The sequence below is a fragment of the Molothrus aeneus genome, chromosome W (assembly GCF_037042795.1).
Source record: "Molothrus aeneus isolate 106 chromosome W, BPBGC_Maene_1.0, whole genome shotgun sequence".
Taxonomy (NCBI): Eukaryota; Metazoa; Chordata; class Aves; order Passeriformes; family Icteridae; genus Molothrus; species Molothrus aeneus.
In genome coordinates, this window is record NC_089679.1 from 11,641,112 (window position 1) to 11,929,469 (window position 288,358).

A 288,358-nucleotide genomic window follows, 5' to 3' on the forward strand; every position below is an offset into this window, starting at 1 on the left:
CTGACACAAACTGGAAGACTTGAAGATGATGGATGTGGATTCTTGTCCCGTGTCAATGCCTTCATTATCTTTCGGTTCCAGGACGTCTTTTTCTGTATTTCTCCTTTTAGGATGCTGTAAACTAACCAAATTACTAAGAACATGATTAGTAAGATTATCAAACTCTCAATGATAAACTTAATCCATTAACTCACATTCCATCCTAACCCTTTGAAGATTTTGTCGAACCAGCTCGTAGTCAAGTCCTTTTGTTCTTCTTGTGCCTCATGCTCTATTTGTTTCAACTGATTGATATCATATTCTACATCTGCAGTTACATTTGGGATGTGGATGCAGCAATGATCAATTTGTCCTTTTAAAAATCCACACACTCCATGCTCTTTCAGGAGTAACAAATCTAAGGCTAACCAATTTTGTAAAGTAATTTTTGTGGTGGCTTGTAATTTCACGTTTAAGTCTTTAAATCCTTCCCAGGTGACTCTTGCCTGTCTATCTACTTGACCTGTAAGTTTGTACAACATTTCTCTATTCTGGTAGTTTGCTATAGGACTGAACAAAGACTCCAGGGCCCACTCAAATTTTACTCCACTAGAGGGTTCTTGCCAAGTTTCATCTTGATTTTCATTATTTAGAACTCCTCGTCTTGTTCTTATCTGCAGGAGTTCGTGTTTTCCATTAAATGGGGACTTTTTCCAAATTGGGCATAAAGTAGGGAGGCTCAAAGTAATTTATTTTACTTTCCCGTCTACAGGCAAATGTGTTGTCCAGGTACCATCACTTGTTGCCCATACAAATTGTCCTGGACTTCAGATTGTACTTTTACTACATCCCACTAGTATCTTAAAATTCACTTTACTTTGTTTGTGTTTGATCCCTCTGCAGGCACAACCAATTTGTAAGGCTACTGCCAGTGGTGGCATCTGTTTTATCTCTATATCATCAGAAGTGCAATCATAAGTTTTATTACATGCCCGCCAACTTAATTTGTCTGCCTTCATTCTACTACTAGTGTCAGTGTTTGTTACTGCTGGATCTGTTTCATTTTCAGAGCCTTCCTATGTAATACACCAAGTGTTGTTTGCCATGTATTGGAATTTTTGAAGTATACTCACAGACCACACACTGTCCCAGGGCTCCATTTGACGTTTCCAATCTTTTTCCTCACACTTCCACGCCACAGTGGTCTCTGTGATATTCTCTCTAATCTTTTTATAGTGTGGCAAGAAGCATTCCCAATTTGCAATATCTTGATCTTTAACCCACCACTCTATGATTTGTCCTACCTTGCCATGACTTGAAATACAGTCCCGTTTCCTCAGAGGCCTCATCCACTCCCGTTACTTTCCAGGTTTCTCTGACTATTTGCCTTGACTCCAGTACCTGTTTACATTCAACTGTTTTGTTTTTTTGTGTTTCAGGTAAATTTGACGTTATGATTCCCCAACTTATTGGGTCTCCCGCTGCATTCAGTATTGGCAGACAGGCAGTTATTCTGCTGGTATTTTTCATTTTGAATAAGTCTTTGACTAAACCAATCATTACATTCTCAGCCTGAATTGCATTGGAAACCTTTATCACCTGTGTTTCTGCCTGTACCTCCTTCTTCATTCTAGAATGAAGAGTGGTTAGTTGATCTTTTCACATTCCATATCCCAAAGACATTAATAACCATAAAATGAGCATTGGCACAACTACTGATAACATTTGAAACAGTTAAACACGTCTTATCTGCAGCTTTTTTGGTCTTACAGTTCGTGCAGTCCACTGTCCAGGACGGATTTTCTTCACTCGGGTGTAGTGTATCCAAGGATCTACTTCAGCCACTTTGCTGTAAAAGTGGTCAGCAGTACCTGATAGGGTCCATTCCACCTCTCTTTTAATGGTTCTTCATTCCAAGTCTTAATGTACACTTCATCTCCTGGGTATATGTCGTGAACTGGATTCTTGAGAGTCAGCGGCCTATTTCACACAAGGGCGCTCCGGAGCCAAGCTAAAGTTTTCCTGAGAGACAGAACATAATTATATACTTCTTGCTTTCCCATGACATGTACATTTGGGTTAGCTTCAGGAGATTCATATGGTTTCTCATACAATATCTCATAAGGACTAACTGTCATTTCACTCCTTGGTTTTATCCGACTCCTCAACAGTGCTATTGGCAAAGCTTGCAGCCACTGCAGTTTGGCTTCTTATAATATTTTACTGATTTGCCTTTTTAGTGTCTGATTCATCTTCTCTATCTGTCCACTTGATTGGGGTCTCCATGGTGTGTGGAGGTCGCAAGTTATTCCCAGCAATCTACTTACTTCTCTTACTACTGTGGCTATAAAATGGGGCCCCCATCTGATGATATCCCTAGGGGTACCTCGAACCTGGGAATGATTTCTTGTAGTAACCACTTCACTGTTTCTTTTGCTTGGTTTGTGTGACAGGGAAGGGCTTCTGGCCATCCAGAAAATGTGTCAACCCCCACTAACAGATATTTGTATCCTCGAGTTCTAGGCAATTCCACAAAATCTTCCTGCCAATAGTCTCCTGGTTCTATTCCTATCCGAATCCTTCCTAGCTGTGCCTGTTGTCTAGTCACTGGGTTGTTTTTCAAGCAGATGTCACATTTTGATATTACTGATTTTGCCATTGTTAACATCCGCACTGAGATTAAATTTCGCTTTAGCAATTTTACCAATGCCTCTGCACCCCAATGACATTCGTTATGTTTAATTTGTAGAACTTCTGTCATTATCAAGGGGGGGTACCACTATCTGCCCTTGTGTAGTTATATACCACCCTTCTGAATTCTTTTGTGCATTTAGCAAACGTGCCAGTCTCTCATCTTCTACTGAATGTTTTGGTTTTGGAGGCAAATTGAATTGAGATATGTAGGAGAGACATTTTTGTGCTGTTCTTGTAAGCCAGTGAAGGCTTCCTGAAGATAAGGAAAGCCCCATATCTCTCTCGAGGAAGGTACCAAGGCTATCACCACGACAATGTGATGAAAGAGAGAAAGTTAAAAGATATAGACTTTAGTTGGCTCACAGAGTGACGTTGCTTCTTTTCACCTATTGAGAGTTTTGTTTCTTTTTCATGACCAATGGGCAGTGTATGTGTTTGTTAAGCAAATGTAAATATTCTGTAAAACTATAAAGGCAACATGTTCCTTTAATAAATGGCCTTATACAGCCTTCAGATCTGAGTCTTGGTGCTTGTGCCGTGTCGCACTCTATAGCGACAGAGATACATTAAGTTTTAAAGGTATCAATATCATTGTTGTTTGCACTTCTTGAGCAACCTGTTGGGCTGTCTAGTCTGCCTTTCGATTTCCCTCGCAAATTTTGGAGTTTCCTGATTGGTGTGCTTTACAGTGTATAATTGCCACTTGTTCGGGTTTTTGTACTGCTTTTATCAATTACAGGACTGCATCTTGATGTTTAATGTGCATACCTTGAGAATACAGCAGTCCTCTCTCTTTCCACAGTGCTCCATGGACATGCACCACTCTAAAAGCATATTTTGAGTCAGTCCATATGTTTACCCTTTTCCCTTCACTTTGTTCTACTGCTCTGGTTAAGGCAACCATTTCTGCCCTCTGAGCAGATGTATATGGTGGTAATGCTTTTGCCTCCACTACGGCACTGATTGTTGTTACCGCATATCCAGCATATCTGGTTCTGTTCTCTACAAAGCTGCTTCCATCTGTGAATAACTCCCACTCTGGTTGCTCTAGCGGGACGTCTTTCAGGTCTTCTCTTGCTGAATAGGTGTACTCTATTACTTCTGCACAGTCATGCTCTAATGGGCCTTCTTCAGTTGTGGCACTTAGAAACAAAGCTGGATTCAAAAGGTTAGTTGTCTTTAATGTGACATCATCTTGCTTGGTCAGGATTACCTGGAATTTTATCATCCTGCTTGGAGATAGCCAATGACCCCCCTTGTGCTCCAAGACAGTGGTTACCATATGTGGTACATAGACATCTGTGTGCCTTCCCATAGTGAGCTTCCTGGCTTCTTGTATCAGCATCACAGTGGCTGCGACTGCCCGCAGACATGGAGGCCACCCAGCACTTATGTTGTCAAATTGTTTGGAAAAGTAGCCCACCGGCCTTTTCCAGCTCCCCAGACGTTGGGTCAGGACTCCTAGTGCTAGGCGCAGCCTTTTATGTACAAACAGCTGAAAATCTTTAGACAGATCAGGTAACCCTAATGCTGGAGCAGTTGTCAGTGCTTCTTTTAATTTTAGGAAGGTTTCTTTCTGTGTTTTGCCCCAGGTGAATGGCTGTGTCTTCTGGTCTTCGTAAAGGGGTTTCACAATAAGTCCATAGTCCATGATCCACAGGCGACACCACCCTGCCATCCCAAGGAAAACTCACAGCTCATGTAGATCCTGGGGCTCTGGAATAGCACAAATAGCTTGAATATGGTTAGTACCTAGTTTTCGTTGCCCTTGTGAAATTTCACATCCCAGGTAGATCACAGTCTGTCAGGCAATTTGTGCCTTTTCTCTGGACACTTTATATCCTCCCATTCCCAGTAAATTTAAAATCTCGATCATTACCTTTATGCAGGTTGTTCTTTCTTCTGTAGCTATCAGTATATCATCAACATACTGCAACAACAGGTATTGGTCTCTCAGTACTTGCCCATTCTCAGTCCAAATCTCCAGCTCCTTTGCCAGTTGGTTTCCAAATAGGGTCGGCAAGTTCTTGTATCCTTGTGGAAGTCGTGTCCGGGTGAGATGGGTTTTTCTTCCATTCCCTGGATTTTCCCACTCAAAGGCAAACAGTTTCCTACTCTCGTTGTCAAGGGGTGTGCAGAAAAAGGCATCTTTTAGATCAATTACGGTAAACCATTTATATATCTCTTTTACGGATGTCAACAATGTGTAGGGATTAGCAACCACTGGATAAATGTCTTTAGTTATTTCATTTATTGCCCTCAAATCCTGCACTAGTCTATACTCACCATTTGGTTTCTTTACTGGAAATATTGGTACATTATATTCTGATTCACATTCTTCTAGAATTTAATACTTTAAGAATTTATCAATAGTCTTTGCTATTCCTTGCCGTGCTTCTGGTTTTATGGGATACTGTTTGACCTGTACAGCCCTCACACCTTCTTTTAATTCTACATGTGCTGGTTGTGCCAATTTAGATTTTCCTGGTATATCTGTTTCCCATACAGAGGGGATCACTGCATCCTCTACTTCCCTAGGGATGGTAGGAACCGGTTTTTCTTTTATCATTAGAATTTTTCCTGTCTTTGACTCAGGTATTTTCATTAAAAGTTCCCGGTTCTCAAAGGTTATTACCACATCAAGTTTTGCCAGCAAATCCCTCCCTAAAAGCGGAATTGGACACTCAGGTACATATAAGAATTCATGCATTAAAACCTTGTTCCCAAAACACAAATCTAAGGGTTGCAAGAATGGCTGCTTTTCCTCCTTCCCTGTGGCTCCAACTATTGTCATTGTTTTATTCCCAATTTCCCCTTTCAAATCATTTAGTACAGAATACATGGCCCCCGTATCCACCAGGAATTTTACTTCTTTATCCCCTAATTGTATAGTTACTACAGGTTCCTGTTCCAATTCTAGTCAGCTGTGATATTCCCCCAGCACCATCTCCTTGGTGACGTCTTCCTGCTGGAACTAATTGCCCTGGATAAACCAGTCTGGTCACTCTCTCTTCCAATGCCCCTCCTGCTTGCAATACGCACACTAATTTAAGCCTAATCTTGGCATAACCATTCCCCTGCATCCTCGGCCAAGTCCACCTCTACCCAGTCCACAGCCACCTCTGCCATGTCCTCTGAAACCTGGATTCCTTTTGTCTTATATTACTGCCAAAAGACTTTTCTGCTGCCTTTTACTAGCCTCCTTTTCTCTATTATTGTATACCTTCCAGGCTACCTCGAGTAGTTTATCCAAATTCCTCAACTCCCCCCCTTCTAACTTATGCAATTTTCTCCTAATATCATCCTGTAACTGCCCCAGGAATATGAGGGCAAGCTGAACCTTCGCTTGCTTTGTGTCTATTTGGAGATCTGTATATTTTCTCGCTGGTTCCTTAAGCCTTTCCACTTCTCTCTGAGGAATCTTTCCCAAATTGGTTGGGGGGAAGGGCAGTGTGGGTTTGCTTTCTGGAGGGGCCCCCTTTGGAGGTTTTCTCCCAAATTTGCCCTAAACCAGGACAGTACCAAGTCTGGATTCCTAGTCGTTATGACATCTGAGAAGATAATCTCTGCCACTGCCATTTCTCTCAAGCATTGGATCCCTTGTTCTCTAGTCTTCCACTGGATTTGCTGCATATAGAGATCATCTGCACACAGGTATCTTTGTGCTACACTTTCCAGGACCCGTGCCCAGAGGCTGTGAGGGTTAGCCCCCTCCGAATTCCTTGGTTGATGACAGGATCATGTGACAGGGATCCGAAATGCCTCGCTTTAGTGTCATCCAGAACTGTAGCCTCACCTGCAGCATCCCAGAGACGGACTAACCAACTAATTATAGATTCATCAGGTCATAGAGTGTAATCCTTCCTTAGGCCATGAAGGTCCTTCAGGGAAAAGGACTCAATATTGGCTTCTGATCTTGTGCCTGTTGCTTTTACTCCTGATTTTATGTCAGGAAGTGTTGAGGGTCCTTCTCCTGCATCATCACCATCATCCACTGATCGATCGGTCTTGTCTGTGCACATTTCCGCTTCTTGTGCTAGTAGCAACAGCCATTGGTTGAGGCTTACTGTCTGGTTTAGCTACTGGCTTTGTACCTGGGGTGTTGCCTGCAGCCTGAGTGCCTGGGATAGCTGCTGATTTATCTCCCTGCCTCGCTTGCTCTGTCTGCTTCCCTACAGTATCTAGCAGTGTGCTATAAGCATATGCCAGGGCTCAGCTTACTGCAATGACTTTTTTGCTTAGGGTCATCATTTGGCCCATATCCTCCCATTTCCCATACCACTCAGGATTTTCCATGCCTGGGTCTACTCCTGGGTCAGTGGTCTCATCAGCCCCTCTAGAAATCTCAGCCCTCATTCTAGAGAAGCTGCAGACTGTATAGAGGAAGCTTACCAGATTAAATACCAGAAAGATGGTCTCTTTAACATTCAGGGGAAACTGAACATGTGGGAGATGTGGTGGTTGGAGGTCGCTTGGGACAAAGTGATCACGAAATGATAGAGTTCTCAATATTTGGTGAAATCAGGAAGAGTACCAGTAAAACTCTTGCATTGGACTTCCGGAGGGCAGACTTTGGCCTGTTTAGGAGACTTATTCAGAGCGTCCCTTGGGAAGCAGTCCTAAAAAACAAAGGAGTTCAGGAAGGGTGGGCATACCTCAAAACAGAGATCTTGAGGGCACAGGAACAGACCATCCCTGTGTGCCGAAAGATCAGCCAACGGGGTAAACGTCCAGCCTGGTTGGGCAAGGAGGTTTTGGAGGAACTTAGGAATAAAAAGAGGATGTATCAGCATTGGAAGAAGGGACAGGTCTCTAAGGAAGTATTCAAGAAGGCTGCTAGAGCATGCAGAAAAAAAATTAGGAAGGCCAAAGCTCAGTTTGAACTTAGAATGGCAACTTCTGTAAAGGATAATAAAAAATGTTTTTACAAATACATTAATGGTAGAAGGAAAGGTATGACCAGCCCTTGTTCTTTATTGGACAAAGGAGGGAACTTAGTATCTGAAGATGAGGAAAAGGCAGAAGTGCTTAATGCCTATTTTGCCTCAGTTTTTAGTGGGAAGATGACTTGCCCTCAAGACACCTGCCCACCTGGGCTGGTTGATGGTGACAGGAAGCAGAATGGTCCCCCCTTTATCCAAGAGGGGGCAGTCATAGAACTATTGAAATGCTTGGATACTCATAAATCTATGGGACCAGACGGAATCCACCCCAGGGTGATGAGAGAGCTGGCAAATGAGCTTGCAAAGCCACTCTCCATCATTTACCATCAGTCCTGGCTCACTGGCGAGGTTCCGGATGACTGGAAGCTGGCCAATGTGATACCCATTCACAAAAAGGGTGCAAAGGAAGATCCTGGTAATTATAGACCAGTCAGTCTGACCTCAGTACCTGGTAAAATAATGGAACAGTTTATATTAAGTGCCATCACGCAAAATTTACAGGATGGCCAGGGTATCAGACCCAGCCAGCATGGGTTTAGGAGGGGTAGGTCATGTTTAACCAACCTGGTCACCTTTTATGACCTGGTAACCCGCCTAGTCGATGCAGGTAAGGCTGTAGATGTTGTTTACTTGGATTTCAGCAAGGCCTTTGACACTGTCTCCCACAGCATACTCCTAGACAAGCTGGCAGCCCGTGGCTTGGACAGGAGTGCTCTGTGCTGGGTCAGGAACTGGCTGCATGGCCGGGCCCAGAGAGTGTTGGTGAATGATGCTGCATCCAGCTGGCAGCCAGTCACCAGTGGTGTTCCTCAGGGTTCTGTGCTGGGGCCAGTTCTGTTTAATGTTTTTATTGATGACATGGATGAGGGTTTAGAGTCCTTTATTAGCAAATTTGCAGATGACACTAAGCTGGGAGCGTGTGTGGATCTGTTAGAAGGACGTAGGGCTTTGCAGAGGGACTTGGAACGGTTGGAGGGATGGGCAGAATCCAATGGGATGAAGTTCAATAAGTCCAAGTGCCGAGTCCTGCACTTTGGCCACAATAACCCCCTGCAACGATATAAGCTGGGGACAGTGTGGCTGGACAGTGCTCAGGAGGAAAGGGACCTGGGGGTGCTGGTTGACAATCGGCTGAACATGAGCCAGCAGTGTGCCCAGGTGGCCAAGAAGGCCAATGGCATCCTGGCCAGTATCATGAACAGTGTGGCCAGCAGGAGCAGGGAGGTCATTCTTCCCCTGTACTCAGCACTGGTGAGGCCACACCTTGAATATTGTGTCCAATTCTGGGCCCCTCACTTTAGGAGGGACGTTGAGATGCTTGAGCGTGTCCAAAGGAGAGCAACGAGACTGGTGAGGGGCTTGGAACACAAGCCATATGAAGAGCGACTGAGGGAGCTGGGGTTGTTCAGCCTGGAGAAAAGGAGACTCAGGGGTGACCTTATCACCCTCTTCAACTTCCTGAAGGGTAGCTGTGGTGAGCTGGGGGTCGGTCTCTTTCTCCGGGCAACAACAGACAGAACAAGAGGACACAGTCTCAAGCTGCGCCAAGGGAGATGCAAGCTAGAAATAAGGAGGAAGTATTTTACAGAAAGAGTAGTCAAATACTGGAATCATCTACCCAGGGAGGTCGTGGAGTCACCATCCCTCGAAGAGTTTAAAAAAAGACTGGATGTGGCACTTGGTGCCATGATCTAGTTGAGGTATTAGAACATGGGTTGGACTCGATGATCTTAAAGGTCTCTTCCAACCTAGAATTTCTGTGATTCTGTGATTCTGTGATTCTCCAATAGGGATGTAACAGATCCAGAGGAGAAGGAGGAAAGCAAAGGCTGAAAAGCCTCATCCCCTGCTCCTCCTCTAACAAACTGGGTGCATACCCATAACCATGAACCATACTGTCTTGGTTTGGAAAGACAGGAGTCTGCTAAGGAAGGCAGGAGCCTCCCCTGAAAATGGAGAATGTAAACCCTCCCCACCCCTCCAAATTGCTATAAATTTTAAATTAAGGGACTCTCAGGCAAAAAACATGGGAGTAGGAAATAACAGTTCTTTAATAGGAAAAAGGAAAAAAAAGGATAAAATAAACAATGCAGTCCACTAGAACAACACTGACAGAGTCAGAACCCAACCTGACACCCTGTGGGTCAGGGTGTTGGTGGCAGTCCGATTGAAAATGTGGCTGCAGTCCTCCTGAAGTATCAGGTGTGGTTCTGTTGGAGCAAGGGGGATCTGTAGAGAAGGATGTATTCTTCCTCTGAAGATCCAGTGGAGGAAGACACAGCTGCTGTTCCTCTGGGGAATCCCGTGGAGAAAGCCATGCTGGTGTTCCAGAATCTCAGATTATATCAGGGTAGCAATGCTTGGCTCCTCCCTCTGGGCGGAGCATCTCACAATGGGATCTTATAGTTCTTATCAGTCATGCACTGACATTCAATAGTCTGTTATCAGCAGAGGTCCCCTCCCGAGGGAGGTGTGAATGTGGTCACTCAAAGAGAGAGATAAAACAAACTGCCCACTTGACAAAGGTAATTTGCCATATAGATGGTAATAGAAAACATCATGCCTGCAATCTTCAGCACATACATACATGGAACAGACTCCAGCACCTTTACAAACTTCCTACAAGTCATTACCATCAAGCCCAGCCCAATAGCTATTCTAGTCAGTGCCCCCCTACTGCAAAAACTACGTATTAGGGACAATACTGGAGCTACTTCTGGATAAGAAAATAAACCTAGGGACCATAGAGGTAATAAGACCTCAAAAAAACCTAGGGACCAGAAACACATGCAAACCTCCACCCCAAGAGACATTATGAATTCAAACAACATGGCTATTAACCGCTTTATACCAACACAGAGTAATTGTAACCAAAATGCAGTCAGAACAGGGTTTTTTCCACTCTCTTGAGCCACACATTGTGTGCCAAGAATTTGTCCTGGTTTAGGGCAAATTTGGGAGAAAACCTCCAAAAGGGGCCCCTCCAGAAAGCCAACCGACACGGCCCCTCCCCCACCTGGTTAGGGGAAAAAATTTCCTCGTAGAGAAGTGGAAAGAACCTGTTTATTTAACAGGCCAAGCTCTCCCCAGCACACAAAATGAACAATACCGGATTACAAAACTCATTTGCTGCTCTGAAGAGGTGACAAATTCAGAAAGTCTCTCCGGTGGGTGGTTGCTCTGTTATCAGTCCCTCTGGCGCTGGGAAAGGCTGCAGAGTAGGCCCAGGCAGGCTGCAAAGTGTGAGCTCTTGGTGTTTCCCAGGGTCCTGGTCTGGAGCAGGTTCGAATCATTCCAAGAAAAGGGAAAGAAAAACAGTCCAGGGAAAACTCAGACTGCCTCAGCTAGCTAAACTAACTAGCCAACTAAAAAGCAAAAGGAGCACGGTGTTCTGCCCTGTCTGTGCCCAGACAAAACAGTCCAGCCGAATGTGGAGGAGTGAGTGAGTGAGGCTGATAACAAAAACTGTGCTTCTTCTCCCTGACTTTGCTGTCAGAGCCAGTCTTGAAGACACAGAATATAATATCCAGCATAAACAGAACACACAACTGGGGATACAAGCATCATAATATCACCCTAGGTCAATGATATATATAATTATATACAAAAGTGAATGTACAAGAATAAACATTTTATTAGTGGTAATTTTTCACATAAGCATGTTCTTTGTCAATTTTTATAATTATATACATTAAATCAAAGAGAATTGATGGTCAGAAACTTTGGGAAAGGGGACTGTAAACCTAGTGGGATACATAAAAATGACCTATAACATTACAATAGCAATTTGTATATTTTAATTCATTTTATTGAGCACATGTTGAGATCCTTAACCTTATGTTGAATTAACTGCATCCACTCTTAGTTTTTATTTTACTGATGGGACTATAATCTGTTGTAGTTATTTTAAAAATTGTTCTTGTCTAAAAATTATGACTATTGTTAGCAAATTAAAACATCCATTATTTAAATATCAGAGTTATACTTTGATGTAGAGGGAAAAGGGTACTTTTAAATCACAAAGAAAATTCTAAATTTTTGGCTTTTACTATTTTTTCATCAAGGCAATAACAGTGTATTAGTAAAATTCTGCCAGTAGGTTTATAAGCATAATAGTACGTAAACCTTTTATCCTGAAATTTTGAATAGTATTTATTACCTCAGTCATTTTAAATTGCATTAAAGTGTTCAGTGAGATTTAAAAAACAGTTTTTCTTCATAAATTAACAGCATTAATTTAGTTCTGTGTGATTGTCTTTGTAAACATTCCCTAGACTACCCTTAAGGCATTTTATAAAATAGGAGATTGGTGCTTAGAAAAATATCCTACAACTTTCTCTTCGTAATTTTGAAGTTCTTAGAAATGTAACTCTGCTCCTGTCTTGATGACATTCATCAAATATTTGCTAAATGTGTCCTTCCACATCATCTTGGTATGTAACTGATGATATGTTTAAGAGCTGTCAACACTGGTATATAAGTTTGACTGCAAAATCATTACATCGCCTCTAAATGTTGCCACTGTACACTAAACCTATGCAAGAAAAAAAGGAGAGAATGTATTTTCTGGACAGGTATTCTGGGTTGTTGAGTTTAAAAAGTTTGATTTTACAATTGCCAGATGTCCTCTTCACCTGTTAAAGTGTTGGGGTGGTACTGGGGAATACTGGATAAGAGGGTCATTTGCATTGTGTGATTACTGACACTTCCTTTAGTACTGTAATATTGAGGGTGTTTTGCCAGTGGGCAGGGTCAGCACAAAAGACATATAGACCAACTTAAGGAATACTGTAATTTACTATTATGCAAAGCTGCAAAGAATTACAAAATGATAAGCTAAGCAATGCATCTAATCTACTGCAAAAGATTGCCCGTGGTGATTAAGACACATCACCAGGTACCCTTATGCTTTAGCATCATTCAGGTCTGCACATCAACTAGGGGAAGCTGTCACAGTGTAAGAAACAACTGCTCACATTTAAAATTTTAAAGTTTTATTAAACCTTAACAAAAGATTACAACGAAGGACTGAATAAGGAAAAATCACAGCACTGAGAACTCCCCCCTGTGGCTACTAGCCATGTGGCTCGTTCACAAAATGGTTGTCTCCCTTTTTATACCTTTTGGTGTTGCATCAGGCAACCTTAGCCCTTCCTAAGTCTGTCAGTTAACTCTTCGTCGCCATCTATTGGTGGAGACTGCTTTCTTGCAACTTGATTGGAGGTCAGGTGTAACCATGCTGTGCCTCTTAGTAACAAGCCTGCCCTCCCCCCAAATGCCCCAACTACTAAGGCTATTACAAGGGGAGGGGAAAGAGGACTATGGGGGACATATTACAATAACATCACTATACATCTTAACATACACATAATATCTATTTCTTAATTGTGAGAGCCAACTTTTACATTACTTATCTATAACAACTGCGAAGGACGGGAGAACCATGCCCAGTAACTGGGAAATCCTGCAGTGTGTCCACCTACAGGCAAAGTGGCCTTCAACTTTGCTGTGATAGGGTCCTGTTTTTATACTGATGAAAAAACAAACTACCGTAACTTCTAGTGTGGGAACATCTGGCTTCATTCTCCTATTGGGTTTCTCCCAAAGCCTGGCCAGGGCTCAAAGAGGAATCAAGGGAATCATCTTTGATCCTATACCCTCAAACAAGGCCAGATGTGGCCATGTCTGGTTTCTAAATACAGAAAGGTAAATACATGTTTTTCCAATGAGCAGATAGGTATATCATGTTGCTAATAATACTTTGTTAATGAGCGGGTACATTTAACATTTGGTTGGAAGGTTCATCTAGAGGTCAACTTTGGCTCAGGGCCTGTTGTTCAGGGCCTTAGTACTTCAGAGGGGTAGACAAAAGTATCTCCTTAGTATTGTCAGGAAAATTAATCCACAAACACCTGAGGTTTATGTCCAAAAAGAGACAGAGTCCTGTTACTTTATTCAAATAAAGGGAGAGGCCATGGGGCATTCCCCATGGGGTCTCTCAAATTTTTGGAGGACACAGCCTCCTTTTTATCCTAATTTCTCAGCCGCATGTCCCTCTCTCTTTCCCCATTGTCTGAGGTACTTGAGAGGTACAGACTTCCCAAATTGCCTAATACCTCAGACCCTCTTCTAATGTATACCCTCCCCCTGTTGGTATTTTCCCTGTGACACTCAGTGGAATTCCTTATGGAATTTATAGTTATTCTCATTGTTTCTTTCATCTCTCAGTATCCAATTTTATTTATCAGCTTGTTTGTAAAGACAAGTCCCTTATTCCTTTTAATATTGACTACATCTCTCTATATGTTATATATAAAGATAATATACATATATAACAAAATATCATAATATTTAACATCTCACTATTAAGGAGTACCCCTTAATATTAAGCAGTGTTTGTCTGCCTTGCTGCATCAGTGTGGCGGGACTTCCACCCTACCACAGAAGAGCATATCTGTTCTGTCCATCAGCTGGTGGGACTCCTCTGGACATTCTTTCTCCTCACATGAATTGATGAGATAACCCAAGCCAGCTTGTCTGACTAGTGAGTCATCTCTGGCTAGTGAGTTATGTCTCTCTCTGGTGCCAGGGGTGGAACTCCCAGTTGGCAATAAACAACTTGCCTCCCTTAAGAACAAGATGCGGGGAGATAAGCTGGAATTCCTGACAGACAGACACTTGACTTTACAAACTATAAAAGCCACACAAACTTTCACGGAGGCAGAAGTCTCCTACACATGCCCTGGAAATGTGTAGGACTTCTCAAAGTTTGGACACAAATTTCACTAATACTTTCCCGGGAATTTATTGAAAGGACTCTGTGTACTCCATCACCAGTTCAGTGGTAAGTCATGTTAACTCCTCATCTATAGTATTTCTTCGCTAGCTGCAATATAGGTACCTTTTATTGTCCACTGTATTTTTTATCTACTAGTAGTTCTTTTTGGTTTATCCTGTGTAGTAAGTAGTCTGTTTAAAGTCTTCTGTCTGTTAACCTCATGTCCATTCAATAAATAATTAATTTTGTAATAGACCTAATCAGAGATTGTTAAGAACTTGCGAGTGAGAGCAATTCAGGATGCAGGCTGCCTCAAACAGAGCTACTGACAGAAATCTGAATCAAAGGCAGGACTTGTCTAAGCTCTCGTCTCCATTCACAGCAATCAGTACAATAGTTGTTATCTATGCACCTATTAAGAGGATAAGGAAGGGAATTGGTTAGGACAGCAAGAGGACAGGTCAGTGATCAGCTGTGGCGATGGATGATCAGTTTAAAGCAGGCAGAATAAAGATAGGAATTAAGAGTTAAGTGAGAGGATGAAACAGAGAAAAAGAAAAATTGAACAGAAAGAATGAGTTCCCTAGCACTGAAGTCTATGAGTATATTAAATTATCTACTGTAAGAAATGATATTCTATCTTTTGACTTACTGCAAACTACATGGGACAAGGTATTCATAAGCAGGTAACAGTAGGGGAAAACCACCCTATTCTTACAAACAGAAAGACAAGAAAATAACCTTATCAAGGCTTTCCAATTTTCTAATTTTCTTGGTACTATTTGCCTGACTTAGTGGCAGATACTACAGAGCAGTCTGTCTGAGATTTTTAATAGGTTGCTTTAGTAATCCTTTCTTGTGATTTCTGATACTAACAGCAATTATCCAGGCAAGTAATGAGATTCTAATGAACATGTCTTTCCTAGATTACTTTAGAAGCTTATCAGAGGAGTCTGATAGCATTGTGAAACTAAAATCTCCTGTTTTTTCTTGTCAAGACACATCTGATCATTCTACTAAGTACTTTCTTCATGAGTAACAGAGATGAAAAATAAATATATATAGTTATGTTTCTGTGAACATGAAATATTTTAATTTACCACTGTTTTAAACAAATATGATATAAAACAAAAAATATCTGCACAATATGATCCAAATCTGTGCATCAATATATTTCTTTTAACCACAGGTTTTGTGTCAAAGTGTATCTCCCCTGTGTACAGGCGGAGGTTTCTAGTATTTTTAAAATTTGAGTGTTTTTTCTTTTATATCTATCTTATATAGTACCAGGTACTTCATAAGTACAAAAAAAATTAAACAATGTTAATTTTAGAAAATGTGACCTGAAGGAGTTCTTGTAATATCCTGACAATTTTGCTTTGTTTCATGGAAAACAAATGGCAAGAAAAGTGGGGTTGCTAGCAAACAGTGCTGCAGAGTGCTGAGCTAATGCAAATCCCTCATTTATGTAAAATAAAGGGTGAAATGAGATTTAGTGTGTGAACTCAAAAGTCACACATAAAAGAAAACAGGTTTCAGAATTGATGTGAGCAAGATAGTGGCATTACTCAAACAATGCATGCAGGGAAGTTGATTTTCTAAGATAAAAGCAATAACAAAAATATTCTTATTGAATAAACTTTTTGTGTTAATTTCAGTATTTTTCCACTCAATGATGACAATAAAAATAAAAAGAAAACGTATGCAGTGGACCTCTTAAAATGTCTGTGTCTTGCATACACTTAGTACAGCATTTTCTTAATCTCATTTCTTCACTTTGTTTCATTATTTGGGGTACCACTTTGTGTGAATTCTCAAGGGAAGGGACCACTTGTTTACTTTCTGTGTACAGTGGCCAGAAAAACGTAGAAGACTCAGGCAAATTGTGCAACTGGGCACCACTGTTAACTGTTACATTGTACATCATCAGTAATCATAGCCATGCAAAAGCTTTGAAACAGAAACCTTTTAATTTCAGAGACATTTTTGAGATATTCTTGCCATGTTATTTGAATTGAGGTCACTAGGATTTCCTCTGGGATGTTGCACATATGTTGCTGAAAAAACCAGAATATAGCTTTTCAGCTCTTGTTACCTTCTGTAATTTGTCGATTTGTGTGACTGCTGAGAGTTTTTTGTAAGACAATGGACATATGCAACATATGCACAATCCAGCCTTCATAGAAACTGAGTAAGGTCACAATGCCCTTGAAGGACACAAAAGAAGAACATGCTCAGAAGCAGACGGTTCAGGATGTAAAGGCAGACAAAAAAACCTCAGCGAGATGCATGAAGAAAGACTAACTAAAATTAACTGAAAGATTAAAATGCATGCGCAGAAGGCTTTAACCAATCATGTATTAGCTTGAGGTGTGAACAGTAGAACACAGTATAAATGTAGCTTGCTTTTTGCAATAAATCGGCTTCACTTGATTATATTGATCATGGTGTGATGTCCCGTTTCTGATCCTTTGCATTTTGGTGCCCAAAGAGGGACCTGAAGACGGCTATTTCACTGCTGTGCAGAGGTTCAGTGACAGCCTTCGGGAGGTGGAGAAGCTGGTTGAAAGTATCCTCGCTTGCCCCAGCGGGAAGTAGAGGTTAGAGCTCTGAGTGAAGACGAATTTATCTCTCCCTGATCAGGTGAGCGGCCTGGAGGAGGAGATGGGGTTGGACTATGAAAGAGATGGGGTCCATAAACTCCTCCAACATAATCCTTTCTAAGAGAGGGCAGAAATATGATGCTTCCACTCTGAAGAGACTTATTTACTGGGCATGGGAACGAAACCTCATTCCAGGGGCACAGGTCGCTTTTGAGGTATCATCATGCAAAGCCGTGGGCGGCATGTTGTGGGACTGTATTGCCTCAGGAGGACGTGAGGTTAAAGAGGTGTCTAAATATGCTACCCTGTGGAAAAACATCGTAGAGGTATTACAGGCAATGAAGGCGGAAAAAAATGCCACTGCAGCAACTTGCACTGCTTTTGCCCCAAGCCCCGATCCTGAACCACAGGCATTTCCTGCTAGCAAATTATTTTCAACTACATTAGATGTTCCTTTGTGCTACCCAGGACTCTGTAGTCTGGTTCCAGTAACCAAAGAGGAACTCAAAACCTCAGGACCCTCAGATGAGAAACAGAGTCAGGAAACTACCTCCCTTGGAGGTTTCAGCTGCTGACCTGAGAATCAAAGTATTCAGGAAAAGGGAGAAGCTGGTGGTGAAGTGTTAGAAATAGCGCACTCATCATCTGAAGATGAGGCTGAAGAAGAAACCGATTTGGGATCTACCTTGGCAGAGGAGGACTTAAAAGCTTTGGTAGACAACTTACAGAAGTTCAACAAAGCAATTGAGTCGCTCCCCACAAGGACTATTCTTTTGAAAGGAGGGAGCTGCCAGCTATTTTGAGCTCTGTAAAGGGCTCTCGACGAGCATAGGGGGAGGCGGATACCCCTCTCGACCATGGAAGATCAGGAGTTAGAGCTAGATCCCGAAATAGAAACAGCACAAAAAAGAAAGTGGAGGGGGGTTATCACTGAAGCAATAATAGAGGGGTCATTCTCCCCTAGTACTATAGAAGCCTTCCCTGTGGTAACCCAAGCCACAAGGGCGAGGATGGGAGCCATTTGATTGGAAGATATTAGAAAAATTGAAAAGCATCATTACACAATATGGCTTGAAATCGCAATTAGCACAATCGTTATTACAATTCATCTTTACAGCAGATACCTTCATTCCAGCTGATGTTCAAACTTTGGTTAGATTAATCGTCCCTCCTCACCAGCAGATTCAGTTTTATAAGAATTGGGAAGGGGCATGTAAAAAAGAGGAAGCAAGACCTGGGGCTCAGGGGGACCCATTGTTTGGAATCACGGCACAACAGTTATTAAGAGAAGGTCCCTGGTCCACAGCAACCGCCCAAGCTTGAAGTATTGATGAAGTTTTGCATCTAAGCCAACAATTTGCATATAACTCCATCCTTGCATTGCCTGATGGGCTGCATACTCAGGCTTTTACACAGATATATCAAGGGGGAAATGAGGACTTTGATAAATTTGTAGACCGCTTGCATAGAGCTATTTATGATCACCCGAATCTGGATCCGGAAACAAAGCAGAAGCTGTTTAAGATGCTTACCTTTGACAATGCTAATTACAAGACTCATCAGATTTTAGGCACGTTGCAAAAGGGAGCAGTGGTTGTTGACATGCTAGAATTAATGACCAGAACTACAGAGAGATAGAAGGCTGCTTATGTGGCTGCTGCGGTACAAGGCGCCATAAAGCCACTACTTTCAAAATTAGAGAAAAAGGCAGAAGGGAACAATATCAAATGTTTTGGATGCGGAAAGGTTGGACACGTACGGAGTCAACGTCGATCCGCCCCAATGAAGAAGTTTTGCTCCATCTGCAAGAAAGATAATCACAGCACGAGAGAGTGCAGGTTCCAGGGAAACGGACCACGGAGAGTGACCCCACGCACGAAGACACAAGCACGGGGAGCTACATGGGTGGCTCAACCCCCTCTGGAGGACTTTACTCACTCCAATCCGCAACTCCTGGAAGCGCCGGAATGGACGTGGAAACATCAGTAGACCTTACCATCACTGACTCTGCAGTACATCTGGCGGAGACTAACGTAAAGGGACCCTTGGGGGGTGGGCTCAGTGCTTTCCTGTTAGGAAGGTCATCTGCTAGCAAAAGAGGATCGGATGTAATTCCTGGAGTTATTGATGCAGACTATCAAGGGGTTATCAAAATTAGGGTTAGGACATTTTCCCCTCCTGTATCTATCCCTAAAGGATTGCGAATTGCTCAACTTGTTCCTTTTAAGTCTTGTGTTCCCTGTACAGGATTAAAGGAGCGGGGAACAGGCGGTTTTGGTTCCACAGGTAACCCAGAAGTGTATTGGGCAATGGACATTACGAGAGGTAAACCAGATAAGCAGGTAACTTGACACTTCCCAATAGTAATTATATTCCTAAGAGGCTCACAATCGATACCAGAGCAGATGTAACAATCATTTCAAGCACTATATGGCCCAAAAATTGGCCAGTAGTCAAGCCTGTTTTGGGAATTGCAGGGATTGGTGGAACCCAAGCAACTTTGATTAAGTAGGGGGGTAATTACCTTTACTTTCCCAGATAGAGTGAGCATAACGACAAGACCCTATGTCATGCAGACTCCCAATAATTTGTTAGGTTTAATTGGCAGGGATTTGTTAAGTCAACTGAAGGCCACAATTGTTACACAGTCTTTTCAATAGCAGCTACTGGGGGGTAGCGAATCCTCAAAATTAGCTGGACTACCGATACCCCTATATGGATTGATCAGTGGCCACTGCCAAAGGAAAAGCTGCTCAAGGTTCAAGAGCTGGTTCAAGAACAACTTGAGGCTGGTCATATAATACCATCAACCAGCCCATGGAACACACCTATTTTTACAATTCCAAAAAAGAGTGGGGAATGGAGGTTGTTGCATGATCTTAGGGCAGTCAATGCAGTAATGTAGAGTATGGGAGCATTACAACTCAGACTCCCATCCCCTGTTATATTACCTGAGTCCTAGAGGTTTATTGAATATTGACCTCAAAGACTGTTTTTTCACTATTCCTTTACACCCTGAGGATACCAGTCATTTTGCTTTCTCAGTCCCCTCCGTCAACAAAGCAAAACCCTACAAGAGATTTGAATAGGTATTTTTGACACAAGGGATGCGAAACTCGCGCACTATGTGCCTGGTTTACATAGCCTGGGCATTAGAGCCAGTCCAGCAGCAATTTCCTAACTGTATCATATATCATTGCATGGATGATATCTTGGTAGCAGGACAGCAATTGGACTCTGAAAACATATTAGTAAGCATGACAACTATTCTAGAACAGAGAGGGTTGAAAATTGCCCCTAAAAAGGTACAGCGTTCAGTTCCATGGAAGTATCTTGGGTGGCACATTGATCAAGCTGTAGTGAAACCTCAGAAGATTACCATTACTATCGATATAAAAACTGTACATGATGTTCAAAAATTAGTAAGAGATTTACAATGGATTAGAACTATTTGTGGAATAACTAATTAAGAACTTGAACCATTAATACAGCTGCTAGGTACCTCATCCTGGGCAGATGAGCGCCGATCACTGGATAGGATGCAACAACAGGCCTTGGAACACACAGCCTCAAAGGTTGCCACAGTGCATGGGCATCACATGATCGAAGGTGTCCCAGTTCAATTGATGATCATCAACTATAGCAAGGAGGGTGACCAATACGCTTTCACATTAATTTGTCAATGGACAGAGACTTGGGTTAATCCTTTAACCATTCTGGAGTGGGTATTTTTACCTGTGCAGCAGCCTAGAACCATTACCACTCACCTAGAACTATTTGCTCAATTAATCATGAAAGGCAGAGGGAGGATACTAGAAATTTGGGGACAGGAACCGTACATAATTGCAGTACCATTAGCCAATTGGTATCTAGAATGGGGAATTAGGCATTCTGTACCCTTACAAATAGCCCTTACTGATTATGGTGGAAGGGTTCATAATACCTATCCATGACATCGTGTGTTGTCCTTGTTAGAGCAGCAGTGTCTGGAAGACAGGCCCTGGAGATCTCAATGTCCCGTATCCAGACTAATGATATTTACTGATGCAGGCAAAGGGTTTAAAAGGGCTGCTTGTACCTGGCAGCAAAAGGGTTCATGGAATCAGCATATAATTCCTGGGGAAGTAGGAGATAGAGTGCAAACCTTGGAGTTGAAGGCAGTTATTTGGGCCTTTGAAAATTGGAACAATGAAGCCATTAACATTGTTTCCAGTTCACTTTACGTGGTCGGTTGTGTACAACGCCTTGAAAGGGTGGTAGTTAAGGAAGTTAATAACAAACATTTGTATTCACTTTTAAGCCGACTACTTAGAAATTTGAACCAATGCCAACAGGAGTATTTTATTACTCATGTTCGCAGTCATCAAAATCTCCCTGGTCTGTCTGAAGGTAACGCTCAAGCTGATTGGTTGGTAGCCGCTGTCTGGCCAATGCCAACCACCGATAAATTTTAAAAAGCAAAAGATTCTCATGCCTTTTTGCATCAATCCACAAAGATGTTGGTTAAACAATTTGGTATCCCCCTTACTGATGCTCAAGATGTAGTGTACATCAGTTCGGCCCTGAATGTAGAGATGAGGTACAATTATGGGACCCACCATCAGTTATATTGGCATCATTTTTCCCGCCAGGAGTAGCCACGGCACAGGCCCTCACGTAATTGAGGCGACTGGCATGTTGGACAGGGAAACAAATTAATATCACGTCCACAGTGCTAGATGAACTCACCACTGATGTTGATAGCATACGCCATGCTGTGTTACAAAATAGGGCTGCCATAGATTTTTTATTGCTAGCACAAGGGCACGGGTATGAAGATTTTGAAGGGATGTGTTGCATGAACCTCTCTGATCACACTGAATCAATTCACAAGAAACTTTCACAACTTAAAGAAAACATGAAGAAACTTACAGTTGTTAATAACCCTTTTGATGAGTGGTTAAAATCTTGGGGCATTACTGGTTGGCTTAAAGACTGTCATGGTTTGACACTGGCACAATGCCAGTGCCCCCATGAAGATACCTTCTCCCTGGTTTCTGCTGTGAGATGTGACCAGGAATAAGCAAAGCAGGCTCCTACTTAGGGAAAAAAGAACCAGAACTTTATTAACTACTCTACAACTACAGATAAAAAGGAACACACACACAGGGAAAATGAAAACCTCACAAATGCATTTCCTCCTCCCCCCACCAAATTTCCAACACAATACATTTATTCCTCAAATCACCAACTCTCGGTCCAGCACCACCTTTTAGACAATCAATCCTCAGTTCATCAAGAGGAGAGGAGTCCTTCTTGTACCATGGGCTTCCCCTGGAAACACAGTCGAAGCCTCGTGTGTTTCTGTGTCACTCGTGGCACCGCCCGGAGTACATCTGCCGTCGTGACTTCTTCCTTTTCATGTCCAGTGCTCTCACCACTGAACACGGACCAGAGCTGCTTCTAGGGTTGTCTTTTAAGGATGCTCTGTCCCGATCCAAAAAAGGCACAGTCTCTCCTTTGGGACACCTGTCCCCACAATCTCTCCTTTGGGACACCTGTCCCCCCCATATTTTTTCACCCCCTGGGGCCGAGGGGCATCAACACTGAACCCTCTTGGTTCTGAGGCCATTGCCTCCCCCTAGAATGCAGTCTCTGTGTCACAAGGAACATGGGTCTGTCCATGGCTGTACAAAATGTCCAGCAAAAGCCACTCCATCATCTCTTCCCACTAGGATTCTTCTCTACTCTTCTACTATCTCTCGCTCACCCAGACCTCTCTCACACTTGCACATTTCCTTCCTCATCTTCCACTCTATCTTCCAGGAGAGGTCAATGATCTGTAAAGTTCTCATTCTCCAAAAAGGGGTTAAAAGCTCCTACAAGTGGCCGGCTGAACCCCCCCCTTCTTCTCCTTCCCAGCCGTGCTGCCGGCACAGGCCCATGTTTATCAAGCTTCAAGGTTACAGTCCCAGGCAGCGGCTCTCTTTCTCTCTCTCTCTCTGTGTCTCTCGGGGGGGGGCTGCCCGGTGGCTCCCGGTCTCTCTCTTTCTCTCTTCCACCCTTCCACCCCCGGGCTCAGGCCTACCTCTCTCGGCCACATGGCTTTCCCCTCCCCCTGCCCAGCCAGCAGCTGGGCCGGGGGAGAGACCCGAACTCTTTCCCGCCGGAAACCCAAGAGGACCCTCCCAGGGGAGAGCTCTGCTTTTAACCCCGTGTTCTCAGAGGCGTGTCCATGTCCCAATGGCCAGGTTAAATGCCAATATTAAAGTCTGAATATCCATTGGCCCAAAACACAGCATCCCAAAAAACACATTTCCTGTCAAACCACCACATTGACTTAGTTCACTTTGGCATTATGGTTTTTTGCATTATTGTAGTGATTTTGCTTATTGTACCCTGCTTATTACAGTGTGTGCAAAGAATAACTGAATGCGCTATTACTTCAGTCTGGCTTGTGCAAAAACAAGACGGGAATTGTTGAGAGTTTTTTTGCAAGACAATGGACATATGCAACATATCCACAATCCAGCCTTCATAGAAACTGAGTAAGGTCACAATGCCCTTGAAGGACACAAAAGAAGAAGAACACGCTCAGAAGCAGACGGTTCAGGATGTAAAGGCAGACAAAAAAACCTCAGCGAGATGCATGAAGAAAGACTAACTAAAATTAACTGAAAGATTAAAATGCATGCGCAGAAGGCTTTAACCAATCATGTATTAGCCTGAGGCATGAACAATAGAACACAGTATAAATATAGCTTGCTTTTTGCAATAAATCGGCTTCACTTGATCATATTGATCATGGTGTGATGTTCCATTTCTGATCCTCCGCATGTGACTGCCATGTTTAACTCACTGTTTATATCTGAACCACTGTTTTCTTTTATACTGGCAAATTCAGATGGATATGTCAAAGCCATACATTCCTGTAGTCTTGTAATCTCTGTAGAAATGAACCAAAATGCATTACACTTGCTACTGTAGTAAAGTAATGAGATTAATGAGATTTCTTCTCACCTTTTGAACCCCAAAAATCCATCTCTGTCACGGTAGATTAATTTTCTCTTTGCAAGTGGCCCATTCCTAATTTTATATTCTTCAGAGATTATGAATAACACCAGACTGTAAATTTCCAATGAAACACTTTAATGGGATGCTCTCTGGGATTTTGTTTTCAAGTCTACCTTGAGACTTGAAAAGACATCTTCATCCAAATATGTACTAGTCTCTGGTTCTGTATATACTTATCCTCTGTCTTTGGATTCAAAGCAGATTTACATGGTGCAAAATATTCCCACATAAATAAAACTGAGAACATGGCAACCACTGTAGTCCAGGAGGCTTGAATCTTGTTGACACAGTGGAAAAATCATTTGAATTCTCTGTGACCAGATACAACTGAAGGAAGTTGTTCTCAGCTATAATAAAACAATACTATGCACAAGTTTGTCCTTTGGCAAATTATCCTTGCAATGATTTATTACTTTAGTATGTGGAATTTACTATTCCAAATAGAGCAGTAAAATGAGCTACTATAAAATATGTTCATTTCTGAACATGTGACTGTCTTGTTTTAAAAGACAAAGGTCTGCCCAGGAAGGTGGGAACCTTCCTGGAATGGACAGATGTCCCCTCCTGCCAAATTATTTCAACTTTGAGAATTGCAGGGCTTCCAAGCAAAAATGTAGGCAAAGGAATAACAGTTTTTTACTATAAAATATATATAACAGAACAAACAACAAAACAATAACAGAAGTTTCCCATCCTCAAGCACTGTTTCCCCTTTGATGTAGTTATGACCACGGCCAGCAGGGGGCACTGTCGGCTCCAGTGAGGCAGAAGGCTGCAATGACTTACTTGCAGCCAGCTGGCGGCGCTGGTGAGGCAGGGAGGGTGCGGTAGTTTCCTCGCGGCCGGCAGGGGGCGCTCCAATGCGAGCTCGGGACCTCCCCAGGGATGATGGCAACTTGAACAAGAGTGAAGAGGTGGGGGGCAAGGAGCAATTCCCAGAGCACTCACGCGAACTGTGTTGGTCTCCCAGCGCTGGCAGCCACTGAAGTCGCAGTCAACGGGCCAGCCAGGACCCTCTCTCTCTCTCAAGCAACGGGCTTACAAGCAGGCAGCAGGGAGAGCTCCACAGCAGTGCCCAGCCGCTGCGCAGAAGTCCAGGGCCAAAACTGCACAACTGACCGTTTCTGCTCCCAGCAGGGAGAAGACTGCTCATCCCCAGCTAAGAACTGCCAAACCATTACAGTGGTATGCCAGAGCGATTGGCTACTCCTTTTATTTCTTTATCGCTGTCTATTAACCTAGAAAGCTGCCTCCTCCCACCTTTCCAGTGTCTCCCTGGCAACAATGGCAAGAAATTCCATGAGAAACCTAACCCATAACAGTGACTAATTAAAAAATAATTAATTTTATTCATAGATTCATAGTGTTATAGATGAGTAATGTAATAGTTGGCTCTCACAATTAAGAGATAGATATATAGTAATGTGATTGTAATATGCCCTCCCCATAGACCTCTTTTTCCTCCCCCTTGTAATAGCCTTAGTAGTCAGGACATTTGGAGAAGGCCAGTTTACCAGGAGGTGCAGCATAACAACACCTGACCTCCAATCAAGATATAAGAAAGTAATCTCCTCCAATGGACGGCAGAGAAGGAGTTGACTGACAAAACTTTGGGGGAGGCTAAAGATACAAAAGGCTGAGCATCCATTTTGCAGATGAGTATGTGGCTGGTAGTCATGGAGACTCCCAGTGCTGAAAACTTTTTCCTTATTCAGTCCTTTGTTGTATTTTTTGTTAAGGTTTAATAAACCTTTGAAATTTTAAAAGGGAGCAGTCGTTTCTCACAATAGAATCCCAGACAAAGGCTACTTGAGGCTTGGAGGGACCTCTGGAGATTGTCGAGTCCAACATCCCTGTTCAAAGCAGGCAACTAGAGTAGATTGCTGAGGATTGTGTCCAGTGTTGAATACCTCCAAGGACAGAGATTCCACAACTTCTCTGGGCAACTTGTTCCAGTGTTTGACCATTCTCACAACAAAGAAGTTTCATCCTGTCCCTAAGTGGAGTTGGTTCAGATTCAGATAAATAAGTTCAGATGCAGATAAAGGTGGGAGAAAGGCAGTTTTTCAATGGTCAGTGCATTCTTTTGAGGAAACAGCCTTGATAAATTTCCTTCATCACTCCAGATAATGCTGTAATTCAAATCTATTTTAGTCTCCAGTATAAGACCTTTCATTAAGTCCTCTCCACCCACTCACTAATCTGCAAGCCTTATGAGAAGCAGCTGAGATAATTTGGTTTGTTCAGCCTAGAGAACAGGAAACTGAGGGGAGACCTCATTGCAGTCTTCAACAGCCTCATGAGGGGAAGTGGAGGGGCAGGTTCCAATCTCTTCACTCTTGTGACCAGTGACAGGACTCAAAGAAACAGCATGAAGCTGAGACAGGGGAGGTTTAAGTTAGCTATGAGGAAAAGGTTTCTCACCCAGAGGGTGGTTGGGCACTGAAACAGGCTCCCCGGGGAAGTGGAAACAAAACCCTCACCCAACAATGTGCAATTTAATCACAGAATCGGTTAGGTTGGAAGGGACCACGGTGGGTCATCTGGTCCAAACTCCCTGCTCAATCATGGTCATCCTAGAGCACATGGCACACGACTGCATCCAGACAGTTCTTGAATATCTCCAGTGAGAGAGACTCCACACCCTCTCTGGGCAGCCTGTTCCAGTGCTCAGTCACCCATACTGTAAAGAAGTTCTTCCTCATATTTAGGTGGAACTTCCTGTGCATCAGTTTCTGCCTCTTACCTCTTGTCCTATTGCTCAGCACCACCAAGAAGCCTATTTTATGTGGGGTTTCCGGGTCTTCTTCTGATAGCAGATGGCGATTACTGCAGAGAAGATGCTGGCCTTGGTGAGGAAGGAAAATCAATCACCACTGCTATTTCTGTGCTGCCCTCATTTGTGTTTCAAGGATGTCGAAGGAATACATCCAAGACCACTCTAATACTGCAGCTCTCAGAGCAAAATCAGACATACTCACTTGTGAAAAATGCGTATTTTATGATTAGCTTTTTGCAAATATTAAAATGAATATTATATGTGTTATGTTAGAAAGTTATGCTGTATTAATTTTCTTAAGTAGTGTGTTAAATATAGTTTTAGGTTATAACATAATGTTAAAATAGAAACTATGCTATGTAAGATACTTTTTTTAAAGAAAGGACTCACACCAAGATAGCAGCCACAGGACACCTAAATCTTTCAGAGAAAAAGAATTTATTGCTCTCTTATCAGAAGAAACTAACTTCTTCCTGCCTTGCTCATCCCTGAAGACATCGTTAGGATTAAAAGGAAGAAGTTGAGACTGACCAGACAGACTCCTTTGTTTGAATGGAATTTATGCATCATGTATGAGGTGTATGAATATGCAACAGGCTATTGTTTTTAAGGGTTAATCCTCTGTTAACGGTTGTCCTTTTTCTGGCTTGTTTTGCCCAGAAAAAAGTACCCGGACCCTCCGTAACTCTTTGTTCTTATTGTCTCATATTGTCCTAAATCCTAATTGTCCAAATTTTTATTACTCTCATTATATTACTATTTTTATAACCATTTTATTACTATTAAACTTTTAAAATTTTAAAAACGATTGGCATTTTTCACACTACTAGAAAAATCCAAACAACTGTACACTGGCACAGTGACTGGACAAAAGATATCTCATTTAGAGAACACATTATTAAATTATTTACAGCTAAAAGGAAGCAGGAGGGGAAATCTACAAGGAGTCAGAAGAGATACTTTTTTGTTCTCAGCCCTTTTTTAGACATTTTCTCTGAGTTAAGCAAGACGTTTTCTCTCTTTGTGTCTTTTTCTAGTTCACCTCTCTTTTCTTTGGCCTCTGTAGACTAAGTCTGCCAATCTCTAGGCTGTGTCTCATTACAGAGTATGAAATCTATCCCATCACTGGCTGCAGTCTCTAGATACTGGTGTTATAAAAGATCCATCAATTTTCACAGTTTTGCTTTAGAATCATCATCTTTTGTCCAATTGTTCAGTACTACTCTGTCCCTTTTTTTTTTGACTGCTAGAACAGCTTCTCTATTGCATTGAAAATGAACCAGACTGGGTTAAAAAAATTATTTAATAAAATACATATAATCCCAGGGATGAGATGTATAGGGGACACATTACTATGAGACTTAAAAGAGCTCGGTCTATTTGCCTTATTAAAAAGAAGCTTGGGAGGTTGTTGCCTTCTTGTGAAGGCCGCGATGACCTGGTATCGGAGTCCAGCACTGCGATCTTCTCCTTGGGATCCTTCGTGGCCAATAACGGACGCTGACACCAATGTGGTGGACGGTTAAAGGCCTTTATTGAGGGGTCTCGAGGGTATTTATGGACTAAGGGGCTTCTCTACGTCAGACAGGGGTTTGGCTATACTTTCTAGGGTTAGTATGGAGTGGAAAGTTACTGGCATGCATAGGTTAGGGGGGCTACACGTCTGGCTACATTCCAAGGGTGATCCTTATCTATGGGGAGGGGGGCAGAAGGATTCCTGTAATTTTCCGTCACAGCCCGAAATCTTCCGAACGCCTGTCCCTATGCCTACTACACTTCCCCCCCCTCTTTCACAAATGAACGAGGTAGTCTTATACATAGGTACTGAAATGAGGTAGGAGGTTGAGATCTGACTAGGGAAAAGGGTCTTGGGAAACCTGAGTAAGTTTCTGCCAGGCAAGTCTCTCGTGACTGGCAGTGTTCTCTGTTGAATTCACAGTAACTGTTGCTGTCCCACGAACAGGATGTTAGTCCATTCTAGTCGGGCCTGAACGAATGAGACTAGCTTGTTCAGCAGGCATGGCCCGAAGGTAATAGCTAAAAGCAGCATTGCCAATGGACCTATTAGGGTAGAAATCAGGGTGGTTAACCATGGCGATTGATTGAACCAGGATTCGAACCAGCCCTGTTGGGCTTCCCTGTCTTTCTGTCTCTGAGCCAGTCTGTTTCGGAGTTCTGCCATGGAGTCTCTAACGACTCCTGTGTGGTCAGCGTAGAAACAACATTCTTCTTTCAAGGCGGCACACAGGCCCCCTTGCTGCATGAACAGGAGATCCAGTCCTCGCCTGTTCTGCAGGACCACTTCCGAGAGCGAGGAGACTGACTTTTCTAGAAAGGAAATGGACTTCTCGATCCTCTGCAGGTCCTCATCGATGGTCATCTGCAGCTGAGACAGTCCTTGGTGTTGAGTTGCTAGGGCTGAGACACCTGTTGCTGTTCCAGCCGCTCCTAGGCCGAGCAGCATTGCGATGGTTATACCTGTTAATATCTCTCTCTTGTGGAGCCGGCTGTTTTCCTCGAGAAGGTGGTACACCTCCTCGTCTGAGTGGTACAGGATCCTAGGGATGATCAGAACTTGGACACAAAAGTCGTTAGAGTTATCGAATTTGGCAAGAGACACGCAGGGACTCACTCCAGATCTCTGGCAAACCCACATTCCGGATGCGGATGGGACTACCCACTTATTATTCTTCCTGTCAGGCTCAACTACTTCGGTGCAGACGTCGCCTTTCCGCTTAGCTAGGGTTGCATTGCCAAAGCATCTGCCCTGACCTGTGACTTGACTCAGGGTAATTCCTTTGCGGGGTGTGTCCCATCTGCACTGGCGAGGGGCATCGGCTGTGGAATAGCTGAAGGGGGTATCTAAAGCGATTCCTTCGTAAAAGGGGGGTTTAACATCGTAACAAAGCCAGCAGGAGTCGGTTAGGTTAGGGTTAGATTCATTCAGGGATAGAAAGGTAGCTTCTAACATGCGAAGGATTGGGTCCGAGTCCGACCTGGCTGAGCGGCCTATCTGGAAGGCTTCCTCATCGCCAGTCGGGACCTCGGTGACCCTTGTGGGCTAGGCTTTGCGGTAGGTCATGTTTCTCCCTTTCTGTGTGCTTTTGCCTGTGGGAGCATAGGGTATGAAGATCCCCTGCCCCACTATGGGTTGGCATAGATGGGCCGTCTCGCATCCATAGCTGGAGGGGGCTGAATCCCGCATGTCCCCTCCCTCTCAAGAAGCATACGGCTTATTTGCACTATATCAAAAGGGAGTAAATCATCATTGCTAAAAAGACCGTCCACGAGAGTGGAAACCACTCCTGAGTTAATTCCTTTTTCTGAAATAGCTTTTACTATTGTTTGAACGTCTTTGGAATTAACGGGGGTATACGTTCTTTGCTGGTTCCCCTGGGGTCCTGTAATTCTCACCGGGAAGGCATGCACCGATGCTGCGGGTGCCCATCCCGCGCATTCGATTTTGATTTTACCCCAGTCGGTGAGTTCGTATTGGGGCTGGTTCTCGATTGTTTTAAAAGTTTCACTTGGTTTCGTCCGAAACCGCATTGATTCAGTTTTCTCTGCTTCCGAGTCGCTGCTGGACTCGGTGGGCTCTGTAGAGCAATCCGAGGAGCTGTGGCTCTCTTCAGAGTCGGAAGTCGACTGCCAATGAACTTCCGGTCTCTGCTGCCATTTTGTTCGGCTTCGGCCCCGCTCCTCCCCTCGGGGCCGCCGCCGCCGCCGCCGCCGCCGCCGCCGCCGCCGCCGCCGCCGCCGCCGCCGCCGCCGCCGCCGCCGCCGCCGCCGCCGCCGCCGCCGCCGCCGCCGCCGCCGCCGCCGCCGCCGCCGCCGCCGCCTGGGCTCGCCCTGCCTCCCGCAGGGAGGGATCTCTCCCATATATGGTGGCATCAGTGGGCGCGGCTCCCGAGCGAGTGTCCGCCCTCTGTCGCACCCCCACGCATGCGCGTCTGCTGGGATCCACAGCTCCCGGCTGGGCATGGGCTTAGCGCTGGTTTCCCGCGCATGCGTGTTCGCGGCTGGCCGTGCCTCCGGGTTCTTCCCGCCGTGGACTGGCGGGCTCCGCCCCTCCTCCCGGCCACCCGCGCCATATTCAAACGGGTAGGGCGGCGGATCCCCTCCGCCGCTCGCCCGCGCGCCAGCCCTCTCGATATTTGGGGCTTCTGCCGCCAATCCCTCCCAAAAGGACCGTGCGAGTCCCTCCGCTTCTTGCGCTAAGTCGGCTATCGGCGGGGAAGGGATGGGCGAGGGGTCCGCGGGCACCCCGGGGGGCTCCGGAGGTGGTCTGGGCCCCGGCGGGTCCCCCGAAGGGGTCCGCGGGTCTCCCGGGGGCTCCGGGGGCTCTGGGCTCGGGGAGGGATGGGATGCGCCCGGCCCCCGCGTTTGCCCGTTTTCAATCGGTTCGCCACCGGGGGGGGTTCGCGTTATCGCCCCCTCCCCCCGCTGTGGCGTGATTAACAGACAGGAGCGCGCAGTGTTCCACGCCTCCTGTTCTTCTAATGCTTTGCGTAGGGCGGCTTCTGCCTTCCCCCACGCTTTCAGGCTTTTGCTGCTGCCTGTGGCTTTTGTGTCCTCTGCTAGCGCGACAGTACATTTCTGCCACACCTCAGAGTGTAATATATCTATGGGTCGAGCAATGACCCCAAGCTCCAAGAGTCTCGTCAATGCGAGATTAAAATTCTTGAGCTCACATTTGATTCCCCATTGCATACGTATCAAACTTACGACCTTCGCTATCGCTTCCATACGAATCGCGGGTCCTGGGACGTCCCCCTTCTTCGCTATAGCCGTTCCGGCGTTGAGTGCTGTCCCCTGGCCAGGAGTTCCCCCGTCGCCCGGACTCGTTCCCGGTCCCGAGTTTCGGCACCACTATGTTGCCTTCTTGTGAAGGCCGCGATGACCTGGTATCGGAGTCCAGCACTGCGATCTTCTCCTTGGGATCCTTCGTGGCCAATAACGGACGCTGACACCAATGTGGTGGACGGTTAAAGGCCTTTATTGAGGGGTCTCGAGGGTATTTATGGACTAAGGGGCTTCTCTACGTCAGACAGGGGTTTGGCTATACTTTCTAGGGTTAGTATGGAGTGGAAAGTTACTGGCATGCATAGGTTAGGGGGGCTACACGTCTGGCTACATTCCAAGGGTGATCCTTATCTATGGGGAGGGGGGCAGAAGGATTCCTGTAATTTTCCGTCACAGCCCGAAATCTTCCGAACGCCTGTCCCTATGCCTACTACAGGAGGTGACTAGCTTGCAGAGTTTAAATACCTCAAGGGGAATAGAGATGTTGGAGAAATCAATGTTCATCTTTACTGCAGCCAGAATTGAAACAAGCAGCAATGGCTGGGAGGTAAATTCAGTTACAGTTGAAGCCCATTCATATTTGAAAGGAGTGTTAAAAAAAGAGGACCGCAGCATGATATTGGCTTTCGCGTTTATATATATTAGTTTTTGCATTGATCATAAGTATTCAGATATAATATCATGTATACCTTTATTTAGCTGTTTGTCAGTATAACAAAATCTATAAGTTTAAGTATGTATTGCATAGTTTATAGAAATAGTAGTGGGGTGAATATACTATATTATAGGCCTTAGCTGAACACTAGGTGTTAAAATATCTCTATGTAACCAAACAAATGGTGTAAAGTGATCATGTTGTTCCCCTTTCTGTTGACTGAATCCTCCAAGTGATAAGAAAACCATGACACAAACCAGAGGACAGTTAGAGAATATAAAGTTAAATTTAAGGAGGACATACTAAATCATTATCAGAGGATGTTAAACAGCAGGATGGAGACACAACAAGAAATAAAATATATTGACTTGACACACAGGATGTCATGCAGATAAGCCAAAGTCTGAAGAAGCCAAACAAAAGAGTTCCCAAAACATCAGAAAGTTCGCAAGAATGTTTGACTAATGTATGAAACACGTGAATATGCATGTACCTCAGTGATGTAATGGTATAAAGATAACACTGTTTGTATGGACCACCGTGTTCTTTGGCTGTTGGCCAGGAGCACCCCAGAGCTGGAAATATCATCCTTCTTTTATCCTATTGAAGCGATACATGGAATAAATAGACTCCACAACCAGATATAGTTATGAAGTGGGTATGTATGTCAGCGCCCGGCACAAGCGAGATAGCTCTCATGAAAACTTGTGCCCCGAGCCTCGGGCTGTCCCACATCTTCATACACAAAGGTATTCCATATATGCAATACATTGCACAACTTTTTCATGCATATTCAACCCCTGGCCCTGCCTGTTCTTGCCTCATATAGTAATCAGATCCACGCCCTTCTGGGCACGCGTTGTTTGCTGTGGTGGTCGCACACGGGGGGGGGGGGTCTCTGGTGGTCTCTGAGGCTGAAGTTTGTGGTCTTCCTCATGACTGAACTTTTGAACTTTTCTCCTTTGCGCATGCGCTTTTGGTCCCTTGGTGCTTATGTGAGTAGTCTGTCGGCCTTGATTAGCTTGGAGACAGAGGAGTTCCTTTATCTGGGCTTTTTGTATCTCTTGGTCTTCTCTGGTATTGTTCTTTATGCAAGAAGCTTCAGAAATTTGCATTTTCCTATGCCCTTTGTACCATGGCAGAGGTTTCTTAAGTAAAAAGGTTAAAATTCAACACATAGTTCTACAGGCTAAACTTGAAATGCTTAATTCATATTGCTAATTCAAGTGAAATCCAAAAATGTCTATTTCACTATTATTATTAAACTTCTCAAAATTCTAAGGAGTGAACTCCATTTTAAACACTAACTTGCACTCCCAACTCAGTCATCAAATCCCCTCCTAGCAAATCACAATCACAACCAGGAACAGAAACTCATGCCTTTCAAACTCATCTCACGCATTCACCAGTAGTGGTTGAATAAAGCACACAGGCTCAGCTTTCCCACTTACTCCCTGAATTATCAAAAGAATCCCCTTTTGTAAGGGCTCCAGTGTGGTGAGCCCCCCGGTACATTAGGAGATTCTGACACCCTTAACAATCCATTGCTAATGTTCTCCTTTTGTTTTTTTTTTTTTTTTACAAATGGCACATTGATTCCTTCCCAATCACTGTCCTGGTGGCCGCCCCCTTCCCTTTTGTCCTGGGGCTCTCTGTACTTTTTTCTGTTGGAGGTTGTAAAAACTGCTATTATCCTTGTCTGTACCTTTACCTTTTCCTCATCCTTTCTTTCATATACCTGCTGTACCTTTCTAACCAACTCCTGCAAGGGCTCACTGCTACCTCTCCATCCCCTCCTCCCGCTGCGTGTGAGCTCTCACCCCTCCATAACCGCCAAACTCTGCAAAATCATTCGCCTCCCTGGTGATCCAAACAAAATCCCTTCTTATATAGGGCCAGGCTTTGGTGGCACATTGTATCTTAAATCAAAGCCGGTCCCTGTATCTCCTGTATCTTACACCGTACACCAAAGCCGGTCCTTGTCCTGCCGGAGTGTCCAGACGCAGCCCCCCCCCCCCGCCCCCGCAAACCCGTCCAGGTCCCCGGGCACTCTCCCAGTACCACAAGCTCTGTAAAGCACCAGATGCTGGCGCAGCTCACCGGGCGGGCACAGCCGGCAGCGTCACAGGGACTGGCAAGCCACGGGATGTCCCGGAACCTCATGGGGGCCGGGGGCCACAGCAGCCCCTGCCCCGCGGTGGTGGTGGCATTGGGCACTGCCCGGCGTTGAGCCCACGACTGCCCCACAGCCCTGGCTTGGTCCTGCACCTCCCCACCAGTCCCCAGCCCGTGCCACCAGTCCTGCTCTCTCGCACCTGGCCTCAGCATTCCTCACCATAGAGAAATCCCCTCAAGTCCTGAGTAGTAAGTGGACAAACCCAAATCCTCCACCCTGGCTTCATAATGACCCAGGGAGGGGTGGGGGTGTAGGAGCAATACCTCCCTCTTTTCCCTATCCTAGAAGCTGGGAGTACATAAGACTTGAAGCCAGCCCTGTATTAGACTGGAAACTTTGAAGATAAGGCAGAGAACATACCAGTTCTCTGTTTCTCTTTCCTTATCATACAGTCTCCCATTGCTATTTGCCTTAACCATATTCCTCCACATTCCCCTTCAGCCAATCCTTTTCCAAGATTCTTTCCCGACTGCCCTTATTGCCCCTTCTGGGCATCCATGTCCCTAACTGCCTCTGGGAGAATGTGCAAACCATCTCAACATTCTCCCAAAGGACCCTTTGAAGGTATTTTGGGATCCTCATCCCTATAGTTGAGACCCTTTCTCAACTTTACTGCCCCTCCAGGCATCCTGCCATGTTTTACTCCCTGGTGAGATTTCCAGTAGTCCTTTCCCGTGGACTCTTCATGAAGTCCTCTGGTCTGCCTCTCATTTGTCTGCTGGACTGTCTCAAGTACCCAATCAATCGCCCAGTGCTGGCCAGTGTCGAAGGGAGCTGGTCACCGAAACTGGGTGAGGCGTACCTCCAGCTCCTCTTGCCATGTGCTGGCCCTAGATGTTGGAAGGATCCCAGGTGAGCTCCCATCTTGTGTGGAAAATCACACTATGAAAAAGCAGTATCCATAAAGGAGACAGAAGAGCCGTGAAACTTTATTCAAATAAAGAGAGAGAGTCCACTGGGGCACATGTCTGCAGGGTTTTCTCTCTTGAGGTTTTGGAGGACACAGCCTCCATTATCCTAAACTCCTGGCAGCATGTTGCCCTCTTCCTTTCCCCATTGGCTGAGGTACTAGGAAGCCTACCCAAACCGCCTACCACATATTCCCCCTTGAACCTGTCATTTTACCCCAAACTTCAGAAGTTCAGGCTTGTGCAGACCCACTTGGCTGTTTCAGGAGCCAAGCTGTCTGGGCTCTGTAATAAACCTGCTGCTTGAAGTTAGTAGAGACATTAAGACCTGTTTCAAAGACGTTAACACCCATACCCTCACCCATCAAATTTTTTGTAAAGACATTAGCACACATCTTCCCTATCCTTACCATAACTGGTTTTGGGTCCCAAAGTGATGGAACTTTGTCACCACCTGCTGTTATCCATAGTTTTTCAAATTCTCTCTAATTTTCCTCTTCCCTTATAATTACTCTCATTGTTTCATCTGAAGACTGTGTGATCCTGTACAGTCTTCAAGCTTATATACTGGGGATTAGTCCTGACAGTCTGGTAATACCTAGGCCACCATCTCTTGTGCTGAAATAAAGGATGGTATCAGATATACTTGAAGGTAAATGCAACCAGTTCGTGATGGCAGATCTAATTGCCAAATCAAGACTCAAGGTCCATGGCTTTCACACCAGCCTGGTCTGCCAAATAGATCAATCTGGGGATAGTATATCCTTTCAAGATGTCTACCTTCTGAAATGGTTTTAAAAGAGCCTTTTCAATCTGATGTAGCCAATCTTCCAGTTTTCCCAGTAAGTCTGGTTTTGATATTCCTACCCATGGATCAGTGCAAAATCACAGGTATTTCTCAGTTAGCAGGATCAGTCATATTGCGGGGCAGGCCATTAATTGTCCCTGGTGGACAGTCACTGATAGTATATGAGTCCTTGATAGGCTTGATATAGAAGTCATAGCACTTCTCCCCTTGCATCCTGAGGCCTGTAAGATCACAAAAAAGCATTTAAGATTTCAATATTTCTCTTCATTCCCTCCCATGGTCCACTTAACGAAACAAGGTCATCTGGAAAGGTCATAAATGTTAAATTTTTCTCACAATATTGGTAACCATATCCCTCCTCTTCAAGCTTCCACAGCAGAGGGTCCACAGCTAGATTAAATAGAATCTGAGACATTGAATCACCGATTCCCAATCCAAATCCTGATGGGATCCGACTGCTCATCCCTCAGGTCGATATATGTCTTGATGTTACCATACATGCTTGCAATCAGAGCAATATGATTGTCCATACCCTTCTGCCATGTCTGGGATGATACCAGAGAGCAACCAAAGATGGAACAGTTCCATTAACTGGCACTGTATCTATTTTAATAAGATCCCTCAAACTAAGATTTCTTTCACTGTGACCACGGCTTAGAATGCCAAGTTGTCCATTTGGCCAACTGATCAAAAAACACCAAGGCCCTTGAATGTTTCAGGTAATTCCCATCTCAACCTGGACACCATGTGCACCTTGTCAAGAGGGATACCGCATCTCAGGGATTCCACCACATCCAGGATAATGTTGGTGCAGCCAGATGATAGGGAGGAAGCAACCTATAACACTGTCTCTGGGCAGAAGTTAACTCAATTACCATGGAGGCATTCCAGCAGGACCACAAGGAGGTGTGACATCTGCAGCTCTGCTCAGCTAGTAACTATGGTCGTGTCTTAAGTTATAATTCCTCCGGCCAGAAAGGTTTGCCACACACCTCCCAAATCCTGATAGCTTGACATAGTGGACGGCAATACTATTTCTCTCAATCTAGAAAGTGAGCAGAGCCAGAGAAATGCTTTACCTTAGTAAAGAAAGGGTCCTTCTCCCTCACCCCCCCTTCCAAAAAAAAAAAAAAAAAGGCAAGCAAACATCGCCCTAAGCAGTACCACTGCTCTCGTCCGGCGGCAGAGAAAACAGAGCTCCCCACCTCATCGAGTTACGAAGGCGAAACCCACCGCTAACTTCACAGAAACGACGAAGTCAAGATGGCGGTCACCCGGCGACGGGAGAGAACCGCTGTAGCGAACTGCGTCTCCAAGAGAAAATTGTAGCCAGCCTTACTGCTGAAAGAAAGAAGACTACAACTCCCGGCAGCCGCCGCGCGGCCCGGCTAGGGGACCTGGGAGGGAAGGCGAGGGGCGGAGGTAATAAATAGTGGCACGGAGCACTCGTCTTGTGTAAGATGGTGGTGGCTGCTACGCTCTAAGTGGAGTGCGTGGCAGGCAGACACGTACTTGTCTCCTCGCCGCCTCTGTGTTGTGGTTTTAGCCGCGGGTAGGGGCTGTGGAGCAATAGTGAGAGGGAAATCCAGGCTTGCGTGCCTCGGTGCCGGCCGGTTGCTGGTGGTACTACTCAAGAAGAGGCCGCTGCTCCCGTCCCTTCAGCAGGAGGAAACTGAGGCTGCTGTGGGCGGGGATCGATTGGTTCTTCCCTGTTCGGCTATGTCGGACAATCAGAGTTGGAATTCCTCTGGTTCCGAAGACGACCCCGAGACAGAGCTCGGGCTGCCTGTTGAGCTCTGTGGGGTACTCAGCAAGGTAAGCTGCGTTTCCTCCTCCCCGCAGCCTGTGCCTGACGGCCTCTCGCTTCCCTTTTCAGCGTCGCACTACAGTTCCCCTCCTACAGCTTGGCCCTAACCCTAATTCTGAAGCTGGCTGAGGGCTGTCAGCCCCGGCTGCCTGTTTCCTCCCCACCCCGCTATTCCGGAGGATCAGGCTAAGGCTCCTGCGTCCCCCGGCGCCGGTGGAGGGGCCTGGTTGGGGCGTGGAAGGCGCCGTCATGGCCGATGCAGCCGCCACCTGATGGCGTGGAGCCTGCTAGGCAGACGCTCCGGCGTCCGGCACAAACCCCCCGCGCCCCCTCCCTCAGCCGGAGGCACCACCACATCCCCCCTGGACCGGGGGAGGAGGAGGCTCACGTCCTTATACTCGCATCTGCTTAGTACCTGTCCGTCCTTCCCCCACCCCTCGCAACCTTCGAGAGGCGGCATGAGGGAGCAGTTTCTTGAGGAAGAGTCGCGGGTGAGGCTTCAGCCGCGCGCGGCTGGGGGAAGGGTTGGTGGCTGGCTGTCTCTGCTGCCCCCATATCGAGCCTGCTGGCTGGCTGGCGTAAGCTTCCGGGAAGAGGCCCGCGAGGGGGCAGCCAGGTACGCGCGGGGAGGTGTCTCCCCCACTCCTTAGGCTTCTGGCCGAAGCTGACATCAGTCCTGGGTGTGGTCTGGAGCCGCGACATCACACATCCCTGCCCGGGAGCTTCCTAAAGGCAGGCGCTGCTCGTGGTCACTTCCCAGAAGCAGGCCCCAGCACGAATGGCACAATCTTTGGTCCAACTATCAAAACAGGGCCATAAAATACTCCTTCAGCGGGAGGTACAGGAGGTGGGGAGGAGTGGAAGAAAAATTACATTGAAGTTTATTTCCCCCTTTTAAAAATAAGCATCACTTTTTGCTCTTATATCACTGAAAGTTAAATGACTTGCAAATATGTGTTGGATGATACTGGGAAACTTAAGGAGTGTTTTAAAACTGAATATTGAATTACTAAGTTCGAAAGCAGATTTTTTAAAAAAAACCGAAAATACTTTCAGAATAAAGTTGAAATATCTTTAGAATTAAAGCACTATGTTTTGAATTTCTTTCCTATGTAATAAGGCCAGACACAGACCTGTGTAGAAGGCACATATCATAGAGTACTGAAATTATAAGTAGGCCCTGGAAGCTGAGAGGAGCTGTGATGGGGCTAGTACTCTTTTGTGAGGGACTCTGTGAACTCCTTCAGTCTTGAAAATATTTCTAAGCCTAGAGATGGGAGGAACAGCTCGGAGGAAAGAAGGCCCTTGGCTCTCATCTGTAAAATCTTATAATCTAATAAGTTCTAGTGCTGTATTTTACTGGTGTAGCAGGTGAAGCCATGGCTTCTCCTGACATTCTGTAGCTTACATACATGCAAATGTTTCTGGATGATTGTGCTGAGTGTAGCTGATGCTGCCTTTTCTGTGAGAACATGGAATGGAATATGAATAGCCGAGTATGGTGAAACCTGTTGCAGTGAATATGCTTGAGGGACATTTACCTTTTACTAGTTGACACCTCAGCGATACTTGAGACAAGCCAAATAAAATCAAATGGTAGCATACCAAGCTTTCTACTAAAGAAATAATTACTTTTAATAATTTAATGCGTATAATTACTTTTTAAATCAATAAAAGTAGGCTACAGTTCTCTGTGTATGCACTACTGTTTCAGTTCTGCCCTTTGGTAAAGAGCAAAGCTTTGGACGAAATGGAAAAATTTGGTAAGAGAATCTTATTACAAGTTGTGAAACTGGAAGGATTGCTGGCTCTAAACATTTTGGGTGCATGTGTGGGGAAAGGGGCACGTTGGGCCTTGCCTTTTGTGAGGCAATGCACTGCCCTGTACACCCCACTCCCCCGGGGCCTGTATTCCAGCCCTGCAGTAGCTGCCAATCACTGGCATGCTGGAAGCAATGCCCCACACTCCACCCCTGGAGCCCCAGTCTAGCCCCAGAGGGCCAGATGACCAGAAGGACCCAGGAAAGCCAAAGGGTATTTAACACAGAACATGAGGTGAGCACATCTTGACCCTACCTCCTCTTGGAATTTCTATCAGCTGAACACTGCTGAAACTAGGATTGGTAGTTATATTTGTTCTTTTCTATATCTCTTCTGTTTTATTTTAATTCCTTCTTCTCTTGAGTTTTGAGTAACTTAAAATCAGACTGGTTTGGAGTTTGCTAAGTTGAATGGGCTAAGTTTATGCTTTGTGGAATGTTTTAAACTTTTGCCAAAGTTCTCTGATTTTCTGAAGTTGCCAGTAAAGTTCCTCTTGTTATTTTGACCTCTTGAGAATATCTTGTCGGTATTTCTCCCTTGCATCTAACTCAGAGTACATGAAAAACTGTAAGCCCTTTTAACATTCTGTTTGATCAAGTTTTCTGGGGCCTCACAGAAGTGTATCCTACTGGTCTCTAAAAGTTTCAGAACTCCAGTGTGTTGGGTTTTTTTCCTATTGTATATCCAGCGTACAATTTTATGGTGAATATAAAGAAGGAACTTCGATGCGGAAGTGTCTTTCCTGAAGCCTGAGAAATACTAGCCAAAGTATTTTTAATTGTTGTTTTTTTATTAGCTGATCTTTGAATTTTTTTTTTACAGTGGACCAATTACATTCATGGGTGGCAGGATCGATGGGTAGTTCTGAAAAGCAACACACTCAGTTACTACAAGTCTGAAGATGAAACGGAGTATGGCTGTAGAGGCTCTATCTGTTTGAGCAAGGCTGTGATTACAGTAAGTGCTATTTCAGTACTGACATGTTTTTGGGTGTTACATATTTGTAGGCTAATGTCTGGTGATAGTAAACATGGGTATGGCAAATAAATTCTTGTAGGTTGTTTAATATTAAGGTTAGTTATATTAGTGCAACACTGTGGAGCCAGGGAAAGAGGTTACTAATAAGAAAACAAGCTGGTTTTATCTGAGATTGCAATATGAAGCTTTTCATATTTGTTATCTTGGAGGTTTCTGTGGGTAGGCATAGAGTTTGCTTCTGGAGGAGGTGGAGTTTTCCCAAGGGTCAGCCTAAGACCCTGGACCAACTTTGCAAAGGTGGCAGCATCCATCACAGTCTTTATACTTTGCATTAGAAAGAGAGGGTAGTATTTCTTTGACTGTACTTTCTGAACATAACTCTGTACAAAAATTGTGAAAGAAAATGTTGTGCTATGTATTTTCTTCTCTAAAGTGGGATGCTGTTTCTGCCTAATGTTAAAAGATCCGACATTATGCTAGTAAGAATAAAGAGCCTACATATAAGTGAAATCTTATAAAGATGAACTTGCCTTAGAAGATAAAGAAGAAAAATATTTTTGTAGCTTTCAGAGTTATATATACTAATTATGATTAATGCTTGCCAAAAAGCATGCTTTTCTGTGTTACTGTTAAATAGCCAGGTATTTGACTGGGGGAGGGGGAGAAAGCTGGACTTGTGTAGCACATAACTTCCTAGAGCAGTAGTGTTAAATCTTAGTATTTATGTTCTTATTCCACCAAATGCTTTGCTTTCAAACTGAATTGAGGATGACAAATAAGAAGTTCCCTTTACTAATATTCAGCTTAAAAATAAGTTGTTTTTTTTTAAACACAGTTGGATTTGGAAAAAAAAAGACTGGACTGATGGCATCAACTTTATGTATTTTGGGAAAAAGATTGTGAAGAAAATACAGATTTTTACATTTAGATGTCTGACAGGTATTGTAGTCATCTGAAAATTAAAATAGATTGCCTGATTTCATTCAAAGCTCTTTTTAAAGCTGCTTAAACTTTTAAACTTGCTCAAAATTTTATTTTTTTCAGAAATTTATGGTGCGCAGCAGCAGCATCTAGAAGTGCTCATTTAAGTGTACTTCTGGTAGTCTGTAGAGGTACTAGTCTCTGATCGGGACTTTCAAAAAGGTGTTTTATTCACTAGTAAGAGGTATAACATGTCAACCAGGCAGAGACAGGAAGGTGGTGGCAGGGAGGTAGGCCAAGAGATGTCTGGCAATGTGCTGTAGAGTACATCTCAGCAGCTTGAATTCCAGTTCTGGTGGTGGAGAATATAGTAATGCTGATATTGTTTTGGGAATGTTTTGGTATATTGTGCTTTGGGAAGGAAAGTTGGTGAGCTCCTTTTCTTATGACTAGGAAGTGTGTAACACAAACTTCTTGCAGATAGTGTTTTTCCTCTCTTTTATCTGGCACTTGTTGCATCTGGTAACTTGGTGTTGAATTGTTGACTCACCCCCTTTCCCCCCAGTTCTGGAGCTTCTTGAGTATATTGAGAAAAAATAAAAAGTATTTCTCAAAATTATTCTGATATTTTAGTTGTTTTATTTTCATTCAGAATCATGTTTGGTGACTGGTATTTGATAGTTTAATTGCTTGTAGTATGAAATGGCACATTTAAAACCTGGTAAACTGCTGGTAATTATTTCTAGTTGCAGTTACTAATTGCTATGTAAGTATTAAAGGTTCAGGAATGCTATTAGGTCATGTGTCTCTAGGATACAGAAATTTACTTTTTCAGAATGAATGCTTCTGGTTTGATAGTTTGGTAGCAAATTAAATTTTTTTAAAACCTGTTTTCTATAATAGAAAATTAATTATGATAATTGTTTAGTCTTCCTGTAGTAGATAGGTAATCTTTATTTTCATGTCCTTGTAATGTCTTAATATAAGCTTACTAACATGTATCTAAATGCATAGGAGAATACCAGTAGTTGCTAAAATGTGTAGATAATAATGAAGAGCTATTTTTGTTATCAGTGGAACTTATTTGTTACTGTACGTTTTGTGATGACTTTGGTAGAGAAGTTGGGTTTCTTACTGACTTAATGTTCAGTAGCACTGATCTGATGTAATTGGGATCCTCATCTTGAATATTTGTCAATAGTCTCACTATACTGTAAGTATAGTTTTCCTTAATCTCACTAATCCAGTCAGGCATAGTAACTACCAGTCTCCTAACCTTCTGTATTGCAGGAAATTTTCCTTAAGTACAAAGTAGGCTATGAGTGGTATGAAATGGTGTTGATGACCATAATGTTTCCTTGTAGGAGAGGGAGGGGACTGGATTCTCATGAAGCCTTCTTTAAGGTGCTCAGATTAGGTATGCCCATTTGTCTGATGGGAGATGTAAGGATTTTCTGTGTGTAATTATTGCTACTAGTAGTATAGAATGTCCATGTTTCATTGATGTATAAGGATAAATTTGGAAAACTGCTCTCATTGTGTAATCTTACTGTACTTTCAGCAATGAAGATAAGCCTTATGATAAATCATAAAATTAGGAGACGTGAATGCTGCATTTGGAAATCCACAGATTCCTGTGACAATAGTCTTTAATTGAATGGAAAATGTGGGGTCTGGTTGGACTATATTAACCACTGTGACCGAGAAGCTGATTTCTCTGTAATAGAGGACTAAAGGATTGTAACACACCAGAACATCTAAATGTAAGGGGGTAAACTGAGGTTCCTTTACTTTGGGTCAGTGCACAGAAGAAATACCAACCAGATAGTCTCAAGAGGTCAAAATTACACAAAAGTTTACAGGTAAAATATAAAAATCAAGGAAGTTTGGCAAAGGATTTAATACAACATCCAATTCAACATAAAACACTTATCATAGCATTAACTTAGCCGATTTAACTTAGCAACCTTTAAACTGTTTATTGTTACGTTACCATGAAAAGAGAATTAGAAGGAGAAGAAAGAGAGAAAGACAAAAAAGATATAGAAAAACACACATCTAGCTACCAACTCTTGGGTTCCAGTGTGGATTCCAAGAGGAGGCAGGGTCAGGCACATGGTCATGTCATGGTCAGCCCTTTAAATCCCAGGGCCTCCATGGACCCTCCTCTCAGGTGGGACTTCTGGTCATTCAGCCATTCAGGAGTTGGGTTAGGGCAGTGTAGCACTGCCCCGGTGTACCCTGATTGACAGACACTGTGGGACTGGGATGCTGGTTCTATGCCTGGGGAGTGGAGCATTTCACTGCCTTGCCAAAGCAAGGTCTGACCTGTCCCTTCCATCACACACGCATACATCCCAAAATGTCTTGAGACATCAATTTTTTCCAGTCTCTGACAAGGATGAATATTCTATTCTTACTGGATTACATTAAATAATGAACTCTCAAGAACTAGCCATGTGAATTAACTTATGAAAGAAGGCACTGAAAGTCCATATATTATGCTATGTTGTGTTTTACATTATCTGGCTAAAAGCCTCAAAGGTGTTTAATTAGTTTATAACAGAGAGGAGGCTTGAACTCAAGTTGAAAGTTCTGCTGTGATCAAGGGATGAGAAGGAATTATGGGTATTATTAAAAGGTTGATATATGCACAGATTCAAGTTTTGTTCTGTTAGTCTAGCTTGGACACACTAAATTAGTGCTGCAGTTGGGTGAAAGGTTTTATTAAAAAAGCTAAGCTGTAAATCCATGCCCTGAGCAGAAGTACCATAGCAATAAATTTGTAATACTTGCTAGTTGCATGTGGAAGTATTGCTCCCAATTGTCTGAGGTTGGAAAACTATGTTTTAGTATGAGAGCACTTCATTAAATAATTGATTTCCTCTAACTTGATGAAGTACTTTCTCAGCCTTAATTGCTGCTAAAAAGATGACTTGAGTAAATGAAGATATAGAATACAAGCCCTAACTAGATAGGGGCGTATTTAGAACACAAGGCAATTATACTTTCAGGCTTTGGTGTGAGCTTTAAATAATTTAATAGTTACATCCAGATTGGTAGAAAATCTTGGTTAAATGGGAGAGAAATCTGAATGGTGATGGTAGACAGTGCATCCAAAAAAACATTGCAGAGGCACATGTGGTCAAGAATGCTTATTCATATGTGAAAGGCCTGAGGTGATTGTATTCTGGAGTGGAAAATGCCAAAGAGCAATAGAAGACTGAGGGGAGAGAAAGATTTGATGCCTAGGAGATGAGATGGGGCTGCTGTTGGTGAGACAGGCAGAAATTGTTTGCAACATGGGATTCTCCTGGACAATAATTTGTAGCATTCACATACTCAGTACAAATTTGTATATGAATATTACAGTCTGAGTTATCTGAACCAGCAGTGGCTGGGTTGATGTTCAGAGTGAAAATGTCAGAATGTTGTCCTGTATTGATCAAAATACTGTATGAAGTACTAATATCCTTGGCAAGCAAAATGCAAATATTTGGCTGGGTGAAAAACTGGAAGATTTCTTAGTATGTATTGAAGAAATTAGATCAGAAGTGGAAAAGTACACATTCAGATCAGTTTAAATGAGACTGTTAATCATTATGGAATTCTTTGTCATAATATGACCAGTATGGGTGAAAAAAATCAGTAATTTATGAAAGTATTAAATAACAAAATATTTTTGCTTTATATAATATTGCTAAAATATTCAGCTTTAGTACTTGAATAAAATCATATCATATAATCATAGAATATCTTGAGTTGGAAGGGTCCCATTGGGATCATCAAGTCCAATTTCTGGCCCTTCACAGGACATCCCAAGAGTCACACCATGTGCCTGAGTGTGTTTTCCAAAAGCTTCTTGAACTCTTTCAGGCTTGGTGCTGTGACCACTTGCCTGGGGACCCTGTTCCAGTGCCCAACCATCCTTTGGGTGAAGAATCTTTTTCTAATATCCAACCTCAACCTCCCCTGACACAACTTCATGCCATTCCCTCGGGTCCTGTTGCTGGTCACCAGAGAGGAGATCAGTGTCTGCCCCTCCTTCTCCCCTCACAAAGAAGTTGTAGACTGCAATGAGGTCTCCCCTCAGTCTCCTGGCTGAACAGACCAAGTGACCTCAGCTCCTTCTTTAGACATGAACTTCAGTTGCTTCTTTTGCCATGTTCCTCCTGAATTGTAATCAGTGTTGTTTAGATCAAATCTTCTAGCATGCTTCAGCTACTTAGTCTGTTTGCCATGTCTTTCCACTCAGTTGAAGTCTACCATTCTCGAGTTAAGAGGACCAGTTAAACAGAACTTGCTACTCCATGTCTCCAGATGCTAAGAACATAGATTGCATTGTGATTAGAGTCTAATAAAGTCTTAAAAGTTTAAATTGCAGGAGAAAAGTTGTTTCACAATTAAATATGTATACATATATAGACTGACACCAGGTCAGTTTTAAACAATGAAAGCTTTTAGGCTGACATTTGTTAGCAGTATACCTTGTGCTTATAATTAGCTCTTACAGGTTGTTAATTATCATTATACATTAGTTCTTATACACTAACCATTATCATTACATATTCAAAGCAGTCAGTCTTTAACACTTTTATCCTAAATTAGCAGCAATATGCAGTACCATGGAGCAAATGCCATATAGCTGGTTTGATAATGGTCTTGATGGTCCTAGTTGTTGAGGTTGAGGTGACCTGATGGGAGGATGTGACACAAACAGGATGGGGACAGTAGTGGTAGCACTACATTTATAGAAATGCTTATACAGTTGTACTGTATCAAGTTGCTTATGTTTGGATTCAAAGCAAGCTAGTCTTTGTCTGTTTAGTATGCTGCTGTGTGCAACCAGTCTCTGTCCTAGCTGCAGCTCCCCTGCTTTCATAGAATGGGAACTTTCCATTCCCAGTACTGTGAGTCTGAGTCCTGAGTGCTGTACTCTTTCTGACAGCTCAGCATAGAACTTCAAAGCATGACTTTGCTCTTATGGTAGAGTATCCTCCTGAGTGTTGCCTTGTGGTTTTCTTGTGAAATCCATATTGGATTGTTGGTGTATGTACAGCTTTTGGATCTTTCATGGTATACTGCAGTACACAGTATGAGATACAACAAAGACAGCTAATTGATACACAGATGGTGATTTTGGGGGTGCAGCAGTCTATGGGATTTCTGTTCTTGTATTTGTCCTATTAAAACTAAAATAAGTGATACATGGAGTTTCTGCATTCTCTAAAGTTGATATGAAGCTGTCTTGCTTCCTGCTCGATTGACAACTCTAACTTCTTCCTTTATATGATGGGATTCCTAATGAGTTTAACTTGGCAATTTCACATCAATTTTTAGCTGTTGTTTCTCCAGGTGGTATAATTCAGAATTTTTTTCCCCTCTATGGCTAATATATGCTGCTGGCAGATATTATAAATATTTTTCTCCTAATGGATACCTGAGAAGCATCATTTGCATTTTTCTGCAGTTCTCTGGTTTAATTCACACCAAGGTGACAACATGCACACTTCCATTTTCAGTATTTCATATCATGAAATGGTTTAAGTAGGAAGGGACCTTAAAGATCATTAAATTCCAACCCCCCTGCAAAGGGCAGCGACACCTTCCACTAGACCAGGTTGCTCAAGTATCCTGGTTTAGGGCAAATTTGGGAGAAAACCTCCAAAAGGGGCCCCCCCAGAAAGCAAACCCACATGGCCCCTCCCCCCAACCAGTTTGGGAAGAATTTCCTTGGAGAGAAGTGGAAAAAAACCTGTTTCTTTAACAGGCAAAGCACTCCCCAGCACAAAAAATTAACACCAGATGACAAAACTCATTCGCTGCTCTGAAGAGATGACAAATTCAGAAAGTCTCTCCTGGGAGTGGTTGCTCTGTTATCAGTCCCTCTGGAGCTGGGAAAGGCTGCTGCCCAGAGTAGGCCCCGACAGGTCACAGAGTGTGAGCTCTCGGTGTTACCCCGGATCCCAGTCCGGAGCAGGTTCAAATGGTTCCAAGAAAAGGGAAAACAAAACAGGGAAAACTTGGACTGCCTCAGCTAGCTAAACTAACTAACTAGCAAAAAGAGCGCTGTGTTCTGCCCTGTCTGTTCCCAGACACCACAGTGTTCCCGCAGACTGTGGAGGAGTGAGTGAGGCTGATAACAAAACTCCGTGCTTCTTCTTTTCCCCTGCCTTGCTCTCAGAGCCAGTCTTGAAGGCATAGAATATAATATCCAGCATAAACAGAACATACGATTGGAGATACAAGCATCATAACATCACCTTAGGACATTAAGTCATTCCTGTAGTTGTTAACAGATAGTTATCACTAAACAAAAGTTATGCCTTTAATAAAGCTGAGGGTTCTTCAGACTGTGTTCAAACAATACAGGCCCATTGGTTATATCCTCATTTCTTGTAGTGTGTATTTGTGAGTGACCATGACACAAACTCAGACCAGCAGGGAATCTGAATTGTTTATTCAAAGAAACGAGATGGTTTTATACCCTTTTTCAAGGCACAGTATTTCCTTACAGGGTAATTCTCACTATGTGACCTATTCCATGTTGTCATGTCAGCAACGCGCTTTCTAAATGTCCTTCTATGGGGTGATCATGTGCTGTTCACCCATCTGTCAGCTTCTGGCAGGCTCTTCTCCTGCAGGGGTCTGCCGCGTATCATCTTGTCCCCCCAAGGTCAGGTGGAGACAAGCCTCTCTGTGCTGCCATGTGCTTCTTTGTGCTGCCATGTGCTTCTGCAGGTGGGTCCCACAGCTCAACTTCATCCCATCTCTTCACAGAACTCCCTCTTTTTTGTTTTATACAAACAAGACTCATGAAACAAAACAGTAATATTAGAATGTTTGGCCCACCTCCCAAACCAAACAAGCTCCATTCCTCACAAAAGCAGTATCTTTCCTATGAACAGGGGGATACATGAAAACACCCAATAACTGGTAACCGCACACATCTCCTTCCTATGAATGGAGACAGTGATTAAACAGATAGAACCTTGAGAAACAACTTAAAATTGTCTAAAACCTTTACCATCACCTAGAGTCTGCAATTGCTGAGGAGTCCCATTTCACAGTGAAGACTCAGAGAGCCTTTCCCAGGAAAAACTTCCAAGTTTACCTCGAAAGAGGGTCCAGCTTTTATAAGATCAGATCAGCAAGTCAAAGCGATTTGATTATACTTTTAGTGCAGAAACACCTGGGTCTGATGGTATAATCCCCAGTCACCCAGGGCTAGGGCTTGGCCAGAGCCTCAAGCCTTGACTGAGAGGGTTTCCCTAAAATACCTACAAAATCGCCAAAAAACTTTATTAGTTGAAAAGGTATCAATCATAACATGAATGTATTTCAATTTACCGAACTCAGGGATATGTATAACATCGGTCTGCCAGATTTCTAGAGCTTGAAGTCCCTGGGGATCAACTCCGAGGGCAGGCCAAGGGTGCCACCTGTTGACAGTTGGCACAGGCTTGCATAATTTGCCATGCTTGCTTGTGTGTAAGCTGAAATTGTTTTCGAAGAGCTGCTGCACTCTGGTGAAAAAACCCATGTGACAGACGTGCCCGAGAAAAAACATCTGGCACAACAACGGCCCTGGCTAACTGGTCTGCACGGGCATTACCTTCAGAGATGGGGCCAGGAAGACCAGCATGGGAATATATGTGTAGGATATAATACCTTTTTGTATGCAACTGCACTGCAAAATGCAAATGTAGTAATTGAGAAAAGAGTAATGGGTTAGTTACTTCTTTGATATGAGCTTCTTCTATTCTTGTCACAATACCTGCAACATAAGCAGAGTCAGTAACAATGCTAAGCTCATCTTGAAATTTTTCAAAAGCCCTAACCACAGCTGCTAATTCTACCAGTGCAGAAGAACCATGAACTACTTTTATATCTTGTAGCCACTGCCTGTTACTTCGCCACACTATTACAGAGCGCCCAGTCTTTCAAAAGCCATCAGTAAACACTGTGCAGGCATTGGCAATTGAAATTGAGGAACAGTAAGCGTTTTGAATAAAATTAAGATAAAAATTGACAGGGATGCCATCAACTTTTCTATGAGCCTGTTGAGCACTTAACACTTGTGTGATCTGTTCTAAGGCTCTGGGTGTCAGGATGCGAGGGGAAGTAAGTTCAGGATTCCCTTTGAATAATTGGGAAAGGGGGTAGAGTTGTTCAGTTGTAAAACCCAATAAAGGGTGTGTACCTGTCGTAGTTGAGACGGTCATAATACAAAGCCACACAGTCCATTTTCAGAAGGCTTCAAACTGTTTTTATTATAGCATGCATGCTTTTTATACATTCTTACAAAACTCATAAGTTTACACTTTATTCATTGGTCATGAAAGACAAAGTGCTTATTGGAATAGACAGTTGCGGGTTTCTCTTATTTATCCTTCTTTATTTCTTGGTTTCTATGTCAATGACCTTGATAGAAAATTCTTTCAGGGGTAAACATGGATCCTCTTATCAAACTTCTCTCTGGCTCACAGAAGTTGCTGTAAAACCTCTTCCACAATTCCCCCTTTTTTTATATTTGAACCACAAACACAACTGCTAAGGACTTTTGCAGGGCCCTTGCAAAAATCCAGGCAGACAGGGAAGACACAAAACAATGATGACAACCACCAGCAAAATTAACAACCCAACTTCCAACAATACCCCAAACTGTTCAACAATACCCCAACTTGCAAGGAAACCACTCAACCATTTCCATCCTTCATTCATCTGCAAATTACTAACTTCTTCCTTCAAATCCAAAACTCCCGTGAACTGATCCACTATGATCTAACAAGCCCATACAACACATATCCTCAAAATCCTGATGTTCGTAACCATGCACAAACAATAAAGATGCACCAACAAGGCACATAGAAAATGAATTTTCAAATGCTGTTACAGACCCCGCAGTCCCTTAATGACATATTTATGGCAGGATGACACTTTCACTTTTAGTTGAATAGATTTTTCTCCACACAGAATTAGAGACCAAGTCATCTGCCTAGTCACCACTTTAGAACTAAGTAGCATCCACTTAACTTTACAACCAGTTGCTGCTATCATAATGGGCAAATAACCTAGTTGTTCAAAGTATGGAACCTTAACAACTAATTCAACACCTCTATGCAAAGGCAACACTTCTCCCCTAGGTACATTAAATTCCCCTATTTTGGGAACGTTGGTGCCATGCAAAGGGAGATGGTACAAGACACGTTACTCAGCACTACCAACCTCTCTGTAGAAAAATACAAAGAACAAAAGTAAAGGTAACATCCACCAATTTAAATTTGAGTTTTCAGTGTGAGTCAATATCCCCATTTACTCTGCCTTCAATTGTCATCTTCACAGCATGTTCTTTGAGGGTCCATGCTTCAATCCAGCTGTGGAACCACCCATCCTATTCCTTCCTATATACTCCGAATAAGACAGCACAACGAGCAAAAACCCAATGAGGGCCATTCTCTGTCAGAACACACATATCCCTTCCTTCATGTTAATTCCACTGAGCCAGTCCACCTTCCAGTAATCAAATCTTTAACCCATACCTTAATATTTTTACGAACATTTGACCATTTAGAATTCAAAGAAGAAAATTTATACAATATAGGAGACAATTGTAAATTGGGTAAAGGACATAAAAAGTTTAGCACATAAACAGCTTTATCTAATCTCACTTAAGGTAACTCCTTATACATTCCTCCTTTTTATTTTTAAACCTGGTGCTTCAAAACACCATGAGCACGTTCAAAAATTCCTTGATCTATTGAAATATGGGGACTGATCAACACCCCAGGGACGAAAAAACACCTGCAGATGTTTTGTTGGGTTTTTTTTAAGACATATGCCAGACTGTTATCCGTCTTTACATATGATGAAACACCTAAAATAGAAAAGGCATGGCAAAAATGATGAATAACATCCCAAGCTGCTTTACCTGCCAATGCTAATGCAACCATGGCATGAGAAAAGATGTCAATTGTAGCATAAACAGGCTTTAAATGGCCAAACTCAGGCATTTTTATAACATCTGTTTGCCATTCTTAAAAAGGGAGTAGGTCTCTAGGATTGGTACCATAATATTATGAAATATGAATCATGTGCCAATCAGGATAAGAAGAAATAATTGATTTTGCTTCACTTTGCGACAACTTAAATTATTACTGTAGTGCCTAAGCACCTTGGTGAAAAAATTGATAAGATAACATATTAGGTACCGTTTTTACTGCCAAAGCAGCCACAAGGGAATCCACATCAACCAATTAAGGAGACCATTGTTGAATCATAAATTCATATTCCCAATTATCATCCTTTTTCCAGGCTACAGCTGCTTTTCCAGTTTTCCCTGATCCATCTGTAAAAACTGTTATACCTTCCACTGGAACAGGAGAACAAATTTGTTTCCCCTAAAAAGGAATGTGCCTAGTTAAAGTCAAAATAGGATGAAAAGGTAAAAGATACACTATTTAGCCTGTAAAATAAGATAAAGCAGATTGCAATTCATGATTATTTTGAAAACACCATTCAAAATACTATTGTTATACAGATATCACAGTAGTTACAGGATCATGGCCTAGGATTTTATGACAACATCTGTGACCCTTGATAATCATATCTGCAAAAAACTCAAAGTCCTGAAGCTGGTTTTCAGAATCTGAAAGATAAATATATCCATTCCAAAATATACCATTTATCTTCCCAATCATCATGCCATTGACACAATATTCCACATGGTATTTTGTTCTTTAAAAATAAATAATTGCACACCAGCAAAAGTATTCATCCTGTTAACAAGTTTGCATGTCAAAGCTAATTCAACTTCTTCCATGACCTTTTTTTTTACTGCATCAATCAAATATCTCTCATCAGTAGAACAAGTAATCCCTGACAATAATTCAAACAAAGGTTGCATTTGATGATTAGTTATCCCTAACTATGACCTAATCCAACCTATTGCATCACCCAATTTTTATACATCAGTAACGGTTTTACCTTCAATGTCTAATTTGACAGGTTGAGGCACAATCTGAGTATTGGTTATTATCAACCCCAAATATTTCCAAGGCATCTATTTTTGTACTTTCTCTGGGGCAATAACTAAACCCAAAAATTTTCAAATTTATTACAGCACATTGTTCAAGATCTGACAACTGTTGTTTTTTAAGAGAAGCCAACAAGATGTCATTCATGTAATGATAGCAATAGCAAGTACTAAATTGCTCTTGCACCTTTGATAAGGCCTATGCCACAAACTATTAGAACTTTCCATTGATATCTTTTATTAGGTTCAGCATGATTTAAAGAGGGCACAGTAAAAGCAAATTTTTCCTTATCTTGTTCAGCCAATGGAATGGTAAAAAAGTAATCTTTTAAATCAATGATAATTATCTCCCATCCCTGTGGAATCCTTGTGGGTGTTGAAAGACCTGGTTGTAAAGGTTCCATTGTAGCCATTACAGCATTTATCTGCTGAAGATCATGCAAAAGTCTCAGTTTTCCTGATTTCTTTTTTATCACAAAAACGGGTATTCCATGAGCGAAATGACTCTTCGATATGTCCAGCTTACAGCTGTTCTGCTACTAATGCTTGCAGGGCAGTAAGCTTTTCAATAGGAAGGGGTCACTGGTCAATCCAGACAGGTTTATCTGTCAACCATGTCAAGGTTATAACTGGACATTTAAGGCCTTGCATCACAGTGGTCTCTACTAAAATTCCATAGTAACTTTAACACCCCATTGGGATAAACAATCTCGTCCCCATAAATTACATGGGGCATTGGCAACATAAATCCTGATGTTAGCTTGTTGGCCATCAACATTTTTTACATTAATCACAATGGCAGACAGACCACCTGTAGTCGAGCCACCCAGCCCCATGATTCCAAAACCTGCTTGAGTGAGAGGCCATGATTGAGACCAAAGAAAAGTTGTAAAGTTATAGTTACATCTGCTCCCATGCTAATCAAACCTGTTATTATTATGGTCTCTGGATGATGTCCCTTGGCTGTAAAGATGCATTCCTTTTCCTGGCGTTGGTCTGTCACTTTTTGAGTCCAAAATACTTGAGGTGGTCCTGTAGATCCAAGATCTCCTGTACCACGACTCCAACTCACTGCAATTGGAACATAACTCACAAAAAGAACAAGTTGAACAATACAAATTCCTTTTTAAATAGTAACAGGGGGTTCACTAACAGATTCCATAGCATAAATTTGTCCCACATAATCAGAATAAATAATGCCTAAATGTACATTAATACCATAAATAATATACAAATATCAAATACAATACATCACACACACTGATTATATACGTTTTTAAACTAAGCATTTCATCGTTACAATATTCAGTAATGTTCCCTTTAGATTTTTTCTACTGTTTTTTATCAGACTCTAGAAAAGATTGTTTCTTATTAAATTTCTAAACTTTTCAACATATCGAAACTTGCTGACAGTAGACTAAGTACTAATTTTAAGCAAATATCTCTAGCTGTAGGAAAGTCCTCTCTGTAATTTCAGGCTGTCTCTTTACTTCATTAAGTTAGTTATTACTGTTGAGGCAAACTTACAGCTTGCCGCAATTGCTCTTATTTTAACCTTTGCTATGTTATTTAAAAGGTCTTCATTGCTTGTTTGTCTCACTTCTTCTGTCTGCATTTTTTCTCTTTATTCTCTTCCTTACTACTATAGCTTACATTGATTGACCGCTCGCAATAAAAAAGCATTCTAACCCTGTCCTATGGGACCATAGGCATCAAGAAGCACTTTACATATATATCTTGTCAAAATAATTACTATGTCAACTATAGATATAGCAATCAACAACATTTATAAGAATTATTATTTACATTAAATCCTTATCAGCTTTAAATCATAGATATTCAGCACTGCATAGCACTAGGTCCTTAATTACACATTATTGTTGTCACACCTTAGTGTTAAAATTACTCATCCCTGTGGAGCCTTGTGGGCCCTGAGAATTGTTCACAAATGAATAGCTTCGCAGTGCTGGAAAGGTTTGTAATTGTTGTCAAAATATTTATGTCCCATCAAACCAGTGGCCCCAGGGTGCCATAGGGCCACATCAGGGCCTCGATGAGGGAGGGGTCCACGTTCCTCTAGGTGGAGCGGCAACACAGAGCTCTAAGCAGGTCCCAACACTTTCGAAAGTCCTGAGAGAGGCCTAAGGCAGCCATCAGCCGAAGGGGGATAGGGAAACGGCACAGGACGGCTCCAGCCCTGCCCCCACCGAGTTCCTCCAACTGCAGCAGACACAGCCCCCACAGTCTGGGTGCAGCTCCCGCCCCCCCCCCCCCCCCTTGCACAGCCTCTGAAAGGGCAGCAAGGGCGGGGGGGGGTCTCGTGGGGCTTGAGGAGGGGCCCAAACAGTCATGTCCCTCCCTTACACCCACAGCACCTCGTCCTAGGTTCCAGCAGAAGGGGAGGCTCCTCCAGGAGATCTTATCACTGGTGTTTCAGGCAACAAAGGGTAACAAAGAATACAGAGTTAATGAATCCATTCGTCTGTTCAGTTCAGGAGGGAGTGGAGGGACAGACGACTTGGGGGGGAGTGGGAGGACAAACAGCTCGGCTTGTTCTTCAATTTGTCTCTTCTGTGAATGCATTTCAGCAAAAGTAACATATTTTCACTTAGCATTCAGTTCGATTAATTGCTCTGCCAAAGAAAGGCACACAGGCTTAACACAGTCCTTCAGAGACACACTGAGGAGCACCACCAGCCTGTCTCCCATGATAACAGAACCTGGAGAAATCCCTGCAAAAGCAACTCCAGCAGACTCCTCAGGGAAAAACACATTCTCAAGCTGAATCCCATCTTTCTGCTGTTCCCCATCAACTCCTATTTCTTGTTCTGTCTTCCATATTCTGACACTTAAAGGCAGTACTGGCATCAGTTTCAAAGTCCTATGATTTTTCCACAACACACCATGAAGGGCATAATTAAAGACTTGAAAATCCTTCTTCTTCAGCAAAACTTTAAAACAGTTTCTCTTCCCTTATGAACTAATTCTCCATTATGTTCCCCAGTGGCTCACCTTTATTCCAGGTGTCAAAGTTTGGTCTGAACCTACAGCAGCTCCCCACGCTGCTTTACACTTCACTGGAGCTCCCCGTATTCCCAAGTGGCTTGTTGCCATTGAATTAATAACGGCTGAAGGAAAGCGACATTGGCTCCATGCTCAGGAAGCATAAAGCGAGCTTTATTAGGAGCTTCACATATTTTATAGACAAGATCGTTCACCCAGAACCTGATTGGTTCATAACAACACCCCTCACATCATTGGTTAATTAGGAAGAACACGTTCCGGTAATATCTTTCCATAAACATCATGTACAAGCATTCCACATGTTCACAAACACCAGGTGCAGAGACTAAGATAAGAATTGTTTTAATTCTTTCTCTGAGCATTCTCACAGCTTTCCCCAGGATGATGCCTGGGAAAGCTATCTGTTTCTCTCTCTGAGTAAACTGTTGCATCCACAGTGGCCCCCTTTTTCTTTAAAGCGGAAGATGGCGTTTGTAATCCTTTGCGGGGCCCCTTGCAGGAAGGAGAACAAACACAGCTCAAGAGATCCCTTTAGCAACTTGCTGGTTATCAATCAGAACCTCAGTCAGATGCTGACTTAGAATGGTCAGGGAGATTCTCCAACACATACCATCGAATTCTTTACAATCACATCCTTTTAACAACATCAAATCTTGTTCCTTCTTATAAGAAATCCTTACTATTTCTAAGACAGTAACAAAACATCATTAGCCTGCTCAAAGAACTGGCAGTCTAACTTGTCAACAACCCTTTTCCAGAAACAAAGAAAAAGTAGAATACTCATTCTCTACTCATAGAGGGACCATCTGATTGATGATCAGCATCTTGACCATTGTTCGAAGGTTGCCTGTTGGCCACATTCTGCTTTTGGTGTCGCAAGTCAGGATGAAGACACCTTGCAGGTATCTACCTGTAGTGGTTTTGGTTCGCCAATTTCAGATTTCCACAATTTTGAGATTTCCCAACCAATACGCTGATGAGTGTGGTGGGCTTCAGTGCTGGCCAATCACCAATGCACTCACTTCCTGCTGTGAGATAGGATTAGGAGAAAGGCAAAGCAGGCTAAAAGCTGTAAAAGGGTATAAAGAAAATTTTATTAACAGTAACTAGAAGAAAAAAGTAGTAAGAATTAAAACAAACCCTTCAGAACACTTCTCCTCCCCCCACAACCTTTTCTTTTCCACTGAAAATGTAAAGAAACCAAACCTAAAGTTTCCAGTCAGTTTACCACATCTAAAAAGTCTTTCTTCAGTTCACTTAGGGAGAGAAGTCTCTCTTGTTAATGTTTTGGAGACTTCTTCACAAGAGGGAAAAACCAGTTCTCTCGTGGCTCTCTCTCTTGGAATAGCAGCCCCCCAGGGAAATCTGCTCTTGTGGAGCCCTTCCCATTTCCACAAGCCTTCCCACAGCTTGTCGATGGGCCATGTCGACTTATGGGGTATTGTTTAAAAGATGAGCTGTTCAAAGGCAAAAGATTCTCATTATCTATTTTTAAAATCATCTTTATCCCTGGGACCAGAGATCTTCTGGGGGCACTGGACTACTCTCTTTCTCTGTTCAAGCCTGGTGGGCTTGGCTGGGCCCTGGGCTTCGGGGGGTTTAGCAAGCAGCCAGTTGTTAGCAAGACAGGCTCCATCCAGCCCCATCGTACCCCCCTCTCCCTGCCCAGCAGTCAATGTTGGGGGCCAGCAGGTGGCCTGAGAAAGGGGGCCCAACCCCTCAGCAGGGCTGGCTGGCCCGCCCCGTGGCAGGGGCCGCCCAGCCGTGTTACCTCGCTCTTGGCCGGAAGAGAAAGTTCCTGAGTTTCTTTTGTCTTTTACATGTGTGTTTCACAGAGGCGTGTGCATTTTCCACTGGCTGGAATTTTTGCATCACTTCCCTAGATTTCCTCCCATTCCACACCATGACACCACCGTACTCCAGTGTCTGTGGAAACATGCATACCCGCGACCCCAAGCCATAAGCTCACACGGGCCCTCCCACTTATTAGTGGTTAGGTCCCGTATCCAGACTTTCACTCAAGGCAGGTGCATCTCACCTGAAGACTGCAATGAGAAGAAGTAATTTAAAATGACAGGATTGTTTGAATTTTGTGGCACTGTAATATGATTGATTGTATATAGAACTTTTTCCAATCGACTGTGTGGGGTTTCTTCAGGCATTCCCCTTTTTTGTTTATCCAGAACACGCTTTAAAGTACCATGAGTGCGTTCAACAATAGCTTGACCAGCTGGTGAATGTAGAATACCAAGTTTATGTGAGACTCCTCATAGGCGCAAAAACTGCCGCATCTTCTGTGAGACATAGGCTGGGACCATTATCAGTTTTCACAGAAGAAGGTATACCCAGAAATGCAAAAGCCATTCTCCAATGGGCAATCACATCACGACCCTTTCCTCCAGTGTGAGCAGATGCCCACATAGCAGAGGAGAAAGTGTCAATAGACACGTGCACATACTTAAGTCAGCCAAATTCGGCAGTATGAGTGACATCCATTTGCCAAAGCTGCTAGGCTTTTAAGCCTCTGGGGTTCACCCCTGCTAGTAAAGATGCAGCAAGTCCATGACAGTCAGCGCAAGAAATAATAATGTCACGAGCCTCAGTTGGCATTAACTGAAACTGTTTCTGCAGAGTATGTGCACTTTGATGGAAAAAAAATCATGCGATGGTTTGGCTTGTGCAATCTTGTCAGGATGAGGCACTATCCATGCAGGGTTAGCTAACCTGTCAGCTCTGGCATTACCTTCTGTTATGAAAACTGGTAAATTGGTGTGACTCCGAATGTGCAAGATGTAATACGAATAAACTCGAGTCTGAATTGCACACCACAAAGTTTTCAATAACTGAAACAAAACTGCGTTATTGAGTTCTTTCAGAAGTCAACAATCAAATTGTTTGGTTATATCTGCAACATTAGCAGAATCAGTGACCAAGTTCAGAGGCACCTGAGAAAATTTCTGGAATGCCATGGCAACAGCCTTTAATTCAACCAGTCGGCCGAGCCTGACTCATGGCCTTCCAGCACTTGCCACCCAGATTCATCCTTCCAAGTAACAATGGCTTTCCCTGTTTTTCCTGAGCCGTCAGTGAAGACAGTGGGTCCTTGCACTGGCACCTGACTACTTTTTGTCCGCAAAGACAGATTGGTTGATTTTGCCAACTGCAATAACTTATGACTCAGCAGATGATAGGTAACCTGCCCTGAAAAGTTTTGCAGCGCACTTTGCAAAGGAGCACTGTTAATGAAGCTCCATTGGAAGAATAATTTTTGCAGGATCTGCTGCCATTAATTACAAACACCGTTGACAGCATTTGATTATCAAATGAGCAATCAATTCAAACAACGTGGGTGCTGTCTTTTTCAGCTGATGGGGAAAGAAGACCCATTCCAAGATGTGCAAGGGATCAGACCATTTGTCACTCCATTGGCCAATGATACCTGTAGGATGAAAATCTGGATTGATATTGAAGACAGTGATATCAATGGAAGGATCTACTCGATGAACCTGACAAGTAGAAACAGCTTGTTGGACTTCCTCCAGTGCTCATCGCACCTCAGGAGTCAATTTTCAAGGTGATCTCAGGTCAGGGTTCCCCCTTAGAATATCATACAGCGGGGACAATTGTTTTGTGGTTAGTCCCAAATAAGGACGCAACCAACTGATGACATTGAGCAATTTCTGGGCATCATTCAGAGTCTTAATAGAATCCGAAATTGCACCTCTTGATGCTGAATGGTTTGATCAGAATTTTGACTCCTAAATATTTCCAAGGAGGATGCTGTTGAACCTTCTCCAGAGCCACTTGCAGCCCATAGGAGTGCAGAGCATCAAACAGCTGAGGCTGTATCCTCAGCAACTCATCCTGGGTAGATGCTGCCACCAGGATGTCATCCATGTAGCGATAGCAATATGTGTCAGGAAACTGCTTATGAACTCCGGACAAGGCCCGAGCCACGTACCATTGAAAAATAGTCGGAGTGTTCTTGCAGCCCTGCAGTAAAACTTTCCATTGATATCTCTGTACAGGTTCAGCATTGTTAATTGCAGGCACAGTAAAGGCAAACTTTGGTTTGTCATCAGGATGCAAAGGAATTGTGAAGAAAGAATCCTTTAAATCAATGATCAAGATTTCCCATCCCGTAGGGAGCATGGTGGGTGAGGGCATGCCAGGCTGCAATGCCCCCCCATACTTTCCATTACTACATTAAATTTTCAGAGGTCCTGTAACAGCCTCCATTTCCCAGATTTTTTCCTTACCACAATGACAGGAGTATTCCAGGTACTAGTAGAAGGCTCAATGTGTCCTTGTTGCAATTATTCCTGAACCAATTAATGAAGGGCGACCAATTTTTCTTTTATCAGGGGCCACTGGTTTTCCCAGATGAGTCTTTCCACCAGCCACCGTAAAGGCAGCATAGGATATTTTCTGCCCTTCAGCACAGTGGCCCCAATTAAAAATCTGTCTCAATTCGTACCCCCCAGGCTGCCAATACATCCCGCCCCCAGAGATTGATTGGAGCTGTAGTGACATAGGGCCAAACTACAGCTGTCTGCCCATCCATGTTTTTGATCAGCACAGACCGTTGACTTACAAAAGTTTTTTTTGCATCCCCCACCCCTTCGATCGCTGAATCTATGAAAACCAAAGGCCACAGAGGAGGCCACGCAGAGAAGGAGATGATTGTCACATCAGCCCCTGTGTTGATCAAACCTCAGAGCTGGATCTGAGGCAGGCTGGCACCCGGTAGAATCAGGGTGCATGTCATCTGTGGTCACTCAGCAGAAATATCTGCAGATCAGAAGACTTGGGGAGGTCCTGTGGATCTGAAGCTGCAAACTCCATGAGTTCGCTGGTCATACCTGAGGACACATGACTGGAAAGGCACAAGTTGAGCAATCCGAGTCCCTGCCGGGATAGTGACGGGGGGTTGGACGTGGAAACCATGGCACAAATTTGATCTGTAAAGTCAGAGTCAATGACACTTGGATGCACAAAAATTCCTTAGAGGGTGGCACTAGATCTTCCCACAAGCAGTGCACTCAATCCATGACCCAAAGGTCCAAAGGCATCCAAAGGAACCTTATATATAAGACCAGATTCTAAGATGTTTGTTGCTGCGGTGTGTACATTCACCCGGGCTGCTCCGTGGGTGCTACCCCTAAGCTGGCTAAGCCTGTGCCGGTACTATGCCCTGGGGAATCAGTTGTGTCAGTGCGCAGTTCCCCTTTGTGCTCGTCTTCCTGTTTCCCAAACCTAGCTGACCATTGGCATGGTATCTAGACTTACATTGTTTTGCATAATGACCTGGCTTTGCACACTTAGCACACAAGAAATTAGTCTTGTTTCCTTTCTGTTTATGTGTTCCGTATTTTTGCTTGCCCTTATTTTTCCCCTGTTTTTGTTGTCCATCCCCTGAGGATGTCTGGCCTGGCTGTAAGGCAGCCACCAAAACAGACATTTTGTAATCTACAGAACCTACTTTAGAACATGCTTGGACCATGTCTGTTAGCATTGGGTCACCTGGAAGAGCATCTATGATCTTCCTACAATTGTCGTTTGCGTTGTCTCTCGCTAATTGCTTACATAACATCTGCCTCACATTATCATCCTCAACCTGCTTTTTCAGGGCTGCTGCAATTTTCTCAACAAATGGTAGAAATAGTTCTCTTATTCCTTGAGTTATTGTCACATATCGTGGCTTGGGAGCGGCCGTCTCTATAGTTTTTAACAATGCTAAAAACCCTACCCTTTGACTCTGCTCAAGAACGGCAGGGTCCCAGGTAGCCTGAAGATCAGGATTAGAGAAGGCATTCTTCCCCATGAGAGCATCCACTCCCACGGCATACCTGGGATCAGTCGGAGGCAATCTCAGGTTCTCTGCTGCAATCTCAGGTTCTCTGCTGCAGCCTTATTAGCCATCTGCCTCCAGTTATCCTTAAAAACTTTAATTGCACAGCTTGGAACAATATTTGAGCTATATGTCTAATATCAAATGGAGCGAGCAGGTCAGTGTTTAACCCTCTCATAATTTGTATAACATGTGAAGAACCAAGTCCATATATTGCAAATCTTGCACAACTCGCCATGCTATGACACTGTCCCCCTCAGCTTGTCCTGTATTTGGGACAGCTTTATACACGGGAAAGACTTGGACTCCCCCTTGTGATGGAACATTGCCTCTCTGATCCACCTGTGTTACTTCCTCAGATGATGGATTAAATATTTGACTGGCTCCTGTGGCCCATTCCTCCGCATTTATCGCGTTAATGAGCCCACCGCTGGGCATCCCCACTTTCTCTGACAGGTCCCAATCCCCATTCTCCAGAGCCCTCAATTTGACCAATTCCGAAAACCGGCAAGGGTTCATCAGTCGCACGGTCACCCGACAAGGGGGCAGTGTCCAGAGATGACTCTGGGATGATGTCGCTGCTCGTCAGTGCCGTCGTTCCGCTGCCAGGCCACGCCCCCAGTGGGGGACCGGTTGCTGATCTTTGTTGCTGTTGCTGTCCACGTCCTGGGGCGGGGCGGGGCTGGGCAGGACAGCCTGTGGGAGGAGGAGAATGGAGGGCCGGCTGGAAGCACTGAAGTGGTGTTGCCGGCTGCCAGCCCCAAGGCGGGAAAGTTGGCAGCAGCCGGTGGAGTGGGGGACCTAGCCATGGCAGGTGGTGTAAGGGACCTGGCTGTGGCGGGCAGCACAGACTGTGGCGATGAAGCTGCAAGAGACATGGTGCCTGCTGATCTGCACACAGCAGAGGGAGGAGGAGGAGGCACAGGCAGTTGCGCCTTTTCTGCAGATAAAAGCGAAGGGGTGGAAGAGACCACAGTTCAGGTCATGTCATTTGTCGACAGTGAAGGCGGTGCCGCTGCTGCTTGCGCTTGCGCCGTGAAGGCGGGAGGGGGTCCATGGCAGGTGCCGCGGGCGGCGGCGCCGGTACAGCTGAAACAGGAGGCGTGGTACCCACAGCTCCACCTGCGGCAGGGGGAAGAGGTGGTGCAAACCCTTGCGCTGACTCTGCTGGTTGAAATGGGAATGGGAGGGCCAAGGGGATCACGGCTCCTGCCGCGCCATCTGCCTGGAGTGGAACCGCTCCCAGTGGCGGGGGAAAGGAAGGAGGGGCGGGGAGGGGAAGTGCACTGGCTGTCGTGGAGGCACCCCGGCCGCTGCTGGCAATGGAAAGGCAGGAAGCGCCGACGCCTGCAATGCAGGGGAAGAAGAAACTGGCGGCAGGGTCAGGGAAGCCGGCTGGCCAGCTGCAGTGCAGGGAGGGCTGGAAATGCCGGCTGTGGCAGGGGCACTCCGGCTGCCGCTGGTGGAACAAGGAAAGCTGGCGCCACCGGGGGGGGGGTGGAGCCAACTGCAGCAGGGACCCCCTGTGTCCTCTCGCTGTGCAGGGGGAGCTGGAATCACAGGCTGTTTCAGCGACGTCCAGGTCACTGCCTGCTGGGCTGGAGGAGCCGTAGGCCATGCGAATGGAGGGGTCACTCTGCCAGGTCCAATCGAGACGCAGCTACCAAAGTCATCGGGGGCAGCGTCGCAGGAGAAGGATATTTCGGCTTTACGTAATCACAGGGGGAAGGAAATTTTGGTGGAACATAGTCCCTGGGCAAGGGGTAGATTCTGTGGAGAGTCCCCCTGTCTCTTGGGGGTCCGGGCAGAGCCAAGAAAGAGCTGGCTGTCTCCCTCCTGGCCCCTTCACCCCCCAGGGTGTCTGTGTCCACGGAAAGATCATCTTTGCTTTCTGAGTTCCCCATCTCCGTTTCACTTCCCCTTGGAGTCCAACCTTGAAAAGCTCTCGAAAGGACTCCCCAGGTGAGTGCTAACTGGGGTGTGGTCTTATCTCCGTTGATGACCTCTTCCCACAGGCAGTTGCCTAGCGACTGCAAAGTTGCTGGATTAAATGTGGTGTCCATGTCTACTGAAAAGTCATGGGACCTCACCCAGGCAAGTAAAGCACGCAGGGAATGATCTGATACAGGAAGCCCCATACGTAGCAAAGCGTCCTTCCAAGCAGAAAGAACTAATTTATCTTCTGTAGAAAGTTGGTTCCCAATGTTAAAGGAAACCCTTCTCAGCAGCCCGCACGAAGCAGTAGTCTACCCTGGGATGGAGACAGTTAAGTTATGCTGGGGAAAGCCATTCCACCCTAGCTCTTTGGCATTGGGCTGCTACCTGTGGTCATGAAAAGACCAGCCATCTCAAGGAGGGCATGGGGAAAATCACTGTTACCTCTCTTCGATGGAGGACAGAGGGCGTGCAGTCTGTCCTGCGAGGACCGGCAGGCCACTGCAACATCTTCTGGTAGGGTCAATCCAAAACGTCCCGTTCGTCCTGTAGTTTCCCGTCGGGGTCACCAGATGTCACCATTGAGTTAGGAACGGCTGAAGGAACACAACATTGGCTCCATGCTCAGAAAGCATAAAGCAAGCTTTATTAGGAACTTCACATATTTTATAGACAAAATCATTCACCCAGAACCTGATTGGTTCTTAACAACACCCCTTACACCATTGGTTAATTAGGAAGAACATCTTCTGGTAATATCTTTCCATAAACATCACGTACAAACATTGCACATGTTCACAAACACCAGGTGCAGAGACTAAGATAAGAATTGTTTTAATTCCTTCTCTGAGTGTTCTCATGGCTTTCCCCAGGACGATGCTTGGGAAAGCTATCTGTTTCTCTCTGTGAGTAAACTGTCACATCCACAGTGGCTCACCTTTATTCCAGGTGTCAAAGTTTGGTCCTGACCTACAGCATCTCCCCACACTGCTTTACGCTTCACTGGAGCTCCCAGTCTTCCCCAGTGATTCACCTTTATTCTAGGTGTCAAAATCAATCTTGTCTGGACTGGCAGAATCTCCCTGCCGCTCTCAAAAGCTGCACTGGGCCCCATCTTCAGCTGTGCCTCGCCCCACAGCCCAATTGCATTCACAATCGGTGGTCACTATTTGTTGTAGTTGAAACGGTCATAATACAAAGCAACACACTCCATTTACAGAAGGCTTCAAACTGTTTTAATTATAGCATGTGTGCTTTTTATACATCCTTTCAAAACTCCTATGTTTACACTTTATTCATTGGTCAAGGTGACACTTTACTCATTGGTCATGAAAGACGAAGTGCTTATTGGAGTAGGCAGTTGCAGGTTTCTCTTATTTATCCTTCTTTCTTTCTTGGTTTCTATGTCAATGACCTTGGTAGAAAATTCTTTCAGGGGTAAACATGGATCCTCTTATCAAACTTCTCTCTGGCTCACAGAAGTCGCTGTAAAACCTCTTCCACGTGTACCCAGTTAATTGTTCCTAAGAGCTTTTGCAAATCATTGAGGGTGGACAATTGAGATATCAGTTGTAGCTGCAATGGCCAAACAGTTTGGTAGGGCCCAGCAACAGTAATGGAAGGCACAGAAAATGCAAATCAGGGGGCATAGTGTTCACAAAGTGGTACAGTAAAAAGCCAGTCTTTTAAATTGATCACTATGAGGGTCCAGGATTGTGGCAATATTGCAGGAGACAGTAACTCTGGCTGTAGGGTTCCCATATGTACAATAACATTACTGATTTTTCCAAGGTCATGCAGCAGACACCATGTTCCACTCTTTTTCTGAATAATAAAACCAGGAGAGTTCCACAGGTTAGTTGTGGGAATGATATGGCCAGCTTGCAGCTGTTCTTGTACAAGCTGGTGCAGATGTTGCAGCTCTTCCTGAGATAAGAGCCACTGGTCCAACCACACAGAACGATATGTCATCCAGGTGAGGGCCAGGACATGGTACTCAGCAGTGATCCTTATGATAAATTTGTTCCCAACAGAAGACCCCATTGGCTAAGGCAGTCTCGTCCCCACAAAGTAACAGGGAGTGATAGAACATAAGGTTTCACAGTGGTAGTGCAACCTTCAGGGCCCTCTACTGTGACAAATTTGGCACTCTGCTTTGGAATAGAGAGACCTCCAACCCCAGCTAAACAAACGCTCATCGCTCATCGTAGTGAGAGCTTCCGAAAGCAAGGTCATGTTATGACTGTCTGTGCCAATTCCCTGACAAACCTTAAGCATTTTTACGACAGTGGGGGCTTGCAGGGGCCGTAAAACCTTTTGACAAGATTTGTGTTTTCCACTGCTCACTGCTTCAGTAATATTTCTTGCACAGTGGCATTGTCTATTTGCTTATCTAGGGTGGCTTTTAACTTATCTAGAAACTTAATAAAAGGTTAATCAGCTCCCTGTCCTATGTTAACAAATGAAGTTGTAGCAAGACCACTGTCCGGCACTTTATGAAAAGCCCACAGAGCGAGCTCCTTTGACTGCCGAAGGGCTTCCGCAGGCAGTTGAGCCTGTACCGTGGTTGGCGCATCTTGGCCCTCCCCCATAAGAGCTTTGGCACTGATAGGTCACAAAATGTGCCCCAGGAGTTGCCATAAATTGTCCATAGTTTGAACATTGCTGAGCTCTCTCCACTCTGACGTCCAGACAGTGAATTGCATACTTGTCAGCATAAACTGTGCTATTTGCTTAAAGTGTGCCGAATTATATGAGTTCACCACAGTTTCCAAATGGCTAGTAGTGAATGGGGCACTGATGCCATTGTCCATGGCTGAGAGACCCAGCTCTTTTACGACACCGTAAGGCAAGCTTTCCTATCTAGGTAGTTGGTGAGGCTGGTAGATAACTGGAAAAGCGTGTAATAAATCCCCATCTCCTTCCACGACAGCCTGTTTTCTCACCACTGCTTACCAATCGGGGGGGAAAATATCGGGCTCCCTTTCCTGTGCAAACGGATCAGGGGACCAGGGGCCACCCTCCGGTTCTCCTCCCACAGTCCCAAGAGACGGTCAAAGTCTTGTGTCTCCTGCAGCGGTGGCACAGAAGGAGCAGGTGGGGCAGGAGCAGGCGCCGAAGGAGCGGGCGCTGAAGGAGCGGGCGCCTGAAGAGACGATGCGGCTGTCGCTGTTCCATGAGTGTCCTTCTTTTTCCCGTCTCTGGGTGTTGCATGTGCCATGGGTGAGATACACACAGTCCACCGTGAACACAAAAGCTCTGCCCGCGCTCTGCCACCTCACCCAACGCAGTCCCACAAAGCATCTCCTAAAGTGTCCCATGTCTGAGGGTCAAAAATATTAGCAGTATCTAAAGTTGGATCACAGTCTTTTGCCCAAAATAAGAGTCTGTTTAAATCTGTAGTCTCAACTTTCCTGCTGTGTTTCTGCAAAATCTGTTCCAACGTCTCTGCAAGGTTCTTTTACTCCTGGAAAACACCACTATATATGGTTCTTGGCTTCTAGCCTCCGTCCTGCAGAAAGGTTGATTGGTGCCATGAGCTTCGTTTCAGCTCCCAAGCTTTGTTTCAGCTCACAGGCTTTGTTTCAGTTCCCAGGCTTCCTTTCAGCCCCTCTATAAAGTTCAGCCGAGTCATCCTCACCAGAGCAACTGCTAGTTGCCTTTCAGTCCCTGTTTGGGCACCATTTGTGAGTGACCATGACACAGACTCAGACTAGCAGGGAATCTGAATTGTTTATTCAAAGAAACGAGATGGTTTTATACTCTTTTTCAAGGCACAGTATTTCCTTACATGGTAATTCTCACTACGTGACCTATGCCATGTTGCCATGTCAGCAACGCGCTTTCTAAATGTCCTTCTATGAGGTGATCACGTGCTGTTCACCCATCTGTCAGTTTCTGGCAGGCTCTTCTCCTGCAGGATTCTGCCGCGTGTCACCTTGTCCCCCCAAGGTCAGGTGGAGATAAGCCTCTCTGTGCTGCCATGTGCTTCTTTGTGCTGCCATGTGCTTCTGCAGGTGGGTCCCACAGCCCACAACTCAACTCCATCCCATGTCTTCCCACATGTATTTAAATCTGGCAACAGGCCTTCACTAAGCCATGGAGTGTCGCAGACATCTTTAATGAAAAATCCTTTCTTAGGATTTTTCCTTGTGACAAGCTGCAGTTCAGCAACCAAAGTAAACAATGGTTATCTGCTGCTGTGGAATGCAACAGGTGATTGGTCTCCTGTGGGTGTTTGGATTTCTTGACCACTCATGGCAGAGCTGGCTCTTGCTCTGTCTGAGACACAGATCCTTGTTATTCATTCTTTTCTATTCTTAGCTTAGCTAGCTGCTGAAGAAACTTTTCCTTTCTATTGCTTTTTAGTATAGTCTTAATGTAACATATATCATAAAATAATAAATCAAGCCTTCTGATCATGGAGTCAACATTCTCGTCTCTTCTTCATCCTGAAAACCCTTGTGACCACAGTCACAATTGGTGACCCCCGACTGAGGAGGACAATCATCACTTGGTGAGACGACCAGAGGAGCATTGCTGCACTGGGTAAACCCTGAATGTGTGGCATTGATGGTTGCTTCACAAGTGACCACAGAAGTGGATTCTAGCCAGGAGCTGAAGAACTGAAGATCCGAATTTGGACAGAGTTCACAGCAAGGCTGACCACAAAGGGAACCTTCTGAAAAGCCTCCAGGAAGATGTTCGGAAAGCTCAGCAGAACCATGCAGATAGCCAGAGAGTCCTGGACACTGTCACAAGGTACTGTTGGTTTTTCCCCTCCTAAAGATGAGGCCATTCGCAGTTTGTGGCTGCTCATCTGGAGGACTCCTCCCCTAGAGGATGAGGTTCCATTCTCCCCTTCAGAGGAGAAACTTATTGCCCTCTGGCAAAAATGGGGTGAAGAGGACAGAATTCTCCTGTTGGAGGCAGATCTCTATGAGTTTTTTCGATGGGCAAAGCTCTTTGGTTTTTTTACGAATGTGCTATATGCCCTCGATATGTTTGTCTGGGAGTGTATGGGCTCCATTTTCCAATTCTTTTTATACCGGGGGTTCGGATGCCCCTCGATTTATCCAACCTTTTTGAAGCTCTTTCTAGTCTTGAAACGGAGAGCAGCTGTTTTTCCCTGGATTGCTAACTGCAAGGGGAAAGCCCCGTTCCCCCCAATTCCGGGGGAAGACCCTTTGGAGGGGGACGCTCTGCTGCTTTCCAGCCCCCCCGAACCACAGTGGGGGGGCGAAGTTTCGCCCGCAGCCGAAGTTTTTTTTACTGCGTCTTCGGAGCATGCTCAGACGGAGCCGTTTGTTCCCCCCTCCCGTTGCTCTCAGGGGGGATGGGAGTGGGCGGTGCTGCCCCGGCCAGCGCCACGGGCACCGCCCCGGCCAGCGCCACGGGCACCGCCCCAACCCGCCCCGCGGGTGCGGGCGGTTCCCCCCGCGGCCCGTCCCGCGGCCGCCCCTCCGGGGGAGCCTGTGGGCGCTCCGGCCGCGGTTCCGCCGGCTTCCCTGCCTGCATCTATCTCAGAGACACCGCTTCCCGCGGCTGCGCCGATGTTGCTGGGCAACAGCGATCCACCGCTCCCCCCGGCCGTCCCGCCGCCTTCTGCGACTGCGGTTCCGCGGCCGATGTCAGAGTCCGGCGCAGAAGAAGCTGCCGACCCCGTGCCGCCCCCGCCGCCCCCGCCGCCTCCCCAGGCGGCCCCGCTGCCCGCCCCTGCGGGGACTCCGTTCTCCATGTCCGCGTCAGAGGCTGCCTTGGAGCCGGCGGCAGCAGCAGAGGCGCCTCCTGCATCCAGCGTGATTTCCTCCCCGAGTTTTTCGGGTTGTCCCGGGGCTGCCCCTACGGGGGGAGCTGGGACAGGGGAAGAGGGCGTCAGCCTGTCCTTCCGTGGAGGAGGCATGGCCCGACAGCTGGCTGTGGGCGCAGCGCGGCTGCCTGTTTTCAAGATCAGCATTTTTGGCGGGTTGGGGGGTGTTTGGTCCGGGTTTTCCCCCTGGGGGATGCGAATCTCTCTGCCGCCCCTCGCGCGCCCCAGCGGCGAGGGGAAGGTGGGTCCCGAAAGTTCTGCCCCTGGTCCCCAGCCCAGAGCGGGTGGCGGTGGTGCCGTGAGGCAGATGGGAGGAACACCTGGTGCATTTGCATTGCAGAGGCAGAGGGCACAGCAGGAAGCGAGCATCGCTTGTCTGCTGTGGGGAAAGGACATCCCCAGACCCGAGACGAAGTTTCTCGGGACAGCTTCTGTCTTCCCATTGCCGGCATGCCTCGGTGATTTTGGGGAAAGGAAGCGTTTGGTCACCCCTTCTGCCATTGTACTGGCAGCAGGGTGCGGGTCTGTGCCAATGCAGAGCCTGCCTCGGGGGCTGGGCCTGGGCTGTCTGGCTTGGTTGCTTGGGCCAGGGCCACCTCCCAGCCTCCTGTTGAGTTTGGGGGCTTTGCTTCCCCCTTCTGGTCCTGGGCCACCTTTCTGTGGGCCAGGTCTGGGGTTCCTGATCCTTCCACATGGGCCAGGGCCCCCAAGGGCCTCTCTCTGGCTCCTCTGCTGCTGCTGCTGCTCTTTCCGACAAGACAAACAAAAAAAAAAAAAAAAAAAAAAAAAAATTTAAATTGAATAAAAAAGGGTGAAAGAGCTGGCAGCAGCTCAGAGGCATTGAGGAGCCAGGGATTGGCTTCAGCCCAAGTTGTTCAATGAAGGGCTGTGGCAAGACATTTCAGAAATTTTCTAATTTTCTCAAAATTGTTTGAAGACTGTCAATGGACTTTTGATAAATATTGATGGACCTTTCTGTAGCAAGCCTGTTTCAGGACCAAAAGAAACTTTCAGATATGGCAAAGAGGAACATCTTCAAGCCATGGACTTTTCCTGAAACTCAGCTGCTTGGACTTGAATTTTCTTTGCATTGTTTTTGCATTTTCTTATATTATAGAATTGTTTTAGTAATATGATAGAATTTTATGTTCTACAGGTGAAGAAATTCCCAGTGCATTCCACAGGAGCACTTGAGTGGAGTTTGATTGGCAACAGATAACCTGTCAAGTGTTTGTCTTTTTCTTCGGCATGAGTACAGCAGAGAAAATTACAAACACTTTTTCCTTTTAATTTAACTAAATAAAAAAAGGTGACATGTCGCAGACATCTTTCATGAAAAATCCTTTCTTAGGATTTTTCCTTGTGACAAGCTGCAGTTCAGCAACCAAAGTAAACAATGGTTATCTGCTGCTGTGGAATGCAACAGGTGATTGGTCTCCTGTGGGTGTTTGGATTTCTTGACCACTCATGGCAGAGCTGGCTCTTGCTCTGTCTGAGACACAGATCCTTGTTATTCATTCTTTTCTATTCTTAGCTTAGCTAGCTGCTGAAGAAACTTTTCCTTTCTATTGCTTTTTAGTATAGTCTTAATGTAACATATATCATAAAATAATAAATCAAGCCTTCTGATCATGGAGTCAACATTCTCGTCTCTTCTTCATCCTGAAAACCCTTGTGACCACAGTCACAATGGAGCTTTTACATAGTGTATTGACAGTCAATGGTAGGTCACTTAAAGCACTGTCTGTGTGTGTGCAAGTGCTGTTTTATAATTACTTCAATCCTGACCTCATTTCTTCTAATAACACAGTGCCATTCCATGTCATTGATCCAAGTTTAGCTGATATTTCAAGTGCACATTTGTTATATTCTAGATTTTGCTATTGCAAATCATTGATTTTTCAGTGGGTAGTTGGGAATAGCATGCATCACAGGTGTGTTTGCATATAAATCGATACAATGTGACTTGATACTATATAGTAATTTTACATTATTAACAGGAAAATAACTAGATAAAGGGTTCATTAACAAATTGGGCATTGGTAAACTACAGGATAGTTGATTCCACACCAGAATTACAAATTATTTATTGTTTTTATATGATCACTCCTGCCTCTGAACATCTCTGCGACGTGTGCAGATTAACCAGGTTCATTCTTAGAACTGCAGGTTTCAAGTTTAAAATGTGCTTTAACTGCAAAAGTAACATACAATATATGTATCATCCAGATCGAAGGTCATTTTCAGATGAAAGGATTTCTTTGCAATGGATTAGACCAAGTTAAAGTTTGCCTAGTGTGCTAGCAAGCTAATATTAAGTTCTGCTTAGTGTGTTTCTGCTTTCATGGGTGCAGTGGGTCACACTTCAGTTAAGGTTTGAAAAGACAAGGTAATTATTGTTTAAAAGAAAAATCAGCGTTCTTTACATTTTGAACCGCAAATATCCTAACAAAATATGTGTCGCAGACATCTTTCATGAAAAATCCTTTCTTAGGATTTTTCCTTGTGAGAAGCTGCAGTTTCAGCAACCAAAAGTAAACAATGGTTATCTGCTGCTGTGGAATGCAACAGGTAGACCTGTGATTGGTCTCCTGTGGATGTTTGGATTTACTGACCACTCATGGCAGAGCTGGCTCTTGCTCTCTGTCTGAGACACAGATCTTTGTTATTCATTCTTGTCTATTCTTAGCTTAGCTAGCTTCTGAAGAAACCTTTTCCTTTCTATTTCTTTTTAGTATAGTCTTAATGTAACATATATCATAAAATAATAAATCAAGCCTTCTGATCATGGAGTCAACATTCTCATCTTTTCTTCATCCTGAAAACCTTTGTGACCATGGTCACAAATATGAAGTGAAATATTTGGGTTGCAGCAAAGAATGTAAGCACACTTAACATTCTTTTATATTTTTAAGTCTATTTTGTTGATAAGATTCTTCTATACATGTAAATCTGCCATTATGAGAAAGTTTTTCTTTTTACGTATTAATGAAAAAAATAATAGAATGATTAGATGTCCCATGTTTTGCCACCTAAAGGGATCATTGTTTTAGTAGACATAGTGGTCTCCCTTACTTGTTTACAATGCTTTCCTATATTCTGTAAAAAATACAGCTAGCTGATGTAACTAAAAAGTGGATTCTTTTTGTGTAAGAATAACAGCAAAGAAAGACAAGACACCTGTCTAATATTTCTACTAGGTTTTGTCTGGATTTTGGAATTCAAAAAGGGAAGTTGTGAATTTTTGTCTAAACCATATTCCCTGGGTTTGTGGATCAACTTGGATTTTGTTTCAGGAGGTAAACAAAATAAAGTTTTGCAAATTAGGTGAATTAGAAATTGCCACATCTCTTGGGTTTTTGGCATATTTTGAATAAAATGTATGATAAATAATGAAATATGCTTTCTCTAAGTTGCTACATCCTAGCAGTACAATATAGGAGAGTTAATGATATTAAAAAAAAAACCCAAAACAGCCTTGCAAAATTTAAGCAATTACTTTATTTAGTATCTTTATTTTTTGGTTTAGAAGTTCAAGCAATAATTTGTGAAGAAAAAATAATCTTTATGTACTTCTATGATTGTATTAGGTGTATGTAGCTGCAGGCCAGCCTCTGTGCCGTGTATTGGACACAGAGTTCCAGATGGCTCTAGTGGACCCACTGCAGGGCACAGCTGAGCCCCTTAGCCACTGTGATGGTGCCTCAAGGTAAAGAGTTAAGAAAGGGCAAAATCACTGTGCAACAGTGGGAGAGAGGGGAGTGAGTAAAAAAGTGTAAGAAACAGCCTAGTGGTTTGAGCAGGAAGAGGTGCTTCATGTGCTGAGCAGAGATCCACGAACCTTGGAGGAGACCATTGGGCAGCAGGTATTTTCCTGCAGCCTGTGGAGAGGACCACACCAGAACAGATATCCACACTGTAGCCTGTAGAGGACTACACACTGCAGCAGCTGGATATGCAGTGAAGGAGGCTGCAGTCTGTGGAGAGGCAATGCTGGAGCAGGTTTATTCTGAAAGACTGCAGCCATGGAGAGGAACCATGCTGGAACAGGGAAAAAAGCGAGAAATGAGTAGCAGAGTTGAAGTTTTATGAACTGTCCCATCCCTGTAAGCGTTCAAGGCCAAGTTGGACAGGGCTCTGTACAACCTGGTCTAGTAGGTGGCATCCCTGCCCATGGTAGGGAAGTTGGAACTAGATTATCTTTAAGGTCCCTTCCAACCCAAAGATATGACTTCAACTCCCCCATCACCCTGCACTTGTGTTTTTAGTTTTTTCATTGTTTCCCACAATCTAACTCTATTTTTAATTGTCAGTAAATAAAAGAATATTCACCAACTTGAGTCTGGTTTGCCCATGATGGCAATGATGGCAATGAGTAAATGATCTCCCTGTCTTTATCTTGACCCACAGCTTTTCAACTTTTTTCCCCATACAGTTGAGGAGGGGGTGTGAGAGAGCAGATGGTTGGGGATCTGGCAGCCAGCTAGGGTACACCCACCATAATCATCATAGATATAACTTGTAATTAATGTAATTGTATGAAAGAATAAAAAGGGACAAGGATTGTTCTTAAGCAGAGGCAGGATTTTGCTGCATGTACTCCAACTTTGGGGAAGGAAGAGATCTCTAAAGGAAGTGGGAGGGGAACAATATCAGGTTTGTCCCTGGCAAACTGTGGGGTAGTATGCAAAAGTGGGACAGGGTACTTGTGAGGGCCCTCTGGAGGTAACTCTGAGATGTACCAGCCACACTGGAGCACACCTGCAGTCTTACAGAAACAAATCAAGGATTGCTGAGGTAATAGAAGCCAACGGGGAAACATTGGAGAAACACCATAGTAAGAAAAGAATGCTTAAGAGGGGATACCTCGTTCAAGTACAAGCAACTGAAAACGCAACCACAAGACAGGACTATTGACTATCCCTTTGCACCCCCACTGGCATATTGTCACCATTAATTACTTCTATTAAATGCCTGTACACCAACACATGCAGTATGGGGAACAAACAGGAGGAACTAGAGATCTGTGTGAGCAGGACTGTGATGTCATTGTGATTACAGAGATGTGGTGGGATAACTTGCATGACTGGAATGTTGTCATAAAGGGCTACACACTGTTTAGGAGAGACAGACCAGGAAGGTACAGTGGTGGAGTTGCCCTCTATGAGGCAACACTTGGAATGTATCGAGCTCTGTCTTGGTGAGGATGACAAGCGAGTTGAGAGCTTATGGGTTAGGATAAAAGGGCAGACTAGCAAGGGTCACATTGTGTGTTTGCTACAGGCTGCCTGATCAGAATGAGGAAGTGGATGAGGCCTTCTACAGGCAGCTAGAAGCAGTCTCAGAGTCACAGACTGTGGTTCTTGTGGGGAATTTAACCACCTGGACATCTGCTGGAGAAGCTACACAGCAAAGCACAAACAGTCCAGGAGGTTCCTGGAAAACATTGATGATAACTTCTTGTCACCATTAGTGGAGGTTCCCACAATGAATGGTGTGTTGCTTGACCTTATACTAATCAACAAGTAAGGCCTTGATGATGTGAGGGTTGGGGGCAGCCTTGGCTGTAGGGGCCATGAGATTGTAGAGTTCAGTATTGAATGAAGAGGTAGCAGGACAGCAAGGAAGATTACAACCATGGACTTCAGGTGAGCTAACTTTAGCCTCTTTAAGGATCTTCTTAGAAGAATCCCATGGGAGCAGGCCCTGCAGGGAAGAGGGGTTCAAGAGTTTGTCAGTATTCAGGGCTTGCTTTCTCCAGGCTCAGGAATGATGCATCCCAATGAGGAAGAAATTGGGCCAAGGGTGCAAGAAACCTCTGTGGATGAATAAAGAACTCCTGTCATTACTTAAGTACAAGCAAGAAATATACAGGAGATGGAAGCAGGGTCAGACTACTTGGAGTGAATGTAGAGAGGTAGCCAGAGTAAGTAGAAACGAGACTAGAAAGACCAAGGCCCATGTAGAATTAAATCTGGCCAAGGATGTCAAGGATAACAAAAAAGGCTTTTTCAAATACATTTAAAAAAAGGAAAACAAAGGATAATTTGGGTCCATTACTAAACACATGGTGCTAGCTGTTGTGGGTTTGGGGGAGTGTGATATAGTCAATCTGCTAGGCCTCCCCATATTTATATTTCAGCCATTGTCCTCCATACCAGAGAGGCTTTAATTGCTTGGCCTGCTTAATTGCAGCACATTTCACATTTGTGGGTAACCTGTGTGATAGAGGGCTGGGCACTCACCAACTGTATGAACTTTAACAAGGAGAAGCGCCAGATTCTGCACCTGGGATGGGGTAACCCTGCATGTATAGACTGGGAAAAAAAGACACTGGACAGCAGCCCCACAGAAAGAGGTATGGGGGTCCTGGTCAATGGCAAGTTGAATATGAGTCAGCAGTGTGCCCTGGCAGCCGGGGGGCCAACCATATCCTGAGGTATATCAGGCACAGCATCGCCAGCTGGTCAAAGGTGATTGTCCTGCTCTACTCTGCACTGGTGCGGCCTCACCTTGAGTACTGAGTGCAGTTTTGGGCACCACAATATAAGAAAGATATAAAGCTATTAGAGAGCATCCAAAGAAGGGCTATGAAGATGAAGGGCCTAGAGGAGAAACCATATGAGGAGCAGCTGAGATCACTTGATTTCTTAAACCTGGAGAAGAGGAGACTGAGGGGAGACCTCATTGCAGTCTACAACTTCCTTATGAGGGGAGGAGGAGGGGCAGACACTGATCTCTTCACTCTGGTAACCAATGACAGGACCTGAGGGAATGACATGAAGCTGTGTCAGATGAGGTTCAGGTTGAATATTAGGCAAAGGCTTTTCACTGAGATGGTGGTTGGGAACTGGAACAGGGTCCCCAGGGAAGTGGTCACAGTCCCAAGCCTGACAGTGTTCAAGGAATGTTTGGACAATGTTGTCAGGCACATGGTGTGATTCTTAGGGCTGTCCTGTGCAGAGTCAGGAGATGGACTTTGATGATCCTTGTGGGTCTCTTTCAACTCAGGATATTATATGATAGTGTCCATGCTTACATCCACCCCTCGATCGTGAGCCCATGTATATATGTTCTAACTCTTCTTTGATATCCTGAGATGTCATGGGCCCACTGAGCTAGAAAAAATTCACTTTTGTGTTGCCAATCCAAATCCACCTGAGCCACTTCAATCTTAGCAGCCTGATCCACCTGCTGGTTGTTGTGGTGTCCTTCAGTGGCCCAACTCCTGGGTACATGAGCATCTATGTGATGCACCTTTACAACCAGGTTCTTCACCTGGGCAGAAATATCTTGCTACAATCTAGCAGCCCAGATGACTTTACCCCTATGCTGCCAGGTATTCTGCTTCCATTGCTGCAACCACCCCCACAGGGCATTTGCCACCATCTATAATGTGGTGGGCCATGTGTTTCATGGGGCTGGTGGTCGGAGACAGGGACGACACACACACCTCAGAGCTTCATGCTTTGTATCTTCTATGCTTTCCCACAAGACTGCAGGTTCCACTGGTAAACAAGGCATATTGCTTCTCACTTTCTGGTAATTTATTATATAGTGAGGCCTCTTCAGCATGTCACCTCCTCTGGTGACATTCCAAAATCTTTGCCTTCTGGCCAGGCCATGATCACTTCTAAGATTTCTGGACACCTGGGATTTCTTATTTGAGCTCATTGTGTGATCAGTGTGACCCATTTACTCCATGTAGCATCTGTTGCATGATGTGCAGAGGAGAACCCTCCCTTTGAACACTCAACCTAACATGGGTAACTGGGGTGCCAGGAGGAGCTGTGCTTCAGTACCAATCCCTTCTGAAGTAGCTCAAACCCCTTTGTAAGCTGTCAGTATCTCTTTTTCCAGTTGGGGTGTAGCAGGCTTCAGATCCTCTGTATCCCCACCTCAAAAAACCTAGAGGTCAACCTCAAGTCTTCCCTGGTGCTTTTTGCCAGAGGCTTCAGGTAAGGCCATTTTCCTGGGTTGCATTGTAGAGTACTTTTGCATCTTGCCCTGTTCAGACTGGCCCAAGAGCTACTGCATGAACTATCTCCTGCTTGATTTGTTTAAAGGCTTGTTGTTGCTCAGGGCCCCATTTGAAATCCTTCTTCTTCCAGGTTACTGGACAGAGACAGCTGACAATCAGATTGTAATTTGGAATATGCATTCTCCAAAATCCCTCAACACCTGAAAAAACTTTTGTTTGTTTTTTGTTAGTTGGTAGAGACATTGCTGTTATCTTTTTAATCACATCCATTGGAATCTGATGGATGTCCACCTTGCCATTTTATTCCTAAAAACTGGATGTCCTGTGCAGGTCCCTTTACTTTGCTTTATGGCAAAACCTGCTTTCAGAAGGATTTGGACTATTTTCTTCCCTTTCTCAGAAGCTCCTTCTGCTGTGTTCCCCCATACAATGGTATCATCAATGTATTGCCGATATTCTCGAGCTCGACCCTGTTCCAGTGCAGTCTGGATCAGTCCATGGCAGATGGTAGGGCTGTGTTTCCACCCTTGGGGCTGTCAATTCCAGAGTCTAAAGCCCTGCTTTTGCTCAATGAGTTTCTTAAAGGAGCTTAGGGGGTTTTTTAATACCCTGAGGTAGGCACATGGGAGAAATGCAACAACATTCTCAGGAGGTTAAACAACAAACTTTAACTGGCAAACTTTAGAAAACAAGTGTACTTGGAAAATTTAAAGCAATTCAATAGAAATAAAGTATTTCACAAAGCATTGACTTGGAAACTCTAACCCACCCAACTTTAAGTTACCCAGATTTTGAGAAGAGGAAATTAAGAGAAGAGAGAGATAGACAGATATTAATATTCACTGCTTGAATTCCAACACAATCTCAGCTACTGTTGTCCTGGTCTAGGGCAAATTTGGGAAGAAACCTCCAAATGGGGTCCCTTCAGAAAGCAAATTCAAGTGGCCCCTCCCCCAACTGGTTCAGAATAAAATTTCTTTGGAGAAAAGTGGAAAAACTGTTTATTTAACAAAGTATTCACAAGCATAAAAAAATGAATAATATTAAACAATAAAACCTCTTGCTGTTCTGAAGAGATGGCAAATTCAGGAAGTCCTTTTTGTGGGTTGCAGTTCAGCTTGCTCAGTCTCTTATCAATCCTTCCTGTGCTGGAAAATGCCGCATCCCAGGCCCGATGTGCCACAGATGTGAGCTTCCACTGTTTTTCTGGGTTCTTCAGTCCAGAGCAGGGTTGATCAGTTCCAAGAAAAAGAAAAACCACAGTCCAGGGACCTTCTCAGCCTCAGTTAGCTCAAAAAACTAACAAAAAGCAAAGGAGAGCTCTCTCTCATGGTCTGTGCTGCAGACAACACAGTCTGTGAGAAGACAAAAATGCGGGGGAGCAAGTGCAGTTTCTGATAACAAACTCCGTGCTTCTTCTCTCCCCCTTCGCTCTCAGAACCAATCTTAAAGGTGCAGAACTTAATATCCAGCATAAACAGAACAGACAAATGGGGATACAAGCATCACAAAGTCATCCTAAGAGAACTATAAAATCCAAAATGGTGGGCCATGACCATGTGTCTGTGCAACAGCTTATATCTGCTTTGATCTCCTGGGGCCCTCCCCTCCATGTAGGGCTTCTGGTGTGCCAGTGGCTGATAGCCATTCTGGGGCTGGACTAGAGGCTCCAGGAGGGAGGCCGGTGGAACAGTGCACTGTCCCACTTTTCACAGAACTTGCCCTGCCCCCCCCCCCCCCCCCCACACACCCACACACTTCAGTTGTTTTGAGCCAGTAATAATTTTTTCCAGTCTCTCACACAGGTGTATTGGACAGCCCTTCACATGAAAGCAAACTGTGGCCTGCACTCTGCATTGGCATTAGTAATATCAATTCTGGCACCACTTGGCTGCCTTTGACTCCAGTTCATATTGAAGTTTTAGCAGGTTGGGTATGGCAGCACTTGGCAGCAATGTGACTTCATTCAGGCCATGATAATATACTGTTAGTCTCCATTCTTAGTTAGACTTTCATGCTGTCAATATGGGGCTGTTAAAGTGTTAACGAGTCCTGCTGATCACTCCTTGGCTCTCCAGCTGACAAATCAACTTACAGATGGGAATCAGGGAGTTGTGGTTGGTGTGATATTGTTGCCAGTACACTATTGTGGTAGCATAGCAATCAGTACCTGCTGTTCTTCGACCTTCAGCAACTCCACAATGCCAGAGTCCTCTGAGAGACCAGGAAGGGTAAACATCTGCATAATTTCCTCCATCTCCATGGCAGCTATACTGAAAGCCCACTGATACCTTTTGGATCCTTGAAATAACCTCTCCTGAGATAGTCTATGCTAAGGATGCACGGAGCCTCTAGTTCATTCACAAGGGGGTGTTTGTGCCACTCATTCCCACTCAGGCTGATTTTAGCCTGCAATAGAGTCAGCTGTTGGGATCCCCCTGTCACTCCAGAAATACAAATGGATTCTGTCCCTACATAGCTTGATGGCATTAGGGTACACTGTGCACCAGTGTCTACCAAAGCCTTGTACTCCTGTGGGGCTGCTGTGCCAGGCCATTGAATCCACACAGTCAAGTAAACCCAGTTATCCCTCTCCTCCACCTGGCTGGAGGCAGGGCCCCTCTAATACTGATCACAAGGTTCCCTGCTAACATCTTGCAAAAATGGACTAGAACTTTTCTCCATAGAGTCAGCACTATGATCAGACCTTCCATTCTGCTTGGAAAACTTTCTGCTGGTATTGATGCAGGGAGCCCCCGATGCAGTGAATAATGTGCTCTGACTCCATGATTTCAGAAGGCTGAATAAATGCTTTATTAAGCTATACTATATTACACTAATACTATACTATATTAAAGAGATAGTATACTAAAGAAAAACCCGTGACTGTCTCCAACAGTCATGACACAGCTTTGACCCAATTGGCCAATCAATCCAAACAACCATCACCAGCGTCCAATTAAGAAATCACTCTCAGTAAACAATCTCCATAACACATTCCACATATGCCAAACAACAGGCGCAGCAAGTAGAGATAAGAATTGTTTCCCAGGAAAAATCCTGTGAGAGAGAATTATGTCTCTCTCTCTGTTCAGAGAATGTGAATATCACATCTCACTCTTTTTACTATAATAAAAAATAAAAGGAACTGCATTTGCAATTCTTCTGCTGGGCCCTTGCAGAAGAGAGAACAAACACAGCCCGAGAGGTTCCCTTAACAATTTGCTGGTTGTCAAGCAGAACCTCAGTCAGAGGCTGACATAGAATGATCAGGAAGATTCTTTACCTGTAGAATATCTGCTTCTATCATAACTAAAACAAGGTTTACGATATAAGAAACAAAACAACAATGCAAAGAATGCTCATTGTTTCAAGTCCAAACAGCTGAGTTTCAGGAGAAGGTTCATTGACTGGAGATATTGATCTTTGACATCCCTGAATGTCCTTTTTGGCCCTGAAACAGAGAACTGCTAAAGAAAGTTACTAACAACTATTAGAAATCCATCAGATGACATTATACAATTATCAGGCCCTATTAGAAAATCTCTGGAATGCCATGGCCACAGCCTTTAACTCAACCACTTGGGCCGAGGCTGGCTCGTGGTTTTCCAGTACTTTGAGCTGGCAATGGCAATGAAAGCAGTAGCTTTTTTCACTTTTTTTTTTTTTTTCCCCTCCCCAGAAACCAGCAGTGGCAGCAGGTCTTAGGACCCAGCGGCAGTGGGCAGGGTGGTGGCCCTAGATCCAGTGGGCGGGTCAAGGCACCCAAACACGGCCGGTGCGGCGGGGTCTTTTTTCTCACCGCCCGCCCCCACCATGCTGCCAGTGTCTCAGCAACTACGCCGGCATTTCACTCTTCCCCCGCCCCCCCCCCCCCCCCCCCCCGACCATGTCCCAAGCCACAGCCTCTCAAGACCCCGCTCCTCCCGCCCCGCAAGTGAGAGCGGAACGCAAGGGGTGCCCCAGGGCATGGCAGGGAAGGTGTTGTCAGAGGAATCTTCAGACTTCTCGGCACTGTCGGTCCAGCACTCAGCGGCAGAGGCACGCCCCTTCTCGGGGACTGGCTGTCGTTACTCGTAGCTGCTGTCGTTTGCGTTGCCTGGCAACCCGACTGAAACAGCAGGCGGGGGGGCGGCCGCCGGGAGCAGCAGGACAGCCGGGAGTGGCGGAGGCGGCAGAACCGGTAAGGGGAAGTCCCCGGCCAGCGCTGCAGGCACCGATATCGATAAATCCATTGCCAGCTGCGGTGCAGGAGGGCTGGATGTGCTCTCCAGCGCGGGGATGCCGGCCGCTGTCGCGGAGCCAGCTACCTCACTTGTTGGTGGCTGTGAAGGAATGGCTACGTGACAGGGGCCACGTTCTGGACCAAGAATCGGGAGGATGCAGCTAATCTGGGTCCCTGCACCTGCAAAACACTGTGTCCTTGAGCATAGCTGTGATACAATAACAAGTAGTGAGAGAGACATGAGAAAAGAAAGATGTAATCCCTAAGGTATGAGGAAGAGCTGATATTGTAGTATAGCCAATAGATTGCTTAGCTTGCAGAATATGTATGAGCTTATTACTTGTTGTGCATAAAAGTCTGATGCTCTCTTCAATAAACGAAGCTTGCTAAACACTCATATTGAGCGTCCAAGTTTCCCTCACCGCGACAGGTGGTGGGGGCGGCTCTGCACCCTCCTGGGGCACAGGAGAGAGAGAATCCAGCAGCAGAGCTGACCCACACGCTGCACGGGGGGAAGGAGGAGGGGGTGGAGGTGGCCCCTCCTGTGCATGCTCTGGCGAGACAGAAGAAAGCTGCTCTGGCTACGTTGTGGGCCAAGCGGCCCCCCCCCCCCTCCCCCGCAGTGAGGGGGGGGAAGGGAACCTGTCTTTGAACGGTTCAGTCCCCGTCCAGCTGTGGTGGGGGAGCTAATGGCCACCCGCCTGGGGTGAGGCGCCCCTCCATGTCCAAGCCGGACGTGCCTGCCGAGACGGACTCGCTTTCCAACGGGGTTTTCCCCCTTGCAATGTCGGAAAGCGCTGCCCAGAGCGCCGGTCCCCGAAGCAGTCTCAAACCCCGTCTGAATTTGCCCAAAAGATAAACACCTAGATAGTCCCAGGCCCGCGAATCCAGGGAGCATTTCACATCCATGGGGAAACCAAGAGCCTTTGCCCAACTGAAAAACCTGTAGAGTCTCTTTCGTCACAGGAATTCCGTGTTCCCGAGCTAGAAATTTCCACACTCCTACGGTGATTTGCTCCCACAGAGAAAACCAGATGCCTAATTCTGCAGGCATCTCGTTCCAACTGCAAACCCACCCCAGATAGGGGGCAGTGCTATTGTCGGGAGCCCGAGTCTTTAGTCTATGGGGCCAAAACACAGTCTCAAGGGATAAATCTTCAGGAAAACATGGAGATAGATCACAGTTACCTCTCTGGGAGGGCAGAAGGTGTCCAATACGTCTTGCAGGGAAGGCTGGAGGTCAGCCTGAGTTCCTCTGATGGAGAGATCCAGATGGTCTCCAGTTCATGCCAGACACATGGCTGGGGTCAATAATAGTCACCCCAGTCTGTCTGTGCCCTCGGAGGGGTCAGCAGTGTCAGGCCGATGTTCAGACACACTTCAGAGGAGTCAGCAGAAAATCAAGGCAGCGTTCAGCAAACCTTTACGTGTTCAGTCTCGGCTGTGAATTTGGCTGGATCCATTAGGGTCCTGTTTCTTCAGCCAACGTTGGGGTTCACCACTTATCGATGCAGGGCAACCCCAACGTAGGAAATAATGTGCTCTGACTCCAATGATTCAGAAGGCTGAATAAATGCTTTATTAAGTTATACTATATTACACTAATACTATACTATATTAAAGAGATACTATGCTAAAGAGATGCTATACTAAAGAGATACTAAAGAAAAACCCGTGACTGTCTCCAAGTCACGATACAGCTTTGACCCAATTGTCCAATCAATCCAAACAACCATCACTAGTGTCCAATTAACAAATCACTCTCGGTAAACAATCTCCATAACACATTTCACATGTGCCAAACAACAGGAGCAGCAAGTAGAGATAAGAATTGTTTTCCAGGAAAAGTCCTGTGAGAGAGAATTATGTCTCTCTCTCTGTTCAGAGAATGTGAATACCACATGCTGGAGACTGGAGCAGCAAATTTTTTGGATGAACCCCCATTAGTGATTTTTTTCCCTGCAATTCCTGTACCTGTACCTCTAAGATTGTGTTAGGCTTTCCATCCCACTTTATCATGTCCTTTCCATGGTCCCTGTGGTGGGTTGACCTTGGTTGAATGCCAGGTGCCCACTAAGCCGTTCTATCACTCCCCAGCTGGACAGGGGAGAGAAAATAAGATGGTAAACAACTAGTAGGTTGAGATAAGGCAGTTTATTAAAGCAAGAGTGAAAGCTTGCATGTGCATAAGCAAAGAGAAAAAAAAAGTTTATTCTCTACTTTCCATCAGCAAGTGATGTTCAGCCATTTGCTGGGAAGCGGGGCTTTAGCACATATATCAGTTGCTCAGGAAGGCAAACATTGTAAATGATGAATGCCCTCCATTCCTCTTCCTACCCTTAGCTTTTATATTTGAGCTGACATCATATGGTATGGAATATCCCTTTGGTAAATTTGGGTCAGCTGGCCTGTTTATGTCCCCTCCCAGAATCTTGCCCACTCCCAGCCCCTTGATGAGGGGGGAAATGTTGCAAGACAGTGCTGATGCTGTGCCAGTGCTGCTCAGCAGTAGCCAAAACACTGGTGTGTTATCAGCACATTTCTAGCTACCAATACGAATCACAGCACTATGAGGGCTGCTCTGGGGAAATGAACTCCAGCTCAGCTAGACCAAATGCAATCCCCCTGATAAGACCACAGGGTATCCCATGGTATGTACCTTCTATATCCTCTCTCTTGATCAAAAGGACACCTGCTATCAACTACTGAGATACAGGCCCGTACAGATGGGGAGTAGGACATAGTTTGTCTGAATTGCTGGAACTCCTGGGACAGTTTCTCTACAGCAGAGAGGAGGGAGAAAAAAATGCTATCTTCATATTCCTGGAGTTGACAAACTGCTTCATCCTCTGTTCGTGGCTCATCATCTTTCCAAATAAATTTTGCCAATGGATTGATAAGTGATGTTGGTGCAGTCTGTACAAATTTCTGCTACATGGGTCATAGATATAGGACTTCATCTGTGTCTGTGGATAACTGCCCATTCTTCAGGTCATAATAAATCATCTCTTGCACAGCCAACTCCCTCAGGTATTGGTTATCTTTCTCTATTACAGTTCATTTTCCTGGGTGACATCAAATATCTTCCTTGTAAGGATACCTTTCCCTCACATTTGATACCAGTCACCTTTAGAGGCTTGTGTCTTTTTTCCCAATGCTTTGTCAATGCCTGGTTCCTTAGCAAGTGATCCCAGCTGCCTGGCTTCCTTATCCTCCAATTCTAAACTGCTAGCCCAGCATTGGAGCAGCCAGATGGTAATATGCTCACCTGGATGATGGCTAAAATCTTTTTCTATCTCCCACAGCTCACTTGAGGATAGGGATCAAGTGGGAGTTACCTCTTCTGTGTCTTCCTCCTGTTTTTGTGATGGCCTTGGAAATGGCATTGAAAATGGCCCTGCTGCTTTGCTCTCTTTGCCCTCAGCTCTCTTCACCCTCCTCTTCCTTCTCGACCTTCTTCTTCTACTTCACTAAAGCTCTTTTACCATGTGACTTTCATGTACATTTCTTCTGTCTCTGTGCAGGGACAACTGACACCAGCCCATGTTGGTTCTCTGGTTCAGTGGCAGTGTCTGTTGCCAGGGTTGGAGTAACTGCAGGGTCTGTGATGGAGGTTGGAGCAGCTGCAGGGTGTCATCTTATTTTCAGATCCAAAGACCTTCTTTTCCCCCTGAGGGCACTGAACAGTGTTGAACATGGCTCTGCCAGATAGACTTGGGTCAGGCCCCAGCACTTTGCAGTGATTTGTGTTTCTCTGGAATTGCCATGGTGATGGTGCACCTTTTCCAAATGTTTTACTAGTTTTTCTGGGTTCTGCACTTGTTCAAACACACTGGAGGTGCCCACTGCCCTAGGTACTTGCCTATACAATCCCACACACCCCACCACTCTGAACTATCCAGCCTTGGGGCAGATCTCTGGGTGATGTTCTTAATTTTTTTTCTGACCCTAAAGAAGACATGAACCATATTCAGCAACATGCTGGCTCCTAGCAGAAAGACCAGCTTGGTTTCAAGGGTATTTAAAGGATATTCAAAATCTTTAAAATTCTCAAATGCTACTGTAATTGGCCTGGAAGTGAAGGAAGGAAAGAAGGAAGGTATAGGAAGGTATCTTCTATTGGAATTAAATACCCATATAGCCAGATGGGATGTGCCTGGCATGGGCCCGTCTGGCCCTTGCTGCTTGACCAAGGGTGGCAGCTGTGGTGGTTTCACCTCAGAGACACCTTTGGCTAGCTGGATATTGCAGCTGGGCGCTCGGGACAAGTCCAGGCATGCAGGAGCTCAGGTTTACCTCTAGCGGAGAGGCTTCAAGGCGAGGTGAAGGAAAGGAGTCAGTTCTGATGGAGGGTTTAGATCCAGAGATATTTATTCCTGGCACACAGGCCTCTGAATCCAGCTACAGCTCCAACAGAACTCCTGAACCACATGGTTGCTGTGTCCTTTAACCCCGGGGAGAGGGGGAGGGAGGGGGTCCGGATCCTACCAACCAGGTAAGGGGGGGAAGTCTCAGGGGACAAATGACACCTGGATGTCCCAATGTCCCCAGGGCTGAGAGGCATCTTTTGAACTTCTGCCAATCACTCAAAACGCCCTTTCTGGAATGCCAAGATTGACCAGACAGCACTCAGCAGGGGGCAAGGGGAGGGGAAGGGAGAGGTTATTGGCACACCTGGGGAAAGAACCGGGATGACTGAGACAGGCTATTACATCACACTGCAACAATCTTCCCTGTAGGTTGGCTCTCCAAGAAGAAAAGGCCAAAGGGGTGATTATTAATTGTTCCCGGTAGATGACTCCCAATGTCCAGAGGTGTCTGCAATGTTGAATATATACACCAGATTGGTGTCTTGACCAGCGACACTATCATACCAATACTACAAGTTACCCCACAATGATAGTCCTAGCCCAGGCCCCAAGGACAATAAACATCACCACGAAGAACACATACTGTGAGTAATGTATTACCAGTATTATAGAACACCACCCTGCAAATAAGCATAATAATTGTGGAAGTAAATAAATCAACACTGTAAGCAGTGACTATTAAGCCAATACAATGAATGCTTATGACAAGTTTATTTGAACACACCGTGGTCAGATTTGTTGTTATCTCAACCCTTTGTTCTTCATGTTGGGCACCAAAAAAGACTGTTGTGATTTAGGCCCAGCTGGCAACCAAGCAATGTTCAGCTGCTTGCTTACTCCTCTCACCCTGGTGGAATAGGAGGAGAATCTGAAGTAAAACTTGTAGGTTGAGATAAGAACAGTTAATTAATTGAAAGAAACGAAAATATAATAATAACAATAATAGTAAATTAAAAAAGGGAGAAAACTCAAGAAAAAGAAGTGGTGCACAATATAGTTGCTCACCACCCACTGACCGATGCCAAACTAAACCCCACCCCCAGACTGCGATTGCCTCCTGATTTCCCCCTATTCCAGATAACTCCCCCAGTTTATATACTGATCATGATGTTCCATGGTGTGGAATATCCCTTTGTCCAGTTTGGGTCATCTGTCCTGCCTTCGCTCCCTCCCAGCTTTTTGTGCAGCTCCTCTCTGGCAGAGCATGAGACATTGCAAAGGCCTTGACTTGGGTAAGCACTACTTAGCAACAACCAAAACATCAGTGTGTTATCAACATTATTCTCATACAGAATCCAAAACACAGCACTATACCAGCTACTGAGAAAAAAAAAAATTTAGCCCAGCTGAAACCCAGACAATATCACAAAACCCAAATAAAAACTGGTATTGATAAATAGTTTTGTACTGCTGAATTAGGTGAAGTAGTGTTTCTTACAACTTGGTTTGTATATGTTTTTACAGTGTATACTTCATAGCAGTATATGGTATTGTTTTGTTAATAACTGTGGACTTAGTATAGATAACACGTCTGTCATATTTATGCTAGTGATGTTTCTGCCTGAGACAGAAATAAAAAAATGCGGTTCTTGTTTTCTCTAGGCCTGTATTCTTTGTCGTGTATCCTAGTGCCCTGTTCAATATTTCCTTAATACAAAAAAAGAAAATAAAAATTTAAAAATAACTTTACTGTAGACAAGTTTTAGTTCTGCAATGGGCATAGCAGCACAAGCATAACTTAATCGTTGCATTGTACAAACATGAGTTGATCTGCTATGAACTGCCTTGACTTAACTCTGTAGAGAATAAAAGAAATACTGTTTAGAGTAGTGACAGAGACTGGTTTACCAAGCAAAAATTTCTTAAAGTTTCCCCTCCCTCAGAATACTCTTAAGGGTTTTGAAGCATATAAAAACACATAAACCTCCATATGTGATTTGCCTTAAGCACTTGAACTAGTATTTTTTAAGCAGATATCACTATGAAGCTTGTTTCATGAATACATCAGGCTCAAGAGCTATATAGCAGGAAGAATTTTGTGTCAATGCAGTCAGCTATGACTCATGAGACCTGAGCTGGCTTTGGACTTCCTAAGTTACTGTAGCCAAGTACATGTTTATTTGTGTAAACTGTTTGTTTAGAATTTATGAGAATTTATAAAACCACTATTAGCTGGTTTTATACAGAAACTTTTGTGACACTTGAATACTTGCAATTGCCTTTATTTCAGCAGGTGTCTTGCAAGAAAGATTTGGAATGCATACAGAAAGGATATTTGGTGACCACAGAATCATTAAGGCTGGAAAAGATCATTGAGTACAACCATTTAACCCAGCACTGCCAAGTCCACCATTGTCCTAGTTATGGCTAGGATAGAGTAAATTTTCTCGTAGTTGCCTTAAGGGGGGTGGAGCCTGTAGCCATGAGTGTCTGGGTTGTTTATTCTATATAACATCATTGCTGGGAGTTGTGGCTTCAGGTGGAAGAAAAAGGGAATGTTACACGGAACTGCTGCCATTTTGTTCCTTTTTTCTGTGTGAGTGTCTCAGTTTTGAGACAAGTTTAGGAGAAGAACACACTGGAATGAGTGTTTCCTCTAAGAAAAAAGGGAGTTCCAACAATCCCTTTCTGCCAATGAGAAAATAAATACTAGTGGATCAAAGTGAAAAACCACAATTGTTTATTGACGAAGTGCCCACACAGAACGGGAAAAAAAAGAACAAATGCTAGATATGGAATTGTTGGAACCTTACACCCCCCCCCTTCCCGAAACAAACTCCCCCCCCCAAAATGGCAGGGAAAGAAAAAAGTGGCTGGCCACATGACAGGGAGGAACAAAATGGTGCCTGGCTTCTGCCCTAGGGAAGAAAGAAACAAAGGTTGACACAGCAGCTCAGAAAAAGATAGGAACCTGGTGAATCTCTGATGTTGGTCTCCTCTTCAAAGCAGGTGAAGCTGGTGGATTTAGGGTCCTTTCTTTCGTTCAGTTGGCTTTTTCCAAGGTCTGGCCGAGATGGTGCAGCCCCACAGCTCCCCCGCCGGTCCTGTGGCCGATCGTCTCCCCTTGTCTGATATTGGACCAAAACCAAGCCAAACAGCTCAAGAAAAAACCAAAAGTTGCCAAAGGGTTGCAGTCTCCAAGGCCAGGGAAAGGAAAAAACCCCAAAAATTCTTGCCTATGCTAACAAAAACCCAAGCAAGGGTTTGAATAGCCCTTTGAGAGGCCCTTTGAATAGCCCCGCTGTCTTCAGCAACTTGCTGCATTCTGTCATCTCTGGAGGTCTGTTACACTTGGGATGTGTACACAACAGTGTTCTTTATCCAATTTTAAATACCCAGCAACCCCCTTGTTCTTTGGCCAGCAATAAATCTAAGGCCAGTCTGATTTGTAATGTAAATCTAGTGTTTGCCTGTATTTGTTTATTCATAATTTGAAATCCCCTTTCCGTGGTTTCAGATAGTTTCCTTATCTGCCAAGTCAGATTATCTAACAAAATCCTATTTTCTAGAGCCATGACTCCGAGTAAAAGAAAACTCTTGAAGCCTATTCAAACTGTGTGGAAGCTGAAGGCCCTGTCCATTCATCCCCAGTAGCTTGTTTTGCCTTATTCCAGTATTGGGCCTTTATAGGGCTTCTTTTCCAAGTTGGACATAGGGTTAATAACCTTAAGGTAACTTTCCTGGTGGTTGATTCAAATGTAAGGTGAGTAGTACAATATCCATCTAAAGTAGTCCAAACAGTATAACCTGAGGAAGGAACTTCCATGGATTTAACACAATCTAAAGGTTTGTTACTGTCACCGAAGGTATAGGGGACAGTAAAGAAGGCAACATGGACTCCATCATTCAGAAGGCATAAAGGCAAAAAGCTTCTCCTTTATTCAGCTGTCTTCTTTTATATCTTCTTTGCTATAGGTGGACCTGATTGGTCGTTTAAGTAATATATTTCACATGATTGGCTAATTAACAAGACACCCATTTGGTAAACAACCTTACTGTAAACATCATGTAAGACACTTAACATGGTTACAGCTGCAGAGATTAAGGACTGTTTATAATTCTTTTCTCTGAGCTTCTCACAGCTTTTCCCAGAACGATGCCTGGGAAACTATCTTTTTCTGTGACCAGAAAGCTGCTACCACATGTTACTACAATTTAGAACTGATTTGTCCATCCTGCTTATGGTGCTGGACTGACTTGTATGGTTTTGTTTTTCTCTACACCCCCATTGACTCTTAGATTACACATGGGTGTGATTCCCCAATCTAGACACCATCCCACCTTCGCCAAGTATTTCCATTGTCCTTCCAAGAGCTTTCTTCAGCTACAAGGCTTGCTTCAGAGAGTTTGACTCTCTGGCAAGCTTGAAAAATTTTGGATGGGATTTTTAGTAACAGATAATTCTATCAATTTGGCTGCTTGGCCTCCTGAAGTGGCTAAGGCAAAATCCTAAACAACGCTGGTCGAGACTAGGATCCTGTTGGGTACTCTTTACCTTTTTCCTTTCCAAAAATAATTCTGTTATCTCTTGGATCGTTGAGGAGGCCATCTCCCTGTCGCCAACATTTCTCTTCCTCATCCAAATAGTGGGTTATGTTTGCTTTTGCTATTCCCTTAGTTAGATTATCATAGTGAATTACAATTGACAGATCTATAGGGATAATTCCCCAGGGAATGGGTTCCCCTGTTGAACCAGGGATAGGGAGGCAGGCTTGTAAAGCTGGACAGAATGCACATTTTACCAAACCCTTGAATTAACATTAATATCAAATTTTCTCCCACAGTCCCACCTAAAGGAAAAAAGGTTCCCATAAACATTAATGTATACATTTCCCTGCTTGTTCATAGATGTCTTTGAAATTTTTTGTCATAGGAGTCTGGTGTTTTCCACTGTTCACTCCGAGTCTAGAGCTTTCTTAATTCGTGTGCAATGAATCCAGGAGTTAAGTCCTTTTACTTTCATTGCTGTTCTCGTAGTCAACAGAACCAGATAAGGTCCTTTCCACTGCTCCTGTCTTATGGATCGAGTGAGAGCTTTAGTCAAGCCCTGCCTTAGGCTCAGATTTTTGGCAGCAGCTCTACTCAGGTGACCTGCACGTAAATCACTCTGGCTTGCAAGTTCTCAAGGATGGCCAATCAGGTCTATTATAAAATGAGTTATTTATTGAATAGACATGAGGTAATAGACAAGAGGCCTTTAACAGTTACTTACTACACAGGATAAAACAAAAGAACTACTAGTAGATAATAAAACAGTGTACATCATTAAGGTACCTATATTACAGCTAGCAAAGAAATAGTATCGATTAGGAGTCAATGTAACTTACGACCGAATTGATTATGAGGTACACAGAGTCCTTTCACTCAACCCTCGAGAAAGTAACCACAAAGCAGTGTCCTGACTTTGGGGAAAAGAATCCACTCATTTCCAGGGAATGTCAGAAGACTTCTGCTTTGTGAAAATATGATTGTTGGAGATTAGGATTTTTCCTTTTTTTTTCCTTTTCTCCCAGGGAATTTTTCTCCCATTTGTTGCCTAAGAGATGGGAATGATGGGTACTTAAAAGAGACAAAAGATGTGGCCAAGCTGGAGAGGAGGGGGGATGGAATGCAGTTGGCTGCAGTCTCTTATCGTGGGGCTTTCTACAGGGAAGTGCAGACATACCTCAAGACTTGGCTGGGCGTCAAGGGCTGAGTTCAGCCCTCTCTCACATTATCTCTCTTGGGATCGGAGAAGGGATGGTTTGTGCTTTTGGTACTGGACTGTTGCTGCCCAGAGGATTCGCTGCCACTGCAGAGTTTCATCCTTCACTGCTTCACCTTACCGTGGGTGAGCCTTCGCTTATAAGAGCTTCCATTGAACTGGGACCTTTTCAACACCTGATCTCACTGGGAGGGGCCCTCACCATTTGCTTGGGTGCCTCAGTAGCAAACCTGGGACCCCAACCCCCAAACCTTCTCTGGAGGGAGCATCTCCCAGCTGCTTGCAGAAGCTGCTTGCAGGAGCCTGGCTGCCACTGCTTCGGGTTTGTTGTTACACTTTACCTTAACACCCTGTGTCCGCCCAGACACCCCACTGCTCCTGCCACCACTTTGGTTTTTTTTTTTTGCTACACTTTGTTTGCCACTCCTGGTGTGCTTGCCTCTGCTGTTTCAGCCCACTGCTCCGAGGTTCTTGCTACAGTCCATTTTGCCACCTGGAGTGGCACTGAGACTGGCTGCTTCCTGTGAGTTTGCAAAGAGAGCCACCCCGTCTCTCCCCTATCACCTGTGTCGCCATTGCCATGTGGAGAAGTAGCTGAGCTCATGCCACAGCACCCCCTGCAGCCGTGGGGAAATCAGTGCACCAGCCCTGCTTGGCCAGGAGCCAACATTGCCCCTGCCAGCTGTGGTCATAACTACACCAAAGGGGAAAGTTCTTGCCAGGCTGAGAGAAGGCTATTATTGGGTTTCTGTTTTCTTTGTTGTTGCTGCCATTGTTGTTGTTTGTCTCAATATACAGATACATACTAGTAAAGAACTGTTCCTTTTCCCATGTCTTTGCCTGAAAGCCTCATAATTTCAAAATCATTTGGAGGGAAGGGGGTCATATTTTCCATTTCAGGAAGGCTTCTGTCTTCCTTGGCAGACATCTGTCTTTTAAACCAAGACAATGGTGTAGCTTTTATAATTTGTAAAGTGAAGTATCAGTCCGTCAAAATTTCCAGCTTATCTTTGTATGATCTTGCTTTCAAGGCAAGATGTTTATTGTAAGCTGGGAATGTCACCTCCATGGCACTGAAATAATTCACTACAAGACAAGCTGTCCTGATTGAGTTATTTCACCAATTAGCAAATTCATGTGAGGGGGAAGATGCCCTGAGTTATTGCACCAACTGATAGGCAACAGATATGCCCTCCTAGAGCAGGGGGGGATGTCCTGCCACATCCTGAGATGGTTCTGATTTCCAGGCCTTGATGTACACTTTTTTCAGTGGGCTGAAATGAATGAACTGGGTTGTCTAGGATAAGAGGTTGTGAGAAAATTATAATCCTTTTTAGTTTTTTAAAGGATTTCCCTAATGAAGTTAAGTATCATTTTATTTTCTGATTCCGAGTTTGTTCTTCAGACCCAGGGAAAGTTTTTGCAGAATATGGTCTCCCAAACATCTACTCATACAGGCTCACCTTCAGGTTAGCTCAAGGTTGTACTTTAATTCAAAACAAAGTGGCAACACCTGTGGGCATTTCAAAGTGGTTTCCTGACACATTTTGCTAATTTTCCTCTTTGTTTCATTCGTTTGATTCATTTGTTCAACCTCTTTGCTAGATTGCAGTTTCCACGGAGTATGCAAATCACAACTGATATCTAATTGCTCACTAAGTTGCTGTAACACTTCAGATATAAAATTAGGTCCTCTATCAGATGACATCCCTTATAGGCACTCCAAACCTGGGTATGATCTCTTTAAAGAGTATCTTGATGACTTCGGTAGCTTTGTTGGTCTGGCAGGGAAAAGCTTCTGGCCACATGGAAAAGGTATCTCCAAACACTAGGGAGATACCTGTATCCTTGTTGGCATGATAGCTCAGAAAAATCAATTTGCCAGTAAGCTCCAGGAGTGTTTCCTCTTTTAGTGATACCTTTTAAAGTTCAGAGGGTTATTCTTAAGACACGTTGAACATTTTTCTGTAATGGACTTGAAAATCTTTGTCATACGGACACTGAGTATCTGAGTCAGTAGGCTGGTTACCATAGCATCGATTCCCCAGTGAGTTTGCTGATGTTTCTCCTTTACAATTTGTAACATCAGTTGTGGTGGGACTATGACCCAGTTATTGGGAGTTACTAGCCATCTGCCTTCTTTATTCTGGGCTTTTAGAGAAGTAGTTAATTTTAAATGTGCTTTAATATATCCAGGGCTAATTTCTGGAAGTGAAATAGTTTTCTCAGGTATTAATGCTAAGATGCCTTGCTGTGCAACCTCTTGTGCAGTTTTACCTGCAAGTCTATTTTGTGCATGAATTTGGGTATTCCCACGTTGGTGTGCTTTGCAGTGTAGTACAGCCACTTCAATGGGTAGTTAGATGGCATCACGGAGGGATAATATCTCTTGTTTGTACTTAATCGGAGACCCCTGTGCTATTAATAGACCTCTTTCAATATGGCTCCATGGACATGAACAATGCTAAAAGTATATTTTGAGTCAGTCCATATGTTTACTCTTTCTTGTGCTGCCAATTCCAGGGCTTTTCATAGAGTACTATGACCTCTACCTTTTGTGCTGAGGTGTCTGCAGCCAGTGGTGCAGCTTCTATTACCTCAGTTGACATGTTGTCCCGTCCTGCTGTGAAAGGAGTCAGTGAGGATTCTTTTTGATAGATTTCTCTGTTGAAAATAAAACATTAACATGGCACTATTATATCTTAAAACTGTTTATTGATAAAGAAAGATAAGTGTTCCTACCAAAGGAGGATAGCAAAGAGAGTAGAGAGGGAAAAAGAGAGACCGAGAGAGAAATAGAAGACAGTGTTATCTCAAGAACCCAGGGGCACTCTGTTGGCGTCAGCTCAGCAGATGGAGCGTGTGCTGCAAGCTACAATGAGTTTGCGTGGCTCCCATAGCAGCTAGGCATTATTTTCAAACAGCAACAGGCTGCCTGTCTCCCCCATCGGCAAAGAACAGGCTGCCGTAGCTACAGGCGCACTTGTGGAGAAGGTGTGGGCTGTTAAAGATGAGGCGTGGTGGCTGTGGGTGGAGGCAGAAACAGCAGAGCACAAGGTTGTTGTGGCGAGGAGCTCCCTCAGGAAGCAGTGAAGCAGGGCCGGACAGGGAAGCAGGACCAGACAGGGAAGCAGGACCGCAGGGAGAAAAAGGCGAGGGGGAAGGGGGGCCAAGCTGACCCTCCAGGCAAGCCCCCAATTCCTCCAAGAAACCCAAAGAAAAATGGCCCCTGGTTATGTCGCAGTTAACTGTTTTTATGTGCTAAGGCTCCTCCCATAGCCAGATTTTCCAGGCATTTTTTCCCAGGCATCTGCCCCACTAGCAAGTAGGGGATTGCTTGTAGCCCAATCAAGGAAGCTTTCTCTCACCTGACTGGCTGTCAGGGGAAGCCTCCCTGGGGACAGGGCTTCCAGCACATGTACAGTCCCTACAGGAATCCTTCACCTCATGTATAACATATGTTGAGGCATAAATAAAAATCAGATTGGTCCCTCTCACGTGTCTACGGCATAGCAAGCTTTTAGTTTTCCATCTTGCGCCAAGCTACTTCTGTCTGTAAAGAGCTCTGTCTCTGGATCTTCCATAGGTGTGTCTTTCAAGTCTGGTCAGCTTGCATAAATTTGCTCGATAGTCTGTAAGCAATCATGGATTAGCTGTTCATCCTCTTCCATTGGGCTCTTCAGGAATTGGGCTGGATTTACCGCTGTGGTTACTTTCAACTCTATGTCTTCTCACTCCATTAAAACAGTCTGATATTTCAACATATGGCTTGGGGAAAGCCAATGTCCCCCTTTTTGGCCTAAGATGGTGATTACAGGGTGCAGAGTATATGCTATTATCTTTTGTACCAAAGTTAATTTCCTGGCCTCTTGTGTGTCGTTGTTGAGATGGTCATAACAAACAGAAGAACACACTGTATTTAAGAAGGCTTCTCTATAATTATTTTACAGCATGCTGTCTTTTTATACTCTTTCACAAAGTTTATACTTATTCATTGGTCAGAGTAAATCAGCATAGTATTCACTGGAGCAAGGCAGCCTGTCCCTTGTTTATCTCTCTCCCTCCTTCATTTCCATGCCGACAGCCTTGGTAAAGCTCCTTTCAGGGGCAAAGGCGACTCTTATCAGCTCCTCTCTTTCACTAACCCTTTCTGACTCACAGACCAGCTGTGAGCCCCTTCCACACTTGTGTTGCCTTTTTGGTCCCTAAAATCATGAGCCAGACACAGTTGGGTGATAAAATGTGTTTACCTTTATGAAGGGTCCTCCCAGGTGCACAACATGCTGAAATACAAACCGAAAATGCGCCAAAGATGCACACATGACACAGGGCAAGTACAGTTTTATAAGTTTAGCAAATAACCATAATTAACAAGAATCCTTCATTAGAAACACTGATGATAAGTGTTTTAGATGAGTAATGCAATGATTGACTCTCACAATTAACAGACAAATATCATGTATATAGGTTAAGAAAAGTTTTATAGATTTATAGTTATGTTTTACCCCTTCACATTGTTATCAAGAGACAGCCGGGGTTGGGACGTCTGGGAGGGTCGGCTTGTCACTATGGCGACATCTGACCTCCAATCAGGATTTGAGGAAGTGATCTCCACCAGTGGACAGCGAAGAAGGACAGAACCTTGGGAGGGGTTAAAGGATTAAAAGGCGAAACCTCTATTGTGTGGGCAAGCACATGGTGGGGAAAATCCTTTGCTGGTGGCGCCGGCAGTAACCGAACTCGGGCGAGGATGGCTCTTGGGTGCAACCAGCTCCGTGGTTCCCGGAGTCAGCTGAGATTGGGCTAGAAACGGGACAACCACTGAGAGGTTTGCTGTGGTGGGGTTACCCCGTAGTAGGTGTAACACTTCACGTGCCGCAGCGAGTTGGGGCGGAGCTGCAGAACCAAGCCGGGGCAGGCCAGGGGCGGACCTTAGCCAAGCTGTGCCGTGGCGAGTAGGGGCTGAGTGAGCCGAGCCGGAGCGGGGCGGGGATGGAAGCCCCCTGAACCGTAGGATTTCTTTTCAGGAGAGAGGTAAAGCTTTTTTTCTAGTTTTTTTCTCCCTCTTCCCCTTTGTTTCTCCCTTTTTCCACTCTCTGTCTTCCTTTTTCTTCTCCTTCCTCCTTTCCTGGTTTCTTTTTTTTTCCCCTTTTCCTCACCCTTTTTAGGGAGGTGGGCTCTGTCAGGAGGGCCAGTGGCTAGAAGGGCGGGCTCTGTTGGGGAAAGACCTGTGATCTGCTAGTCAGGATGAGATCATGGGTGAGTAGAGAATCCCCAAAGGAAGAAGCAGAGATTGAAGAGGAACCAATGGGCATACCCCCAGATAGTCCACTGGGAAGGAAGCGAGCCCGATGGAAATATGACCCCAACACCAGAGATAAGGACGAAAGCAAAATGGTTCAATACTGCGTATTGGAATGGACCAGAAGGGACATTAGGAGCGATCACGTATACTGGCCGAGATATGGGTCAGACAAGGGATGGGTATGCTGAGTATTAAACATGTATGTAAGAGCTAAGAAACTATTCAATCAGGAAGAGAGTGACTATGCTGCTTGCTGGGAAGGGGAAACCGCACCCTCGAAGGTGAGCATGTTTAAGGTAGCAGAACATACGGAGTGGGACCCATTAGACCACTTACCCTCCCCACCTCCAGTAGCTCCAACTCCACCTCCCCTACCCGCTGATGGGCCTAGCCAGAACGCCAGGAGCAGAGTAGCACAAAGAGAGGAAAGCAGATCAGAGGATGGGAGCCAAGCATTGTGACTCTATCCCCTGAGGGAAGTACCCCTGGGGGAGGGGTACAGGGAGGAATTTGGTTTGTAACCATACCTCTCAGTTTCTCTGATGTGAGAATGTTTAAAAAGGAATTAAAAGGACTATTAGAGGACCCCCTTGGGTTTGCGGAGCAGCTAGACCAGTTTCTGGGGCCCAATATTTATACATGGGAGGAAATGCAATCAATAATGACTATGTTGTTCACACCAGATGAAAGACAGCTGATCAGGGCTGCTGGGATACGAATATGGGAAAGGGAGCATGTACAAGGACCTCCTGGGCATCTGAAAATTCCCATAGTGTGCCCCGCCTGGGACCACAACAACACTGGGGGAAGGCAAGACATGGAGGAATATAGAACATTAATTATAAGAGGTATCAAAGAAGCAGCTCCACATAATCAAAATGCTTGTAAGGCTTTCGATGAGCAGCAAAAGAGGGAAGAAACCCCCAACCGAGTGGTTAGAAAGGTTGTGGAAAATATGAGGCAGTATTCAGGAGTTGACCCTGACATAGTGGCCGGACAGATCTTACTAAAGATAAATTTTGTCACTGATGCCTGGCCAGATATATGGAGAAAGTTAGAAAAGTTAGATGGTTGTCAAGAAAGGAGGTTAGAGGATCTTCTAAGGGAAGCACAGAATGTGTATGTAAAAAGGGATGAAGAGAAGGCCAAGGCAAAAGCCAAGGTAATGGCAACTGCCATCAGGGAAGGAAACCAGCACGTAAAGAACAACGCAGGTAAGGCAGGGGGATTCCGAGTGCGAGAAGATAGATGGAAGGGGAATGCAGCTCTTTGGACTGGGCAAAAAAAGGAGAATTTGGGAAATGGGGGAATTTAGGACCAGTTTGCTTTTACTGTAAAGAGAATGGACATATTAGAAAGAATTGCCCCCAGAAGGAAAAAGACCTGAGGGTCTGTGAGACTGAGCAAAAAGGAAAAGCAGGAGATTAGGGGTATCAGGGGCTCTACCTCCTGGGGACAGAATACCATCAGGAGCCCTTGATAACTTTAAAAATAGGCCCCCAGGAGGAAGAATTTGAATTCCTAATAGACACAGGGGCTGAAAGAACTTGTGTTTGTAGAATCCCAAAGGGGTGCAAAAAGAGTCTAGATACCATGCAAGTAGTAGGTGCAAAAGGGGAGGGGTTCAAGGTCTCAGTTATAAAGCAAGTAAAGTTTGAAGAGGCAAATAAAGTAGTAATCAGGGATGTTCTATTAGTTCCAGAAGCAGGGTGCAATTTATTAGGACGGGATTTACAGGTGCAGTTAGGTATTGGAGTATTCCCAGAGGAAGGAAAAATGGTGGTTAAGCTTCTCCAATTAAGGGAAGAGGATGAGGGCAAAATTCATGAGATGGTGTGATCAAAACCAAAAAATCGAGGTAAATTGAACATGAAACCTATAGTAATAAAAATAGTTGATGAGAGCCATCCAGTTTGGGTATGAATCGGCGCCGGGTGAACATGGATCTGACCTCCCGAGTGTCAGAGTCTCCCCAGTTCACGCTTGCGGCTCTGCGCAGCGAGGTTTTATACAGTTTATTCTGCCCGAGGAAAAGATGACCGAATTTTCTTTGTGTCTCTTCACATGCATCACTGTTGCTTTCCATGTGCAGAGGTGGACAAAAGCCTCGTCCAGGTGCGTCGTTGTTGTCAATCTACTCCTCCAGGGAAGCCATGTATTCAGATGTATCAGGGTGGCGCCATTGGTTATCTGGACAGATGCAATCGGGAAACCAGCAATTATCGCCCTGGAAGCTTCTATTCTTACGTTAAAGCGTCGATGTTTATCTTAACGTGTGTCCGGGAACTAGTTGTATCTGAATAAGACAGCTGCTCCCCGGGCCGAGGTAGACAAAAAGACATTTGTTTGGATTTTACAATATTTTATACCATACATTAATAGCATGAATTATCGCTACCATATACTACATATCCCAAAAGGGAAAAAACAACAAATGAGTGACAGAAACAGGAATAACAGAGGTCCAGTATGGCTTATACTCCCACCTCCCATGCCTGTGAGGTTGCAACCCACAGCAGGTGTATTTGATCTTCTTGGTGGCAAAATACAGAGGCCAATCTGGTCTTGCCCTCTATTTCCTTGTCACTTTCTCTTAACTAATTTCCAGGCAAATTGGTTTTGACACCCTTTAAGTGTGGTTTCCCACCAATCCTCAGGTATCTCTCATTCAACAGGCACTAATAATTCCCATCCACAAAACAAAGTTATTACTTTAACACTTTTTGCAATAAGAGCATAAATTTTGTGAACTACAATACTAATTATTCCCACAATTCAAGCATTTACTTATAACCCAGCTAGCATGTCCAGTATTGGAATGAATCAAATAAAGTTTACTGATGGAAATGGTAATTCCCCTTCTCCCCTGTACAATTCACAGGCTAAGGTGAGAATACAAAAACAGTCTTGATCTTTCTTTCTATCTGAAGTATTCCTCCCCAAAGGAGATGTTTTATTCAGGCAGTGCTTGAAACAAGTGATATATGTGTTGTCTTACTTCTTAATTCAGCGTTATTCTTTGTACATTTCTTGGATCATTTGGGTTTTTCCAAACTATTACCACTCAGTCCCCATTGGAAAGTCAGTTCAGTATCACCCGGTTTAAATGTGATAGTCCATTCCTCAGGTTTCTTCACAAGTCTTTTGATTTTGCAGGCATGAATTCACCCTCTTTCCGTGATTCTGATTGTTGCTTCAGTAGTACCTGGAAAGGACTTCTTAATAGCATAGTAATAAAAGAAAGATAATACTGCATTAACTTTTACCATTCGCTTTTCTTCCAAACTTTCTGGGTTTAGCTAAAAGCTTTCTCCACAGCAGCCTCTTCTTCTTCTATCCAGCTGTGCTAATAGCTGCAGAGGCAAATTCTTCTTTCTGTGAGTTACAGTTAGTTAAATAAGAAAGGCCAGGCTGATTTTAACACATGATTATTCACATCTATTGCTTTTTTAATTTTTGGGCAACATTTAATTGTTTTAGCCTTACAAACCTATTCTTCAGTAAAAAAACTAAAAAAAAAAACTTTTTATTTTTAATAGCAAACAAAACGAAAAACTTTTTACTTAAGAAAAATAAACCACTTTGTGAGGTTTGGAGAGTCAGCAATCACTGCTTTGATTTTATCTTTTAGTGCTAGCCCTCTCCCCCTCTTTTCACAGCCTTGCCGTCAATGCTGTTCTTCGCCCTTCCCTTGCTGCTGCTATTTCGATGCAGGGCTGGAGCAGGGGAGAACAGCCATGGGCATGGGGACCCTGGGGGGCATGCCTTGGGTTCCTTTTGCCCCCTCTCTCTCTTCTTCTCTCTCTTTCCTTCTCTCTCTCTCTCTCTCTCTCTCAACCCACTTACCGGGGCCAATGGTAAGTCCTGGACTCGGGATCCCGACAGTTTGGGAGCCACCCTGGCAGTTCCTCCACTGAGCCAGCCCGCTCCTGCCCGGCAAACCTGTGTATAATCTGCTCCCAGCACCACTGCCGGGTTACGTCCATGAATTGGTTCCTGCCACAGTCCCTGAGACCCTGCCGCTCGTATGGGAGTGGTCAAGCACTTCCCAACCTTGACAACCTCAAAACTTGGCATCTTCAGGTGCTCCTGACATTCTATTTCTTTCTATAGTCAACTTATCCTCTTCTCTCTTCAAGGAGGGCTCATTCTGCTAAACCTTTTCCGGACCCCAGTTCAGCTCTTAACAACCATGTGTTAATACACTTCCCTGCCTATCATGCAAAAAACCTGCATTCACACTTCTGCTTTCTTCTAGCACCAAGATGTCATCACTCCACATTCCAACATCTCAGAGTTTTCTAGCCACCCTCCTACTTCAACTTCTCTCTTTCTTCTCTTCTTACTTTTTTCTTTTGATTCAACACACCTCAGACGGTACGAGGTGTACACAACTAGTTTACCTCTAAAAGTAAGTTTACAACTTTCTTTTACTAGGATTGCAGTAGCTGTTATAGCTTAAATACATACTGGCTAGCTGTGGCTTACTGGGTCTAACATCTTTGATATATAAGCTACTAGATATTTTTTTACTCTTCCTTACTCCTGAATTAAAATTTTATGAGCTACTCCATTTTCTGTATTTATGTATAAATGATAAAGGATTCTTCTAACAAGGGTAAGCTTAAAGCTGGTACTTAGGCTAGTTTTAACTTAACTCTTTTAATTTAACAATATCTTCCTTGGTCTGTTTTATATCATCTCCCTCTGTCAATTTTTCATACACAAATTTTACTGCTTGTGTGTATCCCTCAATCTATAATCTATAATATTTCAATAATCTAAGTAATTTTCTGATCTTCCTCTTTGAAGAGGGAGGGAGAAGGAATAAAATTCTTGCAATTTTCTCATGGTTGGGTTTCCAGCTACTTTTATTTATTAAGTGTCTAAGATATTTTACCTCTGGTTCTACAAATTACAGTTTCCTTTTTGATACCCTTAGTCCTCTTTTCCCTGAGAAAATTTAAAAGTTGTATAGTAGCCTCTCTCACTTCAGCTTCTCCAGATAGTAAAAGATCATCTACATATTGGATAATTTGTATTCTAGGAGGAGTAGGGAAATCTTGTGGTATTGTTTCTAAAGCTTGCCCAAATAAGTTTGGGGATTCTGTAAACCCCTCTGGTAATTTTGTCCATCTTAATTGCTGCTTTCTCTCAGTTTTTGGATCTTTTCATTTGAAGGCAAAAATATCTCGGCTCTCCTTGGCTAGTGGGCAAGATTAAAAAGCATCTTTAAGATCTACCACACTAAACCACTAATGCTGGGGTGGGGCTTTTATTGGAAGAGTATAAGGATTTGGCACCACTGGGTAGCGAGTCTGAGTTCTTTTATTAACCTCCCTTAAAACTTGTACTAGTCTATAACTCCCATCGAACTTCTCTACTGGGAGAATAGGGGTATTATGAGGAGACATACAAAGTTCTAATGTCCCATCCTTTTTTAGTCCTTTTATTACTGGCTTCAAACCTTCCCTTCCTTCTAAAGATACAGGATACTGACGTACATGTATGGGACAATCTTCTCTCAATTGTAACCCTTATGGGGTCGATATTTAATCCTCCCCTATTTCCTTGCCCAGCCCAAACTTCCTTGTTCATTTTTTTCTTCATTCTCTTGGCCTAATTTTAAAACTCTAGCTGTCATTTTCCCATTTTCTGGTAAAATCTTATTCCTAATTGCACTTGTAAGTGTCTCCTCAATAAGTTGCTACCTGCCCCTGGGACCAATAAGACATCTCTCATCTAAATTTTAGTTTCTTCCCTCAATTACTACATCTTTAATGACCACAACTGTAAAACTTTCTACTTTTGCCCCTGTTACTTTCACTGTATGTTTGCTCACACTATAGCCTTTTGGAATATTTAACAGGCAGGTTCTGTCTGCCCCTGTGTCTACTACAAATTCTAATTCTTCTTCTTGGGGACCCACTTTTAAAGTTATCAAAGATTCCCGATGGTATTTGTCCCCTAAAAAAATAGAGCCTATGACCTCCCTATTCTTCCTCTGTGCCCATCTCTTTAAAGATTTTCAGATCTTCTGCTTGCTTAGGACCATTTTCCTATTTCTCTTAAGTTTGTTTATCTATTTAGTTGGAGTTTCTTCTTTTCTCTTTAAAAAGCTGTCCCTTAAAAATATTTTTTTGCATTTCGCCTTTGATATGCTGTCTCATTTATTCTTTTGATTATGTAATTACAGTAATTATTCATGTGTTTCCTCCCCTCATTATTTTTACCCCGCTCAGGAGGTACAGTTGGCATTTTGACTTCTCTGGGGGTTCCTGAGGTTTATCTTTTTTTCCCAAGCTTCTATTCCAGCTACTCTGCTTAATTATCTTTCTTCCTGAGAAAAATATTATTTTCATTATAGATCGCATTTCTTCTCAAGTATAAATGTTCGGACCTAAAAATTGGTCTAATTGTTCAGCTATGCCTATGGGATCCTCTAAATATGTCTTTTATTTATTTCTTAAAATTTCAGAGCTCAGACTAAGTCAAAGGAGCATTTACAAACCCCGGTCCGTCCCCTCCTATGAAAACCTCTCTTAATGGAAATAGACCAATCCCTTTATCCCATTCTTTTTGGATTTTTATCTTCTATAGCCTTTCTCCCGTATTTTTAGGAAGAATCAGGAGAGGGATTTCTTTTAACTGAACTTTTAGTGTTTCGATAAGGTGATTCCTTCTAGAGAGAGAGAGAGAGAGTTCCTCTGACCAGCCGGAGCTGTGGTTACCAAGGGAACGGAGCTTGGGGCAGGACGGGTGGGACTCGGCATGACTCCAAGTCTCGGTCCTCCAAAGGCGGGATCTGCAGCCGGAATCTCCCGAGGGGGATCTTCGAGCATGGAAAGCCCTACATGGCTAATGGCAGCTGATCCGGCAGAGACAAAGAAGGCTACTGACCCCGGCAGCGACAAAGCAGGCTACTGACCCCGGCAGCGGCGGTAGCCGACCAGAGTCAGGGCAGCCGGGGATGGGACAGACAAGGCAGACGGGACCTTCCCTCGGTGTGGTCGGCGCGGTAATCATGGTCTACGCGGCAGGACAGATTCTCACCCCCCCTCGGCACGGCCGGCGGAGCGGCCGCGGGCCAGGCGGCCGGGACTGGGGCAGACGGACTGTGCCGGAGCCGGCACAGGGGCTGGGGGGTACAGCCGCGAATGGGTGGGGGAACAAACGGAACGGAGGAGGTAATCTTTTGTTTCCAGCCTTTTTTTTCTTTCACGGTTTTCTTTTATTGCTTTTTCGTAGGGGTTTTTGGTATTTTAAGATGTTATTTTCTTACGATCTCCCCCCCACCCCAGCATGTGGTATATTCCTTTTCTTCTGGATTAACCGGGGTTTTTTTACAAATAAATCTAGAGCTTAACAAATCTAAACTTCCGCTTGGATACTTTGAAATGGTCAACGAGCTAACTCACGACCTTCTCATGGTGTTTTTCTCATCACCCTTTTATTTGTCCTTTGGCAAATTATGCATCTTTCAGTTACTTGTTTTTCTACTTCAAAAATCCCAATGCACCCATAGTTCCTTAAAAAAATGATCACACAAAGCCTGAGTATCCCACTGGGCTTTTTGATATATGTCCTCTGCTATTCCCTAGTAAGCATTTTATTATCTAATTGTCTTTCATCAAGAGGTTTCTATTTCCCGGATTTATCTTGTTCGCCACCTGTCTTGTTTTAATTCTTCTTTTTTTTTGCTTCACTAAGCTTTGGAATTTCCAATTTTTGCTCATTTGGATTTAATATTAACTCTTTCAGCTCTATTTTCTGCTGCATCTTTAGCTTCTTGATCTGCCAAATTATTTCCTCTTATTTCTGGGGTCTTTACCTTTTGGTGTCCCTTAATATGTACTATAGCTATCTTTCTTAGGTAATTTTAATGCCTCTAAAACCTCTAAGATAAGTTTCTCATGTACTAATACTTTTCCTCTTGAATTAAGTAATCTCCCTTTTTAAATTTTTCTTAAGATATGTGCTACTCTAAAGGCATACCTTGAATCAATATAACTCCTTTCTTTTGTGTTAAATATTCTAGTGCTCTTTTTAAAGTATATAATTCACAAGTTTGTGCCATCTAGTTTAATTTCCTTTTTTTTTCCCTGTATCTAACTTACTGGTTTTCTGTTCCGTTTTCAAGATCTTATCTATTCATCCTCTGCCTCTGTTTCTCACTTTCACTAACAGCTTAATACCACTTTTCTTTCAACTACTTACACCTAAAGCCTTTTTCTCACACTACTTTTCAATACAATACACCTCCCTCCAAGGAGATATGGTAAGACTTAAAATGCACAATCTACATTACATATACTTTCATTCGTCTACATTCACTCACTTTTATTTCTCATTCACTTTCACACATTCCTTCACACCCTCAAGATACAAAGTGTATCCCAGTCGCCAGAAAATCACGGGTCCCTGTGGCCCCCTTTTGCATTGGGGTTGGCCTCTGGGTCTCAGTATCGCCAGGCCTCCTGTAGGGGCCCTGACTGGTCGCCTCCTGTCACGGTTTGACGCTGGCACAATGCCAGTGCCTCCATGAAAATACCTTCTCCCTGGTGTCTACTGTGAGATGTGACCAGGAATAGAGCAAAGCAGGCTCCAGCTTAGGAATAGAAGGAAAAAAACTTTATTAACTTACAATATATAAAAGAAACACACAGAACTCAGGATGAAAACCTTCCAAACATTCCTCCTCCCCCCAACCAAGTTCCCAATACATCACAGTAAGACAAAACCTTGGACTCCCAATTCAGTTGCCATCCCTCAGATCACCAACTCTCAGTCCATCACCACCCTTCAGATAAGCAATTCTCAGTTCATCAAGAGGAGAGGAGTCCCTCTTGTGCCATAGGCTTCCCCAGGAAACACAATTGGAACCGCCTGTGTTTCCATGTCACACATGGCACTGGCCGGAGATCATTTGCCATCGTGACATCTTCCTTCCACGCCCAGTGCTCTCACCACTGTACATGGGCCAGAGCTGCTTCTAGGGTTTTCCTTTTAAGGGTGCTTTGTCCAGTTCCAAAAAGAGCACAGTCTCTCACTTTTGAGACAACTGTCCCCCTCAAATTTCACCCCCTGGGGCCGAGGGGTACCAACACTGAACTCTCTTGGCTCCGAGCCATTGCCTCCCCCTGGATGCAGTCTCTGTGTCACAGGAAAAAACAGTTCTGTCCATGGCTATACAAGAAAAGTCCAGCCAAAGGCCACTCCATCATCTCCTGCCACCTAGAATTCTTCTCAACTTCTCTTGGACATCTTTCACTTGCACAAACTTGCATCACACTTGCCCATTTCCTGCTATTCATCCCTATCTCTCTTCTCATTCAGGAGGAGGATCAGCATTTGTAAGGTTTCCATCATCCAAGAAAAGGGTTAAAAATCTTAGGGTCTGCCTGTCCAGAACTCCCACGGCTGCCTTCCCGGGCACCTTCTCACCGCACCCCCCCCCCCCCAGCCCCCCTCTCCTTCTCAGCCGGCCTGCTATCAAATTTCAAGGTGGCACAGGCACAGACACCAGCTCTCCCTCTCTCTCTCCGGGGAGGGGGGGGCTGGCTGCCCAATGCCTCTCCAATGTTCCTCTACCCTTCCATCCTGCAAGGGCCTCTTCACCTCCCCTCTCTGTCCAAGGCCTGGCCTACCTCAACCCGGCCACATGGCTTCCCCTCCTCTGCCCAGCCGCAGCAGCTGGGCAGACGAGGTCTGAACCTTTCACTGACCCACTGACCGGAACCAAGAGAAACCTTTCCTGGGAGTTCTCTGCTTGTAACCCCCCGTGTTCTCAGAGACGTATCCATGTCCTCAGTGGCCACACCAGGTGCCAATATTCAAATCTGAGCACCTATTGGTTTGACCACAGCATCCCAAAAAACTCACTTCCTCTCAAACCACGACACCTCCGGTGCCCGTTCACCTGTGAGGTTGTCTGCGTGTCACTCACACTCTTCAGCTACGGCCCCCTCACACGCCCCAGGAACACTAGCCTGGTTTGCAGGTTACTCACTCTTCAGCCATAGCCCCCACCTTCCCAGGGAACAATAGCCTGGTTTGCAGGTCACACACTCCTTTTCCACTTCCCCCCCCCTTCCCACCTGCTCGGGAAGTTGAGGCTGATTTTGTGTGTGACTCATTCACACACACACACAACAAGACAATTATAAGGTACTTTTTACTTTCACATCACCTATTACAAGTTTAGGTGTTACTGGCCAGTCCTGGTGCTCTTGGATATGCCTCAATTCAGCTGTGTTGTCCAACCCCAGATGCTCTTGGACATTTTTCCCTCAATCCAGCTGTGTTGTCCAACCCCAGATGCTCTTGGGCAAAATTTTCATCCCTCAATCTAGCTGTGTTGTCCAACCCTGGGTGTTCTCGGGCATATTCTCACTCCGGCAGAATTCTGTTCAACCCTGCTCTTGGATGCTCTTGGAATGTAAATCCCACAACCCAGCAGGTTTTTAGGGGCCCCTCCTGTCCTGTTTCCTAGTGGATTGGGCTAGGAAACATTGCTCCCTACATCCAAGGGGTGCAACCCCTCCCTGAGACCCAGTCCCAGTTACCCCGGGGGATTCTTTCACTCCTCTTCTCACTTCGTCTCTTTACTGGCCGCTTTTCTTGCAAAAAGACAGAAACGCAGCATGGGAGACTCCAGCACTCACTTGGCAGGTCTGGGACAACCAGCCCGCCTCTCATTCGCACACATTCATCTCCCCCCACTGCTCCCCCAAGAAATACTTACCAATCCTTTTTCCTTCCCGGGTTCTTTGTGCGCACTACTAGTCTTAGGGGGCCAATTACCGCCGTTGTAGGGAGCCTTTTTCCCTTCTCTTTGTTTTATTGTCTCCTTTTGTCCACCGATCGTGACCTGTGTCTGTCGGTCACCCCAGGGGAACCAGAGCGAGGCTGCCAAAGAGGGCAGGGCGCGCCTCCTCACTCTGACTCTTCTAAAGCACCGGCAGCGAGGTGTTAGTAACCATCCCCTGCTACCATATTTGTGAAAAACGCCAATCACTTGTTTTTAAAATGCTAAAAGTTTAATAGTAATAAAATGGTTATAAAATAGTAATATAATTAGAGTAATAATAATTTGGACAATTAGGATTAGGACAATATGAGACAATAAAAACAAAGAGTTACGGACAGTCTGGGTACCTTTTTCTGGGCAAAAGAAGCCCAAAAAAGGACACCCGTTAACAAAGGATTAACCCTTAAAAACAATAGCTTGTTGCATATTCATACACCTCATACATGATGCATAAATTCTATTCAAATACAGGATTCTGTCTGGTCATCATCAACTTCTTCCTCTGAATCCTAACAGTGCCTTCAAGGTGGGAAGAAGTTAGTTTCTTCTGATAAGAAGGCAATAAATTCTTGTTCTCTGAAAGATTTAGGTGTCTTGAGGCTGCTATCTCGCTGCAAGTCCTTTCTTTAAAAAAGTATCTTACATAGCATAGTTTCTATTTTAACATTTTTTTATAACCTAAAACTATATTTAACACACTACTTAAGAGAATTAATACAGCATTACTTTCTAACACAACACATATAATATTCATTTTAATATTCGCAAAAAGCCAATCATAAAATATGCATTTTTCACATAAAACAAAAACCCCAAAAATTATATGGGATAAAAAACTGATGCCTAGAGAGGCTAGCTAGAACAGAGGCTCAACAGTGTTCAAGGAATAAAGTAAGTATTTATTAAAAATGCCTTCAAAGGATACACCTTGGGCAGTACTAGAGCTAATGTCCCTAAACTGGGACATTTGGTCCATTTGCATATTGGGGTTAATTGTCCAATTACAGCTTCAGGTTATGAAGTCACATCCTCCCAGATTGCTGTCCTCAATTTGCTGTTATTTATACTTTTTGGGCGTGAAGCTGCAACAGTGTCCTTGATTCTCAGGCTGGAAAAGGGTTGTTTTCTCTAACTAAACTGTGAAGAAAACTTGCTAACACTTTATATGAAGTTCAAAGTTATATACTAATGCAGTACAGAATCTGAAAATATGAAAGCTAAAACTTAAGGCATCAAAACCATTCCCAAGACAATTTGTCATTGAGCTATTGACTACAGCTCCGAATGCAATCATCTAGTCAGTTCCATATCCACTAAGTGGTCCACCCATTAAATCCATGTATTTCAAATTTAGAGATAAAGATGTAGTGTGGGACAGTGTCAAATGATGTAGTGTGGGACAGTGTCAAATGCTTTGCACAAGTCCACATATGTGACGTTAGTCACTATTCCCTCATCCTGCTGCCCTGAAACCCTGTCATAGCAGGCCACTGAATATGTCAGAAATTATTTCATAGCACCATATAATTATAGAATATGCTGAGTTGGAAGGCACCCATCAGGATCATCAAGTCCAATTTCTGGCCCTCTGCAGGACACCCCAAGAATCACACCATGTACCTGAGTGCATTGTCCAAATGCTTATTGAACTCTGTCAGGCTTGGTAGTGTGACCATTTCCCTGGGGAGTCTGTTCCAGTGCTCAACCACCCTCTGGGTGAAGAATCTTTTCCTGATATCCAACCTAAACCTCCCCTGACACAACTTCATGCCATTCCTTTGAGTTCTGTCAGTGGTCAGGAGAGAAAAGAGATTGCTACCTGCCCCTCTGCTTCCCCTCATGAGGATGTGTAAGACCATAATGAGGTCTCCCCTCAGTCCCCACTTCTCTAGGTTGAACAAACCAAGTGACCTCAGCCACTTGTGGCACCCAAAACTGCACACGACTCAAGGTGAGGCCACACCAGTGCAGAGTAGAGTGGGACCATCACCTCCCTTGACCAGCTGGCGATGCTTTGTCTGATGCACCCCAGGACATGGTTGGCCCCCCTGGCTGCCAGGGCACACTGCTGACTCATATTCAACTTGCCATCAACCAGGATCCCCATGTCCCTTTCCACAGTGCTGCTCTTAAGCTTCTCATTCTTTAGTCTATACACACAACCAGGTTTGCCCTGTCCCAGGTGCACAATCTGGCATCTGCCCTTGTTAAACTTAATTTGGTTGGTGATTGCCCCCCTGTCTAAATTGTTGAGGTCTGTCTACAGGGCCTCCCTGCCTTTGAGGGAGCCAACAGCTCCTCCCAATTTAGTGTCATTGGGAAACTTAGTATTCCTTTGAGTCCTGTATCCAAGTCGTTGATGAAGATGTTCAAGAGAACTGGGCTGAGGCTAGAGCCCTGCAGGAACCCCAGTAGTGGCTGGGTGCTAGCCTGATGTCACCGCTTTCGCTATAATTCTTTGTGCCTGACCTGTGAGCCATCTGCGCAGCCATCGTGTAACACTGATATCCAGTTGTGTGCTGGACATTTTGTCTATAAGGATACTCTGAGACACAGTATCCCAAAAGATTACATCTACTGGCTTTCCTAGATCAACTAGGTGGGTTACCCTGTCATTAAAGGAAATCAGGTTCGACAAGCAGGACTTTCCCCTCATTGAAGCCATGCTGGCTGTGACTGATGACTGCGTTGTCCTTCAGGTATTTTTCAATACTTCCCAGAATAATCTTCTCCCTGATTTGCCCTTAGGGAAGCTGCAGTGGGTTGACAGTGGCTAGCTGCCAGGTATCCACTATATTGGTGTTGCACGACCTGGTTTTTGGTAGCAGGGGGGCCACAGAGGTGGCTCCTGTGAGAAGCTGCTAGAAGCTTCCACCATGTCTGGCAGAGCCAATCCCTGATGGCTCCGAAGATGGACATGCTGCTGGCCAAGGCTGGGCCAATTAGAGATGTTGGTAACACCCTGTGATAATATATTTAAGAAGAAAATCAAAACAAAGTAGGCAGAGTTTTTTTCTAGCTAGAGAAGAGGAGGAGGTGAGACCATGTGAGGGAAACAACATGGAGACACCAAGGTCAGTGAAGAAGGAGGGGGAGGAGGTACTCCAGACGTTGGAGCCGAGATTCCTCTGCAGGCTGTGGTGAAGACCATGGTGAAGCAGGTTGTCCCCCTGCAGCCCATGGAGGTCCACAGGGGATGCAGAAATGCACCCACAGCCTGTGGGGGAGGTGCTCATGATGGAGCGTGATGGAGCAGGTGGATGCCTCGAGGAGGCTGTGGTCCAGTGGAAGACCTGGTGGAAAGAGAGGTCCCCCTGCTTCCAGGCTGGAGCAGCCTGTCCTTGAAAGACTGCACCCCGTGGAAGAGTGACCCATGCCACAGCAGTTTTGGGAGGACTGTGTGCCCATGGGAGGGACTCATGTTGCAGCAGGTGCAGTAGGACTGCTACCCATGAGATTTGGAACCACGCTGGAGAAGTTCAGAGAGAACTGTCTCCTATGGGAGGGACTCCACAGTCTCACAGGGGAAAGACCCCTCTCCCTGAGCAGCAAAGGAAAATCTCAGGTGACGAACTGACCAAAACCCCTATGCCCTGTCTCCCTGCACTGTCAGTGGGAAGGAGGGAGGGGTTGGGGGGAAAACGGTGTTTTAAGGGCTTATTTGACTTCTCATTATCCTCCTCTGATTTTGTTAGCAATAAATTCACTTTGTACCTCTAAGCCAAGCCTGTTTTGCCCTTGGAGTGTTTTTCTCTCAGTCCTTACCTCATGAACCCTTTTGTTAATTGTCTCTCTCTTCTACACAGCTGTGGCAGGGGAGGGTGAGGGAGCAGCTTTGGTGGGTGCCTGGCCTTTGGCCAGTGTCAAGCCACAACACCCACCAAAGCCACTCACTCCCCTCCACAGCTAGACAGGGGAGAAAAAATTACAGAGGTTCCATGAGTTGAGATAAGGACCAGAAGAAATCACTCACCAAATACTGTCAAGGGCAAAACAGGCTGGAATTAGAGATATTAATTTAATTAATTTCTAACAAAATCTCAGCAGCACAGTGAGACATGGAATGGTCAGTTCACCACCCATTTTTTCTCATGCTGCTCAGGGAGAGGAGTCCTTCCCCTGCTCCAGCGTGGGGTCCATCCTATGGGAAACAGTTCTCCATGAAGTTCTCCAACGAGTCCATCTCGTGAGCAACAGATCTCCATGAACTGCTGCAATGTGAGTCCATCCCATGGGCAAGTCCTCCCCAAACTGCTGCAGCGTAGGTCTCTCTTCCACAGGGTGCAGTCCTTCAAGGACAGGCTGCTTCAATGTGGGCTCCTCTCTCCACGGGCCTCCCATGGGGTCACAGTCTCCTCCACAGGCTGCAGGTAGATCTCTGCATCCCTGTGGTCCTCCATGAGCTGCAGGGGGACAGCCTGCTTCACCATGGTCTTCACCTCAGGCTGCAGAGGAATCCCAGCTCTGGCTCCTGGAGCACCTCCTCTCCCTCCTTCTCCACTGACCTTGGTGTCTGCAGAGTTGTTCCTCTCACATATTCTCATCCTGCTCTTCCCTGGCTGCAATTGCAACTGCTCAATAGCTTTTTTTTTTCTTTCTTCTTAAATATGTTATCACAGAAGCGTTACCACCATTTCTAATTGTTCCAGCCTTGACCAGCAGCAAGTCCATCTTTGGAGCTAGCAGGGATTGGCTCTGTCAGACATGGAGGAAGTTTCTGACAGCTCCTCACAGAAGCCACCCCTGTACCCCCCCCCTCCCCCGCTACCAAAGCTTGGCCATGCTGACTGTCATCAGACAACTCCTTTTTTTCCATGTGCCTTAGCATAGTTTTCAGGAGAATCTGCTCCATGATCTTGCTGGACACAAAGATGAAACAGACTGGCCTTTAGTTCCCTGGGTCTTCCTTATTTCCATGCATTGGGTTTGCAGTGCCGTTTTGGTAGCAGGGGAGTGGCTACAGGGATGGTTTCTGTGAAAAGCTGCTGGAAGCTTACATTATGTTTGCTGGAGTCAGTGCCAGCCAGCTCCAAGATGGACCTGCTAGTGGCCATGGCTGAGCCAATCAGCAATGGTAGTAACACCTCTGTGATAATGTATTTAAGAAAAGGAAAAGTTATTGCACAGAAGCTTTTGCACCTAGCAAAGAGCAGAGTGAGATTATGTTAGAGAACAACTGCAGACACCAAGGTCAGTGGAGGAGAGGGAGGAGGTGTTTCAGGTACTGGAGTAGAGATTCCCCTGCAGCTCATGGTGAAGACCATGGTGAGACAGGCTGTCCCCCTGCAGCCTATGCAGGTTAATGGCGAAACAGATCTTTACCTGTAGCCCATGGAGGACCACACAACTGTGCAGGTGGATTCCTAAAGGAGGCTCTTACCCCACAGGAAGCCCGTGCTGAAGCAGGTTCCTGATAGGAGCTGTAGGCCCATGGAGAGAAGAGCTCATGCTAGACCAGGTTTGCTGGCAGGACTTGTGACACCTTTGGAGACCTACAGTGGAGCAGTTTGTTCCTGAAGGACTGCACCTGATACCAAAGTCATCTGAAAAACTTTATAACACAATTTGAAGCATTAGAAAGCAGGCATTCTTTATCAGTGTTGGACACACTGAAGGATCTCTCCTTGAATGAGATATGTGTGGTTAAATTTTACAACAGGGTATTTATTCCAGCATGATCATACATATTCATTAGAACATACTACCTAGCTAATACATAAACATCACTTTTCCTAGAACTAATTTGCATGCATGCACCTCCTACTGAAAGTCCTTTTATAGTCCTAGAGGGTCATGTAAAGTGGTCTCTGGTGGTCATATTCACTGAATGCTTCAATATTAGAGGTGCCCTTTCCTTGAACTTTTTCTTTGGGCATGTGCTGTTTCTTGTTACATAACTTGCCAAAAAGCCACTATATTCCTCATGATCTGTTTCTTCACTGGTTTCAGCTATGTTTATCATCCTGTGTGCATACTTTTACATTCTTTTATGTTTTTTGCTAGTTAGTCTTTAAGCTCTATCCAGCAACATCAGGGGAATTGAAAATTTCTATTCTCTATGTTATTTATCATACCCTGTGGAAGGGACCCACACTGGAGCAGTTTGTGAAGATCTGCAGGTCGTGGGAAAGACTCACACTGGAAAAGTTCATGAAGGATTGTCTCCTGTGGGTGCGATCCCACGCTAGAGCTGGGGAAGTGTGTGAGGAGTCCTCCCCCTGAGGAGGAAGGAGCAGCAGAGACAACAGCTGACGAACTGACTGAAACCCCTATCCCTGCACCACTGGGGCAGGCAGTAGAGAATCAGGAATAATGTTAAGCCTGGGAAGGAGAGAGATGTGGGGGAAGGTGTTTTTAAGATTTGGATTTACTTCTCCTGGCCTTACTCTGATTTGATTGGTAATAAATTCAGTTAGTTTTCGTAACTTGAGTCAAATTTGCCTGCTACAGTAATTGGTGAATGATGTCTCCCTTCTCTTATCTCAACTCACAAGCGTCTCGTTATATTGTCTTTACCCTGTTCTGGAGTGGGATTCACAGAGTGGCTTTGATGAGCACCTAGTTTCCAGCCAGGGTCAACCTACCACAGTCCTTTTTGGTGCCCAATGTGGGGCTTGAGACAACAGCAGTTTTATATTGTGTGCTATAACTATGGTAGCTATTAAATGGCAAGCTCCTGTGTGGGATATTGAGTTTGTCAGCTGCACCACTTATCTCTTTATTCTGCTGAGTTTGGAAACATGTTAATACAAATAATGTCTCTGCTTTGTCTTGGCATTGATGACCTTGCTGTTTTGTGAGTAGGATGAAGTTGAATTAAGTTGAGATGGTCAGGTATTAAGGGAATTGGTAGCTGCAGTTGATTTGCTTTATTGCTAGCTTTGTCGGTTGCTGGATTTCTTTTTGGGAAATTTAAATTTATTGAGATTCAACTTAGGTTAAGATGCCTGACCAAATAAGTGAAGCTATTAAAAAAAAGGTGACGCTTCAAGGCTTCAAGTACTTCTGTTGAACTCTTCCTAGCTCTTTTTTTTTTTTTTTTGCATGTTGACTTCTGTTGTAGTTTTCTTCCTCTAGTATATTTAAACAAGAAACATTGTCTATTATACATAAGTAGCTTCTGATTTTCAGATCCTTAGAAAATAATTCTTATGGACACTGAATTGTTGCACAGAAAACAACAAATGAGATTTGCTTATAGGTTTTCTTTTGTGGAATGTTGCACAAGTGATCCACAGTGCTTTACTTGTCTGCAAGATTAATGTATTCACAGAGCAGTAAAGGATATTAACAGGTATAGACTTGTCTTTGGCATCTGGAATCAATATTTATTGCTTTTCAGATTGCATTGTTTGCCTTAATCTTAGAATCTGTTATGTCCCTGTATGCTTCTATGTGTAACATTTCTTTGTATTCAAATTCAAAAAGGTGTTCAGCTGGACCTGTGTTATGTTTTGTTAAGAATAGTTTTCAATGAAAGAAAAAAAAAGGTTTTCTGTGTTGGATGTTTGCTAGAGAGTAACTTTGAACTGACAGTGTCACAGGGCAAAATAGATCCTTGTTTTGTTCATCTGTACTTTCATTACTAGCTTCACTGTAATGCTATTAAAGGCATTTTACTATTTGAGACATATGAACTGAAAGTTACATGCATTCGAGTGGTCATATGGGAAGGGATTGCATGTTGCTCCCAATTATCTGACAATCCCCTTTGTTAAGGTAATTGAGGCAGAGGTTGCCACAGCTTCCTTTAGTTCCCTGCCTTCCTTGTCATTTTGATATATTCTGCTTTTATGGCTCTATCCTGGTGCTTTTTGCTATGATGTGTGTGCTTCTCCCATCGAAAATTAATATTGATAGCAATAACCTTAATTTCTCTTTCCTGCTTTGAAATAAAAAAAAAACATATTTTCCTGGCTGTCCCCAGTAGTTATTTTGCTAAAGGATTCCTTTGGAATGCTTGATCACTGTTTGTGTGGAACTTTTTTGTGACAATTTTGTTAAAGCTGTACTAAACTGGCTTTTCTATTTCAGAAGATTGGCATTTTTTATTATGCAAGTGTATTATGTTCATTATTTGAGATGGCTGCATACAACCAAATTTGAAATCTAGGATGAATTCAAGGCAATATTGATCAGTTTTTCTAATTGCACTATTTCTAGAGTGTGAGATATTGTTGATCATTATGATAATTTTAGCTATTTTTACATTCTTTCCCAGCCTCATGACTTTGATGAATGCAGGTTCGATATTAGTGTAAACGACAGTGTTTGGTACCTCCGAGCTCAGGACCCAGACCACAGACAACAGTGGGTAGATGCAATAGAACAACACAAGGTATGTGGTTTTTCTGATTTCCTTTTTCAGTCCCTCATTAGATCTAGTGGTACTTGCAGACTTGTAAGCTTCAATGTACCGTCATTAAAGTACTCAAGGTATTTCTGACAGATAAAAGTTGTAAGATTGAAGCCATGATGTTAATTATATTCCAAAGGAATTTATTTGCTTATCTTTCATATACAAGAGTTTAGAGAACTGTGAGCTAACAACTGAACCTTTCTTGAGCTCTAGCTTGAAAAGGCTTGCATTATGTTTGAGTGACATTTTGTTTTGGCTATCCTCTCTCACTGATTATTGAATTGGTTGTTATCTAAAAGCCACAAATGCTAAACTTCTTAGTCGTAGAGTCCATTCTCCTAGGTTTTTATTTGGTTTTTAGGCTCATCTCTGTTAACTTGGCTGCTTTAACGGTATCTCATTACTGGCTTTTGTCTCCTTGTCTTTTAAGGCCCTATTTTCATTCAATTTTCCTGATCTATGCCTTATCTCTTCTGATGAACTCTGTTACTTTCATTTTGCCTAAAAGGGCTTGAAGGTCAGATATTTTTAAAAAATGTAACACACAAAATATCTGTTTTCAGATGAAAGATAGGCACCACTCCAAGGTGTTGAGTGTGAGTACAATACATAGTGCAATGAAACATTTGCATCTGGGTTATTGTTATGAATGAGAAGGGAGAGTTTGGATGGCCCCTGCTTTTGTCCAAGTTTCTGGCAGTAGGCAGCAGCTTTATTGAGGTGGTCAGCACCCCAAAACCACTCTCGCTCACAAGTTCTTAATAATGACCAATCGTATCTATTACAACATGAATTATTTATTGAATAGACAAAAAGAAAAAACAGACATAAGACTTTAACAGGCTTACTTACTACACAGGATAAACAGAAGATCTACTAGTAGATTAAAAAAAACAGTGCACGATAAAAGGTACCTATATTACAGCTAGCGAAGAAATAGTATAGATTAGGAGTCAATGTAAATTACCACCGAATTGATGACAGAATACTCATATAATCCTTTCCCTCAATTCCCAGGAAAGTATCTGTGAAATTTACATCCAAACTTCAGGCAGAAGTCCCATGCATTTCCAGGGTGTATGTAGGAGACTTCTGCTTCCGTGGAAGTGTGTGTGGCTTTTATAGTTTGTAAAGTGAAGTGTCTGTCTGTCAGAAATTCCAGCTTATCTCCCCACATCTTGTTTTCAAGGCAAGTTGTTTATTGACAACTGGAAATTCCACCTCTGGCTCCAAAGAGAATTAATTCACTAACCAGAGACAACTCACTAGTCAGACAAGCTGGCCTGGGTTATCCGATCAATTAATGTGAGGGGGGAGAATGCCTGTAGCTATTGCCCCAGCTGATGGACAGAATAGATAAGCTCTTCTGTGGTAGGGGGGGAAGTCCTGCCACAGCTATATTGGTAGAATAACCAAATATCTCAAGTTGGAAGGAGCCCATAAGGATTGAGTCCAACTCCCTGCTCCTTGCAGGGCTACCTAACACTAAACCATATGACTAAGACTCATCCAGATGGTCCTTGAACTCTTGACAGGGTGAGTGCCGTGACCACTTCCCTGGGGAGCCTGTTCCAGTGATCACTCACCCTCTCAGCAAAGAACCTTTTGTTACTGTCCAATCTGAACTTCCGCTGATGCAGTTTCATACCATTTCCTTGTGTCCTATCACTGGTCACCAGAGAGAGGAGATCAGCACCTCCCCCTCCACTGCCCTTCTTGAGGAAGTTGTAGATTGTGATGAGGTCACTCCTCAGCCTTCTCTTCTCCAAGCTGTGTTGCCACATACTAGCTGGTTTGTGCTAGGCAAACTAACCAGCCCCTGGGTTGACTGACAGGGGCCTCGCCCAATTACATCTCTCCCAAGGCTGCAGGCATTTCACTGGCCAGAACCTGAAGGGGCATAGAGATCAGACCAATGAAAATAACCAGACCAGGCTTTTCAAATGCCCTTTATAAAGAAGGGCTTGGGAATAAATGCTCTGTTTGCCACATGAACATCAGGGTGTGTGGTCTCTTTATCTCCAACCCACTTCCCCCTCGAGTCAACGTTACACATGGTGACCTCGTGATGTGATGGGACTCAGCCACATTGTGCACACAGAGCAAAGGAGACAGACGGCATAAGAGCCGGTACGGTGTTAAAGACGGGATTATTACAGTGTCAGAACTGGGCTTTGGTGTTTGAACCAGGATAAATACGGTGTAAAAGCCGAAAAACAGTGTGAGAACTGTAATTTTGGTGTAAAAACTGGGACTTCGCTGGGTAGACAGTGGTATTGCAGTGAAACTACTACGGGCAGTAGAAAGCTGTGGCGAAAAATCCCTTCGGTAGACAGCGGACCATGGGGGCCTGCATTTCAGCACCAGAAAACCCCGTTCTGAAGGTATGGACTTTCTTTCTTGAAAAAAGGAGGGATTAAATACAAGGAATGGGCTCTGCAAGCCCTGCTCACATGGTGCAAAAACCATTAACTGGATGTGTCCAAAAGGACCTCCTTAGATTTATTAACTTGGGAGTGGGTTGGACGAAATATACTTGCAACAGCCTCAATTGGTGATGACACAGGCATCCGTGTTATAAAGCCATGGACAATCCTTATGGATTTGTTAAAACAGTTGAATTGTAAACGGCAAAGGAGGGTGGGCGGAGCAGCCACAGACTACTGTGAAACCTCCATGCGGAGCCGTAAAGCCGCCCCCGGCTGGGACAGCCCCCTCTTGCCAAAGCCGGCCGGCCCTGGCTGCTGTGAAAGCGCGTCCTGCTGCAGTGGGACTGCGTCTGAATGCTGCAGAGCAACCGTGGGGAACGGCACTATTACGGCTGGGGGTTTTTGGGGTCTGTCCAACCCCAGCTGCGATAGGTGTCCGGATAGCGAAGTCCCGCTAAGCACAACCTGTCCATGTCATGTCCCTCAGGCAGGCTCCCAGCTGCAGGCAATCTTAGCAAGCAGCTCAGCTCTTAAGTGAGATCAGCTCTTTGGTGAATTCAGCTCTTTAGTGATTTCAGCTCTTTGCTGGCTAAGTGCCTCAGCAGACACGGGGAGAGAGAGGAGAAGGCTGTATGAGGTTCCACAGAGGTGTCTTTATTGGCAGCTTCTGCGAAGGGTGATAGTGACAGCTCTTCTGCTGAACAGCGCAGAAGTAGGGGTTTATATAGGGTATAGGGGTTTGGGAAACAGTCCAATAGTAAGGGTCAAGGAGAATATGACCTATCGTCTTACAGAGAGATAATGAGGGTCCGAAGGCAGGAGAGAGGCTTCTTTGGTCCAGTCATCATGACTAGGCATTTCTTATCTTAGGCAACTGACCGCCAGGGAGGCCTTGCAGGCCCTGTGGCTGCTACACGGCACAGCCCCAGGGAGTGGGGAAATACCAGCAGAGACAATCCCTGGGCTGCCCATACCACAGCTGCCGACAATGCCCAGGGAGGCTGCGAAGAGCATTGCGCAATCCAGCCAAGTGGAGCTATGGCAGCCGCCATGGCCCCAGCAGGCTGTGCAGCTCCAGCTGCTCCAAGATGTGCTACTCCAGACTGCAGTGCTGAGCTGAGTCGTTATTCAGCTGCCTCCGGCTACCATATCGCCGATACAGGGGGACTTACCATGCCACCCTGCTCTGGGGGATCAGAACATGTGGCGACTGCCCCGATCCCTCCCGGCATGGCCGGGATGGACAGGGTCCCGCAGGCACGAGAACACACTATGTGGTCTCTGGAACCGCCCCCCTCCCACTGTCCTCGCCGGGGCTGCCCGCATTCTCCATCCAGCCTACGTCAGGGGGTGTGGCCCCACTGCTGACCCTGCCTCCGAGGACAGATCTGAGAAGAGCTGTAGACACCAAACCCAGAAGCAGAGCGTAGGAAAAGCCCCTGTAGGGAGCCCACCCAGCAAAAGGCAGTGGAAAGAAACCTGCGGGGGTGTGGTACCATGTGAGTAATAGCAATCAAGCCGTCCCAAAAAGATGTTGCTGGCCACATACCACAGCCGTTTCACAGCAGCTAAGAGAGGGCCACTCTCTCACCAAGTCCAGCAGGAAAACAGCACCTCCCTGCATATGGACAGTGAGAAAGCAAGCAAAGACCAATTTTCTTCTGCTCAAACCTAAACAAAGCTTCATGACCACCCTTACCTTGGGATATAGAAAGATTCTCACATTCCACAGACTCTAATAAACTAATAACATGTGCTAAGGGTAAAAATATTGAAGGAGTGTCACACAAGGGTTACAAATTTACACAACAGTCTACGAAATATGTCCTAGAATTCATAGTATAATATTATTGTTGCTTGCATTTGCTTAAACCAAAACTGATAAGCCTCTGATAGCTGATACTGCTAAAGTTATTAAGAAAGTATTACATTTCTGTCTCAGGCATGAGCTACTGTGTCTTAAAGAAGTCCTAGGATGTATATTAACAAGTATTCTCTTGGTGTTCCTAGTATTTCTGATTGCATTGTTTCTAGACAGACCTGGAAGATTCAAAGAATGTCCTTGTCCAAACATTCTAGATCCACTAAAGCATAATTAGAACGTTAATTTAGAAATATCATAGGCAAATTTCAATTGCAAAATTCTTTTTAGCTTAGAATTTTCCACCTGTCATCAGTTTAAAAACCCTAAAAGTCACCTGCTAAAATCAATAACAAATTTCTAACTTCTAGCAAAAAGATTACTTGCACTGTTACCATATTAACTAGAAAATTTAAATACCTATTGTCCTGGTTTAAGGTAAATTTGGAAGAAAACCTCCAAAGGGGGCCCCTCCAGAAAGCAAACCCACATGGTCCCTCCCCCCAACCGGTTCAGGAAGAATCCCTCAGAGAGAAGTGGAAAGAACCTGTTTATTTAATAGGCAAAGCACTCCCCAGCACACAAAATGAACAATACTGGATGACAAAACTCATTCACTGCTCTGAAGAGATGACAAATTCAGAAAGTCTCTCCTGGGAATGGTCGCTCTGTTATCAGTCCCTCCGGTGCTGGGAATGGCTGCTGCAGGCTGCAAAGTGCAAACTCTCGGTGTTACCCCAGGTCCCAGTCCGGAGCAGGTTCAAATGGTTCCAAGAAAAGGGAAAGAAAAACAGTCCAGGGAAAATTCAGACTGCCTAGCTAAACTAACTAACAAGCAAAAGCAAGAGCAGCACTATATACTGCGCTGTCTGTGTCCCGCCAACTGTGGGGGAGTGAGCAGGCTGATAACAAAACAAAACTTTGCTTTTCAGCACCAGTCTTGAAGGCACAGAACATAATATCCAGCATAAACAGAACAGATGACTGGGGATACAAGCATCATAACGTCACCCTAGGACACCTATATTTCTTTTATTATTCATAAGTTGTTCATGTTAAAGTTTCTTTTTTGCACTAGATATTAACACAAGCTTGTTTTAAAAAATATAAAATGCCTCTCCTGACCAAGTTCATTGGCCCTGATCAAGCCATGAACCTGGATGATAAAGAAAAATATAAGTTAAACCCTTTTTCCTTTGAGATAAATGAGAAAGCCTTGTCTGGAAGAAGTTTTTTCAAGTCCTCATAGTGAAAAAGAGACCCCCTCAGTAACCCCCTAAGTCATAGTATTCAAAGTTCATGTTTTTTTCCTATTTTTAGTTATTAATACAAAGAAAAAAAGGGGAAAGTACACCCCCTCTCTAAGTCTTAGGTAATATAATGTCTTTTAATCGATCATATAACAGTACAATAATCTTATGATAAATGCATTTCAATGGACACTGGAACATGCTGGGTACGTCTGCTTATCTTGATGTTGCCTCAACAAACATCAGAAGGACCTACCTCATGGAAATCTAGGACTCTTGAAGTGACAGTTCATATAAGGACTTGATTTGTTTACAAATTATTTTTCCTGTTTACAAACTGTTTTTCTGTTTACAGATTGTTTTCTCTAATAGTTGGGTTTTTCTCTAAGGGTTAAGTGGGTTAAGGGTTAAGTGGTTTCTTGTTTTTAGAGATAAGTTGTAATTTGTAACCTATAAGCATTATGCCTGTGACATGTTTTCCTGAGTTCTCCCCTAACAGATCCTGGACATGAATGCTGCAGCTCCAGGGCAAATTAGACCCATGCTGTCTTCTGTCACCCTGTTTGCAAAGGGCCCTTGCAGATGAGTGACAGAGAACAGAACACAAATTTTATAAAGACAAGAAGGGTGAGATGCTGCCAGTTACTAGCTGGTTTGTGCTAGGCAAACTAACCAGCCCCTGGGTTGACTGACAGGGGCCTTGCCCAATTACATCTCTCCCAAGGCTGCAGGTATTTCACTGGCCAGAACCTGAAGGGGCATAGAGATCAGACCAATGAAAATATCCAGACCAGGCTTTTCAAATGCCCTTTTTAAGGAAGGGCTTGGGAATAAATGCTCTGTTTGCCACATGAACATCAGGATGTGTGGTCTCTTTATCTCCAACCCACTTCCCTTCCTTCCCCCCCCCACCCCCCACCAACTCAATGTCAGAAAGCTGAAAAACTAAGTGACCTCAACTGTTACTCATAACCTATCACAAAGTAGTTGAGAGAAGGCTCAAGAAGTAAGACACAGTGATTATGTGGATTATTATGATCAGATTTATTGCTAATACAGTATCTAAACATTACTGATACAGTATTTAAATAACAACTTTATTGTTTATTGCAATGGATTATAGTATCATCAGGTTGTGGTCCCTCCTGTTGAGTCACATGCTTAAGTGAAATCCCCCTGCTTTCTAAAATCAGAAAAGTCTAGGTGTGGCTCAGTCCAGTTAGTCTCAGATTTGGTCAACAGTCTATGACTAAAGGGTTATAATATAAGCATTTTCATCTAGAAACGTACAGGGTTACAGTCTTTGGCCTTGCAGAATTCACAATTAGAAACCAAGAAAGCACCTATGAAACTATTTTAGGCTTTTATCTCTGTATTTGACTGTTGTCCCTAAAGCAGGGTTCATTTACCTAGTGTGAAGGAGCCAATCAACACACTGAGTCGAGATATTTGATTTTATTACAGTTGTGCAGAAAAGGGTGCCAGGCATCTAACAGAGCTGGCATACCTTTTAGGAAACAGGCAGAGTCTTTTTTACAAAAAGGTAATAAAGAAATGATACAGAAACCGGTCACTCATGCTTATATAACAAAATTCTTAATATGCATGTGGTGGTCTGGTCCAGTTCATAATACTATCATTTACATATATGAATTTCCCTGGGGGTGTGTTTTTTAGCATTATAATCATCTAAGGTAACTCTACATTATATTTCCATCCTATCAGCTATGACCAAGTTATTATTTAACTTTATACTCTGTTACAGTTTCTGCTTAAATCTATTTGAGCATGGCGCTGTCTCACCATGCTGCCTTGGCCGCGCAGTCCCGGCTTGCATGGCGGCTCCTGGACCGGGATGGCGTTGGATGCTCCTGGCCTTGGCCGCATGGTCTCGACTGCGTGGCTGCTCTCAGCGCTGGGATGGTCCCCCCCTGTGGCGGCATGGCCCCCGCTGCCCCACCAGGAAGGGGCTTGGTGGCCCCCTTACCACCCTTCCGAGGCAAGAGAAAAAAAGCTTCCTGCATTTTTTCCTCTTTTAAATATGTTATCATAGAGGCTTTACCAGCTTTTCTAATTGGCTTTGCAGTGGGCCTCTTCTCAGAGCCAGCCAGCAATTGGTTTTGCCAGGCACTGAGAAACCTTTTAGCAGCTCCTCACAGAAAATCCCTTCCATGGCTGGCTTCCTCCCTCCTCACCAAAAATCAAGCCATGAAAAACCACCACACTCGACCATTCACCATCTTCATACCTGTCCTTTGTATGCTCTCTAATAGCTATATATCCTACTTATATTGAGGCACCTAAAACTGCACACAGTACTCGAGGTGAGGCCATGCCAATGCACACTAGAGCAGAACAGTCACCTCTCTTCACCATCTGGGGATGCTGTGCCTGATGCACCCCAGGACCTGGTTGGCCCTTTTGGCTGCCAGGGCACACTGTTGACTCATGTTCAACTTGCCATTAACCCAAATCCACAGATCTCTTTCTATGGGGTTGCTCTGCTGCCTCTTGTTTCCCAATTTGTATGTATAACCAGGATTACCACATCCCAGATGGAGAATCTGGCTCTTGCTCTTGTTAAATTTCATATGGTTGATGATTGCACAGCTCTCTAGTCTGTCTAGATCTCTCTGTAATGCCTCTACCCTTGAGAGAGTCCACAACTCCTAATTTAGTATCATTAGCAAACTTACCTAATGTTCAGTAGGTTCTTGAATCAAGATCATTTATAAAAACAATTAAGAGCACTGGCCCTAAAATTAAGCCCTGAGGAACCCTGCTGGTATGTGGCTTTCAGCCTGATATAACCCCATTTACTATAACTCTTTGAGCCTGACTGTGGTGGTTTGACAGGAAATGTGTTTTTTGGGATGCTGTGTTTTGGGCCAATGGATATTCAGGCTTTAATATTGGCATTTAACCTGGCCATTGGGACATGGATCCGCCTCTGAGAACACGGGGCTAAAAGCAGAGCTCTCCCCTGGGAGGGTCCTTTTGGGTTTCCGGCGGGAAAGAGTTCGGGTCTCTCCCCCCGGCCCAGCTGCTGGCTGGGCAGGGGGAGGGGAAAAGCCATATGGCCGGGAGAGGTAGGCCTGAGCCTGGGGGTGGAAGGGTGGAAGAGAGAGAGAGAGAGAGACACCGGGAGCCATCGGGCAGCCCCCCCTGAGAGACACAGAGAGAGAAAGAGAGCCGCTGCCTGGGACTGTAACCTTGAAACTTGATAAACATGGGCCTGTGCCGGCAGCACGGCTGGGACGGAGGAGAAGGGGGGGGTTCAGCCAGCCACTTGTAGGAGCTTTTAACCCCTTTTTGGAGAATGAGAACTTTACAGATCATTGACCTCTCCTGGAAGATAGAGTGGAAGATGAGGAAGGAAATGTGCAAGTGTGAGAGAGGTCTGGGTGAGCAAGAGATAGTAGAAGAGTAGAGAAGAATCCTAGTGGGAAGAGATGATGGAGTGGCTTTTGCTGGACTCTTTTTGTATAGCCATGGACAGAACCATGTTCCTTGTGACACAGAGACTGCATTCTAGGGGGAGGCAATGGCCACAGAACCAAGAGGTTCTGTGTTGGTGCCCCTTGGCCCCAGGGGGTGAAAAAAATATGGGGGGGACAAGTGTCCCAAAGGAGAGATTGTGCCTTTTTTGGATTGGGACAGAGCATCCTTAAAAAAGACAACCCTAGAAGCAGCTCTGGTCCGTGTTCAGTGGTGAGAGCACTGGACATGAAAGGAAGAGGTCACGATGGCAGATGTACTCCAGGCAGTGCCACGAGTGACACAGAAACACACGAGGCTTCAGCTGTGTTTCCAGGGGAAGCCCATGGTACAAGAAGGACTCCTCTCCTCTTGATGAACTGAGGATTGATTGTTTGAAGAGTTGTGCTGGACTAAGAGTTGGTGATTTGAGGAATAGATGTATTGTGTTGGAAATTTGGTGGGGGGAGGAGGAAATGTATTTGTGAGGTTTTCATTTTCCCTGTGTGTGTGTTCCTTTTTATCTGTAGTTGTAGAGTAGTTAATAAAGTTCTGGTTCTTTTTTCCCTAAGTAGGAGCCTGCTTTGCTTATTCCTGGTCACATCTCACAGCAGCTACCAGGGAGAGGGTATGTTCATGGGGGCACTGGCATTGTGCCAGTGTCAAACCATGACACTGACCCATCAGCTATTTGCTCACACAACCTATTATGGACTTGTCTAGGTTTACACTGGACATTTTTTCCAGAAGCAAACAGTGAAAAATGGTATCAAAAGCTTTGCTAAAATCCAAAACACCCCACATCTACTGGCTTCCCTAGGTCAACTAGATAGGTGACCTTGTCATAAAAGGTGTCTTGGTTTGAGACAATTTAGAGAACACTCTGGAATGAGTTGTCTCTCTTTAAGGGTTCTAACAATCCCTTTCCACCAGTAAGGGACTGTCCTGGAGTGACTAAATGATGCTGTATCCCCTATCATCTGCTCTATGCCCAGAAATGAGTCCTGTAGCTTTAAGTTCAAAGGGGGGGTGTAGTGGTGTCAGAACCCAGGACATTCCTCTGACTGCCCTGGATGGCTCGAGACCCTTGCAAGGGGCTCAGAGACCTTGGCACAGAGTCAAAGACACCTGTGCCTTCGATTTTAACCCATGGAAACAATTACCAACTTTGTGTGAAGATTTACAAGCCACAAGAGTTTGAATAGAATGATAGTTAATTTGTCAAGGGGTGAAAAAGTAGAATTTTGGGGATTTAGAATAGGGGTTCAAGAGGCAAGATGGAGGAATCTGTGTGTGTCCTGTCTTTCTTCTTCTTCTTCTTGTCCTCCATCTTCTGCTGTGATGGTAACACTTCTGGATTGGTTTAGAGTAGAGACAGAATGTCTAACATAGGTGATAGGTATTGGAAAATTATTGTAAATAAAGTATACATAGTTTTTAGTATAAAAAACTAACACCACCCCAAGGGCAGTCAGTGTGCCATGAACCGACCTGCCAGACAGACCTCAGCAGGGTCAGAGAAAGAATGTATTAGATAAGAGAAAATAAACAACCTTGAAAACCAGAACCAAGGAATCTCGACTTCTTCTTCGGTCGCAGGGGTGGGAAAAAAGACTCTTTAATACCTTGGAAGCCATTTCAGCAACACAAAACCCGAGATAGTGGTTTTGATTCACCAATTTGAGATTTTCCAGTCCAATGCACCAATTAATGTGGTGGGTCTAGCACTGGCCAAACGACAGTGCACCCACTAGAATATACTTACTTATTTCCTGCTGTGAGATAGGATTAGGAGGAAGGCAAAGTAGGCTGAAAAGTTGAAAAGGGTATAAAGCAAAGCTCACTAACAGTAACTAAAAGAAAGAATAATAAGAATCAGAATAAAACCTTTAGAACACTTCTCCTCCCCTACACCCTTTTCTTTCCCACTAACAATATAGAGAAACAATTCAGTCAGTTTATCACTTCTAGAATAGTCTTTCTTCAGTTCACTTAAGGAGAAGAGTCCCTCTTGTCAATTTATGGAGACTTCTCCACAAGAAAACAGTTCTCTTGCGGCTTTTAATTTCCACAAATAGCAGCCGCCCGGAAAATCTGCAATCATGAAGTCCCGTCTATTTTTCACAACTTTTCCCACAGTTGCATTTATGGACCATGTCAACTTATGGGGTACTATTTTAAAGATGAGCTGTTCAAGAGCAAAGGTTCTCTTTATCTATCTCTGAGATCATCTTTGTCTTTGAGAACAGAGATCGTCTTCTTCTCTCCCTGGGGCAATGAGTCTTAACCACTCTTCTCTCACTCTGTTAAACTTCTCATAGGATCACAGCTACCTAACTTCAGCTTGCTTTAGCTTTGCTCATATCTACAATTTAAACACCTAATCTCCCCTCCCCATACTTTCATGAGTCACAGGAAAAAAAATCTCATGTATCAATTACATTCTTCTCCACAGCTTTACAAGAGGATTTCAGCCCCAAGGTCAAAGCATCTCCTCATCCTTCCCATCTGGGACTTGACTCTTGACTGACCTTCATTTATTCATGTTGTTCCTCTATTTGTTCTCACTCCGTCCTTTTCTCTCACCCGAGGGAAGATTGACGGTCTGAAAGTCTTATCGGTGCACTGAAAGAGTTAATATCTGATCTAGGCCTGCAGATGGTCATGTGATTTCTGCCAGGCGGTGGTGGAGCTGTTTATGGTAGAGGATTTCTTCGGCGGCTGCGCGGGGGGGGGGTGGCTAGGATCTCAGTAGCCAGGCTAGAACACAGCAGCAGAATGCCGGAGGCCGATGGCTTCCCCTCCCCATGCCCGGCAGTTGCAGATGAACCTCAACAGCAGCAGAATCTCGGCCAAGCTGGCCCAACCCAGAGCTGCTCCCAGGGCCCTGCGGACCCCGGCTCGGCCTGGGCTGTCGGTGGGGCAGGGCTTAGTAGTGGCAAGATGTTAGAAGCTGCAGCTGTGGCCTGGCTCGGCCTTGACCCCATGGCCTCCCCTCCCCCTGCCTGGCAGCTGATGGGGCCCGGCCCCACGGCAGAGCCAGCCAGCCCGGCCCAGCCAAGACAGGGTGGCCGGGCCGGCCTTGTTACCCGCTCTCAGGCCAGAAGAGAAAGAGAGAATTCCCGGGATTTTTCGTTTTTAACATGTGTGTTCACAGAGGTGTGTACAGTTTTCTAGTGGTTTAACAAAGTGTCAATATTCAAAACGACTCACTGATTGGTTTTATCAGGCACAGAGGAAGCTGTCAGCAGCTCCTTTCAAAAGAAACTCACTTCTGTGGTGGCTCCAATAATAAAACCAGCACAGGGGGAAAGGCGGTGGAATTCTTTCAGTGGCTGTATTCAAAACACAGATAACTCACTCGTCTTTTCCAGCTCTCTCGGCTTTTTTTCTCCAGAGAGAGAGATGGAGGTTTTCTTTGCTTTTTAGCTAGTTTTTTAGTTAGCTGAGGCAAGAAGTTTTTCCTGGGACTGTGGCTTCTTCTTCTGAAATTGTGCAGCTTATCTCTGGTCTGAAACACCAGAACGTCGCTAGAGGGCCTCCCCACACTGGCCTGGAGGCCAACTCTGGATCCCACAGAGAGCTGGGCCACACCTACAAAAAGGACTCTGAATCTACAAGCTCTTCTCCGCAGAGAGAGGTTTTATTATTTAACATTATTCATTCTTTCTCATGCCTGTGAGCACCCTGCTTATGAAATAAACAGTTTTTTTCACTTTCCTCCAAGGAAAATTCTTTCCAAACCTGGGTGGAGGAGGGGTTGTTGAAACTTGACTTCTATTAGAGGACACGTTCATTGCAGGATGTTTCCTCCCAATTTGTCTCAAACCAAGACAGGCATGAATACTAAGATACATAAAAGTGGACAAATAACAGTTTATTAACAAACAGAATGCCAACAAGCAGGGGGAAAAAAGTAAATAACCACTAGATATCAAACTGCTAAATCCCACAACCCCACTGGAACAAAGAAAGACCCAAAATTCTAGAAATACCCATTCCCGATACAGGGCCTGGCAAGAACAACCTCAGGCTTTGCAGGACAAAAGGGACAAGAATGCATCACATTCTCCTTGGGAAGGCATGAGTCTCATGAAGCAGTTCCAGCAGCAGCTGAAGAAGCTTCCCCACTCCAAGGCACAGCAGAGCAGGCATGGCAGGTGAAGCAGCTGGGCTGGAGCCACTCAGCATTTCCTCTCCCTGGCTCCGCTCGGTCGGACAGCGACTTGGGCTGGAGCAGGGCCACTCTGCTCCACTTTTGTCAACACAACGCCCCTGGCTTTGGACAGGCAGATGTGGAATTCTCCCTTAAGGCCGCTCAAAGACCGCTACTGCAGCTTTTCCAAGCCCAGTTAAAAAAAAACACAAAAAGGAAAGAAAAGAAAAGCCTTTGCCTGAACAAAGACCAAGCAACTAGTGGCGCAAATACCACACTGTGAAAAAAGCTGCAGAAAACCTGTGCAGGAAAATTTTAAAAATACCCACACATAGGAACACCCCCCCCCCCCCCCCCCCCCCAGGTCCCCAGTTGCCAGGTCTTAAAGATACAGTAACAATTTTTAAGGGCGCAGATTGATATGGACTACAATGTCAATATGAATCAACTCAAGACAAAAGGAAATTATGTTAATTAAGCAGGACTTTCCCCTCATGAACTCATGATGGCTGTAACCAATGACTGCATTTTCTCTCAAGTGTTTTTCAATAACTGCCAGAATAGCTTTCTCCGTAATTTTGCTAGGCACTGAAGTGAGACTGACAGGCCTATACTTACCAGGGTCATCTCTCTTGTCCTTGAAAATTGGGACAATGTTATCTAGCGTCCAGTCAACTGGGACCTCTCCAGATTCCCAAGACCATTTGAAAATCACTGAGAGAGGTTTTGCAATTATATGAGCCAGATCTTTGAGCATTCTTGTATGAACCCCATCAAGGCCCATAGACTTACAGGGATCTAGCTGGAGCAGCAGATCCTGCACAGTTTCACTATTGACTGGGAGTTTGTCATTCTTGCAGTCGTGGTCCTCCAGCTCAGGGCTCTGGAGGTCCCAGAGGCCATCATTGGTATTGATGAGGGAGGTGAAGAAAGCAGTAAATGTCTCTGCTTTGTCAGTGTGCCTGTTTGTGAGGTGACTGAATTCATCAAGCCACAGAACAATGTTATCTCTGATTCTCCTTTTGCTGTTAACATATTAAAAAGCCCTTTTTGCTGTCCTTCACAGTGTTGGCCATCTTGAACCCTAATGGTGCTTTGTTCACACGAATTTTCTCTCTACAGTGATGAATAGCATCTCTATAGTCCTCCCATGTCACCTGACCTTGCTTCCAATGCCCATACACTTTCCTTTTCCACCTAAGTTCTAGGATGGGATCCCTGCTCAGCCAAGCTGGCCTTTTGCCTTGCTTGCTTGACTTATGACACTTGAATTTCCTGCTCCTGTGCTCTTAAGAGATGGTTCTTAAAAAGTGATGAGCACTGATGGACCGCAGAACCTTCAAAAACATTTTCCCAGGGAACCTTACTAACTGGGTTCCTGAGTAGCACCAAAATTGGATTCTGTAGTCATACAGAGGATCTTCCAGATTTTGAATAGAACGTGGCATTATTTTCTGGGTCTTGTAAACTATCCTGTATTGCAACAGCATTATAGTTTTTTTATATTCAGCTTGAAAGCCACTAAATCTGATTCATGTCTAGAACTATCTGCAGATTGTTATCTGTCCTGTACTTATGCAATACAATATTTCCTATAACCAAATCAACCTTAACCATAATATTTCCCTGATGTACATGTTAAATTTTTGGTGGTCTTCCATTAACTTTCATCTTTCTAGCTCTGCTGTCTTGAATTTTGGTTTCTTTCCATATATAATTCTTTGTGCTGCCTGGGTTTGGTTCAGTTTATTTAGTGATTGTGCTCATTGATCTATTTCTTTCTAAAGAATGGTCAGAATGGAGACCAGCTAGCTGAGGAAAGGCTAGATCATTTAGTGCTAACTTGGTTATTAGCTGAGCTTTATTGTTATTCTGTTAGGAGCTGCTTATCTGAGTCTGAAGTGGTATACATATGTGGACTTAGGATAATTTTAAATTTTTGTGTCCATGAAAGCTGGAGTCTCCTTCATCTAGTCAGAGCATTAACAGATAGTCTTTATAATCTCATTAGAGGTCTTAAACTACCATTTTAAACCCCTCTCCCCAAATGGTAGTGATCTTAAGATACTTTATTGCTATCTTTCCCTTGAATTAGCTAAATATATTAATTGACTGAAGCTTCAAATATATTTAAAGTAACTTTTTGATCACCATATAGCCAGATTGGTAACCCAGGCTGTTCTGAAATGTCTAAAGAATGCCTGAAAATTACATGCCAAAATGCAAATAAGCAGAGCATTGCCTTGTGGGTGCAGTACCACGGGGACATACACAAAAACAACACAAACAAAACCACATACAACTGAAAAAAACCACAACATCCCCCCAACAACAAAAACCACTTTGAAAAGAACTAACTCAGTATCATATAGCATGAAAAGCTTGTGACACTACCGCTAAGCTGTTAAGAGTATGTAAATCAACATATTTGTAATGCTATTTAATGAAAGGCAATGTATATGGTTGAAGTAAACTTGGTACCAAGTCCAATGCTGAGTCTTGAGGGGACTGGAACTAAGATACCAGGCTCAACACACATTTGGCCATGCAGTAGATAATGGGTCTCATTTCTATAAACAAGTGGGATTCTAGTAGTAAACTTAAAGATGTTATTAATTCACTTTGTGACAACAACTGTGGTAGATCATTTTGATACTTTTATTTCATAGAAATAAAGGGAATGTTGGTGCTTGTAACTGACAGAATGACACATGATGAAACAAAGGGCTAAGCCAAAAAGCTTAAAATTCAACAACTTAGGAATTGTTGAATTAACATCCTTAATAACGATTCTGGCCAGAAATCAGAGACAAATGGTCATTTATTTTCCAAGAATGTCCAACGAAGCAAAGACTTCCAAGGGTTTATGTACACTACAACTTTTACCCCCTCCTTCTACTATTTCATCAGATACAGATCGATCACGTCTGCTTGCTGTTCTTCTGTGAAGCAATACTGCCATCTAGCGTCCTTTTCTGGTAATTTTTGAGGAGAGGTGTGAGGACGTGTCTCCTTTTTCTTCATCACCTTTGTCATGCCGCCTTCCAGATGACCTTTCAAGCCTCACGCATGCACCTTTCCTTCTTATGGTGTCCCATTTATTATCTTATTGTTCTAATTGTTTATCTTATTGTTCTAATTGTTTACTTCAACATCTAATTTGTCTCAAATTATAAAATAACTCTGAGGCTCCTCTAGTTAATACCTTTTGATTGAAGCTTCTGGAGTGTAGCAATCTCCCTTAGTACAGGTGTAGTACATTAATCAGTCTAAGCCTGGGTTACGCCCTGTTCTTTCCCATACATGTCTTATTTTATTAAATCAAAGTTAACCACTGATTAAAACTAAAAGCAGCTAAAATAGCAGAATTATAGAAACTAAAATAACAAAGTTGCAAAAACATATATTTCTTAACTAATCTCAATACTGCTCCTTACAAAATTCAAAATCACTGAATTTCTTGGCTTAATACGATATATTTCTCTTTCATGTTAGCTCTAGGAATCAAGCTCTCTGTGGCAGTGGCAGCACATTTTTGCACAGTCTTCCTGAAAACAGTATTTTTTGTTGAGACATCTGTGCTAAGCTTGACTTTAGTGGTAAATGCCTCTTCAAATCAGGGTAAGTGGTGCTCTTTGTATCAAGAACAGAAAGTACAGAGCTGCAATGTGGAGTTAGTGAGTGGTTAAATGGTAAAAGTTGACAGTTACCAAATAGATCTGCATTCTGCTTACTAAGAAGTATTACTCATCAGCTCAAACAGTACTGTGCATTAACATTTTAGTAGAAAAATCTCAGATATTCTGCCTCATCTACCAAATGAAGTCTTTTTTTTCCCTTTTCTAAAAAATGGGTGGGTTTGCTTCAGTGAGCTTTCATTAGAGTGGAACTCAGTGAGTTCATTTTAACAGAACAGAGTTACACCCTAGCCAAAGGGAGTATGTGCTGCCCAGCCATGATATATAGGCAGTAACATTCAACACAGGTAATGTCAATCAAAGTCCTTCCTGCCTTTTTTGTCACACCCCTCCCCATGTCCCTCCCAAAAAAGAGAATAACTGCAGAAGCTAACATGACTCTAAAGAGCTATGGGAGACTTTGAAAAGGGGAATTCTTTTAAAAACAGAACGATGAGACTTGGGACATCTCTTGCATATTTAATTCAATGTCCACTTGCCTTTATGGGAAGCTTTGAAGGTAATCATCCTAATATAATTTCTATTGTAAAAGAATAAAATTATTTTTTTCTCTCTGAAAACAAAGAATGAAAGTATGCATCTGCTGTCTCTTTAGTGTCATCTAGGTGAATGGACTTACTGCAGAGTAATCAAAATCTGGTGTCTTGAACATATGTTTTAAATGGGAGAGCAGGAAGAAAGGTTTAATATTCGTCAGAGATATTTATTGTTATGAACATGAGCATTAGAACATATTGGTGTTTGGGAGGAGGGGAATAGGGAGAGAGTTGTTCATCTTTCTTCCCCCTGGTAATCTGAAATAACTTCTATTACCCTAAAATTGCTGGTTTGAGTAAGCAAGTATAGATAGGGCTGCTCAGCTGATATGTAATACTTTCACTGATATGTCTTTTTATTTTAGGAACTCTTAAAACATATGATATTGCTCATCATTTAATGTTACTAATTTTTCCAAGTGCACTTATTACTGGACATTGTATATTTCCTGAAAGAAGACTTCAGGGCAAAGCCAGTGAATTGGCAGTTTCTATTGACTATATGTGTTGCAGCAAACCTTAATGCTGTCGAAGGTGCTTTGAGCCTTTTGAGGGGAGAGCTCCACTATATGCATATCTTTTTCCTTTCTGTATCTGAGACTAGGTGTTATGTCTAAATACTTAAGTGTTAAGATAGTTTTTCTATTTAGCATTTTGTTTTTATCATGTTAGACTTGTTCTTGACCTACAGACTAATATGAGAATTATGGAATCAGGTAGGTCTAGTCTTTGCAAACCGATTCATGCTTTCATTTAACTTTTCTAAATGTTGGTACATCCATTGTGTTTTATATATTTGACCAGACTGAGCTTCATTTCTAAACAAACATCATTTTGATGCAAATAGAAAGGACTGTTTTTATGAAACCTCAACCCTGGCCAACTTTAGGAATTTGAGGTTATATCAGGAACACGACAAAAAAGATGCATGTTCCCCTAAGGTTCAGTACTAGTGCCAGTTCTGTTTAATATATTGAACGACTATCTATATGAGGGGATCAAGTGAACCCTCTGTAAGTTTGCAGTAACACCAAGTGTAGTGGGAATGTTGATCTGCTGAGGGGTAGGAAGGGTCTACAGAGGGATCTGGACAGGCTATATTGATGGGCCATGGCAAATTTTCTGGGATTCAACAAGGTGAATTGCTGGGTCCTGCACTCAGGTCACAACAACCCCCTGTAATGCCACAGACTTGGGGAAAAATGTCTGGAAGGCTGACTGGTGGGAAAGGACCTTGGGGTTTTGGTTGACAGTCAGGTTAACATGAGCCAGCATGTGCCCAGTTGGCCAAGAAGGCCAATGACACCTTGGCCTGTATCAGCAATAGTGTGGTGAGCAGGACCAAGGAAGTGATTGTCTCCCTGTACTTGGCACTGGTGAGGCCACACCTCAAATACTGTGTTCGGTTCTGGGTCCCTCACGACAATAAGAACATTGATGTGTTGGAGTGAGTCCAGAGAAGGGCAACAAAGCTGGTGAAAGGACAAGAGAACAAGTCTTAAGAGAGAACAAGTCTTATGATAACCATCTGAGGGAACTGGAGTTGTTCAGTCTGGAGATAAGGAGGCTGAGGGGAGACATCAGTCTCTGCAACTGCATAAAAGGACATTTTTGCAAGGGGTAGGGTCAGTCTCTTCTCCCAGGTAACAAGTGATAGCACAAGAGGAAAGGGCTTCAAGTTGCACCAGGGGATGTTTAGATTGGATATTTGGAAAATTTTCTTCGCTGAAAGGATGGTCAGGCATTTGAACAGACTGCTCAGGGAAGTGGTGGAATGACCATCACTGGAAGTGTTCAAAAAATGTGTGGATGTGGCACTTGGGGACATGGTTTAGCGATGAAGATGGATGGTAGTGTTAGGTTAACAGTTGGACTTGATGGTCTTAGAGGTCTTTTCCAACCTTAAGGATTCTATGTCCTGGCAATTCCTTTATTTCATATAACATTTCTTGTTCAACTCTAATTGGTGCAGTGAGTCTTCTTTGGTATTTGGGGAGTTTTAAGGGAAGTGGGTGTTGAGACCTGATAAAAACAAGGAAGGAAGGAAGGAAGTAGGAAGAATTGGGAATACATTTTGAAAGCCAAGAAAAATTCATTAGATTTGATGAGATGTGAGATGCAAACAAGCACTGATAAAAGCAAAACTCTTTTCTGTTCTCCCCCTTTTTCCCCCTAAATTATTCTTGTGAAAATGCAGTTTAAACTGAATGATGTGTTCTAATAATTTTTCTTAGGATGTAAGATCAGTTTTTCTTAAATCCTGTCAGATATAACATGGACTTTTTGATCTTTGACAATTCTGACTTTATGCATCAGTGTTTGCTACCTATTGCATACTCTGGGATATGCTGAGCATTTAATGGATTTCTATTCTCATGGCTAGATGAATATCTGAGGATTGAGTAGAGAGGAAAAAAAAACCCCACCCTGTGGCCTCATTTCTCTTCACAGAGAAAAGCATGGCACAACTTCCCAAGGATATTTCTGAGAATCGCAGGGAGGAACCTCAGAGAAAGAAAAAACAATTCTGATCTCATTTACTGCTCCTATTGTTGTTCACAAGTGGAATGCATTGTGGAAGATTGTTTACCTGAAGGGAATTGGTAATTGGATTCTGGTGTGATTATTTTGATTCATTGACCAATTGAATCCACATGTGTGTGTGTTGGGACTGTCAGCTGACAGTCATGAGATTCTGGGCGGTTGAGTTGAGTGCTTGTGCAGATTCAGTTTATATGTAGTGTAATATAGTGTAATATAGTATAATAAAGTAATTAATTAGCCTTCTGATATCATGGAGTCAGATGCATAATTTCTCCCTTTGTCGGGCTTGCCCTGCTTTTACTATACCCTCCCTGTTTCTGTATGTGGCAGTGACAAGATAATATTTAAGTGCAGCAGGTGAACTTTAGTGCATTGGTAGCTGAGGCCAGAACATCAGTGCTTTTCCTGATAGTGTCTAACAACAGAATGGAAATTTCTGGTTCTTGTGTAGATCTTGCTTGTCCCCCTCCTGACAGCCTAGATTCACAAGAGGGAGAAATAGCCCTCTTCCAGTCTTGCTATAGCTTGGCTGCCCAGTTGTACAAGCTTCTTTTAGATTTATTATTAAGTCAGTATATAGAGCAAAGTGGTTATTGTCACATTGGGTTTTGGCACCTTTGCTCAGGAAAGAGTTTTATTCTGTAAATCACACTTTCCCACAGCAGTTCCTGAGCCTGAGAAGCAGAACTTTCTCTGTTGGCTTGAGTGTCCTTTTGCTCAGTGTCCTAGCTCTTCTTCATTCTCCTTTCTCTCAAGGGAGTACTTGACCCTTTCTATTCAGCTTGTATGGAATCTTAAGATTTAAAGACGCCAAATAATATTTGGTGAATAGTTTTCCTGTGCACATTAACAGTTAAAGGGAGTTAATGGAAAAAAACCAGTATATATCCACGTAATTAAACCTAAGTGTGAACTGCGTGGATAAAGATTCTCAAAGGCCAGTCATTTGCCTTTGGTTGCCTCTTTGTCAATCTGCCTTCTCTTCCTCTCCTCTCCCTCTCCCTCTCCTCTCCCCTCCCTGCAATATTTTGTCTTGTTTGTACTACTTCTTGGCCCTTTCCCTTTCTTTAGAAAGCAGTATATGGTTCCAGGGCTTATTAACCTGTGTACCACTCTAGCTCATGCAGCTATTTGTTGCGGTGTGATGTAATAGCCTGTCCAAGTCATCCCGGTTCTTTCCCCAGGTGTGCCAACAACCTCTCCCTTCCCCTCCCTTGCCCATTGCTGAGTGCTGTCCGTCAATCTTGGCATTCCAGAAAGGTCGTCGTGTGATTGGTGAAGTTCAAAAGATGCCTTTCAACCCTGGGGGACATTGGGCCATCCAGGTGTCATTTGTCCCCTGAGACTTCCCCCCCTTACCTGGTTGGTGGGATCCCTACCCCTTCCCTCCCCCTCTCCCTGGGGTTAAAAGACACAGCAATCATGCAGTTCATTAGTTCTGTTAGAGCTGTTACTGCATTCAGAGGCCTGTGTGCCAGGAATAAAGCTCTGGATCAAAACCCTCCAGCAGAACCTGACTCCTTTTCCTTCACCTCGCCTAAAGCCTTTCCACCAGAGGTAAACCTGAGCTCCTGCATGCCTGGACTTGTCCCAAGCACCCAGCTGCAGCATCCAGCCTGCCAAAGGTGTCTCTGAGGTGAAACCACCACAGCTGCTGCCCTTGGTCAAGCAGCAAGGGCCAGACGAGCCCAGGCACGTTCCATCTGGCTATATTGGTATTTAATTCCAATAGCTATTAAAGGTGCTTATTGTCTGCAGGCAACACACTGTAACTTAAGAAAAATGTATGCTGTTTGAGAACTAAACACCCAAAAGATGTTACTTAGATTGAATGAATGAGTAGAGCAGTTATGATAATTTTAGTGCTGTATCATTATAACTTTTATTTTTCAGTTGTGTTGTTTTTCATTGTAGAATTCCTATTTTTTTTCCTCCTGTGCATGTAGTATGTTTATTTACTGTGGAGCTGCAGCATTTATCACTGCTGCAGGAAAAATATGTTTACAATTCTTTACCTGTTCTTGCAGTTGCAAAGAAAGGTCAGGTTAGAAGCTTTTTTGCTCTCTGTAAGTGGTCTCCTGCACTGTGTTTGAGAGGGCTGTAGGCAGGGAAATCATCATCTATCTGCTGTAAACTGGATTGTGAAATTTCTATCTCTACCTTCCTGATAATTGCCTTGCTTTTGAAACCATCTATTGTCAGACCCTTTAGAACAATTGAAAAAATAAAACCTACAGACGCATGTTAAAGATAAAACCTACAGATGCATGTTAAAGATAAAATTAACTTCAATCCACAGAAATGCATCCTGGACTGCCCTACCTGTAGTGTCTGTTTTTCTGTCTACAGCAATCCCTAGGTAGCCCTTCTGTGGCTCATCTTCATTCTTGAAACTTCTGCAGCAAGTCTAAAAATTGCTCTTGGAACACTGGTGTTTGATAGAGCTTTTATGCTTAGTATCCACCAAGTCTTTCATAGTACCTTCCATGTCTTTCATTTTGTGTTGCTACTTTTTTTTTTACATTATTGTTTTTATAACACATTGTGGTTTGATCTCATAGATGTTTTAGTAAGATTTTTCACAAATACTGCAGAAAAAATTATTAGAGTCACTGTATCCTAAAGTCTGTTTTATCCCTTCCTAGGGTGAGCTGTATGTCTTGAAGGTGCTGCCTGCTGCTTGTGTTATGTAAAATAATAAATAATTTATAATGCTAACTGAAAATATCTGTTTTGGTGGACAAGCATACATGGAAGTGCTTGACAGGCACTTTATTGAGACATAATCAAAATAATGCCTTAAAAATATGGTAGAAAAATATGAGCTTTTTTTTTTTTAAGTGAGGGAGCTTTTCAGTGAGTCTTTGCTTTACTCCAGAGTATTATTTACAGACTTTAGGAAATCCTTACCCGGTGGATCAGTGTGAGCCATAATGGAGGTCTGCAATATGATTCTGTGAATACTTAGCTATTTTATTGAAAGCAGTTTTTCTGATGTACTGCCTTGTTGCTGATATCAGCACCTGCTCAAGTAAAGAATCACAGGAAGCTTTGGATCATGTGGCCCTTTCCTCTTGTCTATCATAATGAAAATAATTTTGAAAGGACTAATGGATTTCATGCACCACCTTAGAAAGCTGAAGGTGTTTCAATGTACTAACAAATACCAGCTTTGTCTGTAGCTTTGAAGCTATGATGTATGCATGGAATTTAAAGAACTGCATCTATATACTCAAAATGGTAAAATAACATTAGTGCTTGATGATATGAATTGATACAACTTTTGCAAATTATTTTGTTTTCAAGAAGAGACTGCTGGCTTCTATCATGTGCACTCTACCTGCTTTTCCGATTTTTATATGGGAAATGAAAAATTATGTAAACAGAAGCTTGTGTCCGCATTCCTCTTGTCAATGTAATTGAGTATTTCTGCACTGAAAAAAATAAATTACAATCTGCTTTATGAGACAAATGCAGCAGTGACCTGCTCTTTATGGTAGTAGAGCAGTGGGGTTTTGCATGATGTATGTTTTCATGTTTGTAACAATCTGCTTGCATGTGTCTGTTGAGAGGGATGACTTGTCTTTGGCATCAGTTATAAAGCAATACTTTTGTTCTGGTTCTTCTGACAAATAAGTATTCTTGATGGAGTTTTAATTTTTTTTTCCCTTTGGCTGCTAAACCATAATTATCTGAGACAGTTTTGTGAATATGATCTATAAGTGCACACACTTCGGATTCGTGTTGTGTGCTGTTTAGTCTGCTGTATTTGCGCCTTGGTTGCACATAGTTAAAACTGCCTAAATGCTTTTTGTGTAGGTGTCCTGGGGTGACTGTATGGTTGGTATCCCCTATCGTCTGCTTTTTTGTCCAGGTATAAGTTCTGTGCCTTTAAGATCAAAGGGGGGGAGCAGTGGAATTCTTTTGGCGCAGTTTTTTTTTTCTTCGCATATCCTCCTCCAGGTTTGCTGCAGTTTCCTGTGTTGTCTGCAGTGCAGAGGGAGGACAGCTGTGCTTTCTCGGCTAGTTTCTCATCTGTGAGCTGAGGCAAAAGTTTTCCCAGGACTGTGGCTTCTTCTTCTGGAACTGTTCATCTCTGCTCTGGTCCGAAAACTCAGACCAACATCAGGAGCCCACACCGTGGCCCAGAGGTGCCCAGGATGCTGCATCCCAGCTCCAGAGAGAGAAAGCCGAGCCACACCCACAGAAAAGACTCTGAATTTACCAGCTTTACTTACAGCGAGAGGTTTTATTATTTAACATTACTAATTTTTTTCATGCTTGTGAGCACTCTGCTTATTAAATAAACAGTTTGTTGCTTTCACTTTCTCCACGGGGACCTTTTCTGAGCTGGTGGGGGAATGTCACAGTAACAAGTGCCTGGATAAGTTGGATTCAAACCTATACAGGGGACCCTCAGCCAACCCTGTTCGATCTTAGATGTAAGCACACCACTGGGCAGAGATCTGGGCGGAGAGAGATCCCAACCAATCAGCTGTCTAAGCCCTGGAAATTCAAACCCCCTGTATAAGGAGGGTCCAAACAATAAAACACACTGTTGTCACCTAGATCTCTGAGAGTTTGTGTCGTCCCTGTCTCCGACCAACGACCCCACATAACAGGGGAGGGGCTGCCGGAATCTGCTTTTTTCAGGAGGAGACACCCCTTTGGGATGTTTCCTCCTAAATTTGTCTCAAACTGGGACAAATATATTGGCGCCCAATGTGGGCCTGGAGAAAGTGAAAAAAACCTGTACAAATTAAAATGTCAGGCAAATGATAATGGAAACAAAGGTCTATCTGAAGGGTTACCCAGAACAAGTCAGGCAACCAGATGAATTGCAACTCTGAGTGTTAAAAAAGAAAGAAGGGTAATTGCAGCAGGTGATTCCCTTCTGAGGGAGATGGAGCACCCTGTATGCCGATCAGACCTGTCTCACAAGGAAGTCTGCTGCCTCCTTGGGCCCTGGGTAGGAGTGTTGATCTGTTAGAGGGTAGGAAGGCTCTGCAGAGGGATCTAGCCAGGCTGGACTGATGAGCTGATGCTAGCTGTATGAGGTTCAACAAGGCAAAGTGCTTGGTCCTGCACTTAGGCCACAATAACTCCATGCAGCATTGCAGACTGGGGGAAGAGTGGCTGGACAGCTGCTTGCAGAAAAGGATCTGGGGTAGCTGGTCAAGAGCTGGCTGTATATGAGCCAACATGTGCCCAGGTGGCCAAGAAAGCCAATGCCATCCTGGCCTGTATTAGCAATAGTGTGGCCAGTAGGACCAGGGAAGAGCTTGTTGCCCTGTACTAGGCACTGGTGAGGCCATACTCAAATCCTGTGTCCAGTTTTGGGCCCCTCACTACAAGACATTGAAGTGCTGGATCAATTTCAGAGAAGGGCAACAAAGTTGGTGAAGGGTCTAGAGGTTAAGTCCTATGAGGAGCAGCTGAGGGAGCTGGGGTTGTTTAGCCTGGAGAAAACAAAGCTCAGGGTAGACCTTATCACTCTCTACAACTACCTGAAAGGAAGTGTCTGTTTGAGACAAGTTCTGGAGGAAATGTCCTAAAATGAACATCTCCTCTAAAGAAGGCAGGTTTCGGCATTCCCTCCCCCACTGATGCGAAAGGAATTTCTTGAAGGATAGTGAAAAAACTGGTTTATTTAAAACACAAAGTGCCCGCAGGGCACGGGGAAAAGAAAATGAATAATGTTAGATTTTAAACTTCCTCACTGCGGAGAAAGCTGGTGGATTCAGAGTTCTTTCCTTAGCTGTGGCTTGGCTTTTACCTGAGGTCCGGAGCTGGGATGAGGAGTCCCTGCAGCCTCCTTGCTGGGACTCACACCGTGGGACTCACTGTGATGTTCTGTTGTTCAGACAGTTCCAGAAGAAGCCACAGAAATCACCAGAGAAGCTGTATGCAGTCCAGGAAAAACTTCTTGCCTCAGCTAACAAAAAGAAGCCAGCTAAAAGAAAAAAAAAAAGTACTCTGTCTCCATGCTGCAGAGAGACAACGGGAAAGTATGTGTGAGCTGACAACAAACCGTACAATAGTACTAGAGTAGTACTATTAAGATGTGACTGATTAAATCTTCAAATAGGGACATTCAGAAATTTCACTTCTTAAGCTTAAATTCAAGTTTTACATAAATATGTCTTTCCCACTTAAAGGAGAAAACCAGAAAACATTTGCTGTCCTTAGTTAAAATGCTTTGACCTCAATGCAATGGATATTTTGGCTACATTTTAAAACCGATCTGTTCATTAAATCATATCCAATTAAACAGAAAACAGAATGAGTCCCTACTGTCCAACTGACTGTAGTAAAAGCACATTCCAAGTAATTTTAATATTTGTAGTTTATGATTAAGTAAACATTGAAGTTACGAGGAAAACAGTGAAGTTTGGTTTAGATTTGCATTTAGAAGAAATCTAAACAGAAGTGTTTTATGATGCTTTGAGGTTTGAAACTCTTACAAAATGCTCTCTTGAGGTTTATGCAAATTAAACACTTCTGAAATTAAATTATAGTATTGTATGCCTAAAACTCTTAATTTTTCTTTTAAAAATCCTTTTATTCCCTTACTTCCTCTGTTTTCACTTGTCAAGCATTTGAAAGTCTTAAAATCCATCTAAAGAGCCAAAAGCCCTTACCTTGAGTATTTGCAAAAAACCTAATCAAGGCTTCATTATTTGTTTTGTTATATTTGAAATTCCAATCTGGTGAATTAACGTATAATCTCTGTACTGTAACACAAGTGCAATGCAATTCAAAATGTGGTCCAGTATACCAAATATGTTGCCGAAGTTAGGTATACTGCTGAACACTTGAACTAATATTCTAGAAGAGCCCTGTGTATCCAATGCAAATGTTCTAATTAAAAGCTTATTCCAATAGATATTGTAAAACTATTGTTTAAAACAAATAGTAGTACTAATTGTTAAAATTTTGACCTTTTAGCACTTCTGTCACTACACTTGTGTGACTATATTTCTAGCACTCTTGCTCAGTATAAAATAGCTTTACATTCATTATTTATAGCAGAAATTTCTAAATGCATCTTGCCTTATATTGTTTCACTATAAGCTGTCATTAAAAAACTCTCTGCAATCTCAGATAAGTTAATTTTTTTTTGCTAAATTAAGCATTTAAGATGTGCCTTATCTTTTGAACTTATGGGTGTCCTTTTTCCTTTTTTCTTTTTCACTCATTTCTGCTCTCTCACTCTCTTTCTCTCTCTTTTTTTTCTTCTAAGTTGATGATTACTTAGCCATTTTCCACCAAGATTTGGAATACCATTTTCTAACTATACTTGCATTTTTCCACTTTGCTTCTACTTCTGATACTTATTTCTCTTTCTTCTGTTTCCTCAATTCTTTGTTGTCTTATACCTCATTCTTTAAATGGGCCAGATAGAAACTGACTCTTGGCTCTGTTTAACTTGTTTTGGCTAGGTAATCTCATTCAGTCACATTCATTCAGGAATTAGGCTAATTCTGGAAGTCACATTTTTCTTTTAAGTCATACTTTAATTTTTCCAAAACTGTGTTTCTCTGCCACTGCTCCTTTGTAACCCAAATATACATGTTTTGTCCTGCACATTTGCAGTATTGTATAAATTCTCCTGTTATAACTAACTACAGCTTTGTGTCCTTTCTCCTTTCTTTTAATACTCTAAGTTCATTTGCATCTTAATTTATCAGCACTTTCTCAACTTCCCAAAGCCTATGCCGTTTTCAAATTTTCTACAAAAGTCCAACACCTAGAATTCCATTGTTGCTTCTTTCTTGTTCCATATCATATGAACACATCTCCCCTTTTCCCTGCCCTGTCTGAATTATTCTGCTGCTGCAGTATTTTTTATTCTGCCAAAGATCCTTTACAGTATTCTCTGTCTACTTGATCAAATTTATTAGCAGTATTTCAGATATTGCTCTGAACCATCTGTTTCTTTTGTCACAGAAATTTTGCAACTGACACATGTTGACAGAGAGGTGAGGATGTATAGTATAGAATTACAAGTAATTCTTTATTCATGGTCATGAGGTATCCCATTCAAATGGGGTACATCGAATGTGATTTCACACATGGTTCTTTTACCTTTTAAGTGTTCAGATACAACATAATTTGGCCAATCATTAATTAACACACATATATTATCGTTTTGCTAAGCAACTATAATTCTATGGCATCATTTTCCATCTGATTTTTTCATGATTGAGATGTGCCTGGAGTGGGTCTTTTGAGATGTGCCTGGAGTGGGTCTTTCTACAGTTACTTCTCCATGATGCCAGATAATGGGAAGGTTTCACAGACATGTTAGAGAGGCTAGGATGATGGCATTATTGTGATAGTACAGGGGTATCCTTTATTCTTCAGCATGGGGTCTGTCCTTCTCCTTGCGATGAGCTGCAGTCCTTTAGTCATTCTGACTTAACCATGACTATGCAGTATACAATGTTAACTATATATCTTAAAAATTATAGAATAGTTTGGGTTGGAAGGGACTTTAAGGATCATCTAATTCCACCCCACCTGCAATGGGCAGGGATACCTTTCACTAGACCAAGTTGCTCAGAGCCCCATCCAACCTGGCCTCAAACACTTCCAGGATGGGGCAGCCACAGCTTCTCTGGACAATCTGTTCCAGTGCCTCACCATCCTCACAGTTAAGAATTTCTTCCTAATATCTAATCTAAACCTTCCCTCTTTCAGTTTAAAGCCATTCCCCCATGTTCTATCACTACATACCCTTGTAAAAAGTCCCTCTCCAGCCATTTTTTAGATCCTATTCAGGTACTGAAAGGCCACAATAAACTCATCCTGGAGCCTTCTCCAGGCTGAATAACCCCAACTCTCTTAGCCTTTCCTAATAGGAGGGGTGTTCCATCCCTCTAATCATCTTCATGGCCCTCCACTGGACTTGCTCCAACAGGTCAATGTGCTGGGGACCCCAGAGCGGGATGCAGTATTCCAGGTGGGGTCTCACCAGAGTGGAGTAGAGGGGCAGAAACATCACCCTTGACCTTCTGATTTTGAAGCAGCTCAGGATACAATTGACTTTCTAGGCCACAAGTGCACATGACTGGGGCATGTCCAGCCTCTCATTCCCTGGTATCTCCCAAGTCCTTGGCAGGACTGTTCTCGATCCGTTCATCCTCCAGCCTGTATTGATAGCAGAGGTTGCCCAGTGCAACCAAACAGCCCAGGTGCAGCACCTTGCACTTGGCCTTAAGTCTCATGAGATTCCCATGGGTCCACTTTTTGAGCTTGTCCAGGTCCCTCTGGATGGCGTCTCATCCTTCAGGTGTGTCAACCACACCACTCAGCTTGGTGTCCTCTGCAAAGTTGCCAAGGGTACACTCAATCCCTTCATCTATGTCATTAATGAAGATATTAAATAATACTGGTCCCAATTCAGACCCCTCAGGGGCACCACCTGACACTGATGCCCATTGGGACTGTGAGCCATTGACCACTACCCTCTGGATGTGACCATCTAACCAATTCCTTATCCACCAAACAGTGCACCCATCAAATCCTTGTCTCTCCAATTTGGAGAGAAGGATATTGTTGGGAACCATGTCATAGGCTTTACTGAAGTCCAGATAGATGCCATCTGTAGCTCTTTCCTTGTCCATTGATGCGGTGACTCCATCATAGAAGGCCACTAGATTGGTCAGGCAGCACTTGCCCTTGGTGAAGCCATGCTGGCTGTCCCAAATCACTTCCCTATCCTCCATGTGCCTTAGAATAGCTTCCAGGAGGATCTCTTCCATGATCTTCCCAGGCACAGAGGTGAGGCTGACAGGTCAGTAGTTCTCAGGGTCCTCCTGGGATGAAGAAAGTTCATATAAATGAATACTATAAAGACTGGCACAGTAGTTAGGGAATGAGATTTTCCAACACTGTCTTACATTCTCTTTCAGGGTTTTTCTTCTTCTTTGTCATGTGTGGGCCATTTTATGTTAACCTTTAGGAAAATACTCTTCTTACAGTTCCTCACTATCTTCTTCTATTTTACTTGTGAGGACATTTGTCAAACTTAATATTTTCTTATCTTTTTCATGCTATTGTAATCAATAGATGTTTTTCAAATTTTTTTCATTATTTAATTAGTTACTGTTTTAGGGGTACACAATAAATTGCAGATAACTACTTTTTTTCCAGATCAACATGATAACAACAAAAAAAATTATTCATAGTAACTTTACAGTTACTACATGAACATCTTGAACTTGCAGACACAATCCAAGTTATTAAGCCCTTGCTGCTACCTGACAAGAAACAAATGGGCTAGTTTAGAGGAGATATTAAACTTGCTTTCACTATTTTTTTATTAAAAGCCTCAATGCTCTACTTTTGTGTGTGGTTTGGTTTTTAGACTGAATCTGGCTATGCATCAGAGTCAAGTTTACGACGCCATGGCTCCATGGTGTCTCTTGTTTCTGGAGCGAGTGGATACTCTGCAACATCCACCTCTTCATTCAAGGTTAGTGAATAACATTTTCTTAGTATTGGTGTTTAAATAACACACAAAACTGGAAAGTAAATAAACTATGCAAAGACTTGTTCACACCATTATAGGAAAAAAAAAGCAAACAAATCTTTAGTTTACTATAAGTGTTAATAATTCAGCATGCGATGATGAACAGATCATACAGGAAACTTTTTCATGCCTCTATGCAGTTATCCCTCTTAAATTATGGTGTCATTTTCAAATGGCAAGGAAATCAAACCTGTGGGAGGATTCATTAGTCTTTCTTAGTGAACTTCTGAGAATATCAGGGCTTCTAGATGAAAGGAAATGCTGATTCTATGACTTGACAAATGACAGCTGTCTTGGTTTCATGTGTATAATATTTAACATTTTAAATTGGTTGGGGCAGAAGAGGAGCAGCACAAGAAAAGGGGGAGTAAAGGCTAGAATAAAGATCTTAAACTAGAGAACTGACTGTTTCCTGATAAATAGGTGTAAATCTCATGGTATATAAGATTGTGTTTTTAATAAACTTTTATTGAATGCTCTAAAGTAACAGATGAAATCAAGATGAAAAGTTGAGACCAGTGGACAAAATGAGTAAGAAACACTTTTATACAGTTTCTTATGTTCTTCTAACATTACCAGTATTTCATAGCTGCTGATATCTGAAATTTCTTTGATGTGCTTAAAGAATTCATTCTTCATAATTGCAGAAATCCTTTTTTTTTTTTTGCATTGAACTATTGCTGACCCTGTAGAAGCATTTGAGCCTTTTTTTGCTTGTATTTTCAGAAGGGCCATAGCTTACGTGAGAAGCTTGCAGAAATGGAAACCTTTAGAGACATCTTGTGTAGACAAGTTGATACTTTACAGAAATACTTTGATGCCTGTGCAGATGCAGTTTCCAAAGATGAACTCCAGAGGGATAAAGGTAAAACTGTAATTAAGAACTGTTATCTCCACAGAATTTAACTTTTTACACAGTAATAGCCCGTGAAATAGTTACTATAGCATTTGGTACCATATAAATGAAGTATGTATATTAAATTCAGTCTTTAGTAATGAGATCAATTGTAGATATTTCTGCATACACTGTTAACTATTTTCACTTCAGAAGTTGGATTCCCATAAAAATATGCTTAACTTAAATATTGACCTCTAGCTGTCAATTGTATAAATGATCTTTTAAGCATTTGATGTTATATAACAATAATTGTTTACCCCATAACATGAATTCAAGTTTGTTTATTGCTGTGTCTCTGTCATGGTTTAACCCCAGCTGGCAGCCAAGTACCATGCATCTGCTTGCTCACTTCCCCTTCTCTCCCAATGGGATGGGGAGGAGACTCAGGAAAGAAAATAGAACTCGTGGGTTGAGATAAGAACAGTTTATTTGAAATAAAGTAAAAGATAATAATAATAATAATAATAATAGTAATGAGAAGGAGAGGGAGAGAGGGAGATTTAACCCAAGAAAGACAAGTGATGCACAATACAGTTGCTCACTACCTGCTGACCGATGCCCAGCCTGTTCACAAGCTGTGATCAGCCCCCTCTTCCAGGTAACTCCCCCCAGTTTATATACCGGGCATGTCATTCTATGGTGTGGAATATCCCTTTGGCCAGTTTGAGTGACCTGTCCTGTCCATGCTTCCTCCCAGCCCTTTGTGCAGCTCCTCATTGGCAGAGTATGAGACACTGAAAAGTCCTTGCTTTGGGTAAGCACTACCTAGTGACAACCAAAACATCAGTGTGTTATCAACATTATTCTCATTCTGAATCCAAAACACAGCTCTGTAGCAGCTACTGAGAAGAAAATGAACTCTATCCCAGCCAAAACCACTTTTCTCTTTATTTTGAAAAGCAATAGGTTATTAGTTTTCATAGGAACAATATATTCTTTTAAAAAGGCAAAGATTCTGCCATAATGAATGCTCCCGAGCTGTATTGGCTGTAGCTAGAGCACTGAGTGCACACTGGAAGTCCTAGTAGACTCAGGTGTGGATATCTACATCTCTCTGAATTGTTCTTCCCAGAACACAGCTTGTCATATTCATGCACTCTTCTGAGGCATTAATATTCATTCCCATGTTTGTTCTGGTAGCCTGAAACTTTTGATAGTGAGAAAGCAATAGATAAGTACCATTCCACTTCTTTGAGAACTTTCTAGTGTAAAAGAGTAGATAGTTGCTCAATTGTGGCTCCTTGCTTATCCAGTTGTAACACCAAGATAATGTTCTTCTTGCCATCAAATCAAGTGCTAAATTTTGACACTGAGAAAATGTTAGTCTCCTGATGGTTTCTGAAGGTAATGTTGATAGTGGTCAAAAAAAAAAAAGACGGGAGGGTATGTGTCATGACTGTTATAGGAAAAAATCTTAAATGTTGCTTAGCCATGAAGATGCTCTTAATTCTTTTTTGCACACTAAAGAGTTGGGAAAGCTTTCTCACTCCCATAACACACACTTTCTCACATTTAGTGGTAGAAGATGATGAAGATGATTTCCCTGCGATGCGTTCTGATGGGGATTTTTTACATAACAGTAACAGCAGTAAGGAAAAATGTAAGTGTGTCAACTTTTTCACTGAATGTTCGTATGAATGGTATGATAAGCCTGATACAATATGGGTATTTATGTTGTTTTCTAAGCAGAAAATTACAAGAGTAGTTATTTGAATGTATGCAACAGGACATTCTTATTCATGTTAAGATAATAATGAAAAGCAGTTAAGGAATTATAATCTAAGTTATTCTTAATTCATACAAATATTAATGCAAGACTGTCAAGCTGGAATTTCTTATTTGTGTCCAAAGCCATTTCCACTACAAAAATCTGTTGAAACAGCTGCATCATTTGTATACTGGGAACTGAGATTTGTAACAGGCAGTTGCAATTTTTCTTGCAAGTATTATCTGCTTTAGGAGTGCGGTGAAGCACAATGCTTTTCCGGTTAGGTGTGCCCCATTATGGTTTTTCTAACTTCTATGTCAATGTAAGGATTAAGTCAACATTGTTACTGAATCTCACTCATCCTAATTTTAGCACTTTTAAAAACTGTATTTTTCAGTGTTATGCTGAACAGAATTCTGATTTTTATTCTTTTCTTAAATGATTTGGTTATAGTCATTGTACTCACTGCATCCATTCACTAAATGTGAATTCCGCATGCAAGTCTTGCTTTTTAGAAATCTGATACATCTGGCCTGCCAGAAGTTGTGTATGCATTTAAAAAAATCTATTTGCATTCTTCTTATACTTTGTCTTGTTTCCTGGCTGAAATTATTTCCCCATTGACATTCTATAATGGTTGACAATTCAGTATTTGTTAGACTTTGGTTCACAAAACTTTGAAGTAGTACAGTTGCAAATCTGATGGAATCGCCAAAAGAAGTACTTAGCAAAAGCGTTTTTAAAATTGTAGACACTTTCTTCAAGAATCTGAAAAATATATGTGCAAAATAAGCCTTTTCTGTCTTCTGCTTTTTATTTGGCTCTAGTTCCCCTTGTGTTGCATGTTTCCTTGCTGTATTTAAGTTTTCTTTCTAGATTATTGCAAAAACTGTTAGGAGGAAAGGAATTGGAAGGAGTTACAGTATACTTCCAGAGAACTAAAAATATGAGTAGATTTTTTTTTTCAATCATATAAAAAGTTTGCTTTGCTAAGGATTAATTGTAGTGATCAGGAGAGGGCATTTCAAAGACCCAAAAGGGTATCGTTGGATATTTGGGATAGCTGCTGTAGAGACAGATGAAATTAGACAGTTGAATACCCTGCCTGGTCTCTCAGAGGACCCTTCTGCTGTGGGACTGCTGAGGGTCAAAGAAGAACAGGTACCAATCTCTACTACAACAGTGCACTGTTGACAATACTGCACCAACTGGGACTCCGTGATCCCCATTGATGAGATGATTCGTGAACCGGAGAGCCAGGAAGTGGTCAGCAAGATTTGATCACCCTTTAATAGTCCTATATGGCCAGTGCTTAAGTCCAGTGGAGAGTGGAGGCTGACAGTGGACTATCATGGCCTGAACGAAGTCACACAACCCCTGAGTGCTGTTGTGCCAGACATGCTGGAACTTCAGTAGGAACTGGACTCCAAGGCAGCAAAGTAATGCCACCACTGACATTGCTAATGGGTTTTTCTCCATTCCTTTAGCAGCACAGTGCAGGCCACAGTTTGCTTTCACCTGGAGGGGTGTCCAGTACACCGGGAACTGACTGCCCCAGGGGTGAAAAAACAGCCCCACTATTTGCTGTGAAGTGATCCAGGCTGCACTGGAAAAGGGTGAGGCTCCTGAACACCTGCAGTACATTGATGACATCATCATGTGGGGCAACACAGCAGAGGAAGCTTTTGAGAAAAGGGAGAAGATAATCCAAATTCTCCTGAAAGATGTTTTTGCCATAAAACAAAGTAAGGTCAAGAGACCTGCCCAGGAAATTCAGTTTTGAGGAGTAAAATGGAAAGATGGACATAATCAGATTCCAGTGGATGTGGTCAACAAAATAGCAGCTATGTCTCCCGTGACCAGCAAGAAGGAAACATGGGCTTTCCGAGGTGCTGTGGGTTTTTGGAGAATGAATATTCCAGAGTACAGTCAGATTGTGAGCCCTCTCTATCATGTGACCTGGAAGAAGAAGGATTTCAAATGGGACCCTGAACAAGAACAAGTTTTTGAACAAATTAAACAGCAGATTGTTCATGCAATAGCCCTTGGGCCAGTCAGGACAGGATAGGATGTAAAAAACATACCCTACACTGCAGCCAGGGAGAATGGTCCTTCCAGGAGCCTCTGGCAGAAGATATCTGGGGACACTCGAGGATGACCCCTGGGGTTCTGGAGTTCGGGAAACAAATGATCCAAGGCCTGCTACACCCCAACTAAGAAAGAGATCCTGGCAGCTTTTGAAGGGGTTCGAGCTGCTTCAGAAGTGACTGGCACTGAAGCACAGATCTTTCTTGCACCATGATTACCAGTGTTGGGCTGGATGTTCTAAACAAGTCCCTTCCACACATCATGCCGCTGATGCTATGTAGAGTAAATGGGTCATGCTGTTCACACAGCTAGCTTGAATAGGAAACTCCAATCACCCAGGGATCTTGAAGATCATAATGAATTTGCCCAAAGGAGAAAATTTCCGACTGTCATCAGAAGAAGAAGAGGAGCAGGTGACGTGTGCTGAGGAGGCCCTACCATATAATCAGGTACCAGAAAATGAAAAGTGACATGCTTTCTTTACTGACAGTTCCTGCCATATTGTAGGGATTAATTGAAAATGGAAAGCTGCTGTATTGAGTCCTATGAGGTGAGTTGCAGAAGCTACTGAGGGACAAGGTGAATCAAGTCAGGTTGCAGACCTGAAAGCCATCCAGCTGGCTTTAGATATCGCTGAGTGAGAGAAATGTGCAATGCTCTACCTCTAGACTGACTTGTGAGTAGTAGCAAATATTCTGTGGGGGTGGCTGGAGCAATGGAAAAAGACCAATTGGCAGCAAAGAAGTAAACACATCTGGGATGCCAAAGTGTGACAAGACATAACTACCCAGGAAGAGAAGTTGGCTCTAAAAGTCTATCATGTAGATGCAGACATACCCAAGCGTTGGGCTACTGAGGAGCATTGCAACAATGGACTGGTAGATCAAGATGACAAGATTAAAGTGTCTCAGGTAGATATGGACTGGAAATATAAGGGTGAATTATTTCTGGCTTGATGGGCCCATAACGCCTCAGGTCATTAAGGAAGAGATGCAACATATGGATGGGCTCGTGACTGAGGGGTGAACTAAACCATGAACACCATCTCCCAGGTTATCCTTAAGTGTGAAACATGCACTGCAATCAAACAGGCCAAGTTGGTAAAGCCTCTGTGATATGGGGGATGATGGCTGAAAATATCAATAGGGAGGCCTGGCAGATCGATTACATCACACTCCCACAAACCTGCCAAGGCAAGCACTATGTGCTTACAGTGGTGGAAACAATCACTGGATGGCTGGAGACACATCCCGTGCCTCACGTCACTGCCTGGAACATCATCTTGGGCCTTCAGAAGCAAGTCCTGTGGCCACATGGCACCCCAGAAAGATTTGAGTCAGACAATGGGACTCATTTCAAAAATAGCCTCATAGACACCTGGGCTAGAAAGCACGGTATTGAGTGGATATATCATATTCCCTATCACACACCAGCCTCTGGAAAGATCGAACAATGTAATGGACTGTTAAAAACCACATTGAAAGCAATGGGCAGTGGGACCTTCAAACATTGGGATCTACATTTAGTGAAGGCCACCTGGTTAGTTAACACTAGAGGCTCCACCCATCAAGCTGGCTCTGCCCAATCAGAACCTCTACATACTGTAGAAGGGGATGAAGTCCCCATGGTGCATATGAGGAATGTCTTAGGGAAGACAGCTTGGATTAGTTCTGTTTTAAGCAAAGGCAAACCCATGGGCATGGGACTCTTTTTGCTCAAGGACCTGGGTGCACTTGGTGGGAAATGAAGAGGGACAGGGAAACACGATGTGTACCTCAAGGTGATTTGATATTTGGGTGAGAACAGTTTGTAATGTTGAATTGCATATGTAATATGGGTTGTTGAATGACACTGACACTGTATGTTGTAAATACAATAGACAATAAGTATGAACTGATCCAGTTACACCAGTCATGGACTAAAAGAATTCAACAAACATCTTGGGGGTATTTCCAGTGACTACTGAAATAATACCTGTGCTTGTGCATAGCCATATGTATATATATGTATATAGTTGAAAGGTATAAAATCTGGGCATGATATTAATGTTATAAAATAAGGGATGGATAATATCTTGGGTATGGAAACAAGGTGGTGGAGTTTTTTACACTGTCTTTTCAATACCACCCATGTCACCACTGGGGGGAGTGGTTTTGGAAGGGAAAAACTCAAGCCTGGAAACAGGAAGTTTTCCTTTTTATTTTTCTGGGCTTACTCTGGAAAGGATGAGGGACCGGGACTGCTGTTGCTGCTGCCATGCCTCCACTGCACCAGACAGTGAGCCCCTGTATTCACACCACTGCTGTCACCACCCTGGAGAGAGAGCCTCTGCAGTGGGGCCCGAGTTGTGCCAGGTGGCACAAAGTCAGCATTTCAGCAGCACAACTCATTTGGATGAACTAGCTTTCCAAGTTTCTTTTTGTCCCTGCTTTATAATGTTTTCAGGCTGGGGGGAAACAGTTAGGCTGTGAGAGCCTCCTGATATATCATTTTGTTTTTCCAAATACCATGTTGCCCCAGTCCAGGGCCAGTCACCATTCTGCTTTTGTCTGGGAAACCATGCTGGGTGGCATCTTTGGGACACATTTTTGTTTGTTCAGTGGTGAGTGCGCTTTTGTGGGTAAAACTCTTTTTCTCTTTCGTACATTTTTTTATTAATATTGTGTGGGTATTGCAACTTTTCAGTAAGTTGTGATTCCAACTTTTAATCTGTCCTAGTGTTCCTCCATTACCAGAAGGGGTGGAGGGAAAAGGGAGCATCTTCAGTGGATTTAATTTTCTAGCTTGGTTTTAAACTAGAACAGTTCTCTAGGATCTTTGAGTGAAAGTGTCTAGGTGTCTTCCAAGGAAGGCAGGAGCCTCCCCTGGAATGGAAAATGTAAACCCCCTCCCTCCAAATTGTTATAATTTTGAAATTAAGGAGGCTCTTGGGCAAAGGTATGGGAGCAGGAATAACAGTTCTTTATCAGGGAAAAAAATAAAAATAAAATAAACAATGCAGTAATACAAAACAACACTGACAGAGTCAGAATACGACCTGACAACCTGTTGGTCAGGGTGTTGGTAGCAGTCCAATTGAAATGGTGGCTGCAGTCCTCCTGGAGTGACAGATGTGGTTCTGTTGAAACAGTGAGCCTGTAGAAGGGTATAGTCTTCCTCTGAATATCCAGTGGAGAAGACAGCTGCTTCTCTGGGAATCCAGTGGAAAAGGCTGGCTGTGGTCTTCCAGATCTCTGATTATATCCAGTTAGGAATGCTTGGCTCCTCCCTCTGGGTGGAGCTTCTCACAATGGGATGATGTAATTTTATCAGTCATGCAGTGACACTCAATGGCCCATTAACAGAAGTTATCTCCCTGAATGGAGGGTTGGTTGTGGAAGAGATAAAGAAAACTGCCCAATTAACAGAAGATAACTGCCCCATCAGATAGGAATAGAATACGCCGCCCATTTCCAACCTAAGACAGAAATTTAAAAAGAGCACTATGAAGGTATTCAAATTTATTGCTCACTTTCCAATTAGAAAATCTGGTAACTGAAACAATGATCATTTGTATAAAGCACCAAGGGAGAGCCTGGCTGATGCATATTTACCCAGTGGGATTTTAGAATCTAAGAATGTAGAATCTTGATCAGGAAGTGTTGCCATTCATCTGCTCAGGAAAATGAGTGTATTTGGGTTTAAATTATGCAATAATAAGAGCAGAAGGTGGTACTTAAGGGAACCTCTTTGAAGATGGAAGGTGATTTTGTACTGAAACTACAAAGATGGAAATGGCACAGAGACTAAAATAAGATTTTTATATAAAACACAGTGGGATTTGTATTGGATTTTAATGCTTTGAATGGAGGAAGAATATTCACCAATATTCTGCTGGAATAATGAGGTTGTTTTTAGAGGAAAACTAATTATATTGATACTATTGCTGTCCACAGAATACCAACAACAGTAGGTATAAATAAATTGGTTGTGTTCCAAAGCATTTCTCTTTGATTTAGAATTAGTTTAGTGACAAAAGATGCTAAGGTGGCATAAAATTGAAAAGAGAAAGGAACTTTGTTTTTCTACTTATTGTCTTTTAAAACTAGTCTTTCATTTCGGTGGAAAATGATTGAACAGGTGATTTTTAGAACATCTGGAAAAGTATTACAAGCAGCATCTTTTGAATAAGAAGGCACAACTGATCTATCCTAACAAACAGAGATGTGTAGGAGAGAATGGCTGATGAGCTTTTGAAGGAGGCTAAAACATGCTACGAAAAATCCATTATAAGAAAGGCAAGAGATAACAATTAATGAATAAAGAAAAATTATTAAGAGATAGGATAATTAAAAAGAAACCACTTGAAAGATGTTGAAATTGAAGTAGAAAAAAAAATAGTACTGCTGCATTATTCAATTGGCTACATACAGTTTGATCTCTAGGCAAGAAGAGCAGCTGCAATGATAACCCTTTTCTATTAGCCTTTAACTTAAACCTACAGAACTCCTGATGCAAGATTTCATTTTGAAATTTGATGACACTGACTTTGAAACTGCAAATTCTGTATGTATCACTGCTACTTTGAGACTAGTCATTAAAGAATTACTTAGAATATATGATGACTGAAACTGTGTTGAAGTATTAATGAGTTGTAGATAAGACCTAAAGACATCAGGAACAAAAGCTGGCTTTTTTCCTGGAAATGAGACTACTTTGCTGCATCTCCCTTGCAGTTTACCCTAGACTTATGAAATTATTTTATACTGTTGCAGTCAGTGGTAATTTCTTCAGTGTGTCTAGCACGTTGCACACTTAAGAGAAAAGTCACATGTATAAGCAGCATAGCTGTGCTAGCAAGCCTGCGCATGAACATGGTCTACACCAGCATGACATATTAGCTGTATAAACTGCATTTTCCCCATTGCAGCTGTTAGGGAGAGGGAGAGCTCATTATTTCTTCTGAAACAGATTGATTTTCCTTTCTTTCATTCCCATTGTCTTTACTTTTTTAGGGAGTATTTTTGATTAACATGAAATAAAAAGATAAGCTGTGTTCTACCATAGTATGTATGCTTTCTGAGGTATTTGAAGTAGTGTGTGGTATGTAAATATCTGTTTGAAAAAGTTTGATTCCTTCTGAAAGAAGAGCATATAAAACCTCTGAAGACTTGAACCATTACTTCAGATCATGTGATGCTTGCTTTCTGTTCCTTAAGTGTAAATATTGTGGTCTACTATTAGAGAACAGCAATTGCATTTCTTTTCTCTACAAGAACTGAGATGCTTGAAAGCTCTGCTTTTTACCCTTGCAGATTGATATTGCAAAAATTTACACAAATAATTATTTTTACTCTTTAAACCACAACAGTGGCACATTGACAAACTGACAGACCAGGAAAAGAAAGTGATGTCCAAGTGGGTGATAAGTCATCACGTTGCCCCATGGCATAGCATGAGTTACTTTAACTTGCTTGGCTCAGCTTCAACATGAGTGTTACTTCTGCTTTCTAATATTTTCTGACATTATTGCGTAGTGTTTGATATCGCATTCTGTCAACCTACATACGAGTTTGACATAGACTAGGTACTTTTTTTGTCATACATTTTAAGTGACTTGTTTAAATAGCCTTAGTAACAAATGGCCTAGTCAACAGCAAGAAGTAGTTGTTGGAACTACCAAACACCACAGTACTTGGATAATTCAACATATTTGATACTTTTATATCATATCTTTTTATGTTGTGTTTTTTAAATCTATAGTTACCTGCTAAAAGCAGCCTTGAAATGTTACTGTCCTGGTTCAGGGCAAATTTTGGAGAGAACCCCCAAAGGGGCTCCTCTAGGAAAGCAGATTCAATTGGCCCTTCCTCCCAACTGGTCCAGGAGAAAAATACCTCCTTGGAGAAAAGTGGAAAAAACCTGTTTATTAAACAATAAAACCTAAACAATATTAAACAATAAAACCCCTTTCTGCTCCAAAAGAGATGACAAACTAAGAAAAGTCCCCTCCCCGGGTTGCAGCTCAGCTCACTCAGTCTCTTATCAGTCCCTCTGGTGCTGGAAATGCCACGGCCCAGACCCGGCCTGGCCCGGTGGGCCACAGGTGTGAGCTGCCGATGCTCTTCTGGGTGTTCAGTCCAGAGCGGGTTTAAACAGGTCCAAAGAAAAGGAAAAAAAAAACACAGTCCAGGGAACTTCTTTGCCTCAGCTAGCTAAAACTAACTAAAACAAAGGAGAGCTCTGTCCCACTGTCTGTTCATTTGCAGACAACACAGTCCAGGAGAAGGAATGTGGAGGAGTGAGTTCAGTGTCTGAAAACAAACTGCGTGCTTCTTCTCTTCCCTTTCACTCTCTGGAACAAGTCTTAAAGGTGCAAAACTTATTATTCAGCATAAACAGAACAAGACGATTGGGGATAAAAGCCTCATATAGTCAACCCAGGACATTCCACCCCTTATCCCCATATCGTCAGCTTACTACTAAAACTAATATATATTCTAACTCTACAAACACATACATTATACATCCAATATACAGCTATACACAGACAACTGCAGTAACATTCAGCAAACAGTGATATTTACACATAGTTCTCACCCAACAACCAGATCTCCCTGAGGTACACATTGTGTTCCTACATCTTCTTGCATTATCCACCATGTGCAACCTGGTCCCTGAGCAAAAACACACCCATGAATGGGTTTGTCTGTACTTGAGGCAGAATTGATCCAAACTGTCTTCCCTAACAAATCTCTGATATATACCACTGGGACTTTGTCTCCATCTACTCTATGCAAAGGCTCAGATTGGGCAGGGCCCACTCGGTTAGTAGAGCCTTGGGTGTTAACTAATCAGGTGGTTTTTGCCAGATGCTGCTCCCAGTTTTTGAAAGATCCCCCACCTAATGCTTTCAAGGTGGTTTTTAACAGTCCATTGTACCTCTCCACTTTGCCTGCAGCTGGTGTATGGTAGGGGATATGGTACACCCATTCAATGTCATGTTCCCTAGCCCAGGTGTTGATAAGGCTGTTCTTGAAATGAGTCCCATTGTCTGACTCAATCCTCTCAGGGGTACCATGTCTCCACAGGACTTGCTTTTCAAGGCCCAGGATGGTGTTACGGGCCATAGCATGAGGCACAGGGTAGGTTTCCAACCATCCTGTGGTGGCTTCTACCATGGTCAGCACATAGCGCTTGCATTGGCATGTCTGATGCAGTGTGATGTAGTCAATCTGCCAGGCCTCCCCATACTTGTACTTGGACCACCGCCTACCATACCATAGGGGCTTCACTCACTTGGCCTGCTTGATGGCAGCACATGTCTCACAGTCATGGATAACCTAAAAAATACTGTCCATGATTAAATCCACCCCTCGGTCTTGTGCCCACTTATAGGTGGCATCTCTACCCTGATGACCTGAGGCATCATGGGCCCATCAAGCTAGGAATAACTCTCCCTTGTGTTGCCAATCTAAGTCTATCTTTGACACATCTATCTTTTCAGTCTGGTCTACCTGCTCATTGTTTTGGTGCTCCTCATTGGCTCTACTCTTAGGGACATGAGCATCTACATGGCGGACTTTCACTGGTAGCCTCTCTACCCTGGTAGCGATGTCTTTCCACTCATCAGCAGCCAAAATTGGTTTTCCTCTACGCTGCCAATTAGCCTCTTTCCGTCTTTCCAGCCATCCCCACAGAGCATTGGCTACCATCCATGAATCAGTGTAGAGGTAGAGCTTTGGCGACTTCTCTCTTTCAGCAATGTCCAGGGCCAGTTGAACGGCTTTGAGTTCAGCAAGTTGGCTTGATCCACCTTCTCCTTCAGTGGCCTCTGTGACCTGTCATGTGGGGCTCCATATGGCTGCTTTCCACTTTCATTTCATTCCCACAGTGCGGCAAGAACCATCAGTAAAAAGCGTATCGTGTTTCTTCTGCTGGCAGTTGGTTATATGGTGGCGCTTCTTCAGCACATGTCACTTCTTGTTCCTCTTCATCAGTGAGACCAAAGTTTTCACCTTCTGGCCAGTTTGTAATTATTTCCAGAATCCCATGGTGATTCAGTTTTCCAATATGGGTGAACTGCGTGATGAGAGCCATCCATTTGCTCCACGTAGCACTGGTGGCACGGTGGGTAGAGGGAACCTTTGCTTTGAACATCTACCCCAGTACTTGTAGTCGGGGTGCCAGGAGGAGTTGTGCTTCAGTGCCTATTACCTCTGAGGCAGCTTGGACTCCTTCATAGGCTGCTAAAATTTCCTTCTCTGTTGGAGTATAGTTGGCTTCAGACCCTCTGTAGCTTCAACTCCAAAATCCTAGTGGTCAGCCTTGAGTCTCCCCAGGACAGTTACCATTGGTGTTTCATTGCATTTTGAAATAATTTCTTTCTTAGTGCTGTATTGGATATGTTTTAAGGCTGCTCTGTATTAATTAGGCCCCACTTCAAGCTGTCAAACTGCTATTGTTACAAAGTATTCCCACTGCCTCCACCCACATGATTTGCAGAGTAATAAAGCATAACAAGCAGACTTGAAATACAGTATAGCAAGATGAAGCTGAAGGGCTGTGTTTTTCTTTTTAAATCTCTTCCCTTACCAGTGAATAGTGGAAAATTATTAGCACTTGTTTTTTTCTTTAAAAATAAAATTTCTTGCCAGTCTATTTTCTTCAAACAGGGATAATATAAAGCATGCATGTAAAATGCTTGTTTGAGTTGAAGGCAGTTATCAATGAGCAATTCATGTTTGGTTTTAGTGTTTCCATATGTGACACCCAAAGGAATTAATGGCATAGACTTTAAGGGAGAAGCTATAACTTTCAAGGCAACTACCGCTGGAATCCTTGCTACACTCTCTCATTGTATTGAACTCATGGTAAAACATGAAGAAAGCTGGCAAAAAAGACTAGATAAGGTAAGATGATTTTCCTTTAATTTTTGTTGAAAAAAAATGTTTCTTCAGTTTAAAATTGAAATTTTAAATTAGTTGGTTTAAACTTTTATTCCATGTTTTACTTTTTTTATGTACAGTACTTATTAATTTTAGATGCTTTCATTATTTATTACTCGTTTAACATGTTAAAACAAATTCTGATTGTTGGTGATACAGTAACATTACTCATCATATCTTTTCTTTTCCCAGCCCTTGGTCAGATAGTATTCCTATATTTTTTAATACTATAAAGATCCTGATATCATTCTACAGTAATAAGTGTATTGCTTGCAGCCCTCTAAGAGAGACCTAATTATATATGCTTGCAAAATGATGTGAAAATCTCTGAAATGTTTTGTGATATGAAATGATAATGTCCTCATTTAGGGCAAATTTGGGAGAAAACCTCCAAAGGGGTTCGTCTAGAAAGCAAATTCAAGTGGCCCCTCTCCCAACTGGCTCAGGAAAAGATTTCCTTGGAGAAAAGTGGAAAAAATGTTTATTTAACGGGCAAAGCATTCACCAGCACAAAAAAAAAGAAAAAAAAAGAAGAAGAACAATATTAAACAATAAAACCTCTCAACACTCCAAAGAGATGACAAACGCAGAAAGTCCTTTTCATGGGTTGCAGCTTGGCTCACTCAGTCTGTTATCAGTCCCTCCGGTGCTGGAAATGTTGTGGCCCAGGCCTGGCCCGGTGGGCCACAGGTGCGAGCTGCTAGTGCTCTTCTGGGTTTTCAGTCCAGAGCAGGTTTAAACAGTTTCAAGAAAAAGAAAAACCACAGTCCAGGGAACTTCTCTGCCTCAGCTAGCTAAAAACTAACTAAAAAGCAAAGGAGAACTCTTTCTCGCTGTCCGTGCTGCAGACAACAGAATCCAGGAGAAGGATGTGGGGGAGCAAGTGCAATTTCTGATAACAAACTCTGCGCTTCTTCTCTCCCCCCCCCCCCCCTTTGCTCTTGGAACCAGTCTTAAAGGTGCAAAACTTATTTCTGGGCTAAACAGACAAATGGGGATACAAGCATCATAAAGTCACCCCAGGACAGGTGACAGAACTGAGGAGAACAATCACTTCTAACTTTAAAGGTCTAAGATACAGGTTTTTAATTTACCTTTAGGAGACTAAAGAGATTAATTTAAGTCATGTTTTATACCAATTGGTTAATTTTTGGGGTGGGGCTGGGCTGATATTATAATATGTTATTCTTATGGCAGTGATAGTTCATGGTAAGCCTACTCAACCACTATAGCAACTTGAAAGGAGCAGTGTCTTCTCTCTTCAGATGAGATGTGCTAGAAACATGGCTAGGTTGTACTTCAGGCTTTGATTTCTAGAATTCTGCCATCACTGGCTGGTGTCCTGTACAGTCTTTTAGCCACTGTTGTCTTGGCTTTAATTTAACATATTTCCGTATGGTGTATATCACATTTCAAATCTAACTCAATATGTGTTAGTGGTACACAATTCAAAGAATCAAGTTATTCAGACAAAATACAACCATGTTTGAATCCTTGCCCATGTCTCCTGGCTCTTCGTCTATATGTCAGACCTGGTCCTATCTAACTGTATTGTGACTTCTGTCAACATTTACCTTATTGCATCATCTTGGTAGTTCAAGGAATTATAGCAGACCTAAGACTTGAAGCTTGTTCGTAGGATTGTAGGGTAATTTAGGTTAGAAGAGACCATCTCTAGTACAACCTCCTGCTTAAAGGAAGGACAGTTTGAATCAGATCGGGTTGATCATGGATTTATCAAGTCTGATTTCTAGTCTCCAAGGCTGAAGACTGCAGAGCAATTTTGAGCATCCTGTTCTGATGCTCAGCTGCTGTTATATATCCCCTTGGAGCAGCTCTTATTCCAGTATCTGCCTACTGTTTTTCCTCTTCCTACTATAGACCACTGTGAAGAGTCTGGCTCAGTTTGTTGATGACCTCCTTGGAGGTATTGGAAGGCTACTATTAAGTCCCCCCACAGAAGCCTTCTCTATTCCAGACTGAGCAAACACACTTCACTCTTGCTGATCAGAGTTTGCTTACAGCATGGATGAAGTGATTTTTTTCCTTGTCAGTAGGTTAGTATATGTTATTACAGAATAATATGTTAGTATAGAATTTGGTTTAGATTAGTTGTCATATTTTCTTCTTCTGTGGGCTAACTTTAAAGCACTTGTTTTCAGCTGTAAGCAGTTAAAAATTCAAACCTAAAATTCACTTTTACTCATACAGAATCACAGAATCATTTAGGTTGGAAAAGACCTTTAAGATCATTGAGTCCAACCTTCGAGCAATCACCACCTTGTCAACTAGACCATGGCATGAAGTGCCACGTCCAGTTGTTTCTTGAACACCTCCAGGGATGGTAATTCCACCACATCCCTGGGCATTCCATTCCATCACTTAACAACCTTTTCCATGAAGAAATTCTTCCTGAGGTCCAACCTGAACCTTTCCTGGTGCAGCTTGAGACTATGTCCTCTTGTCCTGTCACTAGTTGCCTGGGAGAAGAGGCCAACCCCCACCTGGCTACAACCTCCTTTAAGGTAGTTGTAGAGATTGAGAAGGTCATCCCTGAGCCTCCTTTTCTCCAGGTGTTGCCTTCTTGTGAAGGCCGCGATGACCTGGTATCGGAGTCCAGCACGGCGATCTCTTCCTTGGGATCCTTCGTGGCCAATAACGGACGCTAACACCAATGTGGTGGACGGTTAAAGGCCTTTATTGAGGGGTCTCAAGGGTATTTATGGACTAAGGGGTTTCTCTACGTCAGAAAGGGGTTTGGTTATACTTTCTAGGGTTAGTATGGAGTGGAAAGTTACTGGCATCCATAGGTTAGGGGGGCTACATGTTTGGCTACATTCCAAGGGTGATCCTTATCTATGGGGAGAGGGGGCAGAAGGATTCCTGTAATTTTCCGTCACAGCCCGAAATCTTCCGAACGCCTGTCCCTAGCCTACCACACTTCCCCCCCCCTCTTTCACAAATGAACGAGGTAGTCCTATACATAGGCACTGAAATGAGGTAGGAGGTTGAGATCTGACTAGGGAAAAGGGTCTTGGGAAACCTGAGTAAGTTTTGCCAGGCAAGTCTCTCGTGACTGGCAGTGTTCCCTGTTGAATTCACAGTAAGTGTTGCTGTCCCACGAACAGGATGCTAGCCCGTTCTAGGCGGGCCTGAGCGAATGAGACTAGCTTGTTCAGCAGGCATGGCCCGAAGGTAATAGCTAAAAGCAGCATTGCCAACGGACCTATTAGGGTAGAAATTAGTGTGGTTAGCCATGGTGATTGATTGAACCAGGATTCGAACCAGCTCTGTTGGGCTTCCCTGTCTTTCTGTCTCTGAGCCAGTCTGTTTCGGAGTTCTGCCATGGAGTCTCTAACGACTCCTGTGTGGTCAGCGTAGAAACAACATTCCTCTTTCAAGGCAGCACACAGGCCTCCTTGCTGCATGAACAGGAGATCCAGTCCTCGCCTGTTCTGCAGGACCACTTCTGAGAGCGAGGAGACTGACTTTTCTAGAAAGGAAATGGATTTCTCGATCCTCTGCAGGTCCTCATCGATGGTCATCTGCAGCTGGGACAGTCCTTGGTGTTGAGTTGCTAGGGCTGAGACACCTGTTGCCGTTCCAGCCGCCCCTAGGCCGAGCAGCATTGCGATAGTTATACCTGTTAATATTTCTCTCTTGTGGAGCCGGCTGTTTTCTTCGAAAAGGTGGTACACTTCTTCGTCTGAGTGGTACAGGATCCTAGGGACGATCAGAACTTGAACACAAAAGTCGTTAGAGTTATCGAATTTGGCAAGAAACACGCAGGGACTCACTCCAGATCTCTGGCAAACCCACATCCCGGATGCGGATGGGACTACCCACTTATTATTCTTCCTGTCAGGCTCAACTACTTCGGTGCAGACGTCGCCTTTCTGCTTAGCTAAGGTTGCATTGCCAAAGCACCTGCCCTGACCTGTGACTTGACTCAGGGTAATTCCTTTGCGGGGTGTGTCCCATCCGCACTGGCGAGGGGCATCGGCTGTGGAATAGCTGAAGGGGGTATCTAAAGCGACTCCTTCGTAAAAGGGGGGTTTAATATCGTAGCAAAGCCAGCAGGAGTCGGTTAGGTTAGGGTTAGATTCATTCAGGGATAGAAAGGTAGCTTCTAACATGCGAAGGATTGGGTCCGAGTCTGACCTGGCTGAGCGGCCTATCTGGAAGGCTTCCTCATCGCCAGTCGGGACGTCGGTGACCCTTGTGGGCAAGGGTTTGGGGTAGGTCATGTTTCTCCCTTTCTGTGTGCTTTTATCTGTGGGAGCATAGGGTATGAAGATCTCCTGCCCCACTATGGGTTGGCATAGATGGGCCGTCTCGCATCCATAGCGGGAGGGGGCTGAATCCCACATCCAGGTTAAGCTCCTTCAGCCTCTTATCATCAGACTTGTGCTCCAGACCCTTCACCAGCTCTGTTGCCCTTCTCTGGACTTGCTCCAGCATCTCAATGTCCTTGTCATGAGGGGTCCAGAACTGGACACAGCAGTTGAGGTGTGGCCTCACCAGGGCCAAGTACAGGAGGACAACCACTTCCCTTGTCCTGCTGGCCACACTATTGTTAATACAGGCCAGGATGGCATTGGCTTTCTTGGCCACCTGGGCACATGCTGGCTCATGTTCAGCTGTTGTTGATCAGCATTCCCAGGTCCTTTTTTGTGCTGGAAAGCTTTTCAGACACTCTTTCTCAAGACTGTAGCACTGCATGAGATTGTTGTGGCCTAAATGCAGGACCCAACACTTGGTCTTGTCGAATCTCATACCACTGGCCTTGGCCCATCAATCCAGCCTGTCCAGATCCCTCTGTAGAGCCTTCCTACCGTTCAGCAGATCAACACTCCCAGCCCAACTTGGGTGAAGTCTGAACTTACTGAGGGTGCACTTGATCTGCTCTTTCAGATCATCAATGAAGATATTAAACAGGACTGGTCCCAATACTGAGCCTTGGGGAACCCCACTAGTGACTAGCTGTCAACCGCATGTGACACTATTTACTATCACACTCACTCAGGGCCTGGACACTCAGCCAGTTTTTAACCCAATGAAGAGTGTACCTGTCCATGCCATGGGCTGCCAGCTTTTCCAGGAGAATTCTATGGGAGACAGTATCAAAGACTTTGCTAAAGTCCAGGTAGACAACATCCACAGCCTTCTTCTCATCCACTAGGTGGGTCACCTGGTCATAAAAGGAAAACAAGTTGATCAGGCAGGACCTGCCTTTCCTAAACCCATCCTGGCTAGGTCTGATCCCTTGGTTGTCCTCTATACGCCATGTGATCGCATTCAAGATGATTTGTTCCATAACCTTGCCAGACATTGAGGTCAGGGTGACAGGCCTGTAGTCCCCCAAATCCTCCTGACCCTTCTTGTGGATGGGCATCACATTGGCCAACCTCCAGTCATCTGGGACCTCCCCAGTGAGACAGGACTGATGATAAATGATGGACATTGGTTTGGCGAGCTCTTCTGACAGCTCCTTCAGCACCCTCAGATGAATTCCATCTGGTCCCATAGACTTCTGAGTGTCTTAAGTGGCTCAGCAGGTTGCTAACTGCTTCCTCCTGGATTACAAGGGGGCTATTCTGCTCCCCATCCCTGTCTACCAGCTCAGGGTGCCAGTTGCCCTAAAGATAACTGGTTTTACTGTTGAAGACTGAGGCAAAGAAGGTGTTAAGTACCTCAGCCTTTTCGTCATCCTTGGTGACTATATTTCCCCCCCCATGAACAATAAAAAGATGGAGAATTTCCTTGGTGCTCTTTTTGTTGCTAATGTATTTATGAAAACATTTTTTATTATCCTTCACAGAAGTAGCCAGATTGAGTTCTGGTTGAGTTTTTGCCTTTTTTATTTTCTCTCTATGTAACCTAATGACATCCTTGTACTCTTCCTGAGTTGCCTGCCCTTCTTCCAAATGTCATAAACCTTCTTTCTTCCCTGAGTTCCTGTAAAAGATCCCCGTTCAGCAAGGCTGGTCTTCCCTGACAGCTCATCTTTCGGCACATAGGGAGAGACTGCTGCTGAGCCTTTAAGATTTCTTTCTTAAAGTATGTCCAGCCTTCCTGGACCCCTTTGTTATTAAGGACTGTTCACCAGGGGACTTTTTTGAAACAGTGTCCTGAACAGGCCAAAGTCCGCCCTCCAGAAGTCCAGGGTAGAGGTTTTGTTGTCGCCCCTCCTTACTTCACCAAGTATTGAAAACTCTATCATATCATGGTCGCTGTGCTCAAGACAGCCTCTGACCACCATATTTCCAGGCAGCCCATCTCTGTTTGTAAATTATTGGAATATACATCACACTGCAACAGTAAATAGCAGGTCTAGTGGGCCCCCACCCCTGGTAGACTTGTCACCAAATTTTCCGAAATATCGGAATAAGACTCCTTAACATGAATGTGGTGTTAAAGAGGGCATCATTTATTCAGGCCTGAGGTCCCACAGGGGATGCTCCTAACCCTATGCAGACATGATTTTACAAGTGTTGCTTATATACAGTCACTACAATTCACCCATTACCATAAAACCCACCCCAAGTTCCCAGGTTCAGTCCTTGTTTCGTCTGTCACTAAAGTCTTGAGCCAGATGTCGTCTTCTTATCTTCCAACCGTCCTTGCTGGGAAAGCAGTTTTTGCATGCCTTGTTTTGCTACTAAAAGTTCACAGGCACAGTAAAAATTGAATTAATCCTTTTGGTATCAGACTCACCAGGGCTGTCAGGAAGTTCTCTTCCACATACTCCAAGAACCTCCTAGACTGTCTCCTCTCTGCTGTGGTGAGTTTCCAGCACACATCTGGCAAGTTAATGTCTCCCAGAAGAGCAAGGGTTGGTGATCGTGAAACATCAGAGCCACTTATAGACTAGTTCATCTGCCTCTTCATCCTGGTTGGGTGTTCTATACCAGACTCCCACCAGGATATCTGCCTTGTGAGCCTTCCCCCTGATTCTTACTCATAGGCACTCCTACAGCATAAGTAAATGTGTTTTAAAGGGGGTCACTTGGAGATTTTAAATTTCTCTGCCTTGGTAGACATGCAACTTTGTCACACTTGTCAGTGAAACTTTCTGGGGATTACAGCACACTGATGGTGAAGTACTATAATTCTAATATAAAATAACCTTTTTGTTTGGATTCCTCTAATTCCTAGCTTATTAGATGAGGAGATTTTGATTGAAATAAATAGTATAAAATTGTGGTGGATCTGCCTTGGCAAATAGCCAAATGCCCACCTAACTGCTCACTTAGGATCCCATTGTCACCATTGAGTCAGAAATGACACAGAGTCAGATCAGAAGGCAAAAGCTAAAAAGCAGCCCATTTATTCAATCCTCTCCTTTTTATACCTTGGTTCACTACAGGTGGACCTGATTGGTCATTTAATCAACACATTTCACATGATTGGCTAATTAAGGAGATACCCATCTGTAAACAACTTTATGAGAAAAAACACTTGTTAAAAAACACCACCTGTGGATTGTTTAATATTTGATTATAATTTATCTCTCCAGCTCCCTAAAGCTTCACAGACCGATTCATGGGAAAACTTATCTAGCTTTCTCTCTGACCAGACTGTCGTTGTCATAGGTCCCCCTTTTTGTTTAAAGGAGGAGGCAGTGTTTGTAATCCTCTGTGGGGCCCCTTGCAGAAAGGAGAACAAACACAGCTCGAGAGGTTCCTCTAGTAGTTGCCAGTTACCAATCAGAACCTCAATTGGACACTGACTTAGAATGGTCAGAGAGATTTCCAACATATTTACCAACATCAAGTCTTGTGGTTCCCTCTTACAAGAAATACACTATTAATCTTAAAATCAATTATCTGTTCTAATACAGTAACCATACTAATTCTAATACAGTAATCAAACATTGTTAGTCTGCTCAAAGAACTGGCAGTCTAACTTGTCAACAACCCTTTTCCAGAAACAAAGAAAAGATAGAATGTTCATTCCCCACTCATGGAGGGGCCATCTGATTGATGGTTGGCATCTTGATCATCGTTCAAAGGTTGCCTGTTGGCCACATTCTGTTTTGGTGTCGCAAGTCAGGGCGAACACACCTCGCAGGTATCCACCATACCCCAGTATCTATGGAAACACATGCATACCCGCGGCCCCAAGTGATAAGGTTGCACGGGCCCTCCCACTTATTAGAGGTTAGGTCCCATATCCAGACTTTTGCTAAAGGCAGGTGCGTCTCACCTGAAGAGTGAAACAAGAGAAAATGATATAAAATGACAGGATTGTTTGAATTTTGTGGCACTGTAAGATGATTGATTGTATATAGAGTTTTTTCCAAGTGACTGTGTGGGGTTTCTCCAGGCATTCCCCTTTTTTGTTTATCCAGAACATATTTTACAGTACCATGAGCGTGTTCAACAATGGCCTGGCCCATTGGAGAGTGCAGGATACCAAGTTTGTGTGAGACTCCCCATAAGCACAAAGACTGCTGCATCTTCTGTGAGATGTAGGCGGAGCCATTATCAGTTTTCACAGAAGAAGGTATTCCCAAAATTGCAAAAGCCATTCTCCAATGGGCAATCATGTCGCGACCCTTTTCTCCACTGTGAGCAGATGCCCACATAGCAGGGGAGAAGGTGTCAATAGACACGTGCACATACTTGACACGGCCAAATTCAGCAATGTGAGTAACATCTGTTTGTCAAAGCTGCAAGGCTCTTAGGCCTCTGGGGTTCACCCCTGCTGGTAAAGGTGCAGCAAGTCCGTGACAGTCAGCACAAGAACTGACAGTGTCAGGAACCTCAGTTGGCGTTAACTGAAACTGTTTCTGCAGAGTATGTGCACTTTGATGGAAAAATCATGTGGCACTTTGGCTTGCACAATTTTGTTAGGCTGAGGCACTACCCACACAGAGTTAGCTAACCTGTCAGCCCTGGCATTACTTTCTGCTATGAAACCTGGTAAATTGGTGTGACTCCGAATGTGCAAGATGTAATACGAATGAACTCGGGTCTGAATTGCACACCACAAGGCTTTCAATAACTGAAACAAAACTGCATTATTGACTTCCTTCAGAAGTGAACAATCCAAATGTTTGGTTATATCTGTGACATAGGCAGAATCAGTGACCAAGTTCAGAGGCACTTAACATTTCTGGAATGCCGGGGCAATGGCCTTTACCTCAACCAGTTGGACCGAGCCTGACTCATGGCTTTCCAGCACTTGCCATCCAGATTCATCCTTCCAAGCAACAATGGCTTTCCCCATTTTTCTGGAACCATCAGTAAAGACGGTGGGTCCTTGCACCAGCACTTGACTACTTTTTGGCCGCAAAGACAGATTGGTTGATTTTGCCAACTGCAATAACTTATGACTGGGCAGATGATAGGCAATCTGCCCTGAAATGTTTTGCAGCACACTTTGCAAAGGAGCACTGTTAATGAAGCTCCATTCAAAGTCTTCCCGTTGTACTGGAAGAATAATTTTTGTGGGATCTGCTGCCATTAATTGCAAATCAAATGAGCAATCAATTCAAACAACGTGGGTGCTGTCTTTTTCGGTTGATGGGGCAAGAAGACCCATTCCAAGATGTGCAAGGGATCAGACCATTTGTCACTCCATTGGCCAATGATACCTGTAGGATGAAAATCTGGAATGATAATGAAGAGAGTGATATCAATGGAAGGATCTACTCGATGAACCCGACAAGCAGAAACAGCTTGTTGGACTTCCTCCAGCGCTTGTCGCACCTCAGGAGTCAATTTTCAAGGTGATCTCAGGTCAGGGTTCCCCCTTAGAATATCATGTAGCAGGGACAATTGTTTTGTGGTTAGTCCCAAATAAGGACGCAACCAACTGATGACACTGAGCAATTTCTGGGCATCATTCAGAGTCTTAATAGAATCCGAAATTGCACCTCTTGATGCTGAACAGTTTGGTCCAGAATTTTGACTCCCAGATATTTCCAAGGGGGATGCTGTTGAACCTTCTCCAGAGCCACTTGCAGCCCATAAGAATGCAGAGCAGCGAACAGCTGAGGCTGTATCCTCAGCAACTCATCCTGGGTGGATGCTGCCACCAAGATGTTGTCCATGTAGTGATAGCAATATGCTTCAGGGAACTGCTTGCGGACTCCGGACAAGGCCTGAGCCACATACCATTGACAAATAGTCAGGCTGTTTCTACAGCCCTGCAGCAAAACTTTCCATTGATATCTCTGTACAGGTTCAGCATTGTTAATTGCAGACACAGTAAAGGCAAACTTTGGTTTGTCATCAGGATGCAAAGGAATTGTGAAAAAACCATCCTTCAGATCAATGATCAAGATTTCCCATCCCGTAGGGAGCATGGTGGGTGAGGGCATACCAGGCTGCAATGTCCCCGTGCTTTTCATCACCGCATTAATTTTCCAGAGGTCCTGTAACAGCCTCTATTTCCCAGATTTTTTCTTTTTCACAAAGACAGGAGTATTCCAGGGACTAGTGGAAGGCTCAATATGTCCCTGTTGAAGTTGGTCCTGGACCAATTTTTCTTTTGTCAGGGGCCACTGGTTTTCCCAGATGGGTCTTTCCACCAGCTACCGTAAAGGCAGCATAGGAAATTTTCCGTCCTTCAGCGCAGTGGCCCCAATTAAAAATCTGTATCAATTCGTACCACCCAGGCTGCCAATACATCCCGCCCCCAGAGATTGATTGGAGCTGTAGTGACATAAGGCCAAACTGCAGCTGTCTGCCCATCCATGTTTTTGATCAGCACAGACCATTTGGCTTACAAAGTTCTGCATTGCACCCCCCAACCCTTGGATGGCTGACCCTATGGAAAACAAAGGCCACGTAGGAGGTCACGCAGAGAAGGAGATGGCTGTCAAATCAGCCCCTGTGTCGATCAAACCTCGAAGCCAGATCTACGGCAAGCTGGCACCCAGTAGAATCAAGGTGCATGTCATCTGTGGTCACTGAGCAGAAATATCTGCAGACAAGAAGACTTGTGGCAGTCCTGTGGATTTTAAGCCACCATCCCCATGAGTCCACTGGTCAGCCCTGGGGACACATGACTGAAAAGGCACAAGTTGAGCAATCCAAGTCCCTGCTGCAATAGTGACAGGGGGACGTGGGTGTGGAAACCATGGCACGAATTTGATCTGTAAAGTCAGAGTCAATGACACCTGGATGCACAAAGATTCCTTGGAGGGTGGCACTAGATCTTCCCACAAGCAGTGCGCTCAGTCCTTGCCCTAAAGGTCCAAACACATCCAAAGGAACCTTATGTACAGGACAGGATTCTAAGATGACTGCAGTTACGGTATGTACATACACCCCAGCTGAGCCATGGGTGCTGCCCCTGAGCTGGCTGAGCAAGCCTGTGCCGGTACTATGCCCTGGGGAATCACTTGTGTCAGAGCACATTTCCTCTGTGCGCTCATCTTCCCGTTTCCTAGGCCTACGAAAAGCTGGCCAATGGCATGATATTTAGACTTACATTGGTTTGCAAAATGAACTGCCTTTAAGCACTTAAAACACAAGAAATTGGTATTCATTTCTGTCTGCTTGTGTGTTTCCTGTTTTCTCTTGCCCTTATTTTTTCCTTTTTTCTGTTGTCTGTTCCCTGAGGATGACTGGCCTGGCCATAAGGCAGCCACCAGAGCAGACATTTTGTAGTCTACAGTACCTACTTTGGAACATGCTTGGACCATGTCTGTTAGTGTTGGGTCACCTGGAAGAGCATCTGTGATCTTCTGACAATCGTTGTTTGTGTTGTCCCTCGCTAACTGTTTGCATAAAAGCTGCCTCAAGTTACCATCTTCAACTTGTTTCTCCAGGGCTTCTGCAAGTTTCTCAACAAATGGTAGAAATGGTTCTTTTGTTCCTTGAGTTATTGTCACATATTGTGGCTTGGAAGCGGCCACTTCTATAGTTTTTAACAATGCTAAAAACCCTACCCTTTGACTCTGCTCAAGAACGGCAGGGTCCCAGGTAGCCTGAAGATCAGGATTAGAAAAGGCATGTTCCCCCATGAGAACATCCACCCCCATGTAATACTTAGGCTCCCTCTGAGGCACTTGCATGTTCTCTGTTGCAACCCTTTGAGCGACCTGCCTCCAGTTGTCCTGAAAAACTTTAAATTGCACAGGTTGGAACAATACTTGAGCTATATGTCTAATATCAAATGGAGCAAGTAGGTCTGTGTTTAGCATGCTGATAACTTGCATAACTTGTGTAGAACCAAGGCCATATTTTGCTTTCTCTCTCTCTCTGACCAGACTGTCATATCCACACCCCATCCAGAAAGATTGGAGTGTGTGTGTGTGGAAGAAACAGGATGAGAAAGCTCACAAGTCAAGAGAAAGACAGGAAGATTGCTTATGAGTTTTTATCCTGGCAGAAAATCTGTTGCTGATTAAAATAGGTACAGTTAGTAGGAAACAAAAAGACAAACACTAAAACAGCTTTCTTCCCCCATTTCCCAGGCTCAACTTCACTCTTTAACTGCAGGCTCCTCTACACCCTTGCTTTCTAGCCCCAAGGAATGCAGTGTGGTGGGGGATGGGGAATGGATGGTTGGATGTCAATCCAAAACACTTAGTCTGTGCCAATTCTTCTCACACTTTTCCCCTGCTCCAGCACAGGTCCTTTTCAGGGCTGTAGTCCTCTGGGAAAACTCCTTTTCACTGGGAGTCCTCCATGGAACATGGTTCCTTTAGGAAATGTCCCTCTGCTCCAGCGTGGGGTCCTTCATGGACTACAGTGTGTATATATTCTCTGCCCTGGAACTCCTCCTCATCATTCTCTTCTGGCCTTGGCATTCTCTCTGTTTCTCCCTTTTTGTTCCCTCTCCTCTCTCCCTGGGCTGTTTTTTGCTCTTAAACACATTTTCACAGAGATTCCATGCATGTGGTAGATGGGCTCAGCTATGTCCTGTGGTGGGTCTGTTTTGGAGCCTGTTTGACACAGGACAGCCCTTGGCCACCTTCCTCATATGCCACTCCTGCAGCCCCTCACAACCAACACCTTGACACCTGCACCCTGCACAAGATTTAAAAAATGGCAGTTGAATATATTCAGACTTTTGCTAACACTATTTATTCCACTTCAGTTGTAGGCCTTGTTTTGTTTTGGGTTTTTTTGCCTTGTTTTACTGACTAAACACGGCTCTGTAAAAGTCTCTTCTATAACAATGAGCCTGAGCAAAAAATAATTACTCTGTCGTCTGATAAATAGATGTAGGAGGAAAATGATGTTGATATGTGTACTCTTGGGTTTCTTGGATAGATGCTTATGTTGCTCTGAAAAAGAAATAAATATTAGAAGATGATAAAATTCAGAATGTTTTCTCTGAGAGGTTAAAGGGGAAAATTATATTAAATTGGGCAGCCATTCGTGTGTGTTATATCTGGGAGGTTTTTAAAGCTCTTGTAAGTCTGTTCAGCATCTGTAAAAGACCAGCTAGAACTGAAAGGTGCAGCATCAGATTTGTCCTTTTATATAAGCAGATTCACTACGCAGGCTCTGTGCTGTGCAGGTGTGTCAGTAAAAACAGGATCTCTGTCAGTGGCTAAAAGCAATGAGTGTTTTACAAGTTGTCTAAGTACCATTGTAATCCAGCTTTCTCTCCTTCCTTCTCCAGCCTTGGCATTTCACTAGCTTCAGAACCATGTTTTACTTGGTAGCAAAACACAAATATGAATAGTGAGAGTCCTGCTACTTCACAAAACTATATAGCCTCCATCTTGCAGAGGGACAGTTTAGCCTTCTCTGCCTTCGAGGGAATTGACAGCTCCTCCCAATTTAGTGTTGCCTGAAAACTTGTTCAGTATATCATTTAGTCCTGCATTCAAGTTGTTTATGAATATGTTAAAGAGAACTGGCCCTAAAATGGAGCCCTGTGGAATGCCACTTGTGACTGGTCAGCAGCCTCGTGTAACCCCATTTAGTACAAGCTAGTGTGTGATGTGTTTATCCAGCTGTGTGCTGGACATTTTATCCAGAAGGATACTGTGAGAAAGAGTATGAAAAGCTTTATTGAAATTCCAAAAAATTGCATCAACTGGTTTCCTCTGATCAACTAGGTGGGTTACCTTGTCATAAAAGGAAATTAAGTTTGACAAGCAGGACATTCCCCTCATGAACCTCTGCTGGCTGTGATCAGTGACTGCATTGTCCTTCAGGTGATTTTCAATAACTCCCTGTCCCGGTTTAGGGCAAATTTGGGAGAAAACCTCCAAAAGGGGACCCTCCAGAAAGCAAACTCAGACATCCCCTCCCTCCACCTTGTTCAGGAATAAATTTCCTTGTAGAGAAGTGGGAAAAAACTGTTTATTTAACAGGCCAAGCACTCCCCAGCACACAAAATGAACAATACCGGATGACAAAACTCATTCACTGCTTTGAAAAGATGACAAATTCAGAAAGTCTCTCTGGTGGGTGGTCACTCTGTTATCAGTCCCTCCGGTGCTAGGAAAGGCTGCAGAGTAGGTCCTGGCAGGCTACAAAGTGTGAGCTCTTAGTGTTTCCGTGGGTACTGGTCTGGAGCAGGTTTGAATGGTTCCAAGAAAAGGGAAAGAAAAACAGTCCAGGGAAAGCTCAGATTGCCTCAGCTAGCTAAACTAACTAACTAACTAACTAACTAACTAAAAAGCAAAAAGAGCACGGTTGTAAATTTGCTGGTTTCTCTGGGGCCAGGTCTGATCTGGCTAGCTATGGATCCTTGGCCCATTGCAGCCTTTACAAAGACAGAGTAAAAGACTGGAGGCGCTCTTCTCCTCTCGGGACTAACAATCCCACACCTTTATTGTAGAATTACTCCAGGGGATCCTAGATGGGAAGGAGGTGGTGTCCCAGGAGAAAAAGAGAGGGAATGCCTCATGGCAGGAGACTTTTAAACCTGGGGGAATGGGGGGCAGAGGAAGAGGACCACAGCCAATGGGATACAAGTGAGGAGGGGGCGAGGGGAGGAGTAAACCTGGGACAAACCACTACCACCGGGGCTCGGGGGGGGGGGGGAAAGACCGTGTGATCAGTGCAGATTATCAAACACCCCGTGCAAAAACAACAACTAAATAAACTATTTAGTGCAATACAGCACGCGGTGTTCTGCCCTGTCCGTGCCCAGACAACAACAGTGTTCCAGTAGACCGTGGAGGAGTGAGTCTAGCGCTGGATAACAAAACTCTGGGCTTCTTCTTCTCACCGCCTTTGCTCTCAGCCAGTCTTGAAAGCACAGAATATAATATCCAGCATAAACAGAACACACGATTGGGGATACAAGCATCATAACATCACCCTAGGACACTCCCAGAATATTCTTCATAACATTTCAGGCACTGAAGTGGGACTGACCCTCAACAAACCATGAATAGCTATGATTAAACTAGATACCAGATTTTTCTTGCTGATCTAGTTTATTCCATGTGATTTAGAGAAGTTATGCTCAAGGTAGCTAGCTCCCTGAGCTTTGTATTAAAAATGCATCTATAAGGGCACATATAATGCATGCATTCAAATAAAATCAGAAAATCAGCACCTCTGCAATTGTTCCTTGGGAATAAAACTTAGACTGATCATTCCATTTATTATCATACTGACTATTATCAGTTAATATATTCTTGCTGCTTTAAATGATCATGTAATTTTACAGGAAATAGAGAAAAGGAGAAGAATTGAAGAAGCATACAAAAATGCTGTGACAGAACTGAAGAAAAAGTCCCACTTCGGAGGGCCAGACTATGAGGTACAAATTCTGCTTTTGAAATTTTAAAAAATGCTAAGGCTTTTGAAGATTAGTTTGTTTCTCAACTGAGTGTGTATGTAAATCAAGGTCTTTGTGCAATGCGTTCATGCCACTTTTTCTGCCTTGGAAACTGAAACTAAATGAAGAATCAAAATCCTTCAGTGTTTTGAGAACAGAAGTCTGTCTTCACCTCGGGTTTCCTATTCTACTTTTGTCTAAAGCATTTTGTTTACATCTATTTTTGCTGATTTTTTTAATCATTTTTCTTGCACATTTTATACTGCTCATTTGAAAGTTGTGTACTCTTACATTTTAATTAGCCAGATGTCTAGCTATGTAATGCAAATATGAAAGTCCTGACTGCAGAGGCAGTCCTAGAATGTGAAGTTTAGTTTGAATTTATTTTTAACTTGTCACTGCCACTTGAAATGTGTTGATAAATTAAATTATTTTAGGCTCTGCTTCATCTGTTAAATGGCATATGTTATCAACTTCCTCCTCAGTTTGGTTATTTAATTAAAGTCTGAGTCTCTTAAACTGCCTTCTGAACAATAATGTAAAGTAATGCACCCATAAAGCAGTTTGCATAATTTTTAAGAACTTAATTCTTTTATTTACGTTAATTAAGCAGGTTTCTACTTACAAATCATAGCCTGAGAAATAGCATTAATATGTTGAGATATTTAAAAGGTATTTGAGCTTCTGTTCTCTGTTGTGGCTGAGGCACTGTAAAAGAAAAGAATGGATAGGAAGCTGGACTTTGTCTACCTGGTTATGAACTCAACTGCTTCTCCCAGATATCCCTGATGTAAAGTAGATTTTTGAAATTTGCTGGACTAGTTTGTTTTACAGTACAATAAAAGCAGTAAACCTAGTTTTCCTAAATTACCATTTTAATTAGTAGACACAAGTTTTTAATAATTGAATCAACTCTACCTGCTGTTTATTGTTAAACTGTTCTTTCCAAGAATTCTCAATAGTGATCCACAGGATTTTGTCTTGTTGTACTTTGAGCACATATCTGAAATCCACCCTAAGGCAGTGGAATACTTGGAAGCAGTCTAAATACACAATTATGTTAATATATTTACTTACATACGGTAAATATTTTAAAGAGAAGATATTTGTTAATTAAAGCCTAAATCTCATATCAAAGCATATTGACACTGTTACTCAGTCTTTGGTTTCCTGGGGGTTTTGCTTGTTTATTTAAGTATCCCTAAATTGTACTTAAAGGAAATAACTTCCTTTAACAAGTAGAGTTTTCAGATGAATTCCAATATATGAATATTGGTGAAAATATTTATACGCATAATACATTAATAGCTATTTCTAATATTGAACTTAAGTGGAGCTCTCATGTCTCCAAAATCTTGAACTAGGTTTTTTTCTTATGCTCTAGGAGGGTCCTAATAGTCTGATTAATGAAGAAGAATTCTTTGATGCTGTTGAAGCTGCTCTTGATAGACAGGATAAAATGGAAGAACAGGTATTGATAGTGGAAAAATGTGTTAATGATGGGCACTTCATGGAAGACTTCTGTGACTTAATCAGTCCTGGGGCGCATCTCCTGAAACTCTAGATATTTTAGATTGACACTTATAAGTGGGATTCACTTTACAATATTTACAATTAAATATCATTGTTTAACACTAATTTTGAGAAAGTGATTTGACAGCTTGCATAGAAAGGGATAGTATAAGTGTTAAGCTAATTGATTGTCTCTGGTTTCTAACTCCTAAATAAATGTATTAGTCCGGTATAAAACTTATCTTTATATATAACTGATGCCCTGGGTAAATAAGAATATCTAATGATGCAGCTATTTTTCAAAACCTAATTATTGCTCTGAAGTTTCTTTTGACTGTAGCAGTATGTGAAATAGGAAAGACATAGTTCTATTGGTGTTTGGTCTTGTTTAAAAATTGTGTAGGCTCTGGCTATTTCTCTAACACATTTCTTGAATACTCTTCAGTGGCAAGGATCAAAAAGGGATGTGTGTGAGGAAATATATGGAATATGAGAAAATATAGTAGTTTATAAAATGAGAGGGAATAATAAAGGGATGCCTCCTTTGTCTTAAAATGTTTTTGGCTTATGAATATAGTGAATACAATGACTTGGTTAAGAATTATAAGACTGCCTAGTGGATATATAGTACCCAACAGAGTTTATCTATGTTGGGGTCTCTTAGGAGAAAGTAAAAGTTTTGAGTTTCTGTAGTACTACTACATGGATGCAACATCTGTGATGATGCCAATTGATTTTGCTTAACCTGGAAATATACCTTGAAGTATAGATAAATGGGTGATTCAATATCCAGGCCCATTTGCTTCCTGAGAACTCCTGCAGGATCACAACTTCATGTCTGTCACGGACAGCATTAGTTGTAGCCACTATAAAGTTTGAAGGTACCTCACCCTTTCATAGTCCATCCATTAGCAGCTTGACTACCAATAATGAAAGTTATTTTGTTGCAGTCCCAAAGTGAAAAGGTCAGATTATACTGGCCAATATCCTTACCTCCCGGAGATGCATATTCTGCTGTGGGGACTCATAGATTTGTCCAAAAGGTAAGATATTTCTTGTGATCACCTCTGTATAATTGGCTGACTTGTATTTGTAGATACTATTTTATATGGATAGGTAAGATTTTTTTAGATGTTTCTAGAATAACTTTCAGTGGTTTACTCATTTTTAATTGAAGTCGCTGGAATTGGAAAAGGACTGTTTTCTGTCTTGGCTAACAAAATCCTGATTTCAGTATCTATTCAGAATACTCTTGATTTGTATCAAGCTTGTCAGTTAGAGATTATAAAGAAAAAAACAACAACTTGCTAACCTTGGTGCGATTAAGATACTTTCACCAAAATTAATTTAATTGGTAGAAAAAAAAATACAGTCTCTTGCATTAGGATCAATTGACTTTTTTTAGAGTTACTTGAAACACTATGCCTTTTTTAGGGCTATACTGGGAGCATAATACATCATAGGTGTTTGAAATCAGTATTTGCCACTGTGCTTGCTTCCTCTGGTGCTTTTGTTTTCATTTTCTTCATTATCTTGTGCTTGCAAGTTGGTACTGAATGCTCTGTTGTGCCTTTGTTCTGATTACTTGGTTTTTTCTTTGTCTGTCTCTGGTAGCTCTATAGTCGCTCTTCCTCCATGTCTTCCATTGATCTAGTCAGTGCCTTTGATGTTCACAGATTCAGCACCCAGGTACTGTATTAATATGTAGAGTGGGGGTTGTGTATCTTTGCTGCATTTCATCCTCTTCTCTAGAACCTGGGTTTGTTGTTACATAAATCACTGTTTACTCTAAACTAGTATGTTGAGACAAAAAAATGTATCAATTTCTATACTAAATGATTGGTTTTTTACATTCTGCTTGCATGCATATCACTTGTGCAGAGGCCCAAATCTTGTGAACTGTTGGACTAATTTCATTAGCTTTAATAAAAATACCTACAGCTTGAAAATTTTGCATTTCTGATTATAATAAAAGCAATAAAATAACACCTGGTTTGTGTGGGCTGGAGATGGTCTTTGCTTCAAATTGAATAGTTTTTCTTGTTTTTAAATCAAAGGTTTAATTTTGTCTTTAAAATTTGTCACTTATAATAACATTAAGACATCAAATTTTAAGGTTCTCTATTATAATTTTTTACCTCTACAAGTAGTTTTATAATCAAAAGGTCATAAAGTATGTTGTTAAAAAAATGAGATTGCGGATATGATAACTTTTACTGAAGAGTTCCAATATACTCAATTACACTTCAGAAAATGTCTGACATCCTGAATAAGTAAGTGAATTTAGTTTTGGTGTCATATTCCAGTAATGTACAAAATTACTCTAGGTGCTTGCTCTGAAGAGCATAGTTTAAAGTTGAATTAGATATGTGAATTCATGTGTTTGGTCTTTCAAAAAAAAGCATTCAAACAGTATTCATGCCATTACTTTCCTTCTGCTGTGGTCCATATGATTGTGAATATGGGGCTTCCTTCTGGGGTCTGATGGGTTTGGGTTTGTTTGCTTGTTTTAAAATTTTTAACTAATGCTGTGTAAGGCTGCAATAAAAGGACTTTACAGTGGTTCATATACTCTGGGTTAGACACACAGGAGAAATACTGACCAGATATTCTCAAGCGGTCAAAACAAGACAAAAGTTTGCTAACAAACTTTAGAAAAATCAGAGAGCTTTGGTAAAAGGTTTACTACAACATCCAGTCAACATAAAACACTTCTCACAGCATTAATTTGGTCCATTCAACTTAGCAAACTTTAAACCCATGCGATGTTAAATTGCTCAAAATGTTCCAAGAAGGAATCAGATGAAGAAGAATCGGATGAAGAAGAAAGACAGAAAGAAAAGATATAGAAAAGCATGCATATAGCTACCAACTTCTGGGTTCCAGCAGTGTTCAGAGGGAAACTCCAAGAGAAAGGTAGGGTCAAGACATGTACTGGCTTCATGCTCAGCCTTAAATATCCCTTGACCTTCATAGCCCCTCCCCCCAGGTGGGACTTCCAGTCACTCAGAAGCTGGGTTAGGCAAGAGTGGAGCTCTGCCTCCAGTGTTCCATGATTGGCACCCCTGCAGGGCTGGGATACTGGCTCTGAGGGTGGGGAGTAGTTCACTCTCTCCCCAGGGCAAGGCCCAACCTGCCCCTCCCACACACACACACACACACACACACACACACATGCATCCCAAAATGTCTCAAGACATCCATCTTTCCAGTCTCTGACACACTGCAAACAGCCTGCTTTTTCAAATAGATGGAATGGATTTTTTTTTCTGAGTAACAGAGCCTGGAATCATACTACCTGCATACCTTGCCACCAGCTTCATGAGCAGAACCCTAATATTTAAGGATTTGCTTATTGGACTGAAATCCCAACACTTGCCATGATTTATTGCAGTCATTTAATTTCTGGAATTTGAATTTTTTACAAGGGAAAAAGTACACAGGTCATATTGCACAACACCGATAGGCTGATCTACTGGTACTCCAGTCACATTAATAATTCAAGTTTGGTTTTGTAGGGGAGGAGGGAGGAAATCAAGTAATAGAAAGCAAGTTTGATTCTAAAGATAGAATTAATTTTCTATCAGGCTGCATTGCCAGTTCAATGTAAGGGAAAGAGTCATTAAAATATGTGAACCTTCTCATTTTCACCTCTTAGGTCTGTGATAATATTTGTGGGTCTATATGGTGAACCTGAGTATCAGACCACTCGTGTGGCTGAAAACCTAACCACTTAAATCTGAGATTGACCAGGTCCTTATCACAATAATGCAAATCAACATTAAAGATCAAGGTCAAATGGACTGGATTATGGGGTGAAGGTGTTGCTCTTTCTAGCAGCTGCAGGGATTATACTGTGTAGAAGCTACTACCCAGTGTCTTAGGATGTGGTTTCAAGTTAACTGACTTCAGAAATAATGATCCTGCTAACTTGAAAGAAACCTACTCCCCTCTGCCCCATTCTTCCCCCATATCTTCCCTAGAACAAACTTGCCAGTTCATTAAGTTGCTTCACCTGCTCTGGTGCTTCATTGCTAGTGAACAAGCAGATGAAAGACAACTGAGAGCATGAAGAGAAAAGCAGCACACCTTTTGGTGACAGCCTGCTGTAGACCTTATTATTAGAAAATTTTCCTCTGTCCCCAGGCTGAGGATTTGGCTTTTGGAAAGGCAAGATAAATCTTGATTCTGAATAAATGGGGTCTGTTTCTAGACTTCATTTATATGAAGGGAATCTTAGTAACAGGTCAAGTAGAAACTTGCAGCTTCGCTTTTAAGATGAAGATGTATAAACATATTCTGACAGGAGCTGGTTCTTCAATGTGCCTTCAGAAAGGCATTGATTTGCCTCTGCCAGTTGAGTGAGAGGTTGTGGGCTTTAAATGCTGCAAATGTGCTGCAAATAATTTTCTCCTTTTAAAGGACTATCATATTTTAAAATAGATTGAGCTCTTCTGAGGGCCTTTTAAATGAAGATCTGCCCATTTAATGTTAAGACCAAGGCTGCATGGGATAGAAGTATTTTTGCAGATCATTCCTGTAGTCTGCCAGGAACCCAGAGGTAATAGTGTGGCCTCCCCACTGGGAAAGAAGCTGTGAATATTGACTCGGTGCCTAATGTGGTACCTGAAATAGGTTCAGGCTGACAGCAACCTGCAGGTAGATCACAGTTTTGACAGATAGTATGCACAAGGCAGTTGAAGGCACTGCAATTACTTGGTCAAATAGAAGTAATTGCTTGTTCGTGAAAAACAACATTCTCTTTCCTCTGAAAGCTGCAATGATAATGCCTCTCCTTTCCCAAACCTAAGGGGAAGCTGTCTGAAAGATGTATTAGCAGGAATGAAACTTTACTGGGAGAAGAGAGGGAGAGAAACAAACTAAAGATGCCTTTGAAGTTTTCAGAGGAAGTCAGGAGGCTAAATACTGAGCAATTCCAAAAGCCTTAAAGTATTTAGATTGTACTTAGGCACATTGTATGATTCTTGGGGTTGTCCTGTGCAAAGCCAGGGGTTGGACTCTGTGGATCCTTGTGGGTCCCTTCCAACTCAGGTATTCTCTGATTCTCTGATACTCCTGTAAATGCTTCACTCTCTTCTTTCTTTGCTATTCTCCTCCTCCCACTGCATTTGGCATAAAGCAAAAAGCAGCAAAATACAAAACAATCACATACAAGCTGGCTTTGTCCCTAATAGATTAGGAGCCAGGGGAGGAGATAGGGACCCTGAATATGTTGTAGGTAAAGTTGCAGGAGCATAGGGAGGATTCCTTTCTGAAAGAAGTGTGACCTAGTGCTAGAAAATTGAATATTTAAATAGCTCACATTCTTACCTGGCTTGGCTTGTACTGTCATTGTTTCCCTGGAAAAAAAAAATCAGAAGAATATTTGGTAGGAAACTTGTTAGTAAGTGGCAGGAAAAGATAGCCTGTCCAAAAGCAGAAACATGAATCTTGTGGATGTTTATACTTCATTTTAACTAAAAAAAACTTAAAGAAAACAAACAAAACCCCCCAAACTGGACTGATAATTTGGTTTCTGTAGAGAATTCGATAGTTAAAATAAGATAAAGGAGCATTTCTGTTGAAAGGATTTTATTTTTATGTTGTATTTTTAAGGATTTTGAAATTATTCAATTACTTTTTTCCTTCAAGTTGTACAAAAACCACCCATAGGTTCAGGCTGGTAATCTTGTGATTATACAGTTCTTAGACTAATCTGTATGTTCGTCAATTGACTAACCTTTGCTCTCTAAAAAAGAAATTTCTACTGATTCAGGAAAATAGTCTCAATTACATGGACTTATTTGAGGTGATGACTTTTAATAGTCACCTACCTCTTAGGCAAAAAAAATTACTAAAATCTTTTCAGCACTTGTATACATTACACAGCAATGGATAATTTCGCTTTTTGTATCTGTTTTTATTTGGGGGAGAATAGGATTTGGAAATGGAGGGACAGATACAAAAGAAACATAACAAGACCATAGATTTAACATAAATATTCATTTCCTGTCCCACCCCCTATTTTCATGCTCATTATTTGGAACAAAAAAAATGTATTCACATAGCTTGATAAAAATGTATAAAATATTTGACCTTTAAGAAAAACATGCAACTGTCTAGCTAAGTATTCTTAAATGAGTATTTTAAAATAGTGGACCTCTGCATCATCACAATTTTTTTGAATGTAAGCATTTCTGTTCTGTTTTTCTAGTTGGCAAATGTGCAAAGATGCCAAAGAAACAGAATAGGCATGATTTTCTCATGACTGTTTCCCTCACTGCTGTTTCAATATAACTTTTGATATGTATTTACTTTTTAGAGCTTGTTTGTCTGTCTCCCCTTCCCCCTCCCTCCCCTTCATCTTTTTAAATGCTCTTCAATGAATATTGTCTTTCAAGTCCTACAATGCACTGTAATTCTATTTGGAGGTACCGGAAGTATTTTCCTACATGCTGAATTAAAACTGTCTCAGGTAGGAATAGTAAGTTTTGACAGTTTAAAGGTTCAAAGGTAGGATAGGAAAGAACCCATAAAGAATGAAATTGGAAGTGGAATCAAGATTTTGGCTTTTGTTTCTGAAGGCCACAAGTACCTGCTTGATCTTAACCTGTAATAGAAGGCTCTATTGTCCAAGTTCAGCTCCTGCACAGTATTGACTTATGGCTTCCAATACTATACAGTTGCCTGCACAAGAAGATGAAAGGAATTACTTAAAAATGTGTAATTTTTCCTCTAAAGGTGGAAGAGATGGTACAAAACCATATGACATATTCCTTGCAAGATGTAGGAGGAGATGCCAATTGGCAGCTAGTGGTAGAAGAAGGAGAAATGAAGGTAAGCATTTGTTGTTTTGCTTAATTGATATTAGATTATATGCTGTGAAGATAGATATTTTTATTCTCTTTGAATACTATTACTGAGCAAGTTATGCTGTTAAAACTCCTCTCTGAGAACAGCATTGTTTAAGTTAGGACTGGAGACTATACGAGCTGCAGCTTCTAATATATTCAGCAAAATCTTATGCAGCTCTTGCAATAGCTTTTTCTTTACAGATTCCTGTGGTGGTTTGACAGAAAATATGTTTTCTGGGATGCTGTGGTCAGGCCAATGGGTGCTCAGATTTTAATATTGGCACCTAATGTGGCCATTGGGACATTGGATACGCCTCTGAGAACACGGGGTTAAAAGTAGGGCTCTCCCCCTGGGAGGCTCTCTTGGGTTCTGGCGGGGAAACAGGTCAGACCTCTCCCCTGCCCAGCTGCTGCCGCTGGGTGGGGGAGGGGAAGCCATGCGGGCCGGGTGAGGTAGGAAGGGTGGAGGAGCACCAAGAGACATACGGCAGCCATCCCCCCCAGGAGAGAGAGAGAGAGCCGGTGCCTGTGCCTGTGCCACCTTGAAATTTGATAGCAGCCAGCTGAGAAGAAGAAGAAGGGGGGGGGGGGGGTGTGGCGGCGAGAATGTGCCTGGCAGGGCAGCCATGGGAGTTCTGGACAGGCAGAGACTGAGATTTTTAACCCTTTGCTTGGATGATGGAAACCTTACAAATGCTGATCCTCCTGGAGCTGAATGAGAAGAGAGATAGAGATGAGATAAGAGGAAATGGGTTACGAGAGAAGAATCTTAGGTGGGAGGAGGTGATGGAGTGGCCTTTGGCTGGACTTTTCTTGTATAACCATGGACAGAACCATTTTTTTCCTGTGACACAGAGACTGCATTTAGGGAGAGGCAATGACTTGGAGCCAAGGGAGTGCAGTGATGCTATGGGAGTGCATGAACAGAGACAATGGGTGAGGAGGGTGGTTAGTGCCCTCGATCTTCAGTGGAGGAGAAGATCTCTGTTCTTGAGACCCCTTGGCCCCAGGGTGTGAATTTGGGGGGGAGAGGTGTCCTGAAAGTGAGAGACTGTGCTCTTTTTTTGGAACTGGACAAAGCACCCTTAAAAGGAAAACCCTAGAGGCAGCTCTGGTCCATGCGCAGTGGTGAGAGCATTGGGCATGGAAGGAAGATGTCACGATGGCAAATGATCTCCGGGCGGTGCCACATGTGACAGGAAACACAAGAGGTCTCAACTGTGTTTCCTGGGGAAGCCTATGGCACAAGAGGGACTCCTCACTCCTTGATTAACTGAGAATTATCTAAAGGGTGGCGATGGACTGAGAGTTAGTGATCTGAGGGATGGATGTATTGGAAATTTGGTGGGGAGGAGGAGGAGATGTATTCGTGAAGTTTTCATTTTTCCTTGTGTGTTTCTTTTTTTCCCTTTTCCTTGTAGTTTAGTTAATAATTTTTTTTTTTTTAATTTTTAAGTGGGAGCCTGCTTTGCTTATTGCTGGTCACATCTCACAGCAGAAACCAGGGAGAGGGTATTCTCATGGGGGCACTGGCATTGTGCCAGCGTCAAACCATGACTGACAATTCCTTTCTCATTTTCTTCTACTTAAAACTTCCTGTCAACATGGTGTGCTGTATTGATTTGGCACAGCCTGGGTTTTGCTAGCAGGGGAGGGCTACAGAAGTGGCTTCTGTGAGAAGCTTCTAGAAGCTTCCATCATGTCTGACAGAGCCAATCTCTGATGGCTCTGAAGGTACACATACTGCTGGCCCAATTAGAGAGGTTGGTAACACCTCTGTGATGACATATTTAAGAAGAAAATCAAAACAGTGCGTAGTTTTTTCCGGGGTGGCAAGGCACTGCTGCCAGGGCCATCCTGGTGCATCACACGGCGATGCGTTGCAGCCGCCACCATCTCAGTGCGGCCCGCGGTGAGCCTTGCCTGCCTGGCTCCCCCTAGCCAGCCGTACCGTGGGCAGAAGGGCAGGGGCAGCAGTGGTGGCTTCTCCTTTCTGACACCCTGCATGAAGAGACGAGTTAAATAGCGCCAGCGCCGCGGCAGCTGCCACTGCCCACTAGGTGGCAGTGGGGCCACCTGGTGGCAGTGGAAACATGGCGAACAACTCCCCGATGTAGGACCTGGAGGATCCTGCACTAATCTTTGAATTGGTGGAACTTGTTGGCAATAATACCTACATGCAGCAGTTTTTTTCTAGTCAGAGAAGAGGAGGAAGTGAAGACGTGAGGGAGTACATCATGATGGCACTAAGGTCAGTGGAAAAAGAGGGGGAGGAGGTACTCCAAGCGCCAGAGCCAAGATTCCTCTGCAGGTCGTGGTGAGGACTATGGTTAAGCTGTTCCCCTGCAGCCCACGAAGTCCATGGAGGGTGCAGAGATCCACTGCAGTCTGTGAGAGAAGTACTCACACCAGAGCGGGTGGATGCTAGAGAAAGCTGTGTTCCAGTGAGAGACCCGAATACAGAGAGAGGGCCCCTGCTCCCAGAGATAGAGAAACAGAGGGCCCTTGCTTCCAAACTAGAGCAGCCTATCCTTAGAAGACTGCACCCCATGGACGAGTGACCCACGCCGCAGCAGTTTCAGAAAGACTGTTTCTCCATGGGAAGGACTCACATTGCAGCAATTTTTGGAGGACTGCTGCTTGTGAGATTGGAGCCATGCTGGAGAAGTTCACGGAGAACTGTCTCCTGTGGGAGGGACCCCACAGCATAGCAGGGGAAAGACTCCCCCACCTGAGCGAACAGAAAAAGATCTTGGGTGACGAACTGAAGAAAACCCCCACGCCCTGTCTCCCTGTGCTGTTGGTGGGAAAGAGGGATGGCTGTGAGGGGAAAAAGGTGTTTCAAATGCGTATTTTACTTCTCATTATCCTCCTCTGACTCTCTTAATAATAAATGTACCTTAGACCTTTAAATTTGAAAGTGTTTTGCCCTGGGAATGTTTTCTCCCAATCATCATCTCAACTCATGAGCCCTTTATTAATTATTTTTCCCTCTCCACTGCCCAGTTCAAAGCAAAAGAGAGTGAGTGAACAGCTTTCCTGGGTGCCTGGCATTTTGCCAGTGTCAAAAGACAACATGCAAATTCAATGTATGAAAATCTTATTTGGTAGCAAGTTACTGTAGGCTACTCTGCTGTGCTTGTACACATTCTTGTGTATAGGGATAAATAAAGTAGATTAATTCAGGATGGATAGGCAGGGCAGGCAATTTGGTGGGGGTGGCATTGTATGTAACAGAGGGGCTGGAAGGTATGGAGCTCACAGTTGGCAGTGGCACAGCTGAGACTCTCGGGGTAAGGATCAAGGGAAAAACAAATAAAGCATGGAGGCTACCCAGCAAGGATGATGACACTGATGAATTATTCTTTAAGGAACTAAGGGACACTTCTAAGTCAACCACCCTTGTCCTTATGGGAGACTTCAACTTGCCAGATGTTAACCACACAGCTGGTAGAAGCAAGTCCAGGAGATCCCTAAAACACCTGGATGACAACTTCGTGGTACAGGTGCTAAGGGAGCTGACTAGGAAAGATGCCCTCCTTGATTTGTTGCTTGTTAACAGAGAGGGTCTTGTGAGGGGAGATTGGTGGCTGTCTTGACCACAGTGACAACGAAGCAATCGAGTTTAAAATCTCTGTTGACAGGAGAAAAAGTGTCAGCAAAGCTTCAAGCCTGGAAATGAGGAGAGCAGACTTCAGGTTGTTCAGGGAACTAGTGAGTAAGGTTCCCTGGGAAAATGCTTTTGAAGGTGCTGCGGTCCATCAGTGCTCGTCAGTTTTTAAACACCATCTCCTAAGGGCACAGGAGCAGGCAACTGCCAAATGTCGGAAGTCAAGCAGATGAGGCAGAAGGCTGGTTTAGCTGAACAGTGATCTTCTTTTGGAGATAAGCAAAAAAAGAAGGTGTATGGACATTGGAAGCAAGGTCAGGTGACATGGGAGGACTACTGAGATATTGCTCGCCACTGTAGGGAGAAAATTTGTGTGGACAAAGCACCATTAGGGTTCAAGATGGCCAACACTGTAAAGGACAGCAAAAAGGGCTTTTTAATATGTTAACAGCAAAAGGAGAATCAGAGATAACATTGTTCTGTGGCTTGATGAATTCAGTCACCTCACAAACAGGCACACAGATGAAGCAGAGACATTTACTGCTTTCTTCACCTCTCTCATCAATACCAATGATGGCCTCTGGGACCCCCAGAGCCCTGAGCTAGAGGATCACAGCTGCGAGAATGACAAACTCCCAGTCAATAGTGAAATTGTGCAGGATGTGCTGCTCCAGCTGGATTCCTATAAGTCTATGGGACCTGATGAGATTAATCCAAAAATGCTCAAAGAGTTGGCTAATGTCATCGTGAGGCCACTCTCAATGATTTCTCAATGGTCTTGGGAATCTGGAGAGGTCCCAGTTGACTGGATGCTCGGTAACATTATCCCAGTTTTCAAGAAGCACAAGAGGGATGGTCCTGGTAAGTACAGACCTTTCGGTCTGACTTCAATGCCTGGTAAAATTATGAAGACTATTCTGGGAGTTATTGAACAACACCTGAAGGACAACGCAATCACTGATCACAGCCAGCATGGCTTCATGAGGGGAAAGTCCAGTTTGACAAACTTCATTTCCTTTTATGACAAGGTAGCCCACCTAGTTGATCAAGGGAAGCTAGTTAATGTAATCTTCTGGGATTTCAGTAAAGCTCCATTTTAAAGCTCAGGGCTTCATTTTAGGGCCAGTTCTCTTCAACATCTTCATAAATGACTCGGACACAGGACTCAAAAAGATACTAAGTAAGTTTGCTGATGACACTAAATTGGGAGAAGCCGATCATTTGAAGTTTAACAAAGGCAAGTGACTGATTCTGCATCTGGAATGGGACAACCCTGGATGTACATACAGACTAGGGAACAAGAGGCTGGAGGGCAGCCCCTGGGAAGAGATCTGTGCATTTGGGTTCACGGCAAGTTGAATATGAGTCAGGAGTGTGCCCTGGCAGTCATAAGACTCAACCAGGTGCTGGGGTGACTAAGTTCAGCATCATGAACCGGTCAAAGGAGGTGATTGTCCCACTCTGCTCTACACTGGTGCAGCCTCACCTCAAGTCCTGTGTGCAGTTTTGGACACCTCAATATAATAAGCAAATAAAGCCATTGGAGAGAATCCAAAGGAGGGCAATGAAGATGATGAAGGGCCTTGAGCAGAAGCCATATGAGGAGTAGCTGAGGTCATTTGGTTTGTTCAGCCTGGAGAAGAGGCGATTGAGGGGAGACCTTATTGCAGTCTACAACTTCCTCATGAGCAGAAGCAGGCAGGCAGTCTGGCAACTGATCTCTTTTCTGTGGTGGCCAGTCATAGGACCCGAGGGAATGACATGAAGCTGAGTCAGGGGATATGTAGCTTGGATATAAGGAAAAGGTTCTTTGCTCAGAGGGTGGTTGGACACTGGAACAGGCTCCTCAGGGAAGTGGTCACAGCACCAAGCCTGTCTGAGTTCAAGAAGCATTTGGACGATACTCTCAGGCACATGGTGTGCTTCTTGGGGCTGTCTTGTGCAGAGTCAGGAGATGGACTCGATGTTCCTTGTGGGTGCCTTCCAACTGAGCATATTCTGTACTATTAACCATTTTTGGATTTGAGATTTTTCAAAATAGTGGTGTTTTCATGTGATTTGCTTTTCAAGAATATCTGCATTGGTAGTTACCATAGAACACTGACATGGCAAATTATTCTTTTGTTAGTGTTCTGTGTAAGTTTTTATCAAAGCTGATGAAATTAGTATAAAAACATGGGCAGTGTTGACGATTTCTCTTCATTTCTGTCTTTGTGTTTGACCACAGGTGTACAGAAGAGAGGTGGAAGAAAATGGAATAGTGTTAGATCCTTTGAAAGCAACACATGCCGTTAAAGGGGTAACAGGGCATGAAGTTTGCCACTACTTCTGGAATGTTGATGTTCGTAATGACTGGGAAAGTAAGGAATCCCTTCTTAATCTTTGCATGTTTATCAGCAAGCATGTAGTTTAATATCTGTGCTTGTTTACTGATGGATTTTTATTTCCCCTCCCCTTAGCAACTATTGAAAATTTCCATGTTGTGGAAAATCTAGCTGATAATGCCATCATCATTTACCAGATGCATAAGGTAATAACACTTTGCCTGTATACAAACCTTAGTGAGACAATCTGGACTATATGTGTTCTAATCTATTCTGAAATACTTTACCATCTTAACAATTTAAAATATTATCCAGAACAACAGTTTAGAACAATTTCTCTATTGAACTGCAATTTTGTAAATTTTTCAAACTTGGCTTGATAGCATACTTGTTTGTGTATCTATCTGATATAGTTTGTAATAACAAATGAGCACTGTTTTTAATCTCTTAAGAATATCACTGGCAGCAAGGCAAGGTTCATCTCATGAAAACTGAAGCAATAAATTGGCACTGAATACAAAGAAGAAACCCCTACCCCTGTATCATACATTTTGTTGCAATAATGCAAATTATTGTTGACCAGAATTAGTTGACATTCTGCATTTGCATTATGAGGTCTTATAATTCCTGGTACATTTATTCTTTTAACTTCATTATGGTTTTCACCCCAACTAGCTCTGATTTAGCTTTACTAAAATGTTCATTTGACTTATAACCCAATAGCTATAATCTAACAGGTTCTAAAAATTTGGAATGAAGTGCACACTCTTTTCTTTAATCTTGCATGATTCTAAGTATTAGTATATTCATATATTGAAACAATTTTTTTAAAAACTGGTAATGTGGTTATCTTAAAACTGATGGAACAGCAGACTGATTTTTGAACAACACAGTTGTATGAACTAAATAGTGTTGTGGTAAAAGCTAGACTTTTTGCCCATATTGAGTGTCGGGAAAATGGCTTCTGTACAGTTTTGCTTTATTTTATGACACTTTGCTTCTGAAACGTTCTCTTAGATAATACCAATTTACCATATCTATTTCATTAAAGTAGTAACTTGTTTAAATAATATTTGTTAGAAGTATTTCTTGTGCTCTCTCTCTCACCATATTTATGGAGACATAAATAACTGTAGATGCTTCTATTTTTATTTAACCACTAGTTCAGTTTGTAGCTTACAAGTATTAATTACAATGTAAACCTGAGATTGAGAGAACAGGAGAGGAAGTGCCTCTTCCTGGTTGTCTACTGAAAGTCATTGCTACTTTGCTCCCTGCCTTTCAAAGGCCTTAAACTTTCGCCTTAAATTTTTAAAATTAAGTATAGCCATATAACCTGTTATACATCTGTACAACACCTGTGTTCTGCTTGAGTTTTCAAAACTGCATGAAATTACTAACTTGAATGAACTTTTTTACTTAAATAACATGACTGACCTGTTTTGCCTTGTTTGTTTTTTTCCTTTATCTAAGGATAGTAAATACTTAATTTGCAAAACTGGAAAAGCTTATATTCAGGTGTTTCTCTGCAGAGAGTGTGGCCGGCTTCTCAAAGGGATGTGCTGTATTTGTCTGCCATCAGAAAAATACCAGCATTCAGTGAAAATGATCCTGAAACATGGATTGTTTGCAATTTCTCTGTGGAACATGACAGTGCTCCTGTAAGTATTATTTTCATTCTATCAAGTTCTGCTTCAGAGATGCCATTTTTCTATTATGTGTTGTGATGCTCTTGCAATACTGGGGGGAGGGGAGGGAGATAGGGGGCATATTCAAAAATACATTTTGCTTATACCAGATGATACAATGACCCGATGGAAGCATTCTGAACCAAAAACTTTCTTACCTTATCTCAACAGTTGGCAGATCTAAGGTGTTGCAGAAAAATGGAAGCAAAATTTCTGGTGAAAACTTTTTAAAGAATTGAGGTTCCTTCATATGGAATTGAATAAATAACTCTTCAGTATTGCCCGACATGGGGATAGGCTTGTATAACTAGATATGGAATCTGTTAAACCTACAGCTTACACAGTTCTGCCTTGGTTCTGTCAGACAGTAGCAATGATTGTTTTCTCTGTAGTTTCTGTGCTGAATACTATGCCATTGCCTGCTTACAAGGGAAAAGTTACTAACTGATATTTGTAAACACTGATGCATTATTCATTAGATGTTTCCTTACTTGTCACAATCATTGAAATAATTCACTGTATTAAGCAAGCAGAAACTTGAGATTCAGGCATTTCAGTTTAACCCTTTCTCTACTCACCATGTACCTTTAATTTCATTCACATTCATGTCACATCCATGTAGTGCTAGAAGGCAAACTCCCAGAAACATAACTTTTGGACTACCTTAGACTTTATATTAAATTAAAATGTTAGCATTCAAATATGCTGAAATAAACCTAGTTTGAAGTTTACAAATGTTTCTTTTTTTTTTGATAGATGAACAATCGTTGTGTCCGTGCCAAAATAAATATTGCTATGATTTGTCAGACTTTAGTAAGCCCACCAGAGGGGAACAAGGAAATAAGCAGGGACAATATCCTATGCAAGATTACATATGTAGCTAATGGTAAGTCTAAAATTATTCAGGATGACATTAATTATATATGTTAATTCCTTGGAGCTGAATACTGGGGAACAAAAATGTTGCTGCAGTTTTCTGTTAAATTTATGTATAGGATCACACTTCTGGTCTTCATGGTCAAAATTACTCAAATTCATGTGCTACATCAATCAGTGAATGGGATCTTTCATTGTGTTGCATTTTGAGAGCAATAAATGAAAGTCATGTGTAGCTCAGTCCTAAGTACAGAACCTTGGGGTGAAGGGGGGAGTGGGCAGAAGAAATGTCTGCAATTGGCATGACTTGGCATGAGCTTTAAGTTTTAGTAATAATCTGGGGGTTTTATTCATGCATTACTATCAGGTTTTTTTACACAATTCATGTTTGTGAAAGGATGCTTGCAAACTACAGTATAATGTAGTCTACTTTTTTTTTTTAACTGACAGAATCTTTGTTTTTGAATGCAAAGTTAGCAAAACCAAACTGTATTTTTACTGTCCCCAGTATTCAGCAGTATATTATAGTATTGGAACCTCATACCTATTATCTCCTCTCCTGTAGCTGCAAAATACTTCGAGTATCTCACCTGCTTATTATTTTTGACCACCGATTACATAGCTTGTTAAATAATCACAATCTGAAAATTGCATTCAGTAAATCTTTGCCATATAGGAGTGATACAACTTATATTAAATCCTGTACGAATAATACTGTATTATGTTAAATTCTGGGGTAAGCTCCTTTGTTTCTTGTTTAGAAGTTTCACAATTATTTAAAATATATATCTTCATTGACAAATTCTGAACTGTGATTTTATGGGAAGTGGCAGCTTTTTCAGCAAAGTATTTGACCAGTGAATTTAAGCATAATTTATAATCAGAGCAAATTTTGCTTGAAGTGCTTTAAAAATAATTTGTAAGACATTGGCTATGTAGCAACTCTGCAGGCAAATGCAGCAGTTATTGAAAAGTTAAGGCTTGACTTCTATGTTCTTTGAAATGAGAAGTAGCTTGAGTCTGTCTTTCCATTGTTTTTTGGAAGTACTTAAAGAATATCATCTTTCATTTGGGCATTCCTCAAAGCCAACACACCATGTTTAATATTTTCTAAATAGTAGCATTGTAGAACCGGACTAAATTAGAGTAATAAGAGTAGAAAGCACTGCTATACAAGCTGAAAGGGTCTAAATTCTGCACATTATCCTTTCCTGCTACTTCAGAAAGAATTACAGGAATACAAACTTAAATTTTCTTTTCTAGCTTTTAGCAGATTTGTTGTATTTCAATGATTGGCTTACTGTCTACTTCTAGTGAACCCAGGAGGATGGGCACCAGCATCAGTGTTACGGGCAGTGGCAAAACGAGAATATCCAAAATTCTTAAAGCGTTTTACATCATATGTGCAAGAGAAAACGGCAGGAAAGCCTATTTTATTCTAGCATTAGCAGGTATGCATTCATTTTTTTTATTCTTGATTCACTATTTTAAATATTTAAGGCCAAACAGAAGTATGTGATCCAGAAATGTCTTTCTAGCATAAATTCAGTGGTTGGATTTAATACATGTAGATGGCTACAGGCACTTCAGGATGGATAGGCAGGGCAGGCAATTTGGTGGGGGTGGCATTGTATGTAACAGAGGGGCTGGAAGGTATGGAGCTCACAGTTGGCAGTGGCACAGCTGAGACTCTCGGGGTAAGGATCAAGGGAAAAACAAATAAAGCATGGAGGCTACCCAGCAAGGATGATGACACTGATGAATTATTCTTTAAGGAACTAAGGGACACTTCTAAGTCAACCACCCTTGTCCTTATGGGAGACTTCAACTTGCCAGATGTTAACCACACAGCTGGTAGAAGCAAGTCCAGGAGATCCCTAAAACACCTGGATGACAACTTCGTGGTACAGGTGCTAAGGGAGCTGACTAGGAAAGATGCCCTCCTTGATTTGTTGCTTGTTAACAGAGAGGGTCTTGTGAGGGGAGATTGGTGGCTGTCTTGACCACAGTGACAACGAAGCAATCGAGTTTAAAATCTCTGTTGACAGGAGAAAAAGTGTCAGCAAAGCTTCAAGCCTGGAAATGAGGAGAGCAGACTTCAGGTTGTTCAGGGAACTAGTGAGTAAGGTTCCCTGGGAAAATGCTTTTGAAGGTGCTGCGGTCCATCAGTGCTCGTCAGTTTTTAAACACCATCTCCTAAGGGCACAGGAGCAGGCAACTGCCAAATGTCGGAAGTCAAGCAGATGAGGCAGAAGGCTGGTTTAGCTGAACAGTGATCTTCTTTTGGAGATAAGCAAAAAAAGAAGGTGTATGGACATTGGAAGCAAGGTCAGGTGACATGGGAGGACTACTGAGATATTGCTCGCCACTGTAGGGAGAAAATTTGTGTGGACAAAGCACCATTAGGGTTCAAGATGGCCAACACTGTAAAGGACAGCAAAAAGGGCTTTTTAATACGTTAACAGCAAAAGGAGAATCAGAGATAACATTGTTCTGTGGCTTGATGAATTCAGTCACCTCACAAACAGGCACACAGATGAAGCAGAGACATTTACTGCTTTCTTCACCTCTCTCATCAATACCAATGATGGCCTCTGGGACCCCCAGAGCCCTGAGCTAGAGGATCACAGCTGCGAGAATGACAAACTCCCAGTCAATAGTGAAATTGTGCAGGATGTGCTGCTCCAGCTGGATTCCTATAAGTCTATGGGACCTGATGAGATTAATCCAAAAATGCTCAAAGAGTTGGCTAATGTCATCGTGAGGCCACTCTCAATGATTTCTCAATGGTCTTGGGAATCTGGAGAGGTCCCAGTTGACTGGATGCTCGGTAACATTATCCCAGTTTTCAAGAAGCACAAGAGGGATGGTCCTGGTAAGTACAGACCTTTCGGTCTGACTTCAATGCCTGGTAAAATTATGAAGACTATTCTGGGAGTTATTGAACAACACCTGAAGGACAACGCAATCACTGATCACAGCCAGCATGGCTTCATGAGGGGAAAGTCCAGTTTGACAAACTTCATTTCCTTTTATGACAAGGTAGCCCACCTAGTTGATCAAGGGAAGCTAGTTAATGTAATCTTCTGGGATTTCAGTAAAGCTCCATTTTAAAGCTCAGGGCTTCATTTTAGGGCCAGTTCTCTTCAACATCTTCATAAATGACTCGGACACAGGACTCAAAAAGATACTAAGTAAGTTTGCTGATGACACTAAATTGGGAGAAGCCGATCATTTGAAGTTTAACAAAGGCAAGTGACTGATTCTGCATCTGGAATGGGACAACCCTGGATGTACATACAGACTAGGGAACAAGAGGCTGGAGGGCAGCCCCTGGGAAGAGATCTGTGCATTTGGGTTCACGGCAAGTTGAATATGAGTCAGGAGTGTGCCCTGGCAGTCATAAGACTCAACCAGGTGCTGGGGTGACTAAGTTCAGCATCATGAACCGGTCAAAGGAGGTGATTGTCCCACTCTGCTCTACACTGGTGCAGCCTCACCTCAAGTCCTGTGTGCAGTTTTGGACACCTCAATATAATAAGCAAATAAAGCCATTGGAGAGAATCCAAAGGAGGGCAATGAAGATGATGAAGGGCCTTGAGCAGAAGCCATATGAGGAGTAGCTGAGGTCATTTGGTTTGTTCAGCCTGGAGAAGAGGCGATTGAGGGGAGACCTTATTGCAGTCTACAACTTCCTCATGAGCAGAAGCAGGCAGGCAGTCTGGCAACTGATCTCTTTTCTGTGGTGGCCAGTCATAGGACCCGAGGGAATGACATGAAGCTGAGTCAGGGGATATGTAGCTTGGATATAAGGAAAAGGTTCTTTGCTCAGAGGGTGGTTGGACACTGGAACAGGCTCCTCAGGGAAGTGGTCACAGCACCAAGCCTGTCTGAGTTCAAGAAGCATTTGGACGATACTCTCAGGCACATGGTGTGCTTCTTGGGGCTGTCTTGTGCAGAGTCAGGAGATGGACTCGATGTTCCTTGTGGGTGCCTTCCAACTCCTATATTCTATCATTCTCTGAAAATGGGGTTTTATAATTTTTCTATGTATGCCATAGGCTACCTCTCTTTTTAGATTCTGTTTATTGTCAGACTCCCAAAGTCATAGTAGTTTCATCCTTCTGTAAGAGGTAGCCCAGTAATGATTCTCTTTTTTAATTGTATATTGTTAAAGAACTAGTGTAGGTGGATCATTTAAAACACAGCTGTCTCTAGCCAGCAGTTCAAATGTGATAATATTGCTGATACTATTTAAGGGGTTTAACAAGTTCTGGTTTTCCTATTAATGTTCAGAATTTTCGCTACTGTGTTTTGTCTTTACAGTGATCAGAACAAGACTGGGTGAGCATTCCACCTTGAAGTGACTGATAAGTGCATAGTGCACTCAATGTTGGAACAAAGGATCTATAGTCTTTTTATCATTTCTAGGGTTTGTATACTGAAGTAAAGAAGCACTGCATTACCATGAGGCTGAATATTTAATACTAACTGTCCCCTAAATGTTTTGCCGAGTCAGTGTGTAATGATCAATAGATGTTTTGATAACATGCATATGGCTATTTTGATTGCTTTAGAAGAGGAAGAATGTGTACAGCTTTGAATCACCAACTGGGGTTACTGCTTTAATTTTGAACAACTTGCAGAATTTCGCTGTCAACATTCCGAAGATACTAGTGCAGTTTTTGTGCATGTCTAAAAAGCACAAAAGACAAATGCACGTATAGCATACTCTATGTGCTTTATGTGCACAAAAATCTGTAGTATTTTGGTGGGGAGGGAGTTCAGTAAAGCCTAAGTGACTTATTAACAGGTTTTGTTTTGTTATAATCATAGTTCATTGCCATTTGTTTCTATAATGAATCATCTTGTTACATAAAATGTCAGGTAATAATTGAAGTCTGTCAATATCCTTATGACTTTGCCTTTTCTATTGTCTTACTCTTATGAAGATCTTTGGCTCTGAAGGAATAAGAGTGTGAAAAGCTTTATTTTTTCCCAGGTATGTTTCTATTGGATTTTTTAGTTATGCAATATGTGCTAAAGAAATGTTGCTATTAAACATGATCCAGAAATTTCTAGGAAGATTCTGTATGAGAGGGCAAGACAGTGCCTGAAAGCCTAAAATCATCTGATCATTATAAATGTGGACTGCTTTCTTGCATATCTGGGGCTTTCCCAAAGCTGTGAGAAGGTACACTATAATATTTACTGAAGTAATTTAGACTACATAAGACACCATTCCCAACCTAGAATGAGGATGAGTACATTATTTTCAGATCCTGCATGTGTTTTTCTCATCTTGATAAAGCCATGGTATGAGGTTCATATAGAAAATAAGTTGCACTGATACTTGCCTCAATCAAAAACTCATCAGTTATTAGGATGTATAGTTCATATTGGAAAGTTCTGTCTATTTGCTATGATAATTTGTCAGATATTTGCCTGCCTATGATTCTGGATATGCTCATTAAGAGAAGTGTCTGGCAGACTAGTACTGATTTTGAGGTCTTTTATCCATGTCCTGTAGCTGGAAACTCTTCAGAGACTGCTGGATGTTTCACTGACCCGTGTATTTCAAGAAAAAAGTTCCAGATTTAGTTTTTTCTCTCAAAAGAAAACTGAAAGTCTTGTTTGCTATAGTATGGTAGGTAACTGAAAATAAATAAAAAATAGCAATTTAATAAAGATTTGGTGAATTATTAAATGTGATCTGCACAGTGTTGAAAAAATACTTTGTTCATTTTCTTTATAGAGATGAGATAATACATAACACACAATTACACATGCATGCAGCTTTCATGTTCCATAACTTTTTCCTTTTTATTTGCCTTTTTCAAATGGTGTACATGGAATATGCCTTATTACAGAGTTATTTTATTAATTTGAATATCTAGAAAAGTGCCTATATGTTAATGCTAGTAAGGCAAATAAGATAAAAAGCTGTATGTTTACTACATCACTAGTGAACATTTTATGTAGTAATGTTAAAAAATATATCTCAAATATACTTCTTCATTTTAAAATCAACCAAGCAGTGGTTAATTCCACCATAGCTACTGATGAGAATGTAAAGGGAAAAAAAGTCCAAAATATAAAGAGCTTAACTCCATTTTTGCCTTTTCTTGTAGTTGTTGAACACAGGCAACTAACTGTTCATTAATTTAATTGGATAACTTAATTTTGCAAAGGTATGGGAAGTTTACAAACCAGTATATAATTCTTATATCATTAGTATTAGTTGCATTTGCACAAAATATGATGTACTTTTGCAATTCTGTAAATAAAATTGAACTACAGATACTAATTGTAAATAATATTTTGCTTTTAAATAAAAGCACTGGTACTTCACTACAGCTGGCCCTGCCCAATCAGAGTTGTAAGTCTTCTTAAAGAATATGGAAGGAGTTGCAAAATTGAGAAATAGGTATTAATTAATTGACTGCTTTAAAAACAAGTTTTAAAAGGCAGCTATCAGCATCTCAGATTGTCCATGAGCAAGTAGCCATTACGTCTTTTCTTCTAGAAGGGATCTTTCACGTTTTAAGTTCCCCTTGTCTTTTGAGTCTAACCCTCTTTCCAGTCACTGCCACATATCTGTGCATTCTGAGTTCTCTTCTTCCTGTTAAAGGATCTGTAGTATTTATACAGCTGTGGGCTTTGCAGAAGCAGCCCATTATTCTAGAATGTCTGTTTTCATAAGCTGAACAAATTTGAAGGGCTGAGAAGACAGTTTTCTGATCCATCACATATTGTTCTCTGAATATCTGTGTCCGTTTGGTGAATTTGAATGTTGCTGATCTAGATGTGAAGGAAATTATTTTGTAGAACTTGTATTGGGAATGAGAATGAGAGATGGTCATTGTTATCCTGTCTGAAAACCTGAAAATCTTATTTTGACAAATTTATCTGTGGAAAATTTGATACATCATGGAAAAAAAATTACCTTTTACTTAATTGGGCTGAGCTGGCTGATGTGAAGTTGTGCAGAATCTCTTTTAACTAATCAGATTGTCCATCTGTATTTTTTGTCAAGTTGTACAGATTACGCTGTATTTGAATTGCCACCATTCATCTACAGATTGAAATCATTAATCATATTTTTCAATACCTTGAGTGTATAGAGCATAACTGTTTTGTTCTATAATAGCTTTATGTTCCTAATGATAAATATTTAAAAATTAAAAAGAAGTTGGTCCTTCCATGGTAAAATCACAAACTTTGAACCAGTATTTTAAAGTGAAAAGTATTAAAAAATATGAAGAAAAATCCTGATTTGTAGTTATTTTTAACTTCCAGTGTTTTGGAGAAACTTATTTAAAACATTTAACCTTGTAACCAACTTTTGGATTGTGTATAAAGTTATATACAATACTATACTGTAAGGAAACCATTTGACAGGAAAACAGTTTGCATATATTACGGAGGTAGTCATAGAATCATAGAACCAGTAAAGTTGGAAAAGACCTCCAAGATCATCAAGTCCAACCTTTGACCGAACATCATCATAGCAGAAAGTGCCATGTCCAGTTGTTTCTTGAACACTTCCAGGGATGGTGACTCCACCAGTTCCCTTGATGCCTGGAAATAGAACAAAACCTTCCCAAACAATGTTAAAATGATAATATAAAAGCAAACCTTTACTTGAAAGCTTTCAGGTGCATAATATGGTAAAAACTGTGCCACAAATTAGATTAGTACAATTTTATAAGATTGGGTAATTAGTATATGTAGCAAATATTGTCCAATTAGAAGAGCAGTTGGTTAGGTATTCTCCCCCCTGGGTTCTGCCCCATTGGTGCTCTCCCCCATGTCCTAGCTCTACCTTTATTATGTCTACAATTACATGATGCAAAATAAAATGTCCTTGCTAAACAAACAAACAAGACTAAACGGAATTCCAAGAATGCATCAATAACAGTTTGTTCATTGTGGGAAAGAGAGCTGGAAAAGTACTAGAAGTTGCAACCATGCCTTAAAAATCTATAAAGCTAAAAAAACATGAAGAATACATAAAAAGCTAAAAATCTTTAGGTATCAATCTGGGCAGCCGGTTCCAAAACCTGCCAACCATTTTGGTGAAGAAATTTTTCCTAATATCTAGCCTAAACCTCCCATGGTGCAACTTGAGGCTGTTTTCTCTTGTCCTACCACTTGTTACTTTGGAAAATAGCCCAACACCCACCTTGCTACAATCTCCTTTCAGATAGTTGTAGAGAACAATGAGGTCTACCCTCAGCTTCATTTTTTCCAGCCTAAACAACCTCAGTTCCCTCAGCCTCTCCTCATAAGACTTGTTGTCTAGACCCTTCACTAGCTTTGTTGTTCTTTAGACACGATCCAGCACCTCAATGTCTTTTAGTGAGGGGCCCAAAACTGAACACAGGATTCACGTTGCAGCCTCTCTAGTGCTGAATCCAGAAGAATGATCACTGCCCTAGTCCTGCTGGACACACTAGTTCTTATACAAGCCAGGAGGCCATTGGTCTTCTTGGCCACCTGGGCAAACTGCTGGCTCATGTTCAGCTGGCTGTCGATCAGCATCCTCGGGTCCTTTTCCGCTGTGCCACTCTGCCTCCAGCTTGTCGCATCCCCTGGGGTTGTTGTGACCAAAGTGCAGGACCTGGCACTTCACCTTATTGAACCTCATATAGTCGGCCTCGACCCACTGATACAGTCTGTCCAGATAGGTCTGTAGAGCTTTCCCACCCTTCAGCAGATCAACATTCCTTCACAACTCAGTGTTGTCTGTGAACTTACCAAAAGTATGCTCAATTTCCATGTCCAGATCATCAATCAAGGTATTAAGCAGGACTCATCCAATATTGAACCTTGGGGAACCCCACTAGTGACCGGCCGCCAACTGAATGTAACTCCATTCACCACCAGTCTCTGGGCCTGGCCATCCAGCCAGATTTTAACCCAGTCAAGAGTGCAGCATGAGCGGCCAGATTTTCCAAGCAAATGTTGTGGGACACTGCATCAAAGGCTTTACTGAAGTCCAAGTAGACAGCATCCACAGCCTTTCCCTCATCCACTAGGTGGGTCACCTGGTCATAAAGGGAGATCAGTTTGGTCAAGTAGGACCTGCCTTTCCTAAACCCATCTGGGCTGAGTCTGATCCCTTGGTTGTCCTGTATGTTCCGTGTGATTGCACTCAAGATGATCTGTTCCATAACCTTTCCTGGCACTGAGGTCAGCCTGACAGGCCTGTAGTTCCCTGGATCTTCCTTCCAACCTTTCTTGTGGATGAACATTACATTGGCCAACCTCCAGTCGTCAGTGTCCTCCCTGGTTAACCAGGTGTATTGGGTCTGGCTGAGCTGGAGTTCATTTCCCATAGCAGCCCTCACAGTGCTATGCTTTGCATTGGTAGCTAGAAAGGTGTTGATAACACACCAGTGTTTTGGCTACTGCTGAGCAGCGCTGGCACAGCATTAGTGCTGTCTCTCAACATTCCACCCCCATCAAGGAGCTGGAAGTGGGCTAGATTCTGGGAGGGGATACAACTAGGCCAGCAGACCCAAATTAACCAAAGGGATATTTCATACTATATGACATCAGCTCAGATATAAAAGCTAAGGAAGGGAGGAGGCATTCATTTTTTTACAATGTTTTCCTTCCAGAGCAACCACTACATGTGCTGAAGCCCTGCTTCCCAGGAAGTGGCTGAACATCACTTGCTGATGGAAAGTACAGAATAACTGTTTTCTTTTCTTTGCTTATGCATGTGCAAACTTTCAGGGTTTTTTGCTTTAGTCACCTGCCTAACCTCAACCTGCCAGTTGTTTTCCATCTTATTTTCTCTCCCCTGTCCATCTGGGGAGTGATAGAGTGACTTGGTGGGCACCTAGCACCCAGCCATGGTGAATCCTTTTCAGTCCTTCCGGCACCCAATGTAGGCATGACCATAACGCCCATTCCCTGTCTCCTTGTGCTGCTGGGGAAGGAGGTAGAACTTGGAAGGAGGGAGGAGTAGGGGGAAGGTGTTTTTAAGGTCTTATTTTACTTCTCATTATCCTCCTCTGATTTTGTTAGCAATAAGTTCAATTAATATCTCTAGTCTTTTTTGCCCGTGACAGTATTTGGTGAGTCCTTATCTTAACTCATGAACCCTTCATTATATTTTCTCTCCCCTGTCCAGCTGCAGAGAGGAGTGATAGAGAGGCTTTGGTGGGTGCCCGGCATGCAGCCAGGGTCAACCCACTACACCAGTACTGAAGATAAATGAGGGAGAGTGGTTTGACAAGCTCTTCTGCCTGCTCCTTCAGCATCCTTGGGTGAATCTGGTCCCATAGACTTGTGAGTGTGTAAGTGGCACAGCAGGTCATTAGCTACTTCCTCCTGAATTGCAAGGGGTCTATTCTGCTCCCCATCCCTGTGTATCAGTTCAGATGAAGGAGATGAAAGCTTGAATGCCACATTAGTTTACATATTAAAAAGCTCATTTTGTGCTAGTATATCGGAGGCATGTTAAAATATGTTCCTGTACAGTACTGTCTTAATATAGAGCACTTCCAAAGTTGCATTTAAGCTTTTGACTCTGTACAGAATTATTAACATTATGAAAATTTCCATGGTAAGTATGTAAATCCAGAACTGAGGAGTGCTAGAGAATAAACTTTTCTAAAGTATGAGGAATTTTTAAGAACCAAGATGAACATCTGTAGAGCAAGCTTTCTTAATAGCAGAAATAGCTAGTGCCTAATGCATCAATAACATCCTACCTTTATTTGCTATGCAGTGATTCCTAATTTTTATATAGTAATCACTAAAGTTGTAGAAAGCTTACAAGTATGCAAGACTGAAGGAACAACTTGAAATTATATAAAGCATGACTTCCACAAAAAAAAACCCTCTTAAGCTTAGCTGCATCAGGCCTCAGGTAATGTAATGCAGCAAAGGCAGAGTCCTTACACTAGCCCTGCCCTTGAAGAATGCAGTTATTTAAGCTGGCAAAAAGTAATCCTCAAAATAAAATAGAAAGAATACAGTCATATGGTTGGTCCCGTAAGTTATACTTGTGTTTTAAAAATATGTACTTTCCAGTAAGGAGATGTTGAGCATTTCTGGAACTGTCTGTATAACTACAAAAACAAGGGGGAAATATCAGCAGAGTTGCTGCTCTGGATTTCAAGAGAGCAAACTAAGATATTCAGAGAGCTACATAGCAGAGTACCATAGGAATCTGCTTTTGAGGGCTTAGGAGTCTACAAGTTCTGGTCCATTTTGAAGAACCACCTTTTAAAGGCATAGGAGCAGCAACCTTAGTGTTGAAAGTCAAGAAAGTGGGGCAGAAGACCAGCTTGGCTGAACAGGGAACTCCTTGTGGAGCTCAAGAGGAAAAAGAAATTACACAATCTCTGGGATCGAGGTCAGGCTTTGCAGGAAAATTACAAAGGCATAGCTGATAAATGCAGGGAGAAGACATGGAAGGTCAAAGCTCACTTAGAGCTAAAACTGGTCAGTGTTGTGAAGGACTTTTTTAAGTATGTCAATAGCAAGGGTTTTAAAGAAAAGATGGTCATCAGATTAATAGGGATAAAGTGGAGACATTCAATGCAGTTCTTTTCACCTCAGTCTTTAATAATACTCATGGACCTTGGGCTGCCTGGTCCCCTGAGCTGGAGGATCATGAGTGTGTGAGACATGGGGGGGTCAGAAAATTAACTTAGAGTAGAAATTAATTTTTGGATTTAGATGAAGTGTGCAGTTTTTGTTTAGTCTGAAACTTGCTGTGCTTGCAAAAGTCTGCAGAGATGCGATGCACGGACAGATGCACATGTGGAATCATTTCCAAATACATATGCAAGGAGTCACAGACTCCTGCTCTCTATTTATACAGAGAAGGTTTTACATATCCAAGCTGTTTCTAAGAATACATAATCATTACCTGCCCACTTGGTATTATAATCAGCTGAATATCCATCACAACTGCACAATTGTACTCCCTTAATTGGGTCGGTGGGATTTTGAAATAAGGGAGTTGGTGTATGGGAGGAAGAAAGCCGTCTTCCTCATGGTGAACTCTTCACCCATGGGCAGTTGGCAGAACTTTTTGATCTGCTGGTCATGGTCCAAGCCTCTCCTAACAGTTTGATTACTCTTAAGGCAAGGTATTTCTATGGTCTCTACTCCTTCACAATTGCTACATCTATCCCTGTGTCCTGGTTTAGGGTAAATTTGGGAGAAAACCTCCAAAGGGAGCCCCTCCAGAAAGCAAACACACACAACCCCTCCCCTCAACCGGCTCAAGAAGGATTCCTCAAAGAGAAGTGGAAACCTGTTTATTTGACAGGCAAAGCACCCCCCAGCACACAAAATGAACAATACCAGATGACAAAACTCATTCACTGCTCTGAAGAGATGACAAATTCAGAAAGTCTCCTCTGGGAGTGGTCGCTCTGTTATCGGTCCCTCCGGCGCTGGAAATGGCTGCTGCAGGTCACAAGGTGCAAACTCTCGGTGTTTCCCAGGTCCTGGTCTGGAGCAGGTTTGAATGGTTCCAAGAAAAGGGAAAGAAAAACAGTCCAGGGAAAATTTGGACTGCCTAGCTAAACTAACTAACAAGCAAAAGCAAGAGCAAAGCAGAAGCAAGAGCAAAGCGAAAGCAAGAGCAAAAAGCAAAAGCAACACTATGCTACTGCCCCATCTGTGTCCCGCTGACTGTGGGGGAGTGAGCAGGCTGATAACAAAACAAAACTTTGCTTTTCAGAGCCAGTCTTGAAGGCACAGAACATAATATCCAGCATAAACAGAACAGACGACTGGGGATACAAGCATCATAATGTCACCCTAGGACAGGTGGTAATGGTTTGGGAAAACCCAAATGATCCAAGGAATGTACAAAAAATAACACCTAATTAAGAAATAAGGCAAAGCTTACATCACTGGTTTCAAGCACTGCCTGAATAAACCCTGAGACACCTCTGACATCTCCTTGGGGAGGAATACTTCTGACCGAAGGATCAGGACTGTTTTAGTCAGAGTTTTATATTCTGACCTTAGCCTGTGAATTGTACAGGGGAAAGGGGGAATTACCATTTCCATCAGTATCATACTGTAAACTTTATTTGATTCATCCCAAGACTGAACATGCTAGTTGGGTTATAAGTAAATGTTTGAATTGTGGGAATAATTAGTAATGTAGTTCACAAAATTTATGCTCTTGTTGCAAGAAGCGTTGAAGTAATAACTTTGTTTTGTGGATGGAAATTAATAGTGCCTGTTGAATGAGAGATACCTGAGGAACAGTGGGAAACCACAGTTAAAGAGTGTCAAAAATGATTGGCCTGGAAATTAATAAAAAGGAAGTGACAAGGGGAAAAGAGGGCAAGTCTGGATTGACCATTGTACTCACCACTGAGAAGATCATATACACCTACTATGGGCAGCAACCCCATAGGCAGGGGAGGTGGGGGTATAAGCCATATCAGACCTCTGTTATTCCTGTTTCTGTCACTCATTTGTTGTCTTTTCCCTTTCGGGATACCGGCAAGATTGTGTCACAAATGCTACCAAAAGCATTACACAGAAAGAAACCAAAGTTCCTCTTTTATTACACACACCCATGTCAACAGTCACTGTTATAACCCATCCAAATTAAGTACCTGCAGGCAAAACAGGGAAAAATATTGGATTGCAAGAAACTTAGGACAAAGTGGTAATAGACTAGGAATTGAATGTCCAAAAGGAGAGAGATAGATTTGTTTTACATTCAATCTTAAAGATAGAGTTCAAGATTCGGTAAAAAAACAACTAGTAAACAAAAAAGTAAAACCAGCACAGCAATCTAACTCTGTATTGACCCCAAATTATATGCCGAATTGTATTACAAGACTCCAAGCAGTCCTAAAGATGATAAATAAAGCTGCTCAGGCATTGGAATTAATATCAAGTCAGCAAAGCCAAAAAAAACTTGTAGTGTATCAGAATAGGTTGGCTTTGGACTATTTATTGGCTAAAGAAGGGGGTGTTTATGGATAGTTTTATATATCAGATTGTTGAAAATAGATGACCACGGGGATGTCATTCTAGGAAAAGCAAAAGACATGCAAAAAAACAAACAACCCAGGTACCAGTCCAAAATTAGATAACAATGTTAAAACCTAGCAGATGGGGTAATGTATTAGAGATAGGATGATAGAAGAAATTAAGATTTTTCCTTTTATGTGTTACAACTGTTTTGATATTTCTTCCTTGTGTAATCCCCTGATTTATTTTGCCAGCATAGTCCAGAAGATGCAAGTAGACAAGAAATATTACTCAAACCAAATGATTTACAAAGAATAAGAGGGGGAAATGTGAAAAATGTGTATTTTATGATTGGCTTTTTGCAAATATTAAAATGAATATTATATGTGTTATGTTAGAAAGTTATGCTGTATTAATTTTCTTAAGTAGTGTGTTAAATATAGTTTTAGGGTATAACATAATGTTAAAATAGAAACTGTGCTATGTAAGATACTTTTTTTAAAGAAAGGACTCACACCGAGATAGCAGCCACAAGATCTTTCAGAGAAAAAGAATTTATTGCTCCCTTATCAGAAGAAACTAACTTCTTGCTGGCTCGCTCATCCCTGAGACACCATCAGGATTAAGAGGAAGAAGTTGAAACTGACCAGACAGAATCCTTTGTTTGAATGGAATTTATGCATCATGTAGGAGATGTATGAATATGCAACAGGCTATTGCTTTTAAGGGTTAATCCTCTGTTAACATGTGTCCTTTTTCGGGCTTATTTTGCCCAGAAAAATGTATCCGGACTGTCCATAACTCTTTGTTTTTATTGTCTCGTATTGTCCTAATCCTAATGTCCTAGGGTGACATTATGATGCTTGTATCCCCAGTCGTCTGTTCTGTTTATGTTATGTTCTGTGCCTTCAAGACTGGCTCTGAAAAGCAAAGTTTTGTTTTGTTATCAGTCTGCTCACTCCCCCACAGTCAGCGGGACACAGATGGGGCAGTAGCATAGTGCTGCTTTTGCTTTTTGCTCTTGCTTTCGCTTTGCTCTTGCTCCTGCTTTGCTCTTGCTTGTTAGTTAGTTTAGCTAGGCAGTCCAAATTTTCCCTGGACTGTTTTTCTTTCCCTTTTCTCGGAACCACTCAACTGACTTTTAGCATTAGCTTTCTTCAAAACTTTCTGGGTTTAGCTAAAAGTTTTCTCCACAGCAACCTCTTCTTCTTGTATCCAGCTGTCCTAATAGCTGCAGAGGCAAATTCCTCTTTCTGTGAGCTACAATTAGTTAAACAAGAAAGGCCAGCCCGATTTTCACGTGAGATGAATATTGCTTTTTACTTTTCTGGCAACGTTTAACTGCTTTAGCCTTACAGACCAATTCCTCAGAACAAAAGCCTCCTCTTAACATCAAAAAAAAACCCCAAAAAAACAAAAAAAAAAACCCAAACAAACAGAAAAAAACCCCAAACCCTTACTTTAAAAAAATAAACATTTTGTGAGGTTTGGAGAGTTAGCAGTCTCTGCCTTGATCTTATCTTTATTGCAGCGGCACCAGCCAGGGCAGATCCTGCCCTAGCGGGAGTGGGGGAGGGGAAACTCGCAGAAAGCCAGGGGCATGGGGACCCTGAGTGCATGGCTTGGGTCCCTTTCGCCCCCTCTCTCTTTCTCTTTTCTTTCTCTCTTTTTCTCTCTCTCTCCCCATTTGCCGGGGCTGAGGCTGCCATCCTGGACTCGGGACTCCGGCAGGCTGGGACCCACCTCCAGCAGCTCCACTACTGAGCCAGCCAACTCCTGAGACCCCGCCGCTCGTACGAGAGCGGCTAAACACTTTCTAGCCTTAATAACCCCTAGTTAACATATCTTCTTTTTCTCTTCAAGGAGGGTCCGTTCTGTTAAACCTTCTCCGGAGCCCAGTTCAGCATTGAACAACCTCCTAACAACCATGTGTTAAGACACTTGCCTGCCCTTCATACAGAAACTGCATTCAAACTCTTGTCTTCCTCCAGCACCAAGACATCATAACTCTACATTCCAACATCCCAGAGTCTGCTAACCACCCCTCCCCCTTCTTCAACTTCTGTCTTTCTTCTTTTCTTGCTTTTCTTTTCCCTATCTTTTTCTCTTTTCTTTGATTCAACACACCTCAGACTGTACAAGGTGTACATACACACAACTAGTTTACTTCCAAAAGTAAGCTTACAACTTTATTTTACTAGGATTGCAGTAGCTGTTGTAGCTTGAATACATACCGGCCAGCTGTGGCTTACTGAGTCCAACATCTTTGATAAATAAGCAACTGGTCTCTTTACTCCTCCCCACTCCTGAACTAAAATTTTATGAGCTACTCCTTTTTCTACATTTATGTACAAATGAAAAGGGTTTTACTAATGAGGGTAAGCTTAAAGCTGGTACTTAGGCCAGTTTTAACTTCAGCTCCTCTAATTTAACATCATTTTCCTTTGTTAATTTTCCATATAAAAATTATATTGCTTGTGTGTACCCGTCAATCCCATAATCTGCAATATCCTAATAATCTGAGTAGTTTTCTGATATCCCTCTTTGATACCCTTAATCCTTTTTCCCCCGAGAAAATTTAAAAGTTATATAGTAGCCTTTTTAACCTCAACTTCAGTTTCTCTGGCTTATAAAAAAATAGTTTCTATTGGCCTTCTTTACTCATCTTTTATAAGTCCTTTTATTACTGGCTTCAAACTTTCCCATCCTTCTAAAGATATGGGGCACTGATGTACATGTATGGGACGATCCTCTCTCAGTTGTGACCCTTATGGGGTCAATATTTAATCCTCCCCTATTTCCTTTCTTTGCCTAAACTTCCTCGTTAATTTTTTTATTCCTCATCCTCTTGGCCAAATTTTAAAACTCCAGCTGTCATTTTTCCTTCTTCTGGTATAACGCCTATTCTTAGTTTTACTTGTAAGTCTCTTCCTAATAAGTTGCTACCTGCCCCAGGGACTAATAATACATCCCCTATCTAAATTCTAGTTTCTCCCTTAATTACTACATCTTTAATGACAGGAACTGTGAAACTCTCTCCTTTTGCCCCTGTTACTTTTACAGTGTCTTTGCTTACATTATAACCTTTTGGAATATTTAACAGGCAGGTTCTTTCTGCCCCTGTGTCTACGACAAATTCTAATTTTTCTTCTTCTTGGGGACTTACTTTTTAAGTTATCACAGACTCTAGATGGTATCCGTCTTCTAAAATACAGAGCCTATGACTTCTCTATTCATCTTCTGTGCCTATCTCTCAGAAGATTTTTAGATCTTTTACCTGATTAGTGCAATTTCTCTTATATGTCCTAAGTCTGTCTAACTATTCAGTTGGAGTTTCTTCTTTATCTCTTAAAAGCTGTCCCTTAAAAGACTTTTTTTTTTTTTTTTTTTTTTTTTTGCATTTCACCTTCGAGATGCTGCCTAATTTATCCCCTTAGTGTTGGAAGAAGGGGGTTGAGGGGAGGGATCCGCGCCGAGGCTTAGTCCTCCAATGCACAGGCAGGGTCCGCTGCCGGAACTGCCAGAGGGGGATATTCCGGTGGAGACCGAGCCGGAGCGTGGATAGCCCGCACATGGCTCATGGCGGCTGATCTGGCAGCTCCTGGCAGAGACAAAGCAGGCGGGAGGCCCCGGCAGCAGCAGCAGCGCCTAGCGCAGCCGGCATGGGCAGGGCAGCTGGGAATGGGACGGCCGGGACAGATGGGACCTCCCTCGGTGCGGCTGGCGCGGTGACCACGGACCACGCGGCAGTACGGACCCCCCCGGCATGACCGGCAGAGCGGCCACGGGCCAGGCGGCTGGGACCGGGGCAGACGAACTCACCGGCGGGGCGGGAGCCGGGGACGGGGGCTGGGGAGGAGTGGTGCAGCCGCGAACATGTGGGGGAATAAGCAGGAACGGAGGAGGTAATCTCTTGTTCCCAGCCCTTTTCTTTCACCCTTTTTTCTTTAATTGCTTTGTCTCGGGGGTTTTTGATATTTTAAAGATTTTATTTTCTTACGATCTCCCAACCAGCATGCAGCATATTTTGTTTTCTTCTGGATTAAATGTTTTTTTACAAATAAATCCAGAGCCTGACAAATCCAAACTTCTACTTGGATACTTTGAAATGGTCGAAGAGCTAATTCATGACCTCCTAATGTTTTTTTTTCATCACCTAGTTTTAAATTTATCTTTTGGCAAGTTATACATCTTTCAGTAATTTGTTTTGCTAATCTAAAAATCCCAATACTCATAGTTCCTTAAAAAATGATCACACAAAGCCTGGGTACCTCAGTAGGTTTTCTGATGCATGCTTTCTAATATTTTCCTAGTAAGCATTTTATTAAGTAATTGCCTTCCATCAGGAAGTTTCAATTTGCTAAATTCATCTTGCTCTCTTCCTATCTTGCTTAATTCCAATTTTTCCTCATTTGGAGTTAATAGTAACATAACTCTTTCAGCCCCATTTTCTGCTGCATTTTTAACTTCTTGATCTGCCAAATTATTTCCTCTTATTTCTGGGGTCTTTCCCTTTTTGTGTCCCTTAATATGTACTATAGCTATCTCTTTCAGGTAATTTTAATGCCTCTAAAACCTCTAAAATAAGTCTCTCATGTACTAATCCCTTTCCTCTTGAATTAAGTAATCTTTTTCCTTTCTAATTTTCTTTTTCTAAAGGTATGTACAATTCAAGGCATACCTTGAATCAGTATATATAGTTCCTTTCTTTTGTGCTAAATATCTAGTGCTCTTTTTAGGGTATATAATTCACAAGTTTGAGCTTACCAGTTTAAGGTTTAATTTCCCTTTTTCCATAGTTTGCATGTTTTTCCCATCAACTACTGCATACCCTGTATTTTCTCCTTTTGCAAGGAGTTGTATCTCTGTTAGCTAACATAACTCCCAAAGGGATATTTTGGGGTATCTCTGCTAGTACGCTTTTATTCCCCTTTTTTTTTCTTTCTTTCCTGTATCCAACTTACTGGTTTTCTGTCCCATTTTTCAAGATCTTATCTAGTCATCCCCTGCCTCTGTTTCTCACTTTCACTAGCAACATGAATACCACTTTCTTTCGACTACACACACACTAAAAAATAAAAAAAAACCTTTTTCTCACACTGCTTTTCAATACAATACACCTCCCTCCAAGGAGATATAGTGAAGCTTAACATAAACAATCTACATTACATATACTTTCATTTGTCTACATTCACTCACTTTCATTTCTCATTCACTTCCACACATTTTTTCACATCCTCAGGCCTGTTCATTCATACCTCTCAACTTCTGCTTAGCCAAGTTTTTGGTCCTTGGTGCCTCACCCACATGGACCATGTAAGGTATTTTTATTTTTCCAACACCCCAGAACCTTAAGTACTGATACCCCTAAGTTTCCTCACTGACCTAGGTTCAGAACTCCTGGTAATTTTCCTTTTCTTTGATTGGACAGAGGAAGGAAACATTAGCAAACCTCTTAGACTCACACGAAGTGTACTCCTGTTGCCAAAGAATGACTGGTCTTTGTGAGTCCCCTACCCTGACTCCTTCCACCTCCCCTGAGGTTTGGCTATCCCTTCTCCCTAGAGATAGAGTCAAGGGTTCAGACCTCCGCACCTTGCCCGAGCTGGGCTTTTGGGAAGGGCCCTGAATCTGGTTGCCTCTGGTGCCAGTTCATCTGTGAGGCTGTATGTGTGTCATTGACTCTCTTTAGCCACAGCCCTCTCCACACAGCCGGGAGAACAATGGCCTGTTTGCGGGTCACATACACCTTTTTCCACAGCCCCCTCCTTCCCACCCGCCCGGGAAGTTGAGGCTGATTTTGTGTGTGACTCACTCTCACACATGACAACAATAAGGTACCTTTTACTTTCAAATCACCTATTACAATTTTAGGTGTTGCTGGCCAGTCCCGGTGCTCTTGGATATGCCTCAGTTCAGCTGTGTTGTCCAACCCCAGATGCTCTTGGGCATTTTTATCCCTCAATCCAGCTGTGTTGTCCAACTCCAGGTGCTCTTGGACATATTCTCAATCTGGCAGAATTTTGCTCAACCCTGGATGCTCTTGGGCATATTAATCTCTCAACCCAGCAGGTTTTATTTCTGGATGCTCTCGGGCACTCTTATCCCTCAATCCAGCAGAATTTTTAAGGACCCCTTCCACACTTTTATTTTCCCTCGGCTTCCTCTCTCCAAGGGGTCCCACCCCTTCCCTGAGACCCAGTCCCAGTTTCCCTGGGGGGGATTTTCTCACTCTTTTTTATCACTCGCTTAGTCTCTTTACTGACTGCTTTTCTCACAAGAAGACGAAAACACAGAACACAGCATGGGAGACTCATCACTCACTTGTCAGGTAACCAGCCCGCCTCTCTTTCATACACATTCATCCCCCCCCCCCCCCCCTTATGCACTCCGTCCAAACTTACCTATAGTTTATCCTTGGATCTTTGTTCTTTGTGTACACTTTAGTCTTAGGGGTAATTACCACGGTTTTAGGGAATCCTTTCCCTTTTCTTTGTTTAATTGCCTCCCTTTGTCCATCGATCGTAACCTGTGTCTTGGTTTGGAAAGATGGGAGTCTGCTAAAGAAGGTAGGAGCCTCCCTTAAAATGGAGAATGTAAACCCTCCCCACCCCTCTGAATTGCTATAAATTTTAAATTAAGGGGGTCTAAGGCAAAAAAAATATGGGAGCAGGAAATAACAGTTCTTTAATAGGGAAGAAAATAAAAGGATAAAATAAACAATGCAGTACACTAGAACAACACTGACAGAGTCAGAACTCAACCTGACACCATGTTGGTGAGGGTGTTGGTAGCAGTCCAATTGGAAATGTGGCTGCAATCCTCCTGAAGTGTTAGGTGTGGTTCTGCTGGAGCAGGGATCCTGTAGAAAAGGGTGTAGTCTTCCTCCAAAGATCCAGTGGAAGAAGAGGCAGCTGCTGTTCCTCTGGGAAAGCCAGTGGAGAAGCCATGCTGGTATTCCAGAATCTCCGGATTATATCTGGGTAGCAATGCTTGGCTCCTCCCTCTGGGCGGAGCATCTCACAATGGGATGCTATAGTTCTTATCAGTCATGCAGTGACATTCAATAGCCTGTTATCAGCAGATGTTCCCTCCCAAGGGAGGAGTGATTGTGATCACTCAGAGATAAGGAAAACTGCCCACTTGACAAAAAACAAGTGCCATACAGATGGTAAAAGAATACATCTTGCCTTCCAATCTGGAACAACCTGCATCTGTCAGTCTCACTAGAGGAAACAGGGCAAGGCTGCCTAATCAGGCAGGGTGTGCCTTCCTCACCCTGACTCTCCTAAGGCACCGGCAGAGAGATGTTAGGAACCATCCTCTGCTACCATAATTGTGAAAAATGCCAATCACCTGTTTTTAAAATTTTAAAAGTTTAATAGTAATAAAATGGTTATAAAAATAGTAATAAAGTTAGAGTAATAAAATTTTGGACAATTAGGCTTAGGACAATACGAGACAATAAAAACAAAGAGTTATGGATAGTCTGGATACATTTTTCTGGGCAAGATAAGCCCGAAAAAGGACACATGTTAACAGAGGATTAACCCTTAAAAGCAATAGCCTGTTGCATATTCATACATCTCCTACATGATGCATAAATTCCATTCAAACAAAGGATTCTGTCTGGTCAGTTTCAACTTCTTCCTCTTAATCCTGATGGTGTCTCAGGGATGAGCGAGCCAGCAAGAAGTTAGTTTCTTCTGATAAGGGAGCAATAAATTCTTTTTCTCTGAAAGATCTTGTGGCTGCTATCTCGGTGTGAGTCCTTTCTTTAAAAAAAGTATCTTACATAGCACAGTTTCTATTTTAACATTATGTTATACCCTAAAACTATATTTAACACACTACTTAAGAAAATTAATACAGCATAACTTTCTAACATAACACATATAATATTCATTTTAATATTTGCAAAAAGCCAATCATAAAATATGCATTTTTCACACTTACATTGATTGAACATGCATAATAACAAAGCATTCTAACCCTGTCCTATGGGACCATAGGCATCAAGAAGCACTTTACATATATATCTCGTCAAAATAATTACTATGTCAACTATAGACATAGCAATCAACAACATTTAAAAAATTATTATTAACATTAACTCCTTATCAGCTTTAAAACATAAATATTCAGCACTGCATAACACTAGGTCCTTAATTACACATAACTGGTAAGACTTTTTATTGTTGTCAAAATATTTATGTCCCATCAAACCAGTTCCCCCAGGGTGCCATAGGGCCGCATCAGGGCCTCGGTGAGGGAAGGGTCCAAGTTCCTTTAGGTGGAGTGGCAACACATTGCGCTGAGCAGCTCCCAACACTTTTGAATGTCCTGAGAGGGGTCTAAGGCAGCCATCAGCCGAAGAGGGGTAGGGAAACGGCACAGGATGGCTCCAACCCTGCTCCCAACGTGTTCCTCCAACTGCAGCAGACACAGCTCCCACTGTCTGGGCCCAGCTCCTTCCCCCGCCCCGTACAGCCTCCACAAGGGCAGCAAGGGCAGGGGGGGGTCCCGACGCGTTCGAGGGGGGCTTCAAACAATCGCGTCCCTCCCCTACACCAGCAGCACCCCGTCCTGGGTGCTGGCAGCCACTCGGCGCAGGGTGGGGAGGGGGAAGGGCAGAGGCTCCTCCATGAGATCTTATCACCGGCTTTTCAGGCAACGAAAAATACACTTACTGAATCCAATCATCAGTTCAGGAGGGAGTGGAGGGACAGACGACTCGGGGGCGAGTGGGGGGACAAACAGCTTGGCTTCTTCTTCAATTTGTCTCTTCTGTGAATGCATTTCAGCAAAAGTAACATATTTTCACTTAGCATTCAGTTTGATTAATTGCTGTGCCAAAGAAAGGCACACAGGCTTAACAGAGTCCTTCAGAGACACCGAGGAGCACCACCAGCCTGTCTCCCACAATAACAGACCCTGGAAAAATTCCCACAAAAGCAACTCCAGCAGACTTCTCAGGGAAAAACACATTCTCAAGCTGAATCCCATTTTTCTGCTGCTCCCCATCAACTCCCATTTCTTGTTCTGTCTTCCACACTCTGACAATAAGGGCAGTACTGGCACCAGTTTCAAAGTCCTATGATTTTCCCCCAACAACACACTAGGAAGGACATAATTAAAAACTTGAAGATCCTTCTTATTCAGCAAAACTTTAAAACAGATTCTCTTCCCTTATTAACTGATTCTCCATTATTTTCCTGTTATAAATACATATTATATTGTTGGCTTTTCACAAATATTAGGATGAATGCTATATGTAAAATGTTAAAATAACTTTGCTTTTATTTCTGCTATTGACAAAAACTTAGACATATTAGTGAAACATGGGGTCAGAAACTAGAGGATATATATTAATCACAGTAATTAGAAGGTATTAAGAATAGACACATTAATGATGGATATTGCTTAATATTTGCTGCATCCTTGGTTGCATGAGAAAGGGAAGGAATACATGCAAAACAGCAAGAAAGAATGCAAGGATGCCTGATACGGGGAAGGATGTTTATCAAGAATGGGATACAGTATGCAAGGATGCCGAGATAACGAGGTTCATTGGGCCCCTGAAACCAGATGAATCTGCACTCCTGGCTTGGACAGTTGCCAAAAGATCAGTAAGCATGCGCAAGGCAGCAGGGTCAGAAAGTCAGCCCTGAGGAAGACAACTTTACTTCATCCCCTATGACCCCCGAGACCCCCTAGATGACTACCAGAGACAACATTTTCCGGATGCAAAGAACTGATAAGATGATTAGCATACGAAGGGAGAGGGAGGGGAGCCAGGAAATGATCTATTGGGAAACTTGATGCATATTTAACATTCTATGGGATAAAAGAAAACGTGAGTGTACCCGGGGTTACGCATGTCTTTGTGGAGGCATCCCGCATGTATCCGGCCGAATAAAAACATATCTACTTTAAAACTCATTTTGTCTTTGAGTTTTAGAGTCTCTCCGCATGTCAGTATTAGTGGTAGCTGATACAGTTATGAGTGAACTGTGAAAAACACCATTCACTTTTGTTAAAATTTTAGAAGTTTAATAGTAATGAAAATAGTAATAAAAATTAGGACAATAAAAGACAATAAAAAGCAAAGAATTACGGATGTCCGGGTGCTTGGCACTCCACCAAAAGGCACACCTTGCTAACAAAGGATAACCCCTTAAAAGCAATAGCCTATTCATATATCTCATACATGATTCAAACATTCCTTTCAAACGAGGATGTTTCTGCTTAATTTTAGATTCCCCCCTTCATCTTGTAAATCAATATCCTAGCGTGACATTATGATGCTTGTATCCCCAGTCGTTGTTCTGTTTATGCTGGATATTTTGTTCTGTACCTTCAAGACTGGCTCTGAAGAGTGAAGTTTTGTTTTGTTATCAGACTGCTCCCCCACAGCTGGCAGCACACAGAGATGGGGCAGTACATAGTGCAGCTTTTGCTTTTTGCTTTGCTTTCGCTTTGCTCTTGCTCTTGCTTCTGCTTTGCTCCTGCTGTTTTGCAGAGATAATCAAAACTCCACAACTTTTGTGAAAGTTGTAAAGCCGGTATGTTTATTACAGCGCTGCACGCATGTGGGAATCGTTCCCTTAAAATGACACGTGTACTTCTGGGAACTTCAGGTCCCTTTTTATCCCCCTCTCAAATACATATGCATACAATTTCACAATAGGTTCATACATATTCATTTTTACGAATTTCGCGTGACATTTGCCGCTACTTCTTCTTTATCAGAAAGAATTCCTAGGTCAGGTTGACCTGCTCTCACAGCAGTCTGTCTGTCTCTCTCTAGCACCCTCTGTCTCCTCCCTCCTTATCTCTGTCCTTCATTGAAGCAGTTTCTCTGAGCCTAGGCTTTGCAGTCAGGTTAAATAGCTATGTTTTCTAACCACACACTTAACTCAAAAATGTACATTTCACCTAAATCAAAATGGATTTCTACCCTGGAAAATTTCCACTCTGCCTCATTCCCCCCTTTCCTAAAAGGAAGAAGTAAATTCTTTTACTTCATGCAAATTCCTATGACAATAAGTGTCTCTTAATGCTTTACCATGAACGTTTGATAAGGAGGTTAACACAGCTACTCACTGTAGTATTCTCTAATTCCAAATTAGCAATATAATGGATAATCTTAAACTTATTCCAATTAATATTAACAAAACCACAATGGGATGACACAACTTATTAAAGATTCCATTTGCAGTTGGTGACTACTCAAAGATCACATCCCACCAGTTATGATCTGCATTTTGTTTTATTCTTTGCAGAATTCTGGTTATTTCTTTTGCATCATGTTGGACAGTAATTAGGGTTTTCTAGTAGGTGATAGTCTGTGATCCATTGTGTAATTGGTTTTAATCAACTGGTGGGATGTCACTGGGGCCAAGTACGAAAAATCACACTCGATAATCTTAACAAAATTACAAATACAAAAATTAGAATGATTTCTGCTAGACAAAATAACATAATTGTTATCAATTTTTACAGCAGCACAAGCAGTTCTCAGGCACACACAACCTTTATCAGTATATACGAGCACAGTTTTCTGATCAGTGACTGGATGAATTTCGAAGTGGCAAATACTCTGTTCAGTGTCTAGACACACATCTTGGGCATTAATAGTATTGCTTTCACAAATGAATCCCAGCTGTTCTCTAGTAATTCAGGATTCTAAGTTTACTGTTTGCCACTTTTCATTCACTTTTTGTGCCCACACTCTATGTTCTGAAGGGTAGAGCACTTTTTTTTCATTATTTAATCTTAGTTCAATGATGGGATGGATAACGTAAATAGTGGCATTATGTATGGTAAGCACAAAGGCAGTGGCCACATTAGAAGCAGGATCATAGGTGAAATTTACTATAGTCTACCAGGATTGAAACTTCTTTTCAAAGTCAGTTGCATTATCCCAGACAACTTTCCAAATTTCAGCTGGAAAATTACCTTCACTCTTTTCTTATATGATCAGAGCTGCTGTTGCTTGCATCTATCACTGTGCTTGTATACAACTGAAAGCTAAGGACACATTATCTTGAACTGTACTAAGCACTTCTTCTATACAACTGAAAGCTAAGGACACATTACCTTTAACTGTACTAAGCACTTCTATTAACTTGTGGTCTTGGTCCCTGGCCTTTTCTCACTTTGGCAGTACTTTTGAAATCTGCTACTGGCTAGTTCCTAATGCCAATAGATATGACTGTAAAGGCTGCTTCAATTTTGCTAGGCTACCTGCTTCAGTGGCTAGCTTATTCATCAGTATTTCTGAATCAATTCCATTCAAAACTCTCAATCTTGTCTTTAACATCCCAGTTAGATCTGTTCTTATTCTGCTCTTGAGGTATACTTATCTTTGTAACCACATTGTCTAGCTCTCAAAGGATGTTCTTAGGAAAGAGGAGTAGGCTGGTTGGATTTCTGAGATGTTAATTTGCATTAGCAATTCAACATGTTTGAGAGACCATTCTGGATTGAACAACAGTTGTTGTTCACCCACATTCCTCACTACGTAGGGCCCTATTTCATACACTTCAGGTTCAAGTTTGGGTTGGGTCTGAACTATTTGAGTCCTAGTGTGGGTTGTATAAGGTCTTGCTGTTGTAAAAAGTGCAGTGCCTATTTTAAATTTAAATGAGAGCCTGATAGCATCCTGAGCCTAAAGGCAGGTCACTTCTACAGTCTGTATCAAGGTGAAATTACACCAACAGTCTGATTCACTTAGGCTATCACAAACTTCCCGGTACCTGTATATGGGAGAGGCTGAGACACTAATTGGATCTGGTCTCTCATAAGCCATCTCACTGACCACCTAGCACCTTATTTTGATTTCTTCTCTCCTGATCTCTTGAAGCGTCCACAGTTCTCATTCCTACCACTCCTGCTCGTCATATACCTGATCTTCATGAATTACTACAGTGGATAGGTTTAGATCTTGTATCTCAGAAAGTTCTCCCATGGATCCAGTATACTGATTAAAAGCCTGGGACCAAGGCCATTCAGCATCGCTTTGAATAGAAATACTCTCTAGTTCTAAAACTTCAGTTATAATTACATACAAAACAATTCTGTAAATGAAAGTATGAACTACCCCCAACCGCAATATACTCATTTTGCCCGAGTAAGTTTTAATCTCAGTTCATTGTCTCCTGGTGTCACTCTCCAAGGGGCTTCTGGGGCCTTCTTCAGTCGAGAGTGATGGATCTAGGCATTTTGCTCTTTGATCTTGATTGCAGTGAAGGTGGTGAGAAGCGCCTGGAACAGTCCCTCCCACTGTGGTTCCAAAGTCTTCTCTGGAAGAGACTTAACATATACATAATCCCCAGGCTGTATGTTATGTACTGGCCCATCTAACTCCCTTCTCCGAGTTCCAGCCACGTGCTTCTCAATTTCTCTGAGCTGTTTGCTTAAAGCCACCATGTAGGTGGCCAGTGTTACCTCTCTAATGTGGGTGGACATTCCCTTTTGTATTCTATATGGTCTTCCATATAGTATTTCAAAAGGACTCAGGTTTCCTTTAGCCCGAGGTTTAGTTTGAATTCGCAATAGTCCCAGTGGAAGAGCTTGGGGCTAGTCTAGATGAACTTCTTGCCCGAGTCTTAGAATCTGCTGCTTAATCAAATGATTCATTTTCTCCATCTGGCCGCTTGATTGGGGGCAGTATGGAGTGTGAAGTTCCCAATCTATGCCCAGGTGGCTACTTGTTGTGGTGTGTTTTATGTTTGTTCAGTTTTCCCCCCATTGTTCTCTCAGAAGGTCCTGCCCTGTTACCAGTTTGTGTCAATCCCCAAACCCCTCCCCAGTTGTCTTGGTTACTAAATGTATCTTTCTTGTTCCCCACCCCTGGCTGCCTGCCTGTTACTCGACACCCCTGCCTCTTTTTCTAGAAAGTTCGGGCCAGGGTGTCGGGTGATTGGGTTAGGGGCCAGGGTCCCTCCCACAACTGTGTTTGATTGGTTCTCCGATTATGCCAATCCTTAATGTATCCTTCTCTGATTTGCTATCTTTCACACCCCCCCCCCCCTCCCCTCCCCTCCCCTCCCCTCCCCTCCCCTCCCCTCCCCTCCCCTCCCCTCCCCTCCCCTCTTTAAAACCCGGGGCTTTCCTGCCTTGGGGCTCTCAGCTTCTTCCTCGCTACCCCCTGCATCCCCTACCAATAAAACCTCCTACCCCGAAGAGACTGAGAGTCGCCTCTTCCTTTCGTCCTGCGACCTTGGAGAATCCCAGCGGCCGACGTCCGCAAGGCTTGGCATCGCCTTGGGCACAAGGCCCTGACTTCGTGTTGGGGAAGTGCCTTACTGGCTGGAGGTTGGCTGGACACTCATCTAGCCTGGGTTTTTTGCTTTTTATTCGGCCACCGCTCCAGTTCTGGCGCCCACGTGGGGCCCCCCCTCTTCTCTGGATTAGCTCCTGACCGGCACCATCGTCAGTAGAGCTTCGACGCCAGTACCAGGACCCCACGGATGGGATTTCGATAATCCCATTGGCCGCAGAACTACCCCGAGGTAGCGCAGACCTCGCTCTAGAGGTAGCGCTCCCCGGGGACCCCGGACGGCAGCTCCCTGCACCCGGGAGTCGTCCCGTCGCAGGACCCTCCTCGTTCCAGCTTTTTGTTTGTTGCCTCCGGACTTCGTGAGTATTCTGCTACTCTCCCTGTCGCCTTCCCCTCTATTGGTGTTTCGTCACCACTCTTCCTTTTCTCTAGACAGGGGCCGGGGGTGGGCACCCTTATTTCTTTCTTTCTTTTGCGTTTACTGGAACGGGGGGGCTTTACCGTGGCTGCCACCTAACATCGAGCGATGGGTGCGAAGCTTTCGCTTTCGACAGCTCAGAAGGGGCTGTTTTACCAAGTTGTGGGTATCCTAGTTGATGGGGGGTTGTTCCGTTGATAAAAAGGAAGTTAAAAAATTAATCCGATGGCTTTTTTCTGAGTTTCCCGAAGTCTCCCCCGATCTAATCAAGGATCCTGCCTTTTGGCAGAGGGCAAATGCCAAGTTATCAAACTTGATTAGATCAGGGGACACCTCGCTTTCTCCATTAGCTTTTTGGATTTCACAAATTCGATCTATCTTGAAAGCAGGAGGAAACTCAGAAAAACCTTCGGTCAGTTTTAGTTCGCGCCCCAGTTCTTCCACCTCTCCCTCTACCCCTAACCCTCCTTCCCGTCCCCATAAACGTAAAACCGGGATTCTGAAGGGTGCAGCTCGCTCCAGCCCCGCGCAGGGTGACCATTCGTTCCCTGGCCCCCTTCAGAATCCTCGGCCCCCCCGCCCTAAGAGTCCTGGCCAGACTCTTAGGGGCTCCTCGTCTTCCCCTACCTCCCCTGTTCCTGTCCCCAGGTCCTCAGTTTCTAAAACCCCAAGATCCAAAACCCTAATTTCTAAGTCCCCAGTTTGCTCCCAGTCGCCTCCAATTCCCCAAAATGGCTCCTATGGAGCCCAAGATGGAGGCGACCACATGGCCGAAATGGCGGGAAAGCCCTCTTCTTCTCCCCAGAATCCCTTCTTCCCAAGCTCCAACCCCTTCCTGCCATTCGGCCACTCCCAATGTTCTACCCCCTCGTCCTTCCCCCCTCCTGGTCCCTCCTCCTTTCCCGAAACCTCCCCTTCAGTAGTCCCTCCCCTTTCTCCTCCCATGTCCCCGCCCATGGCTCCTCCCTCGGTCCCTCCCATACCACCTCCCCTCTCTCCACCCCCTGCCAGTCAAAAAGTTCCACCCCTTGTCTCCGCCTCCTGGGAGGGTCCCTCAAAATCGGACCGCCCTGCCCAAGTTCCCAGCCACGCCCCTACCTCCCTCTCTTCCGGTTCCCACGCTCCTCCCTCCGGTTCCCACGCTTCGGGGTCCGGGGGGGGGGGGGGGTGGTCGGGAACCGGGGTCTGCTGCGATACCATCTGCAGCCCCGGTCGTTTACCATCCAGAGGGAGATGGTGGGGTGCGTCACCAATGGGTCCCGCTGCACCATTCGCAGATCAAGGAGCTGTGCAAGGCACAGAAGGATTACGGCCGGGACAGCGAATACTTTCGGGGAGTGTTGCAGGCAACACTCACCGAAGCCGATGTCACCCCCTATGACATCCGGCGCCTCTTCACGTGCCTGCTCAATCCCACCAAGCGGGCTATGTGGGAGGCAGCCTGGAAGAGGGGAGTGACGGAGGCCCTCCCGAGCCTGTGGGAACAGCCCCACACGGGGCTGGACCTAACGGGCAATGTCCTGGCCATCGATCAGCTCCTTGGGACCGGGAACTGGGCAGATGGGCACTCGCAGGCGAGTGCCATCCCCCAGGAAGCGCTCCGGCAGTCAGCGCGGGCGGCCGAGAAGGCGTTCCTGGCGCTGCCGGGGGCGGCTCCTCTCCTTTCTTTTTCCAGGATCTTTCAGGGCGCCGAGGAATCTTTCCTCGATTTTGTCGAGCGTCTTCGAAAAGCTGTTGAGCAGCAAGTGGCGGACGAGATTGCCCGGGAACATATCCTGAAGGAAGTGGCGTCCACGAATGCAAACTCTGCGTGTAGGGACGCCATCCTCAGCCTCCCGGTGCACCCGCCCCCCTCGCTGCACGATATGCTCGAGGTCTGCACCCGGAAAGTCCTGATCATGCCATCTAGGGAAGGAGAGAAGAAAAAACAGCTGCCACCCCGAGTCAGCGCCGCAGAAGAAGCGCCTGAAGACACCTTCTCTGAAGCCACCTGCCGCTCGCCTGCACCCGGGCCTTCCGCCGCCAAATCACCCTGCCATCTGTGCGGAAGACTCGGGCATTGGATGCCCGACTGCCCGCTGCGGCGGGAATTTTATGAATTCAAAAAGGGGCAGGGACTCCTGGGGAAGACCCAGACAAAAAACTAACATCTGAGCGCAGTTCCCCCCTGCGCCATGATAAAAATAAGGCGGGACAACAGACACCACGCAGGGAGGGGAGATCTCAGGGACCGCCGCCTGCTAAACAAGACATATTGTCACCGGACTTGTCATATATTGCATGTCTCCAACCTAGACCCGTGCTAACTACCTTTTCTGCTTTCAGACCCTTCCGGCTGCAGCTGACGGAGCCGCTACATCTTAAGAACTCCGATTTTCAACTCGTGTCAGTCAGCCCGGAATGCCCAGGAAACTGGGGGCGGATAAGGTGTAAGTACGTTGTTGTCGGAGACACTAAGCACACACCTTTAGAGGTGAACATAATCCCGGGTCTTCTGCCATCTGACCCGGGACTGTTTGCCGTGGGGCTGCACTGTGTCCAACCCCCCACTTTCCTGCCCAAGGGACAGGTGATTGCACAAGCGATCCCTGTTCCCGAAATGACTTGGGCCCTGGGGTTTCCTCCGGCTGAACTCCAAAATCCAACAGTAGCTTGGGCCCAAGTCCTGGGGCGGGAAAGGCCTCATATCACCTGTCATATTTTGAAAGGGGGAGAGGGCAAGCCTCTTAAAGGCTTGTTGGACACAGGGGCAGATGTAACGATCATTCCTTCCCGGGAATGGCCGTCACATTGGGAATTGCAAAACGCGCCTGGCCACGTCCGAGGTGTCGGGGGTTTACAATTGGCACGCCAATCTAAGAGCGTCGTACAAATTACGGGGCCGGATGGGCAATTGGCTTCAGTGCGCCCATTCGTATTAGATTACACGGAACCCCTGTGGGGGAGAGACCTCTTGGCCCAGTGGGGAGCCCGAATTGACCTCCCAGTGGCTCCCCAGGTTTTTCGGGCAGCGGTCACTGATGAGCGCCCTACCTGGAAACTGAATTGGAAATCAGACAAACCAGTGCAGGTAGTGCAGTGGCCACTCAACAAGCAAAAATTAGCGGCGCTCAACGAGCTTGTTAAAGAACAGCTACTTAAAGGCAACCTGGTGGAGACCATGTCCGAATGGAACTCCCCAGTGTTCGTTATCAAAAAGCCCAACAAAGATAAGTGGCGGCTCCTTCACGACCTCCGCCAAATTAACAACATCATTGAAGATATGGGGCCTCTCCAACCAGGGATGCCGTCCCCAACGATGCTCCCCCAAAATTGGAATTTGGCCGTTATTGACATAAAAGATTGCTTTTTCCAAATTCCCTTACACCCGGACGATGCTCCGCGTTTCGCCTTCACGGTTCCTGCCATCAACCGTGAAGCCCCAAGCAAGCGCTATCATTGGCGGGTCCTTCCACAAGGCCTAAAGAACAGCCCAGCGATCTGCCAATGGTACGTCGCTTCCTTGCTGTCCCCAGTACGTGCAGCCACCAAAGACACCATTATTTACCACTATATGGATGACATCCTAGTGTGCGCTCCGACCAACGACCTACTTACCCACGTGCTTGACCTAACAATCAATGCATTGGTTGTTGCAGGGTTCGAGCTCCAGCAAGATAAGATTCAATGGATGCCACCCTGGAAGTACCTGGGCCTGGAAATAACGAAGCGGACCATTGTTCCGCAAAAATTGGCTATTAAAACTAACATCAAAAACCTGGCGGATGTCCACCAGCTGTGTGGGTCCTTGAATTGGGTAAGGCCTTGGCTAGGCATTCCAACAGAAGACCTAGCCCCCCTTTTCAATTTATTGAAAGGGGGAGAGGAGCTTAGTTCTCCAAGGTCCCTTACCCCAGAGGCCCAGACAGCGCTGGAGAAGATCCAAAACTCCATCTCGGCCAGGCAGGCCCACAGATATCACCCGGGCCTGCCATTCAAATTCATTGTTCTAGGTAAGCTGCCACACCTCCATGGGGTGATTTTCCAGTGGGACGACTCCATCAAGGGCAAGGACCGGGGCTCGGGGGATCCCCTCTTAATCATAGAGTGGGTGTTCCTCAGCCATCACAGGTCCAAAAGGATGACGCAGCCAGCCGAGCTGGTGGCAGAATTGATCAGAAAGGCTAGATCACGGATCAGAGAGTTGGCAGGTTGTGACTTTGGCTGCATCCACATTCCTTTAAAATTCGATTCAGGCCATCTAAAAAGAAAAATGATTGATCACCTCCTTGAAACAAATGAAATGCTTCAGTTTGCTCTGGACAGCTATGTGACTGTGGTCACAAGGGTTTTCAGGATGAAGAAGAGACGAGAATGTTGACTCCATGATCAGAAGGCTTGATTTATTATTTTATGATATATGTTACATTAAGACTATACTAAAAAGCAATAGAAAGGAAAAGTTTCTTCAGCAGCTAGCTAAGCTAAGAATAGAAAAGAATGAATAACAAGGATCTGTGTCTCAGACAGAGCAAGAGCCAGCTCTGCCATGAGTGGTCAAGAAATCCAAACACCCACAGGAGACCAATCACCTGTTACATTCCACAGCAGCAGATAACCATTGTTTACTTTTGGTTGCTGAACTGCAGCTTGTCACAAGGAAAAATCCTAAGAAAGGATTTTTCATGAAAGATGTCTGCGACATGTCACCTTTTTTTATTTAGTTAAATTAAAAGGAAAAAGTGTTTGTAATTTTCTCTGCTGTACTCATGCCGAAGAAAAAGACAAACACTTGACAGGTTATCTGTTGCCAATCAAACTCCACTCAAGTGCTCCTGTGGAATGCACTGGGAATTTCTTCACCTGTAGAACATAAAATTCTATCATATTACTAAAACAATTCTATAATATAAGAAAATGCAAAAACAATGCAAAGAAAATTCAAGTCCAAGCAGCTGAGTTTCAGGAAAAGTCCATGGCTTGAAGATGTTCCTCTTTGCCATATCTGAAAGTTTCTTTTGGTCCTGAAACAGGCTTGCTACAGAAAGGTCCATCAATATTTATCAAAAGTCCATTGACAGTCTTCAAACAATTTTGAGAAAATTAGAAAATTTCTGAAATGTCTTGCCACAGCCCTTCATTGAACAACTTGGGCTGAAGCCAATCCCTGGCTCCTCAATGCCTCTGAGCTGCTGCCAGCTCATTCACCCTTTTTTATTCAATTTAATTTTTTTTTTTTTTTTTTTTTTTTTTTTTGTTTGTTTGTCTTGTCGGAAAGAGCAGCAGCAGAGGAGCCAGAGAGAGGCCCTTGGGGGCCCTGGCCCATGTGGAAGGATCAGGAACCCCAGACCTGGCCCACTGAAAGGTGGCCCAGGACCAGAAGGGGGAAGCAAAGCCCCCAAACTCAACAGGAGGCTGGGAGGTGGCCCTGGCCCAAGCAACCAAGCCAGACAGCCCAGGCCCAGCCCCCGAGGCAGGCTCTGCATTGGCACAGACCCGCACCCTGCTGCCAGTACAATGGCAGAAGGGGTGACCAAACGCTTCCTTTCCCCAAAATCACCGAGGCATGCCGGCAATGGGAAGACAGAAGCTGTCCCGAGAAACTTCGTCTCGGGTCTGGGGATGTCCTTTCCCCACAGCAGACAAGCGATGCTCGCTTCCTGCTGTGCCCTCTGCCTCTGCAATGCAAATGCACCAGGTGTTCCTCCCATCTGCCTCACGGCACCACCGCCACCCGCTCTGGGCTGGGGACCAGGGGCAGAACTTTCGGGACCCACCTTCCCCTCGCCGCTGGGGCGCGCGAGGGGCGGCAGAGAGATTCGCATCCCCCAGGGGGAAAACCCGGACCAAACACCCCCCAACCCGCCAAGTATGCTGATCTTGAAAACAGGCAGTCGCGCTGCGCCCACAGCCAGCTGTCGGGCCATGCCTCCTCCACGGAAGGACAGGCTGACGCCCTCTTCCCCTGTCCCAGCTCCCCCCGTAGGGGCAGCCCCGGGACAACCCGAAAAACTCGGGGAGGAAGTCACGCTGGATGCAGGAGGCGCCTCTGCTGCTGCCGCCGGCTCCAAGGCAGCCTCTGACGCAGACATGGAGAACGGAGTCCCCGCAGGGGCGGGCAGCGGGGCCGCCTGGGGAGGCGGCGGGGGCGGCACGGGGTCGGCAGCTTCTTCTGCGCCGGACTCTGACATCGGCCGCGGAACCGCAGTCGCAGAAGGCGGCGGGACGGCCGGGGGGAGCGGTGGATCGCTGTTGCCCAGCAACATCGGCGCAGCCGCGGGTAGCGGTGTCTCTGAGATAGATGCAGGCAGGGAAGCCGGTGGAACCGCGGCTGGAGCGCCCACAGGCTCCCCCGGAGGGGCGGCCGCGGGACGGGCCGCGGGGGGAACCGCCCGCACCCGCGGGGCGGGTTGGGGCGGTGCCCGTGGCGCTGGCCGGGGCGGTGCCCGTGGCGCTGGCCGGGGTGGTGCTCGCGGCGCTGGCCGGGGCGGCGCCGCCCACTCCCATCCCCCCTGAGAGCAACCGGAGGGGGGAACAAACGGCTCCGTCTGAGCATGCTCCGAAGACGCAGTAAAAAAAACTTCGGCTGCGGGCGAAACTTCGCCCCCCCACTGTGGTTCAGGGGGGCTGGAAAGCAGCAGAGCGTCCCCCTCCAAAGGGTCTTCCCCCGGAATTGGGGGGAACGGGGCTTTCCCCTTGCAGTTAGCAATCCAGGGAAAAACAGCTGCTCTCCGTTTCAAGACTAGAAAGAGCTTCAAAAAGGTTGGATAAATCGAGGGGCATCCGAACCCCCGGTATAAAAAGAATTGGAAAATGGAGCCCATACACTCCCAGACAAACACATCGAGGGCATATAGCACATTCGTAAAAAACCCAAAGAGCTTCGCCCATCGAAAAAACTCATAGAGATCTGCCTCCAACAGTAGAATTCTGTCTTCTTCACCCCATTTTTGCCAGAGGGCAATAAGTTTCTCCTCTGAAGGGGAGAATGGAACCTCATCCTCTAGGGGAGGAGTCCTCCAGATGAGCAGCCACAAACTGCGAATGGCCTCATCTTTAGGAGGGGAAAAACCAACAGTACCTTGTGACAGTGTCCAGGACTCTCTGGCTATCTGCATGGTTCTGCTGAGCTTTCCGAACATCTTCCTGGAGGCTTTTCAGAAGGTTCCCTTTGTGGTCAGCCTTGCTGTGAACTCTGTCCAAATTCGGATCTTCAGTTCTTCAGCTCCTGGCTAGAATCCACTTCTGTGGTCACTTGTGAAGCAACCATCAATGCCACACATTTGAGATTTACCCAGTGCAGCAATGCTCCTCTGGTGGTCTCACCAAGTGATGATTGTCCTCCTCAGTCGGGGGTCACCAATTGTGACTGTGGTCACAAGGGTTTTCAGGATGAAGAAGAGACGAGAATGTTGACTCCATGATCAGAAGGCTTGATTTAATATTTTATGATATATGTTACATTAAGACTATACTAAAAAGCAATAGAAAGGAAAAGTTTCTTCAGCAGCTAGCTAAGCTAAGAATAGAAAAGAATGAATAACAAGGATCTGTGTCTCAGACAGAGCAAGAGCCAGCTCTGCCATGAGTGGTCAAGAAATCCAAACACCCACAGGAGACCAATCACCTGTTGCATTCCACAGCAGCAGATAACCATTGTTTACTTTGGTTGCTGAACTGCAGCTTGTCACAAGGAAAAATCCTAAGAAAGGATTTTTCATGAAAGATGTCTGCGACACAGCTACACCGGTCAAATTGCAGTAGATCGGCCGGCCCACAAATTATTTAATCAGGAATTTACTCTAGCTACTAAATCAGTTCAGAGCAGAACCCCTTTGAAGGCTTTGACAGTTTTCACGGACGCGTCTGGAGCATCCCATAAGTCAGTGATGACTTGGAAGGATCCTCAGACTCAGCGGTGGGAGGCAGATGTCACCGAGGTGGAAGGCTCGCCTCAGGTTGCTGAGTTAGACGCAGTCGTCAGAGCCTTTGAGAGGTTCTCTGAACCATTCAATCTTGTTACCGATTCAGCTTACGTAGCAGGTGTAGTGTCCAGAGCCGAAAATGCAATTTTACAGGAGGTATCAAACATCCCTTTGTTTAACTTGCTCTCTAAGCTTGTGAACTTAGTCTCCCACCGAGAGCAACCCTTTTATGTGATGCATGTCAGGTCACATACCGATTTGCCTGGGTTTATTGCGGAAGGCAACAGGCGTGCTGACGCCCTTGCCGCTCCTGTTCAAGCTGCCCCACTCCCTGATCTGTTCAGTCAGGCCAAGATCAGCCACCAGCAATTCCATCAGAACGCCCCTGGCCTTGTTCGACAATTCCATCTTACACGCGAACAGGCCAAGGCGATCGTGGCTACATGTCCTCAATGCCAGTCCCACCAGCTCCCAACAATACCCTTGGGAGCTAACCCCAGAGGTCTATCTAGTTGCAAGGTGTGGCAGATGGATGTTACCCACATTCCTTCCTTTGGCCGTCTGCAATTCGTACATGTCTCAGTGGATACTTTCTCCAGCGCAGTCTATGCCTCTGCCCACACAGGGGAAAAGGCAGCAGATTGTGAAAAACATCTAGTTCAAGCGTTCGCTGTCCTGGGCATCCCCAAGGTCCTGAAAACAGACAATGGCCCGGCGTATAAATCCAGGGAGCTGCGAAGCTTCCTGCAACAATGGGGAATAGAGCATAAGACCGGCATCCCCTATTCCCCGACAGGCCAAGCCATGGTAGAAAGGACCCACCAGAGCCTAAAAAGAGTTCTGGAACAACAACGGGTGGCCGTGAAAGTGGAGTCCCCCCATATCAGTCTCGCGAAGGCGCTTTTTACCATTAATTTCTTAAACTGCTCGTTTGAAAATCTCAATCCGCCTATCGTGCGACATTTCGGGAGACATGAGCAGCTGCAGGCCAGGGCCAGGCCTCCTGTCCTGATTAAGGATCCGGAGACCTGGAAAACGGAAGGGCCTTTCCATCTAGTGACCTGGGGAAGGGGATACGCTTGCGTGTCCACCCCCTCAGGTCCGAGATGGATCCCCGCTAAGTGGGTCAAGCCCTTCCGCCCTGGGAAGACTCTGAGAGCAGAAAATGTAGAACAGGTCACGGAGGCATGTTGGCGGCGGCGGCGGAAGCTCCCAGGGATGGAGCCACTCCTAGTTTAACCCTCTCCCTGCCCCAGGCAGGACCGGATTCAGAGTCATTCCTTATGTCTGTCTCTTGTTTGTTTTTAGTTTTCCCCCGATGGACCGTGTCTACTATACTTTCCACCCTTTTAGTTTTACTTATTGTTTTGATCGCCTGTTCCGTAGTCTGGGGACTCGTAAAGAGACTTATATCCAGGACCAACAATATCCCAGACGTCAGCCGAGCGGAAGTCTCAGAAGAAGAAGGAGAAAGAGTTGACACCGCTTCGTCGGAGAACTCCGATCCTGAAGACTCCAGCTCGGTTTCTAGCGACGCGGAGCAGGCTGAAACTTCATTTTGAACGGTGTTTGCCATTACCGTTCTTTTTGTTTTTAAACGAAAAAGGGGGAGATGTTGTGGTGTGTTTTATGTTTGTTCAGTTTTCCCCCCATTGTTCTCTCAGAAGGTCCTGCCCTGTTACCAGTTTGTGTCAATCCCCAAACCCCTCCCCAGTTGTCTTGGTTACTAAATGTATCTTTCTTGTTCCCCACCCCTGGCTGCCTGCCTGTTACTCGACACCCCTGCCTCTTTTTCTAGAAAGTTCGGGCCAGGGTGTCGGGTGATTGGGTTAGGGGCCAGGGTCCCTCCCACAACTGTGTTTGATTGGTTCTCCGATTATGCCAATCCTTAATGTATCCTTCTCTGATTTGCTATCTTTCACCCCCCCCCCCCCCCCCCCCCTTTAAAACCCGGGGCTTTCCTGCCTTGGGGCTCTCAGCTTCTTCCTCGCTACCCCCTGCATCCCCTACCAATAAAACCTCCTACCCCGAAGAGACTGAGAGTCGCCTCTTCCTTTCGTCCTGCGACCTTGGAGAATCCCAGCGGCCGACGTCCGCAAGGCTTGGCATCGCCTTGGGCACAAGGCCCTGACTTCGTGTTGGGGAAGTGCCTTACTGGCTGGAGGTTGGCTGGACACTCATCTAGCCTGGGTTTTTTGCTTTTTATTCGGCCACCGCTCCAGCTACTAATCTGTTGCACTATTTTGGAAATGAAATGTGATCCTCTATCCGAAGATATTGTGGCTGGAACTTGGAAGCATGGTATTATTTCTTGTAATCATACCCTGGTTACCTCTTGAGCTTTGACAGTTCTGGTGGGGAATGCTTCTGGCCACCCTGAAAATGTATCTGTCAATACCAATAAATACTGATGCCTCCCTTTCCTTGGGAGTTCTGAAAAGTCAATTTGCCACTGCTGTCCAGGCCCATGGCCTCTCCCAATCTGACCAAGTTTCAGCCTGGGGGTATTTTTGGGGTTAGTCTGGAGGCAAGGATTACACTGTCGGTTTACCTGAGTAACAGTGGCATATAAATTCCTGGCAACGATTCTTTTAATCAGATATGTGTTCTAGAAAGCCTGTGGAAACTACTACTTAAAAGTCAACACTTCATTTCGATGCACTCTGTGTCACTGGCAGCCTTGGTCATTCTGGGAAAGGAGGCACTCTTTATAAAAGCTTTTAAGTAGTTAGGCTCCAGTGTGTTTTCTAGTGCTCCTCCTTCACTAGTGACCACAAAAATGGAAAGGGATTACCATCTCTCTTTCAATGGTAGCCCACCCCTTGTGGTTGCATGTCTCTTTTGATTAGTATTATTATATTCTGGCTTACCTTTGAGGAAAATCTGTCCATAATTACCTCACCTTTTGCCTTCTTTGCCTCTCCATCCACCAGCTCATTTCCTTCCTCCAATTCTGAGCTCACTCTCTGGTGTGCCTTAATATGCCTTTTCAGGCAGCTGAACTGCTTCCAGCAGCCAGATTGTCTCTTCTTTCCTTGTGAGGTTAGCAGTCCCCTCTCCTTCCAGATGGCTCCATGTGCATGCACGACTCTGAATGCATACCTTGAGTCTGTATAGATGTTTATTTTCTTTTCCTTTTGCTATTTCTAAGGCATGGGTCAGTGCATTTATCTCAGCCTTCTGTGAAGAGGTACTTGTTGGTAAGGGTCCAGACTCTATTACCTCTCTGCAGGTAGTCACTGTGTACTTACCATGTTTCTTTCCACTGGCAATGTAGCTGCTTCCGTCAGTGAACCCGGTCTCTGCATCATCCAGAGGAGTGTCTTTCAAGTCTGGGCAGCTGGAGTAAGTAGTTTCAATGGTCTCCAGGCAATCGTGGTGTACTGCTTCTCCTTGATTTCCACTGAGAAAAGAAGCTGGGTTGACAATATTAGTCACTACTATCTCTACATCATCTTGCTTTACCATGATGGCCTGGTATTTCAGGAATCTCTGTGGTGAGAGCCAGTGGCTGCCCTTTACTGCCAGTACCGCGGACACTGTGTGGGACACAAGCACAGTCATTTTTTTCCCAGGGTAAACTTTCGTGCCTCTTGAATATTCAGCACGACTGCTGCTACAGCTCTGAGGCAACCCGGCCATCCTTTGGCTGTTGCATCTAGTTGCTTAGAGAAGTAAGCAACTGCCCTCTGGTATGGACCCAAGTCCTGAGCCAGTATTCCCAGGGCAATTCCCTGTCTTTCATGGGAAAATAGAAAGAATGGTTTACTTAAATCTGGAAGTCCCAAAGCTGGAGCTGACATGAGGGAACTCTTTAGCTGGTGAAAGGCCCGTGTGGCTTCCTTTGTCCACTGGAGATCTCTGTTTCCATTGGCAATAAGAGCATAGAGGGGTCTGATGAGCAGTCTATAATTATAAACTTACAGCTGGTACCACTCTGCCATGCCTAAGAAGGTTCAGAGTTCCTTTATTGTCTGAGGTTTCGGGGTTTGGCATATGGCTTCCTTGCGAGCCTGCCCTAAAGTCCGTTGCCCAGCACTCACTTCGTATCCCAGGTAGATTACTTTCTGTTTCACTACCTGTGCCTTTTTCTTTGATACTCTGTATCCTTGGAGTCTTAGGAAATTTGAAAGGCTTACCGTCCAGGCTACACATGCTTCTTTCATCTGAGTGGCCACTAGAAGATCATCCACGTACTGCAACAGCCTCCCTTCTTCCTGTGGAGCTTCCCAGGACTCTGGATCTTTGCGAGTTGTTCTCCAATCGGAGTGGGGGAATTTTTGAAGCCTTCAGGCACATGGACCATGTGAGCTGTGTTTTGCACTGCTTCTAGGGCTTTCTCATTCAAATGCAAAAATTTTCTGGCTGGCTTCATGGATAGGGAGGCAAAAGAAGGCATCTCTCAGGTCTAAAACAGTAAACCAGGTTAGCTCAGGTGTTAAACAAGTTAGTAAAGTATATGGATTTGCTACCACAGGGTATAAATTCTTTGTTATCTTATTGACAGCCCTCAATCCAGTACTATCAATTGTTGGGCTGATTTCTTCCCTATCTTCTTTTTGAGGGGGTACTGCTTAATTCTCACTGGTTGTGTTCCTTCCTTAAGCTTGATTACTATGGGGGGGGGGCATTTTTCACCCTCCCTGGTAGAGCAGAGGCCCATACCCCCGAAAATACTTATTTACTTATTCTAATATCTCTTTACTAATGTCCTTCTTAATTTCAATGGCTGTTAATGTTAAGCCTAACATCTTTATATCGTTTGCCTCCAGAGTAACCTCCTCATCTGAGAATGTTTAGTGAATTGAGCATATACAAAAGCTTCTAAGTACACGTTACTTTAAATGTTTGCAAAAGTATGCCTTCTCAGACTGTTAGAGGTGGGGCAGTTATCTTCTGTTAATTGGGCAGTTTTCTTTATCTCTTCCACAACCAATCCACCCTCTGGAAAATATCTTCTGTTAATGGGCCATTTAGTCTCACTGCATGACTGATAAAATTACATCATCCCATTGTGAGATGCTTCACCCAGGAGGAGGATCCAAACATTCCTACCTGGATGTAATCTGATATTTGGAACACCTTTTCCCACTGGATTCCCAGAGGAGCAGCTTTCTTTTCCACTGGATTCTCAGAAGAAGACCAGGCCCATCTATATGGAATATTAATCCAAATATTTCCGGGTGGGAAGTGCCTGGCCTCATCTGACCCTTGCTGCTGGGCCAAAGGCAGCAGCTGTGGTGTTTCACCTCAGAGATACCTTTGGCCAGCTGGATGCTGCAGCTAGGCACTCGGAACAAATCCAGGCATAGTAGAAACTCAGTTTACCTCTGGTGGAAAAGGTTCAGGTGACGGTGAAGAGAAAAAGGAAAGGATTCTGCCGTAGAGTTTTAATCCAGAGTTTTATTCCAGGATGACAGACCTCTGAATCTTGTAACAGCTCCCAACAGAATACAGACCGCATGGTCCCATCTCCTTTTAAGCCCGGGGACAGGGGGAGGGGAAAGGAGAGGTTGGCACACCTGGGGGATTGGGATAGGTGAAACAGGAAATGGCATCACACTGCAACACATCTACACCCCCACTAGACTTTCAGAGGATAACTACACACTTCCACAGGATCACTGTTTTAACAGAACCACATCTGTCACTCCAGGAGGACTGCAGTCACCATTTAATCGGACTTCTACCACCACCCTGACCAACAGGGTGTCAGGTCGTATTCTGACTCTATCAGTGTTGTTTTGTATTACTGCATTTTTTTTTCCTAATAAAGAAGTGCTATTCCTACTCCCATATCTTTGCCTAAGAGCCCCATAATTTCAAAATTATAATAATTTGGAGGGAGGGGGTTTGCATTTTCCATTTCAAGGGAGGCTTCTGCCTTCCTTTGAGGACACCTGACTTTTCAAACCAAGACACTTTGATAAAGACTGTTCTCTTCGGAAAGGTGCATACCAAAGGAATGACTACAGCCATAAACACCAGGCGTGAATATTTTTCTTTTGTCTTTCAGAATGCTGGGAAGCAGCATGTTTGCGTGAATGGCTGGTAATTGCAGAAATGTCTGCTCTAACGAATGTTTGGATGTGTAGGCTGTTTTGTCTTCCCTTTTGCATGTTCCCAAGACTTTCTTTAAACTTTCCCATAGTAGAAACATATAAATACTGGAGTGTGTGTAATAAAGATGGATCCTGCTGGAAGAAGCAGTGGCCTCTTTGTTTTTTTCCAAGCTACTGCAAAAATTGTTACGGTCTCTTTAGGGCCTGTCACTGCAGCCGGAAACAGAGCTGCAGGGTCTGGGGTGTTGCCAGGCTCCCTTTAAAAAGTTGGAGTCATCCAAGCAGACAGGTCTTTTGCCTCATGGCATTTGCTCACTGTGAAAAATGCCAATCACTTGTTTTAAAATTTTTAAAGTTTAATAGTAATAAAATGGTTATAAAAATAGCAATACAAATTAGAGCAATAAGAATTTGGACAATCAGAGTTAGGACAATAAAGGACAAAAAAAACCCATAGAATTACGAACCAGATGCTGTCCTAGGGCAATTAAGCTCCGAAAGCACACGTGTTAACAAAGGATTAACCCTTAAAAGCAATAGCCTCTTGCATATTCATATATCTCATACATGATGCATAAATTCTTTTCAAACAAGGGGTGTTTTCTGGTTATTGTCAACTTCTCCTCCTTGATCCTGTTGGCACCTCAAAGACGAAAAGGAGGTGGAAGAAAGTTTGTCTTTTCTGATAAGGAGTCAATATTTATTTTCTTGGGGCTTTTTGCTGTTATCTCTGTGCAAAGAATTTCTTGATTATCTCATAACTAGTTAAAAAAATATCTCACATTGTATAGTTTCTATTTTAACATTATGTTATAATGTAAAAGTATATTTACCACATTACTTAAAAAAGGTTAATACAGTAATACTAACTAATACAATATAATATCTGCAAAGAGCCAACCATGCACTTTTGCACTTTTCACACTCATGGCAAAGGGTCCACTTTTTTTTGCTGTTGTTGTTTCTCTTTTGCCTTTCACTCTTTGCCTTTCTCTGTTGCTTTCACTGGGACAGTTGAGGCAGAGCAACAGGAGGCTCCCCTCCGAAGGGAGTTATTTCGGAGGAAGTTTTCTGGGCTTGCAAGTGTAGCAACTCGAGAAGCTGCTCAAGAGTCTGGGTCGTCATCGTCGTCCCCCCGCATTGGAGCAGTGACCAAATGCAGCAGCATCAACACTTGAGGAATCCAGCAGGTGGCAGGAGGAAGCAGCAAGTGGCAGCACTGACCTCACACTCACTGGTAATTCCCATCTGCCGCTAGAACTGTTTTGTAAGCGCCTACCTTGCTGGGAAGATTTACATTTGTCTGCCATCTCCCTATTGTCTCCCAGACTGCACGGTCGCCTGCGGCAGATGCCATCTTGGGAAATGGGGGGTACTCCACCATTTTGGGTTTCTCTTTGTTCCTGGGGAGCTTGTGAGATTTAGCAATTTTATATATAGTGATTGTGAAAACCAGAGCTCACTCTGAAATTTTAAAAGTTTAATAAGGGATACCAGGCACAATATCTAGCGCTGCGGTGTTTGGCAATATGCTAAAAACACACCATTAGCTTAAAACAATGTTCTTATATACTGGTACATTACAGGAGTTACATGCATATTTATGAGAGTTCATACATTATTCAAACATTTCTGTGAGTTTAGATGTTCCCGGAATTCTTTTGCTTGGTTTTAACCTTTGACTTGTCTTCATGCCATCTTGTAGATTAAATCAAGATATTGTATTTCTTTTCCTGATTCTATCTTCTTGCTTTTACACTCTCAGATAATGAAGTCAATAAATTTTTTTCTTGGTGTTCCATTTTTTGTCACTGTTATCATTCAGATAAGATAGTTCACAAATGTGAGGAACCACCTAATTATCTTACACTGTTCTCTGAGTTAGTTTTGGACCTCTGTGCTTTTGGCACACTGATAACTTTTTTAGATCATAAGTGCCTTTTTTAGGTTTTTATTATCTTTTGTTTTCTTCAATACCATAATTTTCTGCGTTTCTCTTGAGGTTCTTGTCTTGGGATTAGTGGGCATTGTTATTAATTGCATATTTTGAACCACATAAGTAATTAATTGGATGAGACATGGAATTAAACATGGAAAAATATTAAACTCGTTATTCTACATAGCATTATAAATCTCACCTCTTTCTACTAGGATATTCTAAAAAAATTCTCCTATCGTCTTTTATTAATTATAGAATCTCACTTTTGGACTGGTACATGGCTATTTTATTAATGTTTTTGGCTTTATCCAAAACTGCATCTCTGTTATCATCAATTTGTAGACAACAGTCAGATGTGTTAAACTTTCCGCAAACCCCTCCTTCTTCTGCTAATAAATAGTCTGGTGCCAACTGATTTTGATACACTGCAGCTCTGGTTTGCTTTTGCTGGCTGACTATTCTATGGCCTAAGCTGTTTCATTATTTATAATTTCTACAACTGCTTTCAGTCTTATGATACAGTTTAACATATAAATTGGGGTACGATATCCCCAACTCCCATTCTGTGCCCAGGTGGCTGGACCATATGTTTGTATTACTCATTCAGGAGGCCACTCCTCATTACCTTACTTTTGATATCCCCCAATTTCTCTGATTAATTCCCTTTTGTTTCTTTTTAAAGCACCCTAGACTGGTATTCTTAAATTATCTCTGAATTGGTTTGGTAACAGAAAAAATCCTGGTTGTATAATTCTTAGAGTACAACTTTTTTTCCATAGGAGAGGGAGTTTTGGATAAGCTTTTTTTTTTTCTCCTTATCCAGAATAAGCTGTCTGGTGCTTTCTAGTACTCTTGTTTTTGGTTATTCATGCTTTCTTAAAATTTAGAAATTTTGGGGATGTCATAATAGGTGTTTTTCTCAGGGTTATTACACAGGAAAAGTTTAATTTCCTTCTTATTTTTACAGAGTTTTTTTCCTCTTTTGAGTCTAATGCTGTGTCAGGTTTTTAGGGATCTACCATGTGGAAATTTTGTAATAGACTTTATATCTTTTACAGGAGGTTTGTCTTACATCATCCAAGAATTTTCTTCTTATACACTAGAGGCACTCCTCTCTTATTATTTTTGAACTTAATATCCACCCCTCTGGCCAGTTTCTTCTTTTCATGTAGGTTCTGTTCTCTTTGAGAAGTTCAACTGGGCCTAGGCTACTACTTTGCTGTGGCTACTCTTTGGACATTAAAGCTCCTCTACATACCTAGCAATTGGTAACATTTAGTTCATTACTGATTCTTTGTCTCAGATCTACTAACAAGATTTTCTTAACCTTGGGATTTTAATTTCATTTTCTATTTGTTGTTTGAGTTTTGTATATAAACCTCCATGTGGAGTTGGCTCTGGTTTGGATTGCTGTATCTGCTTTCTTTGCTTCCTTATTATTTGTTCTTGCATTAAATCTCGTATTAAATTTTGTTCCTTTTTCTATTCTCGGGTCTGGCCTATGGAGAAACAAACTAATTTGTCTTCCTGTGGGTATCTATGATTTGACCCTAGAATTTTTGTAACGTTATACAAAAAGGTAACTTAAACATCATTTCATAAAGTGAAATTGCCAAATCTGATCTAGATTGTGTTTTGATTTTTAACAAGGGTAGGGGTAGGAATTTTACCCATGACATTTGGGTTTTAATCATTAGTTTAGTTAGAGTTCTCTTGAGAGTTTGGTTCATCTTTTCACCCTGCCCTGAACTTTGTGGATGCCATGGAGTGTGTAATTCCCATTCTATACCCAGAGCTTGGACCACCTGCCATAGTATTTTTGACATGAAATGGATTCTTCAGTCTGAGTCGATGTTGTTCACTATTCTATACTGGGGAATGATTAGTTCTAGAAGAGTTTTGCATAAAAATTGGCAGTAGCTTTAATTGTTGGTACTGCCTCTACCTAATGAGTTAAATGATTTACTATTACTAGCAAAAATTTCCACCGTTGCACTTGGGGGAGTTCAGTGAAATCTATTTGGATACTTTGAAAGGGTTGTAAGGCTAATTCTTGCCCTCCTTGGTGTGCTCTCCTTATGACTTTTTTGTTTACATTTTGTCATATCACACACTGTTCAGTTGTTTGCTTAGCTATTCCAAAAATTCTCATGCAACTCCAATTTCTTAGGAACTGGTCACTTAGTGCTTGGGTACCCCAATGAGTCTTATTATGCATACTTTCTAATATTTTCTTGGCCAGTGGTTTATTTAACAACTGTCTCTCATCCAGTAACACCCACTTCCCTTCATGGTCTTTTTTGCTCTTATTTTGAGGAATTTCTTTTCCTCTGTTTCACTGAATACTGGTATATTCTGAATTTTTTCTTTGGGGGTTAGGACTAACAATTTTCTCTTCCCCTGACTCGGCTGCATTTTTAGCTTCTAAGTCTGCTAAGTTGTTCCCTCGTATTTCTAAGGTGGTCCCTTTCCGATGTCTTCGAACATGCCCAACATCAATTTCTTCTGGCAATTGTAAGGCTTCTAATACTTCTGAGATAAGCTTTTCATGAACTAATCTTTTCCTTTTTGAATTTATCTTTCTTCCCCAATTTTCCAAAAAGTATGCACCACTCCAAAGGTGTACTTAAGAGTCAGTATACATGGTTCCCCTTTCTTGTGCTAATATTTCAAGGGCTTGTTTCAAAGCATACAACTCACATGCTTGGGCTGACCAGCTGGAGGGTAGTGTGAGAAATGACTGCTCACTTTAAAAATTTTAAAGGGTTTATTAAACCTTAACAAAAATAGAACAAAAGGACTAAATAAGGAAAGCCTGGGAGCCCCCCTCATGGCTGCCTACTACGTGGCTCATCTTCAAAATGGATGCTCTGCCTTTTATATCCCAGGGGGGTTGCATCAACCAACCCTGGCCTCTCCTAAAGTCTGTCAGCAAAGTCTTCTTTGTTGTTTATTGGTGGAGACTGCTTTCTTGCAACTTGATTGGAGGGTCAGGTGTTGTCGTGCTGCACCCCCCCCAGCAACAAGCTTTTCCATTCTCAACTGCCCCATTCAAGGGGCACATGTACACGCCTTCTTTCCACCTGTCATAGATAATCCAGGCTGTCTGATGGCAACAATACAGGGGGGGGCGGGGGGGGGGGCAGGGGGGAAGGGGATTGTGGGGAGAACAGAGGACATCTAAACAACAAACTACAATAACATAACTATACATCAATAAAGCTTCTCTTAATATTCACACAATATTCATCCCTTAAGTGCAAGAGCCAATCATCGCATTATCTATCCAAACCAGTAGCTTTCTCTTTTCTATGGTTACTAATTTCTCATCTATTATAGTATATCCCAACATTTGTTGCCCCTGAATTACCCTCGAGGATCCATGGATGTATAATCGTTTCCCCCTCGAAGGGGTTGGTCTGTCAGATTTTCTCTCGCTTTGGTCTGATAGTTTATGATTTCTAAGCTATCATGCACTAGTTCTTCTACTGATTTTCTATAAAAAACTGGGCAGGATTGAGGTGTTTATCTGTAATTAGTTCTAGATCATCTTTGTCTATTAGAATTGCTTCATATTTTAGCACTCGATAATCAGTGAGCCATTTCTCGGATTTCTGATTCAAAATATTTCTAAGTGCATGTGGGGTGTGCACTTTTAATTTCTCTCCAAAAGTTAATTTTCTGCTCTCTTCTACTAGTAAGGCAGTGGCGGCTACTGCTTGGATACAGATTGGCCACCCTCTACTAACAGGGTCTAACAACTTTGACAGAAAAGCCACTGGTTTCTTTGACCCTCCCCATTCTTGGGCTAAGACTCCATGGGCTACCCCATTTTCCACATCTACAAATAGGTAAAAAAGTTTATCTAAAGCAGGAAGACTTGGAGCAGGTGCACTAATCAATTTTTGTTTTAAACTTTCAAATCTCTGCTCATTTTTTTTCTCCCATAATTTAATTTTTTAATAATTTTTCATAAAAGAATTTAACAGCTTGCATATACCCTTCTATCCATATCCTACAATTTCCTAACAAGTCCAAAAACTTTCTGATTTTCCTTTTAGTTTTTGGCTGGGGGAGTGAGGTTATTCTTGTAATCCCCTCAGAATTCAATCACCGGCTCCCCTGGCTTATTATATGCCCTAAATATTTTACTTTATTCTCCAAAAATGGAAGGGGTTTTTTGATACTCAAAGCCCTTGGTTTCCCAAGAAATTTAGTAATGATATGGTAAATTTTTGGACTTTTTCCTCATCCTCCCCTGAGAGAAGTAAGTCAGCAACATATTGGAAAATTTTTACTTCTGGTACAATAGGGAAATGTTACAGTATGTCCTGGTTCAGGGCAAATTTTGGAGAGAACCCCCAAAGGGGCTCCTCTAGAATAGCAGATTCAATTGGCCCCTCCTCCCAACCGGTCCAGGAGAAAAATACCTCCTTGGAGAAAAGTGGAAAAAATCCGTTTATTAAACAATAAATCCTAAACAATATTAAACAATAAAACCCGTTGCTACTCCAAAAGAGATGACAAATTCAGAAAGTCGCCTCCCCAGGTTGCAGCTCAGCTCACTCAGTCTCTTATCAGTCCCTCTGGTGCTGGAAATGCCGCAGCCCAGGCCCGGCCTGGTGGGCCACAGGAGTGAGCTGCCAGTGCTCTTCAGGGTGTTCAGTCCAGAGCGGGTTTAAATAGGTCCAAAGAAAAGGAAAAAAAAAACCACAGTCCAGGGAACTTCTTTGCCTCAGCTAGCTAAAACTAACTAAAAGCAAAGGAGAGCTCTGTCCCACTGTCTGTTCATTTGCAGACAACACAGTCCAGGAGCAGGAATGTGGAGGAGTGAGTGCAGTGTCTGAAAACAAACTGCTCACTTCTTCTCTCCCCCCTTCACTCTCTGGAACAAGTCTTAAAGGTGCAAAACTTATTATTCAGCATAAACAGAACAAGACGATTGGGGATAAAAGCCTCATATAGTCAACCCAGGACACAGTACCTCTTCCAAGGCTTGTCCAAATAAGTTAGGGGATTTAGTAAATCCTTGGGGTAATTTTGTCCGAGTTGTTGCTTTGTCCCTGTATCTGGATCTTCCCATTTGAAAGCAAATATATCTCTACTTTCTCCTGCTAGGGAACAAGCCCAAAAGGCATCTTTGAGGTCTATCACACTGAACCACTGATGCAACGGAGGGATTTTACTCAATAGTGTGTAGGGATTGGGTACCACTGGCTATCGATCTATAGTTCTTTTATTTACTTCTTTCACATCCTGGACAAGCCTGTATGTCCTATTTGATTTTTTTACTGGTAATATGGGGGTATTGTGGGGAGACATGCATGGTTCTAAAGTTCCATCCTTAATTAATTCTTGAATCACTGTTTGCAACTCTTTTCTCCCTTCTAAAGAGAGTGGGTATTGCCATACTCGAATTGGGCAGTCTTATTTTAATTACTATAGGGCTTATGTTTAACTCGCCCCTATTTCTAGGCTTGGCCCAAATTTCTTCCTCAATTTGTTTTTCATTTTCTTTTAATTGGAGTAGTTTGACTACCATTTTATCTCCCTCTGGAAGCACCTTGATACCTAACTGCATTTGCAAAACCCTCCCAAGCAAATAACATCCTGCCCCTGGTACTAATAAAACTTCCTCCATTCCTATTTTGTTTTTTCCCTCAAATATTACAATTTTTATAACTGGTACTTTAAATCCTTCTCCTTTTGCCCCTACTACTTGAATTGCATTTTGTTTTTTTTCGCATCCTTTTGGAATTCTATAAGCACATGTCCTCTCAGCCTCTGTATCTACTAAAAATTCAAATTCGTCCTCCTGGGGGCCTACTTTTAAAGTTATCAAGGGCTCCTGTTGATACTTTGACCCCAAGAGATAGACCCTCTGACATTCCTATTCTTCCATTTCTTGAGCCTCCTTAAAAACCTTCAAGTCCCTTTCCTTTTGTGGGCAGTTTTGCCTCAAATGTCCAATTTCCTTGCAATAGTGACAGACTGGGCCTTGGTTGAGAAGTTCCCTGTCGACAATGAAGACAGATGGGGAAGACTGATTTGATGATTGGAATCCGATTTTATTGTGGGATACAAACACTTATATAGCATTTTAGGGAGACTAGTAATGTGTACTACAATGATTAGGTTAAAATCACATACACAAACTTATGCATATTACAACATCTTTTGCTTGCAGAGTTTAATGAGATTTTCTTTTTCCAGTAAACCTGTCTGAATCTTCTTGCAATCTAGGTCTAATTTTCAAAGTTCCGTTTGCTTTTGCTGAGGCATTTTGTTTATCAAATCTCTTATGCTAATAAGGTCCAAAGTCCATCATCTGTCTTGTGTCCCCCAACATCCCAACAGTTCCCTTTTTCCTTTTTTAGGGCCTCTTTCCCAGGGAGCTTTGTTCCCTTTATCCTCCCCCTGGTTCCATTGCCTTGGCCTGACTGTGGTCTCACTTTGTTATGGGAGTAGGTCCCTGAAAGCTGGTTCCCCTTGGCAATAGCAGCTGCCATTATTTTAGGTTTTGCCTTTGCTTCCTCCTCATGTCTCTGTACATATACCTTTCGGGCTTCTTTTAATAGGTCATTCAATCCCTTATCCTGCCATCCTTCCAGTCTTTCTAAATTTTTTCCTATATCTGGCCAAGCATGAGTGACAAAGGTTGCTTTCAATAAAACTGGTCCAGTTACTGTATAAGGGTCTATACCTGAGTATTGTCTCATATTTTTTCTTAACCTCTCCAACCACTTAGTTGGAGTCTTGTCTTTCTTTTGTTGTTCAGCAAATGCCTTATGGGCATTCTGAGTTCATGGAGCAGCTTTCCTAATCCCCCTGACAATTAATGTTCTATAGTCTTACATATTTTTCCTTCCTTCAGGGTTATTGTGGTCCCAGTTAGGATGTTGTACAGGCATTTTCTGATCTCCAGGGTGTCTGTGTGCATGTTCCCTTTCCTATATCTGCATACCCGCTGCTCAAATCATTTGTCTTTCTTCGGGTGTAAACAAAAGGGTTATTATAGATTGCATTTCGTCCCATGTATAAACATTAAGTCATAAAAATTGGTCTACTTGTTCTGCTAATCCAATAGGATCTTCTAATAGACTTTTTAATTCTTTTTTAAATGCCCTCACTTCGGAGGAGTTAAGTGGGGCAGTTACAAACCAGATTCCCCCTTGTTCCCCTCCCAATGGTACTTCGCAGAGGGCGTAGAGACATACTGCTTCGTCCTTATTTTTCAATTCCCCTCATTGGACCGCTCTTCCCCTGGTATTCTGACTAGGTCTGTAAGGGTGTGGAGGGGGTGCATTAGGTGCTGGTAGATATGGAGGGAGCAAATAATCTAAGGGGTCTCAATTTTTAGTTTCTTTCAATTTAAACGTATTCACCTCCCCCAGAGAGGCCTTGCTTTCCCAGCAAGCTGCATAGTCCCTCTCTTCCCGACCGACTGCTTCTTCAGCATTCACATAAATATTCAAAGCTTGGCACATTCCCCTCTTAAAGGAACTATGTATAAGCCAGTATGAATGGTCAGATTTCATCTCTTCTTTAGTCCATTCTATCATACTATAATGTATTATTTTAATTTTATTTTTATTCTTTGTGTTAGGTTTATGTTCCTACTGTGCCAATTTTATCCCCAGGGGACTATGGGGAGGTATCTCTATTGATGTTTTCTTGCTTCTCCTTCCCCCAGGGGTTTTCCTCTTGCTTGCTTAGTGTCCTTTATTTTTTCAGTTTATCCCAACACCACCTGCGCACCCTTTTTTTCTTTTTTCTTTATAGCTTCTAAGCAAATCTGATATTACACTTTTCACATGTATTTTTTCAGTCTTCCTCAGATACAGTCCATATTCTGGGAACTAAATACTGTTTCTCATATACTATTTAAATATTTCTGCCTGCTGTGACTCAATCACTGCCTCCCGCCAAGCATTTCCTATCCTTGGACTGCCTACTTCCTCGTGACCTACAGAAATTAAGAAATTTAATGCCCAATTTCTGGTTCTTAATTCTGCTCTTTCACACTCCCTGCCCCAGGCACTTTTGCATGTGGAAATCCAATACCACCTCTTATGACAGATTTTACACTCACACAATAACCAAGGTTCACATCCGTGTCCACAACTTAAGCACAAAATTGCACTCATACAGGTAACACAAAATCTTTATTATAAACAACAAATGCTCAAATGCTTTGCTTTTCTCTGGCCGTTTCGGTAGCCCAAAAAAAGGAACTGCGGACCCAAGCTTCTCACTTGGTTCATACTAATAGTATGTCTCATTTATTCAGCAGTTACACTTGTCAATCACATGAGACGAGGGACATACACACACATACACACATTTACACAATAATAAGGTACTCTTGTTGAATCAGGTACTAATATTCCTTTACAGATGTTTATCCATTACACATAAACCTACCTCCCAATAAAGTAATCTTAAACCATTCTAATATTTTCCAAGCCTAAAATCTTTCTCTCTCCACCCAAAAACCCCGGCCATATAACAGCACTTAAAATGAACTTCAAAGCTTTACTGAAGGGTTATTGCTTATCTCTGCTTCCCGCCTGTGGTGGGTTCAGTGCTGGCCAATCATCAATGCACTCACTTCCTGCTGTGAGATAGGACTAGGAGAAAGGCAAAGCAGGCTCAAAACTTTAAAAGGGTATAAAGAAAAATTTATTAACAGTAACTAAAAGAAAGAGTAATAAGATTCAGAACAAAACTTTCAGAACACTTCTCCTCCGCCCACAACCATTTCTTTCCAACTGACAATGTAAAGAAACAAAACCTAAAATTTCAGTCAGTTTACCACCTCTGGAATAGCCTTTCTTCAATTCACTTAGGGAGAGAAGTCCCTCTTGTTAATATTATGGAGACTTCTCCACGAGGAAAAAACCAGTTCTCTCGTGACTCTCAATTTGTTACAAATAGCAGCCGCCCCGGGGAAACCTGCAATCATGAAGTCCCTCCCATTTTCCACCAGCTTTTCCCACAGCTATGTTTATGGGCCATGTCAACTTATGGGGTACTGTTTTAAAGATGAGCTGTTCAAAGGCAAAAGTTCTAATTATCTATCTCTAAAATAATCTTCATCCCTGGGAACAGGTCTTCTTCTCTCCCTGGGGGAACAGGGTCTCATCACACTTCCCTCTTTCTCTGTTAAAACTTCTCATAGGTTCACAACTGCTTTAACATCTGCTTACTTTATCATGGAGGCTTTTGCTCAATATCAATTTGAACCCTTCATCTCCCCATAGTTTCATGTCATATAGGGAAAAAGAGTCTTTTCTCCATAGCTTACAAGAGAATTTCAGCTCCAAAATCAAGCTCTCTCTTCATCCCTCCCATCTGGGACTTGACTTCTTCTTCACTGACTATGATGTCTTCATGTTGCTCCTTTATGTGCTTACATATTGCTCCTTTCTCTGACTCGAGGGAGGATTGGAGTACTGAGAGTTAGCATCTTGCCCTGGGCCTGCAAATGATCACCTGACCCGCCGGTAGCTTGTGGAGGGAGCTGTGGCTGGGGCTGTGTCAGGATCGGCTGCATGGCTGGTCTTTGGTTTTTTCTGCATCCCATTTCAGCTGCAGGGCTACTCTGCACGGGCTGCAGGGCTGCCTCTGGTCTCAGCCGCATGATCTCATGCGGTGGCTGTGCTGGGGGGAGGGGACATGGCAGCAAGATGTTAACAGCCATGGCCCGGCCTTGCTTCAGCCAGGGCTCTGCAGCCTCCCCTGCCTTCCTGTCTGGCAGCTGCTGGGGCCCGGCCTGGCCAGGATGGGGCTCAGTGAACCCTCTTGACACCCGGAGAGGGGCCCGGCCCCGTGGCAGAGCCCGCCTGGCCTGGCCCACGGCACTTCCTCCCCTGCCTGGAAGCCGATGGGGGGGAGGGGGGGGGGGCGGCGGGCGGCCTAGGGGTTGTGATAAACGAATTCATTAGATTTAAGGATCATACAATTATTTTTTATTATTATTATTATCATTATTATTATTAATAATAATAACAATAATAATAATAATAATAATAATAATAATAATAATAATAATAATAATAATAATAATAATAATAATAATAAGCAAAGTTCAGCGCTGGGCGGCTGGGAGTCTCCGCTCCTCTAGGCTCGCACCGTTCCTATCCCCAAAGTTCACCTTTTATTGCCTTCTTCTCCCGGGTCCAGGAATGACGTGGTCTGTCTTTTGCGCTTGCTCGTTCAGTTGCTAGGGGGTCTTTTTCTGCCTTCTGGTGGTCGTGGGATGAAGGCTCCAAGTCTTCCTCTTTTAACCGCTGAGTGAACTTTTCCTTATAAGGCATACCTATACAGTGGAATTTTCAGAACACTGTACGATTCCTGCAAGCCTAAGCAATTCTTGCGAGTTTAGGGATTGTTGTTACAGCCTTCCTCTGTGACCTCTGGGTGAACTTTTCCTTATAAGGTATATCTTTACCATGGAATTCCCAAAGCACTATACGATTCCTGCAAGCCAAGCAACCATATGTGGCTGCACATTTAAGAATCAAGCGGTTTTAGCTATTTAGTTATTGCTTTTATATTGTATAATTATTTAGCTATTGATTTAACTAATGAACAAACTTATTGCTACTTATTACAATCCTCCATTTTTTTTTACCAATTTTGTTCATTAAATCTTTTTAGTTCCTTCCTAGCAAGCGTTAACTGAGTTTCCTCATCAGTTATGTGCACTAATTATAGATGCTAATTTCCTTAGCTTTTCCATCATATTCCAATTCATAACGAATAGAACTGCTGACAAAATAAAACCAAGCACAATCAGAATCAAAAGAACAACAATGGGATGACATATACTGTTTAGGACACCTGTGGTAGTAGGAGACCACCCGAACAGGGTATCCCATCACCTATGCTCGCCATCTTTCTTTACCCTCTCTATAACCCCGTGTATTTTTCCTACGTCATGATGAACAGTCACTAGGGTTTTCTGTCCGCTTTCCTTGATTTTCTCGAGGATTTGGATCAGGTCTTGATGGAGCATCAGTTGTCTCACTAGAGTGAAGTTCATCCCAATCGGGGTGGGCATTAGCTTGTGAAGCAGTGTGTAGTTGGATTGTAATAGGTGGTGAGAGGTGACTTTAGCTTCATAAGTGATATCACACTCTGTAATCTTAGTGAAGTTACAAGCACAGAAGTTTGAGTGATTCTTTGTATCCACCACAATATCATCTACAAGCACAGAATCACAAATAGTTCTAAAACACGCACATCCATTGCCTATGTATATAAGAACTGGTTTAGAAGTCTCGTTAGGACAAATCTCAAAATGACAAATGTTTTGCTCCGTGTCTAAACAGATATCTTGAGCTATAATTACATTGCCTTCACAGATGAACCCCAGTTGTTCTCGGATAATACAAGATTCCAAATCAACAGTTTGCCATTTGTCAGCAAACTGACGGGCCCTTCCCCTATGTTCTATAGGATAGAGAACAGCTCTGTCATGGTTTATTCCTAATGCAATAACAGGAAAAACTAGATGTACAGAGGCATTGCGTATGGTCAAGACAAAAGCAGTAGCTGTATTTGAAATAGCATTATAGGTAAAATTTACCAGTTTCCACCAGGATTGGAATTCTCTTTCAAAATCGTTGGCATTTTCCCAGATTATTTTCTGAATTTCTGTGGGGAAAGTGCCTTCCTCGCCTTCTCTTATAATCGAGGCAGAAACTGACTGCATCCACAATTGTGCTTGGATACAGCTGAGGGCTAAGGAAACATTATTTTGTGCAGCACTGAGTGCATCAATCACCAATTTGTGATCGTTCACATTTACTCTTTCCCAATTTGGCAAAATGTTTGACAGCATCCACTGGTGTGTCCCCAAGGCTAACAGAGATGACTTCAGTGGTTGCTGTAATTTGGACAGATCTCTGGTCGTAGCAGCCAATTTGTTCATTAGTACTTCCAAATCAATGCTATTCAGAATTCCCAATCCTGTACCTAGAACACCAGTCACATCTCTAAGTTTCCTTGTTTTAAAAGAGCTGTGTTTCTGCAGCCAAATGGTCCAGCCTTCAAAGGATGTTTGCAAAAACGGAGAACAAGCTGGCTGGATGTCTGAAACATTGGTCTGCATCAGCAGTTCGACCTGTTTGAGAGACCATGCTGGATTGAATAATATTTGTTGTTGACCAGTTTTCCTGATTATATAAGGTCCAATTTTGAAAATTTTTGGGGTGAGTATAACTGGTGGTGCAGATGGAGTGGTGATATTGTGAGGTTCAGCAGTGGTAGAGTGCATTTTAGTATCTATTATAAATTTAAAAGAAAGGCCCTGTGTATCTTTCGACCAGAGACAGACTACCTCTGCAGTGTGAGTTAATGTGAAGTTTTGCCAGCAGTCTCGTGTTATTGGGTATGCACAATCTGCTATTTGTTTATCCTCCTGACCCATGGAAACACTGATTGCAATTGCGTTAGTATAGTCAGACCCATTAACCATTCGACATCCAATATTAATTTGTTCTCCCACTACTCCTTGAAGCTGCCAGGTTTTCTGCTTCTTCCATTCATGTCTAGCGTACGGCAGACTGTCATGCAGTACTAATGTTAGTAAACTTAAACCTGTGGTATTCCCCATAGATCCGGTAGATTGCAAAAAGGCCTGAGACCAGTCAGGGGTCAGGGGTCAGGGTCCATTTATTTAGGGGGATCATGTTCTCTTTGTAAGGCTGATAAGGGTTTCCCCAGGCAGCCGGGAGGCTAGGGGTTATAATAATTAAGGTAGCTCGCCAAGCAGGGCAGGGTCCTAGCAACAAATTTCTTTCTCCTTTCGTAATCATACCTCTTTTACCTGGGGCTTTCCTGTGCTCTGTTCCTGTTCCTGTGGTCCGTTGCTCTCCCCCACTACTCCTTACCTCTCTGCCTTGCCTGCCAGCCCGGGTGCGTCGCTCTGCAGGGATCATTATCTTCTCAGCAGCAGGGGTAGTCTTCAGGGGGTGCATTATTTGGGCTATCTCCTTAACTCCTGCCCCCACTCCTAAGGGCAGGCTGTCAGGCCTCCAGGCAAAGGGTCTCTTGCAAAGGATTTCTTTGTTTTTACGACAGACTCTCTGCCGTCCCTAGCGAGCTTTACAGGGCCTGAGTCCCACACCTACTTAGGGTCCACCCTCTGCCTTTTATTCCCTTTCTCCTGTCTTCCTAGAGTTACGTCGTTCTTCCCTATGTTCTCTAGGTTTTTGTTGTTTATAGACTCGGGAATAGCGATGAATCGTGTTATTCCACTTGTCAGGCCTCACTTGCCACCCCAGAGGAATGTGGATTCCCTTCTTACACAAGGTAGTTAATATGACTGTCTGGTTTTGGCGTGTGATCCTATGCAATTGGTGTTGGAATTCCCATGCCAGGGCCCAATCTCTTCTCTGTTCTAGATTTTCAACTAGTGATGCTGCTTCTCTGTCAGGGATCTCCCGCTCTCCAGGGATCCTTATAAATTCTCTTAAGGCTCTTAATGGATTTGCTCTTCTCCAATCCCAATCACAAGTAAGACACCATGCACTCCCCACCAAATGTGACTGGAAAATCCACCATTTGTCTTTACAGCCCCCGCAAAAGATTTTTGCCCACGCCTGACAAGAAGATTCCCGACATTTAAGACACTCGGTGTAATTAAATAATTCTTGCCTCACTTCAGCCACTACTGAAAGAGCAAGCGTCAGTTCATTCCAGGTTTTCCACGGCAGAGGGCACTTTAACTCCGTTCCAGTTCCTGTAGGGGTTTTCTTACCAAGAGTCTCAATAGATATAGTTCTCTGTCCCCTAATTCAGTCATTCACGTTACCAGCTGGCGCAGGTTCCTGTGCCTTCCGAAGGGTTAGCCGTAGATCTCCAGGGCGACTGGTCACCTCCCAAGGGGTGTCTGCAGTGATGGGTCCTTTCACTCGACTGGCATGTGTCCAGCCTTTTTCAGCAGTTCGGATAGCTGTTTCTGTGGTAAACAGGACAACATAGGGACCTTCCCATTGGGGTGTTAGGGATGTCTCTTTCCAAGTCTTAATTAGGACCCTATCTCTGGGTTTAAGCTTATGCATTATTATATCCAAAGGGGGTCTTTGTACCAATAGCCCTTTTCGTTTTAATTCCTCCCTCTGTTTCATTAATTGTTGTATGTAACCCTGAATTTGACTATCTTGGATGCAAGGATGGTTCCCCGGAAGTTCTAAGTCGTAAGGCATTCCATAAAGCATTTCAAAGGGAGAGATTCCCACATCCGTCCTAGGTTGGGTTCTAATGTTTAGCAATGCCATGGGTAAACATCTGACCCAAGACATTTTAGTTTCTACCATGAGCTTGGTGAGTTGCTTCTTGATTTCTCCATTTGCCCTTTCCACCCTCCCTGAGCTTTGAGGGTGCCAAGGGGTGTGATATTGCCATTTAGTGCCTAAGGCCCTGGTTACCTCTCTCAGTACTTTGTTTGCAAAATGGGGACCTCTATCAGAGTCTAATATTTCTACTAGTCCATACCTAGGGATTATTTCTTCCAGCAGGGTTTTAATCACCACATTTGCAGTAGCCCGCGATGTAGGATATGCTTCTACAAAGTGGGTTAGATGATCTACCAGTACCAATAAGTACTTATATCTCCTTACTTTCAGTAGCTCGGTGAAATCTATTTGTACATGTGAAAAAGGTCGGTGTGCTAATTCCCTTCCTCCTGGAATCCTTTCTTGAGCCTGATGTCTGTTAACTCTTTGGCATGTTATACATCCCCTAACTACTTGTTTTGCTATATCGTAAATTCCTATACACATGTACTTAATAGAAAACTGATCTACTAAGGCTTGGGTTCCCCAATGAGTCTGGTCATGCAGTTGCTGCACTATTCTTCGAGCCATAGATTTTGGCAGTACCTCCCTATCGTCTGGCAATTTTCGAATACCCCCATTCTCTTTTATTCCCATTTTGTCTAATTTCTCCTTTTCCTGGGCTGTGAAGCTCAGGACTCGAACTTTCTCATCATCTCGCGTTCTCCTTATCCCCTGATCCTGGAATTTTCTGAGAGCAGCTTCCTTTGCCTCTCTGTCTGCTGTGTTGTTTCCTCTGATCAAATGGGAGAGACCCTTTTGATGTCCTTTAACATGTACTATTGCTATTTTCTTTGGGCCTCTTAAAGCTTGTAGTACCTGAGTAATTAGTTCCTGATGTATTAATTCTCTTCCTCGGGAGTTTATTAACCCTCTTTCTTCCCAAATTTTCCCAAAAGTATGTACCACTCCAAAGGCGTATTTTGAGTCCGTGTAGATGGTCCCAACCTTAGCTTCCAAGAATTTTAGAGCCCGCAATACTGCATACAGCTCACAGGCCTGGGCTGACCAACTAGGACTCAAAGGTCCAGATTCTATTATTTCCAAATTTTCACCTTCTACAATTGCATATCCAGAAATTCGCTTTCCCTCAACAACTCTAGAGGACCCATCCACAAATAACCTTTCTCCCTCTTCCAGTTCTTCCTCTTCGAGGTCCGGCCTAATTTTTGTTTGTTTTTCTATGCTATGTAGGCAGTCATGAGTTAAATTCTCCTGTGGATCTCCAAACAAGAATTCAGCGGGGTTTTGCAGAGAGGTGGTTTCAAGTATCAACTGAGGGGATGACAGTAAAATGCCCTCGTATTTCAAAAGTCTTGAGTCTGTTATCCATTTTTCTGCCTTTTGTTGCAATACTGCTCGTATGTTATGGGGGGTAAAGACTTTCAGTTCTCCTCCATAGGTAATTTTGAGAGCTTCTTCCACTAAGAGGGCTGTTGCCACTATAATCTGCAAACATGTTGGCCATCCTCTACTTATGGGATCTAGTATTTTAGAAATAAATGCTACTGGTTTTCGACTGCCGGCCCAGTCCTGAGCCAGTACCCCAAATGCTACTCCTGCCTCAGTGTTAACAAACAAATAAAAGGGTCTCCTAACATCTGGGAGGCTTAGCACCGGGGCATTAGCCAATTCCTCTTTTAATTGTTTTAATGATTCATCATCCTTCTCAGTCCATTTCATCAAACCTTCAGCAGTTAGTTTTTCATACAAAAATTTTACTTTACCACTAAAGTTTTCAATCCATTGTCTGCAGTATCCTACAAGACCCAATAGCTGCCTGATTTGTCTTTTATTTCTTGGGGGAGGAAGGCAGAGGATTCCCTTAATCCTCCCTGGGTCTAGTGTTTTAGTTCCTTTACTAAGTCGGTGTCCTAGGTGTCGCAGACATCTTTCATGAAAAATCCTTTCTTAGGATTTTTCCTTGTGAGAAGCTGCAGTTCAGCAACCAAAAGTAAACAATGGTTATCTGCTGCTGTGGAATGTAACAGGTAGACCCGTGATTGGTCTCCTGTGGATGTTGGGATTTCCTGACCACTCATGGCAGAGCTGGCTCTTGCTCTGTCTGAGACACAGATCTTTGTTATTCATTCTTTTCTATTCTTAGCTTAGCTAGCTTCTGAAGAAACCTTTTCCTTTCTATTGCTTTTTAGTATAGTCTTAATGTAACATATATCATAAAATAATAAATCAAGCCTTCTGATCATGGAGTCAACATTCTCGTCTCTTCTTCATCCTGAAAACCCTTGTGACCACAGTCACAATTGGTGACCCCTCGACTGAGGAGGACAATCATCACCTGGTGAGACCACCAGAGGAGCATTGCTGCACTGGGTAAACCCCGAATGTCTGGCATTGCTGGTTGCTTCACAAGTGACCACAGAAGTGGATTCTAGCCAGGAGCTGAAGACCTGAAGATCCGAATTTGGACAGAGTTCACAGCAAGGCTGACCACAAAGAGAACCTTCTGAAAAGCCTCCAGGAAGATGTTCAGAAAGCTCAGCAGCACCGTGCAGATAGCCAGAGAGTCCTGGACACTGTCACAAGGTACTGTTGGTTTTTCCCCTCCTAAAGATGAGGCCATTCGCAGTTTGTGGCTGCTCATCTGGAGGACTTCTCCCCTAGAGGATGAGGTTCCATTCTCCCCTTCAGAGGAGAAACTTATTGCCCTCTGGCAAAAATGGGGTGAAGAGGACAGAATTCTACTGTTGGAGACAGATTTCTATGAGTTTTTTCGATGGGCAAAGCTCTTTGGGTTTTTTACGAATGTGCTATATGCCCTTGATATGTTCATCTGGGAGTGTATGGACTCCATTTTCCAATTCTTTTTGGGCCGTGGGTTCGGATGCCCCTCAATTTATCCAACCTTTTTGTTGCTCTTTCTAGTCTTGAAACGGAGAGCAGCTGTTTTTCCCTGGATTGCTAACTGCAAGGGGAAAGCCCCGTTCCCCCCAGTTCCGGGGGAAGACCCTTTGGAGGGGGACGCTCTGCTGCTTTCCAGCCCCCCTGAACCACAGTGGGGGGGCGAAGTTTCGCCTGCAGCTGAAGTTTTTTTTACTGCGTCTTCGGAGCATGCTCAGACGGAGCCGTTTGTTCCCCCCTCTGGTTGCTCTCAGGGGGGATGGGAGTGGGTGGTGCCGCCCCGCCCTGCGCCGTGAGCACCGCCCCGGCCAGCGCCGCGAGCGCCGCCCCAACCCGCCCCGCGCGTGCGGGTGCTTCTCCGCGCGGCCTTCCCCGCGGCCGTCCCACTGTCTCCTGTGCGGACTCCGCCGACTTCTGCGACTGCGCTTCTGCGGCCGATGTCCGGCGCAGAAGATGCTGCCGACCCCGTGCCGCCCCTGCCGCCCCCGCCGCCTCCCCAGGCGGCCCCGCTGCCCGCCCCGGCAGTTCTGCCGCCTGCGGGGACTCCGTCCTCCGTGTCTGCGTCAGAGGCTGCCCTGGAGCCGGCGGCAGCTGCAGCGGCGCCTCCTGCATCCAGCGTGACTTCCTCCCCGAGTTTTTTGGGTTGTCCCGGGGCTGCCCCTACGGGGGGAGCTGGGACAGGGGAAGAGGGCGTCAGCCTGTCTTTCCGTGGAGGAGGCATGGCCCGACAGCTGGCTGTGGGCGCAGCCTGGCTGCCTGTTTTCAAGATCAGCATTTTTGGCGGGTTGGGGGGTGTTTGGTCCGGGTTTTCCCCCTGGGGGATGCGAATCTCTCTGCCGCCCCTCGCGCGCCCCAGCGGCAAGGGGAAGGTGGGTCCCGAAAGTTCTGCCCCTGGTCCCCAGCCCAGAGGGGGTGGAGGTGGTGCCGTGAGGCAGATGGGAGGAACACCCGTTGCATTTGCATTGCAGAGGCAGAGGGCACAGCAGGAAGCGAGCATCGCTTGTCTGCTGTGGGGAAAGGACATCCCCAGACCCGAGACGAAGTTTCTCGGGACAGCTTCTGTCTTCCCATTGCCGGCATGCCTCGGTGATTTTGGGGAAAGGAAGCGTTTGGTCACCCCTTCTGCCATTGTACTGGCAGCAGGGTGCGGGTCTGTGCCAATGCAGAGCCTGCCTCGGGGGCTGGGCCTGGGCTGTCTGGCTTGGTTGCTTGGGCCAGGGCCACCTCCCGGCCTCCTGTTGGGTTTGGGGGCTTTGCTTCCCCCTTCTGGTCCTGGGCCACCTTTCAGTGGGCCAGGTCTGGGGTTCCTGATCCTTCCACATGGGCCAGGGCCCCCAAGGGCCTCTCTCTGGCTCCTCTGCTGCTGCTCTTTCCGAAAAGACAAAAAAAAAAAAATTAAATTGAATAAAAAAGGGTGAAAGAGCTGGCAGCTCAGAGGCATTGAGGAGCCAGGGATTGGCTTCAGCCCAAGTTGTTCAATAAAGGGCTGTGGCAAGACATTTCAGAAATTTTCTCAAAATTGTTTGAAGACTGTCAATGGACTTTTGATAACTATTGATGGACTTTTCTGTAGCAAGCCTGTTTCAGGACCAAAAGAAACTTTCAGATATGGCAAAGAGGAACATCTTCAGACCATGGACTTTTCCTGAAACTCAGCTGCTTGGACTTGAATTTTCTTTGCATTGTTTTTGCATTTTCTTATATTGTAAAATTGTTTTAGTGATATGATAGACTTTTATGTTCTACAGGTGAAGAAATTCCCAGTTCAATCCACAGGAGCACTTGAGTGGAGTTTGATTTGCAACAGATAACCTGTCAAGTGTTTGTTTTTTCCTTGGCATGAGTACAGCAGAGAAAATTACAAACACTTTTCCCTTTTAATTTAACTAAATAAAAAAAGGTGACATGTCGCAGACATCTTTCATGAAAAATCCTTTCTTAGGATTTTTCCTTGTGACAAGCTGCAGTTCAGCAACCAAAAGTAAACAATGGTTATCTGCTGCTGTGGAATGTAACAGGTAGACCCGTGATTGGTCTCCTGTGGATGTTGGGATTTCCTGACCACTCATGGCAGAGCTGGCTCTTGCTCTGTCTGAGACACAGATCTTTGTTATTCATTCTTTTCTATTCTTAGCTTAGCTAGCTTCTGAAGAAACCTTTTCCTTTCTATTGCTTTTTAGTATAGTCTTAATGTAACATATATCATAAAATAATAAATCAAGCCTTCTGATCATGGAGTCAACATTCTTGTCTCTTCTTCATCCTGAAAACTCTTGTGACCACAGTCACACCTAGGTACTTCACTTCTTCTACGAATTGCAATTTACTTTTGAACACCTTCAGCTCCTGGATGCTTAAAAAGTTCAGAAGCTTAATGCTTTCTTCTCTAACTGATTCCTCGCTTTTCCCAGCAATTAAAAGGTCATCTACATATTGAACAATGGTTATTCCTTGGTTTGGGGTATAGGATTTCATTATTTGCTCTAGTGCCTGCCCAAACAAATTCGGGGATTCTGTGAATCCCTGTGGGAGCACTGTCCACCTTAGTTGTTGCTTTCGGTGGGTATCGGGATCTTCCCATTCAAATGCAAAATAATCTCTACATTCTTCTTTCAAGGGGCACGCCCAAAAGGCATCTTTCAAATCTATAACACTATACCAGTGATCATCTGGTTTCAATTGACTGAGCAATGTATGGGGGTTTGCTACTACAGGGAACCGGGCAATGGTTCTCTTATTTATTTCCCTTAGATCATGTACTAATCGGTATTTTCCGTCTGGTTTCTTTACAGGTAAGATGGGGGTGTTGAAGGGAGACATGCAAGGTTCCAAGAGCCCTTGTTGTATTAACCGTTCTACCTCTGGTTTTAGTCCCCTTCGCCCCTCATCTGACATCGGATATTGTTTTATCCTTACTGGGATTTCTGGGCTTTGAATGTTGACTCTGAAGGGCTCTATATTCAATCTTCCTGCTGTATCAGGGGTATACCAGACTTCTGGGTTGATTTTCTCTTCATCAGTGACCCGTAAGGGGCACAACCTGACTTTCAGCTGTTTTTCTTCAATATTTATATTTATCCCTAATTCCACCATTAAATCTCTTCCTAATAAATTGTAATCAGCTTCAGGGACCAGTAGCAGTGATCCTACCCCTATTTTCTTCTCTGATTCTATTAAAACATCTTTAATTACAGGAACCTTGAAGGGTTCTCCTTTTGCCCCAGTAACCTGTACTGTGGAAGGTGAAATCTTACATCCCGGGGGCAAAGATTGAACTGTTGATCTCTCAGCCCTACAAGGAAGGTTATGGGGGTTTGCTGGGGACCCACCTTAAGTTTTACCAAGGGCTCCGATGACATTTGGGTCCCCAATAGATAGAGCCCTTGATCCCCCAAATCCTCTTTGAACATTTTCTCATCCCTAAGCCTCTTTCGGCATTCCCTCTTCATGTGTCCTTTTCCACCACAATAGTAGCACACTGTTCCTTCTCTCCCTCCAGTTGGAGGTCCTCCTAAATCCCGGGGACCTCTCCTCATGCCATTTCTTTCTCGTGGTGGAGGGTTGTTTCTCTGTCCCTCCCTGACTGCCGCCACCATCATCCAAACTTGTCTTTTGTGTGCCTCATCCTCCCGTCTAACATATACCTTCTGAGCCTCCCTGAGCAATTCATCAAGTCCTCTGTCCTGCCAATCCTTTAACTTTTCTAATTTCTTTTGAACATCCTCCCATGATTTGGCTACAAACTGTGTTTTAAGGAGTGCTTGCCCCATTGGCGTCTCTGGGTCCACCCCTGAGTATAACTGAAAACTCTTCCTTAATCTTTCCAACCATTCAGTGGGGGTCTCATTTTTTCCTTGGCACTCTTTGAATGCCTTGCTTATATTTTGTACCCAGGGCATAGCCTCTCGTATGCCCTGGATTATGATGGTTCTTAAGTCCTGCATATGACCACGATGGTTGGGGTCCTGATTGTTCCAGCTGGGATTTTGCAAGGGCCATTTCACATCAGCCGTGGGACCTTGAACATGTTGGGTGTCCCAAATCCTCATTCCTGCCCTTCTAATCATCCTTCTCTCCTCTGTTGTAAATAGGATGCCTAGAATGGATTGCATCTCTACCCAATTATATATGTTTGGCCCTAGGAACTGATCCACTCTTTCTGCTACTCCTATAGGGACTTCTAATAATTTTCCCATCTCTTTCTTAAACTCGCGGACATCTCCCGAGTTCAAGGGGACAGTGACAAACCTCATCCCAGCTTGAGGTCCTCCTAATGCTATTTCCCTGAGAGGGAACAACCCACTGCTCTCTCCTTCCTCAATTACTGTCCTCATCTGACTCCGAGTACGCCTCCTGCAATCCGGGGAGTCCGTAACCTGCTGTCTATTAGGGGCCGATGCCGGGGGTGCGTTTGGGGGGAGTTCAGGGGGAGCTGGTGGTGTATACGTGGGAGGATAAATAGGAACATATTCCTCTGGTCGAGAGTTTTTCTTTTTTTTCTCCTCCCCTTGACTTTCCTTAAGGGGGAACAGCCTAGCTGTTTGCTCATTACTTTCTACCAACCATAATTTAGCATATGCACTCTCCTCCGAGTTCACCGGCTCTTTAGAATTCACATAAATGTTCAGGGCTTGACAGACCCAATCCTCGAAGGATCCGAAAACGGGCCAGTATATACTTCCTGAATCCAGATTCTTACCTCCCCACACTACCATGCAATAATTTATCATTTTTGCCTTATCCTTCCCCTTTCTGGAGGGAAAGTCATCCCAATACTTGATCATTAATCCTAACGGACTGTCCTTAGGTATTGAGGGTAACTGGGGACCCTCCCCCATGGGATCAGAAGGCTTGCTTTTCTTCTGCCCCATCTTCCGAGGCACCTCCACACACACACAAAACCCCTCGGTTGTGGCTCGCTCCCTCACAGGCTACGAGAACCGCACTACTAGAGGGTCCCTCTCACATTGTCCGCAGGTGGACGTCTCATTCACCGTGCCCTGGGATCCCAACCCCAACCGAGCAGTTCACCTCATATACTCACGCGTCCTGTGTCGTCGCTCGGATCTTTGTGCACAAAGTTTACAGGGTTACCGGTGTTTTCCTTGCTTATTGCTGAATTTAGGTTCGTCAGTCCAGATGAGGGGTCGGGTGAGAAGGCCAGGGCCACCAGGTGGTGGGGCACCCCCCCAGGATTCTCGAACTAACCCCGTTTTCTGGATCCGAGTCACGGCACCAAATTGTGATAAACGAATTCACTAGATTTAAGGATCATACAATTATTTTTTTTTTATTATTATTATGGAAGCAAGAATAAGCAAAGTTCAGCGCTGGGCGGCTGGGAGTCTCCGCTCCTCTAGGCTCGCACCGTTCCTATCCCCAAAGTTCACCTTTTATTGCCTTCTTCTCCCGGGTCCAGGAATGACGTGGTCTGTCTTTTGCGCTTGCTCGTTCAGTTGCTAGGGGGTCTTTTTCTGCCTTCTGGTGGTCGTGGGATGAAGGCTCCAAGTCTTCCTCTTTTAACCGCTGAGTGAACTTTTCCTTATAAGGCATACCTATACAGTGGAATTTTCAGAACACTGTACGATTCCTGCAAGCCTAAGCAATTCTTGCGAGTTTAGGGATTGTTGTTACAGCCTTCCTCTGTGACCTCTGGGTGAACTTTTCCTTATAAGGTATATCTTTACCATGGAATTCCCAAAGCACTATACGATTCCTGCAAGCCAAGCAACCATATGTGGCTGCACATTTAAGAATCAAGCGGTTTTAGCTATTTAGTTATTGCTTTTATATTGTATAATTATTTAGCTATTGATTTAACTAATGAACAAACTTATTGCTACTTATTACAGGGGTGAAGGGGCCCTGCCCTGTGGTGGGGCCTGCCCAGCCTGGCCCGGCCAAATGGGGCTATATTACCTGTTTTCCAGCCAGAAGGGAAAGAGAGCTTTCCTGGGATTTTTGTCTTTAACGTGTTTTTCACAGAGGCATGTTCAGCTTCCCAGTTGTTCTGCAGACTGTCAGTTAGATTAATAACTTTTGCATCACTTCCCTAAATTCCTCCCATGCAAAACCAGGACACCGCCCTTGTAGCTGACAGCTACACAACTGTTGTCTATCTCACTTTTTACCCTGTTTTCAAGCAGGCCTAATCAGTTTCTCAGATCTGTCAGGCAGTGTTTTTTTGCTCAGCCACTTAACACCTCAGATCAACCCAACCATCTATGCCCCTAGGGTATATTGGAGTTTTGGGTTCTCAGCATCCAAACTTCTGCAGACCCTGCAGCCAATATAGCCAAAGTTTCTATAGGCAACCAGGTATGGACTGAGAGCAGCAATACCAGGAACTAGAATTTCTGTAGTCAGATTATAGGTGATTCCTCTCTTCTTTGTGTAGTATATGGTAGAGATAATTCATGCTATTAATGTATAAAATATTGTAAGATCCAAGCTATGTCTTTTGACCACCCCAGCTGGGAGCAGAGTCTTATTCAACTAGTTCCTGGACATGTTAAGATAATATCGGGGTCTTTTAACGTAGGAATAGAACCTTCCTGAGCGATGATCACTGACTTCCCTGGAATACCAGGCCACTCAAGAGTGATTTCGCACCTCGAAGATTGCATCTACTACAGTGATCACCGAGGGGCACCACCCTGTTACATGTGAATGCCGACTTCTCCCGGAGTGCTCTGACAACATCTCGACACCTGGACTGGACTTTTGTCTAACCCTGCACATGTATGGCCCCAGTTCTGCATGTGAAGGGACACAAAGGAACATTTGGTCATCTCTGCCTCAGGCGGAATAAACTGTATAAGAACTTGCTGTGCAAAGCAGCCAGTGTGAACAGGGGGAGACTCTGACATTCGGGGGTCAGATCCGTGTGTTCACCCAGTGCCGATCACGGGGTCGACGCTGCCCTTGGCTGTGGTGGTTTTTTTTTCTGATCGAAATTCTGTTTCACTGACAATTTAATAAATCATTGCTAAATTTTCTTATAAATTTGATAATTTATAACAATTTGGTGACAGCCCAACATGATTTGATATTGGGGTTCAGGACCCCCTTCCCACCCGGGGGGCGCCCCGCTGATTTCAGCGGCCTGAGCAGGATTGGATTCCGAAAAACCAATCAAATTCACAAAGACCCGCAGCCAGAGCCGCAACCAGAGCCACAGCCAAGGGGGATAAAAGGGCCCAGGTCTCGGCAAGCTCGGAATGTTCCAGAGAGATCTCCGAGACCCGAGGTTTTTTTTTCACTCAGAAAAATCGACGTGCACAAAGAAATCCACATGGAAAAAGGAACCGTAAGTATCGTGTGGTTGAGTGGAGTGTGATCGGACGCATGTGTGAGACGTGACTTTGTCACGAGGCGAGAGCGGACCCCATGATCGCAGTTCCACCATCCCATGAGGGACGTGGTCGATCAAGGGGGAAGTGAAAGGCTTTGTCGGACACACGAGACCCTAGGCTCGCGGGGGAGACTAGGGGGAAAACCGGTCACGGTTGGGATCAGGAGGGGGGAAGAGACAAGCCTGGAAAATTCCAGGAACCCATCTGCCTTCTGAAACCAGAGGAAACAGGTAAAAATCAGCCCAAAAAGTCAGCAGAGCGGTTCACTGCTCGACTGAGTAAGGCTGGCGGCTTTATTGTGAGCCAGAGAACCCGACATTGGAGAGAAAAACGGGACCCGCGACGGACGTCCCAGCGAAAGGAGACAAGGTAAGAAAAATCGTTGCACTTCTTGAGAAAATGGGGTTGGGAAAGAGCAGACTCCAGAGAAAAGCTCAGGAAAAACCCTCCCAGGGTCCGGAAAGAATTCTACCAGAAATCCCAAGAGATAGTTCCCTGGGGTGGATGCTAGAACACTGGGACGAAAGCCCGAGGAGGGTGGGAAAGTCCAAGGAGAAAATGATCCATTTTTGTATGGAAAAATGGGGAGGGAGGGAGATCGGAAAATACATGGTCTGGCTGATATTTGGCACGTTTGACACTTGGACTTGTGAGTCTTTGTATGACCACGTGGCCGGTCGCTGCCCACAGGATCCTGAGGAAATTGAGTACGCCGACATGTGGAGGCACGCTTGTTCAGGTCTATACCCAATACGAGCTCTCCGGCGCATGGCAAAAGCGGGAAAGGAATGGGAACCGTTGGAAAATCTTCCACCCCCTTACCTTGTGGTCCCACAGCAGCCCGAACCTGCGCAGGTACAAGCAGCGCCAGGGATGCCTCCCAAGGTGGGGGCTCAGCAAGCCCAGGCGACAGCACCGCCTCCACCGCCAGAGCAGGTGGCGGCATCCGCTTTCCCACATGGCCATGTGGCGGCGGTGCAGCTGCTGCCGCAGGCTTCTCCAAAAATTGAGGAGAGAAAGGTAAACGTCTCTAGAGACGTCTCTCCCCCGGCACGTCAAACGAGGCAGTGGACAAGGAGGGTGACCACGGGGCAAAGTGGGGACGAGGAGGAAAAACCGGGCATCTACCCTTTATGGGAAGTGCCAACAGCTCTGGGGGTGATTGGATATGTACACACCCTGATCGACACAAGTGATGTGAGGGCGTTCAAAAAGAAAATGGGAAAATTAATGGATGATCCTTTGGGGGTGGTGGAGAGGTTGGATGAGATTTTGGGAACCAGCATATACACCTATGAGGATCTCCAAGCGATCTTAAGATCGCTGTTTAACAACGAGGAGAGAGACATGATCCAGCAAGCCGCGATCAAAGATTGGGAAAAATGAAACCCGAACAGGGGGGGCGGGGAAGAACGGTGGCCAAACCAGAAGCCGTCTTGGGAAGCCCAGACGGACGAGGGAAGACAGAAAATGATAAATTTGAGAAATATGGTCATTCAAGGTATCCGGGAGGCAGTACCAAAGGGACAGAACATGAGCAAGGTACTCCGAGAGTGCCAAGGGAAAGATGAGACCCCCACAGAATGGCTGGAAAGACTCCGGAAAGGTCTGAGAATGTATTCAGGAACAGACCCTGACTCCCCGGTGGGAATGGCGTTGTTGAAAACGCAGTTTGTGGCGAAGTCTTGGGAAGATATTGGGAAAAAGCTAGAGAAAATAGACAGGTGGCAAGAGCAGGGGTTGCAGGAACTGCTGCGGGAAGCCCAGAAAGTCTACATGAGACAGGATGAAGAGAAACAAAAGATCCAAGCTAAGGTATTGGTGTCTGCGGTAAGGGAAGCACAAAAGCAAGAGCAAGGCAAGGACGCGGTGAAAAAGGCGCCGGCGAAGAAACAAGGTTCTTCACAGGGGAAGGGCTCTGGTGAGCAAAGGAGGGATTTTGAGTACTTTTACTGCAAACAGAAGGGGCACATCTGACGGAATTGTCCCAACAAAGCCAAGGACCAGGCGATGTTTATGGAAGATTAGGGGTGTCAGGGGATTTTCAGTTTGGGGTCCGGAACACCGAGGGAGCCCTTGATAAAATTAAGGTGGGACCCCACAAGGAAGAAATGTGGTTTATGGTAGACTCAGGGGCGGAACGGACAATGGTGCTACAGATACCGAAGGGGTGCTCTCTGAGCAGTGACTCCATGATGGTAACTGGGGCAAAAGGGGAACCTTTCGAGGTTCCAATCATAAAAAATGTAGAAATAGACACAGGAAATAAAAAGCACAAAGGAAATATATTGTTGGCCAGGGACGCGGACTTCAATTTGCTGGGGTGGGATATGATGGTTGCTCTGGAAATTGGGTTAGCGGTGGAAAATCCCGGCTCAAGGTGAGACTTTACAGCCTCACTGTTCAAGACAAGGAAAAGATAGACCCAAGGGTGTGGTATGTTCAGGGGGAAGCCAGGAGGCTGGACATAGAACCAATTCGGGTTGAAATTGAGAGACCAGAAGACCCGATATGGGTCAAACAATATCCCCTCTCCATGGAAGGGAGGAGCGGTTTGAAACCAGTGATTGATGAATTAATAAAGAAAGGAACACTGGAGCCGTGCATGTCCAGACACAACACCCCAATTCTGGTGGTGAGAAAAACAGATGGCAGCTTTAGGCTGGTGCAGGACTTGCAGGCTGTGAATCAGAGAACTAAGACTTTGTTCCCCACGGTTTCAAATCCTTACGCTTTGTTGAACAATATCTCTCCTGAGGACACTTGGTACAGTGTGATTGACTTAAAGGACGCTTTCTGGACCTGTCCTCTAGCTGAGGACAGCCGCAATTATTTTGCGTTTCAGTGGGAAGACCTGGAGACGAACAGAAAGCAGCAGCTCAGGTGGACTTCGCTGCCCCAGGGCTTCGTGGACTCTCCAAATTTATTTGGACAGGCACTTGAACAGGTTTTAAGTCATTTTGTACCAACAGAAGGGACAAAACTTCTACTGTATGTAGATGATTTTTTTGTCACAGGTCAAAGGGAGGAGGCTGTAAGGATGAGCACAATCGAGCTTTTGAACTTTTTGGGGGAAAGGGGGTTGAAGGTTTCAAAGTCAAAGTTGCAATTCACAGAGCACGAGGTCAGGTACTTGGGACGTTGGTTAACCAAGGGCAAAAAGAAACTGGACCCAGAAAGGGTGGCAGGCATTATTGCCTTGCCACCCCTGCAGACAAAAAGGGAGGTCAGACAGCTTTTGGGGTTGTTGGGATATTGCCGGCAGTGGATTGAAGGTTACAGTGAAAAGGTGAAGTTTCTATATGAGAAAAACACCATGGACCAGATCAAATGGACAAAGACAGATGAAGAAGAATTTAAGGAAGTCAAGGAGGCACTCACAGCGGCACCAGTGCTGAGTCTCCCTGATGTGAGAAAACCCTTTCAGTTGTTTGTGGACGCTAGCAATCACACGGCACACGGGGTGTTGATGCAGGATGGGCGGGGGTCAGGAAACCTGTGGGTTACTTGTCTCGGCTTTTGGACCCGGTCAGGAGGGGCTGGCCCACGTGCTTGCAGGCGATTGTGGCCGTGGCTTTGCTGGTGGAGGAGGCCAAGAAGGTAACTTTCGGGGCACCTCTGGTAGTATTCACACCGCACAATGTGCAGGGCATACTACAGCAGAAAGCAGACAAATGGCTCACTGATGCAAGATTGCTGAAGTATGAAGCCATTTTGATTCACTCTCAGGACTTGGAATTGAGAACTACGACTGCGCAGAACCCTGCACAGTTTCTGTTTGGGGAAGCTTCAGAGGAGTTGGTTCATGACTGCGTGGAGGTGGTTGAGTTACAGACCAAGATCAGAGAGGATTTGGAAGAGGAGGAATTGGATGAGGGAGAGAAGTGGTTTGTGGACGGGTCAAGCAGAGTGATTGAGGGGAAAAGGAAATTGGGGTACGCAGTCGTGGATGGACGAACGGGAAAGGTGATTGAAGCAGGTCCCCTGAACGCGAGTTGGTCAGCACAAGCATGTGAACTGTACGCAGTTCTGAGAGCATTGAAGGGACTGAAAGGGAAAAAGGGAATGATTTTTACAGACTCAAGGTATGCCTTTGGGGTGGTCCACATGTTTGGGAAAATTTGGGAGGAAAGGGGACTGATCAACACGAGGGGAAAGGGACTGATGCATGGGGAATTAATCTGGCAAATCTTAGAAGCTCTAAGGGGGCCGGAGGAAATTGCGGTGGTCCATGTGAAGGGATACCAGGCAGGAATTCAGTTCCGGACCAGGGGGAACAACTTGACAGACTAGGAGGCCAAAACCGCAACGTTGCTAATAGTAAGTACCCCAGAGATCGAAAGGGAAGAGACCCCTGACGATCCTCCTCAGCCCTCCCAAAAGGAGATCGAATGTTATGAGAAGATCGGAGGAAAATTGAAGGAAGGTAAGTGGAGATTACCTGATGGGAGAGAATTGGTTTCCAGAGGTTTTACCAGAAGGATTTTGAGGAAATTGCACCAGCGAACACATTGGGGGGCACAAGCCCTGGCGGAACAATTTTTGAAATTTTTCGGGTGCAAGGGAATTTATGAATTGGCAAAACAAGAGGTACGAGGGTGCCTGATTTGTCAAAGGGTAAACAAATCAAGAGCCAAACAGGCTGCCCTGGGGAGTCGCCCCATCGCGTACCGACCATTTGAAAGAATCCAAGTTGATTTCACGGAGTTGCCCAAAGTGGGGAGGTTCAAATTTGTACTGGTAATTGTGGACAAATTGACTCATTGGGTGGAGGCCTTTCCCAGCTCATGGGCAACGGCTCAGACAGTAACCAGAAAATTACTGGAGGAAATTGTACCCCGTTATGGGGTAGTGAATTGCATTGATTCAGATCAAGGAACACATTTCACATCAAAGGTTTTTAAGCAGATGGCTGATGCACTAGGCATCCGATGGGAGTACCACACTCTGTGGCACCCCCAGAGCTCAGGACAAGTGGAAAGAATGAATCAAACCTTGAAGACACAGTTATCTAAATTAATTTTAGAAACACGGATGTCCTGGTTGAAATGCCTGCCTTTGGCACTGCTTAATATCTGAACCATGCCTCACTCAGAGACGGGGCTCTCACAGTTTGAAATGTTATATGGAATGCCATATAGACATGGAATGCTGGTGGGACACCCTAGGTTTGAGGATGGTCAGATTCAACCATATCTGGTTGCAATCAGCAGGAATTTACAGGAACTCAGAAAACAGGGAATAGTGGCCCAGAGGGATCCTCTGGGATTCGCTATTCACAAAATCCAACTGGGTGACAGAGTCCTTGTGAAAGTGTGGAAAGAAATGCCGCTCTCTCCTCACTGGGAAGGTCCTTTTCTTGAGCTCCTGACAACAAACACGGCCATTTGGACAGTGGAGAAAGGCTGGACGCACGCGTCCAGGGTGAAGAAAGTCAAACAACAGGAGGAAGCACCCGAGTGGAGGGTCACTTCTTCCCCAGGTGACTTGAAGATCAGACTCCAACGTCCTTGTAAATGACTGACGGCGAGCGGATAAGTTGTATACTGACAGATTGTGTATGCTATCTGTTTGTACACTTAAGGTGTGAATATTGTCAAGGGGTTTTTGTTATTCATTGTAGAAGGGGACAGAGGCCAAAGGGGCTGTATACTCAGTATTTGGAGGAAGAGCTTGAATTGACTGACCGTATCCTGACCTTAGCCACCAATTTGGGATTCATTGAATTGGACTCACAGGAGTGGTTTCGCATTTTTCAAAATGGGGTGCGTGGGAAGCTTAGATTTCAAGCAGAAATTTTGGATGTGGAGTGCCAGAAATCCATCAGGGTACCGTGCAGTTACAATGCAATCAGAGTGTCATGGTGGGAAGCCTTTAAGAGGAGGTATGCGGCTAGGTCCAAGGGCGTGTTCCCCAAAGAATACTCCTGCTGCCGCGAAGATGGTCTTCCTCACCACTGGTGGCACCCCAGGGGGCGGAGGCAAAGGCAGAGGAGTACGCCTGGTGGGGGTGCTGATTGGCCTGAGCCTAGTCGTATGCGGGACACAGAGTCTGCACACTGAGGTCCCAAGGAAAGGCGGAAGAGAAAGCTCCGCAGACAAGTGTGGAAAGTGCACTCAGGTGGTCCTGGTCGCAGGGGACAGGGGACACTCAGCATACCAAGCCCCGGAAGAATGTCTCTGGGAACCTGGCAGGTACTGTTGGAAGAACAGCACTCGGGTCAAATTGTGTGAATTGGAAACCGGGATTTGGTGTATCAGTCCCAAGGCAGGGCTAAGGAACGGGCAGTCAAGTGACCACAAGCATCAAATGAGAAAACGAAGCGTGGAAGCGATGTCAATCCCCATTTGTAACCAATGTAACCGAACCATGTGGGTTGGGGGGAAGACAGAATCTATCTTTATCGCGTATCACCAGGTGAATCCGTTGTGCTACAACAATGCGAGGCTGGGGATTTGCATGATGAATGGGAAAATGTACTGGATGGCGAGAAATACTAAATTTGATAACAAATTTACCTTGAACAAGGACCCACTCATATTGGACCTGGCACCTGCAAATGACGACAGGGTGTGCCTGCAATATGACCCGGTTGTTTGTTTCACAAAAAATAAAAATGAGGAAGATCCTGAGGGGAGAATGAGAGAGATAACTCAGGAAGTGAGATGAAGGGAGTCAGACTTGAGGAAGAAAAGAGTTGAACAGGAGCAATTGAAAACATTGGGCGAACAGTATGAAATACTGGAAAAACAATATGCTGATGGGGAATTACCTTCCCCAGACAGGAACCTGTTCATTGATTTGATGCAAGAGATTGCAACTGAATTAGGATTGTCGAATTGTTGGATTTATGGGGGGCTGAAATCTGCAGAAAAATGGCCTTGGAAAGGGGAAGGTTTGGCTCCAGAACAGCTCTTGAAATGGGACAATCCGAGGGTCTCGAAATTGGCACAGAGACCTGAGGGGTGGATTTTGGATCAAAGGGTAATTGGTACAATCTGCATCAGTCGGGAAGGGAGTACACTGAGATGGTGGGATACACTCCTTGTGTATCTACCCTGATGGTGAACTCAGACACAAAAAGCAAGGTCTGGCAACCAGCACCTCCTTTGGGGTACTGGAGCCGGAGGAACGAGACAAATTGTGAGTGGGACAAAAGAATGGGATTGTGCTGGGTCAAAAATCCAGGAGCCAACCCTTTCCAGTCCTTGGAAGGCATGAGGGAATACTGGGGAGACCCAGGGAGAATAAATATTAAGTGGAAAGCCCCAGATGGAATTTACTGGATCTGTGGGAAGAAGGCATACAGTGAGTTACCCCCAAGGTGGAAGGGATCATGCACTTTAGGCATGATCCGGCCAGTTTTCTTTACTGTCCCAAGGACAAAAAGTAATCTGCTAGGGGCTTCGTTATACGAGACCCTGAGAAGGGAGAGAAGAAGCTTGAAAAAGATAATACCGGTGATAAGTGGTAAACAAACCTGGGGGGAGGAAGAGTGGCCAGCGGCAAGAATAATTGATTATTATGGACCGGCCACATGGGCCCAGGATGGAAGCTATGGGTATAGGACTCTGATTTATCTGCTGAACAGACTGATTAGGCTGCAGGCAGTGGTGGAAATTGTGTCAAATCACACCTCTGAAGCCCTGGATTTACTTAGTCGGCAGCACACCCAGGTACGGGCATTTGTGTACCAGAATCGAGTAGCTTTAGACAATTTGCTGGCCGAGGGAGTGTGTGGAATGTTCAATGAATCAGAATGTTGTATTGAGATCGATGACTATGGGGAAACCATAAGAGGTTTGGGAGCCGAAATCAAAAAGGTGGCCCATGTCCCTGTGCAAAAAATGGAATTCTATTTTACAGTCTTCATGGTGGGACAAACTATTTGATGGGGCATGGTAGAACAAAGTGATGTTTTTTGTGCTCTGTTCAGTAGCCGGAATCCTATTCCTCCCTTGCTAATTCCATGCTTTATTAGACTGATCCAATCCGGGGTCCAGGGAATGCAGATTGCAATAATTCCCGTGGATTCAGAAGGAGCTTCCGGAGGCAACACATCTAAGATCATGAGATTGGGAGAAAGGAAGTATGCCAGCAATGCTGCAGAGGCATTGGCAAAATTCGAGAAACAGGCAAATGTGAAAATGAATAATATAGGGTATCAGGGTGTCCCACAAGGGGAGTACTAAATAGTGTAAAGGAGTACTCTGTTTGTGAGAGACCCTTAATGGTGGTGGGTAGATGTAGGAAATGAGAAATTTAGCAATTTGTAAGCATGAATTAAATTGGTGAAATAAATGGGGAGGGATTGTAGTATATGGTAGAGATAATTCATGCTATTAATGTATAAAATATTGTAAGATCCAAGCTATGTCTTTTGACCACCCCAGCTGGGAGCAGAGTCTTATTCAACTAGTTCCTGGACATGTTAAGATAATATCGGGGTCTTTTAACGTAGGAATAGAACCTTCCTGAGCGATGATCACTGACTTCCCTGGAATACCAGGCCACTCAAGAGTGATTTCGCACCTCGAAGATTGCATCTACTACAGTGATCACCGGGGGGCACCACCCTGTTACATGTGAATGCCGACTTCTCCCGGAGTGCTCTGACAACATCTCGACACCTGGACTGGACTTTTGTCTAACCCTGCACATGTATGGCCCCAGTTCTGCATGTGAAGGGACACAAAGGAACATTTGGTCATCTCTGCCTCAGGCGGAATAAACTGTATAAGAACTTGCTGTGCAAAGCAGCCAGTGTGAACAGGGGGAGACTCTGACATTCGGGGGTCAGATCCGTGTGTTCACCCAGTGCCGATCGCGGGGTCGACGCTGCCCTTGGCTGTGGTGGTTTTTTTTTCTGATCGAAATTCTGTTTCATTGACAATTTAATAAATCATTGCTAAATTTTCTTATAAATTTGGCTCTCAATTTGATAATTTATAACATTTGTTCTCTTAATTCCCCTTTTTAACCCCAAAATAGCAAAATCTCCACAATTCTGGGATTTCACTCAGTCTCTACCATCCGCTTTGTCCCTTCACTGGCTGATCTCCTTGCAGAGAATGCGTAACCACAGCTAGAAGGACTCCACAATTCACTTTGCAGAAGCTGGACTCTCCAGCCTGTGTCTCATACACACACACACTCCCAGGTTTTCATGACACTTTTCGGTGAATTACTCACCCGTCTAGGTCTTCTTGCAGAATTTAGGAGTTGCTGCGGTTTCTTAGGGCATTTTTACTTCCCTTTTTCTTTTTGTCCCTTTTATCTTACCAAGGGTTAAACCTGCAGTCACCAGTAACAACAGGAGAAGCCCCAGGCAAGTGGCTTAATTCAGTGGGGCATCTCTCATCCGGGACACCACCCCCCCGCCCTGGTCTGAGCCACACCTTTATTCACAAAGATGTTCCACATACATTACATTGCACAACCTTTTCACGCAAATCAGCCCCTGGCCCCGCCTGTCCTTGCCTCACATGGTAATTAGATTCACGTCCTTCTAAGCATGCATTGTTCACAGTGGTGGTCTCATGGGGGTCTTTCAGTGGTCTCTGAGGCTAAGACCGTGGTCTTCCTCATGGTTGAACTTTTGAACTTTTCTTCTTTGAGCGTGTGCTTTGGTCCCTTGGTGCTTATCTGAGTACATCTGTTGATTTTGATCACCTTGGAGACAGGAGCCCCTTTATCTAGGTTTCTTGCATTCCTTGGTCGTCTGGTATTGTTCTTTATCTCAAGAAGCTTCAGAAATTTGCATTTTCCTTTGCCCTTTGTACCATGGCAGAGGTTTCTTAAGTGAAAGGTTAAAATTCAACACATAATTCTACAAGCTAAAATTTAAATGCTTAATTCATATTGCTAACTTAAGTGAAACCCCCAAAACTTCCATTTCAGTCCCCCCTTTTCTTAAAATATAGTAAGTTCTTTTACTACAGGGGCCCTGATCTAAATTCTGACCTACTATCATGACAGTTCTCCTTCAGTAATATTCCATGAGTTCTGGAGAGCGAAGTCAAAATGGCCACGCATCTCAACATCCTCCAATACCACATGAATGTTAAAATAGACATCATTAAACTTCTAGTAACTAAAATTAATAGAACTATAATGGGGTGACATAAAGTGTTCATGATCCCAGTTGCGGTTGGGGACCATTCAAATAGTGCATCCCACCAGTTATGACTTGTGTCTTGTTTTACTCTTTGGAGGACTCGGTTTATTTCAGTTATGTCGTGATAGACAGTTACCAGAGTTCTCTGCCCATTCTTTTGAATCTCTTACAATTTTGATTAGATCCTGATGTTCCATTAATTGTTTTACTAGGGTTGAATTCATTCCAATGGGTGTGGGTGGTAACTCGTTATATGTTGTGTAATTTGATTTTATTACCTGGTGGAATACAACTGGTGCTGAATACACAGTCACACCCTGTTGTGTTGTGTTATTATGCTCCCCCGGTTTAAGCTGGAATGTTCTGTTACCCCTTTTTTCTGTATAATGGTTCTGTCTGGAATTCCCCCTCTTTCCCAGTTATCTGTCCATCACCAGTTACCCTGGAAACTCACGCCCTTTCTGTCACCCCCAAATACCCCCCTTTTATCCAGAAACTTCGGTGCTATACATGGAATTATTGGGCCAGGGACCAGGGTCCCACCTTTGAGCCCTCTAGGTTGGTTACCCGTTCTGTCACTCTGATAAAGCCCGCGCTCACCGTGAGTGCCCATTTGCTGCCTGTCTTAGCTCTCCCCCTCCCGTTTCTCCTATATAACACGTGTATTCCCTCCCCCTGCCGTCTTTCGATCCGATGGCTTCGCCTGGGTGTTACTCCGCGTTCTGGAATAAAACCTGGACTTACCCAGCTCTCCCATTCCCGGTCTGTGGTCCCGTGCCTTTTTGTCTGCCTCTGGCAGAGCTGATCGCCGAGCCGGCGTGCCACTGTCGATGGAGCGGCTCCCACGCGCCGAGCGGAGAAACTGCGCACTCCTCCCGTTCCGTCTGCTGGCAGGCGGGGACGGTGGCTCAGGCGGGACTTTTAAAGCCATGGCTACCACAGATTTTGGCGCCCAACGTGAGGCACGTTTGTGTTCTCTCGGCACTCGTGGCGCTGGTAAGCGCCTCGCTGAAGAGAAACGCGGGACCCGCATACCGAGACAAACAGTCCACTCCCTCGGGGCTTAAGTGGGTACCATCTAAGTGGGTCAGGCCCTTCCTTCCGAAAAAGGCACCAAAGGTTGGAGGCGTGGCACAGGTTGAGGAGGCTTATTGGAGGAGGAGGCGGAAACCCTTTTCCCTTGACTTTGATGTCCTCTAAGTTTCCCTCTGGGCAGAACCAAAATTTTAAATTCACCTTTTCACCCTGTTTTCTTTGATGTTTCAGTGACACCCATTCAAATGGCCTTTTCTCCATCTACCATCCTGCTGCTGGTGACAGCACTCGGGTCCCACTTTCCACCTTCAGGCACCTGGATTGTCCCTCAGCCCAAAGCCAATGTCTGGAAGACGCTCGCGAAAGTCCTCGGCCAAGATCACATCTGCCTCAACACCGCATCAGCAGAGGACCTGATGTCGTCCTGCCTTGTGGGGATCCGTCTCTCTCCTAACGATTTCCCATCTCCCCTTGCTACCTCCTTCACTCCCCTGATAACCCAAAGAGTTGCCTATTCTCCCGGTTTTAATCCCACAGATGGCTGGAAAGACGGAATCCAAGGTTTGACGCCTTTGGATTCCGAACCCTTAGAATTTGAATTGCTCGGCTCCGCCAATGCCTCCCTCTATATTCAGTTTATGTTCACCCCCAACCCTCTAGATAGATCATTTCAATCAGTTAGGCAGTTCAAAAAAGAATACACTGCCAATTTATGGTGTGGAATCGTCGCTCATATAGAGATGGCTTCCACCTTTGATTATAAACCTTTATCCCTACCCCGTGGTGTGTTTTTGGTTTGCGGAGACCGAGCATGGGCAGGCATCCCCTCTCGCCTTATCAGAGGCCCTTGTACTTTCGGACGACTGTCGCTGTTTACACCCAACAAAACCCAAATTAATAATTGGATTTTAAAAAATGTCACACTGAATTCGGCCCGTTCCAAAAGGGATCTTAGAAATCTTGACCCAGAGTGTGACTCCGAAATTATTCATTGGTCTAAACCAAAAGGAGTGGCGGTCACTGTGTTTTTGCCCTGGGTATCCGCAGCCAAGGCTCTAGGCGAATTGGCCCACCTAGAGTGTTGGGTAGCTAAACAAGCCAATCTTACATCAGCCGCATTATCTGACCTCCTATCAGACGAGGAAATTACAAGGAAGGCGACTTTGCAAAATAGAGCAGCCCTCGACTTTCTGCTCCTCCTTCACAACCACCACTGTGAGGAATTCGAGGGCCTCTGCTGCCTCAATTTATCATCAAGGGCCGAGGACGCGAGAAGTGCCATCAAAAAAATGCGAGACATGGTAAACGACATAAGGAAGGAAACATCAGACTGGCTGGGGGACATCTTTTCAGGATGGGGCTTTTCAGCCTGGATGAGGTCAATTCTAAAAACTGTTCTGTTGGTTCTTTTTATTTTAGTTGTAGTTTTAGTTGCTTGTTCTATAATTTGGAGTCTGATGAAGAGACTGCTGGGTAGGATTGTTCCTACCCTCAAGGTAAACCAGGTGGTGGCTCCGGGACCATACAGCGAAGCAGAAGCTTTGGAATCAGATGGATCGGAGGCCTCCTCAGCCGTGGATGATGACCAATGGGCTTCTGCACCTTTCAGCCACCCCTGGTTCAGAGACTCCATCCCGGACTCAGGCTGCCTTAGTCAGACTCAGTTCACCTCATTTTAAGTTTTTATTTATTTTTTTTTTAACAAAAAATGGGGCGATGTTGTGTTGTGTTATTATGCTCCCCCGGTTTAAGCTGGAATGTTCTGTTACCCCTTTTTTCTGTATAATGGTTCTGTCTGGAATTCCCCCTCTTTCCCAGTTATCTGTCCATCACCAGTTACCCTGGAAACTCACGCCCTTTCTGTCACCCCCAAATACCCCCCTTTTATCCAGAAACTTCGGTGCTATACATGGAATTATTGGGCCAGGGACCAGGGTCCCACCTTTGAGCTCTCTCTCGGTTGGTTACCCCTTCTGTCACTCTGATAAAGCCCGCGCTCACCGTGGGCACCCATTCTCTGCCTGTCTGAGCTCTCCCCCTCCCGTTTCTCCTATATAACACGTGTATTCCCTCCCCCTGCCGCCTTTCGATCTGGCGGCTTCCCCTGGGTGTTACTCCGCGTTCTGGAATAAAACCTGGACTTGCCCCGGTCGGGGGACGCTCTCCCATTCCCGGTCTGTGGTCCCGTGCCTTTTTGTCTGCCTCTGGCAGAGCCGATCGCCGAGCCGGCGCGCCACTGTCGACGGAGCGGTTCCCGCGTGCCGAGCCGAGAAACCGCGCACTCCTCCCGTTCCGTCTGCTGGCAGGCGAGGACGGCGGCTCAGGCGGGACTTTTAAAGCCACGGCTACCACAACACCCAGTAACCTTAATAAAGTTGCAAATATAAAAATTTGAATGATCCTTATCAGATAAGGGTATCTTGCTGTAATGAATTTCTATGAAATCACACACAGTTCTTAAACACACACAGCCATCGCTTATATACACTAGTACAGTCCGTTGGTTGGTATCCAGGTGGATCTCGAAGTGGCAGATGCCTTGGTCAGTGTCAAGGCATATATCCTGAGCACTAATTGAACTACTCTCGCAGATGAATCCCTGTTGTTCATGAATAATGCAAGGCTCCAAGTTTATGGTTTGCCATTTCCCCTGGATTTTCCAGGCCCATACCCTATGTTCTGTACCATGGCAGACGTTTCTTAATTGAAAGGTTAAAATTCAACACATAATTCCACAAGCTAAAATTTAAATGCTTATTTCATATTGCTAACTTAAGTGAACCCCCAAAACTTCCATTTTAACTGGAACCTCCAAATTGTGAAAAACAGAGGTCACTCTCTGAAATTTTAAAAGTTTAATAAGGGATAAAAGGGACAATATCCAGCACTGGGATGTTTGGTAATATGCCAAAATCACAGTTAGCTTATAACAATGTTCTTATATACTGTTACATTACAGGAGTTACATGCATATTCATGAGAGTTTATACATTATTCAAACGTTTCTGTGAGTTTCTATGTTCCTGGTGTGAAAAACACGTTTCACTCTCCTGTAAAAATTTAAAGAGTTTAATAAAGGACAATAGGAGGCAATGACCATAGAGCAAAGATGTTTTGGCCAGGTGCATCTTGGCACTCAGCCAAGAGCACACCTGCTATTTTGGAAACACTCTTTATATACCATTTCTATTGCATCAGCCTGTTACATATTCATTAAAAATTATGCATAGTAAACTTTTCCCCAAACTAGTTTACATATTCCAAGAATTGTTTAGCATTTCTCCTCATTGGGTCCGCCTCTTCTGAGCATGCGTATTCCTTGGTTGTGGTTTTAGTCCATTCTTATCATCACCTTCAGTTTTGGGCCCTGGCCCACACCTTTAGAACACTTCTCCTCCCTACACCCTTTTTTTCCCACTCACAACGTACAGAAACAATTCAGTCAGTTTATCACTTCTAGAATAGTCTTTCTTCAGTTCACTTAGGGAGAGGAGTCCTTCTTGTCAGTTTATGCAGACTTCTCCACAAGAAAACAGTTCTCTCATTGCTTTTAATTTCCACAAATAGCAGCCGCCCAGAAAATCTGCAATCGTGAAGTCCTTCCCATTTTTCACAGCTTTTCCTACAGCTGTGTTTATGGGCCACGTCAACTTATGGGGTATTATTTTAAGGATGAGCTGTTCAAGAGCAAAGGTTCTCTTTATCTATCTCTGAGATCATCTTCATCTCTGGGAACGGAGGTCTTCTTCTCTCCCTGGGGGCGAAGGGTCTTCATAACTCTCCTCTCTCTCTGTTCAAGCTTCTCATGGGATCACAGATACTTCAACACCTAGTTGCTTGAGCATAGGTGCCTTTGCTCATATCTACAATTTGAACGCTTAATCCCCCATACTTTTCAATGAGTTACAGGGAAAAAGAGTCTGATGTATCAATTACATTCTTCTCCATAGTTTTACAAGTGGATTTCAGCCCCAAGATCAAGGCATCTCCTCATCCCTCCCATCTGGGACTTGACTCTTTCTTCACTGACCTTGGTGTCTTCATGTTGTTCCTCTACGTGTCTTCATTCTGTCCTTTTATCTCACCCAAGGGAAGATTGAAGGTCTGCAAGTCTCATCTGTGCACTAAAAGAGTTAATATCTCGCCCGGGGCCTGCAGATGGTCATGTGACCCTGGCCGGGCTCGATAGCTTGTGGCTGGAGCTGCGTCTGGGCTTGGGGGCTGGGGGCTGGGGGGTGGGGGAGCGGCTAGGATCTCAGCAGCCAGGCCAGGGCTCAGCTGCAGCACACCAGGGGCTGATGGTCCCCCCTCCCCCTGCCCGGCAGCCGATGGGGCCCGGCCCCGCGGCAGAGCCCGCCCAGCCCAGCCCAGCCAAGATGGGGGGCCGGGCTGGCCTTGTTACCTGCCCTCAGGCTGGAAGAGAAAGAGACAATTCCCGGGATTTTAATTTTTAACATGTGTGTTCACAGAGGCAGGTTCAACATTCTAGTGGTTTAACAAAGTGTCAGTATTCAAAATGACTCACTGATTAGTTTTATCAGGTGCAGAGGAAGCTCTCAGCAGCTCCTCTCAAAAAAAACCCCACTTCTGTGAGGTTCTTTATCCAATGATAAAACCAGCACAGAAGCTAATGATAAAGATTTGTTCATTCAGGTTCCAGTTCAAACACCTCACTCATGTTATTAAAGTTACCATTTCTTTATTGCATTTCTCAAGATTACAATTAAGTTAAGAGTTCAGCATTAACCAGTTCAACTGGGCCACTGAATGGGAAAGAAGAGCTCATGCTGCAGGAAAATGCATAGATGTCATGCACTGCTATCTAACAAATCTCTTGGCATCTTTCTCCAGGCTCACATCTCAGACCCTTTCACCCCTCTTCAGGGAAGTGTGTTCAGGTGGTATTTGCTGTTGTTGTCAATCAAAGTATAACATTATTGACAATAACCTTTGTCAATAGCTGGGTGGTAACCAATCAGAAATGAACATGGAGTCTTTTGAATAGCCTATAAAAAGAGCAGGGTACTTGAATAAAGTCTCTCTGCTGCATGAAACCTCGATGTCATGGACTTCAGCAAGGCTTTCGGCACTCTCACAGCAACCTCATAGGCAAACTCAGGAAGTGTGGACTGGATGAGTGGACAGAGAGGTGCATTGAGAACTGGCTGAATGGCAGATACCAGAGGGTTGTAATCAGTGGCACAGTGTCTAGTTGGAGGCCTGTCACTGGTGATATCCCAAAAGGTTCAATACTGGGTCCAGTATTGTTTAACTTGTTCACCAATAACTTGGATGAAGGGGTAGATGCCTCTTTAGTAAGTTCGCTGACAACACAAAGCTGGGAGGAGTGGCCAATAGCCCAGAGTGCTGTGTAGGCATTCAGGACATCAACAGGTTGGAGAGATGGACAGAGAAGAACTGTCTGAAGATCACCAAAGGCAAATTCAGGGGCCTGCACCTGGGGAAGAATAACCTCAGGCACTAGTACAGGCTGGGGGTGACCTGCTGGAAAGCAGCTCTGCAGAGAAGGACCTGGGGGTCCTGGTGGACAACAAGCTGTCCATGAGCCAGCAGTGCTCTTGTGGCCAAGAAAGCAAATGGGATCCTGTGCTGGATTAGGAAGAGCATTGCCAGCAGGTTGAGGGAGGTGGTCCTGCCCCTCTACTCAGCCCTGGTGAGGCACATCTGGAGTGCTGAGTCCCATTCTGGGCTCCTCAGCACAAGGGAGACATGGAGCTCCTGAAGTGGGTACAGTGGAGGGTGACAAAGATGATTAAGGGACTGGAACATCTCTTTTATCAGGGAAGGCTGAAGGAGCTGGGCCTGTTCAGCCTTAAGAAGAGACAACTGAGAGGGTTTCAGGACCCAGGACATCCCTCTGGCTGTCCTGAGCATCCAAGACCCCTGCCAGGGGTCTCAGAGACCCTGGCACGAAGCCCAAAATGCCTGTGGTTTTGATTATGACCCGTGGAGCAAGTTACCAACCTTAGATGAAGATCTGCAAGCCATGAAAAATTAAGTAGAATGACAGTGAATTTATCACGAGGTGAAAAAGTAGATCTTGGGGTTTTTTAGAATGGGGATTCAGGGGGCAAGATGGAGGGATCTGGGCGTGTCCAGCCTTTCTCCTTCTACTTCTTGGTCTCCATCTTCTGCTGTGATGTTGGCACTTTTAGATTGGTTTAGAGTAGAAGCTCACTGTCTAACATAGGTGATAGGTATTGGAAAGTAATTGTAAACATTGTATACGTAGTTTTTAGTATAAAGACATAACACGGCCCTGGGGGCAGGCAGAGTGCCCCGGACTGTCCTGTTGAGCGGACCTTGGCAGGACAGGAGAAAAAATTTTATAGATAAGATACAATAAACCACCTTGAGACCGAGAAATGAAGAGCTCTGACTCCTTCTTCAAGCGCTGGGCTGGGAAAAGAGACTTTCTAATGTATCTCGGGGTCACTCTGACCAGCTAGAGGCCCCGAGAAGAGGGGACCTCACCAATGTCTATCAACATCTGAAGGGAGAGTGGCAAGAGGATGGGCCAGGCTCTTCTCAGTGATGCCAAGAAATAGGATGAGAGGCAATGGGCAGAAACTGATGCACAGGAAGTTCTACCTGATCATGAGGAAGAACTTCTTTACTGTGCAGGAGACTGAGCACTGGAACAGATTGCTCGGAATGATGCCTTAGCTTTCATATTTTTCAGATTCTGTGCTGCATTAGTATATAACTCTGAACTTCATATAGAGTGTTAGCAAGTTCTCTTCACAGTCTAGTTAGACAAAACAATCCTTTTCCAGATCAAGAACCCAGGTCACCATTGCAGCTTCAGGCCCCAAAAAGTATAAACAACAGCGAATTGGGAGGAGCAACTGGGAGAATGTGACTTCATTACCTGAAGCTGTAATTAGACAATTAACCCCAACATGCAAATGGACCAAAACTTATAAAAGTGTGAAAACTGGTGACCTGTCGTCCATCTTGGGTGTAGTCTCTGTGAGAGTCCTGCACTACCCAAGGTGTACCTTGTGAAGGCCTTTCAATAAATACCTACCCTTTATCTTTTAACTCTGTCTAGCCTCTGTTCTAGGTAGCCATTCCAGGCATCAAGAGAGGTTGTGGAGTCTCCCTCACTGGAGATATTCAAGAACCGTCTAGATTCAATTTTGTGCCATGTGCTCTGGAATAACCCTGCTTGAGCAGGGGGGTTGGACCAAATGACTCACTGCGGTCCCTTCCAACCTGACACATTCTGTGGTTCAGTGGGCATTTCTGGACATTTTCTGGACATTTTGCAAGGGTTGTCCATAGACTAAGGAAATTATATCTGTATATTCCATCAAGGGATGTAAAGGGAGCAGGGCATGGTTGATGAGGTTGTATTGAATAGTGTGGGACCTGAGCATGACATAAATGGTATGGAAGAAAGGGTGGAGAGTGTGCTGATTTTGGCTGGGATAGAGTTAATTTTCTTCATAGTGGCTACTATGGGGCTGTGTTTTTAATTTGTGCTGGAAACAGTGATGATAACACAGGGATGTTTTTGTTACTGATGAGCAGAGCTTACTCAAAGCCAAGGCCTTTCCTGCGTCTCATACCACCTCACCAGTGGGTAGGCTGGGGATAGACAAGAAGTTGGGAGCAGATACAGCCAGGACAACTGACCCCAACTGATCAAAGGGTTATCCCATATCATATGGCATCATGCTCAACAATAAAACTAGGGGGGAGGTTGTTGCAGGGCTGCTGTTCAGGTACTGGCTGGGCATGGGCCGGTTGGTTGTGAGCAATTGTTTTTCATTTGCATCACTAGTCTTTCTTGGTTTTTATTTCTCTTTGTAATTTTTGTTTTCATTGCAGTTTTAAATTAATATTATTTTATTTCAATTATTAAACTGTCTTTATTTAAATCCATGAGTTTTCTCACTTTTACCCTCCTGATTCTCTTCCTCCATCCCATCAAGGGTGCCAGCTAGGGTTAAACCACAAGACGCATAGATATAATAACCGAAAGGATTTGGCTTAGACACATTGGGTAAGTGAGGAATGAAAAGTTCTTTCAAATTCCTGGGATACTATGCCCCTGAAAAACCTTTGCACACAAGGATACAGGACCCTTGCATAGCTCTTAGAAGGGATTTGCAGGATCACACACAAATAGGAGTTCAGAGGGACACCAGCAATGTTTGGAGGCCTAAGTTAGCCCTAGCAGATGATCCTTTGCTTCATCCATAGAAGAAGAGAGAACCAAACAAGGATCCAGCTGTCCCAACACTCCCATGAACAGGATCTTTAAATGTCCAACCTACTTGCAACAGATAGTAGGGCAAAGAGGGGATTCCTCACATAACTCCAGTGCCACTATTAATGAGGAACCCAGGTCCCCATCTCTAAAGAAGGAGCAGCATTTCCTTTGGGTTTACAGTGGAAAGATGACCTTCATATAGATCAGCTGGTAAGACCAAGGGGCAATGGCAACCCACACATGCTAATAGCAGGCCGAAGGACGTTTAGCCAAACTGCTTTCTGTTGAAGATATAACCCTCACTTTGACTGTAGAACAGGTGGCTCCTGGTCGACCTTAACAAGCTGACCTTTTTCCATGAGGAAGTGCATACCAAAGGATCATCTCCAGCCATAAATACCTATGTGATAATGTTTTAATTAAGTGCCCCAGAACACTGGGCTGCGAAGGCTGTGTGGGTTGTGTGAGAGTGTCTGAGATAAGAGCTAGAAACATCTGCTCTGCCATTTATCTGCATGATTGGTTAGTCTCTTACTCACTGGCTGCATAATTTGATCCTAAACTTGTACACAGAAAAAACATATAAATACTTGTGTGTGCTTAATAAAGCAATTCTGTCAACTTAGAACAGGGTCCGTGCCTCAATTTCTACATTGACAGGTCTTTGAGTTTGTCAGCAGAGCAGCATGTCCCGTCCCTGACAGAAGAAAGTCTATCCAAGGGTCTGCAAGTTGTACTGGCTTGTGGATTACTGCCAGCTGCACTAAACTGAACTAACATGGTTAATTCAGCCTGACTATAACCTCACAGATATCACCTGGCTTAGTCAATCTCCAAATCAAAGAGGTTCATTCTATGACTAGGTAATTGGAAAAGCTGCTGCATGACACATATACAGGATATTTGCTGTCCCTGGAGGTATCATAGAATGGTTTGGGACAGAAGGAACCTTAAAAAAACCTAGTTCCAACCCCTCTGCCATGGACAGGGACACCTTCCACCTGACCATGTTGCTCAAGCCTCATCCAACCTGTCTTTGAACACTTCCAGGGATGGGGCATTCACCGCTTCTCTGGGCAGCCTGTTCCATTGCCTCACCACCCTCACAGTAAAGAATTTCTTCTTAACATCCAATCTAAACTTACCCTCTTTCAGTTTGAAGCCATCCATGCTCTCGTAAAAAGTCCCCCTCCAGCTCTCTTGTAAGCTCCTTTACATACTGAAAGGCCACAATATAGTCACCCTGGAGCCTTCTCTTTTCCAGGCTGAACAATCCCAATTCTCTTAGCCTTTCCTCATAGGAGAGGTGCTCCAGCCCTCTGATCATTTTTGTGCCCCTCCTCTGGACTCACTCCAAGTTATTTCATCAGCAAGGGCTAAAAAAAATGGATCCAACATGGTGAGCCTTGTGTTAAAACACCTCTTGCCAAAAGGTAGGGGAGCCCAGAAAGGATGCTGTGAGCTTGGTGGATTGGGATCTGAAAATGGCTCCAGCAGAACAAAGGACAAATATTTTTTTTATTTTTGTCTTAGCCACATAACATGTCTCTTTTTCATCATTAGAGAATATCTGTCTCCTGGACAGTCTCAAGAACCCAATCAATTGCCCAGTGCCGGCCAGCACCAAAGGGAGCTGGTCACTAAAACTGGGTGAGGCACGCCTCTAGCTCCTTTTGCTGCACACCAGACCCAGACAGTGGAAGGACTCTGGATAAGAGTCCCCAATTGTCAGGAAAATCCACAAATGCCAGAGGTTTATGTCCAGAAAGGAGTGTTATAAATACATATTATATTGTTGGCTTTTCGCAAATATTAGGACGAATGTTATATGCATAATGGTAAAATAACTTTGATTTTATTTCTGCTATTAACAAAAATGTAGACATGGTAGTAGTGGTAGCTGATAGATATGAGTGAACGGTCTGTTTGGTCCGGATAACATCTAGCGAACATGTAATGTGGACCCTGCTATTGATATGCCAACTCACCATCTGGAGAAAGCATGGACCAAGGCCCAAACTGGAAATGATAAAGAGAACAGACCAAAACCACAGCCAAGAAACACACATGCTCTAAAAAGGCAGACCCAAGGAGGGGCCATGTAAAATAGTTCCTGGAAAATGTAAACTAGTTTATGGATATGCATAAGGGTCTATGAATATTCAACAGGCGGATGTAATGGAAAAGGTATTTAAGGGGTATCCCCAAAGGTGAAGGTGTGCTCTTTGGCTGAGTGCCAAGACACACCTGGCCGTAATCTTTGCTTTACTGTCTTTGTCTCCTATTGTCCTTTATTAAACTTTTTTCATTTTCACAGGAGAGTGAATGTGTTTTTCACGTGGCTGAATAAAGAATGCCTGCTTCTTAATGCTACATCCATGTTAGGGAGTTTTTTATTTTACCAAATTTTTGGTAACAAAGTGATATCAGATCCATCTTTCCTCGGTAGTGTTGACAACTTCCCCCCTTTTCCGGTAAGGCTCTTGCAAAGGCCTCATAATAAGAGAAAGGCTTCAAAAAGTGCTTTGTCATTATGTGTGCTTATCATAATCACTCTTGAGAAGAAAGATGTGCGCTAATTGTTATAAATAACAAATATGGTTATTTGCTTTAAATAACTAATTTTAAATTTAAAATATTTAACTATTTTTAATAGATAAATCTAAAAAAAAATAAAGCAATATTCAAATATAGACCATGATACAGTAACTAGACAAGCCTTATTGAAGATAACTTTCCTCATTCATGCTAAGCCAGGTTTGCAAAACAAGAAGCTAAATGATCTATTAAAAGAAGCGCAGAAAGTATATATACAGAAAGACAAGAAGGGAATAAGGACAGTAACTAAGATAATGGCAGCTGCTGTTACGGGGGAAAACCAACATGTAAGAACCCACTCCCATAAAGAAGTGAGACCCCAGTCAGTGCAGAAAAAAAAAGGAACCAGGGAGAAGTTAAATGGAACAGAACTCCATGAGAAAGTCTCTAAAGAGAGAAGAAAGAAATCGAACCACCAAGGCCTGATCTGTCATTACTGCAAAGAAAAAGGACATTTAAGGAAAAACTGCACACAGAGGGACCTAAAAGTTTTCAAAGAGGCTCAAAGAACTGACGAATAGGGACACCATACCTTTATATTTTAAATCAGGAAGCATGGATGGACTGATTTTTCCCCCTTAGTTGACTACAGAACCAGCGGTCCCTTGCAGGAGGGTGTTTGGATTCAAGATGACACTGGCAGCTAAGAGCATGGCTACATAGAAGGCCCTACTTTTAGACCAGAACATTCAACTACTTAAAGACAGATAGGAGAATAGCTGACTAGTGACAGCTCTGACAGGAAGAGTCTGTGGCTTACCCGGTGAGAACAATAGTAACACATTTCAATTTTAAAACCCCATTCATTTCCGAGGACCAAGCATCAGTAAAAATAAAAGGTCAAGTAAAGACATCCTAGTGCTCTTCTTCTCAGAAGCATGTTCCTCCATATGAGAGTATATAGGAAAGGACAGTGCATTCATAAGGAAAAGTGTGCCAGTTAGAAAACCTGTAGAACAACACAAGACAAACTTGCACAATAGACATCCTCAAATGCAAAATGAAGAAATAATCATTTCAATCTTCCATGGAATTAATTGCATTTTATTTGTTCTTTTCATTTCAGCTGCTGAAAAGTTATTTTTTAAGACTGAATTTTATGAATTCAGCAAAGCTATCTTTTTGAATGTCTTCATACCCCTATTAAACACTGAGGTGACAAAGACAATGGCAGTGGAAGGAAACCTGGTCCATCTCCCCCTCCTTGAAGCTTTAGGCCAGTGAGTGATTAGAATTTAGTCACTTCATTTGAGGTAAACAGCTTTACCAAGAGAGAATATTATCCAGCCTTTATCTTTCCTTTTGGAGCTGATCCACTTTGTAGTCATAAATTCTTGACTCAGTTGGTGAAAAACAATGGCATTACAGCCATGGATGTTAAAGTGCGCTGATGGGAAATGAAGTTTTCATCTTCAGGTCCTTGCTTCAGTAAATATTCCAAATTCATCAGAAAGAAAGTTCCAAGACCAGTAATCCCCACTCAAATGACCTAATTCGAATAGTCTGTACGCATAAGGGACGTCAAGCAGGTGCTCTCATCTGTTTAGGGGAATACCCAGCCAGTATATGATTGTCTAGTTAGGTGGCAGTAATTTTGGAAATAGTTTAATTTTTTGTATTGCAAGTGAATGGTCAATACATTTTATTACTGGATAAGGTAAAAGAATGTCTTCTGCATCCTTTCAGAGGGGAAGCTTACCTAGATCTAAAGCTGCTCAGCTCCATGATAGGATGCTTTGTCTTAAAAGGGAACTCTAGTCTTTGTCCTTTTGGATTGCTTCCATAGCTTTTCACTCACTCTTCAGGTACCTGTTAATATGTCCCATTATCCCATGCAAACTTTTATGGGCATAGTCACTGAATTGGTAAGTATTCCAGGAAGTCCACAGGCCCTGTTGAGATGGATCCACAGCTCTCAAGGGTGTTAGCAGATGTTATTCTGAGGCCACTCCTAATCATGTTTGATGGATCATGGTGACTGAGGATAGTGCCCAAAGACTGGATGAAAGCAAATATCACCCATCTTCAAAAAAGGACTCTAGGGGGACTAAGGAAATTACAAGCCAGCCAGCGTCATTTTTATCCCCAGGAAGCTGATGGAGCAGCTATTCCTGGAAAGCATTGCCAGGCACATGAAGAAGAGCAAAATAACGCAGTCAGCAGGGTTTTACCAGGGGAACTTCATGCCTGACAACTTTTTAAACTCCTCTGATGAATCAATTTGCCTGGTAGATGAAGAGAATATTGTCTGCCTGGACTTCAGGGAGGTTTTTGACATTTATCTACATGGCAGCACACATACATACCGGAAGGAATAGTGCAAAGAGGAGGGAACCAGTGTCTTTTCAATGATGCTCAGTGAAAAGACAAGAGGCAGTGGGCACACACTGAAATACAGGAGATTGCCTTTGAACATCACAAAATGATTTTTTTCTGTGAGGGTGACTGAACCATGGCACAGACTGCCGAGAAAGATTGTCGAGCCTGGATCTTTGAAGACATTAAAAGTACACCCAGATATAATCCTGGGCAAGAGGCTTTAGGTATCCTGGTTTAAGCAGGGGGGTTGGACCTGCTGAGCCCCACTGACCCTTTCCACTCTCATTCATTCTGTGCTAGTGAATTCTCTTAGAGATGCATTTCAAGCACTGGCATGACAAAGTTCTGTGCAGAGAGAGATCCAGTTGGACATGGGATCTAACTTCCTTAAGTAGTGTTCAAGAAGAATGTAAAACTCTGGGATAAGTGTCTCTTCCATAACTGAATCCCTTTCATGGGAAAATTCCCCAGCTATAGAAAGATCTTCTGATACGCATGCTTAAGACTGACACTGGCTGAGTCAATTTCTCCCTATGTGTGTCCAAGACCAGTTAGGATCTTCACCAAAAGTGTTGTCAACATAGTCACAGAATGTACATTGTTAAGAAGTGACAACTTACATTAGAATGGCAAATATTGGTCCACAAAATGTATTAATGTATGGCAATTATCTACTTGGGTTCAAAATGAAAATAAAGAGTTAGTCTTTATTTATCAATTTCATTGCAATATTGATAAGGGAAGAAAAAGACCTAAGTCCTTAACTTTCTTAACTCTAACAAGGATTTTAAAAATTCCTTGTAAAAAATGTATCATAATTATCAGACTATGAAACAATTTTAATTGGGAAAAAAGTTCTAAAATGGTGTAGATAGTGGCAAAGAAGCCAAGAAAATAGGAAAGAATCAAAAAGAGCAAAAGAATCAGCTTCAGTCTGCAAGCTCGTTCTAGAAGTAGTCTGCTAGAAAAAGGAACCCCCAGTTGAATTTCCAATGTATTCCTGCACTTGATTCAGTAACTGGTCAATGTAAAAACCAATCCTTTTGTACAACTTCTCCCAGCAACAAAAACTCCAACAGGTTGACACCACCATCATGCCTGTCCCAGACGTATTTAAAAGAGAAATGATGATTTTCTTGAAACTCTGTTTGCATAAAAGTTGCAAGACATTGGAGGGATTCTCCACATTCTCATTTCTCCGTGTGGCTTGAAAGTATATTTGATAAAATATGCAACAAAGCATATGATTTATAAGGTAGAGTAAAACGGATGATTTGGGAATTGATCTCTTGTTGATATTAAGCTTCATATGCACTCTCTGTGAAGTTTCTAAAACAAATTATGGAGCTGAGGCATGAATCTGCCTCAACAAGTGTTAAGCAAACCTACACACTCCCTTTCACATGCCCCCCCTTTCCACACACATATAGGCACACACAGAGGTCAGCATAGCAGATCATGAACACCTTGGAAAAGACTGAAATGCTAAATACCTCTCTTTGTGGGCAAAAGAGCTGGTGCAATAATTCAAATATCTGGTACAAAAATTCTGTTTAATATCTACCTCCTATTTAAAACACAGCTTTTCATTTAATTATATTTTCATAATATAATATTTTAATTTTATTTCTTTCTTTAAAATTACTTAGTTCTCTAGGAATATTTTCTTCTAAAAATAGAAAAAAATAGATGATATCTTTTCAGAAGAAAACATTGATTTATACAATTTTAAACCATCATGATGATATGGAAGAATTTATTTGTCCCTCACTAAGGTGGAAGAAGTATTTGGATCACAGATCATTTACAATGAAATACTTTACATTTTTAAGATGCTTTCAATCAATTTTGATCCTCTAGCTTATTAATTGTAAACAGTAATTTTTCAGTGAAGGGAAAGTGTGTGTGGTATATCTACATTATGTTCAAACACCAATTCCTACTAATGGCCAGGCTGAACTGCAGTAAATAATGTCCTGAATGATATTTTGCCGCCTTCTTTGGCACTTCATTAAATCCTAATGTGATGAAGTGTTGAAATACAGAGATTTTCTCTTAGAGAGTGTCCCGTGTAGAAACCCATTCCACATATTTTATGCTGTA

The 288,358-nt window shown here is 43.8% G+C and overlaps 1 protein-coding gene and 2 long non-coding RNA genes across 5 annotated transcripts; 2 read left to right on the top strand and 1 right to left on the bottom strand.

Annotated features, from left to right (window-relative positions):
* Positions 1-35,372: 35,372 nt before the first annotated feature.
* On the bottom strand, positions 35,373-38,040 carry LOC136568516 (uncharacterized). Its single transcript, XR_010785229.1, has 2 exons — positions 37,385-38,040; positions 35,373-36,400 (listed from the first exon to the last, which is right to left on the bottom strand). It is a non-coding gene; the product is annotated as an uncharacterized lncRNA (long non-coding RNA).
* LOC136568515 (ceramide transfer protein-like) lies at positions 37,634-200,069 on the top strand. Of its 3 annotated transcripts, none has more exons than XM_066568524.1 (18): positions 37,634-37,994; positions 40,630-40,764; positions 115,977-116,093; positions 146,438-146,545; positions 147,329-147,467; positions 149,017-149,100; positions 160,030-160,187; positions 175,824-175,916; positions 177,319-177,405; positions 178,397-178,489; positions 179,061-179,135; positions 184,188-184,283; positions 190,138-190,270; positions 190,370-190,440; positions 191,767-191,895; positions 192,679-192,808; positions 194,113-194,249; positions 197,125-200,069. In XM_066568524.1, the coding sequence occupies exons 1-17, from the start codon at positions 37,899-37,901 to the stop codon at positions 194,238-194,240; spliced, it is 1,872 nt and encodes a 623-aa protein (XP_066424621.1). In that variant the 5' UTR covers positions 37,634-37,898; the 3' UTR covers positions 194,241-194,249; positions 197,125-200,069. The 3 variants fall into 3 exon arrangements, with proteins under 3 accessions (XP_066424621.1, XP_066424620.1, XP_066424619.1); XM_066568522.1 differs by lacking the exon at positions 37,634-37,994 and adding an exon at positions 38,431-38,477; XM_066568523.1 differs by lacking the exon at positions 179,061-179,135 and having other exon boundaries at positions 37,795-37,994.
* On the top strand, positions 96,612-104,321 carry LOC136568517 (uncharacterized). Its single transcript, XR_010785230.1, has 2 exons — positions 96,612-96,674; positions 103,618-104,321. It is a non-coding gene; the product is annotated as an uncharacterized lncRNA (long non-coding RNA).
* Positions 200,070-288,358: the final 88,289 nt, after the last annotated feature.

Coding starts and splice junctions, on each gene's coding strand:
- LOC136568515 (XM_066568524.1), top strand. CDS start 37,899: ATGTCGGACAATCAGAGTTGGAATTCCTCTGGTTCCGAAGACGACCCC. Junction 146,546..147,328: donor CATCCACCTCTTCATTCAAG/GTTAGTGAATAA, acceptor TTGTATTTTCAG/AAGGGCCATAGCTTACGTGA. Junction 190,271..190,369: donor TGTTCGTAATGACTGGGAAA/GTAAGGAATCCC, acceptor CCCTCCCCTTAG/CAACTATTGAAAATTTCCAT.